We start from the raw sequence: 288,358 nt of genomic DNA, 5'->3' as shown, positions 1-288,358 counted from the left end.
TCCTTTCTCACTTACTTTACAGGTACATTTCCAGACCCTCCATATAGTTAGCCCCTCATAACCGCCCTCATACTTATCTTTTTACATTCATAGAATTCCGATTTATACATACACGTAACAATATATAAAACATCAACATATACTACACACTTAAACACTATATCCTTAGTACCTCGTTCTCTTCTCGTTATTACAAAGCTCGTTCAGCTCTTTCACTCACTCCTTATACGTTTATAGTCTTTAACTTACTCTACTTCTCAGACTATTTGCTCCTTCTATCCTTCCTTCCATCACCAACTCTATACCTTTTCCTGTTTCAACATCCATCCACTTCTCCTTAATATTCCTCCTTCTTCCTACTTACCTAAACCTTACCTTTTACTACCTACTACTAACAATATAGTATACATAGACTTTACACTACACACAGTAACGGTCCATCCTTCATATCTCATTCTCTGTTCACTCTTTATTTTCAAAGTCCTTTCCACACCGTCTCTCTCTCCTTCTTCATACTATTGTCTTTAAATTACTACTTCTTACACACTTCTATCCTTACATTTCACATCGGTTCTATATTTTTTATAATTAAAACATTTATGTCCATGTCTTTCATATTTCATCTCCCCCATCTCCTTATTACTCCTTTTCTCTTCCTATTTACCGCAATCTTCTCTTTTACTACCTAAGCCCCTATCAACCTATATTCCTCTTCCTTCGTTCTCACAATATAACACCCCTCACCTCATACTACCTTTCCTCTCTATTATCTCTTTATTCACTCAATCTCACCCCCTGTGGTTGGGGGCGGTAAAATAACACCCACGTTATCCCCTGCCTGTCGTAAGAGGCGACTAAAAGGGGCTTCTGGGGTTCTGAACTTTGGAGTGTGGGTTGGCGACCACGGTGCCCTTAGCTGAGTTATGGCATTGCTTCCACTTACTTGTGCTAGGCTCCTCACTTTCATCTATCCTATCAGACCTTCCTTGGTCAACTCTTGTTCTTTTCCCATCCCGACGCTATTAGGTTTTCTTTCTTTCATTTTCACACCCTTCGTGGCACTTGTCTTTCTTTGGCTGATACCTTCCTTTTTCGAAGTGTCGGATCCCTTTCATTTTTCTCTCTGATTAGTGTTATATATAGGATGGCTGCCTAGTTGCACTTCCTCTTAAAATAGTAATCACCCCCCAACACCTCACTCAATTTCTTTCTAAATTTTTCTCTCACCACATTTAAAAATGTAGATATATTCGTTCCTCTCTCCCACTCCCTACATAAACATGATGTTATCTTATAATCTTTAGCTAACTTATCCAATTCCGTCGTATTAAGTAATTTTCTTGTCACCTCATACAAAACTTTACACTGGTTGAATATATGTAAATCCGATCACCCCTCCCCACACAATACACACCTATCCTTATTCTCCATCCCTACCCAACCCCTATTTTTTGGTATGCCTAACAGCCACCAATACAACCCTCACTTTGCTCTTCTCCCTTCAAACTCCGTTTTCGGACTAGTTACTTCTATTAATTTGTTTAAAACTGATAGAGATGCCTTTTTCCTACATTCCGTTACTACACTCTGCCTCTCTATATCTAACATTCTTATTTTTATATTTTTCCATATCCATTCTTTCCTCTCCCCCCACGTAACACTCCCATACTCCCCCAAGCCTAGCTTTTGCATCCTCTTCTTACTCTCATTCACCCAATATTCTTCATTCTCCACTCGTTTCTGAAATCTATAAGCCTCCTGCATTAATTTCCCTCCTTTCCCTTCCTGCAATCTTATACAATACTTTATCACCCTCTTTACAATTTCTACCTCCACAGACTCTTTGCAAACTAATCTAGCCCCACATTCGCAGTGCAGTTTGGTCTTGCTGAGTTTCGCCACTACTTGGTTTAATTCCCCATTTCCTCTTCCAATCCCCATACCTCCACCCCAAGTAACATTTTACGCTTGACCGGTGATTGAAACACCATTTTCTGGATTTTGTATTTCATATCTGTGAATTTATTTTCTAATACTCTTACCGCTGCGAGCGCTCCTGTTTCCTTTAATTTGGCCGCTCTACACTGTTCTATCCACGATCCCTTATTACTTATTGTTACTCCCAAATACTCTGTTATTTCTACTGGTGTAATTTCCTCTTGATTTACATTCCAGACTTTCTTTCCCTTCCTATATCTCCGTTTTCCGTGTCTTTTTCACGTTTACTCTAAGCGACTATCTGCTGGTATAACCACTACCTCATTTAACCCTCTTTGCAAACCTCTTACCGTCAGTGCTAGGATCAATAAATCGTCTGTCAATAACAAACTCGGCACTTCTTTCTTTCCTACCCATGGACATTGCCATCTCTCTCCTCCATGGTTCTCTAATATATTATTTATAAATAATATAAATAATTTCGGGGATAATTTACATCTTTGTTTTACACCTACTTAGACTCAATACAATTACTCAACACTCCTCCCTGTAATTTGATCATCACATATACTTTCTCGTAAATTATTTCAATTGCCCCCTCATTTTCTTAGATAACCCTATCTCCCTTAATCTCGTAAATAGCGTCTCCCTGTTCACTGTATCAAAAGCTTTTTCCAGTCCACCGCCGCAACATATAATTTAGCCCCTGCTATCTTCATATCTTTCGTAATCAACGTTCTGAGTTGAGTGTTTTCACACTCAAAACACCCTTGTATTCTCTTCTTAATTTACAATTTACAATATTCCTCTCTCTTACTTCGCTCCCCTACCCCCCTAAACTCCGTTGGAGCTCTCAATACACTCTCACTTTTCCTGATACACTCCTCGTCAAACCACCCTGCCACTCTATTCTGTTTTACACCTTCTCTTCTCTTCTCTTCTCTTCTCTTCTCTTCTCTTCTCTTCTCTTCTCTTCTCTTCTCTTCTCTTCTCTTACATCTCCTCCCCACGCTCCGCACTGGAAGTTCTATTAACTCTAACGCTCCGTCTATGTCCATTTCTTCCAACCCCCCCCCCCTGAATTCTTACTATTTCTCCGCTCTCCATAAGTCCAACCTCAATTTCTCTCTCGTTCTCTCATTCCAATTATATTTACACCCCTCAGCCCTATACCCCACCCCTCCTTTTCTCCCTCCTCCATTCGCTGCATCTACCTCTCTTCTAAATTTAATCTTTATTGGCATAAGTTCTGTCACCCCACACTCTAACACTTCAAAACTTAACTCTTCTTAAGGCTATCTCCGAGCGTATTCCTATATCAACTACATCCCCCATTCGTTGTAATGTATGTCAATTCCCCGTTACAGTCCCCCCTCCATCCATCCATTTAAAATATATAACATTTCTAGTGAACATAACCCCAGCAACTTTCCCCCATAACTATTTGAACATTTATCCTTATTCCTCCTTTGGCATCCCCTAACTTCCGTGTCATCTCTCCCATAGTCCGGCACTCTATTGCTAACTCTTGCATTCCAATCACCTATTAAAATCATTCCATCTTCTTCATAAATCCCTTTAATATTTATATTTTTAATATTTATTTCCTCCGCATTTTTATTCTCAGGCATACCACCCCGTTTATCTCACTCTGGATTCTCTCTGCCCTCTTGGCTATCTCGTTTCTTATTAATACTAGTATTCCCCCTAGATTTCTCCCCATCTTCGCTATTTTTTCTTATCACGTTTACACCCTTCGTGGCATTTCTACCCCTTGCCCTAACCACGACTCCACTGAGGCAATTATCTCGAAATTTTTAACTAATTCCACAATTTCTCTGTTTCACAACTTCCCCACTAATTTCTCAATGTTCAGTACCCCTATCGACAAATATAGTTATTTCTTTTCTACTACCCTCTCTCTATCCTTATTTGTTTCTCCCCTGCCCTTAATTCTCCCTTGTGAACCCTCCTCTACCCTCTCTTCTCCCTTGTCTTTCTTTTCCCCTCCCCATGCCCATTTTCCGAGCCGGACCTTTTTCTACCCCTTCCCCCATAAATCTTTCAGGCTTATCGATCTTCCCTTACACATCCTCTGCCTTCTGTCCTCACTTCTAACTGTATTCCCCTTCATATGGGACACGGGATCACTTCCCTGTCGAATTATGACTCTCACTTTCCCCTCACCTCATATTATCTCCTCTCTCCCTGTTCCGCTTGTGTCTCTTTTCTCGTTTCATTTGCTCCTGTGCTGCTTTGACTCACCATAGTTTTTCCATTCACCAACAGCCTTCTGCTGTTGCTGCTCCCTCCCCTGTCTCCGCTGCTGTCGTCTTGTGCTCGGTGCTCGCTGCTGTTTCCCTCTTCTCCACCCATTTCTAGCTTCTGCAATCTCTCTGGAGGCCAAGTCTACGTCCATTTCCGGTCTCCTGTCACCAGACACTTTCCTACTATCTGCGCTCGTAAGCCCTGTGCTCTAGCCTTCCACATATGCCGCTTTAAAATTTACATCTGCTTCCTCTCTACCTTGTCTATCTCTGCCTTCAAATAAACATTTGAGCCTTTCAAATTCACCGCATCTCTTAGTAATATGTCCGCCATCAAAGTTGGAATAAGTCTCACTTTCACCGGCCTGTTTCCTTTATTCCTCCCTACTCTGTACAAATCATCAATATCAACTTCGGAGAAGTTCACTTTCATTTTATTCGCTGTTATGTCAACCACTTTCAACACTAACTCCACTTTCGATCCTTTCTTATCTTCTCGTACACCATACACAGAAACATTATTCCTAGCTGACTCCTGCACAACCAGCCTTGTTACTCTCTTTATTTCTGCCAATTCCTCTTCCAATCCACCCACCTTTTCTTTCAGAATTCCCACTTCCTCCTTTAAGTCTGCTATCTTATCATTTACACCACCAATTTCTTCTTTTATAAAACTTTTTAGGCCCTTCATCTCTCTCATTTCCGTGGTTCTCTGCTCCTGCAGCATTTTTTTAATCTCTTTATGTCTTTATTTCTTATAACTCCTTCCATCCAAATCGTCCCGAATTCGGACCTGGGTTCTTCTCTATTCCTTCCGCCACCAGCAGCATTGCTATCACCACCGCATACAACATGATTTCTAAAGTCCCATTGCGATACTTTTGTCTCACCTTCCTTCCACTCCACACTTTCTCCAGCACCGCCTTGCTCCTTCCTAACATCCTATTCTCATCCTGTATTGCTGAGCCATTACTCTCATATCTCGTTCCTTTGACACGTCTGCACTCTACACTGCCTCAGTGACTACTATTGGTTATTCCAAACCCTAACTCCCCTTCCTAAAAACGAATATTAGCCCCAATTTATCCTCTTGAATTCCAATTTCACCTTCATATTGTGATCTTTCCTAGTCAGACTTATTCGTCTCCTAATGTCATTCCACACCATTTCCCATTGACATCTCGGAACATACCACTTAGCCGAGCAGCTCGTCTCCTTTCTCCCAAGTCCTCCCAGTCCAAACTTTCCAATATTTTTGTAACGCTGCTCTTTTGTCGGAAATCACCCAGAACAAATAGAGCTGCTTTTCTTTGGATATTTTCCAGTCCTTGAATCAAGTAATCCTGGTGAGGGTCCCATACATTGAAACAATAGTAATACTGAGGTCTTACCAGAGACGTGTATGCCCTCTGCTTTACAACCTTACTACAGCCCCTAAATACTCTCATAACCATGTGCAGAGATCTATACCCTTTATTTACATTCACATTCATATGATTACCCCAATGGAGATTTGTCCTTATATCAACACCTAGGTACGCACAGTGAACCCAGTAAGGATCTTTCATCCCCTCAATTAAAAGTGAGAGGACTTTTCCTATTTGTGAAACTCACAACCTGACTTTTAACCCCGTTTATCATCATACCATTGCCTACTGTCCATCTCACAACATAATCGAGGTCGTTTTGCAGTTGCTCATAATCTTGTAACTTATTTATTATTCTGTACAGAATAACATCATTTGCAAAAATCCTCATTTCTGATTCCACTTCTTTACTCAAATCATTTAAATATATAAGAAAACATTAATGTCCAATAATACTGCCTTAACGAATTACCCTCTTAATTAATACAGGGTCAGATAAAGCTTAGCCTACTCTAATTATCTGAGATTTATTTTCTAGAAATATAGCCACCCATTCAGTCACCCCTTTGTCTAGTCCAATTTCACTCATTTTTGCCAGTAGTCTCCCATGATCTACCCTATCAAATGCCTTAGATAGGTCAATCACGATACAGTCAATTTGACTTCCTGAAGCCAAGATATCTGCTATATCTTCCTGGAATCTTACGACTTGAGATTTAGCTGAATAACTTTTCCCAAACCCGAACTGCTTTCTATCGAACCAGTTATTAAGTTCGCCCAAACACATCTAATATAATCAGAATGAATGCTTTCCCAAAGCTTGCATGCAATGTATGTCAAACTGACTGGCCTTTAATTTTCAGCTTTATGTCTATCACCCTTTCCTTTATACACAGGGGCTAGTAGAACAACTCTCCATTCATTTGGTATAGCTCCTTCATGCAAACAGTAATGAAATAAGTACTACAGATATGGTGTTATAATCCAACCCATTGTCTTTAGTATATCCTCAGAAATCTTATCAATTCCAGCACTTTTCTAGTTTTCAACTTTTTAATCTTATTGTAAATGTCATTGTTATCATAGGTAAATTTTAATACATCTTTAGCATAAGTTACCTCCTCTATCTGGACATAATCCTTGTAACCAACAATCTTTACATACTGCTGACTGAATATTTCTGTCTTTTGAAGATCCTTGCATACACACTCCCCTTGTTCATTAATGATTCCTGGAATGTCCTTCTTGGAACCTGTTTCTGTCTTAAAGTACCTATGCATATTCTTCCATTTTCCACTAAAATTTGTATGACCGCCAATCATACTTGCCATCATATTATCTTTAGCTTACCTTTTTTGCTAGATTCAATTTCTTAGTAAGTTATTTCAATTTCCCCTTACTTCCACAGCCATTTCTAACTGTACAGTATTTCTTTCCATCCTGCACCTCCTTCTTAGTCTCTTTACTTCTCTGTTATAATATAGTGGATCTTTACCATTCGTTACCACATCTAAAGGTACAAAGCTGTTTTCACATTACTCAACAATTGCTTTAAATCCATCCCAGAGTCTATTTACACTTTTTATTTACCGTTTTCCACCGACCATAATTACTTTTTTTAAACTCCATCATGCTTGTTTTATCAGCCATATGGTACTATCTAATAGTCCCGTTTCATTAATTTTGTAGATATCTCGTCCCACCGAGTTGAAGGAGAATTTCCTGGGCTGTCGATGGCTGAGTCCTAATTCTTGGATCATCACAGGGAATAAGTCATCTGATTTACCTAATCTAAGTAGGTTGTTAATCTCATGAAACCAATTTTCGGTATTAGTTCCATTAGTGACATTACCAAAAATTTACTGAAAGTAGTGCACGCTTCCTCTGGGTGGGTAATTGTAGAATCATTAATTTTTAAAGATATATTCTTTTGAATGTGTTGCAAATTCATCCCCCTTTATTATTTCATTTACAATTTTAGATGCAGATTTAGTCACGTTACTGAATTTTGTTACCTTCCCATTTTCACAACAGGCAAATGCTGGGGCTGTACCTTAATTAAGTACACGGCCGCTTCCTTTCCAGTCCTAGCCCTTTCCTGTCCCATCGTCACCATAAGACCTATCTGTGTCGGTATGACGTAAAACAAATAGCCATAACCAAGTGGAAAGATGTGTACCCTTTAGTTACAATCATATTTTTTGTGATTACCCCAATGAAGATCTTTCCTTATATTAAGACCTAGGTATTTATAATGATCCCCAATGGGAACTTTCAACCCATCAACCCAGTAATTAAACTGAGAAGACTTTTCCTATTTGTGAAACTCACAACCTGACTTTTAACCCCGTTTACCATCATACTGTCCATCTCAAAATATTATCGAGGTCATTTTGCAGTTGCTCACAATCTTGTAACTTATTTATTACTCTGTACAGAACAACATCGTCTGCAAAAAGCCTTATCTCTGATTCCACTTGTTTACACATATCATATATATATATATATATATATATATATATATAAAATAACTTGTCCTGACTGACTGACTGACTGACTGACTGACTGACTGACTGACTGACTGACTGACTGACTGACTGACTGACTGACTGACTGACTGACTGATTCATCATCGCCGAGCCAAAACTACTGGACATAAAGAAATGAAATTTTGGGGATATATTCATATTAAGATGTAGGTGCTCGCTAAGAGAGGATTTTTGGATATTCCGTCGCTAAGGGGGTGAAAAGGCGGGGTGGAATTTTAAAATGAGTGTATCTATATCTCAAAACTTTAAAAGTTTACAGATTGAAAAATTTGTATTTAGAATCTTGTTTAAAAATAAGGAAACAGTATTTTTTTTTCAGAAAATATCAACAGGAGGGCTGGAAGAGGGTGAAAATGGGGGGAAATGGGTTGAATGCCTTTAATCAGGATACCGGTACTTATATCTCAGAAACTGAAGATATTACAGACCTGAAAATTGAAACTTTTGATCTGTTTTAAAAATAAAGAAACACGTATTTTTTTGTTTTCGGAAAATCGCAATAGGAGTGAGAAGGGGTGAAAAAGGGGTTAAATGCCTTTAATGAGGCTACTTATGTCTCAGAAACTGAAGATATTACAGACCTGAAAATTGGTGTTTGGGATCTCCTTTAAAAATAAAGAAACACGCATTTTTTTGTTTCTGGAAACCCCAATTAAGGGGGAGGGATGAAAAGGGGGTGATTTTTTAAAATGAGTGTATCTATATCTCAAAACTTTTAAAGTTTATAGATGTAAAAATTGGTATTTAGAATCTCCTTTAAAAATAAACACGTATGTTTTCTTTTCTGAAAATCCTAATAGGAAGGGTGGAAAAGGTTGAAAAAGGGGTCGAATGCATTTCATGAGTCTACTTATATTTCAGAACCTGAAGATATTACAGACCTGAAAATTGGTGTTTGGGATCTCCTTTAAAAATAAAGAAACACGTATTTTTTGTTTGTGGAAAATCCAATTAATGAGGGGTGAAAAGGGGGTGATTTTTTAAAATGAGTGTATCTATATCTCAAAACTTTTAAAGTTTATAGATGTAAAAATTGGTATTTAGAATCTCCTATAAAAATAAAGAAACATGTATTCTTTTGTTTACGGAAAATCCCAATAGGAAGGGTGTAAAAGGGTGAAAAATGGGTTGATTGCCTTTAATGAGGCTACTTATATTTCAGAACCTGAAGATATTACAGACCTGAAAATTGGTATTTTGGATCTACTTTAAAAGTAAAGGAACAGGTACTTTTTCGTTTTTGGAAAATCCTAATATTGGGGGGTGAAAAGGGGGGTGAATTTTTTTAAATGGGTGTGTCTACATCTTAAAACTTTAAAATTTACAGATGTAAAAATTGGTAGTTAGAATCTCCTCTAAAAATAAAAGAACATGTATTTTTTGTTTCCTGTAAATCCTAATAGGAGGGGTGTAAAAGAGTGCAAAATGGGTTGAATGCCTTTGATGAGGATACATACATCTCAGAAACGAAAGATATTACAGAACTGAAAATTTGTACATGGTATCTCCTTTAAAAATAAAGAAACACGTATTTTTTAGTTTTTGGAAAATCCAGTTAATGGCGGTTAAACAGGAGTGACAAATTGAGGTGAATTTTTGAAAGACTATATCTACAGAATATCTTGGAAACGTAAAATGTTACAGACGTAAAAAGTGGGTGTTTGTAATCTCCTGTAAATGTAAAGAAACATAGGTGATTTGTTTTTGGAAACTCCACTTAAGGGGAACTCAAAAGGGGTGAAATTTTAAAATGAGAATTTTACAGTATATCTAAAAAAACTTAACATGTTACAGAAGTGAAAAATGGTATTTTTTTATCTCTATTAAACATAAAGAAACGTGTACTTTTAGCTTTCGCAAATACCACTTGGGTGGTGGTGGGGGGTAAAAGTGATTGAAAATGGTGTTGAATTCTTTTAATTAGGCTACTGATATCTCAAAAATGAAGATGTTACAGACGTGAAATTTGATATTTGAAATCTGCTTTAAAAGTAAAGAAACACGTATTCTCGGAAAATCCAATGAACGGGGGTGGGGGGTGGGGTGGGGGGTGGGGGGAAGAATTGAAAAATTAATTGACTTAATTGTATGAGAATACATACATCTAATAAAAACTAAAGTTGTTACAGACGTGAACATTCGTATTTGGATCTCCTTAAAAAACAAAGAAAAACGCGTTTTGGTGGGGAAATCATCTTGGAGGGGGGGAGTGTAAAGGAGTTGAATTCCTTTCATGAAGACACATAAATCAAAAACTGAAGAAGTTAGAGTCGTGATAATTGGTATTTAGAAGATCCTTTACTATTAAAGAAACACGTATTTTTTGCGGGAAAATTCACTTGGGGGGGGGGGGCGGGGTATTGTGAAATGAAGTGAAAAAAGTAAATTATTTTTATGGGGATACTTATATCTCAAAACTGAAGGTAATAGACGTGAACATTGGTGTTTGGAATCTCCCTTAAACATAAAGAAACAAGCATTCTTTTAATTTGTTTGGGGGGTGGCGGTAAATAAACTTAACGGCGGTGGGGTGTAGAAGGAGGTGAGACCAATTGATTTTACTGTTATTAATGTACTTATAAGGATCCTCCGTTGCTCAGGCGGCAGCGCGCCGGCTTCTCACAGCCGGGTTCCGTGGTTCAAATCCCGGTCACTCCATGTGATATTCTTGCTGGACAAAACGGAGGCGGGACAGGTTTTTCTCCGGATACTCCGGTTTTCCCTGTCATCAGCCATTCCAGCAACACATAATAATAATAATAATAATAATAATATTCCGGACCGTCGTCAAATGTGCGGACCGCGCTGGAAACGGCTCCTGGACGGGTAATGACTAAGAATACAGTCCGGCCGCGGGTTCAGTGCCACCAAGGCACCCAATACGACACCACGCCGGATCTCCTGAAGGATTTTCTCCATGTTAAAAATGATTATAGGAAAAGATGGCAAAGATTTACGGACCCAACTGACCGGGAGGAATACCTGAGCCTAGCCCGGGAAGTACGAAATCGATTGCTGGAAAGGAAGATTGAAAAATGGGAGGAAACGTGCCGTAAAATAATAGAAAACCAGTCAGATCGGGAATTTTGGTGGATTCTCGCAGAAAACGAGTCAGATCGCGAATTTCGGCAGATTATATATCTAAAACAATAAGCATTCAATTATAAATTTCAGTATAATACCGTAGCGAAGCACGGGTATCTTGCTAGTTTATATATATATATGACAACGTAAAGGTCCAATAGTACTGCCTTGAGGAATACTCATCTTAATTACTACAGGGACAGATGAAGCTTTGCCTACTCTAATTCTATAAGTTCTGTTTTCTAGAAACATAGCCACTCATCCAGTCACTCTTTTGTCAAGTCCAATTGCACTCATTTTTGCCAGTAGTCTCCCATGATCTACCCTATCAAATGCCCTACATAGGTCAATCGCGATACAGTCCAACTGGCCTCCTGAATCCAGGATATCTGCTATATCTTGCTGGGGGTAGCGAAGGAATAAGGGCAGGAGGTTACCGGTATAAGGTTGTTGCCGTACCACTGTCACTTCAACCTCAATGAATTGGTAGGGTATGGGGTGAAGTAAAACATTACGTACGCACTAATAACGAGTCCTTCACAATTACTGAAGTGGAAGGACTGTTCCGGGAGAGTATTGCTCGAATGGATGCGGCTTTGTGGATGTAGAAAGTTAGCCATGTCGCAACATTCATTAACTCGACAATGGCAATACATGGCATCATCAGTGACTGTCAGGAGTTGATGATCTGCCTAGACGATGATGACAATGACAACGAAGGCGACGATAGTGATAGCAGTGATCTGGAGGGTATCGAGCCTCTACGTGAATCAGGTATGAAAATAAGGATTCTGAATTTTCGTAAATTTTATAGATTTTACTTGAAATCTTTTGTGTTAGTACCGGTGTATATTATTCTAACATTTATTGGTGTATTTAAAGTGAGATTCGTGTCGGCCGATTTCTTCAGTATTTTCTAACATCGCGATAATAAGAACTTCGTAGTATATTTATCTCGTATCATTTTGTGTGATGAATAATCGGCGAGTTGAAAGTTCGAATTTTGTCGGCGGATTTCATTTGTTTTGTGTATCATCGCGATGATATTTAAAACATTTCTTCCATGTTTTTAAAAACTCACGTGTCTTGCAATCAGCTGTTGTTGGGGCGGCAACATCGCTTTGTGCAGTGTGACCAACATTGTGCGCAGCTGTCATGTGCAACCTTACGCCGGCCCACCTATAGTTTGGGCTGGACCTCGTGGAAATGCTTTATGACTGCACCTCGACAGCGAAACAAAACAAAGCTTCTTCTTCTTCTTCTTATTCTTGCTCCGCACGTGGCGCGCAATCGCTAGGTAGGAGGTACTAAACGCCGAGATTTATCGAGCAGTCCCGAGCATAGCCAATGATGGCTGCACCTCGACATTCCTTAGACTCAAGTGATAATTACAGGCCAGTGTTGTTTGTAGGCTGTGGGGAAGCATTTTTTGTGATTACGTTAGTCACATTTGCGAAATGACTAACTACTAACTGGAGTGATATTCCAGTGAGGTTCAACTTGTAGCATCCTGCAAGATATAGCAGATATTTTAGAATGAGAAGGTCAAACGAACTGTATTGCTATTGACTTATCCAAGGCTTTTGATAGGGTAGATCGTGGGAGATTACTGAAAAAAATCAGGGCTACTGGGCTAGACAAGGGAGGGGTTGAATAGAACTCAGATAATTACAACAGGTGAAGTGTTATGTGATCCTATAATGATTAAGAGGGCGGTTCCCGTAGGCCAGTATTATTGGGCCTCTATATTTCTTATGTAAATTGAAATTTCTGCCGCAATTTTAGGTATAATTATCGCTAACGATATTGCTTTACAATTCAAGTTAATAACACTACAACTTTATCGAAAAAGTAGTTTATCGGGTCAAATTCGCTCTGAAAAAATGAACCAAATATTTGGAAGTATTTATCTACTACTAGTTTTCCTTGTGGATCATTGGCTATTAAAGACGTTTCCTGAGATCAATTGTTCTATCTCTTGTGAAATTAAAAACTGCCGTCATTTAAAGCATAGTTTTCTTGCACGAACAAGTACATATGTCACTCTGCCCGCCTTCGCTTCACAAGGCCCCGCGTTTGCTTCCCAGGCGGGAATGTTAGTGTTCACACCCACTACCAGCTACCATATAAACACGCAATAGACAATGAAACGGCATTCAGCCGTGAAACTGGGACAATATACACATAACGCCGACACCAAGAAATTGAGAAACGAGGAGAAGAATGTGAGCTTACTCTATTTAAATAATGAAAACGTGATGACTTTTCACAGCCAGTAGACCTTAAACAATAATAAGAATTAGAGAATGGAAATGGCCTTGAAGGACCACTAGTCCCCTGTTCTTAATTTTAAGAACTGGACCGAGATTTACAGCGCACCATCGGCATATATCAACTTTATGTTGACCCATTGCATTGTTTGAAAGTTAAGAGTCAGTTAATTGCTCTTTTTTACGCTCTCATTATCTCTAACATCAGGCAACAGTGCTTCTTCCTTTGTATTTTCCTGTTTGTAATTGTCTCTCCCTAATCTATTGTTGTATTGTGATAGACTGGAGATGATTAAATGTATATTAATACATTTAGACGAATAGGGAATGCCAAGTAACTTGAAGATTTTCAGTAATTAAAACATGCATCATGTTAGTGACTTTTTAGTTTTTTCACTCAAAATGTTGTGCTAATTTGTGCTTGAATTTCCAAAGCGTCACTAAGAGCAACTTGTCGCACCGGCACAGATAGATATTATGGCGACGATGGGACGGAAAAGGGCTAGGAGTGAGAAGGAAGCGGCCGTGGCCTTAATTAAGGTACAGCCCCAGCATTTGCCTGGTGTGAAAATGGGAAACTACGGAAAACCATTTTCAGGGCTGCCGACAGTGGGGTTCGAACCTACTATCTCCCGAATACTGGATACTGGCCGCACTTAAGCGACTGCAGCTATCGAGCTCGGTCTGGTGTAAATCCCAAACCTAACTCAATCAAAACATCACTCATCGATGATCTGACGTCCAGGTGGCAGACTCCCTATCAATTGTTTACATAGTCTTTTACGAAATGTTTTCAAAGAACTTGTCGATAAATTATCCCAATCTCTTGTTCCTCGTCGTATAAATGAAGGAAATTAATTAATTAAAATCCACAGCCTGTTTCCAGTCATTCGACCGGGTCAGCCCCATCTAGTAGCGACGATAGGAATTGTGCCGGCTGTCGAAGCACTCTTCTGGCGCAATTATAAATGAATATTTGACCTAATTTGTCCTCTTGAATTCCAACCTTATCTTCATCTTTTAAAAGCTCCATTCAGTCTCATTCGTATACTAATGTCATTCCACTCCATCTCTCCTCTGACAGCTAGAAACATACCACATAGTCGAGCATCTCTTCTCCTTACTCCTGAATCTTCCCAGCCCAAAGTTTGCAGCATTTTTGTAACACTAGTCCGTTGTCTGAAATCACAAAGAACAAATCGTGGTGCTTTCCTTTGGACCTTTCCCAGTTCTCGTATCAAGTAATCCTGGTGAGGGTCCCATACACTGGAACCATACTCTAGTTGGGGTCTTACCAGAGACTTCTAAGCACTCTCACTTACATCCTTACTACAACCCTTAAATACTGTCATAACCATGTGCAGAGATCTGTACCCTTTCTTTACATGAGTTAGTTTCACCCAATCTACACAGTAATTGAAACTGAGAGCACTTTTTCTCTTAGTGAAACTCACAACCTGATATTTGAATCGATTATTTCAGAAAGCAGTCAAGTGCCAAAAAATGAAAAAAAAAATGAGTTATTGGCAGGATACTGTTACTAAGGGGGTATACGCGCATTTGGGTACTGAAACCAGTCAAGAAACGTCCTCCTATAATGGTCAGGTATTACGTTGAATTTCGTATTTAGTTCAGAAACCAGTTAAGTGACACCACTTAGCTGGTTTCTGTAGTAAACTGCTGGTACATTTTGTGATGTGCCGCAGCCTGCCGGTTGGTGCTGCTGCTCTGAATCAAGAATAGCCAGCTGTTCAGCTGTTTATATTGTCATTGTTGTGTTTCTGGAATCGCATGTTCGTAGTTTTGTGAACAAGTGATCGAAAAAGTGTTTCTCTTGTTTAGTGTAGTGTTCTTATAATCGTAGTGATATGTCTGAAAGTTCAGAAGACGAACCTGTATCTAAAAGGAAACGAGGAGTGGTAGGCAAACAAACTCACACGCGTAATATTATTCGGAATGCAAGGGTAAAAGGAGAAGGTTATATTTTTTACTCAAGCAAGGAAGTACCTGGTCTGAGCCCTACATTATTCTTTGTTATTGCCTGTTTTAGGTGCCCATCAATATCAAGAATATACGTGACCTGAACGCCTTAAAACCTTACCTGATGAAATATGAACACTTTTCTGACAGCATTTCACCAAGGCCTACTACAGAGACAGAATGTGCTGTGGAGTTTGTTTATGAGGATTGATACCTCCTGTCATGATGAGCAGGCATTGGTGATTTCATCCGTTTAATAATATATCAGCAATGTAGTCTAAACCCATTAAAATATTACCTATTTCCACAAATATTAGTTTCATGACTAAATCTTTTTAAAATTAAAGAATTATCCCACAAAATGTGTTTGCAACGCTCATTTATTTCATAAACCAGTTAAGTGGAAAATTTTTCGGAGATTTTTACAGCGAAGTTGATAAGCACAAAATATTTTCCTTAAATATAAAGTATTAAAAGATATAACACTTTCAAGCTAAAATATTAAAAACCCTACCATAAGATTTTTTCTAATGCTAGAGAGTTTTTTCATTTTCCCAAAAATAACAGACTTGGTGCTTGACTGGTTTCTGAATTAATCGATTCATATCATTCCGTTTACCGCTGTCCATCTCAGAACATTGTCTAGGTCCCCCTGCAGCCGCTCACATTTCTGTAACTTATTTTCAGAGCATCATCCGCAGATAAGTATTTTTTGCAATTTTCTTTACATCGCATTGACACAGATAGGTGTTATGGTGACGATGGGATAGGAAATGGCTGGAATTGACCGCGGGCTTAATTGAGGTATTGAAATGGGAGACCACAGAAAACCTCCTTCAGGGCTTCCGACAAGCCTCTGTTAGTTAACTAACCATGACCTCAGTTTGTTCCACACCTCTTCCAACTGAGTCTAACGCACGCCAGCGGAGCTATTTATTTTCACGTCAGTAAAATGCAGGAAGAATCACATCTGAGGAAGATCAGTTTAAACTTAACGGAAGTGTCCTGATGTTTCATAAGTAACCACTTACAGTAAACAGCATGGTAATGCGCCTGTTAGTTCCCGTGAAGCCCCTTTCGGTATTTCCTGCAAGGAATGAGTGAGTTAGATCACGTGACTTGTCTCCTTCATTGGGTGTCTGGAAGGCGCATCCCGAATATACTAGAACTTCATCAACAGACTTCCTCGAACAGAAGTTAGTTGGTACCTGAGTTACGAGTTCAGTGTGTGGAGCGCTCACGTGAGTTATCGGTCTTGTCTTGTGTCAAGCCACTTGTATAGCAGTCGAGCTGTCTCCAAGGAACTGCTGTGCGAAGCGAAGCGAAGTGAGGTGAAACGTATCTGTCATGATTATCCAGGTAAATACTGCCATCCGAAGATCCGCTGTGAGGACTTCTGTGGATAGCCAAAATAGCCAGTAATTTGTGAAGGGTTGTAATCCATTGTGTATGTACTGATTCGGTCATTAGTGTTTAGTTCGTAACATTATATATATGAACTATACATTTATAGAAAGAGCAGAGAATTAAGATCTCTACAACACTTTCTTTTCAACATTTTAACGAAATTCGTCACATTTGCCAGTACTTTAAGAAACCTATCGAATCGCCTCCAAGATATTTTTTCTTACCCTTCGTCCATACAAATAACTCATGTAAACACGCACAGCTTTCTTCCGCATTTCCCAGAATTCTCATAAATATTCTTAACCTGTAACCGAGTGGTGGTTGCGTCATTCTACATCTTCGTCTCAAGTAATATTTAAATAGCCTAGTGATTTCTTCCATATCTCCGAATTCATGTTCGTTGAGCTGATAATTCGCGGTACGGTGTTGTGTGACATTCACCGAAGACTTGAAACATCACAAATCTGGAGGAACCCACAGCATAAGACTTTAACCCTGACCTGACCGAACTAAATGACTGACTAAGATGTTTACGTCCATTAATATCACAATTCTACCTTTGACTAGCTCACACTCGTTCCTCAATCACTAGTAATACTAACCGAATCCTAACACACGGTCAGATGCTGACGCCCGATCTGTCCTGACACGTGTGCTTTACGCAGCATATTCCCAAATTCAAGCCGAAATTAATCAAACAGAGGAATTTTAAATGCCGAAATGTTGAAGTCTCTCTTATCACAACAGGGCACAACATTTTTCTGTACATAAACGACATTGACGAAACAGTAAATCATTTTAACGAACTTCTAACTTTGTACAACACACATGCACGGCTACGAACTCCTAGGGTAAAGCGACCTTCAAACCAAGAAATATCTGACAAGATGAAAATTATAGACGCAGTCTATAATAAATATGTGAAATCTCCTCTCCTACATAAGACAATTTCGAAAACTACAAAGAGGTCCGAAACAGAACAAGACAGTTAATTAGAAATTAGAAATACGCTACAAATACGACAATTTAGCTCATGAACCATTCAGGTGGACAAAAGTCCAAGGCAACAGTAATTAACACAATATCCTCAAAAATAAGACATAATGGAGAACTGTCTCGTGTGACCGCAATTGATGTTAGTAGCGTCTTCAGTGAAATAAAATCAGGGTCCACTGGTCATGATGGAATAAACCTATCACTTTTAAAAAGAATCCTGGACGCACACCTATATATATATAAAATAAGAGTTTTGTCTGTACATTGCTCACAATTGAAAAAGAATGGTATTTCTGTATTGGTCGTGTCCACAGTAACAAGGAAATGCACTTTTTAATTTTCCATAATTCCTGTCTGTCTGTCTGTCTGTCTGTCTGTCTGTCTGTCTGTCTGTCTGTCTGTCTGTCTGTCTGTCTGTCTGTCTGTCTGTCTGTCTGTCTGTCTGTCTGTCTGTCTGTCTGTCTGTCTGTCTGTCTGTCTGTCTGTCTGTCTGTCTGTCTGTCTGTCTGTCTGCGCAACACAAGAAAATGGCTGAAGATAATTTAATGAAAATCGGTATGAGCCACTACAATCTAGGCTATAAATCTTCTATTCATGATGAGTGAAATGGTAGTGTAAGGGAAGGACTAAAATTTAATTCTCACATACCGTATTTATGTCATTAGAGGTCCTATCGATAAATAATACATAACTAAAGTGATACAGAATTAAATTTACGACCATCTATGTTTCATGCATATTTACTGTATCGGCTATGATAACAGATATATTCATGAATTTGTATTTTGTTGCCAAGTCCATTTCCACGCCGAGCCACAAGAATTTAATGAAAATCGGTATGTAGAATCGGGGATTAAGAAACTACAGTCTAGGCTAAAAATAATTTTATTCACCCTGGATAAAATGGTAGTTTAGGGGAAGGCGCATAAAGTTTAATTTTGAAGTACCTGTGTTCTTGATCCTATCGAAATTTACTATATAACAAAAGTTATAGAGAATACAATTTCCTATCGTTTATGTTTTGTTCAGTTTTTTGCTAGTTGCTTTACGTCACACCGACACAGATAGGTCTTATGGCGATGATGGGATAGGAAAGGGCTAGGAGTGGGAAGGAAGCGGCCGTGGCCTTAATTAAGGTACAGCCCCAGCATTTGCCTGGTGTGAAAATGGGAAACAATGGAAAACCATCTTCAGGGCTGCCGACAATGGGGTTCAAACCCACTATCTCTCGGATGCAAGCTCACAGCTGCGCGCCTCTAACGCACGGCCATCTTGTCCGGTTTGTTCCGTTTTACCGTACCGACTATGATAAGAGTCGGAAGAAAACTAAATGTGAAGGCCTACAATATCGAATGCTTAATTGATCAACAATAACATTACATTGACCATTGTTTGTTGTGATGTTCTTTGTCTCTTATGGTGCCACTCATCTCCGATAGATGGGATTACTACTGCGTACCGAGTATAACAGCCTGCATAAGTATTGGCGGGAAATAGCTGGGGAATTAGTTAACTTTCTTCTTTAGCATGCCATTCCTCTGGTTCATACATTTTCTGATACTGCTGGTACGTATGGTTCACCGAACTGTAGTATTCCAACTGTTTGATCCCTACTCTGAGGTGCTGATTGGAATAAGCAGTGTGCACACTTAATGAAATAATGGTAGGGAGGAATCAAACATTTAGTAGTAGTAGTAGTAGTAGTAGTAGTAGTGGTAGTAGTAGTAGAGGAGTGTTCACGGCTGTCTGCGGCCTGGTCATTCCAGCTCTGGAACTTTACGCTGTTAGATAGACAGCGTAGTAGTACTATTCGTTAAAAGTGAGAAAAGGCGTAGTTTTTCATTTGGTCGAGTATTTCATCGCGACGTTTCTACTGTCATTTGTAAAGACCTATGTTGATTTCAGTTGGCACTGAGATACTTTCTGAGGATATAAAAAGGCAGGTGGAAAGTGAGTGTCTGCCATTATAATGAAAACTCCCCAACGTGATTATGACCGATGGTAGACAAGAGGGCCTACCATTACAATGAAAATTCCCTAACCCATGAGGAAAGACGTATGGTGACTTCCCCATCGCATTTCTGGGATAACGCAAAGAACTATGCAATTTAATATAGTCTCACTCACAACGTATACACTATCTAGTCTAGAATTTTGTATGCAATGTAGAGTTCCGTAGCCAAGCACGGGTACATCAGGTAGTCATTAATAATTCACTAATGACTGGAGCCTTTCCTTCGAAATAGAAAAATGCTATCATCTGACCCATACCTAAAAATGACGGCGCTAACAGTCACGAAGATTACCGTAAAATTAGTTAAATTAGTACTCATCTTATTGTAGGAAAAATATTTTAGAGAGCAGTACAAATCAAATACGTTAAAAATTACTTAATAAATATCAATCAAGGTTCAGTCTCAACTACCGTACTTTACTGACATTCAACTAGCGATGGAGTCCTGCAGGTGGGGAACGATACAGCTTCGTGGCATGGCACAGGGTGGTGCTTTGTCGCCGCTTCTCCTCTCATTATACCCATAACCGACTTATCTCAGATGTTGACCGATTGTAAATGTAACCTTTATCCAGACGATATTCAGTTTCACATTCACACAAAACTTAGTGTGATCAATCACTAAGTTAAACCAACATCTAGCTAATATTAAAGACTGGACTAGCAGACACTGGCTGAAAATGTAGCCATACAGAGTACAAACTAACGTAATTAGTATCGGTACTTACAAGTCACTTGCTAAACTACAAAACGCATCTATAGCAAGTGTTATGTCCAGTGGAATACCAATAATATTCAGTGATCAAAGAACTTTGGATGCATATTTAAATTGGTCGTAACACGTGACAAAAATATGACAGATTTTTCTTTTCATGATATGATATTATGATGAGGATGTTAGTTCGTAACACGTTTCAAACCTGCAACCAGGATCGTCTTCACTCCACAGTAACCAGTCTCAAGACAGAGAGACCCTGTTAAAAATGTAGCCTCTCACGGCTAAGATTGACTATTTCACTTCTTCTTTTCCTGCTACAAGCAAACCAGACTGTCTCATTTTATTTACATGAACTTCCCTCACTTGAAGCCTGTCGCAATGGACAAAACATAACGAGACAATGAAACACCTCGCGCATTCAAGGTCATCAGCGCGATATTTCTTGTCCGTTTCTTCCTCCCAGCAGCAGATACGTTCCTGGAGACATTGGCAATCCCTGGCAATTTAAAATGAAATATTTAATGAGGTGCTAAAGAAGGTAGTTCTCACAAATTTAGCAAAACGAATATGGAGTTCTAAAATATCAATTAGGATATAAAATTGTAGACGTTAATTAAATTAATGTTAGCGATATTTACAAATATGTTCGAGTAATAATAATATTTATATATTATTCTGAACATTGTATAACGGTGTTCTATAATATGGTTTGTACGCTTTAACATAATAGCAGACTCGGCATATAAGAAAAGCAATAATAATAATAATAATAATAATAATAATAATAATAATAATAATAATAATAATAATAATAATAATAATAAATATTAATAATAATAATAATAATAATAATAATAATAATAATAATAATAATAATAATAATAATAGTTCGTATATGCTGTTAGGGCTTTGAATGTTCGGTCTAGAACTGTCCGCGCCTTAAGAATGGATAGTTGCGACTGGCTGTATAGTCTCGTTCATCTCTTCTCTTTAAGTCATTGAAGACCTTCGAGAACTTGATCTACCTTAAGTCAACAACCGGCACTGCTTGGAGCACAAGTATAAATCACCGGGTGGTGATGTCACAGCCACTCACATGTTAAATAGCTCTTCCAAAGAGTGTTATTTACTGTGGCAATGCGATTAGCTTCGGTCCCTGCAGCCAGTCTCCGCAGGACATTCACCCGGCTCCGTCGTCAATACAACTGTTTGGGTTGGTTCTGACGGGTTGAATATGAGAAATATTTTGGGTGGGGCCTCATTCAGTTACTTGCATGCTAATTTTCGTACACATTCAAAAGCAGTATGACATTATCGCGATATTTAACAGAATCATTCAATTGTTTGCAAACAATGCACTGCCTAATTTCTAGAAAATATAACACTTAATATAATCATGCTGTGCTGTATTATAAACATAAAAATACAGGCAAAACGTTTTAAACGAATGCGGAACTGCGCATAGCATTGTGAAAGACATCAGAGTTGGTGTAATCAAGGAGTCTTCAACCATCATCGCCTGTACTTTTCGATCTTTACTTCATTTCTCAATGTTTTAAGATTTGTTTCCCTATTGAATTATAGTGTATTTGTTCATAATTGTATTTTTCTCGGAATGTTCTATGTGTGTCAGTCTCTCTCAGGTTCCTTCGGTAGCTTTTTATCACCGCTGTATTATAAAATCTTGTATAATATTATTTGGTTTTCACGATCCTCGTGTTCAAACACTGAAGCGAAATCGTCTTTTATCATCTTGAAACACTCTTTCCTTTTGTTGAATTTGAGAATCCTTAACCATAATTTTGGCAAGAGATCACTGACACGTGTTGTGTTATGTCGTGTCGTGTCGTGTCGTGTTGGGTTATGCTATGCTGTGTTGTGTTCTGGTGTTTTGTTTTGCGTTGCGCTGTATTGTGTTGTACTGTGTGGTTGTGCTGCGTTGCGTTGTGTTCTACTGTGTTGTCTTGTGTTGTGCTCTGTTGTGTTGGTTTGTGTTGCATTGTATTGTGTTGAACTGTGTTGTCGAGATGCATTGTGCTGTGTTGTCTTGTGTTTGCTCTGTTATGTTTTGTGTTGTGCTGTGTTGTCTTGTGTTGTTCTGTTGTGTCTTGTGTTGCACTATGTTGTCTTGTGTTTGCTATGTTGTGTTTTGTGTTGTACTGTGTTGTCTTTTGTTTACCATGTTGTGTTTTGCGTTATGCTGTGTTGTCTTGTGTTGCTCTGTTGTGTTTTATGTTGCTCTATGTTGTTTTGTGTTTGCTCTGTTGTGTTTTGTATTGTACTGTGTTGTCTTGTGTTTGCTCTTTTGTGTGTTGTGTTGTGTTATACTGTGTTGTGCTGTGCTGTGCTGTCTTGTGTTGTGCTCTGTTGTATTGTTTTGTGTTTTGCGCTGTGCTGCGTTGTGTTGTGTTGCGTTGTTATGTGCTGTGCTGCGTTGTGTTGTGCTGTGTTGTGGTCTACAGCAGCAGCATGGTAGTAAGTCGAAATAACGTTGTTAATTTTTATGGAGCGTATTGTGACTATTGTACCTGGTTTTCATCGTCCTTATTATTTTCTTTTTAGCTGTTCGTAAATCTCAGATTGCCAGGTGGACAGGGACGCAATCGCTGTCGTTAATGTACTCTGAATATTGTCAATGTGCTGGCCTTCGTTCCAGGCTGACTCGGGAATTGGGTGTTTGTGTACACCCCACTAGAGAACCACACTATACTGAACACATCCCTCCACGTAGCATTGGCGTCAGGAAGGGCACATAGCTGCAAACCTGTGCCGACCCCAATATCTTGCGGTAAAGGTCATGACCATTACGCAGTGATGACAAAATAGCAGTGAGTTGCTAAGGATGGCCGTTCCCTAACAGACTCTGAAGGGGTAACTTCATTTACAGTCTAATTCGTTATGAGATTATTTTATTATTGGAACTAAAACTTACTTATGTGGTCCAACGCCTCGCAGTAGTCTTTGGTGGTTGGAAGAAAATCAGGAAACAATCCGGACTTGTTTCTTCTAATTCTTCTTTCGAATAGACTTTGCCCAGTCGTGTTGCACCTTCCTTCCGAGCAGGGAGTAACAATGGTTTTTCCTGTAAAGCAGGAACTTTCTCCAGGATCTGTCTCACCAGTCTAGAATGTGAACAGGCAGTTGAGCCTCCTTCTCCTGGCCTCTCTATCTGGGGGTACAGCTCTCCCGTATTCCTCATCTTTCAGTACCGGGTTTACGGTCTTTCTAAGAATTCTTCTCTGCATTACTTCTAGTTCTATCTAGTCGTGTTTAATATTCAATCAGGCACATTTTCCTAACATTAACCCGCGAGTGAGATTTTTTTTCACACTATTTTTCTTGTGAGTTTACTTCTCAGCGATGCAAGGGAGGTGACTGTTCCCTCTTCTAGCTAAGTTGTTAACTGTCGTGAGAAAGGCGATTCACATTTGAAGGGTAAGCATCCCTTCCTCTAGTCGGAACAAAGATTCGTACGAGTTCCTGCGCTCTGTGCGCGCGACCAGTGGCGTTGGTGTTATGTTGAAGTCGAGAGCGAAACCTTATCCTGTTGTAGGTGTTAGTATTTGACTTAAAACGTGCGCGTAACGCTCTCCATTTGGAGTTACTGATAAACGATCCCCAAAAATTGAGTCGAAGAAGAATTTTGGGAAATAAACCCTGTTACAAACTCCAGCTCAAATGATAGGGAGAAGACCTATTCTACTTTTTTCTTGCTTTTGTATTGCGACTGTCAGAAAGTTCTGTATTAATAACCATGTTATTGGTTTTACGTCTCAATAACAACTTTTTACGATTTTAGCAGATGCCGAGGTGCTCAAATTTTGTCCCACAAGAGTTCTTTATATACCAGTAAAGCTACGGCTGACCGATCTCAGCACCTTCGAATACCACCGGACTGAGCCAGGATCGAACCTGCCAACTTGGGCTCAGAGAGCCAGCGCCCTTAACCGTCTGAGCCATTCAGCCAGGCACTCTTGTGAATATTACGTACTTACATGTGACTGAACTAATGACTAATCTCCATTAAGGAGTAATTTGTTTCTGTAATATACGGATAATCTTTTTTATCTAAACTGTATAACGCAGTCTTTACGTCTCATTTCCGTAATTCGTTTCATTCTTACGCCCGGCAAAATTACAGAAGATATATGTATTTATTTTAAATGAAGTTTAATGTGAGAGAAAGTCTCGCATGCGACCACTCGCGGGTTAAAAAAAGCTGTTGCAAACTCATAGAAATGCTCCTGTATTAGTAGCGTACAGAACACAGAAGGTTACGGTCAGAGACAACTAACAATGACTTACAACTGTAATACGTGAACGTGGATGATTGGAAACTCGCAGCTTTCGTGTTTGAAGCGTAGAAATTCCGTTTTATCCATCACTGAACAATGCTGCTTTGATAAGATATGTACTATTGCAAGCAAATTGGCTACTGTAGTTTGCATATTCATGTGTGGTGCTTTGTTTTCTCGTCACTGGCAGCCGCATTAAATCAGCTCTCCATTTGTGACTGAGTTTCCATTGGGAATGCTCCTATCACGTGCTAATTTTGCGCAATTGTTATGTCAAACGTTTAAGTTTCATTGATTATGGGCCTTTACTCTTTCTATAATTAATAACTTGTATTTTGATATGGGGATGAGTTTTCGTGCCAAAGAAGACAATGGGGATAGTGAATGGCTTGTAATGGAAGCACCGTCCGACTTGTTGGCTGAATGGTCAGCGTACTGGCCTTCGGTTCAGACGGTGCCGGGTTCGATTCCTGGCCAGGTCGGGGATTTTAACCTTAATTGGTTAATTCCAATGGCTCTGGGGCTGTGTGTGTGTGGGGTATTCAACATTAGAAATCATCCTAGGTAGGGCCCTCATCTTCACAGACATGCAGGTCGCCTAATAGGCCGTCTACTAGAAAAAGACCTGCACCAGGCCTCTCCGGAGGCCATGCGCCATTATTATTATTATTATTATTATTATTATTATTATTATTAATGGAAGCACCGGTGACGAGCAGATGTCTTTGGCAAATATTCAACAATGCTCGAATTAGTCTGCTTACGCAACCGTAGGGCGAGTGTCTGGCGCCTCAAACTGCGATATTCTCAGTCAAGCAATGGCAAACCTAATAGAAAGTTCACTGATCCTTCAGGGCGGAGATTGTGCACAGAGCTCACAACTAACAATTGACGACTCAGAGCGGATAAGGATAAAGAGATGCCACCTTTGCACATTGCAACGTAGTAAGTCGTCACTGGGAGGAAGCGTTCAGGAACTTGAACTGCGAGGTGTCAATTATTGTCCTGTAAGAAAGCTGTCCGAAAAGTGCCGACTCATGAACTCAGGAAAGTACACCGTAGGAAGCAATTGCGAATAGGACTCATGGCGGCCATCAATTTCGAGCAGGTGGTCCTGGGATTCAAACCACTGAACGAGTGTACTGCCAGGCGTTCATTTCCCTGCAGCAGGCCTTCAAATCTTTAAGCAGCCTGCTGACTTACCGCTAAGAATACAAAAGGAGACGGATTGCCACAACTCTTGTGTACTACAGAACTTAATTGTAAAGAAATGGTTTACAAAACGAGGACTGCCTGACCGAGGCAGTAAAGGCGTCTTCGGTTCACCCGGAAGGACGTGGGTTCGATTCCCCGTCAGCAAGTCAGTAGTAGAGCTGTGACAGTTCTGAGCCGCCTCGTCAGCATATTTTCTGCTGAGTCAGCACCCAAGGTCATTACCCCGGCCAAGGTCATTGACCCCATAACGTCATGACCGCGTGACCATGACGTCACATTGTTTGTAAATAAAGCCACGTGCTCTTTGACAGCTGTCATCTTGACGGACCCTAACCTCACATTTTGGACAAGTGAGCATCGCTAACCTCACTGCTCCCATCTTAACAGACCTTAACCTCATTGTTGCCACCTTATGCACGTGGTGGCGGGCAATTTAATATCCACGTGCTTTTGACAGCTGTCATATGGACACGTGGCGCGGATTTTGAACAAGTGAACGGGGCTAACCTCAGTGCTGTCATCTTAACAGGGCCTAACCTCACTCTTGTCATCTTAACCACGTGGAGGGCGCGGAATTTAAAATACACATGCTTTTGGACAGCTGTCAAGATGACAGGTCATAACCACGTGCACTTGTTTTGTATGTGACTAATCTCACTGCTGCTACATCGGAGCACGGAATTTAACTTTATCCTGACGGTACTTAGCCACGCCGCGGAATTTTTTGAACGAGTACATAGCCAGGGGGCCTAACCACAGTGCATTAAGGCAAGCTTCCCTTCTCGACATACCGTACCCGTTCATGTTACCATGTTGGAGGGGGCCTAAGGACTATAGTTTAAGGCAAGCTGCCCTTCTCGACACACTACTTCTTCGTTTCCATCTTGGAGGGGGTCTAACCTCAGAGGTGTAAGGCAAGACGCCATTCTCGACATGACCCTTCGAGACATAGTTTTCATGCAAGCTGCCCTCCTCGACAAGATTCTTCCCGTTATAGTTTTAATGTAAGCTGCCCATCTCGACATGACCCTTCCCCGACACTATTTTGGAAGGAGGATTATAGTTTTAAAGCAAGCTTCCCTTCTCGAAATTGCCCTTCTCGACATGACCCTTGCTAACGGGACATAGCCAGGGGGCTAACCTTAGATTTTTAAGGCAAGTTGCCCTTCTCCACATGGCCCCTTCCCGACACTGTTTTTGAAGAGAGGATTATAGTGTAAAGCAAGCTGCCCTTCTCGACATTAGAAATTATAATTTTGTCAATAATACAATTAAAGAGCTAACTCATGACGATCTCCTAGCCTAGTTTACAAAGAATAACGGATGAGAGGATTAGTCAAATATTTATCGACAATATTACCTTTTACCAGATATACTTACGTTATGATATTAAACTGGAAAGCATTGTGTAGCGTTGTCCTCCTTTTCTTTTCACTTCATATTATGATGTATCGCATAAGATTTTACTTACCCGTTTCATTCTCTTTTGCATTGAGGAGGGAGCGGTAGGAGGACAAGGATGCGGTAAGGAGAAGGTAATACTTTTTTACCCTTTTCAATTTTTCTTTTTTCGATTGCAATCAGCACGCACGCAAAAATATAGAATTGAATGTAGGATAAGCAAATGCTGTATGTTTCCTCCTCCTCCTACCGCTCCCTCCTCAATAGAAAGGAGTAAAAACGGGTACGTTATGAGACACATTATAATAGGACGTAAAAAGAACAAGAGGACAACGTTACACCATGCTTTCCAGTTTAATATCATTACGTAAGTATATCTGTAAAAGGTAATATTATCGACAAATGTTTGACTAATCCTCTTATCCGTTATTCTTTGCGAACTAGACTAGAAGATCGTAATGTATTTCTAACAATTATAAATTATAATTTAGAGAAGGGCAGCTTGCTTTAAAACTATGTCGGAAAGGGCAGCTTGCATTATAACTACAACAACTATAACCCTCTCTCCAAAAATACAGTAGTGTCAGGAAGGGACCATGTCGAGAAGGGCAGATTGCCTTAAAAATCTAAGGTTAACCCCCTGGCTATGTCCCGTTAGGAAGGGTCATGTCGAGAAGGGCAGTTTCGAGAAGGCCAGCTTGCTTTAAAACTATAATCCTCCTTCCAAGATAGTGTTGAGGAAGGGTCATGTGGAGATGGGCAGCTTGCTTTAAAACTAAAACGGGAAGAGTCTTGCCGAAACGTGCAGCATGCATGAAAACTGTGTCGGGAAGGGTCATGTCGAGAAGGGCAGCTTGCATTAAAACTATGTCGGAAAGGGCAGCTTGCATTATAACTACAACGTGAAGGGTCTTGTCGAGAAGTGCAGCTTACATAAAAACTATGTCGGGAAGTGTCATGGCGAGAAGGGCAGCTTGCCTTAAATTTCTGAGTTTATAGCCCCTTCAAGATGCAAACGAGGAAGGACCATGTCGAGAAGGGCAGCTTGCCTTAAACTATAGTCCTTAGGCCCCCTCCAAAACGATAACAGGAAGGGGCATGTCGAGAAGGGCAGCTTACCTTAATGCACTGTGATTAGGTCCCCTGGCTATGTCTTCGTTCAAAAAATTCCGCGGCGTGGCTAAGTCCCGTCAAGATAAATTTAAATTCCGTGGTCCTAGGTTGCAGCAGTGAGGATAGGTCCTACCAAGATGGCAGCAGTGAGATTAACCACGTACAATACATGTGCACGTGGTTATGACCTGTCATCTTGACAGCTGCCAAAAAACACGCGGGTTTTAAATTGCGCGCCACCGCGTGCATAAAGTGGCAACAATGAGGTTTGGCCCTGTTAAGATGGTAGCACTGAGGTTAGCCACATTCACATGTTCAAAATCCGCGCCCACGTGATCTGGACCTGTCATCTTGACAGCTGTCAAAAGCACGTGGATATTAAATTACATACCACCACGTGCATAAGGTGGCTACAATGAGTTTAGGGTCTGTTAAGATGGCAGCAGTGAGGTTAGCGATTCTCACTTGTCCGAAAAAGTGAGGTTAGGGTCCGTCAAGATGACAACTGTCATTTTCACAGCTGTCAAAGAGCACGTGGCTTTGTTTACAAACAATGTGACGTCACAGTAACGTTGTCATGACGTCATGGGGTCAATGACCTTGACCGGGTCAATGTCCTCGGTTGCAGACTCAGCAGAAAAAATGCTGACGCGGTGGCTCTGAACTGTCACAGCTCTACTACTAATTTATGAAGCAAAATTTCCACTTCCGGGTGTGCACATGGCCTTGAGGTTCACTCTGCCCACAATAGCATGTTAATTCCTGGGGGCAAAGGCGGCCGGGTGTTGAGGTAAGCAGTCTGCCTCACTAAGTGCCGAGGTTACGGGTAGTGAAAGCATTTACCTTCCATTCCTCCAAGAGTCCTCATGGACTGTCCGGAGATGATTTTGCTTTAGATTTACTACATTACTAAAACAAACTCCATGGCACTACAGCCCTTGAAGGGCTTTGGCCTACCAAGCGACCGCTGCTCAGCCCGAAGGCCTGCAGATTACGAGGTGTCGTGTGGTCAGCACGACGAATCTTCTCGGCCATTATTCTTGCTTTTCTAGACCGAGGCCGCCATGTCACCGTTAGATAGCTCCTCAATTCTAATCACGTAGGCTGAGTGGACCTCGAACCAGCCCTCAGGTCCAGGTAATAATCCCTGACATGGCCGGGAATCGAACCCGAGGCATCCGGGTAAGAGGCAGGCACGCTACCCCTACACCACGGGGCCGGCTTTACTGAATTACAACGACAATGAAATACAGGTACTTAAATAGCAGCGTTTAAGTCTCCTGTGTCCAAAACTGACTTGAGTCGCAGTTCAGTTAAATATAAGAGATTCCTGTCCAGTGCACTTGACTACACACCACACCCGTCCGCCGGGCCGATTGTGAATACCAATGGCAATTGAAACAAACATAGAACACAGATCATAAAGTTTGTAGAGAGATTCCTAATTTAACCTCATCAATCTTGTTATTGCGTGCCAGCCGCCACTTCTGTCGATCAACGGCTTCACGAGGAGAGATCATGTCTTCTTTGAGCCGATCAAGCCACCCACGGAGCCGATGTCCATCTGGGTTGAGGTGTAGGGCGGGCACCACCGTGGGTTATGGGCGTAACTGCCATCATCGCATGGATATTACTGTTCTTGATACGATCGCATCTGACCGTGCGCCCAGTATCAATATGCATGCTCTTTGGGCTTTTCAATCATGAAATTACCAGTATTTCATGTCCTTGTAACAGCAGGCTCGTGACAGCGCTCCAAACACAGCGATAGTTTATAGCCTTCTGTATATCGGAAATGGTATTTGGGACTTTTCTCTGGTGTTTCTCATCACTGAAGTCTTGGCATTCTTCCGTGAGACTGTTCTTGCAAGTGTGTGGAACTTGTGAGAGCAAGTCAGAACGTTTCCTTCATTTCCAGATGACAAATATGTTCCCTTCCCTTAAGCTTGCATTCGGTGGATGGTGGGTTCCAATCCCACCGCCCGCACTCCTGAAGGTAGTCTTATGTGGTTTCCCATTTTCACACCAGGGAAATGGCATGGGTTGTACGTTCATTCAATCGCATATTACTTAGAGGAGATAACTCCGGAAAAATAAGAAACTGCAGTTTTTGTTTGTTTCATATTCCTTGGAAACAGGCACATCGTAGGCTATAGCAGTTTCTGGCCTATCAGTAGAGTACTGGGAGCAGATTGAGGACGACCTGGAATGGAGTGGAAACTCGAGTTCCTGAATTCGAATAATTTTTGGTCAAAACTGCATCTCAAACACAGTAAACTGCAACAACCCTTAATGGTAGTTATTTAGAGTGAGGATGGTTGTTCAGTTCTATTTAACCACTACCACCATTAGTGTTAACAGAGGATTGGTTCCTCTTAAAACAAACTTGTGATTAGCAGATAACATTATGCCATCTCTCTGTAGCTTGATTTGCATTCTCCACGGCTATAGAGCTGAAGCCTGTCTACTTTACAAACGTTCCGTTACTTTGCTTTTACTTTTGTGTGCCCACTGCATTCTCTTGCTCTTCACTAATATCACCTACTCAAGCTCGAACTGCACAGTCGAAGCTTTCCATAAAAGAAGTAGCAAGATGCTTCTCCGGCCGGGTCGGGCAGTTTAACATTCATCAGTTAATTTCTCTGGCTTGCGGGCCTTCATAATTAGAATTCGTATTAAACAAGGCCCATCCTCACTGACGCTCCGGTCGCCGATAGGGCGTCAACTCGAAAGATTTTCAGCAAGGCCTCTCCAAGGCCACACACCGATATTATTATTACAGTTTAAAATTGAATACGTCCTGAGGTGAGGTTATTCTAATTCCACAAAATTTAGGCTGTCTGCTAGACATGTAGGAATGAGATTTCTTAATTTATGCTAGTAAACACCAACTGTGCCACCAGAGATCTTTTATATGGTGATATCGTACAACATGGACTACCGCTAGTGCGTTTGGAAGATCTGGAGGTCGACACTGCTCCTATGCGATCCTCTCGATCAGTTCTTCTCCTCTTCTTATCCTTTCACCGCTATTCCCTTTCTTCAGTCCTATTTGCACAAATACACCGTTATACTTCTACTCATTGTGATGGTGACAATGATGGTGATAATAATAATACTCATCATCATAAGTACACTTGTGGATTAGTAAGAATTTTGCAACTCTTTCGTAAACATACAAAACTTTAAGGACTTACGTTTCGCACGGAATTGACCACATTTCTTTTTTCGCTTTTCTAACCCCTGCTCCAGTGTTTCTATGATAATTGAATAATATTTTTAACGAAATGATACACCACAGTTTGTACAAAACTGCATGGAATTATTCATGAACAAGTTCGCCATATTGAAGTGCTATAATTGTGCAGGTTCATTTTTTTTCTGTAATTTACCAATCTTGTGTTATATTTTGTTTGGTTCTTTTTCTGAATGGTCCCGATCGAGGTCTTCGTTTCAGAGAGCTCAGGGTTTGACTGGAGGATTTTAGCCGCAACTCTGGCTCGGGGACTCACAACACATCACAGAAAAAGACGATTTGCTATTTGTTAAACGTAACACAAACTCGACGGGATAAAGAAGGAAAACCTATGCTTTAATTGCATTGCTTATTTTCGAATTTTCAGCAGGAGAAAATATTTTTTCAATGATTTGTATTAAATAATTATACTCTTCTAGTGCCATTGCTTCAGTTGTGTTTGGATGACATAACCCCGTTAGAAAATATTAAATGTCTGCTACTGTGTATTTTGACATTTCTTGAAATTACTGTTCGTGAAACTGCTAAAAGCCTGGATTAAATTCCAGTAATAATAATAATAATAATAATAATAATAATAATAATAATAATAATAATAATAATAATAATAATAATAATGTTTTAAATGTAATTGGTTTACGTTCCACTAACTACTTTTACCGCTTTCGGAGACGCCCAGGTGCCGAAATTTAGTCTCGCAGGAGTTCTTTTACGTGCCAGTAAATCTACGGACACAAGGCTGACGTATTTAAGCACCTTTAAATACCACCGGACTGAGCCAGGATCGAACCTGCCAAGTTGGGGTCAGAAGGCCAGCGCCTCAACCGCCTGGGCCACTCAGCCCGGCAAACCCTCGCTGCTATTGACAGGAGAAGGCTAAGTGCCGGCGCGCGGGTTTCACCCCCTCCCTACCTACTATCAGGTATCACGCCATTCATATAATCCCATTAATCCTCTGATGGGGTTTACGTCAGGAAGTGCAACCGGTCCTAAAAACTCGCTGCGAAGACTCATCTCACCTCATATCCGACCTCCTAAATAAACGGGAGAAATCTTGGACATAGAGGCGTGAAAATAAGGAGCTCAAAAATAATAGAAAGCAGTAGTTAAGGAATAACTGTTGCGTGTGCTAGATGCCACTACTGGACATGGATATTGAGCAGCAACCGGTGCAACACTCCATTTGCCTGTGGGTAGGGGTAATGGTATCCCCTGCCTGTCGTAGCATAGTTCCCTTCTTCCACTTGTGTTAGGCTGCTCCTTGTGAACTATTCTTCTCTTCCCGCCATCTTTGATCTTCACGCCATTCCTAGCCCTTGACTTTCTTTTGGTGGTTCTGATTTTCATTGTCCAGCTATATTTCCTCTTCATCACTTCTCTCATTTCTCATCTGACTGAACGAGGTTTGTGACGCTTAGGAAATAATTTTAAAGTACCAGCGTTTTATGGCCCTTCCGTTTGGTCAGCAGATATGTTAATCGTCTGCTCTCATATGACAAGCGTTAAGAAGAGCTGGCAGCCCGATTGTCTATCCATTACCACCGCCATCGCCTTCTTCTGGTTCCTGAAACGAGATGGCGATTCCCCAGACCGATGCTTAACCCTCCTAGTGCCTGCCCCAGGTCCTTGAATTCGATCCTTTTACAGCATTTTGCAGGTTCGCATTTAAAAGGCTTTATAATTATTAATTACCAATATTTTGTCCTGAAATTTTCTCGACATGCTAACTGAACGTATCGGTGTACGTACAGTGAAAATCCTATCTATATATATACTAATGTAAAGGAAATGTGCTAGCAAAAATAGTACAACTTCAGAAGTAGAAAGGAAAATAATATTGAAATTTACCTCATACATGAAATAATCCAAGTTCTCTGTATTGGATATCTCCAACAGAGAAAGTATGAGAAATTAGAGAAGAGCTTAAATGATATTTCAGAAAACCTGTGACCGGCGTATCTGTAATACAAAAATATCTGTGATTCAGTCAAAGGAACCACAAGCATCACGGTCACTGTTTGGTCGCGGGTGGCCAGGCCAGTATGGAAATACTTCTAGTTGATATGATGACAATGTCGGGGAGTATTTTTCGGAAGATTTGGGACATTAGAAGTGGGAAAAATAATATTCATACTTTTAATTTGAAATTTTAATAATGTATAGGGAAACGGTTGTTAACATGATGCCCAATAAATTAACAAACGAAATGTGATTACCTGCGTCGTGTCTCCGCGATGCCAATTATAGTACTTAAGGTAGGTTTAAAAATAAAGAAACTAAAAATAATACATTTGTGAACTTGATAATACAAATATTCCTTCCATTTACAGGGTTATTCAGCAAAGTTGGCCACCTCAAATAATTCGTGGACTCCAAACGAACAGCAATCTTTTCTTTTTTCTTTTTTTTTTTTTTTGCTTTACGTCGCACCGACCCTGATGTCTTATGGCGACGATGGGATAGGAAAGGCCTAGGAAGTGGAAGGAAGCGGCCGTGGCCTTAATTAAGGTACAACCCCGGTATTTGCCCGGTGAGAAAATGGGAAACCACGGAAAACCATCTTCAGGGCTGACGACAGTGGGGCTCGAACCCACTATCTCCCGATTACTGGATACTGGCCGCAATTAAGTGACTGCAGCTATCGAGCTCGGTGAACAGCAAATTATCCGAGACCAAAAGAGTAAATGGAAGCAAAGGCAATCACATCCTGGAAGTTGTGTGTTCGTGTCATGATATGAGTTATTATCGTTGTGCAGACAGATTTATTAACTACCGTGCTTAAAGAAAGCCTTGCCCCGATGTTGCTGTGCTTTATTGGTTGTAAAAGAGCGTTCGATTGTGACCAGTGGAGTAATCTTTATACAGAGCTGATTGAGATGCGAGTCCCTAAGCATCTCGTACACTCGCTGCAAAACTTTATGGTGCACGAACTGGATCTTCCGGATAGAAACTAAATCAAAATCCATCACCATCGAAAAGGGCGTACGAGAAAGTTGCATTCTGTCGCCAAGACAGGAATAGTTTCAGCATTATCCGATGAAATATTAATCTTTCTGAGATGATATTTGAATGTTTCGCGTGAAGTTCTTTCCTTCCAGCAGGTGTCCAACGTAATGCGGTATTCTGGCCAGCGAGGGCGATCTTCATAGTGATAACTAACAGAGTATAGGGTATCTTGAATTTTCCCGAAGGCAATATTATTGAAAATAATTCAGCTGTTTTATGACCTTGATTCTTAATTTCCATGTTTCACTGGCGCTTTAGAAGAATGTGGTTGTGCATGTGGTTATGTGTTCCGCCATCAGTGGTGAACTGTTCAGACTGAAAGCTCAATTATGTCGTCACCAACGCTGTGGAAGTCCGACTCGTTGGCTGAACGGTCAGCGTACTGGCATTCGGTTCAGAGGGTCCCGGGTTCGATTCCCGACCGGGTCGGGGATTTTAACCTTAATTGGATAATTCCTACAGCACTGGGGCTGGGTGTATGTGTTGTCTTCATCTTCATTTCATCCTCATCACGACGCGCAGGTCGCCTAAGGACGCCAAATAGAAAGACCTGCACCTGGCGAGCCGAAATCGCCCTGGGATACCCCGGCACTAAAAGCCATACGACATTTCATTTAATTTCAACGCTGTGGAACGAAACCCAATTAAAAATCATATTCAGGTGGTTCGACACATTTGGACCGTGGCGTCCGAGGGATGAAAGAGGAAACAATTTCACCCTCCAAAGTGGGGAATATTACTTGTACTGCGAACTATTGTGATTGCCTATAACCGGAACACATGTGACAGTGAAAGTCCTCCATGGTGCTGTGATCTTCTGACCAGCCACACCCTCCTGGTACTTTCACTGAGAAACGCGAGCAGCTCGTTTATCATCGCCACACACTTCCGTCTCTAAGAGTCACCGCTATCTTAACTTATAGTTTGTAATTCTCATTTTTGAAATTTGGAATCAAGTTACTTTTCTCCACTGCTTGGGTTCGGCGACATATCATTCAGTGAAACTTTCGTGAATTTTCAATTAAGACTTCCTAAATGTAAAGGTGATAATTATTTTGCAGTAATAGTTGTTTAAAAGTGGCTGAGTGGCTCGGAACAGTAGAATTCTAGGTTGAAGTTACATAAAACACTTTGTATAGAAAAAGAGATTCGGACAACATGAACCTACAAACAGTATGTGAATACATGTTTTAATACTTCTGTGTCGTTTACAAAGGAATCTAATTTATCACGTGGTTTGAACTATTAGACTAAGTACTGTTGACCCTCCTGACCGTCCTTACGAAAGCAGTTTAACCAGGGAGGTGAGAAGTTTAACTCATGGTATACTGTACGTCAGAAACAACACATGGTTATACTTTATAAAGAGTACACTCCAGGTAAGAAGTGATGGCCTGACAAGCAGCGAATGGGGCGAGACAGAAATCCGTACAGGGAACTGCACAGGCCTGCCTGGTAGAAACTACCAGCTGGAACAGAATTAATTAAATATGGCTATTTTTTATTTACGTCCCACCGACACACAGGTCATATGGTGACGATGCAACAGGAAAGGGCTAGGAGTGGGAAGGAATCGACCATGGCATTGATTAAGGTACAGTCACAGCATTTTTCTGGTGTCAAAATGGGGAAACCACGGAAAAACCATCTTCACGGCTCGCGGCGGTGAGGTTCTTACCAAGTGTGTCTATAGGCTCTAAGAGATTTCTTGGGTATCCTTAGGAGCCATCTATATAGTCAATGTGGAATTCATAACCATCACGGTCTATGTATAGAAAAATTCAAAAGACTACATTGCATTTTTAATATTTCAATACAATATATATTAACGCAAATCAATTAGGTTAAGGATTTCATTTTTGTCTGTTTTAAGCAACACATCGTAATATAATTGAATTCTTTTGTAAGCTTTGTCAGTTTAAATAATCTATTATGGGGAAAGCAAAATAAACAATGTATTAAAAACGTGCATGTGAATAATACTGTATAATGTTTCACTCTGCCTACTGCGATGATCTTCTTGTACCTTAATTTCATTTCAATTTGTCTGTTCCAACCAAACAGTTCCTTTGCGAGTTCTTATGATAAAGTCTGCTTTTCATTGGAGTATAAAGATATTCGAGTGACCTTACAAGTGACGGTGTGTTCTAATGTGTCATGGTGCAGCCGCTTCACATCACGGTCTCGACCTCGTGAATCCAACTTGTTCACTGCTTCGTTCCGGTTCCGCAAAGTCCTGCTTCCTCTTCCATTCGAATGTTACTTTTCTGACGTCTATCGTTTTCAGTTTTCTCACAAGACTGCTGTGAAGGAGTTGAGGTTATGATCTTGCTCCTGTTCATAGGTATCAATTAAATAAAACATCTGGGATAGTGCGACATTATCCAGGTAACAGTAAACAAAAATAAATAAGGTCATAATTCACACGTGAACAGGAGTGCAGATAGAAGTTAGTATACCTACGACGCAGTAGGAGATATGGATTGATACGCTACTAGGAAAAGCAAAATATGTTCAGAAAAATAGCTTTATCAGTAGAAGAAGAACGTCAGAAGTAGAGAACTTCGAGCAATTAAAAGATTAAAGCTGGTGTAACTCGCAGAACGAAACGACGTAGTTCAGAGATGAGGAGGTGAATTGATAGATAATAATAATAATAATAATAATAATAATAATAATAATAATAATAATAATTCATGTATTTAGGATGTGTGTTCTTCCAGGATGGTAGTATTGTCAATTAATCAGATTGAATGAAGGTGCAGTAAAGCTAATGCAGTGAGCTCGCAGTTGCGATCAACAGTATTCAGTAAGAAGAATGTCAGGAGAAGTTACAGCATACATGTGACCAGCAAAGCCAGTGGGGTCACGACACTCGGAAATGAGTAAATCGATTTGTGATGATGATGACCATCGTACGATAGTGTGCTGTGCATCTCACAACTTTATCAAGGTCTCGCGTAACTGTTTTATTACCCTATACAGTATGTTATCATCCTGATGAAACTATCCCGGACGAAATTATCTTTACATTGGTCTGTTTTCAGACCAATCTTGCTTTATGGGAGTGAAAGCCGGGTGGACTCAGGGTATCTTACTCATAAGCTAGAAGTAACAGACATGAAAGTAGCGAGAATGATTGCTGGGTTCTCGGAAAGAGGAGATAAAGGCTAGGTTAGGAATGAACTCGATGGATGAAGCTGTACACATAAATAAGCCTCGGTGGTGGGGTCATGTGAGGCGAATGGAGGAGGATAGGTTACCCAGGATAATAATGGACGCTGTTGTGGAGGGTAAGAAGAGTAGGGGGAGACGAAGACGACGATGTGTAGACTCAGTTTCTAACGATTTAAAGACAGAATATACAGAACTAAACGAGACCACAACGTTAGTTACAAATAGAGGACTGTGGCAGCGTTTTGTGAATTCACAGAGGCTTGCAGACTGAACGGTGAAAGGCATAACAGTCTATAATGAAGATGTATGTATGTATGTATTGTACTCGCCTTATGGGTGCAGTGTATTAATATTATAATTAGTTAGGCACTTACCTCCTATGCTCAAGTTTGTGTTGTCAAATCTCAGGAAATCGGTTGCAATCGGGTACTTGTATGTACGAGCTATTAGCAACCCATTGTTTGTTAATTAAACATTCCAGCATATAAGTGGTTTATAGTACTTCAAGTTACAAACAGCGTTAAGTTTATCACATTTTACCTTTCCTCGTTTCGCACTTTACAGGAAATGTATTGGAAACAAAAATAAAAGTGATGATAAAATATGGTGATATAGCATGCTACTTCATAGTTACTCGTACCGGACATTACTAAAAGGAATGGACACTGGCAGCATACGGAGAATTTTAAAAATAAAAAAGGAACGAGAGATAATCTTAACGTGGTACTATTTTTGTTTCAATTGCAGCTTTGAAACTGGTTCATCATCATCATCATCTGTTTACCCTCCAGGTTCGGCTTTTCCCTCGGACTCAGCGAGGGATCCCACCTCTACCGCCTCAGGGGCAGTGTCCTGGAGCTTCAGACTCTTGGTCGGGTGATACAACTGGGGAGTATGACCAGTACCTCGCCCAGGCGGCCTCACCTGCTATGCTGAACAGGGGCCTTGTGGAGGGATGGGAAGATTGGAAGGGTTAGGCAAGGATGAGGGAAGGAAGCGGCCTTGACCTTAAGTTAGGTACCATCCCGGCATTCGCCTGGAGGAGAAGTGGGAAACCACGGAAAATCACTTCGAGGATGGCTGAGGTGGGAATCGAACCCACCTCTACTCAGTTGACCTCCCGAGGCTGAGTGGACCCCGTTCCAGCCCTCGTACCACTTTTCAAATTTCGTGGCAGAGCCGGGAATCGAACTCGGGCCTCCGGGGGTGGCAGCTAATCACGCTGACCACTTCACCACAGAGGCGGACTGAAACTGGTTACGTTCATGGAATAAAGAGCTGCAAGCCGACTCATTTTTCACTTAATTTTGAGCATTGGAAGAGAAAGAAATCTCTTCCAGCTCTATCTTCCACCGTCTACCAACTCCCGGTAACTCACTACTCGATATTGACATATTCACACCTGTCGCATCCTTCAAACAAAAAAAGCAAAAGATTATTTTGAAGTCTTCTCCAGATTGCCGTTTTCTTCCGTTCATCCAATCCACGATCTTTCTTCTTCGTAACTCTGTAACCGACCCTTGTGAGTATATAGTTGCCATTCTTGTTACACTGTTACTGTTGTTGACTTACTCTTGATATGTAATACTTTTGTTTATACCGATTGTTATGTTTTATACTTACTTAAACTTATTATTATTATTGTTAGTAGTGTAAAATGGCCCTCCATAGGTTGTATCTAGGGGCTGCCTGGCCGAGGCGGTAAAGGCGTGCTCGGTTCGCCCGGAAGGACGTGGGTTCGAATCCCCGTCAGGAAGTCGTAAAATTTAAGAAACGAGATTTCCACTTCCGGAGGTGCATATGGCCCTGAGGTTCACTCAGCCTACACCAAAAATGAGTACCAGGTTAATTCCTAGGGGCAAAGGCGGCCGGGCGTAGAGCTAACCACTCTACCCCATCATGTGCCGAGGTTAACAATGGCGGAAGCCTTTACCTTCCACTCCTCCAAGGGCCTTCATAACGTGTACGGTGGGGACTTTGTTTGTCTTATAGGTTGTATCTAATAAATAAATAAATAAAAGAACTGTTAACGTAACAAAAATATGTTTACGGAAAACTAAGAGTCTTTACAATATTGCATTTCTAGTGCCAGCCAGAATACCATATTATCTTAGAGATAATGGATATGTTCGATTAAAAAATAACGCTTTGAGGAAATTCATAACCGCACGAACCTGACAAACAGATCGAAAGTTCAGCAGAGTTTTAGGTAGAAGAGACAAGAGTGAAAGTCCAGCTCTGAGATGAATAACACGTGTAAGAAGGTTAGCGGATTTCGTTCATACGTTTCAGTGAGTTTAATTGTTTCTTTATTGACGCTTTCCACAGTTTCGCCACTTGCTCGAGGACAGCGCGTCTGACGGTGTCTGGCTCCGGATCCCAAGATGACGGGTTCAAACCCCGGGGAGGTATTGTGGTCGGCTGTCGTATGGTGTGAGGTGTTTATTCGACTAAATTAATTGAACCTCAGGTATAGGTGGTTCCCTGCCATCTACTAGAGTGCAAGCAGCCTAAATGGCCAGATGGTAGGTGAGTTGCTACGATCACGCCTCCATTGTGGTGCACTGCTGACACAGGTCGCGGTTACACCTTTCCTCTGCCCTCGCATGCTATCTGGCGTCATTAATTTCGCAAGCCCACTTTTTTCACATGTGGCTTAGAATAAATTGTGATTTAATCATTAAATGAAGTAAATTTAATTTGGCGGCCACTTTAAAGCAGCACGTTAACTGTCTCTCCCAACCTCTAAATGACACTTCCATAAGGTCTATAAACGGCTCTTTGTTTTCTTTCTATATAATCCTTTACGATCTTTGCGTAAATCTGGAAAATATAAAATAAAATGAATTTTTAAATCCGTTTCAGGGTTTGATATTGAATCATCTTCGCACAGCTCCATTAATAAGTTCTTCTGCAATCCCTCTTACATTAACATTCTCTGATTCTCTATGTTGTGGGAAGCCACTCCTCGACCTGGAATTTCGTGCTGGTATTATTCAGCAGAAGCAGAGGTACGCACTCAGTATCTACATATTTGGCACGTACCGAGATGTGCCCGAGCCAGATAGTGTTTGTTTATGTTGTGCCACCCTTTACATACTGTACGAGGAGTGAGCATGTATTAGAGACATGGACTATAAACATACGAGCACTTGAATTATAGATACAAAATAAAGTGCGCATCTTCTTGAGCGGAGTGGGCGCCGCACCACAGTAGCACCTGGGGGAGCTTAATACTCGAGTACTCCATGTCTTGTTCGCATCCTATTCAACACCTCCCCCTCCCCCCGTTAAGGCGTTCAAGTCCAAACGGTCTGACACCGTGGTTGGCCGGTTCGAGTCCTCTTAGAATAAAAAATGCCACCATCAGAACGTTGACCGGCAGGGTAGGAGAGGTGGTGGTATATCACTAGATTGCGTGCCAGAAGCCTGGCCTCTCCGCAGTGAGCTTGTAAAGAAGGAATCCACACTTTCCAGTGTCGACTCACTTAAATGTAACTTAAAAGCTGTTCAGTCTGTCGAACACACAACATACCTGTAAATAAAAAATAAAAATAAAAACCATTATTAAACAAGTGTGCATTTTGGCCAACATATGGCTTCTGACTGAGGTAGCTAAATAATATTCTGGAAACTCAGTCGTCAAAAATTACCAGTGTTTCGCTACAGTGCGGCATGGGCTCGTCAGTTGGATTACCTCACCTTCCCAAGACACTGGACGGCTAGCACGCCGGTAGTGACATCACCATCTTCTTCCTCGCCCTGAGGTGGTGAGGCGGGCCACCTAATGGGTTACACCCTTTCTCCGGTCAGGAGATACCGGCTGGTGGGGGAGGATGCGTGGATAGAGGGAGATGGGTGGGGGAGGTGTGAGTGTTTCTGGATATTGCTTTATTTATTTCTGATTTTTTCGTTCTTTCTTTCTTTTCTTTTTTCTTTCTTTCTTTCTTTCTTTCTTCGTGGAGGCTTTTACATTGATTTTTCATACAGATTTGTTACAATGTATACGTTTTTTGTTTGGTTAAGTTCGACATATGAACCTCACAAACATGGATACATTGCTTTCTTTCCTTTTTTAATATGGAAGGGGCTTGATGTCTGTTTTTACATATTTGTTGATTTTTACATAATTGTTAATTTTACATGTCTGTTGATTTTACATGTTTGTTAACTTTACATGTTTGTTATTATATACATTTATTTACTGTTTTATAGTTACATATGCACAAAATACTTTCTTTACAAAAAGCATGCTGATTCACAGTTTTTTATATTACAACTGTGACACGTAATTAGCGATTGTTAAAAATGGTTGGGGAAGAAGCTGCCTTATACCTGTTCATTTATGCACATACATACATCTCTGTTGTTAAGTAGGTTGTGTTGACTTTATGTATAAGATTCTAATTAGGTAGTGTGGTCCACTGGTGTTCCTGAGGGTTGCTGTAGTGTGGTGTAGTTTTTGGTTTAAGAAGTGGGGTGTGAGTTTGGTTAGTCAGTGGTACAGGGATGAAAGTATGAAGGAGTGATCCTGTTATTGGGAAGGATTCTCCCCGGTATAGCCTTAACTAGGGGGACGGTCGATCTGCGGACTACCAAGCTCGACAGCTGCAGTCGTTTAAGTGAGGCCAGTATCCGGTATTCGGAAGATAGTGGGTTCGAAGCCCACTGTCGGCAACTCTAAATATGGTTTTCTGTGGTTTCCCGTTTTCACACCAGGCAGGCCACGGCCGCTTCCTTCCCTTACCTAGCCTAGCCCTTTCCTCTCCCATCGTCGCCATAAGACCTAACTGTGTCGGTGCGACATAAAGCAACTCGTAAAGAGAAAAGATCTGCGGGCTCGGAGAGGGTGCGGAAATAATGGATTAGGGAGGAGATTCGAAGTGGAGATTTCAGTGGGGTCTGCAGGAGTTCGGTGACGAGAGGGTTGATCCGGTCTAGGAATTGCTGTAAAACGCGGTGGAAGAGGATGGAGATGTATGTCTCGGGTTGGGTGTGAAAGCGGAGTGGTAGACGGAGGTCTAACCGCATAAGACGCCATTCTATGGAGAGGAGAGGGAGAGAGAGTTCTCGGTTATGGGTGAATACGGCTGCCCATGCCAGATGGCCGGATGTTATAGCAGGTCTGATGAAGATTTTATAGGTGAGCAGGGGGAGCTGGAAGTTTAGACCCCAGTTCGTTCCAGCTAGTCTGCGAGAGAGCTCGGCCCTGCGGTTGGACTTGGATTTGAGGATAAGGAAATGGGGCCGAAAGGTAGGAGTTGGTCGATGGTTATGCCTAGATATTTTAGTGTGGGCTGAGTGTGGATAGGTGTTTCTCGGAGGGATAGTCGGAAGCGGTCGGGATCGCGGGAAATGCTGCAGCGCCTCTTACGGGGTCGGAGGAGGATTGATTGGCTTTTGGTTGGGTTGAGTTTTAAGTACCAATGGTCACACCATGACACAAATGATGTGAAAAAGATTGGATAAGTTTATTAATTGATTTGGTGGAGGGAAGCGGGGCTAATATGGAAGTGTCATTGCCGAACTGTAGGAGCTGGTCTGGGATGGGAGGTTGGGGAATATCTGCGAAAAACAGGATGAATATTAGGGGGGATAATGTTGATCATTGGGGGACTTCAATCGTCATGGGAAAAGACTTGGACTGGTGTCGTTGGCTAGAGATGTGAGCTGATCGATATGTTAGGTAAGCCGAGAAAATCTGACATAGGAGTTTGGGAGGGTAAACTGGTGGAGTTTGAATATGAGGGCAGGGTGCCAGACGAAATGGAATGCTTTGTTAAAATCGAAGGTTGTGAGAGGTGTTGGCCGACCCAGGTTGAAATTGTTGGCAGCGACTTGGATGAGACGGAAGAGTTGGTGGTATGTGGAAAAACCAGGACGAAAGCCACACTGGGATTTGGGGAGGAGGTGATTGGAGTGAAGGTATGGATAGAGCCGGCGGACCAGGATCTTATCGAGGATTTTGGCCAATATGGTAACAGGACAGATAGGCCCGTAGGAATCTGGGTTTGGGGAATAGGAGCATGTTGGTTCTTTTACAGGAAGTGGGGTAAAAGCCAGTGGTGAAGAAATTGTAGAGTAGAGGACATGTGATACGCACAATGCAGTGCCGACGTACTGCGGGAAAATTGCATCTCCACTTGCTATATATGCCTTCCCGGGCTAGCATGACCTAAAATATGGTTCCAGATTGAGATAGCTAAGTAAAATTGAGGAAAGGCAATCGTCAAAAATTACCAGTGTTTCGCCCCAGTGCGGCAGTGAGATCCCAAACGCTGGTTTTCGGCCCACAAATGGTGTCTGATGCATTTCTGGCCAGCTTATCGGACTTCTCATTCCCTTAAATTTCTGTATGCTCCGGTACCCATATTAGTTTTACAACATTGTACTCTGAAAGATTCGAACAGCTGCTTGAGTATCTGTGAAGATGAAAATGTTCTTATTTCCATGTTTTCCTCGAGGCACTTCAGCTTGAAAAAATGTAGAGTGTCTGCCCAGGCTCATTTGGATTGACCTCTCAGGTCTGTCCCCGTTGATCCCTCCTCCAGTTCCTTTTTCATCTTTGAGCCAGCTGTCCACCACACATCTTCCTCAGTAGGAGACCATTTGGCGTTATTCGACAGGAATAGGCTACGTGGCGGCACCGGGTTTCGCCATCTCCTTACATCATTAACAGCACTACACATCTAGACGAGCAGGTTGTCTATGGCGCGTCAAATAGAAAGACCAGGTGAGCTGAACATGTCTTCAGACACTCCCGGCGCTAAAAGCCATACGATATATAAATAAATCATATTTAGCAATAACCAAATTCTAGGAGGCATATCAAAACCTCACTCCGAAACCGCTTGTCACCATTCCTCTGGTAAGTTGTGTTCTAATGGCTGGGTTATGGTTTATGTAACGGTTGGTATCATGGTCTGGAATTCAAACCACAGGAACGCCACTTTCTATTTTTAAAATCGGAATGCATTTACCAGGACCCAAACCGCTCCACTGTGCTGATAATCACACCCCTAGTATCAACACCTCTTGTAGTAATCATAGGCAGTGCTGTAGCTGTTGTGGAAGATATTTTTCTCTTGATACCTTTATTATGTGTTTTTAAGTTCAGTTATAACGCTGTTCAGAATCCAAACACAGACATTAACAGTCACACCCTAGAATTTAGTGTCGACACTTCTAGTTGCAAAATATACTAAATAAAATTTACTACATTATTGTAAGATAAATCATTTCCTGGAAATAATTCTTCGAGATAACAATAATCCACAACGCTATTGTGTACAATATGAGAATTATTACTATTATCTGATTGTGAATCAATCTCCAACACCATATAAATTATGATCCCTTAAATAGTGAGGAATATTACTAACAACGAATGCAAACACTCAGTAACTTACTACAATATGGTTTTTGAAAGCAGTAGTATTATCTGTGATATGAGTTCGAAAAATGTTGTTACACTCATGAGGTCCAAGATATGTACAAACTAAACGATTTTACTTTTCAACAACGCTGTCTTCTTTATCCAGAGTATCAAAGTTTATGTCACAAGCAATTATTATATTTTTGTGCATGCAAGCAGCGGTACGTTTTTTAAAAGTCAAAAAGAAAAGAGGGCGTTCCAGCACAAACAATCTACAGCCATATGTGAAGTGATGGCTGCGAAAGAGGAGTGAAACTTGAGAAAGATGGTTTTCACACTTCCGCGATTGCTGAGTTCTTGTAAATATGTTTATCCAACAAAACCATTTACCATAACAGAAAAGGAAAGAATTAAACTCCACACAGGATTAAGATATAAGTAATAAAGGAAACGGCTAGTACAGGCTCCCTAGTGCGCCCAGATGAACACTGGCTGGAACACTGTCTTTCTGAGCGCAAGGAGGCTAGTTCGACCGTGCCTCATTTGATGCTGTTACGTGTCCATACATTTACTGACACTTAAATGAACTACTACGGGGCAAAATTCTGGCACATTGATGTCTCCAAAAGTAGAACATATACCCATCAATATTATTATTATTATTATTATTATTATTATTATTATTATTATTATTTCGCATCGGCCTGCCAAGGACCGCGTTATTTCAGCTGTCTTCTCTTGGATTTGATCTTTGCCCAGTGCTCCTTCATTCGTTGCTGGTTTTGCTCTTTCCTTTCCTCCGTCCCGTCTTTCCCGTCTTCAACTTTGGCCTTTCATGAAACCCCTGGAGTTCTGTTAGTTTCCTCTTGAGTGGGTTGCGTTCTTCTATATCTTTATTAGTGATCCAGATCGCCTGTAGGTCTAGAGATGATCGATAAATCACATTGTGTTACTTTGTCACAGGTATTTTTCTGTCACGGATTTATCAGATACACTGTCACGGAAGTACTGTATATGTGACATAATATCGTTTAAGTCATGTACTTGGATCACGCTCATAAGGCTACGTTATCCGCTATAGCTCAAGGTCTATATCCGTTTTTCATTTATCAATTACCTACGGCGGCATTAAAGGTGTTAAATAATGATTATCTTTACATAACCGAACGCGCAGGCCTTCCCCTAACAGAGCTGTGACATCATAGCGTGGGTGATTTGAAATGCGGACTGCTGGCTAAGGGTGCATGACTTTATCACCTAACGTGTGTGGATTCCTTGTCCCGTGTTATCAACGGTGTTGGGTTTGTGGTAAGTTGAATCTGTTAAGATGCATTTTTATAACCGGATGCCCTTCATGACGTCAACCTCATCAGAGAAGATATTCATAAAACAATTCACATGATCTCCATCTCAAAGATCAATAGAGATAAACAAGTTGTAAGGGAAATCCGGTCAGCACTGAAATATAAAAAGCAATTAGCAAAACAACAATCATCTCAATTCTCTTGTCCTTTCACAAGAGAGGAAACCCTAGAAGGCATCAAGAACATAAAATAAACATAATAAACATAAAATCCGGGAAAGCAGCAGGTATAGACGGCATCTATCCTGAATTCCTGCAACATCTTGGACCTGCAACAATCACTTGGCTCACCAAATTCTTCTCCAATATTTTGGAGACAGGTAACCTTCCTTCACTATTCAAGAAGACCAAAGTAATATCGATCTTGAAACCCAACAAGGGCCCTCTGAGAGTGGAAATCTACAGACCCATTACACTGCTAAGTGTTACTCTAAAGCTCCTGGAAAGACTAATATACAATAGGATCTCAGAAACCATCAACAATCTCCTTCCCACAGAACAAGCTAGCTTCAGACCTGGAAGAAATTGCGCTGACCAAATTTTTGCATTGACCTCTCATATTGAAAATGGATTTGAGAATCGGAAGATTAGTATGGCTGTCTTCTTAGACTTATCAGCAGCCTATGGTACTGTTTGGCGAGAAGGGCTCCTGCTAAAACTTATCTCTGCCATCCCCTGTGTCAAGCTTACAAATCTCATTGGCAATATGATTAGCAACAGAAACTTTCAGATCTTCTCGGATGATGCAGTAAGCAAAACCTACAAACTGAATGATGGACTTCCACAATGATCTGTTCTGGCACCCTTACTTTTCAACCTCTATACTACTGACTTACCAGCAACTAAGTCCAGGAAATTTATTTAAGCAGATGATATACTACTGGTTAGCCAAACACCAAGTTTTCCAGAAGCTGAACAAATTCTTACAGCAGATCTAAAAAAGCTAGATACATACTTCCAAAAGTGGTGTCTCTGTCCAAATATCCAAAAGACTATTGCATCTTGTTTCATCTCAGAAATAAATTTGCCAACTACAAGCCTACAATAACATTCATAAATCAATCCTTACAACACTGTCCCTTCCCAAAATATTTAGGTGTCACATTAGACAGATCCCTAACATATAAACATCATATTAACAACACAGCCGCCAAGATCAAAAGTCGGAATAATATTCTGCAAAAATTAGCCGGCACATCCTGGGGCGCAAACAACCAAGTATTGAGATCTACTGCTCTAGCTCTTTGCTATTCAGTTGCCGAATACTGCGCTTCAACTTGGCTGAACAGTGCTCATACTGCGAAGATTGATGCTCAACTAAATCAAGCAATGCGCATTATAACTGGTTGTATTCGCTCTACAAACGTGGCCTGGCTGCCTACACTCAGTAATATTCCACCGCCTTGCTTAAGAAGGTCTGAAGCTCTTCTAAAACTGTGGAATAAGACCAGCCAGGACTCCAACCTCCCCGTTCACCAGGATATTACTCAACCTGCCCCTCCACGACTTAAGTCTAGATCTCCATCCTGGCGCACTGCACTTACACTGGAAGAATCTGGGTTCTCCATCACGAACGCCTGGTTACACCAATGGCAGCAGTCTTCTGTTCCCAATCAACATCTTGTGACTCTACCTCATGTTCAACCTCCCAGATTCCATCTACCCAGACGTCAATGGAGGACTCTAAACAGGATAAGAGTCAATCAAGGAAGATGCGGCTATACTCTTTATAAATGGGGCTGGCAGAAGTCTTCTGGGTGTGATTGTGGAGCTACCTCACAGACCATCCACCACGTAATTGCCGAGTGTCCACAGAGAGCATTTCAAGGTCCTTTGGAGGACATTCATAACGCAACTGAGGAGGCCTTAAAATGGAACAATGGACTTGATTTGGAACTATAGGCTTCTGCTTGTATATATTGTGTATATATTGTATACTTATTTATATAATCTATCTGTGCACATCATACGATAAATAAATAAATAAATAATCAGAGAAGATAATATGATGAAATGAATGACGTGTATGATAGTAGGAAGGGAGAGGGTAAAACCCAGTAGCGGCACATAGCCTTCTCCTCTCGAATAACATCGAGGGGTCTGCTCAAGGCTTTACGTCACCATCCGACGGACAAATCACCTTTAACAACGTTATACGCCCTCACTCCATATGAGCACTGCGGAGAGAATTGGAATTTAATGAAGGCTTTTTGGGCACACAACCTTGTAATTGAAGGGTTGGGTGGAAGAAGGGCGTAACTCGAATTACGTCCTTTATCCGTAAAATGTCTCTATGTGCTCTCTGGCGGTGTCTGCAGCAGCCAGTGAAAGTGGCTTTATACTAGCTCCCATAGATGGCACTGGAGAGTCATTTCTCGTACATTGCTGAGTTGCGCCTGTCTTCCAGATCACGGCTGTCTTGGACAAGACGGGCGTAGGTAATCACAATGGCTGCTGTGTCACCACACGCAAGTTCCGATGAAAGTGAATACAACTGCTCTGACGAAGGAAATAGCAGTGAAAATTATTTATATGATAAGAAAACGAAGAACAAGGGTAGAAAACGAAAACGTTTAAAAAAATTGTGGACAAAAAGAGATCATTAAGTGCCGACGAAATTCCGGGAAAGCATGTACAAGTACTTCAAGAAAAATGGTGAGTACAATAGCCTACTTGTTAATATTGCACTGGCGAATGAATTGACGGTACTACTAATGCAGGCTTATACTATAATATACTGTATATTATATCTAGGTAAGCACTTAAATACTAGGTCTAACTAATATTTTCCTGCAGGTTAACAAGAAAAAATTTAAACCTGTTGAACAATGCTGCATGAAGAGATGCTATGAGATGTCTGCTGAAGACCAGGAAAATCTTCATGGAGAAGAGGAACATTAAGAAACGCCAGGAATATTTCATGTTATTGTGATATTGTGAATATTTAATCTATTTCTTGCATTGCAGGTTTCTAGTAAACATAATGTACATATGTTTTGTAAAAATGATTGTCATCGTAGTAAATATTATGCAGTATTGTACCTCCACAAGAAATACCGTATATACAGTCAATTTTCAATATTATATTCATATTGGTTTTTTCTCAACGACCTTCTATGGAAGAAGGGCGTAATTCAAAAAATATTAAGGCTCTGGTCTTGCGGGTTATTGAAACATTGTCCATAAAACTCATTGTAATCATATGAGGAAGTGTATATCTAAGACATGCATGAATATTGTTACATTCCACTAACAGATAAAAGGTCTAGGTAGTTTTCGTTGATTATCTCAAAGTTACGCCCTTCTTCCACCCAACCATTCAATTAGAAATTGTATACCACAACCTACCTTACCTTGCCAGGCTGAATGGCTCAGACGGTTGGCACACAATCTAGTAATTATCAAGTATATGCCACCACCTACCTTACTCTGCCAGGCTGAATAGCTCAGACGGTTGAGACACTGGTCTTCCGTCGCAAACTTTGCAGGTTCGATCCTGGCTCAGCTGTGTAAGAGGGGGACATTTCAGCACACTCACTCGGCGTCTTCGTGAGTTACTGTAATTATCCCGCTAGAGACATAACAGTGCGCTCTTACGACGACTTACTGAGGTATTGGAATAACAACAACCGATACTCAGTTAAAAGTAGAACTGAATGGCACATGAGTACGTATGTTAAAGCATTTCCATTAAAATCTATCTTTCTTATGGAAGATGTAGCATGTTATAGGTAACCTTTATACTTAACGCTCTTTATACTATGTACTTCCGTTTACTTCCTTATCTTATCTATCTGAATATCGTCCTTCTAACAGAGAGTTATATCTTCCTTATTGAACCTCCTCCTCCTCCTCCTGAAACGCATCTCTAATTAGTTGTGCACCTGTGCGAGAGCTGACTGCGTTTCAGGCCTTGTACCACTTTTCAAATTCCGTAACAGAGCTGCGAATCAAACGCATTCTGCATACTTTATGTGTAGTTCTATAAAAGCGGGACTGAGCATGTGCCATCCGAAGGTCATGCTGTTTTAACGTGTAGCGATCACGTCGGCATGGTTATGCATGTTTAGACTTGATCGTTATATATATATATGTGTGTGTGTCTTTATATATTCTATAAGTGAAAGTATTTTCTTTAGTCTCTGTGATACTGTGATAGAGAGTGGAGTGCTTTATTCCATCATGACAAGTACATTAATAGTTGATGTACAAGGCTTTAAAGTGAACGGCAAAAATTTTGTGTTCAAAAAGGTGTCTGTGTTGGATTGCACTGTGTTGTGGGCACCAAAACACGTCATTTTAATATTTAGCCCACCTTTCTCTTACTGTTTGTAAACAGATGAAGACAAAAAGCAGACACAATTGATAGAAAAAATGTATGTAACATATGTAAATTACAGTGTCGAAATGACGACAGTGTGAAAGAAATATTTGTAGAATAAAGACATCACGTAATTTATATCTTATACTAAGTGTAACGCAGTTGAAATGGCAATCGTTAAAGTTTTATGCTTGCAAAAAGAAACTAAACACTTTTACTGAAGAAGAGTTGAATGCATTACCAAGGGCATTTTTTGTCAAAGTAGCTGCGAATGCTGTTAAGAAGATCTGGGATAAGGTGCTTCGTGATTGGACTCAAGATCCTGTTTTGTCAGAGCTTAAACGTGTAGTTTACATAATGAACAAGTGAGTTTAGCTAAGAAACCTTCAGTGGGACAGTGTCGTATATGTCAACTTATTAAACTGTATTATGGACCTAAAAGAAACGAGTTGTCTTCGCTCATAAACACTTATCATGGCTGCGAAAAGAGTAAGCAAGCTGTCGCAGAAAAAGGTAAAAAAACGTGCAGGGAGGAAGGTGAGGAAGCATGCTTGGCATGACTCATCAATAAGGTGATTGATCTTCTTCCTTTAGAGATTCATCTTCCTAGTTACCAGTACTGTGGCCCTGGAAATCGACTTGACGTCCGGTTGGCTCGTGGTGATCCTCGTATTAATATGTTAGATGCTGCCAGCAAGAGCATGGCATTGCTTATTGTCAAAACACACCTGAACTAAGACGTGTAGCTGATGAAAATCTGCTTCGTAAAGCTATGCAGCGTGTGACGTCACCAAATGCTACAGTTGCTAAGAAGATAGCAGCCCTTGTCGTTGCTGGTGCAATGAGAGGAAAACTGTTACTGGGGAGTGGCATTAAACGGTGAAGACAGTAGAAAAATTCTATGTAGGGAAGGATAGAACAGATTTCCTTGAAGAAAGAAAAATGTATATATACTAAAATGAATTCGATTTGTGAAAAATAATGCAGGTGTTTTTTGATTTGTTATTGTTAATCCTGCGCTACACCATGTCCTAAATGAACTAGTAGTAATAACGTTGACTTACAAGTTTAAATGTGTCTTGTGACGTAGAGATAGAGGTTCCAGAAAAAATTCAGGTTCTAAAGTACATCCCCTTTATTAATCCTTGAATTGAAGTTGTCATTAAAACCAAACCATTTGGCATACCGTCTATTTCCACAACGTCGAATAAAACGTTCGATTGAATAGTGATCAGCATATTTTGTTTTCTGCATTTCTTCGGTGTAGAATCCTCCTTCAATAACCTGTCCTGGAAGATCGTGAAGTAAATACGTAACTGAAAAAGTGAGCCTAACACTCCTGAATTGAAAAATTTCTGTGCTCCAGTTAGGTGTGTATCCTTTTGCAAAGATAGGCTTGTGATTGCTGATGCTCACCTCTTTTAAAGCGATGGAGACACGGATCAGCCGTTTTGAGTACAGGATGAATAGCATCTAAGCGTAGTGTATTCTTAGTAAGAAGACGTGGCTTCGTGCCGATAGTGAGATGAGGTGAATCGTTGTAGATAGGCACGAGTCTAGGTAGCAGTTCAATTCAACGATCAAAACCTTCTGCTGTTAATTCTCGCCACACCTTTGTTTTGAGGGTACAATTAAAGCGTTCTACAACACTTGCCTTGAGATTGCTGTACGTAGAGTAGTGATGAATGCCGAGCAGTGGCGGCTGGTCGTATCTGAGGCTGGGTGTTGCACCAACATGTTCAATGTTGCAATTTTAAATGAGAATCTAATAGAAATAACAAGAATCCCTAGTATCCGTATGTAATGAACTGCATTCATATTAAAATTGAAATACATATCCAGCAATTAAAACACAGGAAATAAGAATATAACTACAGTTATTCTTATCTCACTTGAATTGAAAATTCGCCCTCCTGTTTTTCATTGATGCAAACTTGTCAGTCACCCGTTGATTGAAGTCCGCGATTTCCATCAGCAGATCTCTTTCTATAGAAAGCATCGCCAAGGCCGACAATCTTTCCTGGGTCATAGAGTTCCTTAAGGAAGTTTTTATTTTATTCAAAGTAGAAAAACATCTTTCTGCTTCGACAGACGTCATAGGGATTGTAAAATTAAACTTCAGCAGTTTCAAGCACTCAGTTCAGTGAAAATCCTCTCCAGGTTGTTGGTTATTATAAACTCTGCTAAACTAACAGGACCCGACAATGATCTGAATTCTTGTGCTAAATAGGGGCTGTCTGGCCGAGGCGGTAAAGGCGTGCTCGGTTCGCCCGGAAGGACGTGGGTTCGAATCCCCGTCAGGAAGTAGTAAACTTTAAGAAACGAGATTTCCACTTCCGGACGTGCATATGGCCCTGAGGTTCACTCAGCCTACACCAAAAATGAGTACCAGGTTAATTTCTAGGGGCAAAGGTGGTCAGGCGTAGAGCTAACCACTCTACCCCATCATGTGCCGAGGTTAACAATGGTGGCAGCCTTTACCTTCCACTCCTACAAGGGCTTTCATGGCCTGTACGTAGGTGACTTTGCTTTGCTTTCTTGTGCTAAATAGATGTACGATAGTTCATGGCGTAGTTTCAGTTTGTGCCAAACCGTATACAGTATTTGTTGAAACTAAACTACACAAACACCGGCAGCTTTGTGACGAACTCTTACTCACAATTTAGAATCCATCAGTTTTAATAATAACGCACAGAAAAATTATCTAGAACCAAAATACTCAATCACCTGAAAACACACCAAGACCTGCACGTGATAAATGTAAACATAACGTCTACATAAACACCAACAACTCCATGTCGCAATAGTCCAGCCGTTTACCAACATGTGACAATGTTGGCACAAAGCTCGTTTTACGGTTGGCAAATGCATAACATGAAGTTATGCTGATGAGAAAACGTTTCCTCCGAAAGTATATCCTCAAAACAAATTTTGGGATTTAATAAAAGGTTATGATTGCCCATGAATTACCAATGTTGGTAACATTGTGAATGGTGCGGTGCAGCTTACCCTTACCCTAGTGGCGTGGAAAAGAAATTACCGTTGCGAGTGGAGAGAAAGCAGGGATGAAGTCATCTCTGCAGAGTGGTGCAATCTAACGGGGACATTTGGAGTTGTTTTTCGATAGGGGACTTGCTGGTCTCATGCAACTCCCTAGGACCGATACTGGCGGGCTTGCTACCTGATGCTATACATCGTATACAGGCTTAGGCTCGACCCTGCTGAAACTAAATAGCGGCGCGCTGTGCGCTAGGGAGTTTGGCGTAGGAAAGTCAACCCCCTGAGTTTGATTTAAAGACGGCGGAGTTTAATGGTTCGTTACGAAGTATTAGTACATCGAACGATAAAAGGTGCTTGGTTTTAACACATTTTAGAGTACATGTTAGGTTTATTAAACTGCAAAATAGGAAGAAAAGACGACAAATCAAGCGTAAAATTATTGGGAGTTGTGCAAACCTGCAACAATACCACGCACCGCCCCTGATGCCGAGTAACTTGAGGTAAGAATAAAAATCCTTCTTGTAAAACTCTTTGCCTTGATCGGTTTGAAGAAGCCTTGGGCTGCGTTTTGATTGTCCAACAATATGTTTAAATGCATCTTTGACTTGAGCTGTTGTCTTAGAACGCACAGGTTGTGAAAAAACAAACTTAAAGTATATATCGATGACAGTAGGTAGATACTTATACCCCTTATTTCTAGAGACATATGGAATCATTTATACTAAGTCTGCTTCCCAGAGATAACCATTTCCACGTGTAAAACGCGTCTGTGACAGCAGGTGCGACGAGTTGGTCTATGTAACGCGTGTGCGATGGTTATCTTTACGGGTGAGGTCTTATCGTGACAAGCCATTACTGAATAATACACCCCCTGACGTAATCCTCTCTCTGTTACTAGAATTTCTGATTCATGACCTATGTGACCAGCATTTTGCGAAGCTCTTAAAAGTTGTAATCGTTCTACGAGTAAGTTATGGTCATTCCAGTATCTTGCGCCTACATACGGCAACAAAGGCTTGTAGATAACATTAAGACCACGTGCAGTCAGTAGATGTGACGGAGACAGCTTAGAAACAAACTCTTGACACTTGCGACACTTATTTGCATTTACAGCTTCTGTCCTCTTGTAATTACGTCGAATTGCGTCAGTACCAAATATTATTTCTTTATATTTGTTAAGATCATCTTGTGAAATTATATCCTTGTCAGGTACTCGTGAGAAAAGAATTTCTAAGAGATATTTTGTAGGTTTATAGGTAACACCTTTTACAATGAGATTGTTCAATTGTTTCAAGATGGCGGAATAAGCTGGAAGTGAGTTGGTGACTGTCGTGCTAAATCATTTAGAAAAGGTGAAACAAGCGCTAAACTCAATGAGCAACATGGACAGAACATTAAAGAAAGAGGTAATAAAATCGGTGAGTGAGATGAACGATCCATCAAATAGCATTAGTGGCATGTTTTCGGGCTTGGAACCCACAATAAAGAAAGTTATAACAACGGAAGGCAGAAGCACTCCATGCTTGTATAGTGAACAACTAGCGCATTCTCTCGGTGGGCAGAGGAGCTATCACGCTCAAGCAAACCCACTACTCAGCCCCTCTGCGACACCTAACGGCCCCATCCAGCAAGCATCTGCTTCCCTCATCATAAAACCGGTCGATCCAGGCATGAATGGAGATGAAATAAAACAGCTGATTAAGGAATCCGTAGACCCCAAGGCACTGAGAGTTAGTATTCACAGGAAAAAAATTAGCGAACAATAAGCTGCTACTCGAGTGCAACAATAATTCGGATTGTGTAGTTTTAGAAATGGAATTTAAAAAATTAAGTACACTCTCTGCAGAACACCCGAAGAAGAAACTTCCAACAGTACTCCTAAAATTCGTCCCCAACAATATATACGACTCCGAAATAAAAGACACCATCATTCAGCAGAACAACTTGACTCACCTTAAAGAACCAACACTGAAAAATAAGATTCACGAAAGCAAAATTTGACGACTCCAGGCATATTGTTGCTGAAGTGAGCGCGGATTTAAGGAGAGAATTGATTGCACTTCAATGAATCAAACTAATCTGGACCATGTGCAGAGTTGAAGACTTCATAATGGTCATTAGATGCTTTAAATGTTTAGGATTTGGACACACTTCTAAATTCTGCTCCAATCAGCAAAAGTGTTCAAAATGTGCCGGTGTCCATAACTGGAAAGATTGTGATAACCCACGAATTTAACGCTGTGCTAACTGCGACAGAGCCAATTCATTCGTACAAAACAACAAGAAGCTCGACATAAACCACAGCGCTTTTAACCAAGAATGCCCCAGAATTCAAAGAATAAAGTCAATAATTAGCAGCAAGACCGATTTCTAACATGGATACTCTTGTATGTGCACAATTAAATACTCATCACTGTAAAGCTGCTATGGTGCATTTATCATTATTTTTAAATCACAACAATGTTGACATATTATTCAACCAAGAACCCTATTGTTATAATGGAACACCCTGCTTTATTCCTTCAAATTACTCATCCTACTACATCACGTCTAATAACGAACCTAGGGCCTGCATTCTAGTCAAAAGCAACATCTCACATAATTTTATTCTACTTCACAGTTTCTCCACTGCAGATAATGTTATCATTGCTTTATCAGGCAATCAAGATATTTACATAGCCAGTTCATATCTGCCTCCGTATGATACACTACAGCAAGATCTCTCATCCATACAAGCCTTCATGAATTCCATGCACCCAGCTAACTTCATCTGCGGTCTAGATTCCAACTGTAAGCATAGTCTCTGGTTCAGCCCAGTCACAGATGCTAGCGGCAGAATACTTGTGGAATTTCTTCCTGCGAACAGTCTGATCACAGTAAATGAAAAGGATGGTTCCACATTCTCTGGTGCTCAGGGGGATAGCTGGATTGATATTACTGTCGCATCTACCAACTTAGCCCACAGAATTCTGAATTGGCACGTCAGTGAAGAAGACACTCCATCGGATCATAACCTTATTTCCCTCGAATTATCTACTCACAGCTCCTCTAGAAACTTAATTCGTCAAGTCAGCAACTCTACTAGACAATTCGCCACGCAAGTAGGAAACTGGAAATTATTCCAACATAAAATCAGTCAAATCGGCTATGTATGAATGACGCAATTAATTAATGTTAACACAAGAACACACTTGGAAGACACTCTAGCGTCCATATGGCAACAACATAATGAAATAAATAAAATCTGCTTCCCACCTTTCTTACCAACAAATAATTTCAAGCCTTGGTGGTCTCCCCAGTTAAATGCCCTCAGGAAACAAGTTAACGCTGCAAAAACAAGATTGTAGAAAAGTAGAAACCCAACACTTAAAATTATCTATGAAAATAAATGTAAAACCCTCAGAAAACATTACAAATTGGAGTTAATTAACGCGAAACGTGAATCCTGGAAACAATTCTGTACAGAGAATATCAAAGAATCTCCTTGGAAAATTTACAAGAGCAGTAAAACAGGTTTTACCAAACGTATGCCTTCAACTACTTTACCCCTATTAGATGGATCCTCAACCGCGTCAGAGATAGACACAGCAAAGGGACTGCTCGAAAAAACTTTTCCGGATGATGTCTCGGATTCTGATAATGATGAACAACAGAACACCAGATTGATAAACTCGAACTTTAGGGTTCCTAACACACAACCGGAACTCGAATTTTCAGACCATGAATTAACGATAAAAAGTGCCCAAGACCCGATGGAATTGATGGAGCAATAGTTAAAAGTATACACAATATACTACCAAAATTTTTGGAAAACTGTTTTCAATAATTGCTTGCATTTCGGATGCTTCCCTAAAATATGAAAAAACGCCTACGTAATAGCAATATTCCTAAAGCATACAGAAGAAAACTACAGTCAATGGCAGGATACCGAGGGATCAGCTTACTATCAATCCCTGGTAAATGTCTGGAAAAACTATCCATGGAGAGGTTAAACTACTTTCTTCAAGCCAACGGGCAAGTACCATCACAAGAATACGGATTCACAGCAGAAAGATCCACTACAGATGCAATAAAAGCAGTGTCGGATTCTGTTCATCAGTATAAAAGACTTGGAGTGAAAAGCTGTCTTCTTGCTCTAATTTTGTAGGTGCTTTCGACAATGCATGGCACCCTAGTGAGCCGTATCCTGCCGGCCCATAATAATAATTAGAGTGTTATTTGACCCAATATGTAAAATTTATTTATAAAAGTTACAGTCTAACATGTTAAAGCATCGTATCCCAAGATAGTTGATACCGGATGTTGAGCAAGACAGTGAGTCTCTGGATATTGCTTCATATTTCCGTATGACCGTGAGAAAGGGTGGCGTAACCAAGCGCTGGCAAAGATCGACACGTGTATTAGATGCTGACCAAGCAAGATATTTCAGCCAATGGGAAATTAAGGACTTGGGAAACATGGAGGCCACACCGCGCCAAATCTTAATTCCAGAATGACCAACGTGCTCAGTTGCTAAAGTCAGTTTCTGTCGGTAATCGTTTTTCTACAGTTTCTGAAGTCTGATATATTTGGAAAAGTAATATAAAAATTGGTAGAAGCGATTTGCTAGTGCTTGAGCTGTGTTTTGTAAATATATCACAATAAATATTGTGTCATCATATACGACGAATTTTCTGATTGGTGGTTGGTTCAGACACCCAGGAACCCCAGTATTGGTATGGCGTCACCGAAGCCTCCTCAGTAACCCAAGCTCTGGAGAGCGTCACTCTGTGTTAAATGCTTGGATAGTGCGGAAGCACAAACTCTGAATTGGTGATCGTGATTAACGTGGTGTTATTCCAGTAACAGTAACTGGTTTTAAATGATATTTTAAATTGTGCAGTTGGAAGATTTCACTGTTCTTGAGTAAATGGAATAGTATATTTTGGCAGAGTTTACTTTCAATATATAAAGACGGTGCTTAGTGACCGATGTGTAGCAAGTGTAGTGGAGACGTGCTATTGTATCACTACTTCGCAACGGGCGCGTTTCGCGAGGAACTTCCGTAGCGAACCGTGTGCTGCTTTTTTAAACTGTATTCTCACCCTTTAAGTGAAGTGTGTATTATATATCAGTGTGTTTAGCTCATTTTGTAAAGAGAAAGTGTATTTCGGCTCGTAGCATTAAGCAGCGAAGATATTGTCAACCATAGTCTTCTGTGTTCCAGTGGATTATTTCCAGCAAGATGATGGCCATGCATGCAGAAGAAGGAAGTGCATTCCCATATGTAAATGTTGTCATTAACATGGAGTAAATCCCTCAATCAGCGGGGATGTAAGCTGCTATCCTGGTATCTCGAGAGTCGTCGGATGGAATTCAGTTAAGATGCACGTGTTATTTATGGCAAGATATGTAAATTATGTTAAGGTACTAGGGCAGTGTAGATAGAATCTTTAACTTCATGTAAAGTAAGCCTGACGGCATGTGTTTGTTTAATTTTGTTACTATGATAGATTCGGATACGAGAATAATACATGTTTATTTTATTTTCATTTTGCTTTATGATTAGACGATTGGGAAATGAGGGATTGATAGGATTAGTTGTTGTTTATTTACGCATGTTACTTAGTATAGGGTATTCCGAGTTTTCCTTATTTATATGCTAGAAGGGCTAGATTGACAGGTTCATCTTTATACAACGTTCAATACGTATTAGTTCATTTTATTTCGGTTATTCAGAGAGACAGGTGTAGATATTCTGCACGACGCATGATTTCACGGAAGCTGACTGAAGGAGCTGCAGAACGTCGTTGTTAAAATGAGATCTTTGAGTTAAGTTGGATTCTGTTTGCCTGATGGTCTGTAAAGGACACGAACTGAGTCTCATAATGTGGAAGGCCAATGGGATTTCTGAGAAATAATGAGATAGAGATTGCATGCTGAATTATAATGTATTGATGCAGGCTGATTGTATGCCTGACGAGAGAAAGAATATTGTGCAGATGTGTGTGCCTGCTAAGTGTCTTCTGAGTGTATATTGTGATCAGAATGGACAGTATTAATTCCAGACTATTGAGTCTGATGATATTCAATGGTAAAAGCATGCTAAGAAGGAATGAATATACGTGAGTTTCCGTGTAGCCGGCGAAAGGCGTTATCTCATGGCAAGGTGATCTCTGGCCTGTGTTTATCTAGGCGTGAATGAGACGAGACTTCCTTGTGACAGCCTCGGGAGACAGAATCCAAACTTTAGCATAGTGTTGAGTTCAACATTTCTTTTCAGCTTGTAATCTACCCGGAAGTACATGACGGATGACCGCGCTGTTGAGCGCTCAAATGCAGCAGAAGGAGGCAATGTTGCCCATTGCTTTCTTCGTGATGTCAAGGGTTATTTATATGTTTTTCCCTTACAGGATGATGTTTACATTGTTATTTGTGGTTGTATACCTTGTCTCGTTGTTTTAAAAGGGAATAGCCCGAGTGCTGAAGCATTGGTGGTTTATCTAGTTCTGTCTAGATCTTTTGCAGTGAACCGGGTTTCACATTGATTATTTAAATTGTTGTAAATATAGTATAGGATATGCCCCTAGTATTTTGCATAACTTACATAGCATCCATTGCGTCTTAATTATTTTCCTTTTCGTCGTAACTTTTCTTTATAATGTAACTTTTATTTAACGGTCGTATTTCGGCGACTCTCGTTTTAACTTAAATTTGGAAACCGTATCGTTGTGATGCGATAGTGTGTAACTCCATACGGAAATACCACATGTCGGTGTTTGCGTACACTTATAGACATACAATATAAACATTGGACTATAAGTAGAAGCTCAGTCTTGATGTATATAAATGTTCTTTGTTGAACTTGATTTTGATTTCAAATTTTGTATTATCATTCAAGTAACGTTTTGATTTCCATTTATTTTATACATTTTTGAGTTCATTTTGACATTTTATTCTTTCTTGATTTAACTGTTTTCTCGTAACATGATCGGGGATGTTTATCAATAAATCCATCTTACCCCCGATGATTGTTTCTCATTCGTGTTATACCTCCATTTCCTGTCATTGATTGATATTTTAGAGTAGAACTTCGACTTTTTATCCTGACCCAACCGACAACTAACCCACACTCTGCCCAACCCTGAGTTAGTCGGATGTTCATACAGGAATGGAGGCATCGTCCTAGAGGGTATTTACCCTTGGGTACGGTACACTAGTATTCCAGCACGCTTACAGGAACAAAACTGCCCTTCAAACATTTATAACATAATTAAGGACTTCTTACAAGTTCGCACAGCCCACTTCACCCTAGGAAAGTCTTCAACCTCAAAAGCCATCACCAAAGTATGCCCCCAAGGTACGGTCGCTGGTCCCACTCTACGGAACGTAATCATTAGCGGCTTAATCGTACAGCTATCAAATGAGCCCGATCTGGATATAGTTGTTTATGCTGATGATGTTATGCTCATGTTCAGATGCCCTTCTCATTCTCATATCCTTTCCTCGCTTCAGACAGCCCTCGAAATCGTGCGGGATTGGTGCGAAAAACACAAACTTGAAATATCTGAGGAAACGTCAGCACTAATGGCAATGCATATCAGGAAGAAGTAAGAATATACCAGTCATCCTTCAGTTACAGCTTTGGATCTCAACGTTGTGTCCAAAATGAAGTATTTGGGAGTAATGCTGGACAACAAAATGGACTGGTAGCCGGACGTGCAATACCTGGACATTAAAATAATGCAAATCCGGAACAACTTAGTCAGATGTTCCAAAGCGACCCTTATCATCATTTGATGACGATATATAATCATGCTATTCTACCCGTCATATTGTATGCCGCAGAAGTACGGAGCATCTCCATATCAAAAAGAGCAAAATTGAAATTGCAACAAATACAAATATATTTTCTGATATTTGCAACAAAGGCATACAGAACAGTCTCCAACAATGCTTTGCAAGCTATAGCCTGCACAATACTCATAGATGCAGCCATTATTTTACATAAAGACACCAAAGAAACTGAAATCCAAAGAAGACCAAGAAGAAACCATCCTAGAGAGAATCGTATAAACATAAATACTTCAAGAGCTGTAGATAAAGCAGACGTCCTTATCTTCACAGACGGATCGAAAACGCAAAACCATGTCGGAGCAGGAATGGTAGTCGAGAAAAACTCGAAGGAAATCTTCATTGAAATAAAAAGGTTAGATATTAACTGCTCAGTATTCCAAGCCGAACTATTGGGCATCATCATGGCTCTGTACTTTAACTTATGCTATTCATGTTGACTCAAAATCTGCAATTTTTGCCGTAGCTATTAAGAAAACTACCCATCCTCTCGCCACTCAGATCAGAGACAAACTGATTACCCTCAACAAAATGAACAAGATTAATCGTCACTGGATTGAAGGACATACAGGACTTCGCGGGAACGAGAGCTGACTATCTTGCCAGGATTGCTGCCAGCTATAAATCTACAATAGACTACAAATCACCACCTCTAAATTATGCCAAACAAGTGTCTGTCTGTTAGGTCATCAGCCCAGAGGCTGGTTGGATCCTCAAATAGCACCACCAAAGGTTATGCGGTTATAAGGAAACCCCAAAAACCAATGGCAGCACCAAAATGAGGCGTACAAGGCAAGATGAGGTGTGAGGTAGTTTGCCATTGCTTTCCTCACTGAGTCAGAAAGTACTATTGCAGAACGACTGACCCTATGAGCAGCACCTTTCATAACACTCAGATGCACTAGTCATGCTCTAAATGTCATTACTCAGCACTACCCATACCGCAGCAACTTCCATATTGTCACAGCCATGGATGTTGACTGGGACTTCGGTGGAAGCTACACTTTACTCTGGCCTGTGCCAAGAGATGGATGCAAAAGTACTGTATCCATCACGAAATGAAACAAATATTAACTGAATATCATACAACAATTTGGAACTCTATATATACCAGCTCCGAAGATTCCTTCCATACAAAATTATTCATTCCTAATATATCACAAAGACTGTCCTCATCTATCTGGCCCAACTTCATAACCACCCAGTTTATTAAAAATCATGGTCGCTTTAAATCCTATCTCCATAAAATGAACATAATGGATTCACCACTCCGTAGCTACCCGGAAAATCTCCACAGACTGCTCGACACCTGTTGACTGAATGCACCACGTACTCAAGAGAACGACCAGCTGTGCTACGATCAACTCCCCTGCCAACGATTGTCAAATACCGCTGGAACACTGTCGAAGTAACAGAAGAAGTATATGTGCCGCTACCGGGTTTTATCCTCTCCTTTCCTACTATCATACATCATGTCATTCATTTCATTTTATTATCTTCTCTGATGAGGTTGACGTCATGAAGGGCCTCCGGTTATAAGAACGCATCTTAACAGATCCATCTCACCACAAACCCAACACCGTTGATAACACGGGACAAGAAATGGACACACGTTAGGTTATACAGTCATGCGCCCTTAGCCAGCAGTCCGCATTTCAAATCACCCACGCTGTAACGCCACAGCTCTGTCAGGAGAAGGCCTGTGCGTTCTATTATGTAAAGATAAGCATGTTTAAATCACCCGCGCGCTTATTACGTCACAGCTCCGTCACTATTCCAAAGGGGAGACGACAAATTGCCTGTGTCTGGTTAGGTTAACGTTCGTGGCCAAGGTTAGTTTAACACACGTGTTAACCACACCTACAAATCACCTCACTAGTTCGGCCCCTCCAAGGGGAACCCGTCTGAGGTTAGGTTAGCGTTCCTCCTAGCGAGGTTAGGTTAACACGTCATAACCTGTACCACCAGTCACCTAATCAATTGGACTCCTCCATAGGGAGCCTGTGTGTGTATGAGGTTAGGTTACCGTGTGTGCGCAAGGTTAGGTTAACCTATCATAATGACGTCTTAAACCTCATCTGCAGATCACCTAACCGATTTATGGCTCCTCCATGGGCGCCCGATCGATTAGGCTCCTCCAAAGGGGTGCGTGACCTTTCTAACTCGGCTCCTCCAAAGGGGCCCGTAACCTTTCCGATTCAGCTCCTCCAAAGTGCCCCGTGAGGTTGGCATTGCCCTCGTACGTAAGGGTATGACATCATAACCTAACCTAGCGGTCCAAAACACTCCAGGTTGGCCAGTGAGGTTAGCATTGCCCTCGTACGTATCCGTATGACGTCATAACCCCACCTAGGGATCAAGATCACCCCAAATCATTCCCTGACCAATTAAGTCCTACAATGGAGTCTGTGAGTTTAGGCTTGCTCTCGTACGCAAGGTTATGACGTTATGACGCGTCTTAACCTCAATGGCCTGCAACCTACCTAGCCTTACTATTCAACTAGGGTTGAATGACCTCGCTCTAGACTCTACATAGCCTTACTACTCAACTAGGGGTCATTGACCTCGTGAGAAAATGCTGACTCAGCGTCCATTGTTTTAGAACATACTTTGACCTTCTACTGCTATGTGTACTACAATTTTAAAAAAGCGAAGGTAGTACCATAATCTCAGAAAATACTAACGTCATGACATAGTACTTAAAGTCCGATAATTAGCCTTTTGGTACCATTACTGAAAATGGGCACAAAATGTCAAATATTTAACCGTCGACGACTTTGCTGAATAGCCCTCTATGTGGGAAGAATCTTTGTATTAAGTTCATAATTTTATTACTTTTATGTCTTTATTTTTAAACCTACGATAAGTATAGTAAATAATTGATATCCCGGAGACACGACACGGGTAATCACATTCCGCTTGTTAATTTATTGCGCATCATGTTACCAACCTTTTCCCTATGCAGTATTAAAACTTCAGTTCATAAATGTGAATATCATTTCTCCACTTCCAATGTCCCGAATCTTCCGAAAAATACTACCCGACTTCATCATTATATCAACTATTTCCACACTGGCCGCCCGCGACGATAATCACATGTTCGGCTTCCTGTGACTGAATCACAGATACAATTCAGATATGTTTGTGTCACAGATACGCCGGTCACAGATATACTAAAATATCATTTCCGCTCATCTCTAACGTGACCCGTGACGATAATCATGTGCTCGTGCTTCCTGTGACTGAGTCACAGAGAAAAATCACAGATATTTTTGTGTCAGAGATAGGCCTACCGCCGATATTCTGAAATATCGGTTAAGCTCATCTCTATGTAGGTCCCTTTTCACTTCCTTGAACTAAGTTTGTTGGGTCTTCTTATCTTTAAAATGGTGAAGATCTGGTTCTATGATCGTGTGGTTTAATTTTAGCAAGTGGCCATAAAATGCAATTATCTTTCTCCGCTTGACATCAGAGGTCTTCTGGACATGAGTATACAGTTCGTGGTTATGTCGTCTATATTCATCTTTGCCTTAACTTATTTTCCTTAAGTTATTATTATTATTATTATTATTATTATTATTATTATTATTATTATTATTATTATTATTATTATTATTATTATTATTATTATTATTATTATTATTATTATTATTAAGAGCTGGAGTTCTCTTTACCGATTTTACCATCATAGCTTCTTCATAAAGTAAAATTGTCCGAATTTTGTACTCTTGAATGCCTGAAGGATGAAGCTACATGAGGTGCAGTTTAATTCCACATCGTTTGGGAATCCATATCTTATGAGTGTGATACAGAGCACGGCCGTGACTTTGTTAAGAAGTGTAATTGCGAGCTGTTACACTATGTTCTAGTTTTTGTTGAGCTCGTGAACGCCGTGAGCCGCGACAGGTGTCATCATCTCGTAACTGTTGCACGCTGTGCTTTCTTGTGAGCAAGGAAACGCAGCGTGACGAAGTGTTCGACACATAACGGATCACGACCAGGACTGGGCCATCGCACTAGGGGTGAAAACGTATTTACAATGGATTTTTGTATCAATGAAGATATGTGAAAATATGACGACCCACGCGTGACACCTGAATCTCCTCCATCGTGAGTAATAGTTACGGTGGTGACTTTCCGCAATACCGATATTACGCCAACTGCACTTTGATAATTTCATATTGAACGAGCTGTAAACCACTTCTTAGAGTTGTAGAAGTCCTAATAAATATTGAGAGGTCAGGGTCACTTATTACTGCAGTGATACAACTTTTGCCTGAAGTTGTGCGGAACTCTGAAGAAGGAAGAGGCGATACAACTTCTGTACAGTAGTTCAGCTACAATCCCAAAAACAAAATGGCACCTATGGTAACTTGTATTCACACTATTCACGTCTCTAGAATGTAGGATTACTGTGGTTCGTATACCACGTCAAGTAAAAACAAAATCCTTATTGCTTTTATTCCCTGGTGTTGATTATTACTTCAAGAGAAAATATTACAAGAAAACTGTCCCCTCTCAAATGAAATCTTGGGACAGAAAGGAACAGTTCAAACAATGAAGATATGGGAAAAATAAACCCTCCTCTCGTAACACAAAGAAGAGAAGAAGACGGAAGAGGTCCAATCCTTAAAACAGTGACGAGACGGTGAGCTCGAACCCCATGTTTTCACGACCACTTCTATCTCTTTCCTAGATAATCGCTGCCGAAAAACTCTCGGAGTTAGTCAAACCACTAGAAAGGAAATGAAAGGGCGTCAAAATGAAAGATTCGCAATCCGGTGTCGGAAGAGAACAAGAATCGAGCTCAGGAGGTCGGATTGAACAGAGGAGTCCGGTAGAACTAAAGTGGCAGTAATGCCAGGACTGAGGTAGAAGCCTCGTGTCCTCTAAAATAAAAGAAAGACCATAGAAGAGAACAGGAAGGTGCCTGGCACATGTAATGTAAGACTCGTTACATACGAAAAGATTGTCTGTCTTCTTCACATCCACACTTCCACTATGGTAGCACAAACATCAACTTGTATTTTATTATGTCCACGTAATTCGAGGTGCATGAGTCCAGAGGTCGAATATATTAGGTCTTATAAATTGCAGCGAAAGACGGGACGAGCAATTGAAGTAGAGATATCTGGCTAGCAACGCGCAGGACTACATTTCGCCCTGATGATGCTGCCGATGCAGGGTGGCATGGACTCGAACTGTTGAATAGCCATCGACATCCCTCTCGACAGCATTCCATGGGATTGCGGGCTAGGCAAGCATCATCATCATCATCATCATCAGGTGTTCTGCCAATTGACAAGTTCCTGACACCATCTGTTCCTGCCCCAATTCAATTGTTTGGTAGTCTAGTATCTTCTCCTTTTCATTTCGTTCAGTATTCTTTGTTACTCTGCTTCCTAGTTTCTTTTCCCCTTTCACTGTACCTTCAAGAACTGTTGTTTCCTCTCAATATTATGTCTCATCTTGTTCCCGTTCCTCTTTTTAATTGGGTTTACGGGAGTTCTTTGTTGCTTGATTTTTTCCAGTACTGTGCTGTTCTTCAATTTATTCACCAATTTTATTTCTTCTATTAGCCCGCTCTGTGGATCGGTGGTAGAATGTCGGTTTCCAGATCCCAAGGTAGCGGGTTCAAACCCAGCAGAGGTAGTCGGATTTTTGAACTGCGGACCAAAGTCCATTGGACACTCCATGTCGTACGATGTTGGCATGTAAAAGTTCTCTGGTGACACATTTAGTATTCAAATGACAAAATTATTTAAAACTCAGCCAGAGACGCCCAAGAGAGTTTCGGTTTTACTCTGCCATCTAGTGGGAGTAGAGTAAAACGGAACGTTGGAATTGACGAGGAGACAGCCAGGTGACGTCAAATTAAAATGCTTGCACACGGAAGCTGAGGCCATACGATTATTATTATTATTATTATTATTATTATTATTATTATTATTATTATTATTATTATTATTATTATTATTATTATTATTATTATTATTATTATTATTACGGAGATATATTGTAGTGGACAATGAGCGGGCAAATGGGTCGATACAAGGTAATCAGAAGATTAATTTAAAACTTTAAAATGAAGGTTATATTTCCTTCTCCTTTTTTTTTTTTTTTTTTTTAAGGTTATACTTTACAATTCCAAGTGCCAAAATTTCCTTACAAGTTAGGTATGTAATTTCGTGTGGCTATTTCTAGCCGAGTGCAGCCCTTGTAATGCAGACCCTCCGATGAGGGTGGGCGGCATCTGCCATGTGTAGGAAACTGCGTGTTATTGTGGTGGAGGATAGTGTTATGTGTGGTGTGTGAGTTGCAGGGATGTTGAGGACATCACAAACACCCAGCCCCCGGGCCACTGGAATTAACCAATCAAGGTCAAAATCCCCAACCCGGCCGGGAATCGAACCCGGGACCCTCTGAACCGAAGGCCAGTACGCTGACCATTCAGCCAACGAGTCGGACACAAGTTAGGTGACAACGTTTAGAAAATCAGAACAATCAACTAATGACAAGTTAACAAACTTGAGCTTGCAGCTCCCTAATTACTCATGTTACATGAGCACCACTGCTCCCATTAACAAACAGTAAAGGAGACGGGTCTCCCAAGTTCGTTTACATCAAAAACAGAGCATCTTTGTTCTACAAGTTAATCTAGGAGATTACTCCTCGAACCTTATGACATTACAGCCTTCCAAAGGCACCATTCAACAGTTACATTACTATAAAGAGCGTCTTTGCTCTACGAAACTTAGGAATCTATTTCCAGAAATTTCCAGACCTATCAAGGGCACAACCTGCATTTTATAATTCAAGCAGTATGCACTGTCTTCTGTGCTTACAGTCTACATCTTTATATAAAAGAAGTGACACAGGGTATCGAGTACCCATTCAACCAGGCCTTTCTGAGAAACAACATGTTAAGTTACTGGCCCAAAAATCAAAACGGAGAAGAAGCTGACATTTGCGCTCCTTGAAAATCGAAATGAAAGTTTAAAACTCTATTTAAGCTTATAGCCCGAAGTTACAGAGGCTAATCCTATACTACTGAGGTGACTAGATGGAGAAAATATTTGTTACAGAGATTACAAACGGTTACAAAATCATAGTCACATCGAAATTAAGTTGATAGGGAACACGAGAGGGTATCTCACTCTCTATTCCCTGATTATGTTTAAGTTCCTTTGGTTTGTTTGATTAGAAGATTGAAATGTAGAAGTTTTGAAATTTACATTTTAGAAAATTGAAGTTACATTATTAAAGATTGGAAACCTTCCCCTCGAGATAGCTTTCAAAGACTATCACTTAGTTAAACCAGGACTGCCATTGCCTTGAGCTGATGGACGTCTCGACGATGGGCGAGGCACCCCCGCCTCCCTTTACAATCACACACTCTCTATTCCCTGATTATGTTTAAGTTCCTTTGGTTTGTTTGATTAGAAGATTGAAATGTAGAAGTTTTGAAATTTACATTTTAGAAAATTGAAGTTACATTATTAAAGATTGGAAACCTTCCCCTCGAGATAGCTTTCAAAGACTATCACTTAGTTAAACCAGGACTGCCATTGCCTTGAGCTGATGGACGTCTCGACGATGGGCGAGGCACCCCCGCCTCCCTTTACAATCACACACACTACACTGGAGCGATGAATAAGACCACCTGGTCGAAAATATGCCAGCTTTTATACCCGGGTGGAAGGTTCTAGAGAGCTCTGGGCTAAGGCCCGACACACCCCCAATTCTTATTGGAATTACATCGGAATTTTGCTTGGCGTATCTTCAGGGCTGCCAATGGTGGCGTCTCCCGATTACACAACTATCCCGCTCGGCCGCCGAAACTAGTGTTCTGAAATGTTCCTCTTCCTCCCTGCGCTATGCTGTTTCTTCTGTTCATCCGTCCAGGCTCTTCCCGTCTTTGCAGTTCTTTCGACTTGAAACCCCTCGAAATTTTGAATCATGGTCCGATATCTAACATCTAACATGTGAACTTCCTGAATGTTCAGCTTTTCCTGATCTTTATAAACTGCCTTAATCCATTCCGTTGTTGTCTTCTGGTTCCACGGGTAATCGAATATATTTTTGGTCAGTCCGGTTTTTTCCATTCTGTACAAATGCCGAGAAAAGATAACCTCCTCTTTTTCATGGTCTCTGAAATTGTCTCCCGTAGACGTCATTGATATTCGGAAGTCTCAAGCCGGTTTCAGTCGGGTTTGGGCCCAAGATTTTCTGAAGTACTCTTCTTTCTAGGATGTCCAGCTTCTCCAACTTGTAATTCATCGAGAGGCGTTCGCTGACATACAGACATTCAATTTTTACTAGTGTTGTAATACCTTATTTAGGCATTCCATGAGATGCATTTCTTGTAGCCGTTGTCGGCTGATACTCGTATCTGAGTATTCATGTCTCTCCTACGATTCTTCCAGTGTTTGAATTCAGGGATGCAGATGCGTTTGGTGGTCAAAGGGACCAATCCAGCCATGAAACGTACAACTTATACTGTAGAGGGTGGAGGTCGTGGTATTTACTTAGTGTGATCCACGGTGTTCACAAATATAATAATAGGCCTAATATTAATAATAATAATAATAATAATAATAATAATAATAATAATAATAATAATAATAATAAAAATATGGATGTAATGTTTTGCGTCCCGCTAATCACATTTACGGTTTTGCGAAGAAAGTACGCGAATAATAGTTATTTTGTACTTATGTCGAGTGTTCAGCCCGAAGGCAGGTACATGACTTAGGTGTATAATGGAAAGTTGCTTTCCTCACTAAGCCAGACATACCTCAGTCACTTTCATGCTGTCAAAGCCTCTGGAACATGGATCTGGGCTGCGAGTCGGGGTTGGCATATTTCGAGTGGATTACGCTCTTCCATTTCATCCACATTATTTATGGCTAGCACGTGTACCCGGTGGTCTACTGACTTCTTTCCCGCTCACATTGGCCGTTACGTAATAACGCCAGGTGACTGCATTCATCACATTGTCAAGATCGGCTTGTATTATTATAATGAGTTCATTGTCTCGTGGTCCGCTTCCTAGGACTTCTCATCAAGAAGTGAAATGACGAGTCAGCTTCCGCGCTCTGCAGGATGAGAACATTTAACATCAAGCTAAAATTATATGGAATGAGAATTAACAAGAAAAATACCAAAAGTATATCAGAGAAAGTGGTGTTAAAGTTAGGATCAAGATAGAAGGAGAGGATACAGAACCAGTAGAGAACTTGATATTTGCAAATTAAGAAAAAGATTGCAATGGTGAAAGAAGGTTTCAGCAGAAAGAGAAAATTACTATGCGGGCCGTTGAATGAAGATTTGAGAAAGAGGCTTGCAAAGTGGCACAGTTTATCTACAGCGTTACAGAGAACTGGCGTTAGAAGAGGCCGGAAGCGCTAGAGATGTGGATGTGGAAGAGAACGGAAGGCAGGGTAAGGAATGAAGAGGTTATGCTAAAGAGTTGTAGAAAAAAGGTCCATGATAGAAATTATTAGAAAAATATATTTGATTAGGCACTCTTTGCTGAAGTATGGAACAGAATGAATGATAAAAGAGAAAGAGAAATACATAAAATGCTGAACAACGTCAAGGGGAAAATCTACAGTGAAGAAAAGCTCTACATTGGAAAAGAAGGTTTACCATATGACAAGACCTGCCTTGGGACAGAAGAACCTGGATGACGTGGTTTAACGTCGCCCAGGTTAGGGATTTCTACGGCGAAATAAAAAAATATGTGCTAGATCTGCCACGGAAGTGAATATAACCCCGCAATATTACTGAAAAAGAGGAGATAAAAGTTCATATTTTTCTTCAATTAAGCGAGATTTATGGAATTACATCGGAATTTTGCTTGGCGTATCTTCAGGGCTGCACATGGTGGCGTCTCCTGATTACACAACTATCCCGCTCGGCCGCCGAAACTAGTGCTCTGAAATTTTTAATTTGATCCTCAGTAAAATCAATTCTGCAACTGCTATATTCAGATGCTGTGCTTGCAATGGACTGTGTGTATTTACTTCTCCTCAATCTTTGGTCCTTAACAGGGAATGTCGGGAGAGATGCTGTAGTTGGTCCACGTAGTATTTGTTTGTTAATCTGGAGACTGGTTACGTGATGTAAAGGCAGCACCGAAGGGGTTGGGTGCGCTATTCTGGAGGTAGTGCGTTCGAGGCCGACTGTCGGCAGTCCCGTAGATGGCTTTCCGCGGTTTCCCATTTTCACGCCAGGTAAATGCTAGGGCTGTACCTTATTTAAGGTCACGGTCACTTCGCCAAAACCAACTTGTCTAAGTTGGTGCGACAAAGTTAAAAATAAATTAATAAACCGTGGAGAAAGGTGATGGAGAACACTCTAAGGACCAAAACAACAGGTTCTCGGCGACGAAGACAGTGAGTAACTCAGACTGAAGCCGTAGTGAGTGAAACGCAGTCACTACTCACAAATACCTGTTTAGTATTAGACCTATATTCGTTTCATCTCATTCAGGTATTTTATCTATTTTAATCATTGCCACACTGCAACTTGCATCTTACCTCAGCAGACTTTCAAAATGAGAAGTTACCTGTTAAGTATCCAGTGCTATTGTGTGTCTCCTTCGTGGTCTTAGGGCGTTCATTTTGGAAAGAAGTTCTGCTCACAAATGGAGGTAAACCCTAACTCTGGCAGAAAAGTGGATGCTTACAGAGGTCAATATCACTGTATCACAGTAAATATCGTTATTTGTACTACCCATTCCGCCCTAAATAATGTCTTTACCAGCAGATTTTGGAAATAATCAAGATGACGAAATCGCGGATCTTCCTTACCCAATTTACAGATCGCTCTGCTAAGGACCCATAAAATATATACAATACTCAATTCAAGTACCTGGCTCCTGTCAACAAATACTAAGTTTAGATATTTTCTAAATTTTATAACAATCTTTTTATTAAAATCAGAATGATATTTCTTAAGAAGACCATTCTTTCAACGTTACCTACAATCAATCAATCAATCAATCAATCAATCAATCAATCAATCAATCAATCAATCAATCAATCAATCAATCAATCAATCAATCAATCAATCAATCAATCAATCAATCGTCCGTCTCCGTAGCGTAACGGTTAGTGTTATTAGCGGCCGTCCTCAGGGGCCCGGGTTTGATTCCCAGTACTGCCAGAAATTTAAGAATGGCAGGAGGACTGGTATGTGGTTGAAATGGTACATGCAGCTCACCTCCATTGGGGGTGTGCCTGAAAAGAGCTGCACCACCTCGGGATGAGGACACGAGTTTAGTCCGACTCGTTGGCTGAATGGTCAGCGCACCGGCCTTCGGTTCAGAGGATCCCGGGTTCGATTCCCGGACTGGTCGGGGATTTTAACCTTCATTGGTTAATTCCAATGGCCCGAGGGCTGGGTGTTTGTGATGTCCCTCACATCCCTGCAACTCACACACTAGTTACCAGTCACCAGTTTCCTACACATGGCAGATGCCGCCCACCCTAATCGGAGAGTCTGCCTTACAAGGGCTACACTCGGCTAGAACTATCCACACGAAATTATTTATCAATCAATCAAACAATCCCCAGTAGGTCAGAATGATTTTCCCTCACCTGTTCTTGTTATCGGGAGTTTTTTCCTGATTCGTCGGGTAACCACGGAAACAGACGAGAAAAAGGGCAGACTATCTTCGCCCTGGGACTCTTATCTACTGGACCCCTTGCATGAATGGTCAACGGTTCAGAAGGTCCTGAGTTCGCCTACCGGCCGGGGCGATAAATTACTCTGACTCCTCAACTGCGTGTTAGTGTTCCTCTTCATTTACAACAAAACATGCTGTTGTTAGGAAGGGCATCCGACCGTAAAACTGACACCAGTTGCTGAGGTAAGGTAAAGGGCCAGAATTGACAGCTCGGTCAGTGCAGGAGGGAGGTGGGCGCGGATGCGAATCTCGGCGTGGAGAAAGGAGGTTGCGGCACATGCGCAGTGAGCGAGCCGGCATGGCCAGTGGCTGTGTGGAGGATCCTCCTCAGTACACCGCACGCGGTCATGGACAGGAGCATGTTCCGGCAGCGCAGGATCCACATGCCTAAGAGGTAGGTTCAGTGTTCGTGAATTAAATACCAGAGTCCCGGAATTTTGCTCGAAAAAGTGTCTTCTTAACATGTCACCAAAATGACTGCCCTGCTATCATATTCGAGCATTCTTAAATATCAGGATTCAGTGTCGTAACGTTGAACATGTGGTGCGAGCTTCTAGGATTGTTTAACGTAGGGTTTATGACAGCCAAGTGTGTTTTCATAGACATGAAGTAGGAAATAAAATAATGTTATCTTCAATTGCCACCTATTTTGAGGAGACTGCGAGACACTGTAACGTAAAGCTGCTTTTCAAAATTAATTTCTCTGATTAAAAACGTCCTTACCCGAGTTAACCAAAGTTGGGCGTGCACACAATTTGGATGTGTCAAAGTTTTTTTCTTTAACGATAGATCAAAAATTCTCAATCAAGAGTAGGAATATCGTAGTAATTCATATAAAATTTACAAAATTAAGTTATTTTCAAAATGTGCTCTATCCTTTAAATTCTCGTCTTTCTTCACTTTAATTGGTACTCATCACCGTGTGCTACGAGAGACGCGTTGTCAAACCTAACCACAAAACACCCTCTTCTTATCACTTATTATTACTACCACTCAATATAATGTTGCTAACAGTATCAATTATTATTCATAAACATATTTAACTTTAACGTGTCCGAGGAAGGAGCACGTAAGGATACAGGTGCCGGAAGTTGTAAAAGTCGTTCCCCACTCCTGGGTGGTGGTCGAAACTATTACATGGGGCCGGAATGTCGGAATTTTGAGCGGTAAGAGTTAGACGGGCGAAGTATTGTGGTTTGAACCGAGCATAAAAATACTGTAAGCCTGAGGCTCCCGTTCTCCCACTTCCCTTAATTTATTGAAATCGGCATTTATGTGGTTGTGGCCTGATGCCAATGTAGGCTGTGTTTCTGCGGCGGTTCGTGAAGAGAAGTGTAGTGAGTAAATAACGGCACTCAGTTAAAATACCCGTCCCCTCAGTGAAGGGGCTGGACTCTGTTCTCCCACAACATTCAACATGCACCAGTCACCAACCCAAATGATGCATGCATGTTCCTGAAGATTGAAATTTCAGATGAAAAATATTTCTTATAATGTATTTTGATTTCTAGAACGTAGCAGATAGAGACTTCTTAAGATGAATGTATTTCATTTTAAATAGTAGGTAAGAGATTTTAATAGTCTACTTCAGATATCATTTATGGTAAATTTCAGAGGGACACAGGTTCAATTCCCAACTGAGCTGTAGCTTGAGGGCTGACAACACAAAAGTAAAACACATCCCCGACACAGGAAGGACATCCGATGTAAAACTGGGCTTAATGCCAACCGCAATTGTCAGGATGGAACAATATCAGTTTTGTAATAATTGTGTAGCATTTTAAATATTTCGTCACACCTAATTTTAGTTATCGAAACGCAGTTTTATGGATACTAGTTCGGAGAAAAGTGCACCTAGCATCATATTACATTTTGAAATATTTTCACTTAAAAATGTAAAATAACATTTGTCAGAAAAAACGATTTTTGGGTTTTGTTTTAAGAAGATACACTATTCGATATACCGAAAATTGTGAGACCAAAGGAGCCTTGTGCTATCACCTATATTTTGCGCTCGTTTCAAATCACAATTATTCTGTGAGTTCACATGTAGACACTTCCCGGTGAACTGGGATCGAACCCACCATATTCAGTGCAGATAAGTACACAATGTCGGTAGTGATGGAGCACGTTCTCAGTTATTCGGTAAGCCCCGACTATGCAAATTTATTCAGTGTCAGTCATCGGAATCATGCTCTTAATCTGTTACCACCTTTTAGTTGTCACGTCGTTGTTCAAATAAATAACACCTTGAGAGAACGTACACGTGTGACTACCTATTTGGATATAAGTTTCCCTGTTCTTAAAACAGCGTTATTAAGTAATTTTCTGTGGCAGACCGCGTGTCCTTGTCAGTGAACCATGATCAAGGTATTCCGGTCTTGCGGGACTGCACAAGCAGGAAGAGGCAGGCGTACTGCTAGACTATAATCTATTAGTTTCATGGTCCGTATTGATAGTTCAAGTACAAGTATGAAGGATGACTTCTCCACCTAACCAATACTTTATTTTACGTAGTGTCAATAATTTACATAAAAACAGTACCGGTTTCGACCCGTAAATAGGTCATCTTCAGCTGTTAAAGAACTTACTTAATAGCGACTGTACAGAATAAACAGTACTAAAATTAAAACTAAACAAGAATGCCATTAAATAAACATGATACCACTATTCTAAAATTACTTAATATTAGCATATATACATATGTTACACTTTTGGGGTTAAGGGTGTTATTTTCAAATATCACATATATTGAGGCTGGAATCGGATACAGTTCTTGGAGTTGATCAAGACTGGTGTGTATTTTCTGTTTCTTCAAGTAAAAATCGTCTGTGCTTGAGTTATGAAAACACTAGCAAGATACCCGTGCTTCGCTACGGTATTATACTGACATTTATAATTGAATGCTTAACATTTTATACATATTCCGCCAAAATTCGCGATCTGACGGCAAAGTTCCTCCCAATTTACAATCTTTCTTTCCAACAATCGATTTCGTACTTCCCAGGCTAGCTCCAGGTATTCCGCCCAGTCAGTTGGGTCCCTAAATCTTTGCCATCGTTTCCTATAAGCATTTTTAATATGGATCAAATCCTTGAGGAGATCCGGCGTAGTGTCGTCTTGCATGCCTTGGCGGTATTGAACCCACGGCCGGACTGCATTCGTAGCCATTACCCGGCCAGGACCCGTTTCCAGCGCGGTCCGCACATTTTGACGACGGTCCAGAACATTATTATTATTATTATTATTATTATTATTATTATTATTATTATTATTATTATTATTATTATTATTATTATTATTATTATTCAGGACCCCGCAGCAAGATGCAAGACCGCTACTTGGCGGTAAATTACATCTGCTGCCACTGTCATTGTTGACAATGTGACCAGCACCTTTGTCGTGCATAGGCAAGTGCGCGGGATTTCTGGCGATACGAATGGTATACTTCCGTGCATTATTGACTTTATTATAGAGGTGAACAATTGCACGGTCAATAACATTCCTATCGTTTATTTCAAATGTGTTCAAATTTTTATTTGGGCATATGCCAGGAGAATATACTGTAATCTAACTTTAAGTTCTCCAAAGGAAAAGATGGCTCTTGAAAACGAACCCAGGAAAGATTAGAAATATCGGTTTATGATCATAATCAAGTACATTATGAACAATAAAATCAATTGGTCTCAACTCCTTTTTCACCCCACCGCCGTTAAGTTGATTTCCACCCCCCCCCCCAAAAGGCGTGTTTCTTTATGTTTAAACGAGATTCCAAATACCAATGTACACGTCTGTTACCTTCAGTTTTGAGATATAAGTATCCCCATAAAAAGAATTCCCTTTTTTTTTACTTCCTTTCACCCCCCCCCCCTCCCTTAAGTGAATTTTCTGGGGGAAGAATACTAGTTTCTTTATTAGTAAAGGATCTTCTAAATACCAATTATCACGACTGTAACATCTTCAGTTTTTGAGATATGTGTCCTCAAAAAAGGAATTCAACTCCTTTTCACCCTAGCCCCTCCCCCAAGATGATTTCCTCCCAAAAGGCGTTTTTCTTTGTTTTTAAAGGAGATCCAAATGCCAATTTTCACGTCTGTAAAAACTTTAGTTTTTATTAGATGTAAGTATCCTCATACAATTAATTCAATTAATGTTTCAATTATTTCACCCTCACCCCCTTCATTGGATTTTCCGAAATCAAAGGAATACGTGTTTCCTTACTTTTAAAGCACATTCCAAATACCAATTTTTACGTCTGCAACATCTTTCGTTTTTGAGATAATAGTATCTTCATACAAATAATTCAACTAATTTTTTAATTCTCCCCCTCCCCTTAAGCGGATTTCCGAAAACAAAAAATACGTATTTCTTTATTTTTAAAGATTTTAATAGAGATAAAAATACCATTTTTCACTTCTGTAACATGTTTTTGAGGTATACTGTAGATATGCTAATTTTAAACATTCACCCTCCTTTTCAGTTCCCCTTAAGCAGATTTTCTGAAAAAAATATTTTGTGTTTCTTTACTTTTACAGGAAATTTGAAATACCAGTTTTCAAATCTGTAATATGTTACGTGTCTGAGATAATTTGCAGATATAGTCTTTTTTAAATTCACCCTTTTGTCACTCCTGTTCACCCCCTATTCATCGGATTCTCCAAAAACACAAAAATACGTGTTTCTTTATTTTCAAAGGAGATTCCAAATACCAATTTTCATGTCTGTAACATCTTCAGTTTTTGAGATATAAGTCTCCTCATAAAAAGTGTTCAAACCCTTTTCCCACTTTTTCAACCCCCTTAATGGGATTTTGTGAAAATAAAAATTACTTGTTTCTTTTTTAAAGGAGATTCCAAATACCAATTTTCACGTCTGTAAACTTTTAAGTTTTTGAGATATAGATATCCCCATTTTTAAAATTCACTTCCCTCTTCACACCCTTAGCGACGGAATATCCAAAAATCCTCCCTTAGTGAGCACGTACATCCTAATATAAATGTATCCCCAAAATTTCATTTCTGTATGTCCAGTAGTTTGGGTTCGGCGATGATGAATCAGTCAGTCAATCAGTCAGTCAGGACATGTTATTTTATATATAGAGATGACTTTTTTAAATGTCGAAATAATGTCTAAACAATAGACATTGTTCAGTTCCTCATTGTAAAGCGAGAGGCTCACGTCGATTTGACGTAATCGGATACTGCAGTAAGCGCTGCCATCTTGAGGTGCTAAAATCGCCGTGCCGCGCGAGAACTCTGTACTCCCGCGTAGGTGCACGTCGTGTAAGGTGTTTTGAGTCATCTCAGTGGGTTACACAAGTTTACCGCGAAGACAATCAAATACTGAACATTTTAAAATATAGTGCGGAAAACATCATTCTTTCGCGGAATGACGTGACAGGTGGATTAAAAATGACTTCAAAATGATGGAAAATACTTTCGAGAGGTTAGAGTGGCTTCTAGACATTCCAGAAGGCTCAAACCCCCCTGTGCCGAGTGGCAAAAGCTGTTCTCGAGAGTCTCTCAGAGCTAAGGCTGCTGAGCGTCACTGCCCAGTGAAAGATCACCCTGACACAGAGCTGCACACCGACTCAGACAGGACTGTGACCGTCGCCTCAGTTAAGATACCATCTTCAGGCCTCCCCTCTTGAAGCCGTAGCCACATTTCTAGATCCATAAACCAAACACAACTCCCTTTACTTCACTTGAAAATATAAACGTACTTTCATGAAGGGTAAGAATGTAAATACACTGATTTCTCAGTGTAAATTTTACTGTGAGTTCACTTTATCAAGGACATCAACATTATCGAAAGAAAATCCATTAAAAACGAATTCGGGAATAGGTATTCTAATTTTAGTTTCTTGTACATCGTAATCGAAATCTCTTTCTGAAGAATGTTAAGACCTGGTTGATATTGGCTCATGTTATTGTGTATTTATTTATTTATTTATTTATTTATTTATTTATTTATTTATTTATTTATTTATTTATTTATTTATTTATTTATTTATTTATAATTTTTATAATCATGGATTCAATATTATGACAAAGTATATAAATAAAGCTGTGCAATTAAATTACAAGTGAAAATTAATTGAAAATGCTATTCAAAATGTGGTGTACATCTAAGGCGGAACATCTAATATCTATTGTACATATGGTTCGTAAGTATTTGAACTGATTTCTTAATATCCAAAAGACCTTATGTAAACAAACAGATTTTGGTACTCCTTCTGAGTTTAAAAAGTTATCGACGTATCTTGGGATTGTTCTCTGAGCGCCTATTGCAGTAACGTTCTTTGAAATATTGAACTGCTACTCTGGTTTTTCTTATGACGGCCAATGGCTATGACATCAACGCGCCAGTTACTCCCAACTTCAGCAGGGCATACGACTTTCTCATGAACTTCAAAGTCCGCTTGAGAAAAAGCGGCTACGATTTTTATGTAATTCTGTGATGTTTGGAGTTCCTCAGCACATGGGCTCGCTGTAGGAAGGACTCGAACACTAGAATTAACTAATGCCGAAGTTGTCGTAGTTACAGAAGGCGGATCTATTGATATTGAAAACAGAAGTGTTAGTCAGATATTATCTTTGATTATCCTAATTGACTTTGAACATATTATACCGTATTTTAGGTCAACCGGTGAACTTGGAAGTGACGTTTAGGTGCGAGAATTTTCAGGATTTATTTATCTCATATATTTTTTCTAGTGTTTGATTGTTTTAGCAAATGTATTAAAACACGTGAGAAATATATTGTTTTTCATACTATATGGAATTTCATATGTCTACGTTCTTCAAAATAACATAAACGTGGCATGCGTCATGCCAGCGATCAGTTACCTAATTGCTTCAGCTCATGGAACAGCGACTGTTTGAATGACTGGCCTTCAACTGATCATACACAGGGGAAATAGTTTCTCTAACTTTAGGTCCTTGTAACAAATATCCGCCACCTCCTCTGACCACAGTGTTATAACGTGTCGCTGTCGTTAGAGACCATCCGTCATGCCGTTCCTACTCTCAGATAATATCCAACACCTGCTTATTAAGCCTCCTTTGCTGGTCACGAAATATTCGACATGGTATGGTGCTGTATTCTCCCGGCTGTTTTCTCACCTACGTGAGAACTCGCAGTAATTCTGTGGAACCAATGACCTTCAGAACTGACGTACTGGGATTTGAACGAAATCCACTCGGCACTCAGGAGTTTACCTGACAAAATTAATTAACCCAACACAGTATGCTTCTCCCCGTGATTTCATCACTACAAACACAGTTGAAGAGGATGCATCCTAACAACTCTTTATCTGCAAGACTTACTTTATTACCGAGCGAGTTGGCCGTGCGGTTAGGGACGTGCAGCTGTGAGCTTGCATCCGGGAGATAGCGGGTTCGAACCCGACTGTCGGCAGCCCTGGTTTTCCGTAGTTTGCCATTTTCACACCACGCAAATGCTGCGGCTGTACCTTAATTACAGCCACGGCCTTTTCCTTCCCACTCCTAGGCCTTTCTTATAGCATCGTCGCCATAAGACCTATCTGTGTCGGTGCGACGTAAAACAAATTGTAAAAAAAGTTTCTAGTGTATAGCCATACAGCGCAGGGGTCCGCTGCTTTCCACACTTTGATGTAATGTGGAGATATTCTCTTCCTGGTTGCTGGACATCTTCTTATCCCCGTCGTATCAGTGCTTACCTTCCTGTACTCCCGAAGTTGGTGTCGCAGGCTTCAAGACTTAATGTTACTTTGGACACGGCGTGGATCGAATAACACTCATCGAGTCGTTCACTTCATCCACATTCAGCTGTTGCCATCTTGTACCGCACATCTTATGGAAAATATTGTTTCTCGTTTACCAGCAGCAGGACAGAGTTCTATCTAGGGCTATATGCAGATACTGCTGTTGTGGCAAAGTAGAGCTCCACTGAAGAATATATTGAGGCATGATACATGGGCTTCACAGCACGCGATCTCCAGCCTCTTGTATAAAATATTCGCACGAAATAACCACACTCAAGCATATCGCTGTGTTTCAACACGAAGGCTTCCTTGTTGGTCGTGATCGCACGTGCAGACCATGTGTTAAGGCGGGTGTGCAGTCCATTGTAGGCTAGTTGGAGTGGGCTGTAGAACCTAAAATTCACTCTCCAGTTCATCATCAAATTTCTAACGGACTTCTTAGAATGTTTTAAATGTAATTAGTACTGTAGCTACTGTTTGGGAAGTTTCATTCTAATTAGTTTCCCGATCTCCCCTTTGTGGTGAGCCACAAACTTCCCATGAACTAATTCGCAAGCACCAGATGCCACTCTCAGTCGGATGCTCGCAATTACTGGTGAAAAGTTCCCATACTCTAAACTCGACAATCAAAGTAAACACACCGGCCGTCTGTACATCATTTTCTTGAAACATCGACTGCTTATATACGCGCATCTGTTCGCGCATCACGAGAAAATGGCTGAAGAGAATTTAATGAAAATCAGTGTGTAAAGCCGGAGAGTGAGGCACTATAATCTAGGCTATAAATAATTTGTATTCACGCCGGATTAAATGGTAGGTTAGGGGAAGGTGCCTAAAATGTATTTTGTTAAATACCTATGTTCTTGCTCCTACTGAAAAAGATTAAAAAGTTATAGAGAATACAAGTTCCAATCATTTATGTCTTATACAGTTTTTCCCGTACCGAACAGTGTGCCTGATGGCCATGATCGTTAAAGCCTTGAAGTCTAGATGGTCTGACACTGTAATTATTCGGTTCGAGTCTCGTTGGTCGAAAAAGTGTTCACCATCAGGATGTTGGCCGGCAGGGTAGGGGAGGGGGTGGTATACAATCCCTAATCACTAGATTGCTTGCCAAAAGCATGTACTAAATTCCAAACCTGTTCGCAGTGCTCTATGGAGTGAGGACATATGACGCTGTTGATGGTGATTCGTCCGTTGGATGGGGACGTTAAGCCTTGTCCAGACCCCATGGTTCTATTCGACAGGAGTATGTGCCGGCACCAGGTTTCAACCTCTCCCTTTCAATCATATCACGTTATTCATTTCATCTCATTAACTCTTCTGAGGAGGTTGACGTCATGGAGGGCATCCGGCCATAAAAACCCGCCAAGACAGATTCATCCTACTTCATACCCGACCCTGTAGAGAAACGAGACAAGAGTTGGACATACACACTGTTTTACCGTACCGACTGCGATAATATAATTCATGAATTTAGTTGCTCAGTCGAGCTTTGCTAACATGGAAATATTGTTCAATCGTGTTAACTGGCGTTGTCATGATTGTGTTAAGGTATAAAACCGCGTGGTGATCGGTCCGTAACGACAAGGAAAACTCTGAATATGATTATAAAACTGAGAAACAACCGTAAAGAAACGATCGCTTGAAGCATAAGGCAAAAGGGAGTCATGAAAGAAGGAAGGATTGCCTTTACATTAGAAGCTCTAATATCACAGAGTCGGAAGGAAACTAAATGTGAAGGCCAACAATATAGAAAGTTCATAAAACTGATGAACAATAATATTACATTGACCATTGTTGTGACGTGAGCTGCTTGAAGTGGCTGAGGAGTGTTCCGTCAACACCTAGTTCCCTGGGATAATGGCCTTTGGCTCAGAGGGCTACATGTTCGATTCTCGGCCGGATCGGGGACCACATGGTTGTGTTCGTTCTAATACTCTTCATCTGTAACACCACCACAGAAACACATCCCTAAACAGGAAGGGTATCCGGCGGTAAAAGTGGACCAAATGTACATCCCCTGCCGATCCCAATAAATTAAGGAAAGGTCAAGAAAATATGCAATGATGTAATCAAATATATTCTAACAGTAATTGCATGGCATAAAATTAAAATAACTCCTAATAACATGTACGTATGTTCAGTCCGTCAGCGATGCCGCTGGTGGGATCCTCAACAGCTCTTCCATCAGCTGTCATAGATGGCCTAGGCATCACTGAAGAGGCGTACTAGGGAAATGAGGAATGGGGTAGTTTCCCGTTGCTTTCCTGACTGAGCCAGAAGTTGCTATAACATATCAGTCTGCCAAGCCCACTGAAATGCATGTACCAACCGACCCTATGGGCAATAGTTTCACACCATTCATAGCAGGGACTGGCTGCATAAGGAATGGCATTACTAGCAACGCTCATACCTCAGTCACTTTCATATTGTCAAAGCCAAGGATAAGACAGAGACAGATCTATGAAAGTAACAAAATAGCTCTAGCCTATACCAGAGGACATGGTGCACTGTAAACACTAGGTCCTGACAGCAAAGACATCCTAATAACATAGTGCGGAAAAATAGAAAAACTGGACAGTTTCAGATATCTTGGTGAAACAGTGCAGATGAAAACTAGTGAAACAGAAACTAACAACAGCAGACGAGAGTAGGTGACCGCAGCTTTTCATAGGACGCATGTCCTATAGAAGAAAAAGGCAAACTCAAGCAGTAAAACACAATGAACAAACCCGGGTGTCTGTACGCAAGTCATTGCCTCAGAGTGAGAGGAAAGGCTTGACTGAGATAAGCAGAGAAGTACGAGAGAGCAAGATCCTTCCCAAAATGATGGGTCCTAAGATAACAGATGGACAGTATAGACTCCGAAGAAGAGATAGGGATAATGAACGACTCATGGAGTCAATAAGGAAACGACAACTGAAGTTCTACGGACATCTGTTCAAGGTGGATGCTACCCGACTAACGAAGCAGATTTTTAATATGTTGGACAACGGACCTAATGTTTCGGGTAAATCGTTCAAAGAGCTAAGGAAGGTTATTGAATCAGGAGAACAAAATACAGATCAGGGCTTCCACGATGAGCAAAGCAGAACAGCGACTGGTCAGAGAATACTGGCGGCCAGAGAAAGAGCGCAACATTTTTGGGCTGCAAAAAAGGCTTTAATAATGTCTTATAGTTACTTGACGTGGTCTCTAATGGCCCTAAACGCAAAGAAAAGAAAACACGATTATGTAAACTGTTTTCTGTTATGTGTATTTGAGGGCGTAGTAAAATAATTTATTCTGGACAATACTTAAAGAAACTGATTAAATATGGCCAAATAATAAGAACAGATGAACGTTCGGAGTAATTTCGCCATTTGCTTTTGTTTCGGAGCTGCGTTATATAGTTAGGAAAATCAGATGAATGTAATGAGTCGAATTCACGATTCGTTAGTGCTGCAGGTGTTATCTACAAAAGTACTGCAAGGTTGACTGCATAACACAAGTTAAATTCCACATTCATAACTCTCCTCATAACTTCTCCAGTGAGGATTGCAATAGGCAGATTAATATCATCGACTTACTCGTCTCAAGGATGTAACCTAGACCTACCGTCAGATCTGCCACTCATCAAGAAATAGATTTTAAAAGAGACATAAATATAAGCTAACAATAGAATATTATAAAGAGAAATACCATCCGGAAAAGTACTGAAATATTCGGTTTGATGACTGATGCATCACGACCATTCCACATTTCTTTGAGCACTTCGTCAAACACCTTGGATCGTCGAGGGCCTTCAGGATCGCCATTGCAACAGCCATACTGAGGAACTCATGTTTTCAGATTACAAACTTCATTGTAATCCTGTGACCTCGTGTTTAGTTATATCACTTTTACGGCACTCCTCGTCTCCATGATAGCCTCGATTTGATGTAAAAATTTAAAAAATTCCGGGAACTCCGTGGTCTCGAGAACTTCGCAAATACAATGGCCAAGAGAATTGATTAGCAAATATATCAAATGACGTTGAGTGCTCAGCCCGGAGGCTGGTTTCGGCCTCAACAGCTACGCCATCAGCTGTCATAGGTGATCCAGAAAGTATTCGAATACATTTGTTTCAGGGTTCGGAATGTGCGAGCTCTTTAAGCGATTGACTTGTTTGACATTTTAACGTCGAACACTCCCATCACTCCTGACGTATTGATTGTTTCCGCTGGTTACAACATTGCTTGTGATGCACTGTTTTCCTCATGGGATTAACACTTTGTATAAATTATCCCAGTTCTAAGGACATTTCTGTGCTGGTATGTAGTATTAAGATCCAGGCTGAGTGGCTCAGACGGTTAGGACGCTGGCCTTCTAACCCCAACTTGGCAGGTTCGATCCTGGCTCAGTCCGGTGGTATTTGAAGGTTCTCAAATACGACAGCCTCGTGTCGGTAGATTTACTGGCACGTAAAAGAACTCCTGCTGGACTAAATTCCGGCACCTCGGCGTCTCTGAAGACCGTAAAAGTAGTTAGCGGGACGTAAAGCAAATAACATTATTATTATTATTATTATTATTATTATTATTATTATTATTATTATTATTATTATTATTATTATTATTATTATTATTATTATTATTATTATTATGTAGTATTAAGACGAAAGTGTGGCCAGTCAGCCAAGTTCTACAGCCTCCAAGTCGACTAGGAACTGAGTGCTTGCCAGATGCGATGTTGCTCTGCACATTGGGCTTCAAAGACGTCTTCGGTGTTGCGGCCGGATCTCACGAAAGTTAGTAGGGATGGAGCAAGGGGTAACAGAAAGAACGCTGATAAGATTCCATAAACATAGACCTGAAGAAGATCGACTTATGTCTAATGAAAGTTTGCCAGGTGGAACTTTCGAATGTTCTGGATATCAGAAGTATGAGATAAAAGAAACCGCATAAGTTCAGCTAGAGTATCGAAAGTGCAGCAGAAATTGTGCCTCACTATTGCAGATCTATCTCAGGTCACGTAATCGCATGCAGGAGTGTGACGGGCGGGCGGAAGTAGAAGACAGCGGAACAAGACAAGTCACGCTGAATGCGCCCTAATCACCGATGAAAGTGGAGCAAAGGATGTTGGTCTTCATGCGTTAGTATAGGCGTATGGGCCATCTGCACTTGTACATCTGAAGCGTGCTCACTGAGCACTAACCTACTACTTCAGCGGACCATGGCCTTTCGTCGTCAAGGACCGCAAGTTCACGTGTCACATCACAAAGATATGCCATACAGTAACTAAAACTTCACACAACTGTATGGATAAGTTCAGGAATTAATTCCATAAACGTCCACTAGCCATCATTATTATTATTATTATTAGTAGTAGTAGTATTCATTTTAAGGGCCACTAAGGTCAGCGAGATCTCAACTGTTTGTCTTCGTGCGGACAAAACAGGTTTTCATCCTTTCGGAATGTGTTTTCTTCCATGCATTAGAATTGGCATGCTTCAGTCAATTTGGGACTTCTTCTTGGTGAAGCTGCTTAAGTTTGTGTTGGTGAGTGGTGCTCCAAGTTGAATGTCTGTTTCTGTGATTCCATATTTTAAAAGATCCTTATCGATCTCCACCAACCAAGGAGAATCGTTTTGAGACTTCTGAAGTAGGATAACAGATTGTTTCAGCTGGCAGTCTGAAAAGGTTAGCATAAAAAGTTATCCTTCTTTTGCGGTTTACGCTTGATATATTTTCGGTGTGGGTGAATGTTTCTAAGTTGCTGACTGTAAACAACATCTTTGAGGTTCGGACCAAGAACTTCTCGAATAATCCTTTTCCTTAATTGCCAGTTTTTCAAGTAGGCTGTGTGTTCGGACTGTTAAACATTCTGCTTCATATAATGTTTCAGGTCTAATTCTTCTTCTTCTTCTTCTTAATCGTTTTACTCTCCAGGGTTGGCTTTTCCCTCGAACTCAGCGAGGGATCCTACCTCTACCGCCTCAAGGGCAGTGTCCTGGAGCTACAGACTCTGGGTCGGGATACAACAGGGGAGGATGACCAGTGCCTCACCCAAGCGGCCTCACCTGCTCTGTTGAACAGGGGCCGGGGTGAGGGATGGGAAGGTTGGAAGGGATAGACAAGGAAGAGGGAAGGAAGCGGCCGTGGCCTTAAGTTACGTACCATCCCGGCATTTGCCTGGAGGAGAAGTGGGAAACCACGGAAAACCACTTACAGGATGGCTGAGGTAGGAATCGAACCCAACTCTACTCAGTTGACATCCCGAGGCTGAGTGGACCCCATTCCAGCACTCGTACCTCTATTCAAATTTCGTGGCAGAGCCGGGAATCGAAACCGGACCTTCGGCGGTTGCAGCTAATCACACTAACCACTACACCACAGAGGCGGATTTCAGGTCTAATCACAGTTTTATAATGTCTAATTTTATCGAATAACGATCATGTCCGGTCCGATATTAAAGGAACGGAGTGGATTTGAAGCGAGATTGAAATGGAATTCAGCAAGGTTCTGACTGACTACTGTAGAAAAGAAAGAGTCAATTTACTAAACATAACATCTTCACGCAATATTAATTATCACGCAATCAAGGACAGAGTGGTACAGGAAAATCTATGAAGGACGAAGATATTCATCAATATCATAACAGCAAGTGACCAAAACTCTTAGTTTAGTCTTCTCCTTACAACAACCCTGCAGTAAATTGAAAATTGCGTTACAATAGGCGTATTTGATGTAATATGAAGAATGAAATGAAATGGCGTATGGCTTTTAGTACCGGGAGTGTCCGAGGACGTGTTCGGCTCGCCAGGTGCAGATCTTTTTTATTTGACTCCCGTAGGCGACCTGCGTGTCGTGATGAGGATGAAATGATGATGAAGACGACACATACACCCAGCCCCCGTGCCAGCGAAATTAACCGATGATGGTTAAAATTCCCGACCCGGCCGGGAATCGAACCCGGGACCCTCTGAACCGAAGGCCAGTACGCTAACCGTTCAGCCAACGAGTCGGACGCAGACCTGATACCAAGGTGGGAAGAGAACAAGACTTGGCCAAGGGAGGTCGTAGCGAGGAGCCTGGCAGAAGTAAGTGAACTGTGAACGCTCTCTAGTTGAGGCAGGGGATGTGACTACTTCTTACTCGTATTCAGCGTAAACTGATATTGAATCGTTGAGTCTTGGAACAGCTGTTTGTCGCGGTATCAGTCAACTGTGGCGTTAAAGTGACACTCTGCTTCATCATCATCATCATCTGTTTACCCTCCAGGTTCGGTTTTTCCCTCGGACTTAGCGAGGGATCCCACCTCTACCGCCTCAAAGGCAGTGTCCTGGAGCTTCAGACTCTTGGTCGGGGGATACAACTGGGGAGTATGACCAGTACCTCGCCCAGGCGGCCTCACCTGCTATGCTGAACAGGGGCCTTGTGGAGGGATGGGAAGATTGGAAGGGATAGGCAAGGAAGAGGGAAGGAAGCGGCCGTGGCCTTAAGTTAGGTACCATCCCGGCATTCGCCTGGAGGAGAAGTGGGAAACCACGGAAAACCACTTCCAGGATGGCTGAGGTGGGAATCGAACCCACCTCTACTCAGTTGACCTCCCGAGGCTGAGTGGACCCCGTTCCAGCCCTCGTACCACTTTTCAAATTTCGTGGCAGAGCCGGGAATCGAACCCGGACCTCCGGGGGTGGCAGCTAATCACGCTAACCACTACACCACAGAGGCGGACGACACTCTGCTTACTGATGAAATAAGGCTGGGGTAACGGAGGGTTAACACATCTTCTATCCAACAGACTTAACTTATTTTTAAATTGTCCTGTGGAGTTCTGTTTATGGTGGCAGAGTGTAACTGGAATATCGATCTTGCTACGTACGTCATCTAATTGGTACCAGATATGAAAATTTGCAACCTGTTAGTTGAAGCCATGAAGGTTTTAGTATTTGAACACAAACTTACAAGCACTACATGACCCCGTGAGATCGTGGTTCTTTCAAATATAGCCTAAGTGAATCGCTTCTCAACTCGTTTGTTTAGGAGGCATGTAATCGTTTTCTGTACTATACTACTTTCTCTCACACATAGATTCACGGTGTTTTCGGTATGGTCTACCGGGAGATGAGTGCTAGAGAAAGTAACAGGCGACAGAAACAGAGTTCTCATTCATTACAACCCCTTAAGGTGTGGCCACTCACGGAACAACGGTCTGGGTTTCTTGTATTTCGGACGTTTATCCCACAAGCATTAGACGTATTATTATTATTATTATTATTATTATTATTATTATTATTATTATTATTATTATTATTAAAGGTTTACTGTTATGGGACACATCGGACTGAGCCGTGATGACCTCTACCGTCTGAGTCTCTCACGCCGGCAACGTTTTAAATCATTCTGTCTGATTGAGTGGCCCAAGTTGCGGGTTTCATCCCCGACTGATTTGCCCTTGGGTGGAATACTTGAAGTGCTTCTGCAATGGGAGTTGTTACTGATGAAGAGTAAATGAAACTGGGTTGACAGTTTTTTATTTTTGAGCAGAAACACGGATAATGAAGAGTCTTACTTTGTTACGAGCACGCGTGTGCAAGGTCAAGAGCAAGCTAGCCACTGACCTCTCAACTTCGATCATAACGGTACCGCACTCTACATCCGCACATGCTCTCATTCGCAGCACACAGCTCATCTCTTCTCGCTGTCTCTGCTTATACCAAACATGTACCTCTTCTTCTTCTACTACTACTGGTTTAGCGTCGCACCAACACATCAAAGGTTTTCGCCATTTGCCTGGTGTGAAAATGGGAAACCACACAACCCATCTTCACGGCTGCCGACACTGGGGTTCTCCCGAAGCTCACAGCTGCGTGTCCCTAACCTCACGGCCAACTGGCTCCATTTCCTTCTTCTTCTCGCGGTCAGCAGCTGGTTCGAATTTAGCCTAGTTTTACGACCTGTGGTCCGCCTCTGTGGTGTAGTGGTTAGCGTGATTAGCTGCCACCCCCGGAGGTCCGGGTTCGATTCCCGGCTCTGCCACGAAAATTTGAAAAGTGGTACGAGGGCTGGAACGGGGTCCACTCAGCCTCGGGAGGTCAACTGAGTAGAGGTGGGTTCGATTCCCACCTCAGCCATCCTCGAAGTGGTTTTCCGTGGTTTCCCACTTCTCCTCCAGGCGAATGCCGGGATGGTACCTAACTTAAGGCCACGGCCGCTTCCTTCCCTCTTCCTTGTCTATCCCTTCCAATCTTCCCATCCCTCCACAAGGCCCCTGTTCAGCATAGCAGGTGAGGCCGCCTGGGCGAAGTACTGGTCATTCTCCCCAGTTGTATCCCCCGACCAAGAGTCTGAAGCTCCAGGACACTGCCCTTGCGGCGGTAGAGGTGGGATCCCTCGCTGAGTCCGAGGGAAAAACCGAACCTGGAGGGTAAACAGATGATGATGATGATGATTTACGACCTGTTGTCCTTCCTGTGTTCACTCTTACGTGTTCGTAAATGAAGATGTGTATTAAGACAAACACCCGATCCCCGAGCCAGAGGAGTTAAAATTCTCCACCCGAACGAGAATCGAGGCCGGGGCCCTCTGAGTCGCAGACCACTACTACAGCCAAGGAGCCGGTCTATAGGAGTATGGTATATATCGGCAATAATAATAATAATAATAATAATAATAATAATAATAATAATAATAATAATAATTTCATCGTCAGGCTAGATTTGATAAAGAATATCCAGTACTAATGATACGCGGTCTAACCTAGAATTACTATGCCCTAATCATCCTTAGGTGTTCACGTGGGTAGAGCTAACCCCGAAAGCAGGAGAAATAAAATATCCATGCAATGTGCCATCAACAACGCAGCCCCTTGTAATTCTAATTCCATAATCCAAACCGTTGAGAATAGAAACGATGACGCACGTGTAGAACCAATACAGAGTAATCCAGCAGTCGAAGATGTCCCAAACGAAAATGTTATTGTGGGAAAACGAAATCTCTAGTATTATGCAGACTGGGAATGTTGAACAGTTAGAAGCGCTGGTTTCTAACATCTTACAGTTTTTCGCCGACCAAGTAACTGAGTTGCCTTGTCCTCTACACCCTGCTGTCAAAAAGTTTAAAATTAGACAGCTGCAAAGTAATCATAAATACGATGATAAAACATCTAATAATCCAAAACGAAGGTCTAAGAGACAACGAGAAGAATTCGAAAACCTTATGATTACGATGTAGCTCAATATCAATTTTATAAGCAAAGACGAAAAGTTGCCCGTAAAGTAATGGAAAAGCGTCAACCTTGCAAAATTCCAATGCCAAGAATAACATAACATTTTGAAAATACATTGGGTGTCGAAAACAACAACACTCCACTCCCAGTGAAAATGACGTACATAAGGTGCTTCACGGCGCAAAAGTTGACACGTCACCTGGCCACGATCGTATAACAGTTCGTGTTTTAAGACATCTTAAAGCCACTAGACTTCTCATGTTGCTCATTAACGCAATGCTGCAATTCTCTTATGCACCTTCACAGCTTAAAAGGGGACGAACGATATTGATACTTAAAGGGAGAGAAATAAACGACATCAAGAAATGGACACATATTCCCATATATTCTGTGCTCAGGAGAATCACAGAACGTGTGTTAGACACTCAGCTACGTGCACACATCACTTTAAATCCATCTCAACGCGGTTTTATGTCACTATATGGAACCCATATTAACACCTCTCTTGTCAATGGTTGCCTCCAAAATGCAAAGCCCTACCGGAAAGATTGTTGCGTCATTTTTCTCGACATATCGAAAGTGTTTGATTCTATTGGACATCAGCACATCAGAAGGGCTCTTCAGCTGTCTGTCATTCCAGAGAATTTACGTAAACTTACTATACCTTTACTTTTGCAGAACAGTATTCAAGTAGAAGCAGATTTTAAGACATCCGAACCTATAGAAATTAAATATGGAGTAGCACAGGGTTCCCCTACCTCACCAGTCCTTTTCAGTTTGGCAAATAATAAAATATTACATGATCTTACCGACCATGACGTCAGCGGTAAGTACGGATACATTTTATCCGAAGAAATCCCACCATTGTCTGCTTTCGCATTCGCTGATGATATAGCAATAATCAGCAGAATCGAAGAAGATGCTTACTTAATTTAGCCATGAGTAGCTTCATAGAAATAGGTCTAAATATCCACCCATATAAAAGTAAATATATTATCCTAAAGATTATCCTAAAGAAAGGAAAACTGGTCCTGGGAAAAATCACCACTATTCAAGGATCGGTAATACCATCAGCAACATCAAATAATGAACGAACCACATATCTAGGAACTGAGTTCAATAATGAAATATCTCTTGATAGATCTAAAGTAATTAATATACTAAATTCTGCTGCAAACAATTTAGTTAGAACTATACTTTCAAAACCGGAACAGAAAGTTAAAATTATTAATGAATTTATTTGGCCAGGATTGATATACCCCCTACAGTGCGCACCTCTAACTCAATTATCCAGCACTTTTCTTAAAGGTCTGGACAAAATTATAAGAAGTTCGGTTAAAGAAATAATGATGCTACGCGGTGATACACCAAACTCCATTCAGAGGTATGGGAGTACTCTGCTAATATTCAGCACTATAATATCTGCAGTCGCTAATTAAGGACGTACAACTGCATCATGGACAAACATTTTGCAATGAGCAGAACATGGCGCTCCATAAACTGAACATCGATAAAGAAATTCTTCTCTCTAAAACCAATGGAAGAAAGCTGCGAGGGATAATGAGAGATCGATCTTTTCAGTTATGGTGTCAATTACCTCATAAAGGGAGAGGAGTGGCTTTGTACGGCGATCACCCGAAAGAAAATTCCTGGATGTCACGCAAGTCACCTATATATTCATCCGAATACATAAATGCTATAAAAATGTCGTGCAACCTGACCGCAGTAAGATCGGTTCCCGGCAGAACTTTCAGCTCAACCCGTTGCCGTCAAAACGGTTGCAACGATACCGAAACATTTGGACATATGCTGGGGTTGCGCAGGAACACCGAATTACTGCATAACAATCGTCACCATTCAGTAAGGACATCAATTGCTCAATGCATGGATGGGAGGTGCATGAAGAAGTTCACTGCGTCTCTACCGACGACTCAACGAAAAGAGTGGACGTCATAGCCATCAATAAGAAAGAGAATAAAGCGATGGTGTTAGATCCTATCATTCGCTTCGAGAGGGACCTGCAAAAGGCTAGGGTATTAATCTAGAAAAACAAGCAATTTATACACCATGTCTGCCGTATCGACCAGCTAAATATAATATTCCTCTTGGTCAATGGGTTGTCAGAGGCCTCCTGTTTGGATCCAGAGGTACTCTACCGAAGAACACAGAAACTATCAAAATTTAAAAATTCCTTTTTTTTTTACGACATAGAGAAAATCTTATTGGAGATCATAAGAGATTCTCGATACAGTTGCATTTATTCTTTAAATCGTAATCTCCTTGCGGGGAATTTTCCACAAAAGATATGATTTCATTATTATTATTACATAGGCTACTGTAAGTTATGTATTCCGAGCCTTTGTGGTCACCCACACTGGAGGACGGATGATTTATTTTTAATAAATCTGACTAATAATAATAATAATAATAATAATAATAACATAATTATATTTATAATCATATGGCTTCGGCTACCAAGTGCAGGCCTGTCAGATGGCAGAGTAAACCTGATTTATGATGAGTGATCTATGGTTGAATTCTTACAGTCAAACGTGTCACCAGAGACGTACGACATGAAGTGAAGAGTGGACGCTTTTATCCCCCCTTCAAAAACCACTACGTCTGTCAGCTCCAGCACTCATCCATGTAACACAATCTTTCACGTGTTCCCACTCTGAAGTACAAAAGAGATTGTTGACGATTTTGTAGCGTAGACAAGCGCTCAAAGAATGACTTAAAATTATATGGAATAATTTCTGGTTTAACAACCGCTGTTGATCTAGTAAACTCTGTCATGCTCGGCAGCACATGAAGTAGGAAGTAATAAATAAATAAATAAATAAATAAATAAATAAATAAATAAATAAATAAATAAATAAATAAATAAATATGAGAACCATTTTCTGCTTATTCTCGGGCCACAGGAGCAACTCAGCCTGATTTTTTGTTTTGACCGAGAATTTAAGCCCGATACCCTTTCTGACGCAATGTAATTTTAAAATGATAACCTTAACCTGGATTCGATCCGAAGTCGAACGTCAGCCTTCCCAATGGGCATCCAGCAGCTAGGCCACTGAACTAATCATTCTTCAAATAAATAAAAAATTAAAGAAAATAAAGTCTCCGAGTTTAAAAAAAGCCACGACCGGGCGAGTTGGCCGTGCGCGTAGAGGCGCGTGGCTGTGAGCTTGCATCCGGGAGATCGTGGGTTCGAGCCCCACTGCCGGCAGCCCTGAAGATGGTTTTCCGTGGTTTCCCGTTTTCACACCAGGCAAATGCTGCGGCTGTACCTTAATTAAGGCCACGGCCGCTTCCTTCCAACTCCTAGGCCTTTCCTATCTCATCGTCGCCATAAGACCTATCTGTGTCGGTGCGACGTAAAGCAACCAGAAAAAAAAAGCCACGAATCTCCGTATGAGAGAACAATTTTACAAGTTGCTTTACGTCGCACCGACACAGATAGGTATTATGGCGACGATGGGGTAGGAAAAGCTTAGGAGTGCGAGGAAGCGGTCGTGGCCTTAATTAAGGTGTGGTGTGAAAATAGGAAACCACGGGAAACCATTTTCAGGGCTGCCGACAGTGGGGTTCGAACCCTCTATCTCCCGGATGCAAACTCACTGCTGCGCGGCCCTAACCGCACGGCCAACTCACCCGCTGTATGAGAGACCATAATGGCAGTAATTGTGATGGAAAATTTTGCCCACTCCTTGGAATGAATCAATTTCAGTTGTAGAAAGTCTTCATTGTTTAAGCTCCACTTTACGGATGTGACCCGTTACAGTATGAAAGCCCGTCTTGTGTTTAGGCAGAACAGAGGCACATCTAGCCTCTGTGTCCCCGATCAGTTCCACACCTCAATGATCGCCACCAGCAGTTCAGCGTCATTCATCGAGTCCACTCCTGTCATTGTTCACAGAAACATGTCGGTTACTTCGTTCACCCACATTTCTATTTTTTTTTTTTTTTTTGCTTTACGTCGCACCGACACAGATAGGTCTTATGGCGACGATGGGACAGGGAAGGGCTAGGAGTGGGAAGGAAGCGGCCGTGGCCTTAATTAAGGTACAGCCCCAGCATTTGCCTGGTGTGAAAATGGGAAACCACGGAAAACCATCTTCAGGGCTGCCGACAGTGGGGTTCGAACCTACTATCTCCCGAATACTGGATACTGGCCGCACTTCAGCGACTGCAGCTATCGAGCTCGGTAACCCACATTTCACTCCCGCAGAGTAAAGATAGTTCAGTCCGGGAGTTCACTGCATTAACTTTGCACCACATTGGCTCAATTTCACTTGGCACTCTAAATATTTGAAATGGTCGACCTGTTCCAGTTTCTATTCATTTTTCTTAGCTGGATATCTTAAACACATTGAACGAGAAAGTAATATTTGACATTCATGTCAAGACTCTCCTGTCCATGAAATCTGTTGAAATTCGCAAAGAGTCGATAATGTGTTACGACGAACATTTCGCAACGTTGTTGATGTAATTCTTCTTTCTCACTTCCTGTATCGTCGGTGTCGACCTACAGTCGGAGGTTCCTCGTCCACCTTGAAGTAGGATGTCTTTGGCATAAAAATAGGTACAGATATCCTCCTTCGTAACGAGGTCCACCCATTCTGTGATACGCCCACATTTCAATGGCGTAGAGCAGCATCACAGTTGGACACAAGATGTTTTAGTTTCTGCTTTTGATTCCTACTACATACTTGAATTCTGACAGCTATCCAGTGGGTTTTCCGTCAGCTCGCTGATTATCATGAATTTGGTTTTCTGACTGATATCGTTGGAAGTTGCCTTTGCTGGCGAGATGTAGTGTTTACAGTGCACTATGGACTGTCTCAGTCTCATCCTTGGTTTTAACAATATGAAAGTGACTGAGGTATGAATGATGCTGGTAATACCATTCCTCATGCAGCCAGTCCCTGTTATGAATGGTATGAAAATGTCGCTCATAACGTTAGTTGGTGCATGCATTCATTTTAGTGGGTTTGGCAGACTGATATGTAATAGCAACTTCTGGTTCCGTGAGGAAAGTAACGGGGAACTACCTCATTCCTCATTTCCCCAGTATGCCCCTTCAGTAACGCCTAATCTACTTTTGACAGATTTTGGCGCAGCTGTGGAGGATCAAACCAGCCTTCGGGCTGAATACCCTACACACACATACATCGTTGGAAGGACCATTCCCCCCAATTCCCTTCTGGCGGAAGTTACCTTCTCCTCTTCCATGCATTTTCATGGCCTGTTTTGTTTTTCTCAGTAATCTTCGTATTAAGAGAAAAGTCCGTCCAGCTTTAAGAGCATGTGCAGAAGCGAGACCAGTGTTTGTATGCTTGTATAACTGGTTCATGTCGGTTAACACACTTGATGGCTCATCTTTTTATGAATAGAATACTTGTAAACTGAGGTCACCACCAAACACATTGCACATCCTACTAACTGGAGAGAGCGAAGCCTCCTTGGCAGAATACGAGTTGTTTAGCTCAGAGATCTGCATTATTAGCTGCGGTCCTCGGGGGCAGAATGGCAGGAGGACTGGTATGGTGCATACACCTCACCTCCCCTGGGGGTTACTTTACTAGTGCACACTACCAACCTGCATAGAAATATGCAGTAGTGAATACACAGGGAAGGGCATTCGGTCGTAAAAATTGGCCTCACAAGTCGTATCAGGGTATGATAAGAGTGCCAGAAGATGCGCAGTACAAGGGAATGTCGCATGAAGGTCACATGGAGGTCCTCTTTATAACACTAATCAGAGATTTAAAAAAATTGAAGGGATCCGACACTTCGAAAAGTGAAGGAATCGATTAAAAAAAGACAAAGGTCACGAAGGGCGTGAAAGACTCCCTAGGCCTCGAGTGCTCTAATACCGTCGGGGTCGAAAAAGAACAAGAGTCGACCAAGGGAGGTCGGATAGGATGGATGAAAATGAGGAGCCTGGCACAAGTAAGTGGAAGCAATGTCAGGACTCAGCTAAGGGTCCCGTGGTCGTCAACCCACGCTGCAAAGTTGAGAGCCACTGGCGCTTTTATCACCGCGTCCACTTCCCTCCCAACCCCTTCCTTACACGTCAAAACTACGTGACTTAAAAAGTCACGACCGAACAGAAACTCACATCATAAAATGCTCTCAAAAATGGGTGTTATTAAGACTGTTTATAACAGAGAGTCTGTCAAGTAACACCGTCAGATTTTATGCGATTATAACAAAATCGATGGCAACTATATGATGAGTGAGGACGGTCATGCAGCATGGCAATATTCACCAGCTTCCATATATCACAGACTGAGACGGTAATGGAAGCTACATTTTTCTCTGGTGCGCGGCAACAGACAAATGAATAACAGAGAGGAAGGTTATAAAATGTAATTTTATTGCTATCATAAATTTCACTTGGTTTTGGTCGCATGGCTGTCAGCTTGTATCTGTTCAATCCTACCATCGGCAGCCCTCAAAATGGTTTTCCGTGATTTACCATTTGCACACAGGGCTGCTCCTTAATTAGGCCCACGGCTGCTTCCTTGCCAGTCCTAGTCCTTTCCTATCTTTGCATTCGGTGTCTTAGTGCGACGTTAAACCACAAGGGAAAAGTTTAGAAAAGAAAACCATAGGTGGAATTTAATTACGAATTTAATAATATACAAACGCTCGAACGATATCAGTCGACAAACTGAACGACAACCTCAGCAGAATTGTCGTCATTGGCTAGCATGTGAACGAGTGTTTCTCTTCACAAGTCAGGAAAAATTCAAACACTGAGTTCTCTGTATGGATACGTTTACTAAGAAATAATGAATATTCAATTAAGGTATTTCTCCAAGAACTTAATTCCATTTTGTGTAAAATATTAAATATGCGATCTAGAATGTGTTCATTTCATATGAAAAATTTTCCGGCACGTCTCAGCCATATATCACTTCTTTCTAAAGAACCCGTAATTTTTCGTTGTATTTCACAAAAATGCTTTACGTTCACTACCAATTTACGGAAGGGTGTTTTAGGGTAGAGTTTCGGTCATGATTCACGGCTACTGTTTATTCGTTTCCAGGACAAGCGTGGCTGCTCCTTCATTACTAGAATATGAATTAAGAAAGTTCTACTGCACCGCAGTCTTTAAACCAGATTATTGTTATTAAGAGAATGGCGTGGGATGACACATTAGCATGTACACTGCAAAGTACACTATTTGTATATTAATATCCAAGTTCTTCACTGAACACTCATCCTGTGTCTGAGCAGACTCGGGAGATGGCAACTTGTTCCACTTGAGGGGCGTATAGCCACTCCTAGGTAGATCTAATCCAGGATCCTTCACTGTGATACGATCATCAATCAAGATCTAGTGGAGTAGTGTTAGCCTCTAATCTGTGTGTAGTGGTGGGCTAATGTACATTTTCTTCTATCTTTAGAGATTCTCTGACGAGACCATGAAGTTCAAGGAGCAATGTGGCACAGAACAGAAAATCAGTGAGTTGCCGTGGACTTTATAGTGGCTGAAATAATCCTTGTTGAGTTGAACATCAATGTTATTGGTATTTAACCAAACATTTCTCAGAATGGGAGGGTAGCGGCACATAACTTCCCGAGAATGTTGTTCACTTTTGCGGCCTCTACTCGTCGAGTGTTGCTTGATGGACGGTGTTTTATATCAGGAAACCTGTTGCGCTTTGAGGCATTTATTGCCCAGGTGGTTGTTGAGATGAAAGGTGTAAACTTCTGTTTTAGTCATGTTTGGCTAGTGTCTGCATTTACGAAACTGATTTCCAAGAACAGCGAAATCCACGGAGCATATATCATTGGTAGACAGTTATAGAACAATGGTTACATCCTCAAAGATATTTCCTTATCTGATTTCACTCTTGAATTAACCTTCAACCGTCGTCTCCAATCGTGTGCCTCAAGGTTCCCTTTTCGAAATGCCATTATCTCCTGTATATAAGACGCCATCGCCAAATGTTAATTTCGCGGTTACTTTTCCTTCAGATTACAACTCTGTTGTTAAAGATTTGTTATTCCATTATGGTAGGTCTACGTTTATTTGGATATTTTATTTTTACTGATAATATATCAGGTAATATGCTGAATAGGTGGAACAAAATTTGGGTGAGGTAAAGGACGATTTTCTACTGTGGAATTGGTATTTCTAAAGTAGAAATGTGTTATTCTTCATACTGATTATCCTACCTGATAATCGTGCCTTTTACAGGTATCTAAGGCACCGGCAGAGATGTAATGAGACGTATGCGGAAACAATTGTATTGGTATATGAAATGTAGTTGCGTTTGTCGATAATGACGACTTCCTCTGATCTTACATTTCATTTCACGATTCGAGGAAATAGCTTCAGTACAGATAGGCCTATCGCCTTAATATTCGATACTAAACAAAATTGAGATACGTTAATTCAAGGACACGACTCATATGTGGAAAGGACAGTTTACTTTCTTACTGTGTATTCTCTTCACGCACTGCCGCCTTTTAACCGTGAAAATTCGAGACTTAGGATCCCAGATCATTAGGTCAGTGTAAATAGTGACTTTCAATTAACAAGATGTGAAACAATACGTCTATTGCGTGCGTTACAGTGAGCTAACAGCGAGGGAGAATAGCACGACCCTCCACGTCGTCATATTCTGAAGGTCTGGCGTACTGCTCCTCGGTGTTAATGTCGAGCAGGGTCTCTGCGAGGTCAGTGGGTTCGCACCAACAGCTTCTCCATGTGGGTCTGCGAGCGATAAGCCCAAAACATGTAAGGATTCTCTTTGTTGGAGTCGGATTTCCTAAAAAACGAACGCGTTACTTCTGTGTGCTGGGTTCACCAGCACCACATCTCAAATGCCCCGGATAGGACGGAAAATGTAATGAAATGAAATTCTCTGTTAGATATTAAAACTTCTGAAGTAGGTATCCATAGTCGCATAACGTTGTTACGCCTGCGAATACAGTAATGTGAAATACTGACCCGCAGAGCATATGACAAAAAGAACGAGATCTCACTCAGTATTGATCCTTAGAAGATTTCGGGCTCTAATACTATGCTGAAGTATTCACAGGCGCATCGACGAAATGAAACATCTTTGCAATGAAACTTAGTTCAATAACAATGCAATACCATATTAATTTACGCTCAGCACTCAACAACGGATTAAAGGCAGCCCTATACTGAAGTATGGCGGTATTGCCTACATAATTATTGTTTCCGTTGACGTAACGCGTTATATCTTCTGACAACCATTATTTGGTATAACATTAAATTTAATTCACGGGCATCTAACCGAATGCGGGACATTTTACGTCACGAGATACGAGAAGTTATCGGCTGGTTGAGGGAAGTCCCAGGAAATTCGGGACGGATGGCAACCCGGATTCTTATAGACAGTTGAATATTGTTATTTCTGCAGAATGTTCAAGTTTGCGGAAGTCTACCTTACAAGAAATGAATTTCATTTTAAGCCCGTATTGTCAATACCATAATCTTTAAGAGATTTAATACAAAATTCCACCTTTACAATGCCAGTAGTCGTTTATTCTTCAAGACAACTTAAATATGTTAATTCAGGACGTGGTTCGTCCACATTAGGGACATTATCAGCTGATAAGCAAAATACACATTTAAAAGAATAACAATATAATTCGGTTGGCGAATACATCAAGTAAAATTCAATATTTTTTAAAGAGACGTCCACAGGGTATGTATCCAGAGGGGTGGGGAAGTGAGTTATAGTTTAATAATAATTAACATTAACTCTGTTGGAATATTAAATGAGAGGTATACGCAGTCATTCTGTTCTTCAGCGACTATACATGTGTCTATCTTTGCGTTGTTTAAACATTCTGCGTTGATATTGCCTAACAATATAGTGAAGGTAAAATAAGCATCGACAGTTCTGCTGGCCTCTAGAGCTAACTGCACAGCTTTCTACTTACATTCAAACTCATCATATTTTGACTATGAATTGACAAATGCAATTTATAAATTTTTATTGATGATAATACATTGATTTTACTATGAAAGACTTAATATTTAAATTGGACGTTAATGGGATTGTATCTCTGCCATTCTTCTTCATACTGTAAACAGAAATGATCCACCATGAGAAATATGTTTAGGGGCGTTCTTCTAATTTCACTGCATAAGGAGAATACGTTTCATAACTATTCTTATTCTTCTCCTCCTTGGCCTTCTCTCAGCACTTGATGTGGATTTGGCCCACTAACACATAGAATTTTTCTGTGTTGTGTATACATGAAAAGTGTATAGAGGCAAACACGTAGTCCCCAAGTTATTATTATTATTATTATTATTATTATTATTATTATTATTATTATTATTATTATTATTATTATTATTATTATTACTATAGCGGTTTAACGTCGCACTAACACATCGAAGGTTTTGGGAAACGCGAATATGGTGAAAGAGCCTTAATTGGGTTGGAACCGACCGCGGCCTTACTTAAGGTACAGCCTAGCGTGTAAGTGGGAAGCCACGGAAAACCATCTTCAGGGCTACCGACAGTGGGGTTCAACGTCATTATCTCCCGAATACAAGCTCAGAGCTCCGCTACCCCGAACTCGTGACCAACTCGCGGGGGATTTTTATTATTAATAATAATAGTAGTCGTATGACTTCACAAAATTCGCGAATTACCGGTCATGAATCGAACCCGGGACCCTCTGTTTTCGACATAACATCTCAGAAGTTTCTCCCAAACAGTTCCATCTCTTGTAAGCCTGCAAATGACATGCCGACATAAACCGTTATTACAAATAATATTCAATTTTTTTCCCGAATGTATGTATGTTCAGTCTTCAGCCCTAAGGCTGGTTGGATCCTCAACAGCTCTGCCATCAGCTGTCATATATGGCCTAGGCATCACTGAAGAGGCGTACTAGGGAAATGAGGAGTGAGGTAGTTTACCGTTGCTTTCCTCACCGAGCCAGAAGTTGCTATTACATATCAGTCTGCCAAGCCCACTGAAATGAATGCATGCACCAACTGACCTTATGAGCGACATTTTCATACCATTCATAACAGGGACTGGCTGCATGAGGAATGGTATTACTAGCATCATTCATACCTCAGTCACTTTCATATTGTCAAAACCAAGGATGAGACTGAGACAGCCCATAGTGCACTGTAAACACTACATCTCGCCAGCAAAGGCAACTTCCAACGATATCAGTCAGAAAACCACATTCATGATAAAGCGAGCTGATGGAAAACCCACTGGATAGCTGTTAAGCAACATTTTCACTCCATTCATAGCAGGGACTGGCTGCATAAGGAATGGCATTACTAGCATCGCTCATACCCCAGTCAGTTTCATATTGTCAAAGCCAAGGATAAGACAGAGACAGATCAATGAAAGTAACAAAATTGCTCTAGCCCATACCAGAAGACATAGTGCACTGTACACACTAGGTCCTGCCAGCAAACGCTGATTTCCGAAACAAACCTTTATAGATTGGAGAGCAACGTATAACAAATTAGAGGATTTAAAATTTCAGTAACTGTACAGCAATTAATTTTAGCAAGAACTGAGATGTATAAAGAATGTACTGCTGGCAACGCAAAGAGAAGTTGATTCTTGTCACTCACATTAGGTTAATTTCCCAAAAAACTTTTAAAAACAATAAATTGGCTTTAAGAATTTAGAAATATACAGTACTTAGGCAGAACTGGAAGAGTATATCCCGGGAAACAAACCTTACGATGGGAAAGATCACTCGCTTTGTTCTTAATCTCGCAAGAACACAGAACATCAATGAGATCGATCACAAGACAGTGTTGATGCCATATGTATGTGTATTAAGTCACACGACCCCGTTATAAACGTCTCTGACCTCCACTCTGCGAGTCACAGTCGAATGGTTATGTGACAAGGCAGGTTGCGGTACTGTTAGAACATCTTTGTTATAATATGAATAACTGACACAGAGTGCTAAGTAGCGGTGAAAGTGAGCTACCGTCCCGCATGCGGGCGCAGCTGGTTCGTCTATCTTACTATAGTCACAAACCTGATTAATATGTATGTGTGTGATTGTTTCATGTAAAACTGACTTCACAGACCAAGCTCAAACTTAACAAGCTGGTATCTGGCGACGCTGTCTCGTACATGGATCATGCAGCTACTCAGCAAAATTTGTGTCTGGGACAGACGGCTTGTTCTATAAAATACTCGAGTCCACCACAAAAAATTGTTTTTCTTCCTCATTATAACAACCTTCCAGTAGGTGGTGGTGGTGGCGATTTTTGTTTTAAGAGGAGGTACAACGAGGTAATCATTCTCTCTGAACAAATTAGTGGAAAAGAAATTTAAAACATAAAACAAAATTATTTATTCAATAAAGGAATTTGGAAACGCAGTACAAAATAAAACAAAAAACTATTATAGAATTAGGACGAAAAGATTACTAACGAATCAAAATGGAACGTACGTTCCCTGAGTAACAATACAATTGTAATTTATATACCCTTGATAAGTCCACTGTCGCACATAAAGCGGATGACGAGATCAGCAGTAGTCGCGTCATCGGCTAGTATGCGTTCGAGTGCTTTCTGCAGGCCGAGGCTCCGTCTTAGGCCAGAGAGATCGGCGCACTCTGTGAGGATGTGGGCCACGGTGAAGTCGGCACCACAAGAACACACTGGGGGGTTTCCCTCTTTAGGAGATCGTAAATGACCTATCCTCAGCCTGCACAATACTATGGCCTCTCTCCGCGAAGGTCGCAAAGAGGACCGCCACACGGTAGTTGTCTTCTTAATTGCTCTCAGCTTGGTGGGAGTTCGGATATCTAGCCACTCCGATTCCCAGGACGCCAAGATGGTTCGACGTAGCTGAGAACAAATATCGTTAGCAGGTACACTGACTGGTCTTGGAGGTAAAAGTACAGCTTCCTTTGCAGCTCCATCCGCAAGTTCGTTTCCCACAATCCCAACGGATGCGGGGCTGCCCCGTAAGTCTCTTATCAAAATGGAGACCCAGGAATCTGCAGGTGTCAACCACTGGTAAGACACTGTTTCGCAAACGGAGCTCTCATTTGGGATGCACTGGCTGACGTCGAAAGAAGTGTACAATTGAGGTTTTCGCTGCTGAAAATCCAAAACCATGTTGCAAGGTCCATCCGTCGACTCGGTTAATAGCTTGCTGTAGCTGTCTCTCAGCAAACGCCACCCTTTCGGAGCTGTAATGTAGAGCTAAGTCATCTACATACAGCGATGGAACGACTGCGGGCCCAGCAGCGGCAACTATGCCGTTTATGGCAATTGCGAACAGCGTAACACTCAGTACAGATCCCTGAGGAAGTCCATTTTCCTGAACGTAATATTGAGAAAATACATTCCCTACTCGGAATCGAAAGAGACGGAGGGACATGAAGTTCTCAATAAACGTTAGCAAATTTCCCCAAAATCCCCACTGGTGTAGAGTGGAGAGAATCCCATATCGCCAGGTAGTGTCGTAAGCTTTCTCCAGGTCAAAAAACATGGCGACTAGGTGTTCCTTCCGGAGAAAGGCCTCCTGAATGGCGCTCTCCAGTCTGACCAGATGATCAGTGGCAGACCGATGAGAGCGGAAACCACGCTGGTAGTTAGACAAGAGACCCCCTTTTCTATGGCCCACACAAGACGCCGGTTAACCATCCTTTCAAATAGCTTACAGAGGCCATTCGTAAGGCATATTGACCTATAACTATCCAGAAATTTTTGACCTTTACCTGGCTTGGGAATTGGTAACACAATTCCCTCGCGCCATTGAGATGGAAACACTCCCTCACTCCATATTCTGCTGAATAGGGTGAGGATATCTTTGAGACATCTGTCACTCAAATGTTTAAATAGCATTTGATTATGGATTTTGTCCGGTCCAGGAGCTGTATCTCTGCATAGAGCGAGTGCACTCCGCAACTCCCACACCGTGAAGGACACGTTGTAGGGATGCGAAGCACTAGAGGCAAAAGAGAGGTGGTGTTCCTCCGCTTCGCGCTTAATTGGAAGAAATGCAGAGTCGTATCTCCTAGAGCTGGACATATCTGCGAAATGATACGCGATGTGGTCGGCATTACTGAAGGAATCGTAACTATATCTCCATTAATGGATATTCCGGGTCCTGAAGGCACATTCTGTACTCCGACAATACGGCGGAGTTTTGTCCACACTTGTGATGGCGGAGTATGTGCCGTAATGGATGACACATACTTTTCCCACGCAGCTTTCTTACTTTCTCGAATAAAAAAACGGGCCTTCGCGCGCAGACGCTTGAATGAGATATGATTGGCCATCGTAGGATTCCGACGATAATTCTTAAAAGCCCGTCGGCGATCACGTATGGCTGCTGCAATTTCATCCGTCCACCATGGGACCTGTTTCCGGCCACGAATACCGGATGAGGAAGGAATTGTTTCCTCCGCAGCAGCCAAAATTCCAGTAGTAATGGAAGAAACGTGGTCGTCAACAGACTCCAGCATATCATCATCCATCACTGCGCGTTTCGAAAATTCGATTTTCACCTCTACCTTTCCGAATAACTTGGCTTTAAGTAGCCGTCTGGACTGTTCAGCCGTAGATGTCTTGATAAGTACGGATCCATCTCTGAGCTTGCGCATCTCGTCGACTTCACCAGCAACAATTTCTTCAATTGAATTGCTTACCATAAAAGGACATTCGTCAAGGAAACTTTACCATAGATCCTGGAAGCAACCAGGAATCGAGGAAGACGTTCGTCACTTATTTAGTCTACAGGAACTGGAGTATACCGCTTACGTTTTTTTAACCATTTTTATGCTGTTTTTTGAAGGGTGCCACCCTTTGATAAAGAAGGAAGGGAAAGAGGTTCCGTCTTTGGTCCCACGATTACTCCGGAAATATGAAGTCGACCTTCGGCAGAGCCAAGAAAATGTACCGAAGGCAAGGCTATATACTCCAGAGGGCGCCCGGTATTTGGAGGGGGTCGCTAGGAACTACTCTCCCAGTAGCCACGACCCGAAACTTGTGATTGGGCGAGGATAAAACCTCCGTCCTAACCTAACCTACCCGAGGCAGAGAGGGTGACCAGACAGGAATAGGAATGAAATTAAGGTGAGAATAGAAGGGTAGAAATAGTGATGAAGAATAAAGAGCACAGACACCTCTCAAGCAACTCGGAGGACACCTTGTTAGTCTGGCCCTACACCGAGGCCAATCCAGCATGGGTAACCCTAAGCTGGCACAGCCCTCGGGATCAACAAGCACACAAGCCCCCTCACCGACGTCAAGGTCATGGTGTCCCTAGAGGGGGCTTCCAGTAGGAAAAATAATTTTCTTCTGTGTTTTACTACACGCATGAAGGTCAGAAAGCGGGTAAACTGTTAGTTCTACAAACAAAAGAAGCATATATTTATTTATTTGAAAACTGTCTCCCATCGAACTCAGTATATTCTCATTCATGTATGTTATGGACTAGAATGTGGCACGATTTCTTCAGCACCATTGCGACAAAAAGCCCAAGCGGAGGGTGACGAGCTTATATCCTTATGTTCAAGTCCTCATTCTTCGTTGAAGTACAAAACATTTTTGAACCCGGGTTGCAAGAACTTATGGTGTGATATCTCAACAGCCAACATTCATCCGTGTGTTCTTGTATTCTAACATGACCACAGCTGGTCAAAGCAACAGTGAAGCTGATTGCATCCAAAGTCGCCGGAAACATTCTCAACACAGACGTAGCATTGTGGGCAAAGAAGCAAGATTTCGAGACATACAAAATCTCCAGTTGGATCTTGAATGATGAGCGGTTCACGACAGTTCAATCAAATGGATTCATACACTGCCTGACTTGCACAGATCGATTTTCAAACTGGACTGAAGCAGTTTCTACAATTTGGTAATTAAAGTGAATTTTCCTTTGCAAATGCTCAAAAATCTTCGTAACTCTAACGATTTACCAGGAAAATGCACTTTTCTACGTGTTGAAGCAGCATTTCAGGAGCTCACATTGTACTGTTCGAATGAAGCGTTGTCTCGTGGGAAGATAAGGAACAAGTTGATGTTCATATCTGACTGGAGAGAAACCCTTGCGTGCGAAGCCAAGGGTAAACGCCGATAGTAGTAAATAATAGTCTAGGGTAAAAATAGTATGAAATTGCAACTTCCGTAAACTCGTAGATCTTCGTGAGGTGATCTTAGCCACAGGCCCTTTCATCTTGCGTAAAATTCTAGCCATAGGGACGAGAGTTTACATTTCATAAATCCCATATGCAGTGGCCGGCATTCGAAGTCAGGCCTGCACGTCCCTTGAATTACAAATTCCATTGAGACTCTAACCCGAATGACAAGAGTCTACAACCAGTTTTGGTAGTCCAGACGTTGGAGTTCAAGATACCTCAGTCCGGTGGTGTTTGAAGGTGCTCTGGTACGTAAACGACCTACGGCATTTCGGCATCTCCGAAAACCACTAAAGTAGTTAGAAGCAATAACGTATCACTGCTTAGTAATACTATTATGTACAAACATAGTGGCCAATTGACGGTCTTGTCCCACAGAAATTCGCCATATCGGTGTGAGCTAGGAGCATTTTGAAATTCGATAGTTTGTTTCACCAGTCCGGTGAACTCGTCTGGTCTGACACCGTGGTTAGGTGGTTCGACCTCCCGCTGGTTGGGGAAAAATTGCTCCATCAGGGGAGCCTTGAGCACAACCCTTGATGTCATTGGACAGGACTAGGCTACATGTCAACACCAGGTTTCAAACTCTTCCTTTCTCATCATCAGCGCATATCCAGACACGCATGGACCAGACGAGCCGAAAATGTACTCGGACACCCCATGCTCTGTTTTACTCTACGCCTACTAGAATGTCTCTTGGGCGTCTATGGTTGAGTTTTAATTAACTCTGACGTGTAAACACCAGATGTCTTTTGCTTGCCGACACCATCGTATGACATGGAGTGTATAATGGACTTTTTCCGTCATTCAAACATCCGACCACCTCTGCCGCTTTTGAACCCGGGATCCGGATCCCGACAGTCTACCACTGATCCACAGAGAAAATGAAAACTTCTTAGATCACGAAGCCACGAAGGAGATCTTGCGGGAGAGGGTTGTGTCTTGCGAATGTTGTGAAATCACGCGACCTTCTTTAAAATACAATATCAAACATTTCGGACATTTGCACAAAATGCTCAATTATTTCACAAGTTTTCACGCACCTAGTAAAGTTTTCTCACAAATATGTCAATAGATCGTGTGGTACACGCTACCACGCGCTGAGCTGTGATGCGCGCATCTCTCACGCCGTTTCGACCATCGTATTTTCCTCTCAGTTAGTATACTTTCCTAGTTCTTGTAGTTTTGAAATGATTGAAGGAAGCCTGGTGCACATTTTCTGCGTCACACGGATTATTACAGAGAAAACCAGTACCGCAACGAAACTATAGACGTAATGTAGGACAACTTCCGAATGATAGTTTACCCTATACCTCCTCGCATGGGCTTCATTCTAAAAAATTAAAAAAGAGGATGAATACAATAACAGGTGAGTATGGGAAGAGGGGACAGCGGACGATCTCCACATTCTCATACGCTAATAACAATGGCGTATGACCTCCATAGATGTCTGGAACAGGTCATTCAAATCACGCGACCTGCATGTTTGTGAAGATGACCTCGTACCTATGAAATATAATGTCATCCTCAAAGAGAGGAATTAACTAACGAAGGTTAACATCCCGACCCGGCTGGGAGTAGACCCTGGAACGCTATGGACAAAAACGCCTACGTGCTAACTAGTTACCCACAATGCACGAAATCTTCAAATATAGTAATTCCAGTTCTTCAACACCGATTTCTTCTTAAACCCCAACAAGCTCGTTTCCACTACTCAGTTTCACTGTTTGATTAAACATTTCTGTATTCACAGACAAAGGTTAGGGAGTGCCTAACCCAGTTGGCAAATGCGTGTTTGATTCACTTATTAGGAAGTACAACAATTTAAAACGAGATTTCCACTAATGGAGAAGCATGGCGTCCTCAGATTCACACCTCCCGGGGGGGGGGGGGGGGCAAAGAATTAACCACTCTATCTCACTTTGTGCCGATTTTACGCATTGCTCCTTCAAGAGCCTACATGGTCTGTGGGGAGATGGCTTAGCCTGTTCAAGTATTAACATACATACATTTTCATTATAGACTGCTATGCCTTTCAGCGTTCAGTCTGCAAGCCTCTGTGAATTTACTAAACGTCGCCACAATCCTCTATTTGCAACTAGTGTTGTGGCCTCATCTAGTTCTATACCTCTTATCTTTAAATCGTTAGAAACTGAGTCTAACCATCGTCGTGTTGGTCTCCCTCTACTTCTCTTACCCTCCATAACAGAGTCCATTATTCTCCTAAGTAACCTATCCTCCTCAATTAGCCTCACATGACCCCACCACCGAAGCCGGTTTATGCGTACAGCTTTATCCATCGAGTTCATTCCTAAATGAGCCTTTATCTCCTCATTCCGAGTACCCTCCTTCCATTGTTCACACCTGTTTGTACCAGCAATCATTCTCGCTACTTTCATGTATGTTACTTCTAACATATGAATAAGATATTCTGAGTCCACTCAGCTTTCGCTCCCGTAAAGCAAAGTTGGTCTGAAAACAGATCGATGTAAAGATAGTTTCGTCTGGAAGCTGACTCCCTTCTTACAGAATACTACTGATCGCAACTGCGAGCTCACTGCATTAGCTTTACGACACCCTGATTCAATCTCACTTACTATATTACCATCCTGGGAGAACACACAACCTAAATAATTGAAATTATCAACCTGTTCTAGCTTTATATCACCAATCTGACATTGAATTCTGTTGAATTTCTTACCTACTGACATCAATTTAGTCTTCGAGAGGCTAATTTTCATACCATACTCATTGCAAGTTACAAGATATTAGATTGCAGGCTTTCGGCACAGTCTGTCATTAAGGCCAAGTCGTCAGCATAGGCCAGACTGCTTACTACATTTCCACCTAATTGAATCCCTCCCTGCAATTTTATACCTTTCAGCAGATGATCCATGTAAACTACGAACAGCAAAGATGAAAGATTACAAACCAAGAACTCATTCTACCATCAATTCTCACTGAAGCCCAATTGTCAATGTAAATGCCTTTAATTGATTTTAATAATCTATCTCTAATTCCGTAGTCCTCCAGTATGGCCAACATCTTTTCCCTCGGTACCCTGTCATATGCTTTCTCCAGATCTAAGAAACATAAACCAACTGTCTATTCCTCTCGTAGCATTTTTCAATTACCTGGCGCATACTGAAAATCTGATCCTGACAGCCCCTCTGCAGTCTGAAACCACACTGGTTTTCATCCAACTTCCTCTCAACGACTGATCGCACCCTCCCTCCCAAGATGCCAGTTATTAACAATAAATACTTAATCTGGGGATATAAAGTCTCATGTCGCAAAACAACACACTTATCAATCTCTCGTGACACTAACTGAACTATCTCTCCAAGTCTGAAGGGCAGTTGTTTAATCTGCTTTACTCGCACCGGCATAGATAAGTCTTATGGCGACCGAGCTCGATAGCTGCAGTCGCTTAAGTGCGGCCACTATCCAGTATTCGGGAGATAGTAGTTCGAACCCCACTGTCGGCAGCCCTGAAGATGGTTTTCCGTGGTTTCCCATTTTCACACCAGGCAAATGCTGGGGCTGTACCTTAATTAAGGCCACGGCCGCTTCCTTCCCACTCCTAGTCCTTCCCTGTCCCATCGTCGCCATAAGACCTATCTGTGTCGGTGCGACGTAAAGCAAATGAAAAAAAAAAGTCTTATGACGACGATGGGATAGGAAACATCTAGAAGTGTGAAGGAAGCTGCCGTTGCCTTAATTAAGGTATAGCCCCAGTCAGGGCTGCCGACAGTGAGGTTCAAACCCACTATCACCCGAATGAAGTTTACAGCTGCGCGCCCCTAACCGCACGGCCAAGTTGCTTGGTACCGAAGGAGTTCAGCCTGACAGCAATATGAGATTCAGCTAAGATCCCATGGTCGTCAAAACAAGAACTTGACAGTTGTGAGAACCTGTAGCGGTATACTTATCCAATACGTTGGTTGAAAAACACTTTTACCTGACCGGGCGAGTTGGCCGTAACTGTGAGCTTGCATCTCGGAGATAGTGGGTTCGAACCGCACTCTCGGCAACCCTGAAGATGGTTTCCCATTTTCACACCAGCCAAATTCTGGGGCTGTACCTTCATTAATACCACGGTAGCTTCCTTCACACTCCTAGTCCTTTCCTATTATATCGCCGCTATTAAGACCTATCTGGAGGGCATATTGATAGAACCCCCCTACACGCTCCATTGCCCTCTTCGTCTGGTTTTCCTGTGCACCTTCTGGAACATGAAATGAAAGTGTTTCCATTCCGGCCGAGCCCTGAAGATTCTAGTTCTCCATCATCAGGATGTTAGAAAGGAGTGAGTCAGCCGGACGGTAGCATTACTGGCTGTCGTCAGTGTTGGTGTGGTGGGTGTTCGACCGGAGTCAGTGTCAGAGTACTGTATGGGTACCGACGTGCAGACAGAGTGTGGAACAGCCGGTGTGAATAGAGTGGTGGTAGTGATTACTGTTTTTAAGAGGAAGTACAACTGGGCAACAATTCTCTATTAACACTAATCAGCTGAATGAAGTGGAAGGGATCCGACACTTCGAAAAATGAAGGCATCGGCCAAAGAAAGACAAGGGCGTGAAAATGAAAAACTCCGTAGGCCTGAATACGTAATACCATCGGGCTCGGAGAAGAACAAGAGTTGACCAAAGGAGGTCGGATAGGGTAGATTAACGTGAGGAGCCTGGCACAAGCAAGTGGATGCAATGCCAGAACTCAGTTGAGGCGTACCGTGGTCGCCAAACCACGCTCCCAAGTGGATGCCCTTTTAGTCGCCTCTTACGATAAGCTGTTATTCTTCCACCCCCACCCACAGGGGTAAGCTGTGAGTAGAGCAGTGTTAATGTTGTTGTTGCTGCTGTTGTTGTTGCTGCTGCTGTTGTTGTTGTTGTTGTTGTTGTTGTTAAGAGTATTGTTCAGCTGTTGCTGTTATGTGACCACTGTATAGTTGCCAGAGTGCCACTGTGTGGACAGCTTACATTGTCTGTGAGTTAATCGAAATAACTAGTTCATTATGTGACTTACCTGACTCATCTGGCGTCGACCTTAGGAACAGCCATAGTCCGCCTTGATTGCTAACACGTTGCGTTCAGACCTGTCTGCGTGCAGCTGCTGACTGAAGTGAAGTGAAAATGAAAGGCGCGCGGTCAATCAGGATTATCGCCGTTTTACGTAATACCAGCGAGCAGGACATAGTCTTTGGAAATAGACGGCAATTAGTGAAGTGAAGTGTGATCATTCATGGTTGTGTATACCTATGTGTGCGTATGCCCGCGTGTATGTGTGCGGATGTGTATGCGTGCGGGTGTATATGCGTGTGTGCTAGTGGGTGTGTGTGTGTGTGTGTGTGTGTGTGTGTGTGAGCGCGCGTTAACTGGGTGATCCTAAATTAAATTAGATCGATAAAATAGACAGTGTTTGGTTCGTAACAACATAGTGGTCAGAGACACGATACCTCCGGTATTTCGTGGAATACGAACGTGATACTTCATTTTAAAAATCCCCAGGGGGTCTCTCTCTTGTGTGTTTAGTGAACGGTCGGTGCCTATTAATTCTTGATAAGTACAGTACCTGCTATCTTTTCTACAGCTTTGAACTATCTTCGCTTGTAAACGAGACGGAGCGTGTTACATCATACTAGGGAATTATTATAATCTCACCAGTTACCTTTCAGCGGCACAGTTTTCTTCTCAAGTTAACAACAAGTGCGACTCCGTATCGTTAGCACCTTAAAATAATTCCGGCTAGACAAAATTCCGATACCGAGCGTCTCTTGAAATGTATAGTATTTGATACATAAACCTTAACTTATTATTATTATTATTATTATTATAGTAATTTAGGGATATCTCGACAGGCTAAGCAAAAACCTGTAATTTTGATCATGCTTTATTTGTAAAATATTTCAATTATTTCCCAGGTGACTTTGTACACAGTTAGTTTATGTTTTCTATTATTTATGGAAAAAAAATAACATTTCATAACATGTTAAATTATAAAATAAGTAAAGGATGCAATAATGTCCACTTCTCCCGCACTTAGGGAGAACCTGACACTAGGTAGGACCTCCGAATAGTTACACAACTATTGTACACAGTGGGTACGTATAACCTGCTCATCGTTTCCATTTTCCACGCACATCTCTTGGAACCATTTCCTGCATTCCCCACTACATTGGACCCATGCCTCATTACGGTTGTCGTCACATACTGCGCAGTAATTCTCAGAGCAAAGAAGACTGCTTGAGAAACTAGCTTCACCACTGCGCACGCCGAGTTCTCGTTGTTGTCCTTCGATTGGAAGGATTCTTTTCATTTTCGCGTTTCCTGTTCTTTAAATCTTCCCGATAATCCTGTGAAGTCACCGTGGCGGATGGGAGGGGAAGCAACACATCCCTATTCATACAGCTTATGCCTTATCAAGCAAATCTGGATCTTTGCGGTGCGTTGAGTGTCCGGCGATTATCAACCGAATCTTGCCCTGAGGTTTGTAACGGTTTAGATGATCAAGGAATAATGATTCGGACATTTTAACAACTCATCCACTGAGCATTCCTTTTGAGTGTATCTTTGTCTTACCCCTTTCACTATAACAAAGGGTGGGATAGCATATTCAATAGCATTACCACACACCATTACTGTTACCGTAGATCCCTTTTCTGCCGTGGTGATGTGAAACACGTTTTTCTTTCCTTTTTCACTGATAAACTTCTCTGCCTTAAATATGAGCTGAACATCAGTTTCATCGACATTCAAAATAATACCAGGCTCTTGAAAAACCCAGTCATATCCAACCATTGCCTTTTGGTTTTTAAATATGCTTCTTAACACCATTCCTCTGAGTGAACCTAAAAGCCAGTTCTCGTAAGTCGGTCACTGTTCGCCCAAACACTTTAGAATCAAGATGAAAAAGATGGTTGACTAACTGGTCCTCCATAGCTTTGTCAATTGTTGCTCCTTTTTAAAGTTTTCTTTTGGTAGATATACCAGGTAGTATTCCGGATCTGATGTATTCGTTGGAATACTGAAATACTTCGCAGCTGTTGCTAAAGTAGTTCCATTTTCTTTCACGTCCTTAATAGCAGCAGCCATATCTTCTGCATTCCATCGTCCAAGCAGACCTTTGTACACATATTTCCGTGCCATCCTCCACCTATAACCATTTGGATGCAAAACTATTAATGCGAAACTTCTACTTTATCATCAGTCTCCATCCTTCGTAATTTGAGTTTAATTTAACACTGTAAACATTATTATAAACATATCGCATTACAAAAATATTATACATATCCTAATACACTACATTGTCATAATTTATTACTCCTACTAAACTGTAGAATTAACGCACCATTAAACCATGTCCCCAAAAATGTATCCCGGTTTAGAGATTCAGGGAGATCTCGACAGTGTCGAGATCTCCCAACTTGTCGTGTCTAGATCTCCCCGAGTTTCATTGGCAGGCAAGAGGTCGCAACACTTACCAAGCTGAAGGTTTGGCGATTTGGAAATGACATCACCGCTTCTCCGAAACTTGCTTAGTGCGCCTAACCTAAAACATTATCTTAAAAGTATCGCATATCTTCCTATTTCGTTACAGAATCTACTCATCATATTATAGCAAGTTACTTTTAAATCATATATCACTTACTTACTCATCTTCAATTGTTCATATGCCTTGTATTTATAGTGATAATCCTCAGCTAACGGGGTGACCATGAGCACAAAACCATACGGCTCCAGTAAATGTAGTTGCAAGTTTGACCTGTGCAGTACTGTGGTTACCAGAGGCACTAATCTTAAAAGTGTCGAATTCTCCCTCATGTCGGGATCTCCCTAAGTTACCTTATTATTATTATTATTATTATTAATTATTATTATTATTATTATTATTATTATTACATTCCTGTCATGGCCTGATAAGGATTACGTGCCAATTTCGTTTTTTCAGCCTTTGATGTTTCTTACTCCCTTCTTTCCAATACTCCTTTGTCCTTTGTTATTTCTCCAGTTTTCCCTTTTTCCCTGCAGTCCTTCCTCTTTCCTTGGTTTCTTCTCCAGATCCTGTATCATTACGTTCCGAATAATTCTTGACTTCTTAAATCCACACTGTGTTGACTTTATCTCTCAAAGGTGTTTGAAATCTTTTTGTTTTCATTTATCCTAAAATGATATCCAAGAAATAACAAGCTCCTTTTTTCTGGTCGTTTCCCTTATGATTTCTACATTCTGACAGATTACCTTATTCTTAATTTCCATAATCCTGAACTTTTCATTGGACTCTGGATTTTTCTAATGATTCTTCTCTCTACTATTTCAAGCTATACTTATCTACAATTCAATATTAGGCATTCGCTGTATCGACTGTTGCCTTCTTTTAAGACTTCTGGCTAAGCACTTCTTATTGTAAAAATACTCAGTAATACCATATGCCCTTTCCATTATGTGTATCCTTTCCTGTACGGCAAAGTTTTCTAACGCGCAAGTGGCTGCGAGGTTTGGGTCGAACCCCACTGTCGGCAGCTCTGAAGATTGTTTTCCGTAGCTTGCTTTTTTCACGCCAGGTAAATCCCGAGGCTGTATCTCAATTAAAGCCACGGTCGCCTCCTTCCGACTCCTATCCCTGTGACCAGCCTGTGTCTGTGCGGCGTAAAGCAAACAGTAAAACAAAATCTTGAATTATCTTCAGTTTCTCGATTTAACCAACATCTGTCGTTACAGTGGGATTAACGAAGTGGCACGGCGGCTGGCTTTTCGTCTGAATAGCCGACGTTCGATTCCCGGTCGATTCCGGATTAGAATTTTCAGCTGAATAATCAGGTGGTGTGAGGTGGCTTCAGTGACCCCAAATAAGCTTGGTGACTTGTTGGACCAGGAAGAGACGACAAGGACACATGACTCAGGATGTTTAGATTAGCTGGCTTACAGATGGCTGTGCATTCTATAGCAGGCCTATGTCAGCGTTATGTGTGAGAATGGGCGATTTGCGCTGTCACCAATGACTTGTTTATGTAGTCCTATCTCAAGTGATTACAAAGAAGTTGGATATTTATCAAACACCTCCCTTGGTAAATTATTCCAATCCTTTAATCCTCTCCCTATAAACGAATATTTGTTGCAATTTATCCTCTTGAATTCCAACTTCGTTTTCGTATCATGATCTTCGCTACTTATAAACGTCCACTCAAGCTTATTCCACGTGATTTCTCTGGTAGCAGCTCGGAACACGCCGCTTAGTCGAGCAGCTCGCCTCATTATTTCCAAGTCTTCGCAGCCCTAAGTTGGCAACATTTCCGGTGATCCAAAAGTCCGTTAACACTTGAAGAGGCAATATTTCACGGATTATTGGAGGTAGAGGGGTAATAATTGACACGCTTGATTGGCATGACACGGGGTTTTGTTGACACCAAAATAAGTACACAAAATGACCAACAGGTGGCGCTTCGTACAATACAAAGCAATAATTAAGGTTTAACAAAGACGATGTTCTTTATAACACATGCTCAACACATCGGCCGTCATTCATCAACAATGCCTGTAGTCGAGGGACAATGTTGTGAACAGCACTGTACAGCATATCCGTAGGTACAGTGAGAAACTGCCGTCGGATGTTGCCTTTTAGCATCCCTAATGAGTTCCGAGTTGCGACTTCTTGTGTTCTTTATCCTGGTGTCAATAAAACCCCATATCATGCCAATCACGTGTGTCAGTTATTAGCTCTCTACCTCCAATATTCTGTGAAGTATGTATTACCTCGTCAAAATGTTAACGGACTTTTTTTGTCGGTAATCCAGAATAAATCGTACTGTTTTCCTCTGATTCTTCTCCAATTCTGGAATCAAGTAAACCTCGCGACGGACCGAACTGGAGTCTTGTTAATGACATATTCATGCTGCTGACTAAATACGCCTGCTTTCTGAAAATCTTCACATATAGACAAAATCTAGAAAAATAGGAGCTTCTGAAAAGTGGTAAAGATGAGATGGGTAGATCGAACCACGTATGAAGAGACACTGAACAGAACCCGGTTTATACAACAGCTCCATACAACGAGTTTATCCTCAACATCCTTTATCTCCTCACTCCCAGTACTTTGTTGACACCTGGCGCCATTCTCTCTACACTCATGTCTGTTACTACCACCTTGTAAATAGGATATAGTGATTCCACCCAGCTTTCTTTGCCGTACAGCAAAGTCAGCCTGAAAACAGATAGTTTCTTGTGGAACACTGTGAACTCAATGCATTAGTTAGCTTTCTGTCATCCTAGGAGAGTACTTGAACTGATCGCACTGCTCCAGTTTCCTACTGACATCACTTCAGTCATCGTACCTACTTCCGAGTTCCAAGATATTTTTCCACTACAACTTTACAAGTCGTCGGCATAGGCCAGACTCAATCCCTCCCTGCCACTTAACGATCCAGTTATCCTTTAGAACGTGGCTAGACATAAGGTAAACTAAGACGTCATATCAGACTGTCTGTCAAGATAGTCATTCATCATTGAGGCATGTATATTTGAAGTAAATATGAGAAATATTCCGTTATCCATTACTTGTTGGGTGAGGCTGTTTGCATGCAGTATCGTGCGATACGCTGTGCAAATACTTGAGTTGCAGCCTGCAGTGAGATGCACTTCAGCATTTTAATACAGTGTAGGCCTAGGCCAAATTCTGGTCATTAGCGTGAAATTCCAGGCCATGATTTCATTTGTCGACATCTACTATGTTTGAATAAATAATAATAACCGTCTTTTTATCCTACTTCAGAAATCTCAAAACAATTCCTCCTTGGTTGGTGGAGATCGATAAGGATCTTTTAAAGTATGGAATCACAGAAACAAACATTCAACTCGGAGCAGCACTCAAACACATAGACAGGTTTATCAAGAAGAAGCCCCAACTCGACCAAAGCATTGTCAATTGTGATGCATACAAAAAAGCACTCTCCGAAATGATGAAAACCTGGTGGGTCCGCAAGAAGACAAACTGTTGAAATCTCACGGTCCTTAATGGCCCTAACAATGAATAATAAGACGAAGAAGAAGAATAGTATATCACTCATAACTTGGGTAGGAAGGATGAGAGAGAGGAATCAGTCTCCAGTAAGCTATCGGAGACTCACCTCTGAATTCTGTGACTTTGCGAGTCCTTGTACTGCCCATCAGAGCGCCAGTTGCCAGAAAATGAAATTTGAACATGTGAGAGTGGTCTTCACGTTACACAACGCAACGAGCAAGCTCGCCTTCGTAGTGCTTACGTGGATTTGTTTTGACGTTCACTAATTGCATTACAAGCACATTGAACACATTATGTACAGGATTTAACAACGTCTGTGTCGGATATTATGTACTGAACATAAGACTACCGTATTGTTAAACGGTCAAAAAATATGGATGCGATGATTACGAGTTTGGTGTCACAAGATGAGTGAGAAACACCATAGAGTTAGTAAATAATACACTAGAAGTAGCACTGGCGCTGCAGTCGCGTGCGAAGTTGAACGAGCGCGCTCTTTGGCAAAAGCTGGATTGTTTGGCACTGTCACTACTGGAGTTTCTCGATAAATTGAAATCTTATACTTCTCTTAATGAAAATGTCAGTCTTCTGGGCAGCTTATGGCTGTACAGGGAGGTTCATAAGGGGCAATGGCGTATAATTTCAGAGATGTATTTATTTGAAATCCATTTACGTGCGAGTAAAATAATAATTTGTGTGACACTTATCGTCATGTGGATAGGCCTACTTACGCTGACTTCGCGGTTTCTTTCCCTGTCGGCGTGAAAGAGATTCTTTGGACTTTACCATGAAGACTGAAATTAACGTTTTAGAAAATATAAGGGAAGACATTTTTCTTTCATTGAATGGTCATGTCTTTGAACGCGAATATCCAGAAAATCCAGTGAAATAGTATGCGAATATAGGCCTATATATACATCGTGTTGACAATGTTAGAAGTAGGTTAACAAAGACAATTTTGTTTCTTAACCAATAGGTTGATACACTGTTACTGTCATTATAATCAGGAAATAATGTTGATTTCTCAACATATTTCTTCCAGCGCTAATTATATTGCTGAGTACAATTCGCTTATTGATTGCTCAGTGTTTACAGGTTAACCTGATATATTTCTTTTCCTTTCTTGAAATGCCACTGATGTTCATGATGCCAAGCGAGTGATTACGGGTTTTGAGTCACATAGTTGTGAACTTGCATTCGGGAGATAGAGGGGCTCGAACTCCACTGTCGGTAGCCTGAGGATTCTTTTTCGTGGTTTCCCTTCTTTACACCAGGCAAATACTTGGTCTATACCTTAATTAAGGCCACGGCCACTTCCTTCCCACTCTTCCCACTCCTATCCCTTTCCTATCACATTGTCTCCATAAGACCTATCTATGTCGGTATGATGTAAAGCAGATTTTAAACAAACAAAATACTATTGTAAATATTTTTTCAGTTCTCTTCAATCATATCATTTACCACTCTCACTTTCCATTAAAGGAAGTCATTTTACAATTTAAAATCTTAAAGTAAATCAAACATTTCATGAAAAACTAAATAAAGAACTCCATAATAGACTGAAACCACAACCGACCGTCATATTTCCTTTTGTAATCACGTGTAGGAAACAGTGATGATAATAATAATAATAATAACAATAATAATAATAATAATAATAATAATAATAATAATAATAATAATAATTGTATTGGCTTTACGTCCCACTAATTACTTTTACGGTTTTCGGAGATGCCGAGGTGCCGAAATTTTGTCCCATGGGAGTTTCCTTATGTACCGGCAAATTTCCGACACGAGTCTGACATTTGAGCACCAAATATCACCGAACTGAGCTAGGATCCAACTTAGGCTCACAAAACTAGCACCTTAACCGGCGATGACAATATTTTGCCTACCTTGCTCCAAAATCTCGCCAAAGCTGTTAGGCCTAAAAACTCGGTTATTCGCTTCGTACGAGAGAGAATGTTTTCGGTCGTTGAGCAGAATTATGCCGTAGTCCTGTCCATTAATTACATTTACACAAAAGGTAGAGCAATATATGTATCTTCATTCTAAAAGTATGTTGTTAGAAGATTTAACATGAACAGTAAATTTATTTTGTTTACTTAACTGCAATTGAGCACCGTCCTCTCTTATCAAGCACTAGCAAGACACCCGTGCTTCGCTACGGTATTATACTGAAATTTATAATTGAATGCTTATTGTTTTAGATATATAATCCGCCGAAATTCGCGATCTGACTCGTTTTCTGCGAGAATCCACCAAAATTCCCGATCTGACTGGTTTTCTATTATTTTACGGCACGTTTCCTCCCATTTCTCAATCTTCCTTTCCAGCAATCGATTCGTACTTCCCGAGCTAGGCTCAGGTATTCCTCCCGGTCAGTTGGGTCCGTAAATCTTTGCCATCTTTTCCTATAATCATTTTTAATATGGAGAAAATCCTTCAGGAGATCCGGCGTGGTGTCGTATTGGGTGCCTTGGTGGCACTGAACCCGCGACTGGACTGCATTCTTAGTCATTACGCGTCCAGGAGCCGTTTCCAGCGCGGTCCGCACATTTGACGACGGTCCGGAATATTATTATTAATATTATTATTATTATTATTATTATTATGTGTTGCTGGAATGGCTGATGACAGGGAAAACCGGAGTATCCGGAGAAAAACCTCCCCGCCTCCGTTTTGTCCAGCACGAATGTCACATGGAGTGACCGGGATTTGAACCACGGAACCCGGCTGTGAGAGGCCGGCGCGCTGCCGCCTGAGCAACGGAGGATCCTTATAAGTACATTAATAACAGTAAAATCAATTGGTCTCACCTCCTTCTACACCCCACCGCCGTTAAGTTTATTTACCGCCACCACCCCTCCCAAAAATTAAAAGAATGCTTTTTTTTTTTTTATAAGGGAGATTCCAAACACCAATGTTCACGTCTGTTACCTTCAGTTTTGAGATATAAGTATCCCCATAAAAATAATTTACTTTTTTCACTTCATTTCACAATGCTCCCCCCCCCCCCCTAAGTGAACTTTCCCGCAAAAAATACGTGTTTCTTTAATAGTAAAGGATCTTCTAAATACCAATTATCACGACTCTAACTTCTTCAGTTTTTGATTTATGTGTCCTCATGAAAGGAATTCAGCTCCTTTATACTCCCCCTCTCCAAGATGATTTCCCCACCAAAACGCGTTTTTCTTTGTTTTTAAAGGAGACCCAAATACGAATGTTCACGTCTGTAACAACGTTAGTTTTTATTAGATGTATGTATTCTCATACAATTAAGTCAATTAATTTTTCAATTGGGTTTTCTAGAAACAAAAAAATAAGTGTTTCTTTATTTTTTAAAGGAGATCCCAAACACCAATTTTCAGGTCTGTAATATCTTCAGTTTCTGAGACATAAGTAACCTCATTAAAGGCATTCAACCCCTTTTTCACCCCTTTTCACTTCTCCTATTGCGATTTTCCAAAAACAAAAAAATACGTGTTTCTTTATTTTTTAAAAGAGATCAAAAGTACCAATTTTCAGGTCTGTAATATCTTCAGTCTCTGAGATATAAGTACCGGTATCCTGATTAAAGGCATTCAATCCATTTCCCCCCATTTTCACCCCTTTTCACTCCTCCTATTGGGGTTTTCTGAAAACAAAAAAATACGTGTTTCCTTATTTTTAAAGAAGATTCTAAATACTAATTTCTACATCTGTAAACTTTTAAAGTTTTGAGATATAGATACACTCATTTTAAAATTCCACCCCCCTTTTCACCCCCTTAGCGACGGAATATCCAAAAATCCTCTCTTAGCGAGCACCTACATCTTAATATGAATATATCCCCAAAATTTCATTTCTTTATGTCCAGTAGTTTTGGCTCGGCGATGATGAATCAGTCAGTCAGTCAGTCAGTCAGTCAGTCAGTCAGTCAGTCAGTCAGGACAAGTTATTTTATATATATAGATTTGTCCTGTATTTCTTCTTTTTGAGCTTTCTTTCTACTGGAGAGAACCGTCGCAAGTATACTGTAGTCTGAGAGTGTTTACATGTAACAATTTTAAAATATATCAATATCCAAAGTCCGCTATTTACATTGATGAGCACAGCGGAGCGAGCTTTTTGCCAAACAGCTGAGATTTCAACATGATCCGCTGGCTACAATGATTCTCTCGCTGACGGTGGCATCGCTTCTACTTCTAGTGTATTATTTTACTAACTCTATGAGAAACACCACGGCTCTGTTAAAAAGCTCCAACAAACAAGTCTACCACATAGGCCAGATTCGATCCGTTGATCACGAGCTTGCTCAAATATGTAGCGTGCAGGTCTTGCGAAGCACTTCCGGAAATATTTAAATTATATTTTTCTCGGAACTGGTTGAACGTTGTCCCTTACAATTTCTCGCCAGGGCCTGCAGGAAAAAGCCATTCTCTTTGAGCCTCGACTTATACATTTTACAGTCTGTCCAAAACATTTTGGAGTGTTACATTTCGTGTTTTCGGCTTACAAGTTTTACTGAAAATACATTAAAACGCTGGAAACATGTTGACAAGGGCTCTCTCAAAGTAATAAAATCCTAAATTGATTAATGCCTACGTTATTGTGCCTCCAGTGAGGTAAACAGGATTTCTTTCCGGGATGGGTAGTGGGGGCCAATTGGGGGGGGGGGGGGTTGCATTCATTGATATTTTTGTGCTTTATCATAACATTGTATATCATTTACTATTCATTAAAAACAATAATGAAATTATCTTTGTATGAAGACTACTTTCTCTATAACTGTCAGCACAATAAACAAAATTGTAAACGATATTGCAAAATATGTGAAATTAAGTAAATGATAGTAAACAGTAGTTGAATATTAACACAGAAATTATACATTGGACTATAAGAGATATGATATACGAGAATAAAGTAAAGTTTGCTGTTCTTACTGTTGACTCTTCACGGCTTTGACAGGACAATCCACATGGTTGAGTGATAAGAAATGTACGTGCAATCCTCGTGAGGAATGCTAAACTCATGGTTTATACAAGTTTAATCACACTACATTAAAAAGAAAATTACAGGGAAACTAGGCTAACTCGGTAGTTTACACTAGCGCCAAACAAACAAAAGGAAGTGTTGGCTGAATTTTCCGTCGGGCTAAACTGAACAATCTCCAAAATTAGGTATTTCCTTTAGAAGCGAGGAAGTAGCTTCTGCAAGGAATGGGATGAAAGAGATCCTTCTAAAACATTATTTCGGACTGCTTGATGAAACATTGTTGCTCATGGTTTGTCGACCAACAGTTCGAGACTCCAAATTCATTGCAGAACTTTAAGACATAGACAAAAAACTCGCGCGTCTGCATCTACCTTCATTACTTCAAAAGACTTCTTAACATTCATGGATGAGCTGATACCCTTGGCTGACACCCAGGCTTTCAATTTGAAGGTATTTACTGAGAGAAAGTGTAATTTGAAACGCTTCACCAATGTCAAATACAAATGTGTTGATGACACACAGAAGAATTAGTGAATCTGAAGCTGCCTTTTTATCAGCCCATGTTGCTATTTTTTAAAGCATTCAATAATTACTCCAGAACGAACAGAATCGTGCCTTTCGATCAATATTGTTGCACGTAGTTTGAATTTACTTACTCGGGCTTTCTCATCCATATTTCCAAGTTCATGTTTGTCAATGCAGTTTGCCTACGCCTTTTCAATTGCACCCTTTCTGAAATGGCGAGGTTTAGACATTGCGCACTGCAGTGCACATACTGGGCTTTGGGAAATGGCCTGAGTACTCTGTAGGTTACAGTCACTCATGGCACTTGTACCATCGTATCATTGGCCTGGGAGATTTTCTGTATTCAGCCCCACATCTTTCAAACCAGACAAAATGCTATTGCAAGACCTGACCTAGAAGCATCAGTGACAAGAATGATTTGCTCATGTTAATGAATTTTCTTGAACAAAACGGACACACAGTGACATTTGCTGTATACTGCTGATGTCTGTGGTCGCATCAGCAAGTACAGAGAAGTATTTAGCATTATTCACTTGATCGACTAACTTTTTCAACATCATTTCCTTCAAAGAAATTTCAATCTGAATACGTTGCATTTAAGGATGCTGTTATTAAATGCTGTGTCAATACCACTTCACCAGCTTCTAGCGGAAACTTGAGAAAATATCTGATATGTTCCTCCCCTTTCTTGTGTGACTCACCTAAATTTATAGAATCCCGAGTTCTTGTGATCACGAGCAAGGCAAATTACAGATTGAATTATAGATTATAGATATGGTTGATTAAACACTCCTGTTTATGCATACATCAGTTTCGGATTTTGTATCTACGTATGTCACGAGACAGTTGTCCGACTCGTTGGCTGAATGGTCAGCGTACTGGCCTTCGGTTGAGAGGGTCCCGGATTCGATTCCCAGCCGGGTCGGAGAATTTAACCTTCATTCCATTGGCCCGGGGGCTGGGTGTTTGTGCTGTCCCCAACATTCCTTCAACTCACACACCACACATAACACTATCCTCCACCACAATAACACGCAGTTACCTACACATGGCAGATGCCGCCCACCCTCATCGGAGGGTCTGCTTTACAAGGGCTGCACTCAGCTATAAATAGCCACATAAAATTATTATTATTATTATTATTATTATTACGAGACAGTTCGCAGCCCTTTCCATGCATGTGATATGATTTTTTTAATGCTATTTGTTCGGGGCGTCGACCTATGAAGATCTTTTGCTCCTACTTGCACCATATATGAGGAACCTGCGTGTATTCTGTAAATGGTGGAAGTGTACAGTGTTGAATGTGAGGAAAGGAACGTTAAGGACGACACAAACACCCAGTCCCCAGGCAAGGTATATTAATCATTTACAATTAAAAACCCCTGTCCCAGCCGGGAATCGAACCCGGGGCCGCTGGGTGACAGGCGGACACGTTGCCCCTTACACCGTGGGGCCGGGCATGTGATATGAGCCTCCTTGTGCTTTGTTTTAATTCCTCCTTCAGATATTTCCAGTTTATGTATGGAGATTTGACAAATTTACCTCGCAATTAACATTGTTTTCCAACAACTAAGGAAAATAGTGAGCAATATTCGCGAAAGCTCAATGAACTAGTAAAACAGCCATGCCCACTCTAATAACCACTTCAATAGAAATTTGAGATTCCTTGTACTCGGTGAAGGGAAATCGAAATTCCGACCAGGTGTCCCAGCATTTTATAACAACTCCCTTTTCAGACAATCATCAATCTAAAGGAGAAAGTGAATTAAGTTACTGAATTAACAAACACGTACCGGTAATTAATAGGTAGAGCAATTACAGAAATATATAATTACTACGAATACTATTTTACCAAACCTCTTCGCCAGCGAGAGCTTCTTGTTCGGTAGGATGGCGTGGCTGTCCCCGATCCCCCTGCTGGAGAATTTTGAACTTTTAATGATGTAGTATTTGCAATGGCATCAATAGGCTTTTTAATAAGAAATCGGTCCATCACACGTTGTAAATAAACTCGGAAAGAAACAGTGTGAGTCACGATGTGGCAGTTGGCAAGCGAAAACACCGAAACAGCGCTAACGCTGGGTGACTTAATAGTTAAGCCACACAGGGCAAGGAATCTCGTTGCGGGTAGAGCGTAGGACATTTATCAAGTGAAGAACGTAATCACATTCGAACAAGGGGTCAAGTAGCCGCACTGTGGATAAAGTGTAAAACATTTGTCAAGCGACAGACGGGATAATTTACGAATTCAGGTAAACATATGTCTTTGGGGGGTTTAACTCGAAACACACGCCACTCCTCCCCCAACGGTACGTCACTGTGTAGCTCGTACGCTAAAAATGTATCTAATATATAACATAAATATTTAGTTTCTGTAATCATGTTGCTTAAACTTTTTAGATACATCTAAGAACCTGCTGGCGAGACATTCTGGTATCACGATATCAAAGTGACTGAGGTATGAGCGATGCTAGTAACGTAGCCACTCCGTGTTATGAATGGTGTGAATGGTCGGCTGGTGCTTGCATTTCAGTAGACTTGGCAGACTGACATGTAATAGCAACTTGTGGCTCGGTTAACCACACACAGCTCGTGTGGTACAAGGAGAGGTATGTACTTTGTCAAGACTGCTAACATTAACGAAGAAATTCGCCCGGTTATTTTCCCGTGATGTAACTGTCCCGACAGAACCCATTTTGAATTTAGTACACCTGAACCGAGATAAAAAGTGTAGAAGTGTTGTTAATAATAATAATAATAATAATAATGTTATTTGCTTTACGTCCCACTAACTACTTTTACGGTTTTTGAAGACGCCGAGGTGCCGGAATTTAGTCCCGCAGGAGTTCTTTTACGAGCACCTTAAAAAGCTACCGGACTGAGCCAGGATCGAACCTGCCAAGTTGGAGTCAGAAGGCCAGCCACTCAGCCCGGCAAAATTGATGTTAATGTCCTCTCTCGGTAACGACAGATCCATTAAACTGTAGAGAGTAGAGGAGAGAAAGACAACTTGTAAATACATTTCCTATGTTCTTTAATAAATTACCCACTTAACAATTTCTCTCTCGCTGAGTACCGCTCCCTTACACTTTCATCCTCACAGTAGCTCACGGACAGCGTGCTCAGAGCCCAACGTCAGTCACCTTCATACACGAGCTTTCCAAAGTCATGGCTGAATTCACCTATTCGAATTTGGTACAGACATGTTTTTAAACATTTCTCATGAAAACATGATGCGTAGAATATTTTTTTTGGTAATAATGAAGCTACACAAATAATATTCAAAGTATGAGCTGCAAAATTCGGACGTTGTTACTTTATTATTATTATTATTATTATTATTATTATTATTATTATTATTATTATTATTATTATTATTATTCGTTCGTAATCTGTTTACCCTCCAGGATTGGTTTTTCCCTCGGACTCAGCGAGGGATCCCACCTCTACTGCCTCAAGGACAGTGTTCTGGAGCTTCAGACTCTGGGTCGGGGATACAACTGGGAAGGATGACCAATACCTCACCCAGGCGGCCTCACCTGCTATGCTGAACAGGGGCCTTGTGGGGGAATGGGAAGTTTGGAAGAGATAGACAAGGAAGAGGGAAAGAAGCGGCCGTGGCCTAAAGTTAGGAACCATCCCGGCATTTGCCTGGAAGAGAAGTAGGAAACCACGGAAAACCACTTCCAGGATGGCTGAGGAGGAAATCGAACCCATCTCTACTCACTTGACCTCCCGAGGCTGAGTGGACCCCGTTCCAGCTCTCGTACCACTACTTTTCAAATTTCGTGGCAGAGCCGGGAATCGAACCCGGGCCTCTGGGGGTGGCAGCTAATCACACTAACCACTACACCACAGAGGCGAACATTATTATTATTACATAACTATTTATTATATGTTTGTAACTATTATTATTTTATTCTAACAAACAACTGCTATTTGCTCTAACAGTATTTAAAATGCACAAACAAAATTGAAACAAATAATGTGTAAATAAACTCCCATCTAAACTATAGGCGGCTGCTGTGGCAGGTCCATCTATTCTATGTTAAGATGTCTTGAAGGAAACGAACTGCTGGCCCACTCAGTTAAGTAAAAGTGCGTTCGAATAGCGGAGAGACTGAACGTATACAGTATGTGTTTCTGGGACAGGCCGTCAGTCTCACAGCAACTCATAGTGTTGATCGTGATGTAATAGCGAGGAAAGCAACAGCCAACTACCTCACTTCGCTGGTGCTATGTGTGGACCCAACCAGCCTCCGGGCTAAAAATTTCACACACAGATCTTAAAAGGTGGGAGTGGGGGTGATTTTTTTAAGGCCCCCTATTAATTGTAATCACAAGAAAAATAGGTCAGGACATCGGTGCAAGAAACCGAAGTGCCGCGAACGGCGTCGAAATGAATACTGACGAACTGATCGTCATTTTAGTCGCCTCTTACAACAGACATTTTAACTTGAGCGTCAAGTTAGAGCTAATAATAATAATAATAATAATGCTATTAGAGGAGCCGTATTGCTCCGCAGCATTCGTTATGAAATGAAATGGCGTATGGCTTTTAGTGCCGGGAGTGTCCGAGGACAAGTTCGGCTCGCCAGGTGCAGGTCTTTTGAGTTGACGCACGTAGGCGATCTGCGCGTCGTGATGAGGATGAAATGATGATGAAGACGTCACATACACCCAGTCCCCGTACCTGCGGAATTAACCAATTATGGTTAAAAATCCCGACCCTGCCGGGAATCGAACCCGGGACCCCTGTGACCAAAGGCCAGCACGCTAATCATTTAGCCACGGAGCCGGACATTCGTTATAAATAGGTCAGATAACTCGTCTTTTTATGCCTGTCGTAGTCATATTGTTTTCCCTGCCCCTTTCAATGACTTTATGAACATTTAATAAGAAGCGCGTTATCGTATGCCGCAGTTCATCCATTTGGACGTCATCATGCCGTCTGTTTGGTAAAACTCTATCCATATATTCGCTTTTTGATCCCTCTGTTCCTGATGTAAAACTAACTTGGTATTGAACGCATGACCTTAAAGGGTTCAGTATTGTGTCATAGAAGGCAATGGTATTTTTAACCATAGTTCTTCTATATAGAATGGTTGTCTTGGGAGCTCATAATTTAGTCTCGAAGGAGCGTTTTTTGCCAGGCAGAGAAATTTTTTAAGATACATGGCTCTCACTCTTAGCTAGGTTATCCTTCTATAGGTGTTCCCAGATAAAGATGGGGTCTGTTTGTACGTAGACATTTTTTCTCTTCTGCCATATGTTGAATCTGTTAGAGAATCAAAGAGTATCTAGCAGGGAATAGCATTCTTCCGTGATCAGAGGAAGTGTGTACTTTCCGGCTTGAAGGTAGTAATCAAACATGGCTGCATGCAGTGATATTATTTAGGATGAAAATCACATTTATCAGAATACTGATGAAATTGTTTGTCGCTTAGGAACCTGCCAAGTACAGAATGTATCACGGGTATCGGAAAGCCTCCGCCTGCAAACATGGAGTTACCACTTAAAGACTTGATTTTATGATTACTCAAATTTGCTTTAACTTGGAGACATATCACTGTCTCGTGATTCACCGGCAGGTAATTCCGGAGAGAATAGATTAAAATGAAGCAAATCAGTCCAGTGGAACAGACGGACGGTTTTGCCAAAGCTGTTCTTAGTAAACTCTGTTGATATATACATAATACGACCTCACCCACCGTGACCAGGCATGTTATTTGAACGCCATGTAGGCTGCCTGCCCGGCAGTTTAACAGATGGCTGAGTAAAATAGGAGAGTGTTTTCCTAAGTAACGTGTCACATGCCAGCAGCCAATGGATTTTCGCTCTTCAAAAAGTCCGACTACTTGTTACTCGCGATCTTCTGACCTGTACGGAGCGACACTCCACAAGGTGAGAGTGGGTGATCAAGTGAGAACAAGGCCATAAAATTCTGTTATAGACTCAGCTGTGATGAACAAAGGGATGTATGGACGACCCAGATGTTGTCCAAGTGAAGGGCGAGCGAGTTAGAAAGGCACACGTACGCCTTTAGAAAGTCGCCTTCTCTCTGAGATCACCCAAATTCTTTATTACTGCTGAATGGCACTTTGCTGCATTCTTCTAAATGTAGCAGCCGAAATCCTATTATTATTATTATTATTATTATTATTATTATTATTATTATTATTATTATTATTATTATTATTATTATTATTATTATTATTATTATTATTATTATTATTATTATTATTATTATTCTCGGTAGCATCCAGTGTTGCCAACAAAAAATATTTTATCCGCTAAATTTTATGATATAGATGTTGATTCCCTTAGGGAATCTGAAATATTTGTCCCGAATAAGTAAATTTATAATGCCAATATACACGGTCCGTTATTGGACATTATAAATTTTCCAGTTAACTCTTTCCTGGTTGCCATCGTTTCGCCCTCGTGTGCTAGGTTGGGCTCATCAGTTGGTACCTAGCACACCTACCAAGACGCATGGCTAGTGCATACCGTAGAGGCCACTGCGTAGGCTATTTCGGGACAAATATTTCAGATTCCCTATGGGAATCAACATCTATATCATCTGATGGCCAAGCAGTCATCAATTTTTGGTAGTGAGACAAGGTCTCTCATTGTGCATTGGCACTGCCGGTGGCTTCAAATAGCCGTCGGCTGGCCTCAGAATGCTTTTCCAGTTTCACTTCTAGACAAATGCGAGGAGAGATCGGCCCCCTCCACCTCCTTATCCCACTTCATCATCTCCTCAACTGAGGTTGCCGACGGGAAGGGAATCCTTCTCCCCTCAACCTCTGTTCTGTATCAGTAAACGGGACTAAGGGAGGTAGTTTTAATTCTAAACTGTCAATGTCACTAAGCTACATACTACAATCAGAGAACCAGAACACGAAACTGTGCTATTCAGAAGACAATCTCCACGTATTGTTTTAAATGTTGAAGTTGTCTTCCATCAGTTGCAGGTAGGACCCAGTCATAACGAGGAGTGGGGAGGAAACTGCATGATCCAGTGTTATGGATTAAGAATAAGAAACGAAATTTTCAAGTTATGTAAGGTTCGATATATCATCAGTATATTAAATTGCCGTCGTCCGTCGGGTTTCCGTCAGGAAAGAGCTTTCGAGCTGGGGTTGGCTTTTGCCAGAGTGTAAAGAACTTGGGAGTAACTCTCGTGGCCAGATCAGAGGAGCTTTTGCCACGCTCCACGGTTTAAACAATTTCAAATTTATGTTACCCAGTCTTACGCTGAGCTCGGATGGCTACGCTGCATACCTTGACTTCACTGCACCGAATCCTTACCTTACAGTCCCCAACCTACCTGTATGAACGATTTCACAGCCTTTCTGCACACCATGAGAAAGACACCAGAGCGCTGAACAACACATTCATCGCCATTCCTAAACATAAATCCTCAGCTTACAATTCCTTCACTGTTGTGGCCAGCCGTGAACGGAACTCCCTTCCGCAGGGATATCAAACCACGGAGTGTGCTCAAAATACCTCTATGGGATTAGCTCGTAGAATCATCATCATCAAGCCATGATCGTTACTGTTAGTAGTACTCAGATGTGGTTCCCATTTTAATCTTTATCTCGATCCCTATTTTCCAAAACATTTTACCCACAGGTCGAACATGGTTACTAAAACTTTTGTCAATGTGAGAGCATTAAATTGCAAATGACAGTACGGTTATATAAATTATTATTATTATTATTATTATTATTATTATTATTATTATTATTATTAGTAGTAGTAGTAGTAGTAGTAGTATTGTAATATTTTAATTTCCTCATAGGTATTATATTATTGTACTTAGGAAGAAAATGTCATTTCATTTTATATTGCGGAGTATATTAGATATGTAATGTACAGTAATATAGCACAGTAGTATAGTGATATGTTTCAGCTTTTCATATTTATGTATTCACTGGTCAAGAACATACACAGACGTCCCTAACTTTGCCACTTAAAACATATCTATAAGTATCATGCAGAAATAAGTTATTATTTTACTTTAGTCACTATTTTTCTTGTCATGGCAAGAAAGCAATTTATTGTATTATTTAGCCTTCGGCTAGACACACTTATACAATATTGGCAGCACTTATAGTGACACGTCAAGATCGTCCAACACGTTTTTGCCAGCGCTGAGACGTTGACAAAGTCACAGGAAGATCCAGCAAACGCCGTCATTGAACGCTCGTGGACAAATATCTCCGCAGTCAATCCTGTCAAAAGGTTTTTCGAGGCAAATCAAAAACAGGCTGAAGATGACTGATCGTTAAGACGGCAAGTCTTTACAGTTTGACATCGTGATGGTTCGAGTCCCGCTTGTAGAAGAAAAATTCACCATTAGGATGTTGGCCGACAGAGTAGGAGAGGTGGTGGTATACAATTTCTAAATACGTGCCAAAAGCTTGGATTCAATCCAAACCTCTCCGTAGTGCTCATATGGAGTGAGGGAATATGACGCTGTTAACGGTGATTCACCCGTCGGATGGAAATGTTAAGCCTTGCTGTTATTCGATAATGGTAGGCTATATGCCCTACCTCATCATCAGGCAGATCACCCACAGGCGGGAAGAAAAGACCTGTGCCAGACGAGCCGAACATGTCATCGGACACCCCCGGCACTAATGCTTGCCATCCCCACACGCCACTGATCTGATGCGCTGTTTAAACTTATAGTGATTTACATTTGACCACAACAGTTCGCTGAACAGGAAGTGCGATAAGTACTCCCTTACTATCTCCACCTACTAACCACATTCTTCGCTAGAGACGTTGCGAGGAGATACCCGGCGGGTACTGTTCAGCGGAGCGCGACCATCCGACAATAAGACAGACCTTCACCGGAAAGGAGGTCCCCATCGGGCCAGTGTTCTCTCTCTTTTCTGCATTTATTTAACTATCACACAGTAATTATTGACCAGCTCATAAATATGTTGTGAAAGCTTGGGCTGCTCCGCCTATAATATATTTCCTGGACGTGAGTCGCGTTTTATGAACGAACTACTTAAGTATAGCGCTAGAAACTTATCAGATCCCTTGAGAGTAAGATGTGTGAAAGCTAGTAGCTATTTGTACGGAACCACATCATACACATAACTAGGATTTATCCACCCTATATTCCTGGGCTGCCTATCAGGCAGTCATTTAAATGTTGAGTTTGTTACAATTTTCGGTGTTTATCACGGTTTTTTGTTGCTCTTCAATAACAGGATTCCTGAAGATGAAGATCGATCCTTTTCAAGGCCAACACTGTGATCCTGTTTAAGACGTCAGTCTGCATAAAAGAAATTTGCCGGAAGTCCACGACGAGGTTCCACACGTTGCCACCTTTAGGCCGAATGTCCTTTCCCTGGAGACATTTTAAACCTTGTTAAGGGCAGATCTAATGTGCATAAAGTATAGATAAAAAATTGTGTACGGAAATTTGCCTAGAAACCTTCACTTAGCGGATCAAATTAGAGTGGAGCAGTGGGATATCGCGGGTTCAAACCCGGCTGAGGTAGTCGGGCATGTCGTACTATGTTAACAAAGAGATCCATCTATCGTTTAAATAACATTTTCCAATATTTATGGCACTGACGATAGCTGTGGTCACAAACCAGAAAGTAACATTTCATGACGACCTCTTGTACGGGAAAAAGGCCGCATAGTTGCCAAGTTAGACGACACACAGATTTAGCTGCAGTGGCATTGAAAAGACGCATTTTTGTGGAAAATTATATGAATGATACGACAAGACAAAAATTCATTATTTTATTACATGTTATAAAAAATCAAACCAAATTTCAAGTTTCTCTTTCGAACACCATAAAACTTGAGGTAATAGTGATGTTTAGAATTATTTATTTAAGTAAGAAATGCACAGACAGTCACTGGCACTGATATCCTGTATTTTACACAGTTCGATTCTTTTTTTGTTTTGTGAAGTTCATAGACAACATCAATTGAAAATCTTTACAGAAAATAATTAGTCTCAACGGCATAAACTGATTCTCCATAATAGTGAGGTCTAGACTGCTTGGTATAAAGATTTTTCAACTCTTGGCTTAGCTAATACTCTGTGCCAAGTTAATCTCATTACATCAATCATCAGTGATCTGCATTTAGGGCTATCACCCAGGTGCAGATTCCCTAACAATTGTTTACCTACCTTTCTTAACACGTTTTCTAAGAACTTGGAAATGTTTCGATAATTTACTCCAATCCCTAACTCCTCATCCTATAAACGAACATTTCCCCTAATTTGTCCCCTCGAATTCGAACTTTATCTTCATATGATCTTTCCTACTTTTAAAAGCTCCGCTCAATTTTATTCGTCTACTAATGTTCTTCCATGCCATCTGTCCACTGACAGGTCGTAACATACCGCTAAGTCGGGCAGCTCGTCTCCTATCTCCCAAGCCCAAAGTTTGCAACAGTTTCGTAACACAACCCTTTTGTCGGAAATCACACAGAACAAACTGTGCTGCTTTCCTTTGCGTATTGTCCAGTTCTCGTATGAAGTAGTCCTGGTGTGGGGTCTTATCAGAGACTTATACGTCCTCTCTTTTACATCCTTATTACAACCCCTAAATGTTCTCATGACCATAAGAAGAGATCCGTAACCTTCATATACAACCCCGTTTACGTCATCACCCCAATGAAGATAATTCCTTACATTAAACCCTAGCTACTTAAGAGCGTTCCCCATGAGTTACTATCACCCCATCAACAGAGTAATTAAAACTTAGAGGACTCTTCCTCTTAGTGGATCAAAGTGTCTGTCATGATTCAAATATTTCACAATATGTGCTGTAACAATATTTCGAACAATTAAAGATGAAGGCACATTATGAGGACATACGTCTCATGTGCCGGCCAAGACAAGACTGCAGAAATCAAGTTCACAAGAGGTGTGTTTCTGAAAATATGTATGCAACCGTGACCTCGTGGGCTGTGCTGAAGGATGGGCACTGAAGACTTCGTCAATGAACTGAAATGTTGAAGATGACACGTCACCAGCGAGGAGGTGGAACTGGCAAAACACAGAAGAGCGGTCTATTTCAGTCACGTCTTAAATATAGCCTGGTACAAAATTCTATGAGAATAGAAGGGAGAAACAGGATATGAACCTTGAACAGCACCGACCTTCTGTGTGGAGAACAGGACACGTGGAGGAGCTGTGAGAGGGCTAAAGCAAAATGTGTTTTACTGTATTTGTGATCACATGTCGCGATCGGAGTTTAACAATTACTAGCACTCGAGTTGGGTGAACTGAACATTGCTAAAAGTCACGTATTGATGAGTAAACATTCAGTCAGCGTAATTACATCCCACAGATGCCATGGCTTCTTCCTCACAACACAAGAACAGTTGAAACATTTCCCAAATATCATGAGCGTGAGTCCGGTCAGTTCAACTGAGTTAGTAACATCTGTCTTGAAGGAGCCTTTGACTAGCCGAAAGTGTTCGGTTCTCTTTCCCAAATATAGAAATGAAAAGTGTCACTTGGTACCCATACGTTACTAATTGCTTGCTGGACAGGCCCGTGACAGTAAACACGGTGACGTGGCCTGTGGACAGAGCTGCTCAACAGCAGTAGGGAAAGGAATATTGAGGATGTCACTAAGATTTATGATCTACTTAAAATGTTAGAAGTGCTTCCTTTGACTTCTCAAATATCAAACTGTTGTAGTAAGCGTCTTCATGTTTGTAACAACGTGTGATAAAACCATCAGGACCGAGCTCGATAGCTGCAGTCGCTTAAGTGCGGCCGGTATCAAGTATTCGGGAGATAGTAGGTTCGAACCCCACTGTAGGCAGCCCTGAAAATGGTTTTCCGTGGTTTCCCATTTTCACACCAGGCAAATGCTGGGGCTGTACCTTAATTAAGGCCACACGGCCGCTTCCCTCCCACTCCTAGCCCTTCCCTTTCCCATCGTCGCCATAAGACCTATCTATGTCGGTGCGACGTAAAGCAACTAGCAAAGAAAAAGCCATCGGTGTTCACAGGAAGCAGTGAAGGGGTGGGAGGGGTGACTATTGTTTTAAGAGGAAGCATAACTAAGCTTTCTAGTAAATTACCATATTTATTGCCATATTCCGTCACTTGTGTAAAATAAAGAGCTGTGAAAGAAATTCATTTAGTTAGTCCGTTAATTAATTAGTTAGTTAGTTAGTTAGCTACTCTCCTCATACAATTGCTCTGTTTGCCGCAGGACGAGCGAGTTGGTGGCGCTCATGGCGCTATCCACCACACTGTTCCTCTTCATCCACACCAGGGACCTCAACAGTAAACTGCGACAGATGGAGGTCAAACTGCAGCCAGAGGACAATGAGCTATCTGGTGAGTACCACATCACTCGTCCCGTATGTGTATTCCTTCTCGCTCGAGGACTGGGTGTATGTTTTCGTCTTCTCTTCATCTGCACACAACACAACACAACACAACACAACACAACACAACACAACACAACACAACACAGAAACACTCAATCCCTCCACATAGGAAAGGGCATCCGGCCGAAAAACTGGACCAAACCATTCAAATTGCCAACGACAATAAAAAGGCAAGGAATAAGAAGAATTATGTTATCACAAAAATTTTGCAATTTATTCCAGGTAACTCTGACCCTTCGCCCACGGTCGGCAAAAGCGTCTTTGCTATATGGAAATAAAGAAGGCCCAAAATCCGTACCGTGTCTACGTAACGCTTTAAATCCTGCAGATAACCTACTTGTTTAGAATTATTATTTACCAAAATGATCCAAGTTTAATATAATAATGCTCGAATTTCAAATTGCTGTTGTGTGGATAAACTAAAAGTATAACGGAAGTATTCAATTTCCCACTTTTCAAAATAGTTTTAAAGCTTTTAGGGTTTTGACGTTACCCTTTTATAATAATAAGAAGAAGAAGAATAAGAAGAAGAAGAATGTTATTGTTTTACATCCCACTAACTACTTCTGAAGGTTTTCGGAGACGCCGAGCTGCCGGAATTTTGTCCCGCAGGAGTTCCTTTACGTGCAAGTAAATCTACCGACAAGAGGTTGACGTATTTGAGCACCTTTAAATACCAACGGACTGAGCCAGGATCGAATCTGCCAAGTTGGGGTCAGAAAGGCAGTGCCTCAACCGTCTGAGCCACTCAGCCTAGCACCCTTTTAGAAATCTGAGGTAAATTTGCTAAGGAATCCTACTTTAGGTGTAGGAAACTTCGACACAAAGCGACGTGCTTTAATCGCGCTCGGCAAACCGCATGTTATCAATATGTCGACAACTACGGTATCTGGCCACAATTTACCACTTCCCTTGCATTTTTAATTTATCATTTTAAAATGCAATAGGAATTCGAAATTCGAACAGAATTACATTAAACTTATTTCTATAACAATAGTACCAACCACATATTTTTTACATTTAAAATAACTTCGATTTAAAGCGGTACAAAAAGCGTTACAGATGTTTTATATACGGTACATTTACAATAAGAAAATGCACCAAATTTCGATCTGCGATGTCCCGTGATGATATAAAGGCATACAATAGTTTTATGAAATACTACTTTGAGGAATAAACTTTTATTGTTCGAGGTACAACGTTAAGTAAAAGGAATGTCTACTGACATCTACAGTAAAGCCATCTTTGCTGCCCATAGTGTGGAAAGTCTTGTAAGACTGATGTGTTTTTCTGACTTCTAGTGCGCATTCACACCGACTTAACAAGTACCCAGGATGTCAGCAACGTTCTGAGACCAGTCGAGCTTCTATTCCTGCCAGGGTCAGTTCCCAAGCCATATAATATCACCAAGACAAGACCCGTTGTGTCGTGCGTATGTTTATAATCACTATAAAATATCAAAGCCATCTTAGCAAACAGTGCTGATGATAGTATTATTATTAACAATCACAAACAGTCGTATCAGCACACTATTTTAAATCCAAAACCGGTTTCCACCATCACTGTAAAAATTATTTACAACATTTAAGTCCACATGAGTGTGTCGTCAAAATGAGTTCAAATAAGTTTAAAAGATTAAAATAGAGCCCTGTTGAGATCAACTGTAAGATAAGGAAAAGAAATAGTATGCAAACAATCCGTATAACTTTACAATGTTGCTGTAAAAAGTGCGACATACCTCGTGTAAAGGCTCTTGATCGAGTTCAGTTTTAAGTACGGAGCGCGTGGAATCATATGGCATTACGTCACCTAAAGGTTGTGAATAAAATGTTGCTTGCAACCGTTTCATTTAAAATTTTATCCGGTTCCATTATCTGTGCCAAGGTATCTCGATGTCCGCAAAAGCGGAACACATTTGTACTTTACTGCCTTAAAATGTTTCTGGTATTTCTGACTAAGGTTCGCCCAGTCCTTCCTGTATAAAACATTTTGTAGTCGTCACAAGTGAATATATATACTCCCGAAATGATGTGAAGATATTTTTTGTTGATACTATGTGTATTATATATACGTGTTCAGATATTTTGTTTCTGGTTCTGAAGGCTGTTTTGAGTTACTCATGGGAATTTTTAATAACCTGTTAATATAGCTGTTGTAAGCTGCTTGCTTGTGAGTTCCTGGGCGGGGGGGGGGGAGTTTTTGTTGATGGTGGTGACGGAATGTGCGTATGTTTCTTATATTCCACTTATACTGTATCGTGCAAGATCACCATATTTTTGGAATGAATTATTATTTTTATTTAGTTAAGAAGGAATCCATAATTCAACAAAGTTTTCCGTAGTTTCCCATTTTCACACCAGGCAAGTGCTGGGGCTGTACCTTAATTAAACCCACGGTAGCTTTCCTTCCCCAATCCGAGCTCTTTCCTGCCCCACCGTCTCCAGAAGACCTGTCTGTTTCGGTGCGAAATAAAGTAACTTGTAAAAAAAGGAAAATTCGACTTAGTTAATATCACTTGTAAGCTTTTCAATCTGTCGAAACACAAAATTTCCTTAGTACACTATAATATACTTGTAAAGAAATTGTCATTATAACTAGAATGACATGTTTCGTTCTACAAGAACATTGTCACATTCTATCAAATTATTTTTAAGCCATGCGTATATTATGAACAAATTTGTTTACCTTGACCAGCTTCTGCCACGCCCGCCGTGCCCTGCACCGCGTAACACCAGAGCGCAGTCTATTCAGTGCTCTCCAATTCACCCAATCTGTGACATGGCCAGGAGGGAGTTCCTCTTTTGGGGTCATCCATTGACTGATCCTCGTATGTTGACTCCTGACGCGCCATTCTTGAATTCTTGAGAACAACAGTGCCTTCTATGATTGCACTTTTAGTAACCTACATAAAGGTCTCGTTTGCCGTGCCACTGCCTAAATTCGTATAATTTCCTAGAGATATGAATCACCTGACCCATATTCCAACCGAACTTTTCGTCGGAGTAGCCTCCTGTGAGATTTATTAAGGGCTAATGAAAATAGTGTGAAATGTTGTTTTACTATTTTAACTAATTTAGTAGTGTGAAGAGGGGAGAATGTATCAGATATGTGTGGTCGTCATATTTTACAGGTATGCTATGCGTTTCATTTCGTGTTTCGACATCGACACACATAAAAACTTACAAATTATATAGATTGAAAACGACTGGGGCATGATCAAACGAGGGTAGAGCGTTTGAATGTTTTGCGTGAGAATGTTGATGGTCTGTGGCAACGGCTGAATAAATGTGGATGACTTTTTCTCAGGATGTGATTAAAGCGCTATTTGATTCTATGGCCAAACGACTAGAGCAGACCATGATTTATTCTCTACATCCTGTCCGTACGACAGTGAAATATGAACTATCTTCAGTGCTGCGTAACATCCTTTGAAAATACTTCTGCACGGTATTTGGATACAGCAGTGAACGTTCCCTGAAAAATCAAAATATGGCATATCTGAGTAAGACAGCTGCTGGTGGTGGTGATTATTGTTTAACGGCAGAATCCAGAGATTTTAATCTTTAAGCGTGGACCGGGTGTTTGCACTACCCCGTACATTGCTGCAACACACAACACTATCCCCCACCACACTACGGGCACTGAGTTGGGCTTGCGTAGCTGTGAGCTTGCTTTCGGGGGATGGGGAGTAGTGTTGGCTACTGAATGCATGATTCGAAGCAGTGTATCGATTCATTCAAGTGTCCGAGTGAATCGATTCACAGGAACGGCGAGCTTACGGCACACGATTCAGCTTACTCCCAGCGGACAGTGCTGAGTGGCGCACTGACTGGACGTTGACGGGGAGCCGAGCTTCCACTGCAGCGAGACAGTGAATCATGGCACATCGAAAGAATCGTGAACGAGCGCGGCTCAGTGAGACACATGACACACACGGCTCCTTATCGGCTCACTGGACACGCGGAGAGCCGAGCTTCCGCTGCAGCGAGACATACAGTGAGCCATGGCACACCGAAAGAATCGTGAACGAGCCGGCTCAGTGAGACACAAGATACGCACGGCTCCGTATCGGCTCACTGCAGTGAGACATACAGTGAGCCATGCTACACTGAAAGAATAATATGCTATAATGGACTCTCGAGCTCAGCTCATTTGAAAAAAATACCCATTTACATTCACTGTCCTCTTCTTACAGGGAGGTTTAAATAATAGATGGATTTATTTGCAGTGTTAAAAAGGTAGTTACAACATAATTCTGAAGTAGCACGTAAGTAGGTAGGCTATTAGGTTATACTATTTATTAGTTTAATGAAACTTAGTTTTATAACTTAGTTGACTTTTGACAATTAAACTCGACTTTAGCCTGCCCTATGACTATGAGTCATGCTCATGACCACTCAAAAGTACCTGTTTTATATTGGGAAGAACGGCTCAGTATTCTCTCAGTTCATATGTCACATCGTTGCACAAGACTTCAATCATATGTGGACAGACGCAATAACAGTATGTTGAATCAGAAAACCAGCGGGCTACTGTACATCTCGGGTAGCCTATACAAAATATGACGATTTAAAAAATCCTCAGCTGATAGAAAAATACATATTTTCAAAAATGACTGAGCGAGTTGTCGTGCGGTTAGTATCGCGTAGCTATGCGCTTGCATTCAGGGGATGGTGGGTTCGAATCCCACCGTCGGCAGCCGTTAAGATGGTTTTCCGTAGTTTCCGCATTTTCACACCAGGAAATGCTGGGACTGTACCTTAATTCAGGCCATGGCTGCTACCTTCCTAATCCTAACCTTTCCCATCCTGCGTCGCCGGAAACCTTCGATGTATTAGAGTAACTAGCATTTTTTCTAAGAAAGGAGTTCATAGTATGAAGACCAGATGGCAGCTGCGAGCACTGAATGCTGTTGCTGCTGCCTTACCAGCACATACTACACAGATGCAGTAGGAGCGGTGACCAATGAGCCGTGAATCGGATCGCTGTATCGATTCAGTAACGTGAACGGAATCAAATGAATCGATTCAGTAATATGAATCGAATGTCCCATCACTAATGGGGAGGGGGTGTCGAATGCTACTGTCGGCAGCCCTGAAGATGGTTTTCCGTGGTTTGCCATTTTTCGCACCAGACAAATGCTAGGGCCTGTATATTAATTAAGGTCACGGCGCTTCCTTTCCAATCTTAGCCCTTCCTCCTCTATCCGTCACCCAAACCCTTACATGTGTTAGTGTGACGTTTAAAAGCTAAAACTCAGTTTCCTATATACGGCAGATGCCACCCACCCTCGTCGGAGGGCCTTCCTTAGAAGGGCCACATCCAAGCTAGCAATAACCATACGAAATTATTATTATTATTATTAGTAGTAGTAGTAGTAGTAGTAGTAGTAGTAGTAGTAGTAATAGTAGTTGTACGTGGGGACATCCTCAGCCCGTTGCTTTGCTTTCTTGACCGCGTTCGCTATCTCTCACATCAGACCGCTCATTAGTTGAACCCCATGCCAGCCATCAGTTCACAATTAAAATCCTTGGACAAGCCTTCAGGTAAGAGGCAGGCTAGCCACACCTACACCACAACAAATAAACCATATGTCGATTAATGAATACATCAACGAGCGCAACTTGTTTAATTTGCGCGACCGCACTGTTCTCGAAATAAACTTCAAACGTCTTACATATCGAACGGAGTTTGATTGACTATTCTGGCTAAAAATGTGAAATAAACCAGTCTACGAAAGACAGTCGAACCTCCATATAACAAAAATAACTGCAAAGGTTGGCTACTTTGAAAGGTTCGATTCATAGAAAGTTCAATTTTCGTTCAATAGCAATAATTACCGTTATTCAGATGAGAAGTCTGCCGCTAGTGTATAAATGTGGATTTATCCTTACATCGATCTTCTCTATCAGAGGTTCGACTGTTGGTCGCGATCTTTGTGACCTCTGTGATACTGGATTACACTCCACGCCCTCGCTAAGTAGAAAGCCTGCCAAGTAGCCTCTTGTATAATGAAGGTAATTGTCCAGCGGCCCCTTTCTCCTCTTGTCAAACTGAGTGTGTGAAAGTGAGCAGGTGCCTTAGTAACTTCTTACGTTACTTCGGCCATGCGAATAGTTCCAATTAATATTGGAATAAAAGTTTACTCCCGTAGATATTCCTGTACAGACTGTGATGGCAGAGTTTCATTATTTTGGGCAACTGGACGTGAAACGTGCGTGTTTTAAGGCCCGTTATCTAAGAAACTCTTCCTTCAATTTTTAACACCAATTACGTCTCTTAATTCATCAAGACGGAAGCAAAACGCACTTTAAAACAATTTCCACGGAAGAGGTTACTTTTTTTTTCGATATTGGCTTTACGTCGCACCAACACAGATATGTCTTATGGCGACGATGGGAAGGAAGCGTCCGTGGCCTTAATTAAGGTACAGCCCTAGCATTTGTCTGGTGTGAAAATGGGAAACCACGGAAAACCATCTTCAAGGCTGCCGACAGTGGGGTTCGAACCTACTATCTCCTGAATACCGGATACTGGCCGCACTTAAGCGACTGCAGCTATCGAGCTCGGTAGAGGTTACTTTATGAGTCACAATGTTAATACAACGAGTACCTACAAGCGTATCCGATACTTATGTTATCCTCTTTAAAAGAAGGAAAATCACCTCTGTGGTGTAGTGGTTAGTGTGATTAGGTGCCACCCCGGAGGTCAGGGTTCGATTCCCGGCTCTGCTAGGAAATTTGAAAAGTGGTACGTGGACTGGAACGGGGTCCACTCAGCCTCGGGAGGTCAACTGAGTAGAGGGGGTTCGATTCCCACTTCACCCATTCTCGAAGTGGTTTTCCTAGGTTTCCCACTTCTGCAGGCATATGCCGGAATGGTACCTACAGTAACTTAAGGCCACGGCCGCTTCTTTACCTCTACCTTTCCTATCCCTCCCACTCTTTCCATCCACCACATGACCCCTGTTCAGCATAGCAGGTGAGGCCATATGCCTCCTCCCCAGTTTTATCTCCGACCATACGTCTCTCGCTCCAAACACTGGCGTTGGAAGGTAGAGGTGGGATCCGTCGCTGAGTCCGGGAAAAAAAACCCTGGGAGGTGCATGAACCAAATAATAATAATAATAAGAAGAAGGAGAAGGAAAATCTGTGAAAAATTCTGACGTGGTTTGTGGCATACTGCTTGGAAGAATATACTTTTCGCAAGTCTTCCTCGTAGCTTTTAGGTAATTAAAAAGTACACTATGTTTGATTGCTCTAACTGTTATGAGAAATATGTACCTCACCTAAAAATAAAATGTTAGAAATAACCAGTATCCGAATTTGATGTCTCCTCACTAACACGGATACAGTATATGCTGAGGCATCAATTATAAACGTAAGGTTGTGGCAGAAATGTATAAAACATGCACAGCTGTACTTAAATTATTATTATTATTATTATTATTATTATTATTATTATTATTATTATTATTATTATTATTATTATTATTATTATTCCAGCGTAAAGGATACATGCTAATGAAAGTGGGCTAACCTGTTTTTTCTTATTTTTTTTTACAAGATTGTTTTTTCGTACAATAAGCCAACCTTTAAGTGCTCTCAAACAACTTTCACTCCACTAGCTGACGAATTATCCGTATCCTTTCTTCAACACACGTCACATACTGCGACTGGGCCCTTCGAATCCCTATGACTGCTAAATTACCGGTTTCGTGTACTCTACAATGAGTTTCCAGTCCAGTCAGTAACTCGCGTTCTAAAAACAAGATTTGTTATACGCCTCTTTATGTAAGTAGTTGACTGAATTCATGTGTCAGAGACTAGAACTTCTTCTTCCTGGCTGTTATCTCAATTTATTGGGTTCGCACGAGATGGTGATTCGGACCAGTTTTACAGTCTCCGAGCCTGAGAATGAACCAAATCGAACCCATGGGCCTCTCAACCCAAGGAAGCGGACGAACATATTAACTCTGTTCCCTCCTACCTGAATGGAGTGGAAACTAGGTTCAAGTTAGTTTTAATTTTCATTTTGTCGGCTTAACGAGAAAACAACGAACTGGGTGTTTAAGTTCAGGGATATTTCCTCGTTAATACCAGTTGGATCAAGGAACTGCACATAATGAACATTGTGCAAGATCCTTTATGTTTCATGCACTGTTACATCAGATATAGTTGTGACTTGTTCAGTAACTTGTAGTCGAGTAATTGGCCGCGTGGTTCGGGAGATAGTGGGTTCGAACCCCACTGTCGGTGGGCCTAGAAATGGTTTTCCGTGCTTTCTCATTTTCACACCAGGCAAATTAACGCCACAGCCACTTCCTTCCCACTCCCAGCCCTTTACTGTCCTATCGTCGCCGTCAGACCTATCTCTGTCAGTGCGACGAAAGTCAGTTTTAAAATAATAATAATAATAATAATAATAATAATAATAATAATAATAATAATAATAACTTGTGGTATAGCAAGTTTTCCACATAAACTTAAAAGTTGCTGCAAAGGAAAACGTTTCTTACCTCACTTATGTCTGCTTACGGAGCTGTTTCTGATGTCATGACGTGTTGAAATATCCCTGTATATTTTTAATTGCATTTACTGATAGAATACACGTTCACAACCCTAGCCGCACGGCCAACTCGCTCATTTTCTTCATATCGCAGAGATTCCAGATTAAGCCAAGCTCCGTAATTCACAAATATTACATTTTTCATGATATACAGTATGTGTATCAGTTTTCCAAGAATACAATCGTAGTATATAATGCGGATTATTCCGATAAATCTCAGTCACTGACACCATTACTCTTGTGTTGCAATTCCTCAGCCCACAATTAGGAATAAAACTCTACATGTTTCGTGTAATATATTAAAACAGCTCAGTGCACACATAAACACTGATAGGTGACCAGACTCGATGGATAAGGAAATACGTTTTACATGACTTCTTTGCCCCCCTATCTTCACGTCAGCCGAACGTTCGGAGACGAGTCCTGCCAACTCTGGCTCATAATTTGGTGGAGGAAGGAATGGCATAACTTACGATGTGGAACACAAGCGCGGATGTAGAAGTGGGCAAGTCTCCGGAAACTGTATTGTGAAGGGAGGATTATTGGAACGCCCCTTGATGAAAACGTGTGTGTGGATGGTATTCTACGTGCAGGGAGTGAACAATAGCGGTGGTGGTGTTCAGCACTGATCATGCGCTTGAGACGGGGAAGCCTCAAAAACTGTGTGGTCATAGGCCTGGAACTGTTTAAGGTCAGTAGTTCACTGACTAGGTTCATGTCATAATGGTGTCATTTAAACATTTCTTGACGCATAAATAGAAGGCAACGAAATTATTTGAAGTATTCTCCTTTGTCTATGCACTAAACTATTCCCATCTTTTGAGCAAAATTATTGCCCTGCTACAAGTTTCTCCACGAGCACAGCTCTGTTTAGTCCTGATGTAACACAAGAGGAGGCGCTAGAAAACTATCGTCTAATGCAGGGTTTTCCAAACTTGTTATCTCTGAGACCCCTGAACACATCACAAGCATGTCCAAGGACCCCTTAGCCACTGCATTCAGTAAACAAAAAAAGGGTTTTTAATGATACAATGTTTATTTTATTCGTATAATTTAGGACTAATATTACTTTCTTTTAAATTTTAATTTAACTTCGTTTGCGTAAAGATAATTCATAAACGAACAGAAATTATAAAACAATGTAACACTTGGTTAATAATTACAACACTTTAGATCTGGAAACATACTTGAAAATATTAACTTGTTGCCTTTGTTGGATCAATATTTTCCAAGCATAGTCACCCGAACCGAAGATCAGCCTCTACCTTAGCTCTGTTTCTGTGCTTCGTTTTCACTTCTGGTATGTTGTCATGGAAGGCATTAAGCCGAGTGTGTCCTTTCTACAAATTGTAGGGTATAGGGGATGTCATGGGCCCGAAGGCCGATCGGAGACGTGCAGTTTATGGTACTTCCTGGAGCTAAACATGTCACTCCATCTGATTCTTAACCCATATCATACTTCAATATATTTTTCACTTTCTTTCTGTCAAGATACTTCAGCTAGTTGATCTTCCTCAAAGGAGGGCAGTTCGTGTTCAATTTCAAAGAAAATATTTTTGATCCACGAGATTTTTTCAACCAGACGCGGGAAATATGGTCTGAGTGTGGATACTAGCAATTTTAAGTGTCTCACAATTACATCACTTACACTGCTTTGTAGCATTTCTTCCTTCTTTTCCCGCTACTAACTTGTACCATCTATTGGCCAAGCTAAGAGTTACATATACTGTAAGTTAGTTATACAACAATGAAGACATAGTTACTAAATTCACTATAATGGTTTATGAACTGTGTGTGTACAGTAAAATTTCACTCTTCAAATACTTAAAACTTCCATTATTATTGCGGACCCCTTGGGGTCTGCGGACCACAGTTTGGGAATGACTGGTCTAAAGTTGCACATTAAATTCAAGAGAATGGCGAATGGCCAGTGAGCATGTCCGCTACAGATGTAGAGCGCTTGACTTTGTCGTGAAGTGTGAGTGGTATCGGGAATTTACTAATACCCTCATCACACAGTTCAGATACTTGTTGAATGTAGCAACGTGTCACGTGCAGACATTTCTGTGCGTCTACTTTCTTCCTAGTTATTATTATTATTATTATTATTATTATTATTATTATTATTATTATTATTATTATTATTATTATTATTATTATTGCTGGTCTTGTCCACATATTTCAGGTGTTTTGGCCCTGTTTCACGCCCGGATTACGCTTGCAGACTGAAAGTTGAAAGGCATATCGGTCTCTACATTGAAAGGCGCCGCAATACTAGACATTCGCAACCTACTACACTAATGTTTATGATTCAACTTGTACTCCATTTCCAGTACACAACAGCCACTTCTCTGCGTTCTCATCCTTCGAAAAGTGGGAGTGAGAAAGGCAGAACAGTGCACCTGTGCTGTTAGACATTACAAATGAAAGGCAAGCTAAAGAACTGTGTCAAGAGAATCTCAACTTTGAAGTGCTCCGTGAGATGAAAGTGGCTCTCAACTTAATCTAATTTAATCTGCTCGGACCAGTCTCTAATGGGGAAAGTTATCGATAAGTTGTCCATTCACCTGGAATGAATGATGTGTGGTCCAGCTTTGGACAGCGTTGTGCAGCTCCGTCACGCTCTGAGTGTGACACGTGAGAATCCACGACGAGGAACACAATTAACAACTGTACCAAAGCTAAGGTGATCCTTACTGGGAAGTTCTTGACAATGAACCTGGCGGGTGGCATCTCCTTATTTAGTTATACCTGTACCGTAATGTCCTTGACATTAGCATAAACGAGGAAACTGTTGAGAATCACTTACTCTGTCGTGCTGCGATGTTCTCATCCTACCAGGTGGTATTGTAATCACTGCTTCCGTATCCTAAAAAGCGCACACAAGTAGTCAGATTTTGCAAGGGCAGACAAAGTGTTCAATTCTTCAGTATTGTTGAAATTAGGTCCCGGATTGAAGAGGCAAGGACTGAGAATGAGAATGAGCAAACTCCTCTGTAACAGGGACCTTAAGATCAATCTCCGTCTTCGTTTACTTCGGTGTTATGTATTACGTTTTGGTACCGAAACTTGGGCCCTAACAGAAAGCACCACCAAGACTTTGATCCTTTGAGATGTGGTGCTACCGACACCTGCTCAGAATATCATGAGTTGACAGAATATGTAACACTGAAGTACTCCAACGCCTAAACAAAGAGCTGGAGGTCATGCACAACATTAATAAAGAAGAAACGTGAGTACTTTAGCCATATCATTCAAAATTATAAATATAGATTTCATCAGCTTATCTTTCTTTCTTTCTTTCTTTCTTTCTTTCTTTCTTTCTTTCTTTCTTAATCTGGTTACACTCCAGGGTTGGCTTTTCCCTCGGACTCAGCGAGGGATCCCACCTCTACCTCCTCAAGGACAGTGTCCTGGAGCTTCAGACTCTGGGTCGGGGGATTCAACTGGGGACGATGACCAGTACCTCGCCCAGGTGCCCTCACCTGCTATGCTGAACAGGGGCCGGGGTGGTGGATGATAAGATTGGAAGGGATACACAAGGAAGAGGGAAGGAAGCGGCCGTGGCCTTAATATGGTACCATCCAGGCATTTGCCTGGAGGAGAAGTGGGAAACCACGGAAAACCACTTCCAGGATGGCTGAGGTTGGAATCGAACCCACCTCTACTCAGCTGACCTCCCGAGGCTGAGTGGACCCCGTTCCAACCCTCGTACCACTCTTTAATTTTCGTGGCAGAGCTGGGAATCGAACCCGGGCCTCCGGGGGTGGCAGCTAATCACACTGGCCACTACACCACAGAGGCGGACATCAGCTTATCTTACAAGGTAAAATTGAAGGAAGGGGAAGTAGGGTAAGAAAGCTATGGAATCTACCATAATGGTAAGGGCTCAGTACTCCCACTCTGAGAACAAGAACCAGATCGCCCTGGTGACAGCCGGCATCCAATGTGGATATGGTACACGAAGAAGAAGAAGAAGAAGAAGAAGAAGAGGAAGAAGAAGAAGAAGAAGAAGAAAAAGAAGAAGTCGATTCCACACTCAGTATCGTACGATGTCGGTATGTAAAAGATCGCTGGCGACACATTGGTATTCAGTCCACAAAATTAATCAAAACTTAGCCATAGATCCGTGTCACTGCGCAAGCCGGTAGGACAAAACGGGGCGTTGAAACTGATACGCAGGGAGCCTGTCACATTACAATTCCTGCACACGGTAGCTGAGGTCATATGATGACAATTATTACAATCTATGCAACACGTTCTGTTGAAAAATATCTATTTTTAACGTAAATATCATTTTGTGAGAAAATAACGGTTACAGTTCAGTTTATGATGTGTTGTGTTGCTTTACGTCGCACCGGCACAGGCGACGATGTGATAGGAAAAGGCTAGGAGTGGAAAGGAAGCGACCGTGGCCTTAATGAAGGTACATTTGCCTGGTGAGAAAATGGGAAACCACTGAATACTATCTTCAGGACTGCCTATAATGGGATTCGAGCCCTCTATCTCCCGAATGCCAGTTCACAGTTGCGCGACCCTAACCACACGGCTAACTCGGAGGCTACCTTGCGCAGTGTCATCTGTCCTGCTCAACTCAGAAAAGTCTATAAAACGTGAAAACTGAAGCCTGCAGCAGCAGAACAAACCGGAGGGGCATTTGTCAGCATGAAGACCCTCTTTGTTTCTTGATACGGAGTCGGGAATGAGGTGAGAAGGATAGCATGTTTTACGGCTGGATGCCCTTCCTGACGACAACGTCATTTGAGGAACTAATGAACATGAAATGAATAATCGTGAGTAAAATTGGGTAACGAGGTGGAACGAATTGGCTGTGGAGCTGTCCCGGCATTTGCCTCGAACTGAAAATGGAAAACCACGGAAACCCATTCTCAGGACAGCTGACGACAACCGTCTTTACCAGTCAGAATATCAACTCCACGTTCGCAAGCTACGCTGTTACTATTTCTCTGTCCTGTTTTGTGCTTTCGAAAGCTGGATGCTCAATTTTTCGTTCGAACGCCGAATCGAAGTTTTCGATATGTACTTGTACAGAAGAAGGAAGTCCTTAGACGAACTTCTGAAGACCATAAGACTTGAAGCTCCACTGCATTGGACACATAAAGACTTGTCATCTTTGAGAGCGAAAAGATCAGTGCCGGTGTACAACCGGAGGGCGAGAGGACAAGTAGGTGGGATGTTCTATCTTACTGAGTCTAAAATGCTTATTCGATCATAACCTCTCAGACCAGACGACATGATGTTACTGGAGTTTATGACATGCATGGCTTTGCGAAGTTGAACGTCCACCAGCTGAGTCAACCTGAGCACTCAACTAAATCCATCAGCTCCAGACAACTGACCTCTCCGCTTTAATGCGAAGCTACGATTACGTCATATATAATGCAGTACTATAATTGTCTTTATGCTGGACGAGGCCGAAATATAAATATTATAGCCCAGAAAACTGAATCTTAACGAGGCTCATTATAGTTCTAGTTTCATTATGATACAACTATTTGACCAATTGGGTAAGGATATCATCGCACCTACGCTCAACGTACAAGCTTCGCACTTGTTTCCGAAATCAAACATGTCAGACACACGTATTAACATCAATGCACCTTCTACCTCCAATATTCCACAACCACACGGCATATTCCCGCAAATTCACTTCACCAACTGTACAATAAACAATTTATATTTGAAATAAAGCGAGGTTATGATAACATTCTATCAAAGTTTTGAAAACTTATGACATTGTCAAGGTCTCTGATCCACTCATGGAAAACCAATAACCCAGCGCATGCGCTCTGTTCAGTAAACTCAACTGTTAAGCGACATCTCGACAGAAATTTATGGATATTAAAAAAAGAGAGTTATATTTATCGTCGAGCATAAACAGTCGTATGGTCCGACTCGTTGGCTGAATGGTCAGCGTACTGGCCTTCGGTTCAGAGGGTCCCGGGTTCGATTCCCGGCCGGGTCGGGGAATTTAACCTTCATTGGTTAATTCCAATGGCCCGGGGACTGGGTGTTTGTGCTGTCCCCAACATCCCTGCAACTCACACACCACACAAAACACTATCCTCCACCACAATAACACGCAGTTACCTACAAATGGCAGATGCCGCCCACCCTCACCGGAGGGTCTGCCTTACAAGAGCTGCACTCGGCTAGAAATAGCCACGGGAAATTATAATATGATGGTATTTAAGCCACTCGTATGGAAATTGTAAAACTCGCTTCGCTCGTTTCATAAACATACTCTTGTATTAATTATTGCCATTATAGGCTTGTTGCATAATGTACTATTATTTCCAAACTATGCAATGTTTTAAAAATGTTCAATTTTCCTTCATCGAACCATTACAGTTCGTTCATGTCGACGACGAGAATATGAAAGCAGTGAGTGCCTTTCTCCTCAAGTTCATTTACCGTTGGGCAGGACAAGTGCATGGTCACGGACAAAATGTAATTGAATACACGAGAAAGCGGCTACCCTCTTGCGGTTATGGATCTGCTTATCATCCTTTCTCCACATTTAACATCGCCATGACCGACCCACATACTACAATCGTGAGGGGGGATCATATCAAAACGAAGTGCAAAGTAATAGTTCTACTACTGTACTCTATACGTCTATATCCTATCCGTTCAGAAATTCTGGTCTGTCACTTCCTAGCACAGCAGGGAAAACATACAGTCATATTTAAAACACCTGATATCACTGTGCGATTTTCTTCTGTTCGCGCGGTTATTATTCTTGTTGCTTGCCGCTTCTGGTATCTTGATGGCGGGTTTCGTTGTGGCTTTCTTCTTGATACCTTGAGCTTTTCTGTTGGCCCAGTAATCCTTCATTTTCTTGCTGAATTCTATCTTACGCTCCTCGGACCATTTTCTGGTCTAACTGTGGTTACCTGCTGTAGGGGATGTTAGGAAGGGTCTGGGTTTAATAGTTGAACGATAGTTATTTTGTTCGTTACTGTGGTATGATTAATATTAACTTCTACGAGGTCGTTCCTACCTGCTGGATCCACAGCATCCCAGTGGCTTTACCCTTGCTGGCTACTTTGAAGGTATTATAGGACAGCCTGTGGGAGTACATTCTCTACAGGTGTCAGTAGAAAGCCAGCCGCCTTGTTCTAACGTCATCTGTGGTGTTGGTAGAGTTCACAGTTTGGTTTGAACCATCCTCTTCCATCTGATAGGATCCTTAGACCTCCTATGTTTCTCAAAAACTTTCTTTCTTGTACTTCGAGGGGTCTTAATGGGGTCCTCTTAGAGATAGGCACTCTGCTGCGTAGAGGACTGACGGTATGACGGTCTCTTAGTTTGACATTCAATTTTCTGCAGGCATGGTATCTCTTGTCTAGTTCGATTCTCCTCTGTTCGAGAGCAACAGTTTCACTAATGTCCTCTGAAATCCACTCTCCAAAGTACTTCACAGGCCTATGCTTGGTATCACTGACTCTCAAGATTCTACGGGCGTCTTTGATATTGATAATGAACTCGATCTTTCCGATGTTGATCAGGAGACCTGTTTTAGCTGCTATTAAGTGTAGCGCAGTAGCCTATGATTATTGAAAAAATGAAAATCCACAGCCTGTTTCCAGTCATTCGACCGGGTCAGGAATGGAATGAATGAAGGCCCCATCTAGCGGCGAGAATAGGAATTGTGCCGACTGCCGAAGCCTGTCGCACTCCTCTGGGGCAAAGTTCGATGAATGACAGATGAAATGATATTGGAGAGTGTTGCTGGAATGAAATATGTCAGGGAAAACCGGAGTATCCGGAGAAAAACCTGCCCCGCCTCCGCTTTGTCCAGCACAATTCTCACATGGAATGACCAGGATTTGAACCACGGAACTTAGTGGTGAGAGGCCGGCGCGCTGCCGCCTGAGCCACGGAGGCCCTATGATTATTACTATTATTTTATTTTTTATTATTTTTATTTTTAGCGTCTACATGAAGCTGGCGTTATTTTGGAAACAATGAACGATCCTTAGAAAAAGAATAATTCTTATTTCTGTAGTGAACTCTTCCCAGATTCTCTGGACTCAGAGTTTGCCTGTGCAAAAGTACTTTATGTGATTATATAGACAAGAAATATGTGATGGAAGTCATTTCAAATGTTCCCAGAAAAGTGGTGGCACAATTCAGTCCTTTTGAAAAGCACTTGACATGATTTTCTTGTCAATGAAAAAGGGTTCAGGTAGTTAAATCGGAGATAAGATTTCAGTAGACCTTTGCTTCAGAAGCAATCAAATCACAGTTTATTCGATCGTTTTCCGATTGCTTCTGTGCCAAAAATAATTAACCCAGGCGATGGCAGGATCGTCCAGAAAATTCAAAATCAATTGAAAAATTTACGGCAGTTTTTCTAAAACATATGATAATGTTAGTTAAAAGGGATTCACAGTATTTTGACGATATTTTTGACCTATTAGAACTACGTTCGCCACTTCGCACGCGTGGAATTCTTTCCAGTTTGCTGTGTGTTTCAACAAACAACAGCTCGCACGTGGCTTTTCGACAGACAAAGGCAGCGTTAGCGCCTCACCTCGCGCTCGAAACCAGGTTGGTTAGATTTGTGAAGAAAAGGCATTTGTAGAGTACATTGAATTATAAACCCTGTATGTATGCTCCTTTGGTTTATAAGACTAACAATTAACCAATTATTTCGATTTTCATCCGATAAAACATGCGCCTGGAAAATTCTTCCAGTTAGGAAGAAAATACATATAAACTAGAAATCGAAGTCTAAGTACAAGTCGGGATCTTTGCGCACCCGAACGATTCTGCCCCTGATGGAAGTCGCACTGGATGTCCGCAATGGTGTGAAAATGGCGACTTTTAGCTGCGTGTTCATGTTCATCTACTGGGGAAAGGAAGAAGTGACAGACGACTGCCGCTTTGTCTTAGCAACTAATAACTCAACGTTTGTCGATAGGAGGTTTCTGAAATAAATGACTCAATATGTTGCAGACCACTGACGGAAGAAGTGAAGCTACAGGACATGGTGATTATTGTACGTTATGCCAATTTACAATGTACAAAGCAGTAATATTTGAGCAATTACGATTCGGTAACTACAGACCTCTCCTTGATCTTTGGGATTATTAAATGAGACATAAAACACTAATAGCTCCTTTTTTACACGCCTGAGCTCTACAACTGTCGGAATATTAAGCATTTTAATCTATAGAAAAAATATTCGAAAGTTTATGAATTGTAAAGTCACACAGCAGCATTCTAAATTAGCATTGTGCTTAAAGCACCTCTGATAGTTCATCTCCGTGCTTACCCAGATGAAGAAAAAAACAACGTCCAGTTTATAGGATTCACGTGAGGCAAGATCAGATTTTCTTCCGTTCATGCCAGTAATTTGTGAGTTGACCCTTCTCGATGCTGCTTGATTTTTCAGGTCAAAATTTCAACCCCACTGCTGTTCGGATGGAAAGCAATCAGCCTCAGAAGTATCGCACCTTAATTCGGATGTTTCCTAAGCCTCGGAGCTTGCCCGTTCACTGTCCATCCCTTAGCAGATGTTAACGCGCATCGCGTAGGGCCATGTGTGCCTAAAATGTTCACCAGAAAGAAAAGGAGTATTTCCCGTCCGGACCTTTGTGGATTGAATTTAACGTTAGGATCGAGGATGAAATGTGCTTACCGAAAGGTCAGGGGGTAAAGAACGGAATCAGCTGTAGAAGGACCAAAAACCTTTTTCAGACTGACACCGGAGAATTTGGAAAAATTTCTGCAGCTGGTGTCTTCTGCCACATAGAGACCAGATGAAAAAATAGAGATGCATGACGAGCCTTATCAAGCTTTAAGTAATTCAGTTTTCTTGCAACTGTACAGGAATTTCAATCACGTTTTCGGAGAGTCTAAACCAACCAGCTGCAAGCTTGGTGAAATTTTTGGAAGTATTCTAGAGAACATTCAGGTATTAAAATTAATTATAATTAAGGCTAATGGTAGCTATGTTCCATTAGCAATGGAAATGAATTAGGCTGTTAATAAAGAAGTCACTGAGTTCGATAGCTGCAGTCGCTTAATTGCGACCAGTATCCAGTCTTCGGAAGATAGTGGGTTCGAATCACACTGTCGGCAGCCTTGAAGGTGGTTTTCCGTGGTTTCCCATTTTCACACCAGGAAAATGCTGGGGCTGTGCCTTAATTAAGGCCACGGCCGCTTCCTTTCCACTCCTAGCCCTTTCCTGCCCATCGTCGCCGTAAGATCTATCTGTGTCGGTGCGACGTAAAGCAACTTGGAAACAACAAAAAATAAAAAAAACTCACCAAATCAAACAGTTCAGGTCGATGGGCATTTGGAGACTGCAAAATCAATAGCATAGGGAATGTCTTGATTTGGTGAATAGCGGACGCGACACACGGATAAGAGGCGCGAAACAGCGGACGACATAGAGATGCTCGTATGGCAGGACTAAGGATCGTCTACACGGCTGTTCTGTGGCCGTGGTTACCGGCAACGCGACGGTACGTTCCTTCAAATGTCGATATAAAGGACATGACGTTTTCCGGTCTGCAAATCTCAGTCGATGTAATGTCAGGACAGGATGGGCTCATTACGGCGCCACTGTCGGTTCTTTTGGTTTCCTTCAGGCTGAAGAATGAACAAAGATATGAACATTTCTATTAGGTATTTTAAAACTTGGCGGCTTAGGAATGGAAGGAGACGGGGTTGTTTAGAGGGACAGTAGTGGTGGTGGTGATTATTGTTTTAAGAGGAAGTACAACTAGGCAACCATCCTCTATATAACACTAATCAGAGGGCAAAATGGAAGGGATCCGACATTTCGAAAAATGAAGATATCCGTCAAAGGAAGACAAGGGCCACAAAGGGCGTGGAAATGAAATACTCCCTAGCCCTCGCAAACCTAATAGCGTCGGGGTCGGAAAAGAACAAGAGTTGACCAAGAGAGGTCGGACAGGATAGATGAAAGTGAGGAGTCTGGCGCAAGTAAGTGGAAGCAATGCCAGGTCTCAGCTAAGGGCCCCGTGGTCGCCAACCCACGCTCCAAAGTTCAGAGCCCCTGGGGCCCCTTTTAGTAGCATCTTATGACAGGCAGAGGATACCGCGGGTGTTATTCTACCACCCCCACCCACAGGGGGATTTAGAGGGACATCAACCGGTAACATGCACTGGTGCTCTTATCATCGGGCCGTGACGGTCAGGGACAAGGGTGTTGAGGACGTGATTGAGAACAAAACTTCTTGTTCGCATAACGGACTTCATGGATCATGGGAAAACAGTCTTAAGGAGACCAGTTTACATGCACTTTTGACACAGAATACGAGTTCTCTGTAGACCTACACGGTCAGCCGTCTACTGTGCAGTGGTCATAGTTACCATTAATATATATATATACATATATATATTATAAACACAGTCCAAAGGCTGTTATGCAATTACAGGGACATACTGAGGAGTGAGGTAGTTTGTCACTGAGGCAGCACGAAGAAACAACATTGATAGTGATACCGCAGCACAGTGTTAATAAAACAACAACGTCCTAGCTCTTTCCAAATTTTGCTCCGGTCGGCAGTTGGCCCAGTTTTACGGCTAGATGGATGGCAGTATTTACTATTGCGTATTTCGCAGTCTGAGTGCCGGGTGCACGTAAAGACAAACACCTATTCCCCGAGTCAGAGGAATTAACCATAAAAGAACCCGAAGGGCCATGGCCTACCAAGCGACCGCTGCTCAGCCCGAAGTGCCTGCAGTTTACGAAGTGTCGTGTGGTCGGCACGGAGGACCGGAGCAATTAACCATAGGCTACGCAATGTTAAAATCTCCGTGCCGGTCGGGAATAGAACCCAGTACACAAGGAACCGGACTGCACCAGCAGCTACTAGAAGAAGATAAACACTCCTGCCTAATACCGCTGAGTTCAGGGCACTGTGATCACCACCCCCTGTGGTGTTTGTTTTAAGAGAAAGTACAACGGGGCAACCATACTCTATTAACACTAATCAGAGGGAAAAATGGAAGACGTTCACTTTGAAAAATGGAAATATCGACCAAAGAAAGACAAGGACCACGAAGGACTCCAATAATAATAATAATAATAATAATAATAATAATAATAATAATAATAATAATAATAATAATAATAATAATAATGTTATTTTCTTTACGTCCCACTAAGTACTTTTACGGTTTTCCGAGACGCCGAGGTGCCAGAATGTTGTCCCGCAGGAGTTCTTTTACGTGCCCGTAAAAATACCAACACGAAGTTGTCGTATTTGAGCACCTTTAAATACCACCGGAGTGAGCCAGGATCGAACCTGCCAAGTTGGGGTCAGAAGGCCAGCGCCTCAACCGAGTGAGCCACTGAGGCCGGCTACGAAGGGTTCCCTAGGCCTGGGAACTCTAATACCGTCGGGGCGGAAAAGAACAAGAGTTGACCAAGGGAGCTTGCACATCTAAGAAGAATCAATGCCACAACTTATGTTCGCAAACCGGCGCTCCCAAGTTAAGAGCCCCTCGGCCCCTTCTGGTGGCCTCTTACGACAGGCAGGGGATACCGTGGATGTTATTTTACCGTCTTCACCCACAGTGGAATACCAAATTGAGAGGCGGAGGAGTTGGGGCACCCTACATTAGTCGTAAGTACTGCATCCCTACCGATACTCTATAGAACAGTTTATCGGCAGCGGTGGTTCTCAAGTGCACAAGGACGTCAATGATTTGAAACGCGGGTCACAATCAGTACCATCCACGAAAACTTAGGTTTGGAAGAAAATTCTCACCAGTAATGGGAAGCTGTGAGAGTACGGGTATGGATGATGCCACTCGTGGCGCCGTTTCTCTATAACTAATATCTGAGTATCCAGTCAGCCACAGTTAACATGCGTTTGAGCTATGAAATGAATAAGCTTCTCGAGCTGATTAATTCCGCATTCCTGGACTGAACTAGCTGCACTTTAGACAACAAAACGAGACTTCGTTCCAGTTCACACAATGTGACTCCCCTTCACTAGCCGAGTCCTTCTCTCCACATCTAAATTAAGACCACTGGCAAACATTGGATAGAAACAACATCACATTTCAAGTACCGGTACACAGTAATCCTAACCAGAATTACCATTGTCAAGCAGTGTGTTTCTGAAATTAAAACGTCTTGTGTACATCCGTTGGCGTATTCTCAAGTTACTGGTAAGATGCCTTTGAAATGAGAATAGTTCAAGATCCCACACAGTAAAGCAGCCTATTTCAGTGACATCTTCAGAAACAGAAGGGAATCATGAGATACGGCAACTCTGACGCGGGAAACACAAAGCCAACTATGTGTATTAGGAGACGGCTCCCAATCCATCTGTCTAGCGATACCTATGGTAGTCCGCCCTGAGGACCCGACCAACAGACGGCGGTGCTATAGCAGTTTTGCGTCGCATCATCTACTTTTAGGAACTGTGATTTCGTGACGCGTGGACTACGGACAGGATTCCAGGATTCCACTGTAATTAAGACACTCGCGTAATATTACGTCACAGTATTTCTCATCTTCTTGACCCTTTTCCAATTTATTGGTGTTACTTTAATGCGGACTATTTTACGACCGCATGCCCGTCCCTGTGCGGAGGGATGCATTGGCTAGTACGTGTTTGTATCGTAAGTACAATAGCTGTCAGGTTCAAGGAATCTGAAAAGGGTGACCCTTTGCGTGCATTATGTAATTACTTCTCAGCAAACCACATATCTGACGTTAAAACAAGATAAATCGCATGCAAATAAACTTTGAATTTTATATCTAACTTCAAATGTTGTTCTTATTTCGGATTAGCTACACAAAGGTCGAAGATAGCTTCACTTCAATATTAGTTAGTTAGTTAGTTAGTTAGTTAGTTAGTTAGTGTGTTTGTTTGTTTGTTTGTTTGTTTGTTTGTTTGTTTGTTTGTTTGTTTGTTTGTTTGTTTGTTTGTTTGTTTGTTTGTTTGTTTGTTTGTTTGTTTGTTTGTTTGTTTGTTTGTGTTTGTCCAGAAGAATTTCTCTCGAAGCTCGGTATTTAAGTTCCGGTACTGTGTACCGTGGCATGGCTAAACACGAAATATGGCATTTATCTGTTGATATTAGTCGTATCGAAAACCTGTACAGAACGAAATTCGGCCGAAACAAAAAAATATCCTATCTTTTGCGTTTGATATTCGCGATTATGACATCAACGGAACATTTAACAATAATTACAGAAAATCCTATTTCCATTATCAGATACCGAGTAACAACAATGACTGTAGATTTTTATTACTGAGCGAACATCAGTGACGTGGAAATACTGTTCAGTATTTACTTTTGCTTTAGGTCGCAGCGACACAGAGAGGTCTTATGGGACGGTGGGATAGGAAAGGGCTAGGAGTGGGAACAAAGCAGCCGCGGTCTTAACTAAAGTGAAAATGGGAAACCACGAAAACCATCTTTCGGGCTGCCGACAGTGTCGAATAGCACATAGGGATCTGCTCATAGGTTAATGTCCCCATGCGACGGATGAATTACGATCCACGCTTTTGACACGCAGTCTAGTGATTGTAAATTGTATACCACCACTCTCCTACCCCGCGAGCCAACATTTTGATGGTGACATGTTTTTCCACCAATGGGAGTCGAACCGGCTAACCTCGATGTCAGACCAGCTGGCCACTTGGCTACCAGGCGGGCTAATGCTGCAGCTATTTACAATCTTTTGCTCGATGTCAACGGTTACTTTCTATCTAGAGTTAGACAAGTACAGGAAATACCAGTCTGAGAAGAGTGAAGCGGCTCGTCCACGGAAGTGGAACACGGGAGTAGGTTACGTGATTAATTCCAGGCGCACACGGAGGGTAATGGCATTTCCAGCCTGTCTGTGTGTTCTCCTTACGTGACGTCATATTAACTCTTTAAAGAGCCGTTTGCTCAACTTCACAGTTTCTTTCCCTGACAGCCTACACCAGCTCCATTCCTATCCACGTCTGCGTAAAAAGTGCAGAATTAAATAGACCTGACCTTTCCTCCAATGGACGCTAGGTCCATATATTTAACAAAAGTGTCGGACGTTTCTCCCTACACCAAACACTTCACACATTGAACACGGTGCCCGAAAGTAGCTCGGACTGGGTTTTCTTAACCAATAAGTCATCTCTCTTAGCCTTAGAGTTCCTTATACTGATTGATTGATTGATTGATTGATTGATTGATTGATTGATTGATTGATTGATTGATTGATTGATTGATTGATTGATTGATTGATTGATTGATTGATTGATTGATTGATTGATTGATTGATTGATTGATTGATTGATTGATTGATTGATTGATTGATTGATTGATTGATTGATTGAGAAGGAAGATTCCGACTCTTGGAAGAATTTACAGGGCCATGGAAAGCTATAAAATCCTAGATGCAATGGAGTTGGTAAAGGATAACGAAGGGTGCATGGACGTGCTGCCAGATTCAGCTGGGCTTACACGAACGTGGGGTGGGTGACTACAATAATAACTGTTTTAATATTCAATGCACGGATACCTGATTTTAGGAAAAGAACTGACTTTAGATCCTCTAAATATACCAAGGGATGGTCAAATTACATTTCCTTATTAAAAATAAAAAGAAGAGAGCGAAACCGCACGCTTATGAGGACTACAAAATACGCAAAAACGTAGAGCGCCTTAATAGGCCTATACATCGAAACGTTAATAAACAGCCTAAGTAGAAAACCGTCCTTTTACAAAGCTGCCAAACCCCCAGATTATTAGTGTGTTGTTGTCGTTGTTGTTGTTGTTGTTGTTGTTGTTGATAACAAATACAAATATCTCGCTGGCAACACTACCTACAGTAATATAGCCCCGAAATGAGATTAAAACATTTCTTCTTTACCCCATCTTTGGGGTAGGTCAAATCAATCCCTTCTTAGATGCTTGTGCTCTTTTCTTCTCCCAATAGTTCTTCATTCTAACCGATCTCCTTCTCCTTTCCTCCTCTGATATCTGAATCGGTTTTCTGGTGTTGTTCTAAACTTGGAACCTCTTAATTTGTCTTTGGCTGTACCATTCTTTAACATGAGTTCGGCCATCTTAAGATCTCTCAGATCCTTTTCAACTTCCTTAAACCAATTGGGTTTAGCTTTTTTTTTTTTTTTTTGGTAAAATAAGTCGATCTGTTTAGTTAATCTGTCAGTATTCATTCGGAATATGTGACTGTAGAAATCAATCCTCCTTTTCCTCACGGCATCAGAGGAGTGAAATTTGGGACCCATGATCTTCCTCAATATTTTCCTCTCCTTGATTTCCATTTTCTCCATTTGCCCTTTCCTCCCCATGACTAGTGTCTCTGCTGCATAGAGTGCTTCCGGCTTAATTACTGCGTTATAATGCCTTATTTTGGTGTTCCAAGAGAGGGCTTTCTTATTGTATGTGTTTTTGGTTTTCTGGAAAGCTAGTTCCATTTTGTTCCTTCTCGCTTCCACTGCTTTCCCTTCAAGGTTGTTCCATTCAGTCCATTCACCTAGGTACTTGAAACTCTTCATCACCTATATTTTTTTAGCTCCTACTTTAATTCTCTTAGGAGTGTCAAGTACATTCGTCATGATCTTCGTCTTTTCGAAAGAAATCTTAAGTCCTATCTTCCCCGCCTGCTCTTGTAATTCGGCGATTTGTTCTTTTGCTTCCTCCCACGTTTCTGCGAGCAGCGCCAAGTCGTCAGCAAATGCCAAACACTTAATCGTGATTCCTTTGTTTTTGTTCCAAGTCTTATTCCCCCTCTCGTTCTTGCATTCCATTCCCTCACAACTTTTTTCAAGTGCACTGTTGAACAACAGAGGGGAGAGACCATCCCCTTGCCGGACCCCTGTTCTGACCTCAAAAGGTTCTGATAGTTCTCCCATGAATCTGACTTTAGAGGACGTATTCGTGAGCGTTTCTTTGATGATGTTTAAATTTTTCCCGTCCAAGCCGGACTCCTCCAAAATATTGAACAACGACTCTCTGTCTGTGGAATCGTAAGCTTTTTGAAAGTCTACAAAAGTCACTATATACGGTTTCGCCCTCTACTTCTGGTATGCTAAAAATATTTCTGAAGTTTAAGATCTGTTCAGGGCAAGATCTTCATTTCCTAAACCCTGCTTGATACTCCCGAAGTTGGCGATCCAACTGAGGTTCAGTTCCTTGCAGTAATGCTCTGGACAATATCGTGTATGTCACACCCACCAGTGAAATCCCTCTGTAGTTGTTGGGAACCGATTCCAAACCTTTTTTGTGAAGAGGCTGTATCAGGGCCATTTTCCATTCTTCTGGAATAACCTCAATCTTCCATATCTCTTCAAAAAGCTTTTGGAGTGAGACAATTGCATTTTTGCTTGCATACTTCCATAATTCAGCTGTTATCTGATTTTCCCCCGATGCCTTGTTATTTTCCATATGAGTTAGTATTGTCTGGATCTCGCTTATAGATGGGGGTTTAGAGTCAGAGTTGTGGGATGACTTCGGTCCACCATCGAACACCATCTTTTGGCGTGATAATTCGCAATTCAGAAGTTCCTTGAAATATTCTGCTAGCATCTTACAGTTGTCCCTATTACTGTACGCCATGTTCCCTTTTTTGTCCTGAAATTGGAGAGTTGGGGGGGTCATATCTGTTTACCTTCTCCCCGAAGATCCGATAATAGTTTCTCATGTTGTTCTTAGCAAAGTCATCATTTACCTTCCTCAGTAGTTGATCTCCTTGTTCCTTCTTAACTTTCTAGTTTCGACAAAGTGTTGCCAGGCACTCTCGTCCTTTCTTGGTTTGCCAGTTGTGCCACGCCTTCTTCCTCAGATCAAGTAGTCTATCACACTCTTCGTTCCATCATTTGTGCTCCTTCGTCCTGGTAACAGGCGCAAGCTGCTCTGCCTTTGTTATAAGACTCTTCTCCATCTGCTTCCCCTCCTGACCTCCTAGGTCGCTGGTTAACTTGCCCCAGTCTTCCTTGTTCTCCTTTATTTTTTCTGGATCATATCTCCTTCCTCTAAGGTTTTTCCTTTGAAAGTTACTCTTGGGGATGATCTTCAGTTTCATTTTAGATAAGGAGTGGTCCGAGTCGAGGTTGGCCCCTCTGAGAACCCAACATTTTGGATTTCCTTATGAAATTTTCGCTTTATCACAACATGATCTAACTGGAATTCTCCCAGGAGAGGGTTAGGTGATATCCACGTCTTCTGCTTTCTTGGCAGTTTCTTAAAGCTAGTTGACTTCAGGACCAAATTGTGCGCCTGGCATAATTCGATGAGCCTGACACCATTTTGGTTGGTCCTGTTATGTGCCTGAACCTTTTCTCTCTCCCCACTTGGGCATTAAAATCTCCTAGAAGGATGACGTAATGCTTATCGGGTATCTTCTGGATCGTGTCATCTAGTTTATCCCAGAATAGTTCCATCTTCTCCTTATTCTTTTTGTTGTCAATGTTTATAGGGGCGTGAACATTCACAATTGTATATACTTTGTTGGTGACCTTAAACGTGAGTGTAGATAGCCTTTCAAATGTAGACTCAAAGCTTGTAATGGAGTCTAATACTTTCTTGTCGATTCCGAAACCTGTCCCAAGATGGGGAACACTTTTCATAACTCATGTTCCCGTCTTCCCCTTAAGTATCCTGAATCCTCCCGATTTAAAGCTGTCCTCAACCAAGAATCTGGTCTCTTGCACAGCCGTTATGATGATTCTATGTTCATTTAATGTGTCTATTAGAGTCTTAATTTTCACCACTTTCAAAGGCGAATTTGCATTAAAAGTGGCTAAGTAGTTTGCTTTCCTATATTTTATTTTGTTTGAGCTTCCAAGACGCTCCGATTCGTCTTTGCGTGACGTTGTGGACTCCCCAGAATCCGAATGTCTGCTTGCGCACTTATGAGCACCTGGGGTAATTAGTTTCACATCACACTTTTCCATGATTGATAACTCTTTGAATTCTGGGAGTGACTTCTAGAGTCACCTTTTCTCACAACCGAGGTTGTTAACCCCGGAGGATTATTCACAGCAGCCCCTTACATGGAGACAGACGCTGACCAAAGGCCGTCCAATTTGGGAACAATCGCTTTTGAATTTTGATTTGATTTTTAATTCATGGTGAACTCCACTAGGCTCTTCCACTCTCTCCGCCGTTGGGAATCAGATTCCTCTTCCGCCTTTGATACCGTTGACCAGGTTTCACCTAGTAACCCTAGGCAGGGGCCCTTACAGGGTGCTACCATCCGGAGGCAGATGGACCCTCGTCTTTCCTCATTGCTGGAAAGCACTTACTTATATAATAATTTAAGTTATCTCTGTGGCCTACTAGCGTCCATAATGCAGGCCGTAAAGTAATATTGTAATGTTGAAAGGTGGAACTAGTGAAGCGAAGATAACTAGTAGCCATGTTGTTGGCCGTAAAGTCTTAACTGACAAATACATTTTTGATATAGAAATATAACTATGAGCATACAGCATTTTTCCATAAGATGTAACATTTCTACTGATAAATTTTGTTTGATTAAAAATGTGACCAAAGAGTTGAAAGGTTAGTAACCAGAAAAGAATAAACACGAACTATGTGATCTTTTAGGCGCTATCTTCTAACTTCCACGGTGACTCCATTTTTCTCGATGAGGGAACGGAATACTAAATAACGGAACAAGCGACAACCACATAAAAAGACATATAAAAAGTTAACCTGACTAACCGCTTCGACGAACAGGAATCCACATCACAACAAAAGAAATAGAAAACGTACACACACTTCCAGTCCTCCCTGGCAAAAGCTGCACTCCACAACCAGAAATGTGTAAATACATGTAAAAACAACGTGTTATTTATTTATTTATTTATTTATTTATTTATTTATTTATTTATTTATTTATTTATTTATTTATTTATTTATTTATTTATTTATTTATTTATTTATTTATTTATTTATTTATTTATTTATTTATTTATTTATTTATTTATTTACATGAGCTTTCTCTTCCACCAGTTGGTCAAATCCAAAGCACAACGACTACAAAAAACAGTTAGGGGCCTACTTGAAAATCAAATATTACAAGAAATTCCAGGATAACAAAAGTTGAATTAAAAAATGAACACATTGAAACAAGAAACAAGAAAATGAATTACAAATGATGCGCGAGTGGCGTAACTTACAGCGGGAAGTCTTACATGTAGCGTAACACAGTTACTTAGAAATCAAATATTCCATTACAAGTAGTGTAACACCACTTCCAGCTTGCTTCGGTCACACGTTACTCGCTGATAATGAGATCCCGTCTGATGTCTGCGTTCCACCCGCTCTTCCAAATAGTCGCACACATTTTCCACAGAATGAGCATGGCAAGTCGTGTTGGTGTGGTGCAGCCTTATGAACAAGGCTGTTATCATCCGCAGCATACTCATCATCGAGATATTCAATGAAGGGCAAGACTTGGTCACCGGTCTCAACTACATCCTGCACACTCTGTGTGTTAAACACGTCATCGGGTTGTCGATGCACTCGACGTCTTGTGCTATTTGAGAACAGGCAGACAGCAACTCGTCCGACTGTACTGCACTGCCCAAGTTCGGTGTTGTTTGGCCCATCGAAGTCGTGCTGCTCTTAAGAGGGATTCTACTTCAAATGTTCGTTGCATGTAGCTCCCTTCGCAATGTTTGTTCGGAGGGTGGTTGAGATAGACAATTCCCATTTTCACTGACAAAGTGTGACACTCGTATCCGTTAAGTTATTTTACGCCAAGTTTCATGGCCGCGAGTGATACGCCATTCTCCGCAACCACGTTGGCAACTAAGGCAACTTCACTCACTGTGTGATCATGGGCACGTCCAAACGCGAAGGCCCTCTTTTGTCAATCTGTCACGTCTTTACTGTGCTGTTTCCATACAACCAACTGGCATACACACACAACTTTACTGTCATGGTCGGGCCAGGGTACCAGTGCAACACCAACCTCATCGCTCCAAAGTGACTAGTGTGCTCTTTCAAGAGGGTGACTAATTTTCTGTCCAGTGTACTAAGTCGCAAGGTAATCACATACAAATTCACCGATAACTTCAACGTTTCCAGTGCCTTAACTCTATTCCAAAAACCTGAAAAGCGGAGCCAGGCTTGTGGGAATTAACAGTTTCTGCACACACTATTTCGATAAAGAACAAAATTAGATTCTGATGTTCATTAGGAGTATGCGTTGCAACAGATCCAGTACAAGTGTTTTAAGCTTTCGAAAGATTCAATGAAAACAAATATTTATTATTTGCGTTGTATTGTTGATGCATCAGAAATTTCTTTTCAATTCATTTAATTGACCTTTGTTGGAACAACATTTGATCATCCTCCATGTACAAGGAACACCTACAGCACACATACAAAAATATAAATAGTCGGTGCAAAGTACATATAAGAATGACAACCAAATAGTCCACAGTCTTCAAGTGGAGAACACTACACTGAATCTCTCTTCCTGGAGAAGAGGGAGAGAACAAACAAAACACAATACAAAACACAACAAAACACAAAACACTGGCAACAATGCGAAGAGCACAAAGTCAAATTCTTATTTCCGCAGTTCTCAAAAAGTCCATCACAGCATTGAGAACTGAACTGTTTTCACCGTGCAGCACCAATGCAGCGCTGGTCAGGAACGGCACTTGTAGATCAGATAGTTCAGATTTTAAAAAATGTGGCTTCGAGAAGCTTCATAAAGGCCACACTTAAACGAAATGTGGTTGAGATCTCCATCCTCCGCATACTGACATCGACAGCGGGGTGAAGCCAAAACTCCTATGCGATGGAGATGTGAAGAGAATGATACATGATTAGGCAACATTCGGATTACTGAAACCGTTTTACCTCGTGACCGATGAAACTTATAATACCATGGCTTAGGAGGGATGTTGGATTGTACCTTTATGCAGTTAAGATGTTTCCCATTCCGTAGAACATTTGTGACGAATTTGTTGTCGAATAGTGGGAACAAAATCCATCCATGGGATTTGCAGGGCTATAAGTAGCCCTTCCGATGTACCACGTTTGGCTAGTACGTCATCTTTTTCATTGCCAAAAATTCCACTATGTCCTTTGACCCAAAGAAATGCTATGGAGCAACCTGAAGAGTAAATATTAAAAACTCGCTCCGCGATATCATACAAGTAACCATGCGTTTGGAGATTACACTGGAGATTTTGTAATTTCTTCATATCACTGTGATACTGGTTAGTTTTGTTATAATCATATGCACTGAGCCGAGACGGTGCTCCGCTATTTTGAGGAGGAAGCACAGCTGGTACCTCACTCAAGTCAGAAACACTATCACCTTGACTAGAAACTGAGCTAGACCCTGATTCACTGGGAGAATATATCTGTTGTGAAACATTACCTGTAGCATTTTCTGGTGTAACTGCTTGTTTCTTATCGATGTTACCTGAAGGTCCTTCTAATGCTTCCTTGTTTGCCACCGCAACAGATGGAAAACTCGCCTCCATATTACAACCGTAGGTAGGTGGTTTTTTTGAACCGCCAGAGCACTCCCGAAGCTCTAAGACACCTGCTGCATACTGTTCGGTATGAGCACATTAGACGGTTATACCCCGTATGTGGGGAGGACCGCGCTCCCCATATAGGCCCCTTCCACAGCACTAACTGCTAATTAAATGCAATTTATGTCATTAGTCTACACCTTAGTAGACGTAGTCATTGAAAGACACGAATAAATGTCCACGCAACTACCAAGTCCGTACTGCCGTACTCTAAGTGAGCGTGCGTCACACGGAGCGAACACACAAGCAACTGCACGCCACGAAGTTTACTAACACACTGCACATTGTTTTTTCATTTATGAACAAAGTCCTCTTTAACACTCGCAGCTGTGCAGTATATAGTTGTAGTCCAAATGTGAGCATCGTATCCATGTGTTGTTAGTTTCTGTAATTGTAGAGATGTACAGTAGATACAGTGCTGACTTCACGTTTTGTTTTTATCCATCTCGACGATATTGGAGGTTCCTATAAGATCACCACCATCACCAGTTAGGTACTATGGCAAGTGAACAATATTTTCATGTCATCGTATTTAGCAATAAGAATTTTAAGAATTTTAATTCGTCAATATTTCCATTGTTATAGCTCCTCCAGCAAAATATTTTCTAGCATCGGAAATTCGATTTCTATAATAGTTATGCGCACATTTTAGACAGAAGAAACATTTAAGAAAAACTATTTTCTCCGTTAACACGATCTCTGGAAAGCGTAAAAGGTGTAATTTACTGGTGAACCATTACAGTTACAAGGAAAATGCACAACACCTTTTATTTGTAGAAAACTCAATGTTAACTACACTTTCTGGGATTTATCTTGCAATAGGTCTGATTTATGTCCATTATTGGTTTTTAGTGAACTAAAAATTTGAACCGGGCTGTGTTACGATCACCACTGACGCTGCAGTAGCGCGGACGTTCAGCACTGGCGACTTTTTCGAGTCCTCTCTGATCATTGTCGACATGTCACGATATATTTTGCATTCACAGATATGAACAAACGACGATCTACAACGCCCGAATCCAGAGCTAGCCGCGTGGCATGGCGATTTTACTACCTATTGCATCGCCCGATGACGTCATACGTAATGGTTAGTTACTGAAATTCACAACGGAATATCCGACATATCCAGCTCGATGATCCTGTAGTTTTATCGCGATATAAAGCTATTACGGGAATTTTTACAAATACGTTTGAATTGATTTGCACTATTATCAGCTAATATTTTGAAATACAGTAAAACAGTTAACCATGTCACAGTTTTCTCTGTTAATGTTCGTGCAAAATATCGTGAAATTCCACCCAGTGGTTTAGACATGATGTTTCGCAAGGCAGACATTAATTTGCTCATCTTCCTTCCTAGTCACAAATATGATCGGGAGTTTCTACGGTGATCTCCACTTTCTTCCTACTGCGAGAAGACGACTGGATAACAGGATTGCAGACACGGCACGTCCATTAGAACAACATTTCCTTCCTGAACCACTGCTCCACTTCCAGAGATATCAAGGAAACATATCCTGTTTACTTCCAGGCCGAGCAAATTTCTAAAGCACTAACAGTATGCACCAAAGAAAGTACTCGAGCAGTTTCTATTCTATTACCTATCCCCAATATCAAATCTAAACCTCGTTGGTAGCGTTTACTTCATGTCTTACACCCACGGCGTACTGAGTACTGAAGTATATTTTATAGCATAAACTTGGCACATCTAGAAGAATTTAACGTTAAAAGCGTGTGTATGTTTTAAGGGGGGTTTCTCCGTATGGAAATCACAGTGTTGATAAAACAACACATTCCTAGCACTTACCGATTGTTTGATACTGATACAGATTTGTACGTTATCGTTTCCAAGATCAATTAACAAATTAACTGAATGATATTAACGTTTTCCTTTTATCTATAGAAAATTCTGCAGTTAATATGTTGTTTGAAACCCTTACACACTTTCTAGAACATGTTTTACACCAACACTTTGAGTTTTTTCCTAATAATCTGAGTTATTTAAGTGAAGAATAGTGTGAAAGATTTAAACGAGGACGATGGAACATCAGAATGTTTGCCTATGGAAGCTCAAAGGAGAAAGCCCAGGAGTCATACATAGAAGGAATGGGAGTAGAAGAACCTTCATTAAAACAAAGTGACGATGGCAATAACTTCTACAAGTCCACATATTCTGCAGTTACACTGACAGTAAAAATACAGAGTGGCAATATGATAATATTATGACCAGGTTTTATACAGAAAATAGTGACAATATTTACCCATGTTTAAGATTGTACAATATGAGAAATGAGACTGATGTCATTTATTAGTATTTGGACATAGCACACAGTTCAAAGGATTGGTTTTGTTTGATTTAGTATGTTTTATAATTTAAAGGCCTGGATTTAAAAATGGATGTGCAAAACATTTATGTTCAATAAAACCTTATACATTTACAAAATATATCCACTACATATCATCCAACATTAATAGTATTTTGGTTGGTTTAGGCAATATTCTAAAGTGGAAATGAAACGTCCAATCACTTTTAAAATTTGCATTGGATTTCCCGATAGCGAAAAGGCAGAACTTTCCGTGTGTCTCAAATTTAATCAACATCATTTTAAAATGCAGAACATACGGTGCAGCCCGACACAGATTATATGCACAATTCATTCGATTAGGAACACCAACACCAATCTACCTCAAGGATTTACGAGTTCCCATTGATCATATCTAACACAATACAAAGTGATATAGACCTACTGCAGTGTGTGACAGTGCTTGCTTGTTCATTTCGACTACTGGTGTCTTCAGAGCGTGAAACCAGTTACAGTTCCATGTCCTACTTATCAGTGGCTGTATGGTCGAATGGCCAAAAGCCGAACTTGAACATTTTTAAAGACTGAAGTTTTGAAATAATAATATTAATAATAATAATATTAATAATAATAATAATAATAATAATGCTATCAGCTTTATGTCCCACCAACTACTTCGACAGTTTGCGGAGACATCGAGGTTTAGGGATTTTGTCCCGCAGAAGTTGTTTAACGTGCCTGTAAATCTACCGACACGAGGCTGACGTATTTGAGTACCTTCAAATACTAACGGACTGATCGGGGATTGAACCCACCAACATGAGCCCGGCAGAAGTTTTGAAAAACGTAATCGTGGAAACTCTAAGGTCTTCCTGATGGAGTCCAGATTGCAGTGAGTTCGTGATCGTGTGACAGCTGACTCACATGCAAGTCGCTGAATACTCACGAGTGCAGCCACAGCACTTCCCGACAGCACAGAGACTTTAATGCACAGATGAACGGCAAACCGAGGGCTGGAAAATGTGTAAGTTGTAGGCATGTCTGTTGACATATTTGGTATTCACCTAACAAAATTAATTAAAAGCAATAGAGCCCGTATCTCTGCCGTATGGCAAAAGTAGAACTGCGAAATCGACACCTAGATGGAGTCAAATCAACATGCCCCTGTTTCGTATGTCAGTAATAAAATTATTAAAACATTGTATGTTGTATGTTCAAGTCTTCAGCCCTAAGGCTGGTTGAATCCTCAAAAGCTCTGCCATCAGCAGTCATAGATGGCCTAGGCATCACTGAAGAGGCGTACTAGGAAAATGAGGAGTGAGGTAGTGTCCCGTTGCTTTACTCACTGAGCCAGATGTTGCTTAGTATTATTTATTTATTTACTTACACGATTGTTCCCCTTAAGGAGAGCGATTGAACTTGAATACGTAATATCATCTTCGGGCATTTTTCCTCTTTTCTTCCCCAAATCCTCTCTGAATGCTTCCTCTTTCACTCCTCTGTCCACTTTTCCCAGGTTTTCGTGATATTCTTGACCCAAATTTGTGATTTTATGCCGGCACTCGGTGCGGTCCTCGAGATTTGCTATGTTGATCTGTTGTAGGTCCCTCTAAATCTCTTTTAGCCGTTCCGTACCGCATTTACTCTTTATTACTCTTTATTAAGATGTTGACTACTTTCTTTGCCGTTCTGGAGTTTCCATTATGTAAATGTGTGTGTAAAACTTTGCTCGGCGTTTTCTGATTTCATCCGTAATGGTGTTTATCTTTTCATATAGATCGTTTTGCGGTCTCTTCATCCAGATGCCATTTGTCTTGACTGACCCATAAATCTTCCGAAGAATTTTTCGTTCCTGGTTTTCTATGTCCTTAGTTTTAGAATGTCCGCCGATCACCATTGTTTCGGCTTCATAGATTGCTTTTGGAAGAATTACTGTTTCATAGTGCCGTAATTTTTCACCTATCGAAATGCTTTTCTTGTGATAGTCAGGTCTCGTTAGCTTGTAGGCCTTCTGTAGCTTGCTGATTCTTTATTCATTGGCGATCCGGTTTAGTCCCGAGGACTGTATAGTTTCACCAAGGCATTTAAAATGAAGTACTTGTGCGATTTTACCGTATTGTGTGATTAAAGGGGATTTATTTTCTAACCGTCTTTCCATACACTGGGTTTTCTCATAAGAGATGTATAGTCCGGTTTTATGTGCAATTTCATGTAGTTTCTCCACTACCTGTATCGCTTCAGTTCTGTTGTCTGTAATAATGGCAATGTCGTCCACTTGACAATAATTCGGTTCTCTTTTTTGATGCCTCGTTGGATGGCCTTTACATGAGGTTCCCATTCTCTAATGATCTTTTCTAGGACAATATGGAAAATGATAGGGGATAGTCCGTCCCCCTGTAAGCAACCAGGAGCAAGGAGATTCTTCTGTAATGGTTAATGTCCGTCTTATCACCCTTTCTGTGTAAGGGTTGAATTAGTGCACATTTCCAGTTTTCTGGTATATGCTCTGTCGTCCATATGTCCGAAATTATGTTGTTGTTGTTGTTATTATTATTATTATTATTATTATTATTATTATTATTATTATTATTATTATTAGAGGTCACTGGTACCCAACCCCTGTGTAAGGCTAGTAGATCCCTCCATAATTGGGCATTCACAGACATGCTACCGATCCTACAAGTAGACAAACACCACGTGATTGCGAGGCGGTACTTTTGTAGTCATATAAGTCCGGCTCCTTGACTAAATGGTCGGTTAGGAGAGCCCTGGGTTCGACTGCCGGCACGGTCAGGGGTTCTAATCTTAAATGATGAATTCCCTTGGCTCGGTCACAAGGTGTTTGTGATGTCCGCAACATTGCTGCAACTCACACACCACACACCACTCTATCCTCTACGATAAAACACGGCACATGCCGTCCACCTTACTCGGAGGGTATGCCTTCCAACGGCTTCACCAGGCTAGAAATAGCCACACAAAATTAATTAAAACTCTTTTATGAACATATCACTTGCTCTAATCGTGGTATTTAATTATTTTTTTACAAGTTGCTTTACGTCGCACCAACACAGATATGTCTTATGGCGATGATGGGACAGGAAAGAGCTAGGAATGGGAAGGAAGCAGCTGTGGCATTAATTAAGGTACAGCCCCAGTATTTGCCCGGTGTGAAAATGGGAAACCACGGAAAAATGTATTCAGGGCTGCCGACAGTGGGGTTCGAACCCACTATCTCCCAAATACCGGATACTGGCCGCACTTAAGCGACTGCAGCTATCGATCTCGGTATTTAATTTACAGATTTATTGATATTTATATTTGATATTTATAGGTAACTGATATTAATGTATAGATCTATTGAAAATGTTATTTATGAAGGCCCAGATCCATTACTGGCGAGGTATATGCTATGGGCCGATTGCAGAAACGGTATTTAACGATGTTTACGGTTAAACAACGCCTAAGTATGGCTGCAGCATTGCAAAGACGTTATTTATCACTTAGACACTGTCTAAAACCGATGTTCCATCAACCCTGTTTAAATACTGCCGAGAACACTGTTTAACCTCAAATTTGAGGAATGAATCACAATCAGAGGTTATGTACCACGAAACATGTGACACAAGGGACAGTCCGATAACTGTCAACTTGACTACAATTCTTGACAGCCGATATATTATATTAGGAATAATTTCCCCGAAATTATAGGTCACTTCGACTACATCCATACCAGAATAACTTGTCTCGATCGTCAGAAGGCTGCCATATAGGCCTACATACATCAACCGGGTGGTATTCAGTTATTGCATTTACTGCCAAGTAAGCTCACATAATAGTAAGACTAAAATAGGTTGTGTGTGCATGATTATTTTTCTTTGCGGATAATCGTCGCTCTAATTCAGATACGTTTTCGGAAACTATGAGATAGGAAAAGGCAAGGACTGGGAAGGAAGAGCTGTGGCCATAATAACAGCCCTAGTATTTGCCTGATTTAAAATTGCGAAACTACGGAAAACAATCGTCAGGGCTGCCAGTGGTACGTTTCGAACGTATGATCTCTACCTAGTAAAATCCAAGGTACATCTATATGGTGGCGTGTCGCTGAAGTGTCGATAATATTATGATATTTTATTTCCATCAAAAGCGATATTCTTATCTGTCATGCTCATGCTTAGCCATGTTTGGGTAATGTGTAGGAAGACGACAGCTGACTAATTCTTGGCGCACACACCGACGAATTTCAGTGGTTGCGACAAGCAAAGAGTTGCATTTTCGAAGCAATGTTAAAACTTTAAACGACGTCTAGCTAAACACCGGCTGAACATTGTTTATGCAATGGAAGATCGTGTTCGACTTAGGCGTTATCTAAGGCTTAAAACTAGTCATCGTTTCTGCAGTCGGCCCTATGTCTTCTGCTATGACTTACACCAAATTTGTTACTTTCATTGACCTGTCTCATCCTTGGCTTTGATTACATCAAAGTCGCTAAGATATGAACAACACCATTCCTTAATCAGCCAGTCCTTGTGGTGAATGGTGTGAAAAGTGTCGTTCGTACAGTCAGTGGGCTAGCATTTTCCAGATAAGCGAAGAAAGCAACGGAAAACTTCCTCACTCCTCATTTTCACTGTACGCCTGTTCGGTAGAGGTACCTGCAACAGCTGTTGAGGCTCCAACCAGCCTTCGGGCTGAAAACTCATTACAAGTCCATTAACTTTCTTATTAATCCTAATCAATGAAGAAATAATGGCTGTAACATTTTAAAATTTAAAATTGTTGCTTCATAGGAATGTTTGCAAGGCAAATCTGAGATATGCAACATCATCTTTTTGTAATATAGAAGAACTAAGCGTGTTACTGAAGCATACAAACGCGTGAAGTAGACTAATACTATCAGCACAACCTCAAGATTCCAAATTCATATCGCATCCTGAAAACAAAAGTTTCGTAAAAAAATCTGTGTTAATTTAGAAATCAGTCTTCTATGTTCACAAGGCTGTGGTATACTGTAATGCATGCGTGCGATTCGGGAATTATTTCACAAATGACACTTTACACCTAACAAATGCTGGTGTAATTACAGATATGGAGAGAATGGAATGAAATGATGAACTGTTGTTTACGTTATAATTAAATTAGAGTTACAACAGTTGCAATAGACCTATCAAAGTAGCATATCAAGATATAGGTGACACAAAATCTTTTTTTCTTTCTTTTCTTGAGTTACGACATTTTTGGATTCATATCTTCGCGAGTTAGAGAATAAATTATTGTAAAAGTGATCCGCAAGATGTCTTAATTACGTCCCAAATCTCAATGCAGTTCCTGTAGCTTTACAACACGCGAGGAATGGTCCAATGTTCGATGACGAGATGTTTCTCTTAGGAGACAAGAGAAACTTAAGCAGTCTTGAATAATTCTACACACATCGCAGTAGATAGTGAACATGCCATTACAGAACTGTCGACAGTGTCTCAGTGATTCACGGCAAGACAAGGGTTCGTTACTCTCCTTGGTTCAGTTATAAATACTTCCACACGTTCTGTTATACCAAAGAAACTTAACAAAGAAGAAATATGTGTTAGAACACTTCTTACAACTCTATAAATAAAATTTATGATTTGACTGAACGTTATAAAAAAGATCACTTTGTTTGACCACCTTAGAGTAGAGACCAGCGATTTTATTTCTGTATGTATGTATGTATGTATGTATGTATGTATGTATGTATGTATGTATGATTGGTGACGTGGAAACTTTTATGGAAATCGGCACATTTTTCACAATTATATCACCTTGAATGTTGGGCTATTCAAAGCATGCGGTGGAGCTAAGAGGAGGTTTTCAAATGCTAGTCGTCTTTATTTAGAAATGCTTCAAGCATAACTTACTTTAAATTTAAATTTGAACATTACATGTGACGACAACCTAACGAAGATATTTACTAATTTGCCAAGTCCGTCGACGGCGAGAAGGGTCCAAAAGTATTCCTTCCTCCTTGTCTTATTCGTTAACCTATTATTATTATTATTATTATTATTATTATTATTATTATTATATTATTATCTCCTCCTCCTTCTTCTTCTTCTACTTGAGGAAGGTTGGAGAACAAGAAGAGAAAAATATACAGGAGGGTCTTACAATTCTGCTTCCTCCTAGTTTTCTCTGCTGCTCGTAATCACGAAAATGACAACTAACACTGGAACAATGAGGGTAGTGACTCCCGGGGCCTAGGAAGAGTGACTGCTCAGGCGAGATCTATCTTTTCCCTTACTACTACTATTATTATTAAAAAGTCTAACCCATCAAAATCAGGTTAGTTCGTTATCTTATCGATCGAAACATTTGATCTTCCTCCGCAGCAAGCAACAAGTTTGATTTCAATCCCCGTAGGGACAGTATCTATCTGTTCTAAACAGCAAGATCTTGAATCTCCTTTTATTGGTTTTACGACCCACGGACTCTTATAGAGCCCCCTCGTGTGAAAATGGGAAAGCCCAGTAAACCGTCTTCAGAGCTCGCGATAATGTGATTGGAATGCAGCATTTTCAAAATGCAAGCTAATAGCTAACCGCGCAGCTAACAGAGAAAACAGAGGGACTTCCTAGGCCAAAACCGGCCGGAAGAGAACAAGATATGGCCAAGGTTCGTCGGGTTATAAAGGTGAAAGTGGGGATCCTGACTCAAATAGTTGCCAAACTGAGCTAGGGGCTGCCACTCAGAAGGGTACTGCTTGGGTTGCACTTGACCGATCAATGAAGACATCTCCAGCTTGTGAATGCATAGCATGATATTTAGCCACGATACAGCGTCCGATCCCTTGTCTAAATGGTCAGCTGTTAGGCCATCGATTCGGACGGTCCCGCGATTGATGCCCGCCCGGGTCGGGGATTTTAATCCCATCCGATTAATTCTTCAAGCTCGGAGACTGGATGTTCGTATTTGTCTCAACACTTTCCTGTCAATATTCAGAGAACACACCACAGTACCAACGAGCACAGAAACACGCAACAGTGATTACATCCCTCCATATAGGGTTGGCGTCAGAAAGGGCATGCGTCCGTACAACATGTGCGACACGGCTCGGACCGCGACCGCACAGACGTGGGAAAAGCGGTAGAAGAATATTAAAGGCATATGTTGTACGTGTTGGTACATGGCAGGCAGATGGGGGATCCATGATCTCAAGTAGAGTTGGCTATGGGACGTGGGAACATAGCTGACGTCACACTCATCACTACACTGCTGACTACCAGCCCATTGTTCTTGACCATTGACTCTGTCAGAGGGACAATACCTTCCCAGTTACCATATTGACAACAATATGATTTGTCATCATCACCTACGTTAACCACACGTTCGTATTGACAAAGACTGCACTGGTCGTCCTATTTTCTCCAACTTCGTGAAAGCATTTACGAAATATACATAAACACTTTAGCCGTCAAATTACGTATTGCACTTACCATTGTTGTCCTCTGCCACAAATACGCCGCTTAAAATGTTTTGTAATGTGTTTGTGAATACAGTACATTTGCAAGTTTCCCAACTGGCGAGAGTTAGCCGAGCCTCCAGAACAGTACCACAGTGTGATAAACCAAGTTCACCGCATTTCATCCCCACCCCCCCAATTCCGGTACATCGACCATGATCAAAAGTGAAGGATGTAGATGCTCGTGTGGATTGGGTTCTGTCTTTTTTTTTTTTTTTTTTTTTTCGAGACTAAACGGGTCGTATTAAGATAGCGGCCCGCTTGGACATCTTGTATCTAAACCATTCAATCGTGACCGAAATCGATGTATTGCAGTGGATTTTTTTAATAGTGGTTTACGTCACATTAACACATTGAAGGCAAGGTTCGGCAAGGGCTAGGATTGGATACGAGGCTGCCGTGACCTTAATTAAGGTACCGCCCATTTGCCTTTAGGGCTGCCGACGGTGGGACTCGAACCCACCATCTCCCGCTGCGCGGTCCTGACAATTCCGCCAGCTCGCTCGGTTTCAAGTGGAAAGAAGAAATCCTTTTGATGATTATGATGGCAGAAAACAGTGCGACGGTTATTAGATTTACCGGTAATTAGCAATAAACTTGCTCTAAGGGAATATGCAAGCGGAGCTCTGGTCGTTAGTGTCGTAACTTCATTGTCTCCCCGCTACATAAAGTTCCCTTCACGCGCGGAACTACAGTACGCTCCACGGATTCAGTCTATTAAATAAACAAGTCCTGAAGCAAATACAAGATAAATATTGCCGACGAAGGTGCAGTCTAGTAGGACATTTACTGAGGCATTGAGGGATCTTACTGACCATACTAGAAGGAAAAAATAGTAGATCTTATATCGAACAAATTCAATACGACAATATCAAGACATGAATCGACTTGCTCAACACAGGAGGATGGCCACCTTTGCTTCTGCTTCTGCTGCTGCAAACCGACCCATGCGTTAATAACTGGATGATTATTTATTTATTTATTTATTTATTTATTTATTTATTTATTTATTTATTTATTTATTTATTTATTTATTTATTTATTTATTTATTTATTTATTGCACACTACAGGACTTAGTGTCCCAATTACAGTGGCAACTACGACAGATAAGCTACAATTAACATGGTGAAACTTATATCTAAACTATATTCCACAATTTCATCTAATCTCCTATACTGAAAAATGAAAACCTACAACCTGTTTTCCAGTCATTGACCGGGTCAGGAATGGAATGAATGAAACGGATATAGGCTATTAGTACGATGGGGTCGCCACTCCCAAAGTGATTTAGTAATGACTGATAGATGCTATGAAATGAGAATGGAGAGTGTTGCTGGAATGAAAGATGACAGGGAAAACCGGAGTACCCGGAGAAAAACCTTTCCCGCCTCCGCTTTGTCCAGCACAAATCTCACATGGAGTGACCGAGATTTGAACCACGGTATCCAGCAGTGAGAGGCCGACGCGCTGCCGTCTGAGCCACGGAGGCTCCAATCTCCTATACTATTGATATAAAATATGAAAGTATTTTTCTAAAGACTAAAGAGGCTTATGTTAATGCGGTGGAACAACACACGACAAAGTAAAATGATAGAATAAATAAAGCAGTACGTTATATTGCACAATATTGATATAAAATATGAAAGTATTTTTTAAAGACTAAAGAAGCCTTATATTAATGCGGTAGAACAACACACGACAAAGTAAAATGATAAAATAAAGGAAGCAATGCATTATATTGCATAATATTAATATAAAATATGAAAGTATTTTTCTAAAGACTAAAGAAACCTTATATTAATGCGGTGGAACAACACACGACAAAGTAAAATGATAGAATAAATAAAGCAATACATTATATTGCATAATATTATAGAACATCTTACAATTTCCCCTATTTTTAGGACTTCATATAATTGCGCGATGTTCAGTTACAAACTCACTCAATGGCAGACTGAAGTCAAGGCCATTATTTTTCTGAATGGCACTGTTGAAGATACTGCAGAGTCTGTTTACCGGCGAGTTATCATGGGCACACGTCCTGGATTTTACATTTAAAAATGTTATGTTATTTCTGGAATTGAAGCGAGGTACATGGAAATTTAGGAGAGAAAGTAATTCAGGATTATCAACAGCATAGTTTACAACTTTAAAAAGAAATTTTACTGCATCCTTCCGTCTGCGAATTTCTAAACTCTCCACTCCAAAATTTAAAAGGATATCACTATAGGGTACCATACGGGGATAGCAGCCAGTTTTTTTATATTGTAAGTATTTTAAAATCTTTTTTGTAATTTTTCAATCTGATAAACATATGTTTGACACCTAGGGCTCTTATGATCGCTGCCTTACGCTGCACTCATGTAAGGGTTCAGTATCATACCGGTTATCATGCAGAAGTTTTCCATCGTATGCGATCGTAGTTTTTTCTTTTAACTGCTAAACTATCAGTGACCAAAATTTATTAATAAGGGGCGTGCACGACAGCACTTATCAGTGCTCTCAGAGCCCATTTTGAGATAGCACAAGGTCACTTGGTCACCGTTCCTACTGATATAGCTTTTAAATTCATAAAGTCAAGCGGAATAACGCTACAGCAGGTCAACTGTCATGTTAGACTTTTACTGATACTTTCCTTTGTAATAATTATATTATCGTTGAGTTCGCCTTAGTCAGATGTACGTTGAGGTACACCGCAAACATATTTTGAACGTGGTAATATTTTCGCCATTTTTTTCTGGATCCTTGGCCTTCACGTTTTGTCATCGAGGTTGGTGCACTCGGTCATGAACCAATTTTTTCCTCCGACATCAATTACCCTTTCCCACCAGAAATCGTTTTTGTTGTCTTTCTAAAGAGCATTCTTATTTTGTATTTAATCAACATTTACGAACACATTCTGTCAGTTCAAAGAAATAATCCTAGCAGTAATATAAATGAAACTTCTGAACTCACCAATATCCTTCTTGAAGAACTATGTAACATATTTAAAACACAGAAAATAATTGCTATTAATTGCTAATTAATAGAACATGATCACACAACACACTTTCTTAGCAGTTCTGAAGCTTCTATTAGCCTAAAAAAAGACAACATGAAAAGCATGTCTCATGTGTAAAATGTGTCAGATCAACATAGGCCTATCTCTGGAATCATCCATTTTATTAGACATTTCTTTTCTCTATGCGAAGGATATGCTAATTTCGTTAATGAGAAAAAGTCAGTTTACTTAGAATCGTTGTATATATTTCCATAAGAACACAACAACTTATTAAATAAACATACAGCATTCTAAACAATAGCTGTAGAAGATCAAATCAACCGAAACATGTTCTAGTAATAAGTATGTATATCTTTTTAAGAATGCTGGAAAATATATATAATTTCATTGAAAAAATGGTTATTTTATTTATCAGTCAGTGTAATATGACAGCTGACAAGGAAGTTCAGCCAGCGCTCGGTTCTTAACTTGCAGCATAGATTGCAAGCTCTGTGAGTCGGAATGGGGAGAAGTGGGTAAAAGTGTGGACTGTTCTAATTAGATCATCTTTCCGCACACATTCTTCTATGAGTGGTGCAAGAGGGAAGCGCATGCAGCCGAAGTAGCACAACATCGCTAATTTCTCTCGTCTGACTCTCGTGGTGGTCTATTAACACTAATAGTGGTGGTCTTGTAGTGCCGGGAGTGTACAAGGAAGGGCAAGATTTTTATTTGACGCCCATAGACGACCTGTGCGTCCGTATGCGGGATGATGATGATGTAGGAAGAGGGTGAAACCCGGTGTCAGCACATAGGCTACTCCTGTCGAATTACACCAAGGGGTCTGCTCAAAGCTTTACGTCCACATCTGACGGACGAATGACCATCAACAACGTCATATGAGCAGCTTTTTGGGACACAATCAAGTGGTTAAAAAATTGCATACCACCACCTCCCGTACCCTGCCAGCCAACATTCTGATGGTGAATTTTTTCGACCTACGGGACTCGAACCGGCTAACCACGGTGTCAGACCTCATGCAATTCAACGCCTTAACGATCGTGGCCACCGGGCGGGCTATAGTTGTGGTGATTATTTTTTAAGAGGAAGTACAACCGAACAACGATCCTGTATTAATACTAATGGTGTAGTGATTATTGTTATAACAGAAATTAATCACAAATGAAAATAAAGACGTCCGACCCTTCGAAAATGATGGTGTCAGCAAAGAAAGGAGAGGACCACGGAAGATTCCCCAGGCCTCACAAACCTGTGCAGCTGTAAAAATTATGAATTTCAGTAAATGTAAGCTTAAGGAGTGAACTATGCGTGTCAACAGAATTCACAATTGGAAAGTAATCGAAGTACTGGTAACTAGTACCTTTTACTTGTAATCGTAACTTTTCCTCTAGTTTACTTCTTGAAATAAAATCGTAATCATTTACATTCTAGCAGTCATTTCATTGAAGTAAGCGATATACATGGCACAGAAGCAGAAAGAGGAAGAAAAATAAGTGATGAATGAAGATAACTGTATCACTTTCACTTCAGCAAAACCAGTAGCTTCTCGAATGGCGGGCATGTTGCTCCTTCAAGTGCTCCTGTGGATCCTCTCTTCAGCAAATATCAAGAACCAGTTATTCTGTAAAGTAAAGGGACAATTACTTGAAATAAATAAAATAAAAATTATAGGAAAAATACAATTTCGAAAATCTCAAGGTTTCATGTTTAGTTCCACTTGGACACAAAATGAAGGAATATCATTTTCCTTGCCGAACTTCGGTATCATTCCAGCCCCGTGCGAAAAAATTGATTTCCATAAGACTGGCGTCCTGTGACGTAATTATAATTCTAATTATACTGATCATTTGTTGAAAAAGTAATTTGTATCTGTAATTGAGTAAAATATACCTCAGATAACGAATTCATCCCAATTGCTTTTTTTCTTCTACATTTCCCACCACTGCGTGTATTAAGTACTAATTTTTCCATGACTTATTTAGTCATTCTGACATTGTCTAGCCTTTAATGGCCACTAAACTGGGTACAAGTTTTCCATTTCAATATTTTCCTGAAAAGAAAATGCTTCTTGCGATACATTCGTGAAAAAAAAAAGTTATTCTTCGCTGTGGTAAACCATTCGGGACGATTACATTCGTATGGCATGCTGATTAAATATGTCATTCTTACGAGAGAGCCTCCGTGACTCAGACGGCAGCGCGTCGGCCTCTCACCGCTGGATACCGTGGCTCAAATCCCGGTCACGCCATGTGAGATTTGTGTTGGAAAAAGCGGAGGCGGGACAGGTTTTTCTCCGGGTACTCCGGTTTTCCCTATCATCTTTCATTCCAGGAACACTCTCCATTCTCATTTCATAGCATCTATCAGTCATTAATATGTCACTTTGGGAGTGGCGACCCCATCGTACTAACAGGCTATATATGCTTCATTCATTACATCCCTGACCCGGTCAAAGACTGGAAAACAGGTTGTAGGTTTTCATTTTTCATTTTTCTTACGAGTATTAACAAAGACGTTAGTTAGATAGCTTTATTTGCTCGTGGCGAAATGAGGGCTCCTTAAACTTAACTACCTAAGGTAAGACAATGCGTGGATAATTTTGCAGCAGCTAGAACAGTTAGTTAAGTATTTAAACTGAGATTAGTACAGATAATACGATCGAGAGTTAGAATTGTAGGCAATAAGTAATACATAAAATAAAAGACCTATATCAAAATTAAAATCTCAGAGCTGAATAAGTAAAATATACTAAAAAATATAAATGTAAAAAAATATTTAAACTAGCATAAGAACGTGCTATAACATATTGTGACAATAAACAACTGTTTATGGCAGGAGGCTTTAGACTTGGCTTTAGATGTAGCGTCCCTAACTTAAATAATTTGCGCTTTTGAGTTAGATGCAGCGAACGTTTTGATCTGTTTGATCCATTTGAATTTCCTGCTCATGGTGGAATTTAAATATTTCTATGGTCATGGTCATTTTGAGAACTCTCGCGATGGATATTTCGTGAAATGTAACTCTTGTCTCCCATAAGAGGGAGATTTAATCTTGAATACTATTGACAAGGTTTACCATTAGTGTGCATGCGAATTGGAACTTCCAGAGATGTCGTTGTTCGGCCGTCATATTTATATACTTAGAGGTGCCGCTACACACACCACAGCCTCCTGTTTATAAGCTCCATGAGCTATTACAGTTCCTTGTAATAACTTTCCCACAACGCCTCACCACTCCCTGCCGTTTCACCCACGGTTACGATCATGATGATGTTGTACTTACAAACACATTTGCATGTTGATCACGCGGGTTGCAAACTTGCCATTCCTCGCCTCTAGCGCGCTTAAAGGATTGAAATGTTACCCTTCGATATTTTTCCCATTCTCCGAACAAATAAACCCTTGAGTCTCACTTCTAGACGATTCGAAACTGACATTTCAGCACTATGAAGCAGCTAGCTCTCACCAGGTGGCTGGCTAATGCGGGAGAGATTATACAAATTAAAAGTTCGGTCTCCACGTACATTGGACGTCCTGGGACTATGATCAGCATTACAACTGGGCGACCATCCAGGGGCAAAAGAGAGCGAAGGACCACGAAGGGCGAGAAAATGAAAGACACCCGAGGCCTTGTAATCCTAATACCGATGTGCACAGCAGAGAACAACAGCTAGGCAAGCGAGCCTGGACAGCTAGGGGAATCCTGGTCCCCTAGATCATAGGCTTCAGTCGCCTCTAACAACAGGTAGGATGTATTCCACCTGACAGAGTGGTATACCACCACCATGGTGGTGATGATGGTGATTGTTGTTTTAAGAGGAAGTACAACTAGGCAACCATTCTCTATTAACACTAATCAGAGAGAAAATGGAAGGGATCCAACACTTCGAAAAATGAAGTATCGGCTAAAGAAAGACAAGGGCCACGAAGGACGTGAATATGAGAGACTCCCTAGGCTTCGAGTGCTCTAATATCGTCGGGCCAGGAAAAGAACAAGAGTTGACCAAGGGAGGTCGGGTAGGATAGATGAAAGTGAGGAGCATAAAGCAAGTCACGACTCAGCCCAGGGCCCCGTGGTCGCTAACCCACGCTTCAAAATTCAGAGCCTCTGGAGCCCCTTCTAGTCGCCTTTTACGACAAGCAGGATATACCGTGGATGTTATTCTACCGCCCCCACCCACAGGGAGGTCAAACAGGAGGAGTCTGGCACAAACAAGTGGAATCAATGCCAAACTCAACTCGGGTCCCCGTCATCACCTCACTGATCTATGTCTCAAAAACTGTAAGCTGTGACAAATATGACTGTAGAAGGCTGACGCAAATATATTACGTGTTCATCAAATATGTTTTACCGAAATGAGAGTTCAAGGAAAGAAATGGCGAAACGTATGGTGAGGTATGAAACATTATCAGCTTCTAGTGGAAGAAAGAACAGGAAATGTTCGAGAATAGAACAGGTGATACACCACACAAAATGCATGGGCAAGCCGCGATAAACAAACACCCTGTAATTCGGCTGATTACAGTTTACTACAGTAAACAAATTACACGAGTTTACTTTTAATTACATTTTTTACATATGAAATAATTTCAAGGAAATCTGGATCTAATTCAGTTAAAGGAATATTCAACTCCGTCAGTCAAGGAGGATCTGTATTTTGACTTGGAATAGTTCATTTTTGAGAAACGTTGTTCACAAAAATAAGTTGAAGGAAATATAGCGGAAATTTTAGCTTTAATAAATTGAGTCTTAATTTCATGAACTTAGCAACTGAAAAATGTTTGAATACATGTGCACTAATTTTACCGTCATATATTGATGATTAAAAGACGTATCATTTTGGACTGCAAGTCCAGTCATACCTTTTCAGGTTGGACGTGCATAGGATTTACAAAAACATCAAAATAATTTTCCAAGGTTCACAAATCGGCGAATCAATTTTCGAAGAAAGTACTGAGTTTTTTTTAACAGGAATGCCTTTCTTAAATGTATGTGATCTGAGTTTCCACGCTGATTTCTGTGGCTTTGACGCGTCGCAACAACTGGGTCATTGCCCGCCACTGAGTTTTACACCTCCTGCAGTAGTTTTGTAGTCTGACCGAAGGTCAAGAACCACTTGTGTATGCCATAAAATTATCTAGCTGAGTACCAATTACCCTGCAATAATACAAAAATAAATGAGTTACATGATCGGAATAGAAATCACGGAGAGAAAATTAATGCGGGGCAAATACTTACAAAATTAAATACAGTAATAATATCAGGAAGGTCTTGTGCCACTGTCAGCAAACACTGAGCTTGTAGTAGTGGTTGTAACTCTAAACTTGGAGAGTCGAGAATCTGCTGAGAGAAGTGATGATGATTGTCAACAATCACATAGCGATATGCAGAGTAAGTTAGCCTCCAGGTGAACCCCGAACGACAACGAACACAAGATGCTGTTACATGAAACACACAAGATGTACGTGGATCATATGTTCTTGAGTAACAAAAGCGGAAATTTACCTTGAAAATGTCCTTTTTAAGGATCCAGTAAATCTACTAACGCCAGACACTCATTTAAATGTTAGGAATCCATCCAGCAACTTTGAGCGCAGGGAATGATATTATTATTATTATTATTATTATTATTATTATTATTATTATTATTATTATTATTATTATTATTATTATTATTATGCAGTAGAAATTATTCTGCAATTCTCTCTCACAATTGGAAAAATATCCCAGTTATGGACACAAATGACTGAATCAATTATTTCTTCCTATATTTTTCGAATTTATTTGGGCCAGTGTTTGAGGTGCATTTGGTCCAGTTTTACGGCCGGATACCCTACGCGGAGGGAAGTATTCACTTTTTACTACGGCTTTATGTCGCACAGACACAGACAGGCTTTATGACGACGATGGGATAGGAAAGGGCTAGGAATGGGAAGGAAGTGGCCGTGGCCTTAATTTGCCTGCTGTTAAAACTGGGAACAACGGAAAGTCACCCTCAGGGCTACCGACAGTGGGGTTCGAACCCACTATATCCCGGATGCAAGGTCGCACTGTGCACCGCTAACCGTACGCCCAAGTCGCTCAGTGGAATGTATTCACTATTATGAATTTTGACATGGCTGGTAGTGTGAAGATGAAGAGAACACAAATACCCAGACCCCGAGCCAAAAAATATACCACACGCAGTTAAAAATTATCTGCCCGGCCGGGAATCGAACCCGGGACCCTCTGAGCCGAAGGGCAGCATACTGATCACTCAGCCAAGGAACCGGGCAAATAAATAATTATTTTTTTATGTTATGAATAATAGGAGAAGAATGTACTCAGTTAGCAAATAAAACTCTATATGACAAGGCGTTAAAGTAACGCACAGTTCGAAAGTGAAGTCGCAATATGATTGTTATTGGAACTAATACTTCATCGTTGAAGAGCAGTGAAGTGTGGGGAGCGGCTTGTAACAGGACTGAATGTCGGTCAAGCAAGGAAGACGGTCAACACAACAGCTGATGGAAGGTCCAGCCTCTTGCTCCGCAGTTGCCACGCTTGTGGCAGCTACCGGTCTCGCCTTTCTCTCGTCTCGTCTCGACCTAACCCACACCACGTCCCTCCTACTATGGTAGCAAGAAGATCCTACTAACCACAAACATGCTTCTGCTTCTTTGAAATTGTGAAGAATTTACAAATATTAGCGCGGCAAGCTGAAATCATCAGTTGAGGGTTGAAGGTCGAGTGGCATTTTGACAAGGGAATTAATTGATAAAATTTAGAAAATGAAGACCTCGGGGGAAAATAGTGATAAGCCTCATTTTGTAATGAAATATAATGAAATATAATGAAATTAATTTTCAAAAAATATTTACTGCCAATATTTTTGATCTTTGAAACAAATCATTCATGACAATGGTATATGTAGTACTTCTTAGTAACATCCTGGAGAAAAAATGCATAAATAACCAGTATTATAGGGAATTAAAGTATATTAACCACTGAATATATCTATCAATTTGAGGGTTATAATTATTTACATGCAATGTGAATAAAATAGTGAATAACTGACAATACAAGAAAACATCTCTATAAAATATATTTATGAAAAGTGTAACTTTTTACTCACTGATTTAAAATGAAACAATATTAAAATATTCATGAAATGAAATATTCAATCATCGGACTATGTACTCACACTTAGTGCTTACCTGATTACTTACCCATACAACTGTTGATGGGCGCCAGCTAGAAATAAATGTAACTATAATAGAATGAGAATCTTGAAAATCTCGAGGGTGTGAGGTAATAAGCTTACTTTGACAGCATAACGTATAGGTTCTGGGAAAAGGAAATTGTCGTTTGGTTTCTCCATTAAAATTTGAGGTTATCTGATCTACTAATAAAACAATTAATTGTATTTGATACCAAACAAAATATATTCTTTAAATTTATAATTGAAATGGCAAGACTTGCTGCGATAATATAGGTGATATTATAAAATTCTGAAATTACAACTGAAAGAAACTCTAAGCATTAAATTTGAAATCCTCTTGACCGGATATTTAAAAGTTGTACAAGAAATTTATCCCTTACTGGTTCACATAATTGTACCTTCAACACTTTGAGTGTTATTACGACGTATTCCTTTGAATTGGCATCAGTTGTAGGTATCTCAAACCTAATTTCGTGATGTATCCTTTTAGTTTCACAAACGAGATACAGCATGGCTTTAAATTATATTCACACTTCACAATCAACTTTACAAGTAATTCACTGATAACTGTTAGGCGACTCAATATTCGGCTGTCACCGAACTGACACAAGAACTCAAACGAACAGATACACGAAACATACTCCGAACATGTAATCCATTTGGTCACTGACGACGATGTATCCATGTTACTGTTCTATCTTCAACTGACGGACTGACCAACTGTGGCCTCACTCCCCAAATGACTATCCATCGACCAAGGCTCCATCCATCTGACTACAACACTTCATGGCAAACCTCTCCTTCCAACTGAACTGCCGCTATAGGATACACCTCTATATATAGACACTAGTTGTCACACCCACGTCATCTCTAAAAGAGTACATGATGTCACTCGCATCCAGCTCTCAAGTGTTACAGACTGTGATGAAATAGCCTCAGGCAAAGTAGGAATTCCATAAATTATATCATGCTACTAAACGCATACAATAACAGAGCGATGACTCGACAGATACTGTAACAGTATGCCCCATATGTTGTAATGTTTTAAAAGTAGTATCACAAATAATACATCCATATGTGATATTAGGCAGTAAGTCTCGCTCTACATTATTTTGATGCTAACATACATAATAAATTAAATACAATAAAGGAGGGGATAATTAATTCATACATAGCGAAATCAGATTATAGAATTGAATCAAACAACAATAATAATAATAATTACAATAATAGTAATAATACAGATATAATAATAATAATAATAATAATAATAATAATAATAATAATAATAATAATAATAATAATAATAATACAGAGAAATCTTTGTAACGGGATTTGAAGGGTTAACATTAATTTATAAGAGGGACTCAGGAACTTATTTTGAACTTTGATCTGGACATTACGGGTGAACGTCGAGTGGCTTTTTGACAAGGAAATTAATTGATAAAGTTAAATAAATAATCAAGTTCAACCGAAGCATATAAACCCCGAAAGATAAGCTAAGACTGAAGCGTTTTAACATATTGAGCTAAATGTCAGACTGGCTGTTCAACATTTAAACATACTTTTTAATATTCCCCCTCCACTCAATTCTGTTAATGATTTTTAGTTAGAAATACAGACTCATTGAAAGTATATCTATCACTTACAATAAACCATTAATTAAATAAACCAATCCATTTTGAAAACTGTGCAAAAAGGCCGGTAAAGAAACTTAGAAACTGCATTAGTGATTTTACATAATTACCACCTTTTATGTATAATGGCAGATTAGTTATAGACGATGGTTCAATTGTTATTACGTAGTGCGCTACAACAAGCGACCGATGTCTGTGCGACGTCTGAGTTTGAAAATGCTTCGGATATGGGGACGGGCGTCTACCAACGCAACAAGAGCATCACAACATGATCAAAGACATTGGCTCACATGTCCAAAGACATACGGTTTGTGCTCAGTACATCCTGCTCTGGTGACACAACATACCCTTCAAACAAAAATGTCGAGAGGAGTAAGTTCTGGTGACTGTGGTGGTACCCATTTTCGGGCATGGGTTCCTCTCTTGAAAAATGATCAGTTTGTTGACCCGCACAACATATTCATGGGGTTTCATATTGTATGGGAACGTAGATTCGTCATAAATTTCAGTTCATCAGTCTGGTTAACGTCTATCGTCACTGGTTGTCGCCAAGTTAGTAGCTATCCGAATTCCAGTCAATAAATAAGACACTTTTAAAATGAAAAGTCAAGTCAATCCGAGTTGTTCTGATTCTACGTAAAACTGGAGGTATCAAAGCAAAAATCGTATTCATAAATTAGAAGTAACAGACATGAAAAGAGCGAGAATGATCACTGGTATTATATGAACAGGCGAAAACAACGGCAGGGTAATTTTAATGAGAAGCGAAGGCTAAATTAGTAACGAACTCGATTGAGGAAGCTGTACGGATAAACTGGGTTTCGGTGCTGGGGTCATGGATAAGTTACGTAGGAGAATAATGGACTCAGTGATGGAGGGCAAGAGAAGTAGCAGGAGACTGAATGGACAATGATTAGACTCGGTTTCTTATGATGTGAAGATAAGCGGAATGGAAGTAAACGGAGCCACGGAACTAGTGACACGTGACTTTACTCTTCTATCTACGTCAGCTGCGGCCACGAGATGAGTTCAATACGTTTCAGACCTCTGAATCATTTGGAAATGCCATGGCAGAGAGCGAAATCAAATGGGTGACGTCATGGACAGCTGCTTGGGATAGACAAGAACAACAAGCGAGTACGAGCTTGCATTCGAGAGATGGAGACTGCATGGTTCTACGTGGTTTGTCGCTTTCATACCAGAGAAATGTTGGGCCTGTACCTTACTTTAGAACACGGCTGCTCCCTTTCCTGTCCCAACCCTTTGCTCGCCCACCTATCTGAAATAGTGTGACGGTATATACTTAGCAATAAGAAGAATAAGAAGAATACGTCTGGTTCCTCGGTTCTGGCCTTCGGTTCAGAGGGTTCCGTGTTCTATTCCCGGGAGGGGTATTTATTCGTCTTAACACACGCCTCCATCTAGGTACAACACCACACAAACACTCATGCCTCGACATAGGGTGTACACGAGGAAGGGCATCCGGTTGTAAAAGTGCGACTACATCCACATAAACGGACCCAAAAAATGGGAGAGGGAAGGTCAGGAATAATAATAATAATAATAATAATAATAATAATAATAATAATAATAATAATAATAATAATAATAATAATAATAATAATAATAATTGAATTCGTTCATTGAGGTGGATAGAGACCTTGAAAAAGTGGAAATCACACATAATGACATCCAGGAGCGTGTCCCACTTAAGACGAAACTTCTAGCGTTCCAGGGTTTCCGAGAAAAGACAATATTAAAAACTGGAAAGGCATGGACGCAGGAGTGAAAGAACGGCACCGAGAACGCATAAGAAAGTACTGGGTAGACATCAAAGCCAGAAGTAGCCAGTTTAAATCACTTGGTAAAAAGTTGGCCTATACAACACGAATGAATGAATGAATAATATTTTAGGGTGGATAGTATAATAGACTCACAAGAAGATTATTCATTATAATAAATTCCCAAAACAGGGGAATAAATTGGCTGGAGGAAACGAGAAGGGACCTGAATGAATTGAACATCGTAGAAGACATCATATGAAATCGCGGTCTTCAGGACCTCAGTAAGGGAACACACATTTGTGGTGAAAACTAGCAACAGGAGTGGTACAGAAGAACGAAAGAGGCAACAACACAGTGAGTTCATGAAGAGATTTTGGAAGAATAGGAAAGCGAAAATCATCAAGCCAATGAACAAGTTCCAACGCGCACTATGAATGGCCATAACGAAATAATAATAATAATAATAATAATAATAATAATAATAATAATAATAATAATAATAATAATAATAATAATAATAGTTATCGAATTCGTGTGGATCACGGAGGTGAAAGAAGGTGCGGGCATGAATGGGTCAATATAAGACAATCAGAAGATTACTTTAAAACTTTAATAATTAGAGCTATATTTCTTTCTTTGCAATCTTTTTTTTCTTTCAGATTTTAAATTTTACACTTTACTAAGAAAGCAACAATTCAGGTACAGAACTAGCTCGATAGCTTAGGTACAATGTTGGAAAAATCAGAATAATCAACAAATTGCCAATTAAAAATCTGAGCTTAAAGCTCCCAATTTACAAATGTTACTTAATCACTACTCAGTCAAAAATCAAAGAGAGGGAACTCCCTATTTCTTTTACATCGTTAGTAAGAGCATCTTTGCTCTATAAAATTTACACTTAGGAACCTGTTTCCAGAAGTATCCAGGCCTATCAAAGGCACAACCTCATTTTACCAGTCAAGCAGTATTCACAGTCTTACATGCTCAACAGTCGAACAACTTGACGTAAAAGGAATGAAATAGAGTTTAACAGGGGTGTCGAGTATCCATTCCACAAGGCCTTTGTGAAAAACAACAGGTTAAGGTACTGGCCCAAAAATCTAAATGGTGAGGAGGCGAACACTTGCACTCCTTGAAAATGGAAATGAAAAGCTTAAAACCCTATTTGGGCTTATGGCCCGACGTTACAGAGGCTAAGCCTATACTACTGAGATGACTAGATGGAGAGAATGTGTAGTTACAAAGATTACAAACTGAAAAAGTTACAAAATCATAGTCACCCAAAAGTTAAGTTGATAGAGAACACGAGAGGGTAGCTCTCTATTTCCTGATTTCGGTTAAGTTCCTTAGGCTTGTTTGAAATTTACCTTTGAATTAAAGTTATATTGTTAAAGATTGGAAACCTTCCCCTCGAGCTAGCTTTCAAAAACTATCACTTAGTTAAAACAGGACTGCCACTACCTTGAGCTGGTGGACTTCTCGAAGATGGACGAGGTGCCCGCGCCTCCTTTATAAACACATGCTCTGTAGAATGGAACGATCAATAAGACAACCAGGCCCGAAAATAAGCCAGCTTTTATACCCGAGGAGAAAGGTCCAGAAAACTCTGGGGCTAAGGCCCGACACACCCCCAATTCTTATTGGGTACCTAATTTAATAAATACCAGAAACCTGTGATTGGATGAAAAATAAAAAATACAGAATTTTCTATTGGCCCACATCTTAAGTTGGCGGGAAGAGATAGATGTGTTGTAAACTTCAACCCACCAAAAACAAAGAATAATCAATTCGGTTTAGGAAACCTTAGAATACAAAATTACTTTACAATTTTAATAGTCAATCTTCACACCAGAGGGCATAACATAAGTTTATGGTAGAGACATCTGTAGAGAAATGTCTAAACTTCTTGTATTAGTTGTTGTGAGTTTTAGATTTTAGATGGCATTCTCCAAGGCGCTTCATTTAAATGAACGAGGCGGGTGTACCTTCTGGTACAATAATAATAATAATAATAATAATAATAATAATAATAATAATAATAATAATAATAATAATATGACTAAAGCAATCAACACCTATGCGATACCAGTTCTTAGCTACTCCTTCGGAGTTACCAAGCGGAGCAAGACTGACATCGAAAATCTTGTAAAGAAACTGGGCTGCCAGATGATGACCAAGGAACGAAAACACCAAAGTCACCAGTTGAGCAACTGGCTCTGCCACGTCGTCTGGGTGGTCGTGGTATTGTGGACATTGGAGTTCAGCTATCACGGCATGTAGTATCACTGAGGGAGTATTAACATACATCAGCTGAAAACTCAGACCTGCATCGAATAATATGTGAAGTGGATAATATAACTCCGTTACTTCTTAACCACCAAGACCTAGAATGAGAAATAAGAAGTGATTGCAAACGTTGGACGCATGGTTAGCGAAGCCACTACATGGGAAGCAACCCTACTTAGAAACCGTCGATATAGAAGCATCGAACTTTTGGCTGACTGTAGGCCAAATATTCCCCGAAGCAGAAAGTTTAATGTTGGCTATACAAGACTAAGTCATTCCACCCAGAAACTACCTAAAAAAAACGTGGTGTTAGAGAATGTAATAAAACGTGCTGTTCTGATCGACATAGCTGTCCCGAACACCGGGAACCTCCATTAAATGTATACCGAGAAAATCAAGAAGTATACACCACTGGCAGAACATGGTCAAAGACTATGGCACTATGAAAAGGTGATAACTGTACCAATCATCCTTTCGAGTACAGCTGCTATACGGTACCTAAAACTCTGGTGGAAGGACTGAAGAAGTTGGATCTCAACACGAACATCTACAAGACCATGCAGAAGATGGTGGTCATTGCCACAACTGGAATTGTTCGGAAATTTATGGGTTCAAGTTCTTCTTGAAAGGTAATGTAAATTAAGGTTTATTGTGCTTTGATTTCCTAAAATCTGTTGAATTGCTTGAATATCATTGCCACGAAAGTGTGCAAAATAAATACTACTACTATTACCACTAATAATAATAATAATAATAATAATAATAATAATAATAATAATAAGTACTTGGTTGTCTAGAGAAGGAGGTCAGTACCACTGAAAACTCTTCTTGTCAGGGACATCTGACCTGGCAGGAGAATAACATAATGTGTCACGGATTTAATTTTTCTTCGGTCGGAAAACATGACTTCACCCATCGTTATTGAACTGGTGGTGAGACTCGCTTTCTATTCCTAAATCGAAATTGGATTTAGCGAAGGCGACTAATACGGTAATTCTAGCAGCGTAGAACAGAGAGAAAGGCGGCCAGCCATCGATGGGCACAGTTCCCCTTGTGCTGTGAAAATGTACCGACTCTCGGTAAGAAACATAGAGAGTTAATTACGCTGTGGTGCAGTGTTGTGTTACTGTCAATGACGATGTCCAGCTGTATCAGGCCGAGTGGGTTAAGACTTGATATGACGGGATCTTGAACATGTCCATTTCCAAGGCCTACAGTCCGTTCACTTACTCACTGACAGTCTGTGCGATAAATGAAATGGCAGTAAGTATCGATGATGACGATGGGGTGGGTCACCTGGCAGGTTTCACCGACTCTCTAGCCAGGAGCAGGGTATTAATAACTGTTTTATAAATAATTCAATCTGTTACCAATCAGAGTTTTTATTCAGTGTTGTGCCTCACAACGCGACTGGCCACAGATTTAATTATTTACTAGCTGATGTACCCGTGCTTCGCTTGGGACTTCACACAAAGATTGTCTTTGTGATTTTCCGAACTGAAGTCAAGATAGGCCATTACAATGACGTCAGTAGGAATATAGCGATTAAAAGCAATGTTGTATGTATGTTCAATCTTCAGCCCTAAGGCTGGTTGGATCCTCAACAGTTCCGCCGTCAGCTGTCATAGATGGCCTAGGTATCACTGAAGAGGCGTACTAGGGAAATGAGGAGTGAGGTAGTTTCCCGCTGCTTTCCTCACCGAGCCAGAAGTTGCTATTACATATCAGTCTGCCAAGCCCACTGAAATGCATGCACCAACCGACCCTATGAGCAACATTTTCACACCATTCATAGCAGGGACTGGCTGCAGAAAGAATGGCATTACTAATCATATAAAATACTCCTTCAAATGAAATCCACACATTGTCTCAATTTTAACGAACAGTACTACGGTGCCGATCTAACAGTCGAAAGTTCCAGAGCTGGAATGACCAGGCCGCAGACAACCGCGAACACTCCTCTGCCATTATTCCGTTAAATGTGCACACTGCCCATTCTTTTTTTTTTTGCTAGGGGCTTTACGTCGCACCGACACAGATAGGTCTTATGGCGACGATGGGATAGGAAAGGCCTAGGAGTTGGAAGGAAGCGGCCGTAGCCTTAATTAAGGTACAGCCCCAGCATTTGCCTGGTGTGAAAATAAGAAACCACGGAAAACCATCTTCAGGGCTGTCGATAGTGGGATTCGAACCTACTATCTCCCGGATGCAAGCTCACAGCCGCGCGCCTCTACGCGCACAGCCAACTCGCCCGGTACTGCTCATTCTAATCAGTGCCTCAGAGTAGGAATTAATAGCTGTAATACTATGATGAACCAGTGTGTTACGTAGGCCCTACTAGTAGTATCAGAAAATGTATGAACCAGTAGGATGGCATGCTACGCAGCAGTAATCCCATCTATCGGAGATGAGTGGCAGCAAAAGACACAAAGCACATCACAACAAACAGGTAATGTTATTGTTGATCAATTGTATATAGTGTCTATATTGTAGGCCTTCATACTAGTTTTCTTCAGACTCTGTGATATTAGGACATCTTATAAAATTATTTATAGCATAGACTTAAGGTCCTTATTCCCCACCTTTACAGACCGATTTTCATTAAATTCTGCGCATCCGTTTTCTCGGCACTCGGCGTTGATATGGACTTAGCAACAAAAATACAAATTCATGAATGTCTCTGTTATCATAGCCGGTACGGTAAGAATGCATGAATCGTCGCCATAAGACCTATCTGTGTCGGTGCGACGTAAAGCCAATTGTAAAAAAATGCATGACATAAATTATCGTAAATTTAATAATACTATATACCGGTAACTTTAGTTATGTAGTATTTATCTTTTTTGCTATTTTGCTATTTTTTTTCTTTACGTCGCACCGACACAGATAGGTCTTATGGCGACGATGGGAGAGGAAAGGCCTAGGAATGGGTAGGAAGCGGCTGTGGCCTTCACTAATGTACGGCCGCAGCATTTGGCTGGTGTGAAAATGGGAAACCACGGAAAACCATCTTCAGGGCTGCCGACAGTGGGGTTCAAACCTACTATCTCCCGGATGCAAGCTCACAGCTGCGCGCCCCTAACCGCACGGCCAACTCGCCCGGTGTAGTATTTCTCGACAGGACCACTAATAACATAAATATTTGAGAATTAAATTTTAGGCCTTCCCTTGATCTACCATTTCACTCAGTGTGAACAAAATTATTTATGGCCTCGATTGTAGCGACTTATTCCCCGACTTTACATCCCGGTTTTCATTAAATTCTCTTCAGCCATTTTCTCATGATGCGCGTACATACATACATACATACATACATACATACATACATACATACATACATACATACATACATACAGATAAATAGACAGAAATTACGGAAAATTAAAAAGTGCATGTCCTTGTTACTGTGGACAAGACCGATACAGAAATATGCTTTCTAAATTCTGAGCTATGTACAGACAAAACTCTTATTTCATATATGCAGTGTGATTCAGCAGCCCCTTCCAATATCGTTTGCTGTAGCCCAACTAACGTTCACATGGTTATAGGGGTGCTATTCCCCTGCAGGCGTACTGTATGGTACTACAGTGAGCACATTTTGCACACGATTATGAACCCTAGCGAAATGTTATATCATCCGTTCCCAAAACATGACGCACCGGGCGAGTTGACCGTGCGGTTAGGAGCGCGCAGTTGTGAGCTTGCATCTGGGAGATAGTGGGTTCGAACCCCACTGTCGGTAGCCCTGAGTATGGTTTTCCGTGGTTTCCCATGTTCACACCTTAATCAAGGCCACGGCCACTTCCATCCCATTCCTAAGCCTTTCCTCTCCCATCGTCGCCATAAGAACTATCTGTGTCGGTGCGACGTAAACCAAATAGCAAAAACAAAACAAAAAACATGATGCCTTGAAATCATGTAGCAATGTCCTTTTACCATGTTAACGTGTGGTGCCTCGTGACCGGGTGTAACGTCCGACTCCTTGCCTGAACGGTCAGCGTACTGGCCTTCGGTTCAGAGGGTCCCGGGTTCGATTCCAGGCCGGGTCGGGGTTTTTAACCTTAATTGGTTAATTCCTACGGCACGGGGGTTGGGTATATGTGTTGTATTCATCATCATTTCATCCTCATCACGACGCGCAGGTCGCCTACGGTAGTCAAATAGAAAGACCTGCACCTGGGGAGCCGAACCCGTCCTGGGATATCCCGGCACTAAAAGCAATACGACATTTCATTTTACCGGCTGTAACGAAGAGAGGAATCAATGCATAAAACTAGGTAACAGTGCAATAATTAATGTCTTAAAACACCGAACCGGATGGCGTATGTACTCTGCTCTCGTCGTACTACCAGCAGTGTAGCGTAGCGGATGTGGTTAGGCGTTCGCCAAGTAATCGACGGATTGTGCCACCGGCGGTTCGAATCCTACATTGTTCAAATACTTTTTGCGTCGGTATGATGTTTGAACACGTAAACACAGGCCCACGTTTGTCACATTCAAACAGTAGAATGACGCCGTTATTCATCTTGTGTGCCCTGCACAAACTCCGCTGGTTAGGGCTTAAATGTATACTGTAATATCTGCTGTCATTCGGTATGTTTCCACATAGGAATACATTGACATGCGCCTCATGTATAGGAAAGCAAGACAAAACGCGTGCGAGGCACTACGTCTGCACCAGGAGCGGTATACCGACAGGCGTCACCCGACTGCTACGACATTCCGCCGTGTTGAAAGACGCCAAAGGACAACAGGCGAGATTTCCAACCAGCCACCAGACCTCGATCGGGTGAAACAGAAGAGGCCATTCTGGAGGCAGCTCGTAATAATCCACACATCAGTATAAGGACGATTGCACAACAGGTGAACACCAGTCAGCCGTCCGTCTGGCGAATACTGCATGAACATACAGTAAATTTCACCCATACCATCTTGAGCTACACCAAGAGCTCCATGGGAGGGATTTCGAAGCTCGAATGGAGTTGTGTCGGTGGTTATTAGGCAGGTTGGACATTCGTATCGCATATCTTGTTCTCGGACGAATCGCTCTTCCACAATAATGGCTACGTCAATCGTCACAACATGCACTATTGGAGTCCGGACAATCCTCACTGGGTGCGACAGGCGACCCATCAAGTACGATGGGGAGTGAATGTTTGGTGTGGAATCTTGGGGGATTGCCGGATTGGACCTTATTTCTTTGAGGGCATTTGGACGGACCCATGCTACCGGCACTTTCTGCGCCAGGAACTCTCACTGCTGCTGGAGGATGTGTCCTTGCACGATCGTTTGACGAAGATGGAGCTCCACCACATTCGACTTTGCCCGTTCATAACCATCTGAACGAGGAACTGCCAGGGAAATTGATAGAACGAGCAGGCCCTGTTTCTTGGCCCGGCAGATCACCGGTTTTAACACCGTTAGACTTCTTCCTGTGGAGAAATTTGAAGAACGTCGTTTACACTCAAGCTCCGGAAAACCCCGACCAGGTCCGGCAACTCATCACGGAGGCCTGCTGAGCAATTACACCTGGAATACTTCAGCGCGCAAGCCGATCTATTGGACAACGGGCCCGAATGTGCATAAACCTAAACGTCATCACATCGAGCATTTGCTGCGATAAAACATTGTCAGGGAAGTTGTGTTCCTATTATTTCTGATCTGTATGTGCCCGGCCTGCTAACTAATTGGCCCTTCTTAGGGCCACAAATACATTCATTCACACACAATTTGCATGAAAGCGGGTATGAACTTACATTGCGTGTGGTACTGCTCTTTCTCTCGCTGTCGTTTCTTCCTCCGGAGCACCCTCTTTGCTTCTACTCTCTTCTTCTGTTGACCTTGTCGGTCTTTGTTGTCCCTTGTTTTGGTCCTCCTTTGGATGACCTCTTCGCATTCCGCATCGAACCACTCGGGTCTTACGCTTGGTTCTGGGAACCCTACAGATTTTGTCACTGCGTACGTTATGGCGTCCAGTATTGTTCCCCACAGATTTTTTACAGTGGTGCTTTCTTGTTTCTCCCTCTGGTCTGCAAGTTTGGCTCGGACCATCTCATTGTACTTTTCCTTGATGGCAGCGTTTTTCTTCAAGGCTCCGACATCAAACCTCCTCGTCTTCTGGACCTGAACTTTCCTTACGTTGGCTATGCGTTGTCTGTATTTCATGACAACCAGATAAGTGATCCGAGTCGATGTCCACACCTCTCCTTGTCCTCACATCCATACCATCAGATCCATGCCTCCGGTCGATAAGGACGTGGTCGATTTGGTTCTGTGTCTTGCCGTCAGGGGACTTCCATGTTACCAATGCTCATCTGATGGTCGATGGCAAAGTCCACTAGTCTGAGGCCGTTGTCATTGCTCTATGGGTTTGTGTGTTCTCTTGTGCAATCGCTGGTCTGAACACCTCCTCCCTCCCCACCTTAGCAGTCATGTCAACAAGGATGATCTTGTCGTCATGACGCGGAGCAGCAGAATACTCTCGGTCAAGGAGAGCATAGAAGGCGTCCTTTTCTTCCTCAGAGGCATCTTCGGTCGGTGCATGTGCGCTGAACACTGTCAGATTGAACAGGGAGAACTTCAGTCTCAATGAGCACAATCCCTCATTCGCGGACTTGAACTCCAGCACTGCCGGCTTGAGTCTCCTGGTAACCACGAATCTCGTACCAAGCTGGCTCCTAACTCCTCCACTGTAGAAGATGTTATAATCTCGAGCGTCCATGATGTCAGCGCCCTTCCATCTGACTTCCTGCAAGGCGACCACAGAGATATTGTAACTTTTGAGGACTTCCTTCAGATTGGTGAGAGCTCCTGCTCTGAGGAGACTCCGGACATTCCATGTGCCAAACACAACATCTCGTTTTCCTTTTCTATGCTTGGTCGGCATCATTAAAACCATCCGGCTTTTTCTATTATTATATCTCGTAACAATAGACTTTTACTTGACTAGGTCGTTGGCCCGGCGCGTAAACTTCTGGGAGGGGCCTTCCCCCTTTCAGCCCTCAGGATGGCTCTCCTTTCTGTCTGGGTGAAACACAATCATCCATCACGAATTCTATGGATTTACAGCTACCGTGACATTCAAATAAAATAATCGCAAAACTTTGTACAACCCTCAACACCAAACAACATCACTACCGATTCTAAAATTTTGACGTCCCTGAAAATGGTTATTTACAACATAACGTACCATCGTGTCATTTCCGTCGCTTCGATAATGAATTCAAGTCTCTACTAAAACGACTCTCTTCTAAAATAACAAAATCTAATTCCAAACATTTACTACAAAGGACAAATCTCAGTTACAGTTTATTTCTAACAATAAAATGGCTCGACCACCTAACAGCTGGCTTGAATAACAGGTACACGACCCATCCTCGATATATCTTAAGAAAAACACACGTTATCTTGACCTGCATCAAATGAAAACCTCACCTCGCTGGTAATTCGCATGAAATATAATTCTTCACCCACATAGATTATGCGAAGGGATAATTTAAAACCTCACTTGAAATATCCATCACGGTCCTACGGTTTCGCGTGGAATCCTAACCATGGACTGACCCTATTCCCATATCATTACATGACACAAAATACATCCTCGGGTTCCCGACAATGAAATTCCCGGCAAAAAGTCTCTTCGACAATACAGGAGTTCAACAACCTGATCCACATTCCTTCCCATCTTCGCAAAACTTATGCCACTTGCTATCACAAATTCTCTACACGACAATAATATGGAATATCTCTCTTGGAAAACCCACTATGTTATTATATGAACTCTCTGTGACAAACTAACCATCTCTGCTCACATATCTGAGATTGACAACACAATATTTTCAAACCGAAACTCACAACTTGACTTACAAAAAAGGTTACCGTTATTTTTCTCTCATCAATTCTACATAATTTTATCAGACTTCTGGAATAGCATTCCCCTTTAACAAATTACACCGATCTCGCCTCGTAACTTCCCTCGACAAATTTTACAGCACCGAACACACGACGGTGTGCCATCCGCTCCAGCTGACATTCCATCATTACCGCGCACTCGCTCTAAATGGTAAACCACGGATTACACTTACAGGAATTGCATCTTTACACTGAACAGAATTTTATGAAAAATCAAAGTCTTAACTTTAGCAAACAACAAATATAGAAAATAAACTCACGGAAATGATACTTTTGCTCTGGACATTATATTCGATTTACAACCATCAAATTTCACACGCTAGTTTCGCGACTTTCCGATTATCCAAGAAACATAAAAAATGACATTTTGTGGTATTCCTCTGACATTTTATGAAATAAAAGGGTGGCCAAAATGCGTCACAGATACACAAATAAAATGGTGACATCATGAAATAAATAAATAAATAAATAAATAAATAAATAAATAAATAAATAAATAAATGCAGTTTATATGGAAGGTAATTCACATACCTGTAGTCGTATGTCGTCTCCCGTCTTAACAGGCCCACCAGCCTCTCTCATTCTTTATCTAGCCATCTCGACAGATAGTGGCTTTACAAACATGTTCTTCATTTCGATTATTTTTTTAATATTATTCACCTGAAAATAATGACATAACAAAAAATGCCCTTCACAGGTTCTCTTCCTCGCGAACCGAACACGTTCGTCAAATCACCGATCTGCACACGCAATAAAGTTAAATAAATGATACTGACTCATTTAACTGCAGGACTTCGGCATTATAATGACCGTCTGTTGCCTGGACGTGAATTTACATGACGTTTCCACATGGGAATACCGTTAATTTGGCTGACAATCTCTCTCCACTTGGAGATGCCGTTAAATAGCCACCATTGGACAAACTGCTCTCCCTTCTTTGAAAGACTTAGTCTGCACAACCGATTTTCAATGTTATTCTGAGCAGCGTGCGGTCGCTTCAAATTCACTGAACACAATGCGGGATTGCAAAATGGCGCATCGTTATTTTATAGCATTTACTCCCACTCCCATGCCATCTACATTTACCGCCAAAAGTTTACCGACACCTTTTTCACCCCACAGAATCGTAATTATGGCTGCTCACCACATAACACATAGTTACTTAGTTTAGTAGCGGTGTTGATCATAAGCATTTAAGGGGTTCTCTTAACCAACTGAGTTGTTGAATTACCTCATAAGCTAGGCACTATATTTTTTATCGATGTAACAGAATTCAAACGAGCAGGCGCGGCTTTCGACAATTTTCCTTCTGGAGCTATTTAGTGTTCTAAAGTCTTTACCGTTAATAACCAAATTGTTTCCCTTACGATTTCCTGGCGTTTACTACGGCAGTTTCGTCGCCAATTCTTCAATGTACTTTTATTAGAAAAATAGTTCCTCCATATTTCTGCATATTCTACACGTGCGGGTGACGTAATTTCTCCAGCGTGCGAATGAGAATCACCATATGTTCTCCGCGTGCCGTCTCTGATCAGGGACTAAAATGCAGCTAGAACTCATGACTTGTAATTTATATGGGACCTCATGTAATGAATTTAGGACTCTGTCTCCTTATGACTTAAAGGTTATGGGTTCAATAGCAAGGTGGAGCCAGCCAAAATTCGATTACTTTACGACTCTGCTAATTTGAGCATGCGTACTAGTGAAACCATGTCATAAAATTTCACCCTCGAGATTGCGAAACCAGAGCTTAGAAGTGTTATTTACACAGTCATATTTTGTCTTTGTTCCCTTAATGTGGAGATTTTTGCACAATAAATGTTACCGGACTGAGCTGTTAAGAAAGAGGCGAGCACATCATAATACTGTAGTTGAGAGGAAAGCAGGTCATACGGCCAGTACAGTATTGCATTCCGTGAAACAGTTTCAAGAGACTAGTCTACCTAGATTATAGACCATGTTTGGTACGTTTATTGCCTCTGTAAAGCATATGGATATTTAATTTCATGTCATGGAAACAAAACTAAACAATGTCGATTGAGAGAGTTACGAGGGTATAAGGGCACATCGACGACTTTAGATTTCTTTCTACCAATTTTACTCATACTCTTAGCAGAGGTACAGTCACAGCACATCCTGATGTAGAAATGGGAAAGGACAATTATTATTATTATTACACAGAATAGCAGCCGTTCACGATATCTACACACGAAAGTCTAGAATTGTATCAGGCAGTCAGTAGTGATAGTTGTTGAACTGTAATTATTTATGTAAACTTGAAATAAGTTGTTACTTCAGCACTTACCCAATGTGTGGAAAGAGAAAGACGCTCATAACAGCTATTTAAATCTTCCGCAGTTGAGCACTGACCTAGTCAACTCTAGTTCTACTACAGAGCCGGCGCAAATATGCACGAATACAAGATGTAATCTCAGTCATGTTTCAGAAGTTCATACAGGTGGAAGTATACATGCCATTCAGCGATATTTGGCTTCCGAATATCCCGAGTACCTTCCACTCCATTCTCGGACAATCATCATATTATCTACTAAAGGCAATGCCTTGTCGCTGTAGCCACATCTGACGAACTTCTACTAGCCTCTTCATGTTGCTATATGAACCACATGCCAGTTTACCAACGGAGTTCCTGATGTATGGCATCCTTGGTCGTCCCCTGGGTATCTTTCCCAGTACTTTTTTTACCTTCGGTGATTATTTAAAGAAGAGAGTCATGTCTCAGTAGGTGTCCAAGAAACTTCATTTTCCTCCTCTTTATCGTATCTAATAAACATCGACCCTGTTCTACATTCTTTAAAACAACGTCATTAGTTTTTATACATCCAACTTGCTTTTGTAATTCTTCTCGAAAACCACATTTCTGCAGCCTCATGTTTTGTTTCTTCCTGTTTCCCTAAAGTGCATGTTTCTCATCCACGCAGTAGCACACTCCAAACAAAAGTCTTGAGAAATGATTTTCTGGTCTCCAAACTGAGATGGTTGTTTAGCAAGTTTTCCTAATTTTTGGAAGGCTTGTTTTGCTACCACTATTCTTTTCTTGATTTCTGAAAAGGAACTGTTATCAGAGGTAATTACACTACCCAAGCAGGAGAATTATTTGACTTGTTCTATCGGTGTGTTATTTAATTTTAAGTGTTTCCTACCTGTAGGCCTCTTTTTGTCTAGTATCGCGAATTTTGTTTCCTTTATATTTATTTTTAGTTACCTAATTCCCTGCTCGTGGTTCCCACTGATGAGAACCAAATCTTGTGACGTAATGGCTGCACAACGCGGCTATAAAGCTGTAACACGCCTTTCGTAATGTACTGACTTTGCGAGGGAGTGTTACATATCCATATTACCTTCTGGGTAAGCTATTCGGCTGAAAACGTCAATTGTACCTTAGAAATCCGCACTAGTTTCAATAACACTTACATTAACCCTTCGGGACCGTTTAATCATCTGGTTTAGAAAGACGACTTCAAATCAAAATAACTGACATATTATTATTATTATTATTATTATTATTATTATTATTATTATTATTATTATTATTATTATTATTATTATTATTATTATTATTATTATTGACGAATGCCCTCTGCGTGCTTATGGTGGAGACCGGAAAGACTTTGGTGATGTCTCAGAATCCCTAGTGTAGTGAATAAACAATTTAGATATCCATGTGTAATTGTCCCCTACTTACCATGTATTCTTTGCAGGTTTTTCTTTTGTATAATATTGTATATACTTGTCCATTCTGTAAATTCCATACGATTATTATTATTATTATTATTATTATTATTATTATTATTATTATTATTATTATTATTATTCCCAAGTCCAGAATATCCGAGAAGGAAGCTAATCACTACACTAGTTTGCGGCTGAATACATTGATAGAGACTAAAGTTCACGGTCTTCGTGATGTAATGCTGAACATCTTCCTCGACCTAGCACTTGACCCCACAACAACGTATCGAGGACAACGAACGGGGTACACCTGGTGGCCTTTCACCACAGTGGATGCAGTTCGAGTACCGGCCAGTATAACGAGATCCTCTCGCTACGGGCGGCGCAAGTACATAACTGTAATGAATATTTTTGCGCTAAAAGCGTTTTATTGACATCATGACCTAGATAGTGCCTCTTGACTCTTCAAAAGTGGATTTCAGTGAGGAAAAACAAATTCCAAACTTCTACTCAGTGCAGTATGACGTAACGCCTTCTCACACACTATCAGAACAGGGCAGCCAACAACAGAAAAACCAAGACTATAATATGAAGTTATCGCTTGATATAATGCATTCCTTTCACATAGAATATTTATCTGAAGAAACGTATTTACGACGAGTTCCTTGCTCCCATGTAGTCGGTGCCCATGTCGAAATGACAATTCCATCAGTAAATGCTAGCGTTTGAACTACACATTTTTCTTTTTGGGTCTAACACCTAACATGTCTATTGTTGCAGGTAACAGTGGTGGAGGGTCGGCTGTCAACGCCATGGTGCGGATGTTGACGGAGAGTGGAGAGGTGAGTCCATTGTTAGCAAGTGCTCCACTACTAACACTGTAACACAACTGTGCGCCTGTACTGTACTTCAGTGAACAACACTTTTGACAATCTTTTGTTGACAAAGAGCCACCACCAGTCTCGGGTCATGTAATATAATTTAATCACTATTTAATTTATGTCAAAAAATGAATAATATACTGGCAGTGTTCAGTGGGTTAATATGAAACATTAGCTTAATAATAATAATAATAATAATAATAATAATAATAATAATAACAATAATAATACCGAGGATGTGGCTGCAGGGTTTGGGTCACGTAGCTATCAGCTTGCATTCTGGAGATAGTGGGTTCTAACTCTACTGTCGGCAGCCCTGAAGATGTTTTCCGTGGTTTACCATTTTCACACCAGGCGAATGCTGGGGCTATACCACAATTAAGGCCACGGCCAGTTCCTTCCCACTCCGAGTCTTTTCCTATCCCATCGTCACCATAAGACCTGTCAGTGTCGGTGCGACGTGAAGCAAATTGTAAAAGAAGAAGAAGAAGAAGAATAGTGTAATCGTATAGCCTGAGCTAGCCAATGCTAACTAATGTTCCGCCTTACTCTTCTCGGGATCTTGTGATCCACAGATGGATCTTCAGTAAGTGAAACTTCGCACTGCTTCTGAGTTGACTGATACCGCCTTCTCATTGCGCACTTGACATATTTCTTCCTGGAGAATACTTACTCGCAAGTTATCGAAAATAATAGTGGGTCTGTTAATACTCGGATATTTTTCTCTAGGTTGTGATAGGATTGTATTAATTTGTTTTCCTACGCACATTGAAAATGAGCGCATTCCGTCAGCAGATCCTCGGGACTTCGGCGACATTACTGTAGTGGAGAAATGAGAATAAAAGAGATAGGAACAGAAGACCAGCGCCTTAACCGCCTGAGCCACTCAGCCCAAGTACACGCGAAAGGATTATGTTAACCCAATGAACAGCCCTAGTAATGCTAACATAATGTTGGCATATGGCATAGCACCACTTCACACAATGATGGTAACCTTAGCAATGAAACGTTCAGACACTAATTATATAATAGGATTTTACCCAGTAAAGAACATGTGTGCAAAAAGTCTATTGACTCTAAACCTTGATATTTAACTACACGGACGAGCTTCAGTTCGGTGTAGACAGCTTGATAACAGATAACCACAGCATGAATCGGAAGGTGTTGGTAGTGTAAAACCCTGCGTCACAAACCGAGCTTATCCCTCCAAGTCACTATTTCGTCTCTGTAACAGTATGCAGATTGCTCCATCTGTCACACTTATAAGTTTTGTTATACTCCAAGATCCAGCCAAACATTTCCGCAGGAAAAGCATAGATTATTGTAAAATACACTTTCATCTAAATCACTTGACATATTGAAGCACATAGACACTGACGAAATATCACAATATCAATTATATCCTATCTACATTAATATTTTTCGAGGAACACGAATAGGTTCACTGTTTGCAATTAGAGGAAAGTATTTCCTAACCTCAGGTTTATTCTCAAAATGATGTACGCACACTACAGTTTTGTCATTGACTTCAAAATAATAACGATGTATATTCCTAATTCAATTCTCTCTTAATGTTTTATTCCGTAGGAAACTTAAGTATAGTTGTGTGGGAGGCATTGCCACAGTTAGACTAAAACCTGGTTCACAATACGATCAAAATAAGCAAATTCTCACATTACTTTGTATAATTACAGATCCTAAGTGTCCACTGACTTATATAAATACACTCGCACACTTATATTCCACAAAGAAACTAACATTTATAGTCAACTTTCATAAAATTACACCGACTACATACGATAACAACAACCAAAACAAACCCACATTTCCAACATTTCCGACTACTCGATTCGCCATCTTTGAACGATCGAGAGTAGCATTAAGGTCTGAGGATTGGAGTCGGTCTTGTATGTATGGTTCTACACAATCGATAGTCGCATTTCTTTTCGATTATTCTTCATATCATAGATTTTCTTTGCATTTTCTGACAACATGTTTACAAAGTTCGAAGAGCCATGCAAGATGGCAGCGCCCAGGGATTGCACGTGTTTAGTTAAGGATGACATTATTCGCGAATTATGTGCTGATACAGGCTCCGAATATCCAAGTGATGCTGAATATTTAGAGTTCGATGATGAAATATCTTCTAACGGAAATGTTTCAAGTTATGACGAGGATATAGCCCTATCTTCAAGGTGTGGAACTCACATGGCGCAGAACGAGTCTGATAACTGTGTTACGGGTGTAAATATTCTACATATTGTAAATAATGTAGTGTTTTCTGACAACTAGGTTATGGATAACAGTAAACCTATGCTAGAGGATTTTGAAGGTGCTCATGGTATAAAAGGTATGGCCTAATGAATCTGGAAACATACGACAAGTAGCAGGACTTATGTTTGGTGAGGAATTTTCTCAGCATGTAGCTGAGCAGACAAACTTATACTATGAGCAGAATTCACATTCTAATAACGTATTCCCTGAAACACTAAAGTGGACTAAAGTCACTAGCAGGGAAATTAAAAAATATTGCTCTGTGTATATTGACAGGGCAGGTGAAGAAATCATGTCTGAAAGATTACTGGTCAACCGATCCCCTAATAGAAAACCCAATATTTTCGAAAGCTATGAGCCGAAATAGATTTCAACAAATACTTACCTACCTACATTTCAACAACTATTCAGGAAGGCCACCAGGAAAAAAAACGCAGTAGTCCTTCAAAAGCTACTGAAGTTCTAACAGTTTATTTGAATTCATGCACTCCAGGTTGGAGGTAGTTAGAAAGGGCTGTGCATGGGGTGAAAGGCACCCGGTCTGCAATGTGTTAATTAATTAATTAATTTCACTCAACAGAATGTTAATAAAAACCGACCCGTGTTCGGAGATTAATCACTTGAAAGAAATTGAATGCGGTAGAATGTCACTAAAATTGAACACGTAGCTCGACATTGCTTCTGGAAATGTTAATAGACTGAGTCGAATGTCAAATAGAATAGAATTCGTACCACAGAATAGCCACTCAGAAAATCGTATAATTGTATAGCTTTGCACTTTCGAATGTCATTGGAGTCGACTTAGGAAGTAATACAAATAACACTTGTCAAAATAAAGTTTTATGACTCGATGATTGTTCATAAGTTTACACGATATCTTATAAATTTGAAGATTCAATTAATTAGCAACGAAAATATTCATGCTGTGAAATTAGTCTCATTCACTTTAGTTAATCACAAATAATATTGTAACACAAATGGAGTTGAGTCTGTCTACAGGCTGTCCTTGGTTCGACTGCATGAAAACTGAATACTATTTAGATGCACAAGTTCCAAGATACTGTTCGTACTCAAGAACCTACGGAATGTTTAGGAAGTATGTGAGAAATAATCTCCACTTAGTGAAAATACAAGTTCAGTGAAGCATTCAAAGTACTATCTCAATCGTCTTATCACTCAAGAAATCCTAAGCTCAACTATAATGCTATACTTTGTCAAAATATTTCAATCACTCGATGAAAACTTAGGTTTTAATGCACTGTTCGAAGTCTATCATTCGAAGAAATATTATGATCAATTTGAAATGTAAGCATTGGGTAGAAAATAATACAAGTCCCAGAAACACATAACTTGAATTAAAGAAATGATTAGTCGCTTGGAAATGAACCCAAGTTAAATTACACTGTTCAAGTTCACGTTGAATGCTGTGGAGTATAATTTCCTAAGTACGAAGAACTTCATCAAACACTTGACATTCGGCGAAACCGTAGTTTTGCGACAAATAATGCCACCAGCCGACTGTCCGGTCTCGACTGTTGTACTACTGGCTTTGGCCTGCTTACTGGCCCTCCTTTTATACAAGAATCATGGGAATTTAAGTTACTGTATTCTGTTGAATATCTCCCTCGATTCTGGTCGGATTCACTTCAAACTTGGTGAAAATGGGGACATGATGTTGTGCTCTTAGTTTTATCTTAAACCAAAAAGTTATTAGCAATAGAACGTTTCGAATGTTCTACCGGCTGACGTAATCCAGCTGTGACAAGATAAGGTGGGATGTGACGTCACATGTTCCACGTCACACACTGCCTGCTGGTGCAGCCAGCTGAGAGCTAGCGCACGGCGCGGCGCGTAGTTCGAGTTCAGTTGGTGGGGACTCTGGACCAGCGTTCCTGGTACAATATGTATGAATCATAATTCTTTTCTTACAAGTTAGTAACACTAGTACGTACAATAGACTTACGAGTGCACTCTATAAAACGGGCTCTCAAAAAATTATCCCTCAAAAATTTGGAAGTGGTTAGGCGATGATACCTTTTTTTTCCAAGTCTTCCTTGTATCGTTTCGGCAATTACAGAAGTGTACTGAGTTAGGTAGTTGGAGATGTGATATTTTCCCAATATCTGAGTGGTGCTGCCATATTCAAACAGCCATTTAAAATACAGGACATACACTGCCGAGAAAAGAGAAACACGCAACATCCTCAATGACTGTATTCAGTGGCATCAGGGGTGCATACTAAGGGGTTGTTGTCTTAGTGACGCTCAGGAGGCCTGTCCTTGCGCAGTAACTGTGCTGAGGTTAGAGGTGAACAGTCTTTGCTGATGATGATGATGATGCTTGTTGTTTTAAGGGCCCTAACATCGAAGGTCATCGGCCCGAAACAGTCTTTGCAACATTAATTCTAGGGTACAAACATGTACGAGTACGTGCTCCTGTTGAACTACTGCATTGTGGGCCTGCGAGAAGCTGGATGGACGTATCGACGGATTACTTCGCATGCTGGGCACCATGTATCACTGCTATCAGCAGTGGTGTGTGAAACATTCCAACGCCCGTAGACCAGGCTCCGGACGTCCACATAGTACAGACGCGCATCAAGATCGACGCATTATGTGAGCAACGGTGGCCGACCGAACATCATCCAGGATCAGAATCCGGTCACATTTTGCATCTGCTGTGTCACCAAGGACCATTGGGAACCGTCTGCTTACAGCAGGATTAGGATCACGTATGTCTTTGGCCAAGCTACCGCTGACACCACGACACCGCTAAGCACGGCTACTCTGGTGTCGTGAAGGAGTCGACTGGAGAGGGGCATGGTGCTGTGCTGTCTTCGGTGACGAGAGTAGGTTCTGTCTGTATCCAAGTGATGGACGTACACGTGTACGGCGTAGACCTGGTGAGCGACCTATTCCAGAGTGCATTCGCCCACGATACTCAGGTCCAATCCCAGGCTTCCTGGTGTGGGAGAGCCATCAGTTAAAACTCGTGGTCACAGTTGGTGTTTATGTAGGGTAACATTGCACAGGTTGTTGTCCCCATGCTACTGGCATTTCTTCGACAGAAAGGTAATGTGCTTTTTCAGCAGGACAATGCACGTACACATATAGCTGCTGCGACGCGACGTGCTCCACGTGGTGTACAACAACTGCCCTGGTCAGCAAGATCACCGGATCTCTCGCCAATAGGGAACATGCATGATCCGGGGTTTTAATTTAAAATATGCTAATCTGATTCAAAATTGCATGCAGAATTCAAAAATGTGATCAGAATGTACAAATAATAACTCCAAACATGATAAAAATCTACGAAAATGTTACGTCACGCAAGTACGCGATCTCATTGGCCTGACGTCATCGTACAGGTTGACTGAATTAGCAGACGAAATAACACATAGTGTGCTGTGAGAAGCAGGATACACTTCGCGTATTTCTACTTTACGTTAGTGTCTAGTATGGTTAAATTCGAGGTCTATACATTGGATAATAATCTGAGTGGTATATTTTAGACTTAAAATGAATCCTGCGCAGACAGTAAGGCAGAAAACTTATAAATGGTGCAGAGTTCCGATGTGCGATAGCACATCGCATACCATACCAAACAAATTGTTTATAAACGTTCCAAAGACGCTCAAACTAGGGAGAAATGGATTTTGGCGAGCTGGAGAAATGCTGGTGATATATCGGAAAAGTCTACAGTTTATTTTTTTGAAGATTTTAACGTAAGATGAATTTGTTTGAATTTTCAAATCACTTTTCGATGTCAGCTGTTCTAGTGGTAAAACTTTAAATTTTAATGTATGAAGCTTTATTTAAATGCTTCAATTACATCTTGGAATATGAAAGTAATAAACAGTGCAGTAAATAATGCTGATTATTAAAGTATTCTCCAAACCTAACCTATGTTTTGGGTGATCCATGCCAAGATAATAAATCAAAGGGGTTATGAACCATTTTGACAGCTCTAATTCTACCAATATATCTTGGCATGGGACAGTTATGTATGTCTTTATTGAAGAGCTTAATTGGTAAAGAAATTTAGGCTATATCTAAATACTCTATAATGTAACAAAGAATAGGCGTGTACATCATGCAAGGAAACAACGTGAATTGAACAAATGTATAACTCTACACAAAACCAATGCTTGTCTGTTGGGGTCTTATAAGTTAACAATGCTCAATTGTAATAATTATCATAATATTAACGAAATAAATAACATAATTGCACACAGGTGAAAATAGTGATGTAGGTGTTTAAAATATTATCCAACTTAGCCTAAGTTTTAGGTTATACAAGCCAAGTCAATAAACCGAAGGGTAAAAATACCGCGCGAGTTGGCCGTGCGGTTAGGAGCGCGCAGCTGTGAGCTCGCATCCGGGAGATAGTGGGTTTTGAACCCCACTGCCGGCAGCCCTGAAGATGGTTTTCCGTGGTTTCCCATTTTCACACCAGGCAAATGCTGAGGCTGTACCTAAGGCCACGGCCACTTTGTTCCCATTCCTAGGCCTTTCCTGTCCCATCGTCGCCATAAGACCTATATGTGACGGTGTGACGTAAAGCAAACAGAAAAAAAAATGTAAAAGTCACAGCACCCAAAGACATTCCTGTATTGAGCGATTAAAATGTCACCAGGACACTTTTATTTCCTGATACGCTCAGCTTGTTAAAAGCCAAATGTAATTAATGTTATTGGCTTCACGCCCCGCTAACTACTTCTACGATTTTCGGAGACGCCGATGTGCAGGAATTTAGTCCTGCAGGAGTTATTTTACGTGCCAGTAAATCTACCGACACGAGGCTGACGTATTTGAGCACCTTCAACTACCACCGGACTGAACCAGGATCGAACCTGCCAAGTTGGGGTAAGAAGGCCAGCACCTCAACAGTCTGAACCACTCAGCCCGACTTGTGAAAACTAGATGAAGTCATATTTATCTTTATATTTATCTTTATATTTATATTTATCTTTTTTCCCTCCACAAAGATATTTAATTCTCTTTCATGTGCCCCGGAAGTGGGTAGGCCAGTTGTCCCAACCATAAATATATATTTTTTGGGGAATGATAGATTATAGCCCTATAGTACTATGATCTTTCTTTCTTTCCTTCTTTCTTTCTTTCTTTCTTTCTTTCTTAATCAGTTTATCCTTCAGGGTTGCTTTTCTCTCGGACTCAGCGAGGGATTTCACCTCCACCACTTCAAGGGGAGTGTCCTGGAACGTGAGACTTTGAGTATGGTGATGCACCTGGTGAGGATGGCCATTACCTCGCCCAGGCGGCCTCACCTGTTATGCTCAACAGGGGCCTTGTTGGAGGATGGGAGGATCGGAAGGGATAGACAAGGAAGAGGGAAGGAAACGGCCGTGGCCTTAGGTGCCTGGAGGAGAAGTAGGAAAATACGAGAAACCACTTCGAGGATGGCTGAGGTGGGATTCGAAACTCTTCTACTCAGTTGACCTCCCGAGGCTGAGTAGACCCCGTTCCAGCCCTCGTACTATTTGTTTTCAACTTTCATGGCAGAGCCGGGAATCGAAACAGGGCCTCCGGGAGTCACACACATTAACCACTACACCACAGAAGCGGACTAGTACTATAATGCTACCTACAGTATATGTTTATGTTAGTGCTGAAATCCGATTTCTTACTTTACTAATGCTGAAAGCCCGAAAATGTAATGTTATTCTTTAATATGGGAATCAGTCTAGAAGGAAATGTTGAAAGTGATGTGATATCTATCCAGGTTCGTTGTTATCCTAATACTATGGGTTACAGTACATTGCACGTATATAAAAGACGCCACTTACAAACTTGCTTGTTATCCGCGAATTTCTGCGGCCACAAAAGTCACTATTTTTCAAGAATGATGACATTTACACATGATAGATTGTCTGATTGTGCTGTTTTGAACCTTTCTTCTGTCATTTTGAAGTTATTCGCGATCATGAATAATAAACAATCGGCTTTTAGCAACGGCTGATGCACAACGGCTGGTAGAGCTCCATGCGGTACTGGATCGTGACGTCACAGCGCGCCGCTTACGTCAGAGGCCGTTTCACTCGCCTTGCGGAAAGGCACTATTAAATATTTTTTTAATGGTAGAAAACAAGGCAACATACCACAATGTAATACGTTTACGTACTATTTCATTGGTGTACTTTTCAAAAAAAATATTTTTGAAAATGATGCATGTTCCCAATTGAACCCGTATTGTACGTGATGAAGCGGGAACTTACGCAATCTCCACAGCTTGAAAGAACCATGGCCAAATTCCATCAAAATATGCAAGATGCATGGGATAATCTATCGCAGGATGCCATTTTGCACCTTTATGATCGTTTTCATGGGCGAATACACGCCTGCGTTGTCGCAAGAAGGAGAGGAGGGGGGTGACTGTCTGGGCTCTCTTTACTGTGACACGTGTGTTTCATTTGGTCTGAATTTGTAATCATATACTCCTGTAATCATGAACTACCTATCACATCGTTTGTGAATAAACTGACCTTGTTCTTGAGGATGTTACATGTTTTCTTCCTTTTCGGCAGTATATCATATATTTTGGAATCTAGGAAAGGTTGCTCTGCTCAAAGAAGTGGAACTCCAAGATGACTGTTCACGTTCAGGAGCTCTTAAGTAGGACAAGATCAGCTGTTTCTTCTGTAGTCCTGACATCCTCATCCACCCTTCTTAAGACCAAACTCCCATCGAGCGCCATAAAATAGATCATACAACATCAGAATTCCTACCTTCAGTGCGAAAGTATCTGATGAATTAAATCGATATATGGTTATGACGTAATCAAACAGTCCGATAGATTATCTTTTTTCATTTAATTAGCGAACAATTAGATTGTTTTCAGGCTTATTTGCTTGTACTCATAAGCATATTATTATTAATGCAAACTACCTATATGGGTAGATAAAACAGGTGAATATAACCTTGAAACAATAGTTATACTGAAATGATTGACAGCAGTTCTTCTTGTTCTTAAAGTGAAAATATATTTCACTTTAACCTAACCTCAAATAATTTCAACTTTTAATCCGAAACATTGGCTTCGTAACTTTATGGATCTGATACCGAACGACTGATTACATCTACGATCTATTACGAATTAAAAGATGGCTAGATGAATTTAGACTGGTTGAATGGGTGGCTACATTTCTAGAAAATAGAACTCAGAGAATTACGTAAAGTAGGTGAAATGTTTTCTGATCCTGCAATGATTAAGAGGTGGGGGGGGGGGGGAGTCACACAGGACAGTATTATTGGACCTTTATATTTCCTTATATATAAAAATAAATGATAGGTAGGAGTAAAGCCTTTGAATCACATATAAGATTATTTGCGTAGAATAACACATGAGTTGCAGGAGTGTGAGCGACTGCAGGGGGACCTAGACGATCTTGTGAGATGGACAGCGGATAATGATATGATGGTAAATGGGATGAAAAGTCGAGTTATAAAAGAAAAATTCCTCTCAGTTTTAATTAATGTATTAATGGGGTGATAGTACCTCATGGGGAGCACTGCAAGTACCTAGGTGTTAATATAAAAGTGCTCATCATTGAGGTAATCATATTAACGTAGCTCTTAAGAAAGGTTGCAGATCTCTTCACATGGTTACGAGGGTATTTAGGGGTTGTAGTAAGGATGTAAGGGAGAGGACGTAAGACCCCAACCAGTCAGGGTATGGGGCCCACACCAGATCTACTTGATATGGGAACTGGAAAAAAAATTCAAAGGAAAGGAAAGGAGTAGTTTTACGCAGGAGTTGCAGATTTTGGGCTGGGAAGACTTGGTAGTAAGGCGACCAGATTCTCGACTATGTGATATGTGTCTAGCTGTCAGTAGAGTAGGCGTGGAAGGACATTATGGGAGCTTTCAAAAGTAGGAAGGGTGTTAAGTTGGAATTCAAGAGGACAAATTGGTGCAAATATTCATTTATAGGACGAGGAGTAAGGGACTGGTATAAATTATCAAGGGAAATATTCGGTAAATTTCCAAGTTCTTTGAAAACGTTTAAGAAAAGCTAGGTAAGCTGCCTGGGCGATAGCACTAAATGTAGATCATGGATGATTCATGATTGATCGATTATGTGTCCCATCTTGCCTTTTAAGAACGCTATGAATAATAATAATGTTATTTGCTTTACGTCCCACTAACTACTTTTACGGTTTCCGGAGACGCCGAGGTGCCGGAATTTAGTCCCGCACGAGTTCTTTTACGTGCCAGTAAATCTAGCGACACGAGGCTGACGTATTTGAGCACCTTCAAATACCACCGGACTGAGGCAGGATCGAACCTGCCAAGTTGGGGTCAGAAGGCCAGCGCCTCCACCGTCTGAGCCAATCAGCTCGGCGCTATGATGAATAGAGCTATACGATGCAGTCGATTAAAGCATAGATACATATATATACACGAACTCGACCATTCTTTGCCATATTTACTGTCTGAAAAGGGTCTGGTTATCCTTGCAATAATTTTCGCTTCTGCGTAATATGCAGAAATTCGGCCTGAGCAGATACTTCATATACTTTGTCTTTACGAAACTGGTCCTCCAATTTACCGCAAGGAGACTCATAATATCGCTTTATGTCGCGTTCTTTGAACATATAGACTAAATACATCATCCGATGAGATGGCCTTCTTTCTGTTCTTGAAACGCGGCTCATTATCATTCGGAGAACCGGAAGTCTGGATGCCTTGGGGAGCGAAAGCTCTCTACACTGAAAATGCGTGTGTGTATCATGTTCCATGTGTACGGACATCAAGAATTAATTCCAAACAGATACTGAGTTTAGTTTCAGTTAGATTGGTATAATGTAGCGAAGAGCAACGGGGAATTATTAACAAATATCACACGCAATAGACGAGGAAGTTCGCAAGGAAGTGGTCGCTTTCGTTCTTTTTCGTCACAAATGAGAATAGGTCTGAGGAAATAGAACTATCCGAAATTGTCTGGTTTTCCTTTTCAATTTCTTGTTCCTCAATGAGATAAGTTGGGTTAAAGATTTGGTTTCTCGTTACACGATCCTCAGAAAGTTTAATTGTACAATGTAGCGGGGGGGGGGGGGGGGGAGAAGAGTGACATGACGTCTAAACCGCAGGTCGGAATTTCATGAAATTCGGACAGATATACTCAAGAGGGAATTGTCACATTTGTTTCAAAATATTGACCCTAAAAAATTAATGTAATAACAACGGTGTATGTTTCATTCTCCCTCAGTCTACAGGACCTCCTATTGAGCTGGAATTTGACACGGCCTATTCTGATTTTTCAATAATTGATCATTTTTAAATGACGGCCATTAACTGAATTTGCACTTATCCGATCGCTTAAAAACAAAATAACGGAGAAGTGAGACCTATCTTAAAATAATTGCAACTGAAATTCAATTTTCTACAAAGGATTTCAGCGACGGGTACCTTGTTCCGACACATGTGTTATGTCGCTAGTGTGCTGTGTCGTGTGTGTTTGAAGAGGGCTGTGTTGGGGCAAGCACAAACGCCTAGCCCCTAAGTCAGAGAAATATTAACCAGATGCGGATAAAATCTCCGACTTGCTCGGAATAGAACCCACGACTCAGAACCGAAGGTGATGGTGGTGGTGGTCATTGTTTTAAGAGGAAGTACAACTAGGCAACCACCTTCTATTAACATTAATCAGAGAGAAAAATGGAAGTGGCCCGACACTTCGAAAAGTGAAGGTATCGGCCAAAAAAGACAAGGGCCACTAAGGACGCGAAAATGAAAGACTAATAGCGTCGCAGTCTGAAAAAAACAAGAGTTGACCAAGAGAAGCCGCATAGGAAAGGCTTAAGTGAGAAGCCTGGAACAAGCAATTCTAGGAATCAGCTAAGGGTCCTGTGGTCACCAACAGGGCTCCCAAGTTAAGAGCGGTGACCATTCACCCAAGGGGCCGGGTTTTAAGATTCTCTATTACAGTCCAGAAAGATTTCCGTGGTGAATGACCAAGCCTTCCCATGATTTCTTCTTGGACTCTACAGCGGTTCGTTTCGATTTGTTTCTTTCATTTACGTACAATTCCATGTCTACATCAGATTTTGTTTGGAGTCATTTTATAAACTTTCTACGTTTACAATCTACCCTGACCACATCCAAAAGCACTTCTGTCTAATTAGCTCGTCCTGGAGACTTCACTTTCCCCATCCTAGTCCTAAATAGTACATTTCTAATGCCCCCCAAGTCTTCAGCGCGGTGGCTGGTCACTACGATGGCGGCACCATGCTGAGGCATACAAGACACGACGAGGAGCGAAATAGTTTGCCATTGCTTTCCTCACTGGGCCAGAACTGACCTTATGATAGCACCACTCTTACCTCATCAGCACGGTCACCACAGCCATAAATGACACTAAGACTTCTGTGGAAGCTATATTTTGTTCTGGTATCCATCGAGAAACAGCGACAGACGTAACTTTACTAATAGATTTTCTGAATTCAAATTCTGATAGTGTTATTACCCGATAACAAAGAACTGATGGAAAAATATAAGATACATCTAGGTAATGCACTGTTCTTTTCTTGCCCTCCTGGCGCACAGGCCTCTTTTAGCTACCTCCACATTCCTCTGTCAGTGCAGTCCTCATCTAGATTGGCCCGGCAATCTGTTTCCTGACCTCAGACTGTCTGGTTGAAGGACATCCTCTGCCTCACTTTTGTCCACGTTACCTGCCCAGCTCCTCTTTTCACCTCAGATTTCCCTTCGATCGCTTTTTACGCCGGTCTTGCGCCTGGTTTCAGTGTTTCGCAGATGGCCCTTCAGCGAAATTCTTAGCGATGTTCTTTCCATTCTTTCCTGGTAGACACTCAGTTTGTCCGACACCATGTCTAAGCACCAAATGCTAGAACAGGTAGTACATGCGTGTTAAATTATATCCCTTTTGATGTTCAAAGGAAAATACCATATGATCTCTTTGTCTTGCCTGTCCTACATAAACATCTTCTGTGAAGTTACCGCTGATCTTAATTTCTTGCTCACGGCTGTTAGTCATGAGCCTTTTTTTATTTTTCAATAATCACGAGTCCAACTTGCTTCCTGTACTCACTTAGATCTTAGAACTTTTGGGGCACTCACCGAGAAAACGATGTCATCTGCGAATCTCATATTTGAGAACTTCGTACCATTCCATTCCCTGAAAAACATCGTCTAGTGACCTCAGGGGACGAGCTCCCCGCTCAGTCGTGAAAGATGTATTCAAGCTTTACTTTGGCAGTGCCGGACTGAGTGGCTCAGACGGCTGAGGCACTGGCCTTCTGACCCCGACTTGGCAGCTTCGATCCTGGCTCAGTCATCTGGTATTTAAAGGTGCCGAAATACGTCAGCCTCGTGTCGGTAGATTTACTGGCACGTAAAAGAACTCATGTGGGACAAATTCCGGCACCTCGGCGTGGGACGTAAAGCCAATAACATTATTATTACTTTGGCAGTAGATTTGTTCTGTACTGTACATCAACCCAGAATGGTGACGGTCGTTTGTACTCAAAGAGATAAGGATGAAATCCTCTTTCGTTGCGCTATCTTACGTAAGATGAGGTACAATTAATAGAATGAGCATGGCTTATGCCTCGATGAGTTCGTGACCTTGACGTGTAATTTCACACAAATCTGATAGTAATTATAATTGCTAGCAAAATCAACCGTAAAGATCATAATCGAGGTTGCAAAGAAAGCCTCATGAAGACGCATACACCAGCTCCTAATAGTAAACATTTCGTATTAGTATCATTTGTTAAAATTAAAACGTTTCGTTATATTTCTTTCAACACATCATTTACGTAACAACATAATGAAATGTGTTGTCGAACTACCGTCAAATTATAATTCTGGTTCCGCTTTCTGCTAAAGTATCCCTGTTTTTGGTAGTTTTCAGGACACCAGATGACTTGCACAACAATGGTTGGATTCGAAAGGGTTACGCAGACACAGGCCGTCATTATGGCATAAGCCTTTCGATCTTGTGTCAGATGTAAAAGCTGGTGGGTGCTGTGAGTGCTTATCAGTTCCCCGATATCGTTCTCTGCCCAACTCCACGACAACTCTCGATTTTTCCTTCTAATATAAGTTGTAAAAGATTCTACTTGTTAACTCGCACGTGACCGAAATATTACAATTTGTGATATTTTAAAAAATAATTCTCGCCTATTTCTTTCTCTTGGTAATACTTCAGTATTTGAATGTTATTTTGGGTCTTGATATACGGACTCACATTTTCGAAAGCTATTTTCTGGAGGAAGCCCTTAGAGTCCATGCAATATTACTGGCCAGCAATAACTCCTAGGCATTCCTAGGCGTATCTTGAGTCTGAGCTCATCACTGCAAAACACTGATCCCTTCTTGTTTAACGTTGCCTTGGCTATTTCGATGTGGCCGCGAATTTCGCGTTCACGATCCAACTTTTCTGAAACGATGCAGACACTTTAGGGTTCTTTCTTTCTTTCAGTAGGTTGATGATTGAAGACAACGAAATTTGTTTTTTGTTGTTTTGATAAGTCCCCAGTCATTCTTATTTAGCACACTTTTGAAGATCATCGACACTGTCGGTTGCAGTACCGTGTTATCTGCATATCTGAACTCGTTAGAGAACTTAATTGATTTGTATATCCAGTTCTGAATCTTCCAGAACTTCATTTAACATTCTATCTGAATACAGCAAAGCAAAGTAAAGTCATCTCCGTACAGGCCATGAAGACTTCCATTATCCGTAACCTCGGCACTTGGTGGGGTACGCCCTCTATCTGAATATAAGTTGAACAAAAGAGAACACGTCTCTCTGATACTGAATTATGTCATTTCGAATGTCTACTGTGCGGTGCCAAAGAGTAAAAAGGATATATTTGCATTCAAAGCTTATTTTGAAGACTAGGTAACTTTTTAAAATTCTGCATTATTTTAAGATAACTGCTTTAAACTGACATCATGTAACTATAGGAGTTGATATTCTCTTTTCCAAGATGGCGAAACATATCAATAAATAATTTTGGAAAGAAAGAGGAGAGATAGCAATAGCAACGCTCACATCCAGTGAATTTGCAGATAAACGAAACTGACCGCTATGACATGGTATGGCTTGTTCTGACGTCGGTAAAACCCTACGTCACGTAACATTATTAGATCATATATACTCGTATTTCAAAAGGCAAGTGGTGAGTTCAGGCTGTTTAAGGCCAGTGGTTGGGTAACTATCCCATGAATAAGTCCCGATTCCTCCAGGCTCGAAGATTCGTCGTCAAAAGGAGGGATTTGAAAAACTATATCGTTAAATATCTGTCATGTCAATATCTATCTTGCTGATGTGAAGATCTTCTCTTCGTTTTACTTTCAATTTCCTCATTCTTCTCAGTTGCCATTACTGTTATTGTTAATTGGTGTTGCCCTGTATTTATCATATTAGTTTTTCATTTTCTTCGGTTAGTCGGTTTTTGTTTCTTCGTTGCTCTTTCATGCATATATTTAAAGTTTGCATTCTACTAATCAACTGTAAATATGTACTTCATTGCGGCACTGCGTAATTCGGCATCTCGCTGTTTTGATTTCTCAAATAAATAAATAAATAAATAAATAAATAAATAAATAAATAAATAAATAAATAAATAAATAAATAAATAAATAAATAAATAAATAAATAAATAAATAATAAATATCAGGTGTGGAAAGTCGTTTGCTAACATCACAAGATTAGCGACTACACGTATAGGGGAGGTGGACTGACAGTGTTCATGACTGAAACTTGTCCAGCACAGTTTTGGAAATACCGCCTTTCCAAAGGCTAGGTACTGTTATACAAGCTGTTGATTTTATAAAAAGCTAGTCACGTAACAACAACGCTGTTGTGCGACTTGTATCCAATTGAACTTGCTTGGCAGGTTGCACAACATGCCCCTAAGAGGTCTGCAAAAGGTTTTTTCTTCTTTTTAGTCGCACCGACAGAGATGGGGACAGGAAAGGCCTAGGAAAGGGAAGGAAGCGGTCGTGGCCTTAATAAAGGTACAGCCCCAGCATTTGCCTGGTGTGAAAATGGGAAACCACGGAAAACCATCTTCAGGGTTGCCGACAGTGGGAATGACAGCTCACAGCTGCACGCTCCTAGCCGCACGGCCAACTCGCCCGGTTCACTGCAAAAGTTAGTGCATAAAAGAATAACGACTGCCCTACCGGCTGTCGTGAAGTGCAAGAAATATTATTGGAAAAAGGACGACATCATGTAATGTTAGCGACAAGTGATGACAGTGGGATGGTGATAGTGTTGGTGATCATTCTGCTCAGCATTTGCCCCTTTGCACTGAAGTTAAGCGGATCAATGTTTTAGTACTGATTAGCAGTAAGGACTAGCCCGCCCATGACGCGGCGCGCCTATAGCGGGTGTTTTAAACCTCTCAAAACTAGGGATAAGGCGAAACTGGATGGACTGGATGAGCGGCTATTCCCACTTTGTTTGTGATACTGTTTGGAGATTTAAGTTTGTTTTGCAAAATTGAATGGGAAACAAAGAATATTTTGTTGTGTACTTAACCTTAAAGAATGCACAGCTATATCTTGAAGCAGCGCTGGTTTTCAATTATTGTGCTTTGCGGTGAGGCATACGTTCAAAAATGTGTTCCACTAATTCTTTCTTCTTCTTTGCTATTGGCTTTACGTCGCACCGACGCAGATAGGTCTTATGGCGATGATGGGATAGGAAAGGCCTAGGAGTTGGAAGGAAGCGGCCGTGGCCTTAATTAAGGTAAGGCCTGGTGTGAAAATGGGAAAGCACGGAAAACTATCCTCAGGGCTGCCGATAGTGGGATTCGAACTCACTATCTTCCGGATGCAAGCTCACAGCCGCGCGCTTCTAACCGCACGGCCAACTCGCCCGGTCACTAATTTTTTGGATAGCAGTGAAAGGTTAAAGAGTCGTCCGTGTTCGAGCTACAGTGCTACATTTGTTAATGCTGGAAATACGCAAGAAATACACTTCGTAGAAAATGTTGTACCTAATAAATGGTTGATGTTGTAACCTCTCTAACCAGGTCGAGAACAGTAATGCTGATCTTCCTTGAGAAACCAACACGACAAAGTAATTAAACGCCATCATGAAAACAATAATAGATAAAAACTAATTCGTATTGGTTCATTTGACCTCTGTGTCACGAGCGTTCACCACAGTTTCTTCATGTGGCAGCGAGAGATGCACTAACAACCACCGAATAGAAGTTGAAATCTTGTGTTTTCGTCCGCCTCTGTGGTGTAGTGGTTAGCGTGATTAGCTGCCACCCCCGGAGGCCCGGGTTCGATTCCCGGCTCTGCCACGAAATTTGAAAAGTGGTACGAGGGCTGGAACGGGGTCCACTCAGCCTCGGGAGGTCAACTGAGTAGAGGTGGGTTCGATTCCCACCTCAGCCATCCTCGAAGTGGTTTTCCGTGGTTTCCCACTTCTCCTCCAGGCGAATGCCGGGATGGTACCTAACTTAAGGCCACGGCCGCTTCCTTCCCTCTTCCTTGTCTATCCCTTCCAGTCTTCCCATCCCTCCACAAGGCCCCTGTTCAGCATAGCAGGTGAGGCCGCCTGGGCGAGGTACTGGTCATACTCCCCAGTTGTATCCCCCGACCAAGAGTCTGAAGCTCCAGGACACTGCCCTTGAGGCGGTAGAGGTGGGATCCCTCGCTCAGTCCGAGGGAAAAACCGAACCTGGAGGGTAAACAGATGATGATAATGATGATGATCTTGTGTTTTCATGAGTTGGAAATTGTAATTTATTTTACAACAAACTTCACTCTATTACTCTTTGAGTTAGAATGACAGTTTCGAATTAGTTGCCACAAGCACGCAAGATTCTCTAGCTGGATATCACTAGTCCGAACATCAACTAGAGATGTGTAGCTAAGACCCGCTGAATCAGCCCGGCTGAGCGGCTCAGACAGTCGAGGCGCTGGCTTTTTGACCTCAACTTGGCAGCTTAGATCCTGGCTCAAATACGTCAGCCTCGTGTCGGTAGATTTAGTGGCACGTAAAAGAACTCATGCTGGATATTTTCGGCACTTCCGCATCTCCTAAAACCGAAGAAGTAGTTAGTGGGGTGTAAAAAAACACTGAATTCATTCCTACTGAATCCAGGTTCGCTCCCGGCTCGGTCTGGTGGTATCAGCCTCGTGTCGGTGGATATACCGCGAAGTGAAAGAACTCCTGCGGGACAAAATTCCGGCACCTTGTCGCTTTCGAAAACCATACAAGGTAGTTAGTGGGACATAATACGAATAACATTAAAATGTCTCGGGGAGACGATATTGTTGCTTTGATAAACGTAGTTCTCCACTGGCCCTTCAAGAAGACAAGTAGTGATTTACAGTACCTGCCACTATCCTCGAAAGTACAGATATCACAATTGTTAAAGTGCAGTTAGTTACTGCGTTAGGGGTCATCTCAAGAAGGGCTGATCGAGCGAGGAGCTATCTCCGAACAACTTAATTACGTCGTCAACATTCTTGTGCGAGTCTGATCTTGACACTAAAATCTAGCACGTGAAAACTGTTCACTGTTCAAGGTGGAGCTGTAGTCTAGCGCTCACTAGGAGGCCGGCCTCCCCCTGTTTCAAACGGGTTTCTGACGGTCACGAAATCCATAAACCAGTGACTCACATTGCTTGTGGCTTTGGCCTCTTCTAAAGTAATCATGTGAAAAGAAAAGAATAAACCCGTCACAAGTGAACAGTGAATCAATATTCAGATGTGTGTGTTTTGAGCATGTTCGACCAGCAATCAGGAATACAACCTTCGGATCACCATGTTTGATTTCTTATTAGCAAATACATTGCAACTGGGAGATGTCTCAGGGCACTTAGATTAAAACTTGCATTACCGTATATATCCTATATAATAACAACAAAAGAACTACATGAAAACTAAATGTTATCGTAAATTGTATCAAAACAAGAAGTTACACGATAACAAAACATGAGTACTTCACATAATGCCATAAGCACGCGGTTACACAGTAACTTTCACACCTTTACAATGCACTTGTATAGAAATTGCCATATACACGAAATCTTCTTCTTCTTCTTCTTCTTCTTCTTCTTCTTCTTCTTCTTCTTCGTGAAATTTTTCCCATTTTCTCGACGTCGGCACTGTGTGTGTGTATTTGGGCCACTTTAACGGCCGGATGCTATATGTGAAGGGATGCAATCACTAATCTGTGTTAAAAATTAAGTTCCCAGAAGGAAACCGTAATTTAATTTCATCGATTGCAAATGTTGAAAACATTTAAGCTCTTTAAGCTTTTTAAATCGTGAAATCACCAGCGTTTCGCCCCAGTGTAGCAGTGGGCTCATCAGTTGGATTGCTGTACCTCTCTAAGAACTGGCGGCTAGTGCGCCGTTGAGACACCACTGCAAGCCTCTTATGTAGGACAACGCAGTGACGGTGCACATGTGCCTCCAGTTGTACACCATTGTGTGTTTCTTTGTTGGTTGGTTCTGTTGTGTTGTGTGCAATAAAAATGTGTATTTACACACAGTTTAAATAGCCGACCCGGCCCACGAATTGAGCGGAAGGCCACTACGCCGCCTATTCAGGACGCACACAAAAGTTAATTAATTACAACATTTGCTATGCACTTGCTAGGTTAACACCATCACGCAGAAATGTATTCAACATTTACAGGATATTGAAGTTTCTCCTTAAAGAATGGAAATTCCAATGTCCAAGACATTCCAATTATCAACTCCCCGATTTAAAAACGAATATTTATCATAGTTTGTCTTTCTGTGGTCCTCCTTTTACTGGTAATACAAGTCAGACTTCATCTGGCAAGGTCTGTACCAACGAGCACACTCACATGTAGTATCGTGTAGGCACTCAAGTGCAGTAACTCGTCCTGGCATCTTTCCCACAAGTGGAGGAAACACCTCTGGAGATATTCTGACCCATGCTATTTGGATATCTACACGCGCCTTTCTGCTATTTAAAGGTGCAGGATCTTGCGTGTGAATGCACCTCACTGCCATGTCGGACAGGGTATATATCAGCCGAAGGAGGTGGCGACATTAGTCGTTGACACTCTTCATAACACTCCTCGAGTCAATTGTAGACAAATTCGGCCCGATGGCACGGTGCTGGATTCTCTCTTCGTTTTAGGGATACGTGAAGTCCGTGAAGGCCTGCAATCTGTCATCGTAGCAGTGATGATCAACGACCCGTTCAGGCGGATCAGCATGCCACGTTGAGCTACCACCAGCCTGTATTGTTTACAACCGGGGTCCATGGGGCCATACCGTCAGCTCGGAACAACTGGAACAGTGACACATCACCAGTCCTTCAGGTGGATCAGCAGATCCAGCCCATGCCACGTTGAGCTACCACCAGAATGTATTATTTACAACTGGGGACCATGGGGCCATACGCTCAGCTCGGAACTACTGGAACAGTGACTCATCACCAGTACTTCAGGCGGATCAGCAGAATCAGCCCATGCCACGTTGAGCTACCACCAGCCTGTATTGTTTAACACCTGCGTCCATGGTTTCATGGGACCATACCATCACCTCGGAACAACTGGTACAGTGACTCATCACCAGTCCTTCAGGTGGATCAGCAGACCCAGACCATGCCACGTTGACCAGCCTGTATTGTTTACAACCGGGGTCCAAGGGGCCATACCGTCAGCTCGGAACAACTGGAACAGTAATAATAACAATAATTTCGTGTGGCTATTTCTAGCCGAGTGCAGCCCTTGTAAGGCAGACCCTCCGCTGAGGGTGGGCGGCATCTGCCATTTGTAGGTAACTGCGTGTTATTGTGGTGGAGGATAGTGTTAGGTGTGGTGTATGAGTTGCAGGGATGTTGGGGACAGCACAAACACCCAGCCCCCGGGCCACTGGAATTAACCAATTAAGGTTAAAATCCCCGACCCGGCCAGGAATCGAACCCGGGACCCTCTGAACCGAAGTCCAGTACGCTGACCATTCAGCCAACGAGTCGGACAACTGGAACAGTGACTCATAACCAATACTTCAGGCGGATCAGCACACTCAGCCCATGCCACGTTGACCTACCACCAACCTGTATTGTTAATAACGTGGGTCCATGGCTTCATGGGGCCATACCGTCAGCTCGGAACAACTGGAATAGTGACTCTTCACCAGTCCTTCAGACGGATCAGCAGACTCAGCCCATGCCACTTTGAGCTACCACCAGCCTGTATTTTTTACAACCGGGGTCCATGTGGCCATACCTTCAGCTCGGAACAACTGGAACAGTGACTCATCACCAGTCCTTCAGACGGATCAGCAGACTCAGCCCACGCCACGTTGAGCTACCATCAGCCTGTATTGTTTATAAACTGGGTCCATGGCTTCATGGGGCCATACCGTCAGCTCGGAACAACTGGAACAGTGACTCATCACCAGTCCTTCAGACGGATCAGCAGACTCAGCCCACGCCACGTTGAGCTACCATCAGCCTGTATTGTTTATAAACTGGGTCCATGGCTTCATGGGGCCATACCGTCAGCTCGGAACAACTGGAACAGTGACTCATCACCAGTCCTTCAGGCGGATCAGCAGAGTCAGTCCATTCCACTTTGAGCTACCACCAGAATGTATTGTTTACAACCGGGGTCCATGGGGCCATACCGTCAGCTCGGAACAACTGGAACAGTGTTACATCACCAGTCCTTCAGGCGGATCAGCAGACTCAGTCCATTCCACTTTGAGCTACCACCAGCCTGTATTGTTTACAACCGGGGTCCATGGAGCCATACCGTCAGCTCGGAACAACTGGAACAGTGACACATCACCAGTCCTTCAGGCGGATCAGCAGACTCAGTCCATTCCACTTTGACCTACCACCAGCCTGTATTGTTTACAACCGGGGTCCATGGGGCCATACCGTCAGCTCGGAACAACTGGAACAGTGACACATCACCAGTCCTTCAGGCGGATCAGCAGACTCAGTCCATTCCACTTTGAGCTACCACCAGCCTGTATTGTTTACAACCGGGGTCCATGGGGCCATACAGTCAGCTCGGAACAACTGGAAGAGTGACACATCACCAGTCCTTCAGGTGGATCAGCAGACTCAGTCCATTCCACTTTGAGCTACCACCAGAATGTATTGTTTACAACCGGGGTCCATGGCTTCATGAGGCCATACAGTCAGCTCGGAACAACTGGAACAGTGACACATCACCAGTCCTTCAGGCGGATCAGCAGACTCAGTCCATTCCACTTTGAGCTACCACCAGCCTGTATTGTTTATAACCTGGGTCCATGGCTTCATGAGGCCATACAGTCAGCTCGGAACAACTGGAACAGTGACACATCACCATTCCTTCAGGGTCCAATTAGCAACGTGAGACGCTGGCCCCGTGTCGTGAACTCTAATACGTCTTCTGTTCCCATATGCCACCACTGCACTGGCCTGTATTCCTGAAACACACGTGACATAGTTGATCGAGGAATGTTAAAAGTCCGCACGACTTCGACAGTGGAGTGTTTCATTCGTCTAACCCCCCCCCCCCCCGCGCACAAATTCACGTTGCCTTGCCAGCACAGACTGTATTTACACTCGCTCTCGAGATGTCATATCACACCTGATACAGGTCTGGACATTTCCAAGACGTCAAGATTACGTGGCGCCATCAACTATTACCGTTAAATACTGATATCCCATGACTTCTGACATGTCAGTGATGAGCCGCCAATGGGATGTCTAATTTGAACCCGCACACACGCAAGGCCGTCGTATTAGTTGCACCAAAACATTGGGACTAGTTACTTAAACAAATAAAATATATATATATTATATTTATTGTAAATGTGGTATGCGTCGTACAACTGACATCTATCCTTACTGTTTTCTCCAAGTACCTAAAAGATTATCAAACGTTAGCTTAACTGCTTTTAACCATTTGATGTGCGAAATACGTCGAAGTACATATTCTTCTTAAACGTCTTTTTCAGCAGAGGAGGGTCGTTAAAACTACGCGAAAAAATGTGGAATGTGCTCCTTTAGACTCCTTCGTGCCATTCTAGGAAATAACTGGCGTGGAACGTTCTATCTTTAAAAAGAGTGGAGAAACTGGTATCCAAATATACCAATTGAAGACTAAGAGAATAGCTAACAGAAAGATAGCACCAAACACTAGCATATTGTAGGTAGATAGTCTTAAGGCTCTGGTATTTATTGAATACTGTGCTTTGTTAGATAGGTCAATATAAACGACAGCAAGACAAGGCTTCGGGTAACAAACTGCAGAAGCTATATGATAACAAGTGAGAAACGTTTAAAACATTTTAATTTCATTCTATTACAAATTTACCCGTAGGATTGATTAATTAAAAATAATTTAATACGGCTAGCCTCGTGCAGCCCTTAGAAGACAGACCTTTCTGTGAGGCGAAGCTGCGTCTTCATATGGTGAAGGAATGTTGAGTACAGCACAAACACACAGTCCCCGAACCAAGAAAATAAGTCGTTTGCGATTACAGTTCCTCGACCCGAAATGGAACCCGCGGCTCCGAGGACCGAAAGCCTAGACAATGACTATTCAGCCATGGAGCTGAAAAATGTTATGATGTCTAAATATCTCTCTGTTTTATATGATTTGCTTCAATATACATTTTGGACTTAGCAATTTTGTAATAATTATGTAGCACCTAGACCATATTTACTGTTCTTTTAGGAAATTTCCGTTATTGGCCTTGTAATTGTCTTATTTATGCGTAGTGTCTACATACATTTTTGTTGTGTATAGCATTATTTGTTCAGCGCATGGCGATACGTTACACATATATCTACAAATACACTGGCGGAAAATGAAATCCCAACACTAAAAAGACATTCGTTTAGAGGAATACAATTCACGATAAGCAATTGACCATGTAACATATTTATTTGATTAAAGTTTCCACGTCACAAGTTCAAGTATGAGCGAGAAGACATGTGTCATGTTGGTATGTTAACAACCTCTGTAATCGCTACGGTTTTGAATGCAAACGTACATCCATTGTGTCATACAGGTGCTGTATGGCATTTTGTGTTGCACTTGGCCAGTCAAATTAGGAACGGTTAATGCCGGTATTGGATGGCGTTGGATTTGTGGTGCCATAATGTCCCATCAACGGGCGAAAGGTCTGATGATCTCGCAGGCGATGGAGGACAGGACGAGCGATCTCCTGTTGGAAAACACCCCCTTGAATAGTGCCAATGAATGGCAGCACAGCCGGTTCAGTCAGCAATGTCAAGGTTCTTGGGATAACAACGAGAGTGATCCTGCTGTCAAAGGAAATCGCTCCCCAAAACATAACTCCTGCTGTAGCGCCACAGACAGCTTGCTTCCAGGCGCTCACCTGGCCTCCTTCTTACCAACCGACGCCCATCACTGGCACCAAGAAAGAAATGGTTCTCTCTGAGAATACAACAGATCTCCTCTCCGTCCTCCAATGAGCTCTAGCTTGACACCGCTGAGGTTGCAGATTGCATTGATTGATAGGTAGTGGCATGAACGATACATGACGTCTGGCTCGGTACTCGGAACTCTCCCTCAGTTCGCTGCGTCACTCTCTTGCCAACTGAAGCTCTATATCGCTGCTGGAGATTGAGTGTGATCCACCACAGCCATGCGGCGAATACAGCGGTCTTCCCTCTCCATAGTGGCCCGTGTGCGGCCGGACCCTGGTCTCCATGAAACAGTGCTTTCCCGTGACCAATGTTGCCAGCACCAATGCACTGTAGATACAACCCTGCCATGTCTTTCTGCAATATCGCGAAAAGAATATCCACCTTCTCGTAGCCCTATTACACGGTCTCGTTCAAACACTTCGTCGACTAGAGCGCAAATTTGAATGGGTATCATATCTCAGGTGTAAAAACACGCCTCCCAAATTTCGTTTATCAATTGAAAGTCCTTCTTGGTGTTGGGATTTAATTTTCCAGTTTATACATGAAACTTATGGCATCATATCAAATTCTGAATGTCCAGTTCATTGATCCACTGTTGAGCTTCAGATGTCACTCCAACTACATGAATAGCACCGTAACTTGCTGTCACATTCCGACGTTGAAGAGTATTCCACCTGTATAGGGAGTGCTTGCATCTTCCATGTTTTGTTCTCATTCGATTCAGTGTCGTCCACATCTTACGCGTATCCTATTCCTTTCAGATTGGTAAAAAATTATGAAATACGACACTAAAATGCTTTCGAAATCACTGATTGACATAGACATTAACTGGCACTGGTGATATTGCTACCGAGTGAGTTAGTCGAGCGGTTAGGGGCGCGCAGCTCAGAGGTTGCATTCAGGAGACAGTGGGTTCGATCCCACTGTCGGCAGTCCTGAAGATGGTTTTCCATGGTTTCCCATTTTCACACCAAACGCTGGGGCTGTACCTTAATTAAGGCCACGGATGCTTCATTCCTACTCCTAGCCATTTCCTATCCCATCGTCGGCGTAAGACCTACCTGTGTCGGTGCGACGCAAAGCCAATTGTAAAAATTAAAAGACAGTGATCTTCCCAAAATGGCGACGCGCGCAAAATTCGGCTTCAGCGAGAAATCAACTACTATTTGTAGCGAGACCTCCTACAAATACATATGTACACTTTTTTTGTGTATAAACGAAAGTTTCAGAATTTCATCATCGACACATGGTATCCAGAATTGGATTCATTCACTGATTTTATCACCTGTTTTAATTATACTTTCACCTGAGCAAGCATGCGCTGCTTATTGATGCGGCGGGAACCGTGCCACAGATTAGCAAGCACGTTTACCTTGGACCGTGTAGTTATTGCTATCCACAGGTAATATGTCTACTTATGTGAGCCTGCTGCAGAAAGTTCTGAAGTAAAGCACATAATCTCCTACAACAAGATATCCACATAGCACCAGACTGTCAACGATAAAACAATGACGACATTCAATGACTAGTGAGTCTAGAACACTGGCCCGGGTCCAACCACTTCCCCCTTCAACTCGTCATGGCGCACCCAGCTCGGGCTCTGGCTGTCCAATCAGGAGAGAGAAATAATCTCGCTTAATCACCAACTTAGTCGTAGCACGAAGGCGAACCTTAAAACAGAACTTCTAGGCACGTAGATAGCATACTGACGTCATCCTTCTGACTGAGTTGCTGACACCGCGCAAGTGGGTCGTGTGGTTAGGCGCACGCATCCGGGAGATAGTGGGCTCACACCCCACCGTCAGCAAACCCTTTCCCATTTTCACACCCTACTTAAGGTCACGGGCGCTTTCTTTCCACTCCTAGGCCTTTCCTATCCAATCGTCGGTGCGTAAACCAATTTGGAAAAAATGGGTTGTTGACGCAGACGCAGGCGTGATTCACAAATTTCCAGTGATATAAACAGCTCTGTAAATAACTCCGTATTTCCCAACTACTGTTGATAAACTTAACCATAACAGGTATTTGATTTGATCCAGTATTGACTTGTCTAAAGCTATTAAAAACTATTTAACCTTGTCAATACACTTTTTATAATTGAAAAACTTCACTGATGAAGGGAGTGTACAATGTTCCTGAAACATGTATGAATACATAATTTTCAATTATAAAAAATATACTGATAAGGTGGACCCAACACAAACTTTATTTTAAATAGTTTTTAATAGCTTTCCCAACAACTGCACAAAGTAAATAACTTACAGAACGCAATATGGAGACCTTCCAGCTAAATCAATGTTCAGATAAACATAATGAATTCTAATGAATACAGCGCGGGGGTGGGATATATCGCACAGTGTGCGTAGAAGGATGTCAGTAACTATTTTACAACCATAAAACCATCTTTCACCAGATTTTATTGTTCATTCCAGCAGAATGATGATTTGTTTTATTTCTATTCTGTAGCGCGTAACAACGAATTTCAGCCCTCTGACCTTTGTTTGCCCAATTATATCTACCTATAGAACTTCTATTTTTGTTTTCGCATGGGTAAAACAAAACTGGATTTAGCTGTCGAAGTGTAACGCTGGTAGTGTCGTAGAAGATGGATAGGGTATATGAAAGTGAAAAGATGACGTATAAGTTGATAAACTTCCTTTTAAAATTAATCAGAAGAGGGAAAGGAAGAGGTCCGACACCTGTAAGAAAGGCCTCTCCACACCAATCTTTCCCATCCTTGCATCACCGAAGTCGTGAGACGTTAAACATCCCGCCATACGGCCCTGTGAACACTTTATTGATGATGATGATGCTTGTTGTTTTAAGGGGCCTAACATCGAAGGTCATCGGTCCCTAGAACACTTTATTAAAGTCACAATTGCTAATGGAGCAGTGGTCGTACAATGTGTGTATACATATCACTGAACCGCCCTTCTTGCTCACTTCGAGCTCTTCTCCCGAATATTGCGAACTGAGTTTCATTTTCTCCTTCAAACGATGTGCTGTAACAATGAACGTTTCACATTTTATGTTTATAAATGTATTAATTTTGTGTAAACGATTATTTCTGAGAGAATTGTTTTCAAACTATACTAAAACTTTCTGTCCTTGTTTAATACTTTTTTAAATTTGCAATAAGTTTAAGTATTTGTTAAAAATCAGTTCAAGAGTAAGCCAGGAGTATTTTACTTCGGAAGTGGAGTTGTTCAGTGATACTGTTTACACTTGTTTTAACAGATGGAGACTTTGGACGCTCGGGAGTTGAACAACACTCGGCACGCCGGCATTGATATCGTCTTCTTCAACCGGGTGCCCAAAGTGGGCAGTCAGACCTTCATGGAGCTACTGCGAAGATTGGCGGTGAGGAACCAGTTCGGCTTCCACCGCGACCACATCCAGCGCGTAGAGACCATCAGACTAGCACCGCCTGACCAGCTCAACCTGGCGGCACACGTGAACAGCTTCGTGCCGCCCGCCGTCTACGTCAAACACGTCTGCTTCACCAACTTCTCTGCGTAAGTTCCTCAGCTTTTACAGAAATCATGAATTTGCAACTCACAGGGAGATTCCGCCCTCATTAGGTCGTGAACGAGACGTGCAAGGACGTTGTCATGCGAATTGGTGCTGGAGGAAAACACACGGTAGGAACAAAGGATACGAAATTAAATTCTTGACGGTAAATACGGATTTATTCAAGAGAAAAACAAAATACTAATTTAGAAGGACACAATCAGAGACCTTGGCCAGTTTTTGCAAGCTCAAATCCCATCAAAAAGCATATAGAGCAAACAAAGTCTAGTTTCATTTGGGCAAACTTTTAGTAGTCACTTGATCTGTTTTATGTGAACTAAGCGGTAAATAAGTGTTCCCCTCTCATTGTTACTACTTTAGGACTACCTGCATGTATTACTGGTAAAAATATCGCATGTTGTACTGTATATTGCAGGTATGATTAAAAATGCATTCACTGAGTGAAATACCTTCAAAAACCCGATTTAATATACAGTAGTGTTGTCAAAGCTTGCATAACACCTGATATTTGATATACTGTATTGCGTACGGGGCAATTCGCCGACTTCATATTTATTCCGCAATTTCAGTGATTCATCTGTTCATTTGCTTGTTTGTTTGTTTGTTTGTTTGTTTGTTTGTTTGTTTGTTTGTTTGTTTGTTTGTTTGTTTGTTTGTTTGTTTGTTTGTTTGTTTGTTTGTTTGTTTGTTTGTTTGTTTGTTTGTAGTGCCATTTTGTTAGCTGTTTCTTTACGCAGTAGATTTTTACAAATGCTTTTATCTGAACTTTAATAACCTGTAGGGCACAGTGTATGCTGTTGTTGGGGGTCGTGCGAGGCATCTCTTCAGCTCAAACAGTCTTGAAAATGAAATAAAAATCCACAGCCTGTTTCCAGTCATTCGACCGGGTCAGGAATGGAATGAATGAAGCCCACATCTAGCGGCGAGGATGGGAATTGTGCCGGCTGCCGAAGCCTGTCGCACTCCTCATGGGCAATGATTAATGAATGATAGATGAAATGAAATGATATTGGAAAGTGTTGCTGGAATGAAAGATGACAGGGAAAACCGGAGTACCCGGAGAAAAACATGTCCCGCCTCCGCTTTGTCCAGCACAAATCTCACATGAAGTGACCGGGATTTGAACCACGGAACCCAGCGGTGAGAGGCCAGCGTGCTTCCGCCTGAGCCACGGAGGCTTCCCAAACAGTCTTGAACTTTACTTAAATATAATCTGAAAATCCATGCAACTCTTCCGGTAGATCACATCCCCAACAAATGACATAAGCCGAACACATATTTCAACCACTTGCATCTTTCGGACATGAAAACTTGTTTCCTTTGTTTCTTGTTACTCGCGGTGTGTCGAAGACTCGTTCAGAAGATGTATTTTGTTTTTACCGGAAGTAATAGGATTCGCCCAAATACGGCGGATGACGTCAAGTGCAGCGCTCACATTGCGGTGTCCTCACCCTCTTATAAGAAAACCAGATAAAGAATAAAAGGTAGTGTTTGATGTATATATATATATATTAATATTTGCTTTACGTCGCAACCTCCGTGGCTCAGGCGGCAGCGCGCCGGCCTCTCACCGCTGGATACCATGGTTCAAATCCCGGTCTCTCCATGTGAGGTTTGTGCTGGACAAAGCGGAGGCGGGACAGGTTTTTCTCCGGGCACTCCGGTTTTCCCTGTCATCTTTCATTCCAGAAACACTCTCCACTATCATTTCTTTTCATCTGTCAGTCATTAATCATTGCCCCAGAGGAGTGTGACAGGCCTTGACAAAATTCCTATCCTCGCCGCAAGTTGGGGCTTCATTCATCCCATCCCTGACCCGGTCACTGACTGGAAAACAGGTTGCAGATATATTTTTGTTTTTTTTACGTCGCACCGACACAGATAGGTCTTATGGCGACAATGAGATAGAGAATGGCAAGGAGTGGAAAGGAAGCCCTTCATTAAAGTTATTAAGTCAGTTAACCGGGGTGAAAATGGGAAACCACGGAAAAACTTCTTCAGGGCTGCTACCGGTGGGATTTGAGCCCAGCATCTCCCGAATGCAAGCTCATAGCTGTGCGACTCCAACCGCACGATCAGAAAAATCTTTCCTCAGCTGCAAAGGCTACATTCCTGCAAGTGCCCTGGTTTTTGTAAATCAGAATACGGCAATTCTAACTTCACAGGACATTGTAGGAGTCAAGGGCCAGTCATAACAATGTTGAAATATCCGAAAATGGCGAAATGATCTCTGAACTCTCAACGTCACCTTTGTCGTGCTAAGGAGTAATGATGGTTCTGTTGCCAATTCCTGCCTCCAATTTATTTGACCAAGTCTCAAGCACTTTCTCGCCGTGGGCCTCCGTTACCGCATTCTTACTTGGAATGTTAGAAAGGCAGAACTTTCGCAACACATCAGTGCTATCAGGTGTTGCATTCGCTAAAGCGATGTGATAGTTTAAATTTATAATTTTGCTAGTTGTTTTACGTCGCACCGACACAGATAGGTCTTACGGCAACGATGGGAGAGGAAAGGGCTAGGAGTGGGAAAGATTCGACCGTGGCCTTAATTAAGGCACAGTCCCAGCATTTGCCTGGTGTGAAAATGGGAAACCACGGAAAACCATTTTCAGGGCTGCCGACAGTGGGGTTCGAACCTACTATCTCCCGAATACTGGATACTGGCCGCACTTAAGAGACTGCAGCTATCGAGCTCGGTTTTAAATTTATAAAGATATAATTCAGTCAAATTTAACATTCAGCCGGGATACAACACAGAGAGCATTTTGAAAGAGTTGGATGGAATTTGCTTGAAGAGAGCCGACATTGTGATAGAAGGGATGACAACAGAGCCAGAAAAAAAGAAGGGGAACTTAATATTAACCAAGGAGTACAAAAACAATCCAGATTATAGATAGGGCAGGAATGTTCTAAGAACTATGTGAAGTGAAAAATTTGTGTTATTACATTTTAGGATCGTTTCTCTAAGTTATGTATGTTCTTGTATTTTAGTACTATTTAAAACTAATTTGAGTAATGAGAAGGGATTTTTTGTAAAATAAATTAGAAATAGATTGCACATTTTTAGACAAAAATGCACCTCCTAAAACAGGCATTTGATTTTGGAAAATAATCCTAATAATAGCTAAAGGTGCAAACAATAAGCCTTAAATATTTCACGTGGCTAAAGTAGATTCTGAAATAAGCGTACAAGAATTTTGATCATTTCGAATGGTAGGTTTTTCTCAGCTTAACTTGTAGAGTACCTGAAGGAATATACGTTCGCATATCGTCAAGAAAAGCAGAGCCATTTCCGTACGAAGGCCCATGCCGTCACCTCGTCAGTTAGTGGTTACCTGCGTATGCTGAGTGAACCTTAGGGCCTGACTGGGAGAGGTCTTTTCCACATTGATCGTGTTTCTGGCGGCTGATCGGGTGAAGGAAGTATACTTGTATCGCTCCGATACATCACGTAAGTCAGTCCTGCCCACCAGACAGCAAAACTGTAGATCAAAGGAAGTCTCATATCATTTGATATCCCATGAACTTACAACGATTTCTCTATTCTTGCTTGCGAGTGAAAGAAAAGCGATCGCTCGAGGGTGCTCCAAATGGTGTTGGACACTCTCCTTTCACTATGGCTGGCTGATGGCCGCGTTATTTACTCTCATTACTACTGCAAGGACAAAAACACGCACGTCAGGCTTACTCCACTTCTACCGCTCGTCTACGTGAAGCAGCTCAACTCAAACGTCAGTGGAAAACAATTATAATTATTAATTAACTTCCTTAGCTGAATGATCAGTGTAGCGGTCTTCGGTTTAGAGGGTCGATCCCCGGTCTTATAGCTCGGGGACTGCGTTTTTGTATTCCTCTGAATACGCACTACCAACCATCATAGAGTCACATCCCTGTCACAAAGGGCATCCGACCGTAAAGCTAGGCCAATCCCCAAGAAGTGCCTACTCCAAATAATGGAGAAGAGTCTGGAAGGAAAAGAAAGGTCAGACAGGAAACTGAAAGATAGGAACATGGCATAAGTCAGGTTGTGGCAATGGTGACGACGAGTATATCAGCCTGATTAATAACAAACAGATTGTGAGGTATAAAAAGAAGAATGAGTAGAATGTCTGTCTAGTGTCCTGGCGGCATTCATGCTTGTACTGTCCTGATTAGCCTGCCGTTATGAGGGTTGCCTCGTGGAAAGAAGCTTCAGCTGGATGTTTTCCTCGCTAAGCTTCTCTAAGCTGCATGATCTTCTGGCGATGTGCCCGAAGTACCGGGGTAAGCCTACGTGATCCACTCGAAAAGCCTAGTTCTTCCAGCACGGACGTATTAGTTCGGTGCTTAGTCCAAGCATCGGTCAACCGACATCTCAAAGCTTCCTCCTGTCTGCCTGTTTGACTGGTCAGGTCTCAGCTGCGTGAGGGAATGAGCTAGTTGCAGTGTTGTGTGCTTCCATATCCTACTCAGCTGCCTGGCCATGGCCACACTTATCTTGATTTTATGGGAACACCCTCCTGTAATAGAAATCATGGGGCCTAAGTAAACAAATTTGTGGACGACCTCCTGGAAACCTAGCTATCTACCTCATACTGTCATCTATCTACTGCACTTCCACTTAAAACAATAACAACCACCACCATCAACAAAATATTCTCTGAATAAGAGTCACTAGACTCAAAAGGAAGTGTACGGGTTGGACTGCACGCATTGCAACGACACTTGACAGAGTGATTAAGACGTCAGAGATAAAATGAACAGTTTTCTCGTGTTTGCATATAGATGACAAAGATAATATATTCACATAGTGTACTTGCAGGTGTTGTCAAAAGCTATTTTTTGTATACATTGTTTTATGTCCCAGCCACACAGCACTGTTGCTGAAAAATGATTTCAATCATTCAATGGCCTGGTGGCCATGATCGTTAAGGTGTGAAGTCTATACGCTCTGACATCGTGGTTAGATGGTTCGAATCCAGTTGGTCGAAAACATTTTCCCTATCAGATTGTTGGCTGTGAGGGTAACGGATGTGCCAGTATACAATTTCTAATCGCTAGATTGCGTGTGAAAAACCTGGATTATATTCCAAACTTCTCCGCAGTCCTCATATGGAGTGAAGGCATATGACGCTGTTGATGCTGATTTGTCCGTCCGATGGAGACGTAAGGCTTTGAGCAGAATCTTTGGTGTTATTCGACAGGATTAGGTTACGTGCCGGCACCAGTTCCGCCCTCTCCCTACCTCATTATCATCATCCCACATCCAGCGGCGCAGGTCGCTCATCAACGTCGAACAGAAAGGCGAGCCGGCGGAAACCCCTGGCACTGAAAGCCATACGATAAATAAGACATTTGGGTTGTGTTCATTAATCCTGTCCAAATAGTCCTCTTGCAAGTAGGAAACCCCATAAGCTGTGAGTCGCCGGAACATGGTGCGTACGACAGAATATCAAAGAATTGGAGAAGAATCTCCTTACTTACGTGACATCCATATTGGTTTGCTGACCCGAGTGAAGACAGTGACTCTCCCGCTAATATTCAGCAAACAGTTGTGTATTCCGCTAGGGAAACCGCTACACCGGTACAACACGCCTTGTTGTCCAGTGGTATTACAATGTTCACAGATTAAACTTGAACGATTCGGACACAGTAAATTACACAGAAAATATTTTTGATGTAGAAAACGTTTTTTTGGGGGGGGGAGTGACCACCTCGGACAGGAGCGGAGAGCGCATGCGTGTAGTCATGGTTACCATAAACCACTGTTAAGGGTGACTTCAGAGTGCGATAAATAAGCCTACATTACGTGTTTCCGTTATACTATATTTGTTTACTTAACCGTAGTTAGCCGGTTCCAAACAATGTTCACCATCAGAATGTTGGCCGGAGGTGGTGGCAAAAGCCTACATTCACTTCCAAACCTCTCCGCAGTGTTCTTATAGAGTGAGGGCATATGGCACTGTTAAGCCTTGAGCGGACCACTTCGTGCTATTCGACACGAGTAAGCTGTGTGCCGGCACCGGGTTTCACCATCTCCCTTCCTACGATGATATTCATTTCATGTCATATCCTGGCCTTTGGTCATAGGGGTCCCGGGCTCGATTCCCGGCAGGGTCGGGAATTGTAACCATCATTGGTTAATTTCGCTGGCACGGGTGCTGGGTGTATGTGTCGTCTTCATCATCATTCCATCCGCGCAGGTCGCCTATAGGTGTCAAATCAAAAGACCTGCACCTGTCCGCCGAACATGTCCTCGGACACTCCCGGCACTAAAAGCCATACGCCACTTCATTCATTTCATGTCATTAACTCCTCTGATGGGGTTGACGTCAGGAAGGGCATCCGGTCATAGGAAACCCGCGAAGACAGATTCATCTCACCTCATAATAATAATAATAATAATAATAATAATAATAATAATAATAATAATAATAATAATAATAATAATAATCGTATGGCCTCAACTACCGTGTGCAGACATTTCAATTTGACGCCATCTGGCTGTCTGCTCGTCAATTTCGACGTTCCGTTTTACTCTAGGCCCACTAGATGGCAGACCGAGTACACCGGAACTCTCTTGGGCGTCTATGGCTGAGATTTAATTAATTTTGTCGGGTAAACACCAAATGTATCACCAGAGATCGTACGACAAGGAGTGTCGAATGGACCTTTTTCCGCCCTTCAAAATTCCGACTACCTCTGCCGGGTTTGAACCCGCTATCTTGGGATCCGGAGGCCGACACACTACCACTGATCCACAGTGGCAGCTAACTCACCTCATACCCGACCCTGGAGAGAAAAGGGAGAAGAGTTGGAGAAACAAACAAACATTGTTATTATTATTACTTCTTTTCTTACAAGTTGTCTTACGTCAACCGATGGCGAAGATTGGACAGGAAGGAGCTAGGAGTGGTCCGTAATTAAGGTACAGCCCCAGAATTTACTTGGTGTGAAAATGGGAAACAACGGAAAACCATCTTCAGGGCTGCCGACAGTGGGGTTCGAACCCACTATCTCCCGAATACTGGATACTGGCACTTAAGCGACTGCAACTATCTACCTCGGTGTTATTATTATTATTATTATTATTATTATTATTATTATTATTATTATTATTATTATTATTATTATATATTCCTTTAGCCCCTTAAGGAGCACGTGGAACCATTAAATAGCACTGGTATTCTTCATCTTCTTGTCCTTCTTATCTTCCGAAAACTTCCTCATCCTTTCACTATGGGCCTGCCGTCTTTCTTGTGTCCATGAGTTTTTGAGTTTCAAGCTTTAATACCGGGAGCTACACCTCAACGCCGCGCATTAAAAACTAGCGCCTAACTGAACTCCTCTATTGGTAAAACAGTGAATCTGAAACTACACCAACTTGGAACTTTAATCGAAGATGTCACCATAGAAATATGGTGTAATTTTGTTATTGCGCAGTTTCCTAACCTGAGTGAATTTCTACTTGTTTTGTTTGACATTCATCAAGAAGTTTGGGCATTTTTTCACAGAGGAAACCACTAAAAACTATGATCATGCACCCTGGTGCGAGTTGTAAGAAGTTATATTTTAAAGAAGTTTTGTATTTCTAGATTTTTGTAACTGATTGATGTTCATTTATTTTTGGGTTGGCAATATTTCCTTTTTTCTTCCGCCAGTTTTGAATCTAGCCAATCCCTTATTTCTGTATTTAATTTTCAACCTATCACAGGCTTCTTGTTCGATTCTAAGTGTAACTTTGAAATTCATCCAATAAAAATTGAGAGGTTGTGGCTAGTTTAGTCTTGAATGATCTCGAACCTTCCCTGAGGGTTTATAAACTGCGGATTTTCTCGTTTATTGGCCAATTGCTCGACGCCTGAGTGTGTGTGTGTTAAGCGGGAGGCGGGCGGCCTCCTTCGTCAGCAGCTAGAACATCTACAAGGTAATGGCCACATAACTGTATTCTTTCTTGCTACCTCCACAGTTTAATCCGAGGGAAAGGTCCGAATCATTTACTATGTAACCTACTTTTCTTAAATGTAACTTATCTTTTAACTTCATTAGATCTTTAACTGTAGACCAGGGATAGAGAGTGATGTACCCTCTCGAGTTCCCTTTCATCTTGATTTGAGGTGGCTACGTTTTCTGTAATGTATTAAAGTTATTTCCATCCGTGCCACCTCAAGTAGTTTGGGAATAGCCCCTGCGTCATCGGCCGAGAGCCCTATAGGTTTGAATGTTTCATTATCTGAGGAGTGCAGTGTACGCATCCACTCAGTTTGTGTTCGGGCCGTTTATATAACCTGTTCATTTTCGTCAAGGCCCTGTAGGTTGGGTACTAGATACCCCTGTACAACATTATCTTTCAATTTGTAAGTCGTGCCTTGATGGGCAAGTGATTGTAACTTTCTGATATTGCCTTGAATAGGCTAGAAGATACTGAGAGCCTGTTTGCTCTTTTTCAAAGTTTTGGTAAGATTAAAGAGTGCCTTTGGAAGGCTAGATATTGTAATTTTGGGAGAAAGTGCTCTTGAATTAGGGGATTTCTGCCCCTCAGTAAATAATTCCTCTTCCTTTGTAAAATTGTAAAACTGGTGGCTTAAGGCCCGAAGTATTAAGGTTCTGAATCTTGGATTTTCCCAGTCTTGCTAATGATTGCTACTTGTACGTGTAATAATGTCATGAAAAAATTGTTAAGTTTGAAGTTCTGAAAATATAACCTTCAGTTTAAGTTTTAAATTAATTTTGATATTGTAGTTAGATCCATTCACCCCGCACCTTCTTTAACCTCTTTCTGCTCCACGGGTATCCCCGGAACAATTATTATTATTATTATTATTATTATTATTATTATTATTATTATTATTATTATTATTATTATTATTATTTGTTCGTATCGGCCTAGTACGGACCACATTATTTCAGCTGTCCTTCTTTGGGCTTTGATCTTTGCCCAGTGCTCCCTCATTCATTGCCGGTGCTGCTCTTTTTTCTTTCCTCCGTCCACGTCTTTCCCGTCTTCAACTTTGGCCTTTCTTGACAAACCTGGTGGTCTTTTAGTTTCCTCCTGAGTGGGTTGCGATCTTTTATATCTTCATAAGATCCCCCTCTCCTGTAGGTCCCTTTCCGCCTCCTCAAACCAAGTTGGCTGGGTCTTTAAAACAGGTGAAGATCTGGTTCGATAATCGTATTGGTTTTATTAGCTTTTTTCTTCTTTATTAATCTGCTTACCCTCCAGGGTTAGCTTTTCCCTCGGACTTAGCGAGGGATCCCATCTCTACCGCCTCAGGGGTAGTGTCCTAGAGCGTGAGACTTTGGGCCAGTGATACAACTGCGTAGAATGACCAGTACCTCGCCCAGGCGGCCTCACCTGCTATGCTGAACAGGTACCTTATGGGGGTATGGGAAGATTGGAAGGGATAGAGAAAAGTGGGAAGGAAATGGCTGTGGCCTTAAGTTAGGTACCAAACCAAACCCCATGGCACTACAGTCCTTGAAGGGCCTTGGCCTACCAAGCGACCGCTGCTCAGCCCGAAGGCCTGCAGATTATGAGGTGTCGTGTGGTCGGCACGACGAATCCCGTCGGCCGTAATCCTTGGCTTTCTAGACCGGGGCCGCTATCTCACCGTCAGATAGCTCCTCAATTCTATCACGTAGGCTGAGTGGACCTCGAACCAGCCCTCAGGTCCAGGTAAAAATCCCTGATCTGGCCGGGAATCGGAACCGGGGCCTCCGGGTATGAGGCCGGCAAGCTACCCCTACACCACGGGGCCGGCAAGTTCGGTACCACTCCGGCATTTGCCTGGAGGAGAAGTGGGAAACCACAGAAAACCACTTCCAGGATGGCTGAGGTGAGAATCGAAACCTCCTCTACTCAGTTGACCTCACGAGGCCGAGTGGACCCCATTCCAGCCCTCGTACCACTTTTCAAATTTCTTGGCAGAGCCGGGAATCGAACTCGGGCCTCCGGGGGTGGCAGCTAATCACACTAAGCACTACACCACAGAGGCGGGTTTTATTCTTAGCAAGTGGCCATAATATGCAATTCCCCTTCTCCGCATGACATAAAAGATCAACTGGATATGGGTATATAGCTCCTGGTAAAAAATGAAATGGCGTATGGCTTTTAGTGCCGGGAGTGTCCGAGGACAAGTTCGGCTCGCCAGATGCAGGTCTTTTGATTTGACTCCCATAGGCGACCTATGCGTCATGATGGCGATGAAATGATGAAGAGGACGACACATACAACCAGCCCCCGGGCCAGCAAAATTAACCAATTATGGTTAAAGTTCCCGAACCTGCCGGGAATCGAACCCCGCACCCCTGTGACCAAAGGCCAGCATGCTAACCATTTAGCCATGGAACCGGACAGCTCATGGTTATGCAGAAGTCTATATTCATCTTTGTCTTTAATTGGGCCAAATATTTTCTTTATGATCTTTCTTTCTTTAATTTCCAATTTTAATATCAGGCCGTTCTTTTTCATAGCAAGGCATTCCGCTGCATACAAAGCATCTGGTCTTATGACAGTGCAATAATGTCTGAGTTTGGCGTTCAAGGAAATGGACTTGTTGCTGTAAACGTTTCTTGTCAGTTATTATTATCATTATTATTATTATAATTATTATTATTAGCATTAGCATTAGCATTATTAAGCGCATGGCATTATGGCCTACATATTTCATAAAAAATGACTGAGAAAGCAGCAATATTCATTCCTAGACAATTGTAACCGTCCAGGCTTCTCCAGCCCTGCTAATTTAATATAATATCATTTTACGCGATATCATTTGATATCAAGTTTATCCGCCATCGGCAATTATTTGTAATAACATATTTATTCAACGTCAATCATTTGTAATCAAGGCGTTTTGGAATCATATTGTATATATGATAACATCGTTTTATTATTTAAATTATTATATTATGTAGGATAAGAATTCATTATGTTGTAAATACGGTCAATATGTTGAGACATAGTTGTTTTAATTTCATCTCATGTTTGTGTATACGGAGGGTTATTCTTGAAGCTTGGGATTTTGCGTTAGTCATGGGTTTATTTTATGACCAAGGCTAGTAAACAGCGACCCGTGCGCGAGGCCTGCAAAGCTGGTCAGCTATATCATCGCCACGCCTTCTGGACTTGTCAAGGAAGAGAAGGGGAGTTGATGCTTCGATCTATCGAATCAGATACTTCGTTGTATATGAGTTTTGAGATTGAACTGTTACCAAGAGTGGGGGTGAGCCCGGATATATACTGTTTCTCTACACGAGAACGGGACCTTACCTTAGGACCTTACGACTTTACAACCTTACAACCTAACTACGGATACTCCATCACTAGTACTTCTACTGTGAACATCTACTTTGAACGACGTGATTTGATTTTGAAACGGTATGTGGTCGCTCCGCAACAGAGTTATTTTTGTACAATGTGTTGACGCTTCGGTTATGTTATCGGATCTACGAGAAACGAAACAAGCTTATGGCTTGTGTGACATTCAGTAAATATTATGGACGAAGAACTATGTTTAGTTCAAGTCTACCGGGCGAGTTGGCCGTGCGTGTAGAGGCGCGCGGCTGTGAGCTTGCATCCGGGAGATAGTAGGTTCGAATCCCACTATCGGCAGCCCTGAAAATGGTTTTCCGTGGTTTCCCATTTTCACGCCAGGCAAATGCTGGGGCTGTACCTTAATTAAGGCCACGGCCGCTTCCTTCCAACTCCTAGGCCTTTCCTATCCCATCGTCGCCATAAGACCTATCTGTGTCGGTGCGACGTAAAGCCCCTAGCAAAAAAAAAAAAAAAAAAAAAAAAAGTTCAAGTCTACGGAATTTTGGTACAAGTCTGTACCGTATAAATAGTATAGCTCAGTTGGATTGAGATTTCTACTAATATGGAAAAATTCATATCTCTGAATTTTCTCCTCTTACGATCAACGCTGATCAGTTATTACAAGTATAGGGCCAATGTCTAACTTAAAGACTAGGCATGTAGGGAGTGTTAGTCCAGATAGCCCGTACCATATCAGAGAAGGAAGGAAGGATGTCCATGGAGCAAAGTCTACATCGAGAAGAAGAGAACGAGTAACCACGGAAACCAGATGACGTCAACGAAAGCTGTATTTGGTGAGCTTCAATTAGATAAAGCAAGCAATAAGTAAATTCAGTAAATTAAATTCTAAATTCCTCCACGCTTTAAGGAAACTTTTCCGATTCATCTCATTTTTTGTATAATAAATTCATTTGTATTTTATATTGCGTTAATTTTCTTTCTTAAGCGATACTTAATGGTTAATTATTTAAAAATCTACCCCTGCGATTTCAGTATAAGTCTCTATGCTAGTAAATATAAATTTTGGTTTACAGTTTTGTTTAAAACTGTAACCATGGCGCTCAAACATTACATAGAGAAATGGGGAACCATGGAATGTTTATTGTTTCTATTTGCGTGGCAATTTGCGGGCAAGCCACAAATAGTTTATTTAATATTCATGTGTCCCAAGATAATAACTTTCATCTCCCCAAGTGTTATGACGAGGTGGAACAGTTACACAATCCTTGTGAAGTAGCGCATTACCTCTTACAACCCTTATTGTAAGAACCAAAGATCTAATTATCTTCGATCCAATACTCGAATTTTGGGTTATCCCTTCTTCACTCTGCCTTAGTACTATGTCTCTCACACGCTGTGGCGTGCTTGCGATCAGTACATTGACGTCATCTTGAGGAAGAAGGTCCCTGTTCTATCCGAGCAACTCTACTGAGGCCTGGGAGTGGCTGTGGAGGTCGTGGACGATCCATTTTCAACCTCCTCCATGCTTGCTCAGTGCAGTTCATGTCCGGTTAATTAGCTGGCAAATCCATGTGGTTGATACCCGCTTCTCTCGTAAAGTCCCTCGCTGATGAAGGTGAATTTTGTCGTCGACGAAAATTAGTTCAGCATCATATCTGTCCCTAAAAGGTTGTACAAATGGTCGAAATATTTCATCCGTATACCGCTGAGCAGTTGACGTCCCTCGAATTGGTATCAAAAGTGTATGACAGACACGCATTATCCCAGACCACCTCCAAATGTCTGCACCTCTTGAATTGCCACCGCGTCCTTCACCCTTTGTCGTCGTGTATCTGGCGTAAGTGATACTCATGTTTCATCTGCATTCATCATCATTCATCCGAAGCACAATTAAGATGTTGTCATCTCAACACGAAGACGATTCTCTAATAATAATGATTTTGGCTTTATGCCCCACTAAGTACTTTTGACGGTTTTTGGAGACGCCGAAGTGCCAGAATTTTGTTCCGCAGGAGTTCTTTTACGCCCCAGTTAATCTACCAACACGAGGCTGACAAATTTGATCACCTTCAAATACCACCGAACTGAGCCAGGATGGGACCTGCCAAGCTGGAATCAGAAGGCCATCGCCACTCAGCCCGGCGGGCGATTGTCCAGTGAAACACGTCGAATTGGTCTAAGTGAACTTAATTAGGCACTATGCAGCCGATTGCGTACAGTTTGTGTAGTCATCTCGTAATATTGTTGAGCAGTGTCCTGAGCGCTGTTACGAGGATATACCGATCTTGTCGTGGCGTTGCCATCCTCGATCTGTCAGTCACATCATTGGTCTCACCGGGACCATGTTTTTGACACTGCAGTTTGGGTAACCACTACAATGCGTGATACTGTTGCTTGTATATGTCCACTTTGAATCTCGCTTGGTCAAAATAAAAATAGGCATTGCAATTGCACATGAAACGTAAAACTCGTACAGCATACTACCAGTCTTCACCTGCTGTGACAGGCTCAACAAAGACCGTAGTCAGCGACATCTCTTGTATTGTAAATAGGCAGCTGAATTACTTGTGTATATACCACATAACGTGCCTAATCCCACAATATTCCAATATTATTTGAGGTGTGTAACTATGTAAGGCCCTATCAGCGACAAGTTGGAGCGGCCATGTCAGAAGACGTGATGAACACCATCTAGCTCTTGCCATCGAAGAGCCAAAGAGAGGAAGAGGGCGTCCTAAGGCAACGTGGAAACAAACTACTGAGGCTGCTTTAAGTGCCAATAGATCTGGTGCAAGAACTCGCTCCGAGTCACCTGAGTGGGCTCGGGAGTGCCCGTTTTACGGGTACATATACAGCTACCAAAAAAGAAGAAAGAGAATAAGAATAAAGCAATGACGCCGGGTAGGGACGTAAGCTCGCCCCACTTGCACTTGTAGATACTTTCCCTTTTTTCGGTTAGTTTCCGCAGACGATAAATGCAAGAAAGGTGGGTTTCTTTCACTTCTAAACAAACACCTCATAGCTATATATCTACCCGTTTAGAAAATATTTTCATATCTTTCGCAAAAATATCACATTTGGGAATCGCAAACTGTACAACACATCTTTAGTGTTATGTTATTTATCTGTTGAAAACGTGAAGAGATCCTAACTACAGAACTCTTTAAAATTACTTCCACAGGGAAACAAAAGTAACTGTTCGGAAAGTGGCAGCTCAGAGGTAGGTCTTCGTCAATTGTGATTACGTTGATTGGATCTGATATTAGCTCGTACAACATTGGCTTTAGAACATCACCTTCTAGTGGCCAGCATATGCCCTCCCAACATCCGAGTTAGTAGATGATACCTGGGAAAGAAGTGAAAATAAAATAGTATTTTTCTTTGATTCCCTATTTCATTCATTCTACGCATGGTGTTTTCATGAAAACTGTTTAAATTTTTGTTCATATATATTCGGCGACGCTGAAATGAAGAAGAGCGTAAGACTGGGTCATGGTCTTGCACAGCCTGTTGTGAAAAGCGGAAACCTGCGGAAAGTGTTCAAGGGCTCGAATCCACTTCTCCCGAATGTACACGCACAACTTCAGGACTGGCTCGTTACTAACTTGCTCGGTAATAATAATAAAACAGAACGTCGTTACCTGGAAACATGTGTGTTCCAGTTCACTGTCCGGCTGCAGATCAAGGTTAGCTTTCTCCTCCAGCAGCTCGAGCGGGTTTTCTACTCTGGAGGTAACGAGGTAGTCCTCCCTCATCTGTGTAGAAAAAACGTCTCACAGTGGAGGATTTCCGTCAAACTCGTTGAACTCTTAAACCAGGCATGTCAAAGGGAGGGTCACAGACGTCTCTTCCAAGTTCTTACATTTAAAATTAAAAACAACACAGTTGCTCACATGTAAAAACACTTCATGTGTTCGGAGAACTAATTTTCCTATTCTTGAGAAAAGAGAGATACACGCATCAATAATTATTTTGAGGGTAAAATGACTTATACAATAAGGATGTTTATTATCACGGTTTCTCCGCAGGTGGTGCTATACAATTTATAATCATTAGATTGTGTGCCTACATTCACTTCCCAACCTCTCCGGAGTGCTCATATGGAGTGAGGGCATGTGACGCTGTTGACGGTGATTCGTCCGTCCGATGGAGGCGTTAAAACTTCAGCAGACCTCTCGATGCTATTCGATACAAGAATACTATGTGCCGGTACTGGGTTTCACTCTCTCCCTTCCTATGATGGTATATCACGTTATACATTTCACGTCCCTAACTCCTCTGATGAAGTTGACGTCAGGAAGAGCATCCCATCGTAAAAGCTGGCTGCCAAGATTCATCTCACTTCTTACCAGATCCTGCAGAGAAACAGGATAAGGGTTGGACGTACACATCTGTTCATTTAAAAAAATTATTATTCGCAATAAATGAAAGTAAGTGCTTAGTTTTAATGAGACCTAGGCCATCTGAAGAACATGACCAATTCATCGCCATGCTTTATTTTACTGCCCTTCCCGGTTTTACAAAACTGTACTGCAGACCACTAGGAAATGATGTACTATTCTCAACTCAGAATGTAAGGAAGCGCTGAGAGGCGAAGATCTAGGAGACAAACAATGTTGACTGGCCCATGAAGTACCGATATGTGGTCCTCGGGACAAGGGCGAACACAGTTCCACAAATGTAAAATTCATCTTCTCTGTTTCTTGGCTAGTGCCTACGAATGATGAGAACACATCTTCTAACCTCTGAGTATATACCATTGACGGCTCTCATCTGAGGGAAGTACGTATAATCTGGCTTTTGTTTTTGTTAACATGCTGACTTTCACTCTGTTGAATATAAGATACAAATTTAGTATAGACTATGCCTGAAAAACGAAACAGATAACAAGTAAATTCACTCAATGAAAGCACAGTAATGATCAAACATCTGGAATATACCGATATAGATGTGATGAAGATAGAATGGAGGAAGGAAAGGACCCATGTAACAACATTGGCGCGGAGCGGACACCTCCACTTTCTTACAGCAAACTTCCCAGACCTGATACATTTAGATGGAAGATATTCAGACACTTAGCAAATTCAGCACAAGTTTCAACTTTTCAACAGACCTGGCCACAATGTTATAAAATGTGACGGCAGACAATCTCGGTTTCGAACATAAAATGATGGACACTCGCCATGACGTCACCGATTATTGAAACTATTTCAAAAATTATTTTCGTCCTTGGCGTTTTTAGCGTGCAGCTATTAAAGCATATCGATATACGCTTCAATTTTATTCCATTTAGTTATGGATAACACTGTGGGCTTATTTATTTATGCATCATTGCTTGGGAGTCAAACAAAGGCCGGCTGTGTGCTACACCACGCCTGTGTTAAAGACAAGTCGATACAGAGCCAGTACCTACGCGTATTTTCAAGTTTGAAAGAAGTCGTTGAGAGAGTGTCACCGCGTCGCTCTTTGTGCCCCGAGTTCGAATTCAACCAACCAGAAGCTGGTAGGAGAGATATTTGAAGACTGGGAGTCACCGGTCAACGCAACCAGTTTAACCAACCTCGTTACCGCTGGAATTATTTATTTATTTAGCTTATGGCTAGTACATAACTCTACATACAAATATTCAAAAAATAACAAACAATGTAACACCTTAAACAATCAACCAATCTCTAAAACAGTTCATAAACTTAAATCCAAGCTGTCCAACCATTGTACAACCCCGTCAGAAGCACACACAAACTCCTTCAGCTGACCGGAGTATGACCTCCTAGGACATTCGGTGACAATATGACGGATGGTCTGATTCTTCTCACCACAGTCGCACTCAGGGGAGGAGCGCATACCCCACATATGTAACAATGACCCACATCGTCCATGATTGGTACGGACTCTGTTGAGAAGAACCCAAGTTCTTCTGGGGAGATTAAAACCAGGTGGTGGGTGTTGGCGACTGAAGAGGGTCTGCCATTCATCTGGAGCTGAGTTGGTCCACTCCAACTGCCATTCATCAGAACCGTTAAATTCCTATTGATGAGTTCCCTTGCAGTCTGAATGGGCGGAGATCTTGACTTCAGACGTCCATACCTAACAACCATGTCTTCATGAATGGGAAGACTTGGGTTCATTGTTATCTTCCTGAACTCGCGAATTAGGTTATTTTGTCTACGAATCCTTGGAGGTGTTATGTGACTCAAGACTGGCAACCAGAAAAGAGGAGTAGATCTGACTGCGCCGCTGACAATGCGCATCGTCTGATTCAGAACAACATCAATATTCTTAACATAAGGGCTATTCAGCCAAACAGAAGAACAATACTCGGCTGTAGCGTATACCATTCCCAGTGCTGACGACCTAAGAGTGGATGCTGATGCTCCCCATGTAGAACCTGCAAGTTTCTGAATGATATTGTTCCTGGTCTTCATTTTAGCAGCGGTATTCACTAAATGTTTCCTGAAGGATAGTGTCCGATCAAGAGTTACTCCAAGGTACTTGGGGTTAGAATTGTGTGGTAGGGGAGAGTTGTCGAGGGAAACGTTCAAAGTAATGTTTGCCTGCCTGTTATTAAGGTGAAAGAGACAGGTTTCCGTTTTGCTGGTGCTAGGTATCAAACACCACTTATCAAAGTACTCGCTCAAAATGACACGGTCTCTGTGCAGAATTGCTTCTATTTCATTCACATTGGATTGCTGAGTAACTATTGCTAGGTCATCCGCGTAAGCGAATTGGCGTATGTAGTACGGGGTATATCGGCAATGTACATATTAAACAGCAATGGAGAGAGCACAGATCCTTGAGGGAGACCATTGTTGAGCTTTTTAACTTTACTATGTTTGTTATCCATAACTACCTGGATCAATCTATCTGATAGCATGTTGTTTATGAGTTGTGACAATACTCTGCATCCAACAAGTTTAAAAAACGTATACACAACTCCCTCTCTCCAAACCGTATCATAAGCGGCTGTAAGGTCTATAAACACTGCACCACTCTTCAGTCGTTTTTCAAAACCTGCTTCAATGTGGGTTGTTAACGCAAGAACTTGGTCTTCACAACTACGGTAAGGTCTAAAACCGGCTTTTTCTGCTGGGAGCGATCGTAAAATTAGAGAGCTTATTCTATTGCAGATGAGCCGTTCCAGAAGTTTGTAACACACACTCATTAGAGCAATTGGACGATAACTTTCAGGACAATCGGAAGGTTTACCTGGTTTCAGAATAGCCAGAATCTTGGTTCGTTTGAACTCTGGAGGAATTTTGCCTGTAATCAGAATATTTGAGAAAAACCGTAACAACCATTTCCTTGTGTTCTTCCCACAATGCTTGAGGAATTCAGGGTGAATGTCATCAAAACCAGGTGCTTTGCGGTTTTTTGTTGTCTTCAGAGCAGACAGGAGCTCTTCTTCGGTGAAAGGGGCAGAAATATTTGATGAACCAATATTATGTCTTTTCATGAAGGTAGTTCTTTTCTTATTAACCGATTGAGTTCTTTCTTGGGTTTCACTTTAGACAATCCAGCAATCCGTTTGACTACTTGATCAGGTGATACAGCAGATTTGGGCTGTGGAATGTGAGGTGATCTCCCCAACTTCTTCAAGAGGCTCCAAGCCTTTCTGCTAGAATGTTTGAAATCCATAGTCTCCACAGTTTCTGTCCACTTGTTCCGTCTGGCTTCATCTAAGTTGTTCATGAGTTCATCAGCAACATGTGTTTCTCCATTCTCTTGAAAATCACTGTAGAGTTTTTCACATGTTTCATTCCATCCAGGTATATACTCCTTTCTGACCCCTCTAGGAATGTGTCTTTTTGCAGCGGCTGGAATGGAATCATCAAACATTACATGAGAAATCCGTCCCTGCGCCGAAATTCCACAGTTTGATTTACGCGAAGAGACAGAAGAGAATTTAGAACTACCTGTGTGCAAAAACATTGACTACTTGTATTTGCTGAGAGCCTTTTGCATTTTTAACGCAAAGCTATTTGAACCGTTGAAAAGACGCGTTATTGTGTCTCAGGGACTCCTCTATCCTGACCGAAATCCGCAAGACTATAAAAGAACGCAGAGAGGGAAGCTTTCTCATTCCTTTTCTGATCGTCAGACGTATTTGACCGCCTACTGTCGCAGTGTGTTTTTATGGAGGGCGCTTTATTTCAGTTGGATGTTTTGAACTCCACTGGACGCTAGGTGCGCACTTGCTTTTTTTGGACAGTGAAAATTTAATTGAGCAATGCTTGTGCGCTGTAAACTAAAAAATCGTTGTTGAATAACAGTAGGTACCCGTAAGGAAAGATAGTTGCTTCTGTCTAGTCGGTAAATACTAAAGTGACACCAAGGTGCGGGCTGGCGTGTAAATTTAGCATTGCTTCTCAAAGACGGTAATGAACAGTAATCTTTATCGACGGGTGTAAGCCGCAGAATTATTTAGATCTGTGAATAGCAATAAACGATACGGATCAAGCTCGCGGAACGGGAAATATACGTGTGGTTATCGTTAATTGCCACCCAGAAGGACTGTTCTTTGTCTGGGAAAAACTCCCATAAATTATTGATGTTCGGATCGGACTAAAATCCGTACAGGCTGTAGTCAATTATCAGCCAATCATTAAGGGCAAGATCTAGTACACGTGAACTAGAAGAGCGGTGAAGCAGACGCCTGATAAATCATCTATATTGCAGAAGTTTTCAGCATTCCAAGGACTATGACGGCAGCAACCAGAGTCGACAAAGTGACCGCTACAACCCTGGTTTCCGTCGTCATGATGGCCTAAGCTACGTGACACAAGCGGCCATGTGAACGGCACTAATGCCAGAGATTCGACCAAGCTAAGTTTCTATGTCCAATTTTCAGCATGCTAGCGGTAAGAATAACACTAGACATGATCATTTTATTAGAGTAGGTTTAATATTAAATGTCAGCCAGAGAGGCATATCGCTTGTTTTTTGTGATTAACGTAAATGTCGTTCAGGGCTAATTGCATGCTCGCGCCCATTTTGTGACCTATTTATAACTGTAGCCTATATATTTTAGTTAGATGGGAGAGAGGGAGAAAGTAGGATATGTATAAGTGGGTTGGTTTATTCCCTGTGATTTTAGTGTTTCCACTTTTTCTTGTTCAATGTCTTCTTAGAGAGATTCGAGATAGCGTCATTATTATTCAAATAGGTTGTACGCCATTTAACATCGACGGGGATATATCACTTTATAGCAGTAGCACATGTTATCTATGCACGCAGCATGTCTTTCAGGTAATGATTTACGTCGTGTTCAACGAAGCTGTTTACGCCGTTGATTGAGTTGGGGTCGTATATAATGCAAGGAAGGCAATTTCTTTACGGGAAGAGTCGAAGTACGTATTTCTTGGGAAGAGGCTAGAGAGGCCCTTGAATTAATAATAGGAGATAATTTGTTTGTGGAGCTGTCTATGGAAAGTGAGTTGCCTATATGTGTGAACAAGGGGAGAATCGAACCCTGGAGGTGTCAGTAGAACGGGCTGAGGTGCATATATGTGCGAATAAGGGGAGAATCGAACCCTGGAACTGTCAGTGGTCAGGTCTGAGTTGCCTAGGATTAATTTGCGATATCCACGTTTATGTGAAATAGAAACGAGTCCATTTGTATCCGCTTGAAGCAGAGTTGTGTGAGATTATGAGGCAGCTATTGAATTTGCGTTATAGCAGAAATGGAGCTGCTAGCGGGAAGACAGTGATTTGTGTAGAAGAAAGACGAGGTCTTAGAAACGACAGCATTATTCCCGAGAACAGGTATATCAGATGTCTGGTCATCCCCGCTCCTTCTAGTGAGAGTCCCAACGTTAGACCTATGTTCCCGTAAGCCAGTGTTTTCTTTGCTAACTAGCATGACGTTTCCCAGCTCACAGCTATTTCCTCGACCACGTGGATAGTGAGAAAGAACGACTTGTTGTGTCTCTGAGGTAGACACGAGCCAGCGCCCACGTTATTTGGATGTTCATTTCCAATGAGCTCTCTCAGGAAATGTTTAAATTCATGTTTTTATTACAGATTTCTTCATGTTTGGTTTGTTCTTTTTCTCAGTGTGTTATTTTATTCCTATCGTGTATATGTGTGTCATTTTTTATCTGCGTTGCTTAGGTGTTTGGTATATAGCTCGAAAGCTATTTCATGGGATGACGGTTTCTGTGCCATCCAGTGTGCATTTGGGACGTGCCATCCAGTATGCATTTGGGATGGTCTCATAGTAAATTCAGTGGTATTTTGGAGGAAGATAGAGATAGAGATGGTCCTGAACGAGTTTGTGAATTATTTTTGTATCTTACCGTGGCAGCTTAAGAACGATTTAATTATCGCAACCCTTCGAGGCTCGGACGTAGAAGTGAAGGCTTGAGTCGATTCACCATACGAATGTACCGTTTCCCCAAGTTTGAAATGTATTATGTTTGTATTTTATTTCCGGGTCGTTACGTTTAACTTTGTTGTCTTTCGATCGTTTAATTTGACTTTACTCATGTGCGCGGCACATTCTATCGACTTTCATGACCTTTTTGGGTCGAAGTTTACGATTTTATTTTCTATTTGTGATTTTTGTAGTGTGAATTAAATCTATTTCTTAGTTAATAAACCTATTTTAGCCCTATATCCGCTTCTTATTCACGTATAATGTAGTCGTTATCCTGTCCATATCATTGTTAGGATTCTAGCTATTTTAGACATTTTTCACGTCGCCTGTGTTTTCCTTTCGGAACGTACTACGCGCTCTACCACCCCCCTGAGTCTAGTCGGATTTTGAGGGCAGGAACGGTGCACTATCATTTATGGGTACAAAGTTACTTGTTAAAATCGTACACTTCCGAACCGCTTGTGATTATTTCTTGATCGATGTAATCCGTTTCTTGACACAGGCCAGAGTAAAATGTGGCTTCCACCGAAGTGTCAGTATCACGAGAGTACACAATGACAAGACCTCATCGTCATCTTACCTAGTACGCCTCATTATGGCTACTCGCTGCTTCCTTTGGTGGTCCTATTGAGGATCCAACTCGCCTCTGGACTGATGCCTTGACACTGGACATTTTACGTGGGTCACACATTACACGTCGAAATGGGGAAGTGGGGAGAGTCCCAGGAGAGTCCTTGCTAATGTAGCAAAGACTTCACTTTGCTCTCAGGAGGTTACGTTGCTTTGGTTTTCTTGGAAAACGGGATGTTTTTCATGCTCCGTCACAGATGGGCGCGTGTCAAGGATTTGCGTGTCATTCCTTACTCCACAGATCGTAAATCTGTTTTCGGCATGTAACAGCACTGCACTCACAATTCCCCGGTGCACATCTGGAGAGGATAGGAACCACAACAGTTGCACAAGCGCATTGAAAACGCACAGTTTTCACGACATGAGGGAGAGGAACATCTCTTCGCCAGTGAGAACAAGATTCTTTCAACTGTCCAGTTCTTTTCAATTATTTAGTTCCCTCTCTTGATCAGCAAGTGTGACAACTTCGTTTGAATGCACTGCTGATCAAAGTAAGTTCTTTGAAAGCACTGTGGTGGTTGGAAGTTACTATCTTACGTTAATTTGTTTAATAATATTAATAAACTGTAAATGCCTGTTTTTGTAATAAAATATATTTTATGCTCGACGATGTCGAAATATAAATATTATATGCCAGAAAATTGAATCTTAATGAGGCTTATTACAGTTCATATTTCATTATTATAACACAGGTTCTCCACCAATCAGAGTTCAGATTTTCATTATGATACAGGTTCTCCACCAATCAGAGTTCAGATTTTCATTACGATATAACTGTTTGACCTGCGCTCAATGCACTAGCTTCGCACTTGTTTCAAAAATAAAACATATCGGACACACATATTAACATCAACGCACCTTCTACTTCCAATATTCCACAACCACACGGCACATTCCCGCAAATTCACTTCACCAACTGTACAATAAACAATTCGTATTTGTAAAGCTATGTTATGATAACCTTCTATCAAAGCTTTGAAAACATATGGCATTGTCAAAGTCTCTGATCCACTCGCGGAAAATCAATAACCAAGCGCTCTGTTCAGTAAACTCAACTGTTAAGCGACATCTTGACAGAAATTTATGAATATTTAAAAAATAGAGTTATAATTATCGTCGAGCATAAACAGTCGTATGAAACTCGCCTATAATGGCAATTAAGACACTCGTATGGAAATTGCAAAACTCGCTTCGCTCGTTTTATGAACATACTCGTGTCTTAATTATTGCCATTATAGGCTTGTTACATAATGTATCATTCTTCCTTGACGTTTTTAGTGTATAGGTATCATTTATGGGTACAAAGTTACTTGTTATAATCGTACAATCCCGAACCGCCTGTAGTCATTTCTTGATGGATGTGATCCGTCTCTTGACACAGGCCAGAGTAAAATGTGGCTTCCCCGAAGTGTCAGTCTCACGACAGTACGCAGTGACACCTCATTATGGGTATTCGCTGCTTCCTTTCGTGGTCCTGTTGAGGATCTAACTCACCTCTGGACTGATGACTTGACGCTCCATACTTCACGCGGGTCACGCATTCCATGTCAAAAGGGGGAAGGGAGGAGAGTCCTTGCTAATGTAACAAAGACGTAACTTCGCTCTCAGGAGGTTGCGTTCCTTTGGTTTTCTTGGAGAACGGGACACCGTTTTCCATGCTTCGTCATAGATGGGCGAGTGTCAAGGATTTGCGTGTCGTGCCTTACTCCACAGATCGTAAAACTGTTTCCGGCATGTAACAGCATTGCACTCGCAACTAGCCAGTGCACATCTGGAGAGGATAGGAACCACAACAGTTGCACAAGTGCATGGAAAACGCACAGTTCTCACGACATGAAGGAGAGGAACATCTCTTCACCAGTGGGAACAAGATTCTTTCAACTAATTTAGCTGTCCTGATCTGTTGAACTATTTAGGTCTCTCTCTCTCTCTTGATCAACAAGTTAGTTGATTTCATTTGAATGCATTACTGATCAAAAGTAAGTTCTTTGAAAGCACTGTAGTGGTTGGGCGTTAAAATATTTCGTTAATATGTTTAATACCATAAACGAACTGTAAATGTTTGTTTTTGTAAAAACATTTACTTATTAATTGTTAGTTGGTAAAATTAAAAACATAGAGTAAGGGTTCCTAAAAACGGGACAACTAAAGATTTCCAAAAAGTGATAGGCCTATGGCTTTTTCCAAGAAAATGAGTTTTATCGAAATTACTCCTTGCTTTATATGCTTAGGATCATATAACCTTAATTTGACTTTTAAGATAGACTTCTAGCAGTGCCATTTGGGCACGTAGCTATCAGAATAGTGGCTTCGAACCCCACTATCAGCAGCCCTGAAGATGGTTTGCCGTGGTTAAACATTTTCACACCGGCAAATACAGACAGACCACACTTCTCCCTATTGAGGGAGTTTAGCCCTCCGACCCATTGGGCTTTGAGTGCAGTTCTGAACATGGTAAATTGCGACAATATAGATGGCAAACGGTGTGACGGTTAGTTAGATCGGATTCTAGCTGAGCAGAATGTGGTCTACACCCGGTGGGTGGTTTATTCTAAGATGACTTTGGACCTTTTATAGCGTAGACCCTCAGTTTCATAGTTGCCCAGAAATGAGATTAAGGAATTAGGATTGTCTGGCAAGCTGGCGTAGAATGTACGCACATTCTTTCTGGTTCTGCTGTAGACGTCTTTTACTCGGAGATCATTTTGGATGTCTCGATTCAGTTCGAAGCATTCTGCTCCTGAGATAAGGTGCAGCGCGCGGTTCTGTACGCGCTGAACCCTATCCAGGTGTGTCTTAGCTACAATTCCTCAGACGGGACTGCCATATTCGAGGATTGGTCTTATTGACGTCCTGCATAGGATGAGCCTGTTTTCTGTATTGCTTGTATTTTAAGGGGCCTAACATCGAAGGTCATCGGCCCGTTTTCTGTATTAGCCCATTATCGGCTTTCATAAGTGAGATCATTTCGGACAGACGACGAATCGCCTGGGTTGACGTGATCTTTAAACGTCGCCGGAACTGTACTGTAATTAAGGTCACGGCCACTTCCTTCCCATTCCCAAGCCTTTCCTATCCCATCGTCGCCATAAGACCTATCTGTGCCGCTGCGACATAAAGCAAATAGCAAAAAAAAAAAAAATCCTCCGTACAAACTTCATTAATCAATAACTTAGAGTATGATCCGTGAACCCTACCTCACAAGTACAAAATGTGATAATAAGTTATAAGACTTAAATTCCGGGGGTGAAGGAAAGGGAGGAGGATGAAAACGCCATGGCCAATAATTGTAATATTGCTGGTAATAAAGCAATAGTACTATTTGTAAATTTCCCCTTACTATCGATACATACCAAATCAGAGTTTTCACACTGGTTATTTTCCAATTAAATCATGTCGAAAATTTTAAAGTCGAATTAGATTAAAGAAATTAGTGGATTTTGACAGAAATACAATAGTATGAGGCGGGAGGAAGCCGGTACCTTCGATTCAATGCTGTTTTCAGATAGTCTATTGTACTGTATTCACGTATTGTGGAGCATAATACGAGTATCTCGAAATGTACGCTACTACTAGGAATACTTGGTTCTGTAGTTTAACGAAATCACGTAACCTGCTGCATTGTACAATTTGAAATATCTCGAAATGTTGATTTAGCCCCTTTGGAATTTCAAGTTTTCAATTATTAATTTGTTTCACTTAGAATCTTGAAGAGTTTCCGTTAACATTAAAATTGAAGAAAAATATGAGATTGTCACGATACGGTGGCTGATTCGATTTCTTTGGTCATTCTCTCTGAATTTGGCATCTTTTCAACCAGGCCTGTGTTTTCTGTGTAGGAGCTGAACTAATGAAATGTATCCTATGTTGCAGGTTCGGTCTCCCGGAGCCCATCTACGTGAACATAGTCCGCGACCCAGTGGAGCGAGTCATCAGCTGGTATTACTACGTGCGAGCCCCCTGGTACTATGTGGAGCGCAAACAAGCCTTCCCAGACATTCCACTACCAGATCCACACTGGCTCAAGAAGGTTAGACCATGACATTACTCAAACAGTTCCCCAATAGAAGTTCTATACCTGCTGCCATCTACCGGCAATAATAATGAGAGAACCTGGAGCGCGTATTTAGTGGAGAACCATTAGAATTACAAAGAAAATGCATTATGACCTATATTTGTAGCGAACTGAGTGTTAAGTACACACGAGGCTTCATATTGTGATAGGACTAACCACTTCCCATTTTGGAAAGGTTAAGGTCGGCGGCTGCAGAGTAGACTTCATCCTAAAAAAGTATGGCCGACAGCTCTGCTTTCGCACCGACTAAACGAGCAGAGAGAGGGGGGGAGGGTAGCCACGTCTCTACGAGGCTCTACGCCTCTCTCTTCGGGAGATGGGGAAGGGATGGTCCGTGGTCCGACAGCTCTGCACTCGCACCGACTAACCGAGCAGAGGAGGGGTAGCCACAGCTCTACCGTGGCTATACGCTTCTCTATTCAGGAGACGGAGAAAGGCCAGTCCGTGGTCCGACAGCTCTGCACTCGCACCGACTACCCGCGCAGAGGAGGGGTAGCCACGCCTCTACGAGGCTCTACGCCTCTCTCTTCGGGAGATGGGGAAGGGATGGTCCGTGGCCCGACAGCTCTGCACTCGCACCGACTAACCGAGCAGAGGAGGGGTAGCCACGTCTCTACGAGGCTCTACGCCTCTCTCTTCGGGAGATGGGGAAGGGATGGTCCGTGGTCCGACAGCTCTGCACTCGCACCGACTAACCGAGCAGAGGAGGGGTGGCCGCGACTCTACGTGGCTCTACGCCCTTCTATTCGGGAGACGGAGAATGGCTGATCCGTGGTCCAACAGCTCTGCACTCACACCGACTAACCGCGCAGAGGAGGGGTGGCCACGCATCTACGTGGCTCTACGCCCCTCTATTCGGGAGACGGAAGAAGGGCTGGTCCGCGGTCCAACAGCTCTGTACTCCCACCGTTCTAACCGAGCAGAGGAGGGGTGGCCACGCATCTACCGTGGCTCTACGCCTCTCTCTTCGGGAGATGGAGAAGGGCTGGTCCGTAGTCCGACAGCTATTCACTCGCACCGACTAACCGAGCAGAGGAGGGGTGGCCACGCCTCTACCATGGCTTTACGCCTCTCTCTTCGGGAGACGGAGAAGGGCTAGTCCGTGGTCCGACAGCTCTGCACTCCCACCGACTAACCGAGCACAGGAAGGGTGGCCACGCCTCTACCTTGGATCTACGCCTCTACCCGGGAGACGGAGAAAGGCTGGTCCCCGCCGTCGACTGTCCTGAGAATGGTTTTCCGTGGTTTTCTAATCTCCTGCTTTAAGGCGAATGTCGGGGCAGTGCCTAGAGTAGGCCGCGGCCGCCAACCCTCTCACCTTCTCCGAGCATCTCCTTCACCGTGATAAATCTCCTAGCCTGAGAAACGGCGTCGTCGTCTAGGAGGCCCGCCGCCAACTTCAGGGATAGAATGAAAACTTGTGTAGAGAGAAAGGTTAATTATTGAAAAATTAGTGTAACAATGCGTCCGAACTGATTACCCGAGGTATATCCATACCGGACATTCCACGCCAAGTCGGTCAAAGAAAGCAACAAAAAAGAACGTATTTTTTTAATTACCAAAGTTTAAAACAGATGTAGAAAAGCTCAAAATCAATATCAACTTATTTAAAATATATTTTCCTAACTGTAACAGCGCTCGAAGAAGCTGTCCTGCAGGAGTTCTTTTACGTGCCGGTAAATCTATCGACACGAGACTGAAGTATTTGAGCACGTTCAAATACCATCCGACCGAGTCGGGATCGAGCCCGCCTGAGGCTGCCACAAAAAGTCGTTAAGTGTAGGTATCACATATTATATTTCCTCACTTCCGACGCCCAAGGAGAACTGAATGAGGTTTTATTTTCACACATATAGGATAGGCCTTTCAGAACCTCTAAACTGAGGAAGTGTTGTTATGTACCTAACCATTTATATTGTTCGCGACTTTTTGAGACAGTAGCGATGCAGCACGTGTGCAACTGAACTGCAGGGTGCTGGGTTGCATAACGTTCAGGTGCGACTTTCCAACATTGAATATTTCCATACAATAGCAGAAAGACCCCCGAAATTTTGTGGACGTAGTCTGTCACCTGCTTCCGAGAATAAACCGCGTAGTGACTTTCAACTATTATTTTTTTAAATATAGAGAAGTCGGTTAAATGTAATCAATACCGTAAGCGCATTGGAGAAAATATTAAGTCACCCTTGGAGAACTCACTACAAGCATTATTTAATACGCCTAACTCCGCTTCTCGACTTGATAACCGCCCAGTTTCGATTAGGAAGTGAGTCCACAAGGTTGTGCAGGAATGTCGCACCCACGTTAAACTACTCGCTGAAGATTTGATTGCGCAATTCCACCAAACTGCGGGGATGCTGATGTCGGCGTTTTACCCGCTGTTCCAACAGGTCCCACAGATTTTCAATGGGGTTCAAGGCAGGTGATTTGGAGGCCAATCGAAATGTAGTAGGGTGGGGGATTGTTAAAAAAAAATCAGTCTCATATGCGTCCAGCCCGATGAATTTTGTTATTGTCATTTGAAAAATCGGGGTATCAATAGCATACTCATTATACAGATGTTGAGTGAATGGCAACACCTCATCATCCAGAATGTTTAAATAAACATGCTGGTTCAATTTAGTGGTCACCTCAGTGAGTGGGCCCAATCCGTTATACGAAGAACACCCCAAAACATCACAGACCCAATTCCGGCTTGAACCAGACCTTGCACACATCCAGGATGAAATGCTTCATTTGGCCTTCGGTGCACTCGACGACGTACGTCATTGGAATACGGGCAAAAACATGATTCGTCAGACCACATTACGTTCTGTCAGTCAGCTACTGCCCACGTTTGATGATTTCTAGCCCACTGAAGACGCGCATCTTTATGTGCATGGCCTCTTGCGAGGTGATCGACTCCAAATGTTCACTGCATGCAGTTCCTGTCACAATGTTCTCTCGCTGTCAGGTTGGAATGGACCTTCACTCACTGACCGCAGCAATCTCCGTCGGGTTTGGAAGCGATTTTGATTCATAAGCGGTGAAACGCGTCTCCGGTCCCTCTCAGTCAGGATCTTTTCCCGATCACAATTCTGACGCCGTGTTTCGTGGCCACGTGTAGTACACCACTGCTCGTAGACACGTTGAACAGTCCGCTGCTAAACGCCAACAAATCTAGCAACTTCACGCACCGTATGGCTATGCGCACGGCCAAACGCGATTGCCCCCCTTTTTGTCACTCTGTCACGTCCTTACATCTACCCATGTTGTACACTGTCCGCTTGAAACTCAATGTGCTAGTACCTTATGCTCACGTAGAGGCAGTGCGCGTGCCGTTAAACACGGGACTCATTCGCTGCACCATCTGTACAGGCTTAACGATCCATCTGTGCGTGCGCACTAGGGTGACTAATTATTTGTCTGGTGAGCTTATGTTTGCAGAACTTTTTAATAAATAAATTCCTAAGACAGCTATTACTTTCATTCGCAACTGAGAAGTGTCTGTTCAAAAGGTAGCCTACTATTCCCACTTCAATTTTTTATTTTATTTTAGTATTTCGTCCACATGCATTGCAGTGGTTGAATCTATCAAATGCCATGAGAAATCCAGACCAGGAAGACGTAATTCATTAAAATTAGTACCATACACGATCATAGGTACGTTCCATGTGCCTTTTATTACTTTTTCTTGCGTTTTTTTTTAGAACTTTCTTAGTGTGGGAACAGCGCCTTTTGAAAAGATATTGCTCAACTGTAAATAAATGAAGGTCCTATCTGCAATAGCTTGTCGATAAAATTTCTGTTAAAAGTCGGCTGTCGGAAAAATATTCAGTATTCAAAATACAATGAAGACTGTTGATATTGTACGACCACTATAATTTTCTAAGGTACTCGGTATTACTTAAGAAAGTAAAAAAAGGAAACTCATTTATTTTTGCTGGCCGATTTCACATGCCACATCAGCTGAATTGGTCGTGCAGTTTAGACGTGATTGTATTACGCGATAGTTTGTAATATCCAGTCCTTCGCAAAATAAATTGAGCACCATGAAGAAGTTGTCATTTTCGTGCAAAACTCGGCATGCTGTTACATTTCAAGCAGATGAGCCTAGTGCCGGTCTTGCCACCAGTGGCCATGATGGTAGTGGTACAACTAATTAACACTAATTGTAGAATGAAGGTACTGACAAAGAAACAACTAATTAACACTAATTGTAGAATGAAGGTACTGACAAAGAAACAAAGAGGAAGGGTCACGAATGGTGTTATAATGAAAGACTCCCTAGGCCTCGCATACCTAATACTGTCGGGGTCGAGAAAGAACAAGGGTTGACCAAGAGAGATTCACATATGAGCACCATCCAATCCCTGTGGTGAATGGTGTCAAAGTGGGCTTGGCAGACTCGGTGACGAAACTGTTTCAGTGACACCTAGGCTACTGTGACTGCTGGAGACTGTCACCCGCTCGTGGCTAAACGAGGCTTCTTGTTCCAGGATTTTGAGACGTGCGTGCTACGAGGAGACCGGGAGTGTCGCTACTTGGAGGGAGAAACTCGAGAGGGGATTGGTGACCACAGGCGGCAGTCGCTCTTCTTCTGCGGCCACAGCGACGCCTGCACGTAAGTTATTATCTCGATATTCGAACTTTAATTTTAGGTTGTCTGGAATTAATTAATGTTTAATACGTTTAGGGCCCTTCACTTCAAGCAAAGCATTAATTTTTGCAGTCCAGAATGGCTGCCTGTCTTCATTTCTCCCTCCTTCTACTGTTCTTTAAGACAGCCCTTGAAGTTAATTTGCACTCTGTCTTCCCGCTTTAGAAGAACCCTATATGACCTCCTGAAACCACTTATCGGAAATATTGCGTCTATTGTCCCAGTCAATCGCTTTCCATTCACTCTGATCGTCCATTTTCTTATCGAAGGATGGCTAGATTAGTTCATATGTTTATTTATTTATTTATTTATTTATTTATTTACACTGACTGACAGAGCAAATGCAACACCAAGAAGGAGTGGTTCGAAAGGGATGAAAGTTGGGGAAAAAACAGAGACGGCACGGACGAATAATTGATGTTTATTTCAAAACGATATGCAGGTTACACAATGCGCACGGCATCGACTCAGTAGGATGTAGGACCACCGCGAGCGGCGATGCACGCAGAAACACGTCGAGGTACAGAGTCAATAAGAGTGCGGATGGTGTCCTGAGGGATGGTTCTACATTCTCTGTCAACCATTTGCCACAGTTGGTCGTCCGTACGAGGCTGGGGCAGAGTTTGCAAACGGCGTCCAATGAGATCCCACACGTGTTCGATTGGTGAGAGATCCGGAGAGTACGCTGGCCACGGAAGCATCTGTACACCTCGTAGAGCCTGTTGGGAGATGCGAGCAGTGTGTGGGCGGGCATTATCCTGCTGAAACAGAGCATTGGGCAGCCCCTGAAAGTACGGGAGTGCCACCGGCCGCAGCACATGCTGCACGTAGCGGTGGGCATTTAACGTGCCTTGAATACGCACTAGAGGTGACGTGGAATCATACGCAATAGCGCCCCAAACCATGATGCCGCGTTGTCTAGCGGTAGGGCGCTCCACAGTTACTGCCGGATTTGACCTTTCTCCACGCCGACGCCACACTCGTCTGCGGTGACTATCACTGACAGAACAGAAGCGTGACTCATCGGAGAACACGACGTTCCGCCATTCCCTCATCCAAGTCGCTCTAGCCCGGCACTATGCCAGGCGTGCACGTCTATGCTGTGGAGTCAATGGTAGTCTTCTGAGCGGACGCCGGGAGTGCAGGCCTCCTTCAACCAATCGACGGGAAATTGTTCTGGTCGATATTGGAACAGCCAGGGTGTCTTGCACATGCTGAAGAATGGCGGTTGACGTGGCGTGCGGGGCTGCCACCGCTTGGCGGCGGATGCGCCGATCCTCGCGTGCTGACGTCACTCGGGCTGCGCCTGGACCCCTCGCACGTGCCACATGTCCCTGCGCCAACCATCTTCGCCACAGGCGCTGCACCGTGGACACATCCCTATGGGTATCGGCTGCGATTTGACGAAGCGACCAACCTGCCCTTCTCAGCCCGATCACCATACCCCTCGTAAAGTCGTCTGTCTGCTGGAAATGCCTCCGATGACGGCGGCCTGGCATTCTTAGCTATACACGTGTCCTGTGGCACACGACAACACGTTCTACAATGACTGTCGGCTGAGAAATCACGGTACGAAGTGGGCCATTCGCCAACGCCGTGTCCCATTTATCGTTCGCTACGTGCGCAGCACAGCGGCGCATTTCACATCATGAGCATACCTCAGTGACGTCAGTCTACCCTGCAATTGGCATAAAGTTCTGACCACTCCTTCTTGGTGTTGCATTTGCTCTGTCAGTCAGTGTATTTACTCGTGATTTAACGTCGCACTACTTCAGATAGATGGAATAGGAAAGGGAGTGTCCGTGCTCTTAATTAAGGTGTATCACCGTCATTTGGCTCGTGTTTTCTCGAACTCAGATAAACCATATTCAGGGCTGTCAAATACAAGCGTACACATACACAGTCCGAACCACGTATCCAACTCGTAACTTACTACTTTTTATAATCCATGCTGCAGAAATGCTTCACCTTGTATCTGTGTGTTGAAATGTCCCTCCATATATTCTTCTTCCAGGACATCAGTGACCGTCATGGAATTCCTTTTTCCCTTATCGTGGATGTCAGAAGTCTTCGCCCAAGTCCACGTTGTATCAGACTGTTTCGTGGCCGAAATAGGCTGCGTTTTCTGAGGTTTAAGGTATCACATGATTTCGCGGCACCACGGAACGTTCTGCAGAATGTGTGACCTGATGTTTATCTCCATTTTGCAGGCCTTTCAACACAGAGGGCGCCCTCCAGAGAGCCAAGACCGCCGTGGAGCGCCATTACGCTGTAGTCGGCGTCTTGGAGGACCTCAACACCACACTCACAGTGTTCGAGCACTACGTACCAAGGTTCTTTGCCGGAGCCAAGGAGGTTTACTGGGGTGAGTAACTCCTGAAGATGCCGGGTTCAGACCCGACGATTCACATCGTATGAGATCTCTGTTATCTGGTGCAGATAGCCTAGACTCAGCCCTTCCTATACCTCCAATGTTCAATGTAAGGAACATTTTCTTTTAAACTATTAACACTAGAATAATGGAACTTTTACAATAATATATTATACTTATTTTCCCGCCCTGCGGTGTAGGAGTAGCGTGCCTACCTCTTACCCGGAGGCCCCGGGTTCGATTCCCGGCCAGGTCAGGGATTTTTACCTGCATCTTTGGGCTGGTTCGAGGTCCACTCAGCCTACGCGATTACGATTGAGAAGCCATCTGACGGTGATATGGCGGCCCCGGTCTAGAGAGCCAAGAGGATCCGGCGTGCTGACCACACGATACCTCGTAATCTGCAGGCCTTCGGGCTGAGCAGCGGTCGCTTGGTAGGCCATGGCCCTTCGGGACTGTTGCGCCATGGGGTTTGGTTTTTTATTACATTTATTTACCATCATGTACCACAGGGATTTTAATGTACTGGTAATTTCTGGGAACATATTAATTATTTTGTTACTGAAGATAATTGACTCATTTTTGACATAGTATCTTTGACATAAAATCTGTAATCAATTAATTTAGACAGAAGGGCAATGATAGAAGGTGTGTATTGGTATTGTTTACAATCCCTGAAAGTTTGAGGTCTGTATCTCTAATAGTTTAGGAGAAAATATTCCTTACATTGCAAAAAAGTGAACTTGTGGAAAACAAGGTTGAAAGTATAACTAAGTTCCTACTGGAGTCCAACATCATAAGATTTTTGTTGTTTCTTAATTGTTAATATACATCTCCTCATCTAGTCTTCTTTTTACACCTTTCATTCTTTGTCTGGCTTGCCTCTCTCACTCATTTTCTTTCTTTTCAGCAGTCCGTTTCCTCTCTTCGTCTATTGACATCGTAACAGTGACCATGTATTTTCCGTGCATCGTTCCCATCTTCTGCAGCACATTTTACCTTTGTTGTGTGTATAAATAGCTTCATACATTCGAACACATTCTTCGGTATTCTGGCCCAAATATTACATTTTTCACACTCGCATTTTAATTTTGAAGTCCTTTGTGTCGCTTGACGCAACTTTAATTTCACAATACTGAATTATCTATTACCTTTCAAAGCAATGAAATGTTAATTATTTCCTTCATTGTTCCAATAAATTATATTATTCTTCAGTTGATCCATGCAACTTCTTGCTTGTGCTAGAGACAGGAATAGATATCACTTCATTTATACAAGCTCACTATTTTCAGGATCATTTCCTACGGTACGAGAAATTGTCTCAGTTCCACTAATGTCCCCAAGGAGGCTTTTCCGTTTTATAAACTCTATTACTAAATTGAGGAATGTTCGATAAGTGCCAGTTACACAATAGAAATAATATAGTACCAATCTTGAACTAACCACCAAATGACTCAATGTAAACAACGATATCCTAGGAATACTGTACAGCAATGAAGACAAAACAATATCCTGTCAAATCAAGAAACCAACACAATAAATACAATGTCTTCGGAAAGACCGAGGAATTGGAAGAAGGATGTTTTCACTCAACACGTATCCATGGAAATTGTATATGGTAACACACCCAGTACACCACTTGGAGTTGAGCTACCGGAAAGATTTGATGCGTCGTTTAAAAGAGGAAAAGATATGGTATTTTATTTCATAAAACTGAAAATCCAAAATTTTTTTAATTTTCAGGATCCGGGTTCCGTTTAAGATATCGACATTAAATTTTCATATTCTCACATGGTATTAAGCAGTTCTGAATAACGGAGAGGGTGATACCAGCTTTGTGTCTTTAAAAAGGAGCATTGCACCTCACCGAACAGAGCTGCACCATTTCGAGGAATACGAGGACGCGAGTTTGTCCAGACCCATTCCAGATGGTCAGCGTCTTGATCTTCAGTCGTCGGGACTCCGTGTTCGATTAGCGGTCGAGTCAAGGGATTTTAAACTTGAACGGTTAATTCTCTTGTTAGGGGACTGTTGGTTGCACTGTCGCCAACATTCCTAAACCTCAATCTATCATCCACCACAACACCCACCTAGTCGGAGGGTCTGGCTTGCAAAGATTTCGCTAGGCTAGCAATGGCTGTAGCTACCCGATAACACAAGGGATAATCACACACTAAATGCGACGAACAGAAGTAAAAAACCAAAAACATCAAACAAGAGGCATTGCAAGAAAATGCCAACAAGCATACGTCACACGAAATACATCCTACTGAGGCATGCGGAATGACATAGGGCTAAGCCCATACTACTTTACGATAGGAAAACCAGTTGGAAAGCAGGAATTAAGGAGAAAATAATTTAGGGAAACAAGTTTCAGTCAAACAAGAACAAGAGAATTTTGAGATGAACTTACCGCACAACAGAATATTGCAAGGAGGAGAACATCTTACCAAAATACGTCATGAAATATCGTGCGTCTTCCCTAACTCATTGGCTCCGTTCGAAACCTAATCGCCTACTTCAAAAGGAATACAGCAATTCGAAATCACATCTTTAAAACACATTACATCAGAAAAATCTGCACATAATGAGCTTAAAATACCAACTCCATCCGCCCACCAAGCATGATCGTCCAGGTCCACCTGGCACATAGCTGCGGGCAAGCAGGTTTGGGAAGCAACTGGTTACAAGTAATCAAGTTAGTTGTAAAGATTACATTCTTAGTTTTCACTTGTAATCGTTACCACTTACAAAAAGTAATTTTTACTGCTAATTTATTTCTTAAAATACAATTGTAATCGTTACGTTCTACCAGACTAATTGATATACAATGAGTGGCCAAAAGTCATGGGAAGACACTGCATGCGATGTTAATAACGAGCCCTCTAAACGGCAGCAATACGGCGAGGCATCGACTCTACAAGGTGTTGGAATCGTTCTGGAGGGATCTGGACCAACGCATCTTGCACTGCTACCACAATTGGTCTTGTGTAGTTAGTGCGGTGTTCATGGAGCGTACACCAGCATCGATAGCATCCCATAAATGCTCTATTGGATTAAGATCGGGGGATCTGGAGGGCCAATCCATAGTCGTAACTTCGCTGGAGTGCTCCTCCAACCGCCTGCGTGCTGCCACCACAGAGCGGTGACATGGCGCGCTGTCCTGTTTAAACCTGGCATCTCAATCAGGGTGCTCTAGGGTCAGAAAGGGATGCAGATGGTCTGAAAGAATGTCCACATAACGTGCACCTGTTATCGCTCGCTGCAGACGGACAATAGAGCCTAATTGCGACTATGAGAACGCCGTCAGTAGTTATTTTTTCACGGGTTCTGCAATCACCACCACCACCCACCCCATGGAAGAGGCCTCCGCCACCCGAAATGTGCTGACAAAGAGTGCGTGCTTAACCTCACATGACCTCACTAGGGCGGTTGGCTAAGAGTGCGCTCTAAACGTGTCTAGACTTAACCTCACAAATCCCAGGTTCGATCCCAGACCTAAGGGCGTTAACCGTACAGACCCTAGTTCGAAGCCTAACAGTACTAGCTCTAACCTAAGAGACTCAAAGTTCAACACACGGGCTAACCGCATAAGAGTAGAAGCTTAACCTAACAGACTTCAAGTTCGATACCCAAGCTAACTGCAGGTCAAACGTTACGCTGACCACGCGTTAACCTAAACTAAACCTAACCTCCCAGGCTAACCGCATAAGAGTGTAAGACTTCAAGTTCGATACCTGAGCTAACGGCATAAAACTGCAGGCCTAACGTTACGCTAACCACGCGTTAACTTAACCTCCCGGACTTGGAGCTGAACTTCGAATAAGATGGCGGCTATAAGGCTTAATGCGTATGCTTCATAGGGGCGTAACATTGGAAAGCGACGTAAGGGAGCTTGGGGCTGAACTTTTTTTTGCTAGGGGCTTTACGTCGCACCGACACAGATAGGTCTTATGGCGACGATGGGATAGGAAAGGCCTAGGAGTTGGAAGGAAGCGGCCGTGGCCTTAATTAAGGTACAGCCCCAGCATTTGCCTGGTGTGAAAATGGGGAAACCACGGAAAACCATCTTCAGGGCTGCCGATAGTGGGATTCGAACCTACTATCTCCCGGATGCAAGCTCACAGCCGCACGCCTCTACGCGCACGGCCAACTCGCCCGGTGGGGCTGAACTTGGAACCAGATGGTGGCTATAAGACTTAATACGTATGCTTTATTCATAAAGGTCTAATGTCGGAAGGTGACTTCGGGGGCTTAGAGCTGAACTAGAAACAAGCTGGTCTGCCGTGTGAAAAAATATGCATACGTTTGAACTTTGGCTGATTGTCCTTCGCTACGCTAGCTCGGATATAACTGTACATCCTAGCTAATTTTGCAGGTTTAGTCTCCTGAAAGGTGTAAAAAGAAGGCTAGATGAGGAGATGTCCACTAACAATAAAAAACAAAAAACTCTTATGGTGTTGGCAACCTAACTGGTTGCCCTTCCGTACACGAGTTAGCGGCTACACGTTGTATTAATAGGACTGGGGAGATGGTGTAAGACTTAATACATGTGCTTTGTTCATAGGGACATAACGTTGGAATGCAACCTCAGGGACTTGGAGCTGAACTTGGAACAAGATGGCGGCACGGTTCTAGAGAGATGGCATAAGGCTTAAAAATGGGCTTTATCATACGTGCGTAACGTCGGACTGCAACCTCAGAAGCTTGGAACTGAACTTGGAATTCCGAAAAGGATGGCGACAATACATTGTATGGGACTAGGGAGGTGGTGTAAGGCCTAACAGGATTGTATTGCTTATACGGATATAAGGTTGGAGGGCGATCTCAGGGTCCCGAAACTGAGCGACTGCAGAGTCAACTGCGCTAGCGTTTGTGCTGATGCGGAACGCTCTGTTGTTTTATTTTCTGGAGCACTGAATTTTTATTTTAAATATTCGAGCTGATAGATTTGAAATTTAGAGACTTCTTAATGTCTGCCGTAATATTTACATCACTTAGAGATTAAAACAATGTTCAGAACCGAACAAAACAGTTCGCGCTACAACTGTAGTGGGAGGTTGCGGGTTATAGACTTGATGCTATATAGACGACCTGCACATTTAGAGATGAAACCTAATTCTAACACCATACCCTCTTCTGAGTTCGAAAGCAACTTAGGCTAAGTAGCTCAGGCGGCAAAGCGTTAGCCTTTTTAGTCTTTAAAACTGCATGGCCATCAACCCAAAGACCTGATCTAAGAATGACAGACAAAGGTGATGTTGAAACATCGCAGACTAACTTAGGCTGAGTAGCTCAGGCAGCGAAGTGCTAGGCTTTTGAGTCTTGAAAACTGCATGGCCATCATCCCAACAAAAATAATCATAAATTTAGACTTTAGCTAAGTTGTGAGAATTTTTTTCAACAAATATAATAAAACTCGGAATGTAAAAGTTAGGAATAAGCCGCCATTGGGTAGACTATAAATGACTTTTATTCATGCTAGCTGAAAAGATAGTTTAGGAGGTGAAGTCTACGTTCTCGTATATTCGCGCTAGTAGCAGTTCTATCGAAAAATACTACATAACGAAAGTTGTAGAAAATAACATTTCTAATCATTTTTTAACATGTTTTTCTGTATAGGTTATAATAACAGATAGTCCTGAATTTATAATGTCGAGCTGCTAGAAAATGGTTGAACAGAATGCAAAGGTCAGGAAATAAAGTGTGATCGTGTAGGCTATAAATAATTATATCCATGCTAAAAAAACAAATTTAGAGTGCACATCAGTGACAGTGAATAGATGCTTGTAGGCATACCCCTTATTTCTAGAGGCTTAAGGAATTATTTTTAATAAGTTAGCTTGCGATAGTTCATCCTTTCTACATGTGATGACACGTCTGCAACGGTAGGTGCCATGAGTTCGTTGATGGAACTTATGTGCAATGTTTATCTTTACAGGCGGGGTTTTCACTTTGAAGAACTATTACTCAGTAATACCCGTAAGACGTAATTCTTGCCCTATTTCTAGAATCTCTGGTTCCTACTCTGTGTAACCAGTATCTTGATAAGCTCGTAAAAGTTGCAATAGTTCTACGAGTAAGTTGTGGTCTTTATAGTATCCTAAATCTACATAGGGTAACAGAGTCTTGTTGTCAACATTGAGACTACCTGCAGACAGTTGATGTATATGAAGTGGTAGAACTTGTTTTGATGTAGTACGTGCTTCTGCAATGCTATCTGTACTAAAAACTTAACTCGCTTTGACAGCGAAGGAGCGCTGAAATATTATTCTTCTTCTATTACCTCATCCTGCTTTTCTTCTTCTTCTTCTGCTTGATATGTTTGCACAGCAACAGAACGTGTAGTAGGCTCAGGAAATAAAATATAATGAAAAAGCTCTGATGGTAAAGAAACGTTGAGTTCTTCCTCTTCCTCCTCTTGCTTCTCTTTATCTGAAGGTGTGTACTTAGTAACAGAACTTGTAGTAGGCTGAGACGACATCGCGCTTCTTAATATTACGCTGCCGACAGACAGAGTTTCTAAGCATTCTACTGGTAGATTACTTGAGCAAATGTGTTTACAATTCACATGACGTGCGAGATCTTTACGCCTTTTACATGTAGCAGTACACTAATTGCATGCGAATATTCTGAAGTTATACTTACCAGCTTTATGTCGCTGAAAAATGTCTTGCCTTGAAAAATCTCAGCACACACTTAAACACAATAGATGCTTTAATATTAATGCGCTCACTTAGGTAGTTATGATGAGTAGTTGTCAGACTGCAACCGGTATTATAAGTAGAACTGATTATCATGTGAATACGAGTGTTAACGCATTTCCTTTGAAATCTGTCTTTCTATTGCAAGATATAGCATGTTACAAGTAACTTTTGGACTGAGCGCCCTTTATGCTATTTTCTTCTACTCCCTTATCTCATCTATCGAAATATTCTCCTCATAACAGAGACTTCGATCCCCCTTATAAAAACTAGTAGCTTATAACTACCTCCTCCTCTTCCTCCTCCTCCTCTTAAGTCTAGTAGCATATGACAACCTATTCCTCCTCCTCCTCCTCATAGACCTAGAAGCGTACGACTACCTCTTTCTCCTCTTCCTCAAACATAAAAATAGTCATACGCCATTCTTATTCTTCCTCCTCATACACTTAGACTTCTTCCTCCTCCTCATAGACCTAGAAGCGTACGACTACCTCTTTCTCCTCTTCCTCAAAAAAATAGTCATACACTATTCCTCCTCATAGACTTAGACGTCTTCCTCCTCCTCCTAAGATAGAGCTCGATCCTCCTTGTAGAACTAGTAGCTTATAAGTACCTTCTCCCCCTCCTCCTCCTCCTCCTCCTCCTCCTCCTCCACATAAACCTAATAGCGTATGAAAACCTATTCCTCCTCCTCGTGGATTTAGAGTTCCTCCTGCTTATCCTCCTCCTCCTCATAGACCTAGAAGAAAGAGGTAGTTATACGCTACTAACTGAGGTATGTAAGGTTAAGCCTGGACAAAGGGCCAGCGGAAGGTCATGTGAGGTTAAGAGCTCCGTATTAACCTCATATAACATTACGCTGGCTACGTGATAATAGACACTGAACGTCTCTACGCTGAAAAAACACAAAATGAAGTCATATAATTTCCCTGCAAGCTTTGTATTATGTGAAACGTCCGTGATTTCCTAAAGATTAGCGTTATTTAAATTAATTGTAATTGTAATTTTAGTGATTACTTGTTCAAAAAGTAATTCGTAATCGAGTAAAATATTTCCCAAGTAACTGTAATTTGTTCTAGGCCAGGTGGTGAGGACGTCACCTTCCTATAGAAATCATTTCTTTATTTTCTAACTACGCTCTAACTAAAGTGTGTCTTTCTTTCTTGCAGATGAAGTAGATCGCTTCACACGAATTAACCGCAACCTGTTCAAACCCCCGGTCAGCGAGGAGGTGAAGGACATTGTTCGCCGTAACTTCACCCGGGAGGTGGAGTTCTACCAGTTCTGTCGTCAGCGTCTCCACCGTCAGCTGCTGGCACTACGCCTGCCATCGGCCCAGGGCGCTGCGTGAAAGCGTTTTCATCCTCTCATTCTTTTAGCAACAAAATGCTGAAGAGCTCTGGACGGCCCTTCTCTGTCTGTGATACCAGCTCGGGAATTTTCTTTCAACGCATGAAACCAGGACACTGATTTTTATAACCATGTTAACTTAGGAAAGGCTAGGGGGCGATAAACCGGTATATATACTTTCACGGAGTTTTGACAATATTCGAGGGGTCATTTTAAAATATGTATAATGCAGCTGCGGACTCTTCTTTTCACATTTGTCCTTCGGGCTGAATACCCAACAACAACAACTTTCAAGTTCAAAACACGTTAGAAATCAGTGACATCTGAAAATCAAGTTATTACAAGACTCTAAATGTGTGCATTCCTCACAGCTTCAGAGAACTGTAGCTGAAGAACTATGGCTGTGAGGGAGATCCAGACAATAGGACAGATTTCTGGAATACCAGAGACAGTGCAATGTTTTATTTCTAAGAAATGTACCTTTATTTAAGGTTTATTTATTCTTTATCTTGATCACCTTAAATCAAGCTTATATTTCAACCATCAGTGCGTGTGTGGGACCAAACAACGAACTGAAACAACATAGGAATATGGGCTCTCAAGGCGTTGTCAAATTGTCCTGCTCACAACGAGTGAGTTAAAAGAAGTGTCTCTTAAACCACATTTTCTCTATGCAATCGAAGCAATAATTTCATGAATTTCGTACAAGGAAGTCTATTCGAACGTCAATGCTTATACAGACATGGGCGTGAATATTCGTACAGCCACTAAGAAACAACCAAAGTAGTTATTTGTGGAACTCTCGGTATAAACAAACGTAAATACGTCTGATAGATACACACAAATATAACTAAGCACTTGAACGCATGGAGACAGTAGTGAAACAATATTAACGTAGTTCTTCTAAAAAAAAAGAAATCTCAATACTTATTTTAATTCAAACACAGGCGTTATCTTCTCGAACTAAAAACAATAGTGAATTCTATCCATCAGAACTTGCTGTGCCTACTTCTGAGTCTCTTGCTTATACTGTGCATCAGACTTGAAGTTCTCTCTGCTCCAATATTATTCCATTTCTTCAGAAGCAATTTATATAGAGGTGTGATGTTTTCGTACTCTTCTTTCCAGTTCATTCTAGAGGTGTTCAATAGGGTTGAGATCGGGGGACTACACTACGGTTTTTAGGGTGTGAGGAGTATTATAAAGTACCTATAGTCGGACATTCTCGACTGTATGCCTGGGATAGTTGTTTTGCTGGGAGTAGTAAACGTTTCCAACATCCAGTTTCTGGACTCCGTCCTGCAAATTTTCTTTCAGAATACGTAAATAAGCAAAATGAAAACAAGCTCCACGACACCTTGAAGACTCTAGGTGTCAAAAGCGGTATTAGGCCTCCTCTAAACCAAAACGACCATCGTTATGAAACAGGTTGAATTTACTTTCGTCCGAGAAAAAAAGTGCTGTTCCAGAAATCGAGGTCCTTTCCTACATAAACTTCTGCGGACTCGAATCTGATCTTCCGATTCGTCTTGGTTATGTAGGGATTCCTTCTGGGTACGCTAGCTCTGTATCCTGTATAAATGATGAGACGCCTTCTTCCGACCTGTTCCCCAACACAAGCAGATATCGCACTAGATTTTGAGTCCTTCTTGACCATATGCAACACGTGTCTTGTTTTCCTCGTGGTGACCAATTCTATGTTTATTAACAAGTTCATTTTTGAATCACTTAAATATGCTCTGCACAGTAGAACGACTTCTTCCAACGAAGTTTGCAATTTCGGAATAGGATTTCCCTTCGCAAGTTAATGAGACAATCGGCCGCCTCATTTCCACTGTAGTTCCCTTTCAGCTGCGACCCATTTCAACAACAGTCACTCAGTACAGCTCAGTCAACACCTGAGAGAGACTGAAATACAATCTTGCACGTGCGACTGCTCTGCGGTAACTCTCATACATATTACTCAACGGGAATAGAGTGTGCACACGAAACAGTAATCGCTTACTATAACATGTCTTGCCCTGCGAATACCTACGTCCATGTTTGTATTTAAAACAAGAACTTGTAAAATGATTTGGATGAAATTGTGTCGAGTTCACATTACAGACGAGAAACAACGAATTGGGATATTTAAAAATATCCCTTTCCTATCGTTAATGACTTACTTTAAGTTTCGTGCAAAGTGCTTATAAAATTCGTAAAATCACAGCATTTTATGATAGTTAGCAACTTACTTAGAAAGGAAATACCAATGAATATACAGGAGATTTCTCTGTACAAACGTCGACTAGTGTAAATGTGTTGTTAGGTGTCAAGAGTAATGGTCTGAATCCTTGTACACTGAATTTCAATAATACCGCCCCGTTCTTAATTCATACTGAATTTACAAACCTGCCTTCTTCTTCTTCTACTATCTCTAAAGGCGGCAACAGACGGCGCATGGTACGCCACGACTGACATCGTGTTAAAACACGCCGTGTAGTTACGTATCGTGCTTCAGCGAACCAGGCACGCTGGAGGTAGTTTTTACATGAACATCAACGGCTGATCTGCAGCATTCGAGCGCTGACCCATGCCATATCCAAGCATTTGTCGTCTATTGTGGATGCAAGGGAGTAGTCGTAAGTGGACAATGCACTCGCTGGTTTACAAAGGAGGGCATTTTAAAATTAATTGGATTTTCTCAACGAGGAGCAGTAATTTGAGACCCAAAACTCCCGTCCCACCATGATTGTAATGAAATGCACGATACGTGAGATAAGATAATTCGCGATTGTAAGAAACGGTACCAATTGTTTCTGTTAAGGCTTATCGGGAAGAGAGATGCTTCTGGGAAAGTGTGACAGCAGTGGGAAGAGCAGATTACTACGCCTTATTTTTAAAAACACTGTCGTTTCTTTTCCTTTAAGAACAAATGAGCAGCAGTAGCTTGTTCTCGACCGGCGAGCACTGCACCGAGCCGCGCCGTGTGGTCACTGAGGCGCAAGTAAGTGGAAGCAATGCCGGGACTCAGGTAAGGGGCCCCAGTTCGACAACCCATGCCCCTTTTAGTCGCCTCTTATGACAGGCAGGGAATACCGCGGGTGTTTTTCTACCACCCCCATCCTCAGGGGTAAGTTCATTGTAGCTCATTTTTGTTGTTAAAAAGACGACTTTCTGCACAAGTGAGCAGTCAACAAGCTGCTGCTAGAAGCCCTGGCACGCGCCACTACATATTAAAGGCCGCGGTGACTGCTGTAGGAAAGACTGGAGAAGCCGCTAGCGTGAAGAACTGACTGTAAACATAACGGTATTAATGGTAACCAGTGTACAAAAAACTTCACAGACATTGTATCTGAATGTTTACTATTTGTTCTAAGTTGTTAAATATTGGTTTGTATGTGACATTCTATTTGTAATAAAATTATTGAAACATTCCATATTTTTCTAGATCTTCCTATGATTACTTCTCCTCGGCTGCACTAATACAGCATATTATTTATTCGGCGTATGATATCCAAAAAATATGTACAAGTACTGAACATCAAGTCCGCCAGTACACTGCACTGCCTCGTGCGTCACATCGAGTAGCCGTGGAAAGCTCACTCAGGACATTCAGTGACCAGAAGCGCAGCCCCACAGTCTCAGCCATCCCCATCTTCCTTGATCAGTTTTTGTACGGTTCAAGATGCTCTGAGGTTCTGAAGTTACCAAGCTTTTTCTTCTAAGGTTGCTTGGCAGTAGTTCTCCAAGAGTCGCGAACTTTTGTCAGTCTCTTTAGCTCCACGTAGGATTAGCAACCTAGGTCCTCTTTAGCTCAGTGTAGGCCTGCGTCTATAATTTCTCCCGTCCACAGAACCCTCCAAGACCGTGGCCAGTAGACTGCCTTGCCTGATGTTCCTTCTCTTCCTCATGTACTGACTCAAGCATGGCGCCTCTCCTATTCCTCTGAGTACTTCTTGGTTGCTAACTCTCTTTCCAGGATATCTTGAGCATTCTTCTGTAACACCATTGATTCTTCTTGTATCAGTTACTCCAAGCGTCAGATAGAAAACGGGCGTCTGTAGTGCAGGTCCAACAATGTCTGAATGAACTGGCAAACCGGAGTTCTGGCCAAGTTCCTTCCCCAACTTCAGCAGTGCGTGAAGGAAGCACAGGCAGCCAAGACGTGTTAGTGAGAAACAGAGAAGGGATCTTGGCCAAATATAGAATATAAACTACAGGAAAATTCACCTGTAAAAGACAAAGCATTGTACGGAGCAGAAGTATGGGGCATTGAAGAAGGTAGTAAGAAACTAGACGTAATGGACAGTAAGTTCTGCAAAATAATCATGGGGCTAGCACAACGTACAGCTGACAGTGGAGTTTGTATGTGGAGATATAATAAGTATACAGCAGATATAGCTAAAAATTAACAAAACATTGGTTAAAGGGGGAAACGGGAGGGAAATACTAAATTTAGCATACCATCATTAGATGAGACATCTACACGATGAGTATTGGTTATCCAAGGTGAAAAGGATGCTGGTTGGGAGACGCTTGGAATAGTGACATCCAGAACGAAGAAAAGAAATTGAGTAAGAAAGCAACTATTCGAGTGAAAGACATTGAGAAACAGAAGATTATGCCAGAATGCGGAACCAAGAACATTACGGAAATTCTGTGAAATTAGCAAAAAATCCATCCATAAAGAAAGAAAGACTTACGAATAGAGAAATAAGAGGTATATTGTAGTGGCTAATGGGCATATATAAGAATAAGGGTGTAAGAGAGAAAAATGAAGAAAATATGTGTTTGTTATGTGGAGAATTAAAGAAGGGGATACACTTGAGAGTTTTTAATGCGCCCATCCTGCGTCCAGATACGACACAAATAAAAATACTCCGACAGCTCAATAATATCTCAGTGTAAATCTTCATGAAAATAATTCGGCTTAACGTGAATTCAGATGAGAAATTTGACCTCATGCGAAATAATTCAATTCCGGATGAACGTCTCCATCCTACCGCACATTTTTCCAACGCATGTACCATCAGAAATCGCAAAAATCCACTTAAGACTAAGTTATCCTATGTCAATTACCTACAAATCAATTACTCACACATGTAAAAATCTATAATAAGAAATTTATTCATATAATTCAGAAGAAAAGTGAAAGCAACTTGTTAAAATATTCGTCCAATAAATCATAAACTTTATCCATGGATTTCAATTTTAATCCTGACATGAGCTAACATCTTGTTTTCACATTTTCATTTCATATGTAAATATTAAGTTAATCAATCATATTATTTAAATAATAATCAAATATTTTAAAAATAAAATCAATCATATCATTGATTCATATAACACATGGTTCATATGTTGATGTTCTTTCAAGTTACTCAATCTAAATTGTTTTATGAATATCGCTTCATCTCCGTTATCTCCGTTGAAAGACATGCTAAAGTTACTAACCCCTACTGCCACTTATAATCTTGACACCTACCATCCTAGTCTTACTATGTTTACGTATTCGTAAAATCATCACATATCTTTCACAAATAAATTAATCTAATACTCATTACTAACTCTACTAGTTCTTAATTAGCCGTAATTGTATCCTCTTATTCCATGTTTGACTTTACATGAAGCCTTGTTTGCGTTGAAAAGTTAAGTGACTCCTTTCTATTTTAATATGATAGCTCAATATTATCTCTGATGTCTATGTTATTCAGCACAGCTACACACACATATCTCATCTTTCAATTCATGTATTATCTCTATATGATACTTGCTATGGATATTTCCTCACAACACAGCCTTATTTTAATTTAGCAGAAACCATCTACTCTGATACACGCGTCTGAGTTAGCCATGCCTACCTTGTCTTACGATATTCCCTCGAAGTATTATCATTCTATGTACTTGCTTCTTATAATTGATCCATAATATGAATATTTATATATAGCATCCATCATTACGTCTTTGCTCCAACTATCTTCCTAACACTTCATTTCAGTTCCTTCATATTACTCCATTCACTTATATATATCGCTCAATTCAATCAATTATAAACATCAACATAACCATTTTTATTCATGTATAACACAGTTCCTACGACGTATTAAGCTTCATTGCCTCTATATTCACTTCACTGCATCATAATTCATCTCACAGAATAATATTTTACCTCTAGTACTCCATAATACCATTTCATGACGTACGTCGACAAGGTATAACTCATATAATCTACAATACACTCCCTTTTCATATCTTTTCATTATGATGCTTAATAAGCATGTTCGGCTTCCAAACCCATTTAAGAAATCTAATACGTGCATATACTCTCATTCTGCTGTGTGAAATCTACACTCATTCTCGCAAATAATCATAAATTCATCAGCTATCATAATACACTCAATACATGTATAATCACTTCTTCGAGATATATCGATTTTATCACAGCTTAACCACGTAATATATAATTCAATCATTGCACTTCACTGAGTCACTTGCTATCTTAAATACTGCACGATTACTATAAATTTCATGAGGTTACTACATTCTAACTTAATTAAGAACTATCACTTAATAAACTTAGCTTGTCATTCACTGGCTATGGCGACTTTGTAGCTCTCGGCCCTACATCTGTAGTCCTTGGCCGGCTGGATACTATGGGTCAGCTGGAGTCCTCTCCTTCATCAGGTTTGGTTGGCTGGCTGGTTACATATTCACCTCCAGGTCGGTCCAGCTCGAATTTAGCGAGTCATAATAATCTTCTCTCTTGTGCTAGTGTTAACATAATCCCAACAAGTAAGAGTTCATTTTAATTCTCCTTGAAAATCAAATATCTCGTCAATACTCTTGTGTTTTCTTATTGAGCTGACGTTTCCCCAAATATTTAACACTGGGTTCAGTGTATCTTCGAACTTTTTTTGCCTTAATTTTTATATATATAATTTTATATAATAATTCTGTTCTACAAGGCTTAAGAATCTCTTAATTTGCTTCTTGGTAATGATTCTTGGTTATTTTTATGTTCTCCAATCTCTATTCTTCATAAGCTTCGACGTGTCTGCCGTTTCGCTCCTTGTCTGACGATGTGAGCGTATTTAATTCAAATCTCTCTATTTCACTTCGCGATTTCTTTCTTTCTTCTGCACTGAATACTGTGTATTACGCCGTATCTTCTTTAGGACGAGTAATATTTGAGTATATCGTTTAACTTGGCTAATATCTTTCTTACCGGGCGAGGTGGCCGTGCGTGTAGAGGCGCGCGGCTGTGAGCTTGCATCCGGGAGATAGTAGGTTCGAATCCCACTATCGGCAGCCCTGAAAATGGTTTTCCGTGGTTTCCCATTTTCACACCAGGCAAATGCTGGGGCTGTACCTTAATTAAGGCCACGGCCGCTTCCTTCCAACTCCTAGGCCTTTCCTATCCCATCGTCGCCATAAGACCTATCTGTGTCGGTGCGACGTAAAGCCCCTAGCAAAAAAAAAAAAAACTTTCTTTTCTGACGCAGCCGAAATGTTTCGTGTCCGTCCAGTATCTCGGCAGATTAGTTAGTGTAATAATCATATATTAATATTTACTTGTTTCTTTTCAAACAATCCACTTGATATTTTTATGTTCTCTACTCACAGCCTTTGAAATTGTGCGCTCTTTACTCGGTCTTGGCCACCTGTGAACTTTTAAATTATCGTTCACTTCATATAACTTTGGCCTGTATCAAGACCGTCTCCAATTCTCAGACCGTAATATAAAAAGAACATGGCGGCCAAAGTAGCCAGATTGCTGGTATTGGCTAACACGAAAATATCACGTACATATTATATAAACGGCGGTAATTTAATATGATAAATGTAACATCATAGGCAAAATCACTTTTACACGTATAAAAACGCTTCGCCAACAAGTACGCACCACATATAATCAACAAGAATCACATATATTCTACTAGAAAAGAGACCAACAAGCTGATTATTTAGAAATTTCAATTCGTCAAATAACGTTTTCTCTTAGAGTTCACTTCGCTGGATAGATGAAAGTACATGATAAAACTGTTAAAGTGATATTTCTTACATCATTTTGAATGTTTCAAAATAAATTAAGGTGCGAACTTCCTCGATTTATTCGCTCTCATGAGAACTATGAAACATAATTTATTGCCTTAGTTTTGAAGTGGTGGGCGATTTCTTAAATTCAGTACCCAATGAACGGGAAGTACACCCGAAACAACAACAACAACAATAATAATAATAATAATAATAATAATAATAATGGCTTTACGTCCCACTAATTAGCTACATTTCTACGGTTTTCGGAGACATCGAAGTGCCGGAATTTAGTCCTGCAGTAGTTCCTTTACGTGCCAGTAAGTCTACCGACACAAGGCTGACGTATTTGTGCACCTTCAAATACCACCGGACTGAGCCAGGATCGAATCTGCCAACTTGGGGTCAGAAGGCCAGCGCCTTAACCGTCTGAGTCACTCAGCCCAAGTACGTCCGAAATGATTATGTTAACCCAGTAAACGGCCCTGGTAATGTTACCATAATGTTGACATATGGCATAACAGCACTTCACACAATGATAGTAACCTTAGTAATGAATCGTTCACACACTAAGTATATAATAGGTTTTTATCCATAAAGAACATGAGTGCAAAAGCTATATTGACTAAACATTGATATTTAACCGCATGGACGAGCTTCCGTTCGGCTCAGTCTGCTTGATAACAGATAACCACAGTATGAATCCAAAGGTGTTGGTAGTGTAAAACCATACGTTACTAACCCAGCTTATCCCTCAAAGTCACTATTTCTGTGTAATAGTATGCAGATTGCTCCATCTGTCACACTTATAAGTTTTGTTATACTCTAAGATCCAGTCAAACATTTCCGCAGGCAAAGCACAGATTATTGTAAAATACACTTGCATCTAAATCACTCGACACTTTGAAGCACATAGACACTGACGGAATATCACAATATCAATTATACTCTATCTAAATTAATATTTTTCGAGGAACACGAATAGTTTGGAAGTAGAGAAACGGCTTACCTAACCTCAGACTTATTCTGAAAATGATGTATGCACGCTACAGTTTTGTCATGGACTTCAAAATAATCACAATGTTTATTCCTAATCCATTTCTCTCTTAATGTTCTATTCCGCAGGAAACTTAATAACAGTTGTATGAGAGGCATTGCCATAGTTAGACTAAAACCTGGTCCACCTAGTGCAATCATGTTCTTTAATGGGTAAAAACACGATCAAAACAAGCACATTCTCACATTACTGCGTATAATTACAGATCCTATGCGTCCAATGACTCATATAAATACACTCGCACACTTATATTCTACAAAGAAACTAACATTTATCGTCAACTTTCATAAAATTACACCAACTACATACGATAACAACAACCAAAACAAACCCACATTTCCAACAATTCCGGCTACTCGATTCGCTATCTTTGAACGATCTAGAATAGCATTAAGGTCTGAGGATTGGAGTCGGTCTTGCCTGTGTGGTCCATACCTCCACTCTGACGCCATTTTGGAACACGTCAGAAAATGCAATGCGCACAGTAGGGAAACCGAATCAGTTAGGAACAAGTAAGTTACCTGGGTAGTAACTGTAAAGTAAAAATAGAAAGAATGAATTTTGTACAATTATACAATTGTTAAACAAAGAACGGATCGCACCGGATAGGACAGACAAATTTTTTGAGATACTAAAATGTATGTGGCAAAAGAGAATGAAAGAAACCAAGCGCAAAGTTAACTTTTAGTGTTGCGGTTGTGTTGTTAATATCATTTCATCAAGGTAACCATGTGTTAATTGCATGTGAAATTGCTTGGGTTACAATGTATTAAATGTTCCTTCCTCAGCTGTTGGAGTTCCGTAGCTGTAAGTTGAGACCATTCATTCCATTTACTCATCCATTAACAAAGGCTCTCTCCACAGCTGATGGTTATCCGTGACAGAGAGAGAGACCTCTTTTCATGCATGTATGAACCCAGTCATTCATTCATTAATGATTCATTCATTGAGTCATGTGTTCATCTATTCAATCACTTATTCATTCATTCATTACTCATTCAGGTTACCAATATAATACAATGAGGCAATTCATCCATTTATTAGTACAGTCATTCAGTTAATTCATAATCTGTATTGTAAGCTAAGAATAACATTCTTCAGACTCGTAACATAAACAAATACTTGCACTAACACGAACTAATAGGGGTAATATACATGTTGTCCAAAACCATGCATAAATCAAATAATTTGGAGTTCGTGACTATACGGAGCGAGTTGACCGTGCGGTTAGGGGCGCGCATCCGGGAGATAGTGAGTTCGGCAGCCCTGAAGATGGTTTTCCGTGGTTTCCCATTTTCACACTACGCAAATGTTGGGGCTGTACCCTAATTAAGGCCACGGCCGTTTCCTTCCAACTTCTAGCCCTTTCATATCCCATCGTCGCCATAAGACCTATCTGTATCGGTGCGACATAAAGCCACTAGCAAAAATATATATGTCCGGAACTATGGAATGGGAGTATTTCTGTTCTATTCTAAAAAACACAGAAGCTTAAGCAGATAAACAGTGAGTAAGATTGTAAACAGGTGACCAAAAACATAAACTGTATGTATATTGGAGAGAATACATCCTTGGTTACACAGAATGGGAGTGTCCCAGCACATGTTAGGTTCGTCTGGATGTGAGATGATGGTGTGTGGCCTCCCGAGAGCCCTGGTGCAGGGCGTTCAAACTGACGCCTCATATGTGACCTGCGCGTCTGTGAGAATGATGAATTCTAATCATGAAGACGACACACACATCCATCGGAATAAACCAATGAAGGTTAAAATCCCCGACCCGGCCAGGAATAGAATCCTGGGCCTCTTCGACCAACCATTTAGCTAACCTTTCAGCCATAGATCCAGACATGATAATAATAATAATGAGATAGGGTGTCGGCACATATCCTAATCGGGTGAATAACACCAAGAGGTCTCGTTAAGACTTAACATCTCCACCTGACGTACGAATCACCATCACTGCGGAGAGGTTTTCAATTCAATCTAGGCTTTTCTCACGCACTCTAGTGATGAGAAAGTGTATACCATCTCTCACCTACCCTGCAGGCCAACGTTCTGATGCTGAAATGTTTTTTCTACCAAGGAGACACGAACCACCTAACCACGAGTCAGACCATATCATGGCCACCAGGCTTGCTGAATATTGAAATGCTGTTGATGATGATGATGATGATGATGATGATGATATGTGTTATGAAGCTCCATAACTGATAAAACTATAAAAGGAGTTCAAAACGGGATAAGAAATAAATAAAAAGCATACGGAAGATGGGAATCTCAAATACTTAGTCAAAGAAGAACGATTAACATGGAGTCTTCCACCTCGCGAGGTTTCTGGACTGTTGTGGAACGACTGGCCTAGTGACTTGAATCGAGCTCAGTGTCAGCTCAGTCAGTGTGAGTTGAGTGAGGCAGCCTCTATTTGTCTGTCGCGGTCTGTTGTAGCGTGGGAGAGAACACGGGCTGTGAACGGAGTTCTACCGGAGTGAGTGGACCTGCCAGACTGTTGTGCGCGTGCTATGAACTGAAGACTATGATAGCGCCAACGAAAAACTGTATGCCTGAGTAAACGAAGATTGGGTGAATTAGTGAGACAACAGTGATAATAATAGAGATAGCGCGAACTGTAAAATTATGTGCCCTGTAAGTTACTATGAGTGTAAGCTGTGGGCTTGGTATGTCATATGTGTGTTAATGTGTAGAATAAGAACTTAGATAATACAATTTTAGAAGTTTAACGCTACCAGTTTCTGTGTTCATTTATCTACCCCGCCAACGCATCACATTATTATTATTATTATTATTATTATTATTATTATTATTATTATTATTATTATTATTATTATTATTATTATTATTATTATTATTATTATTATTATTTATTACGAATAGGCCTACTTGGCACGACGCTTGCTCAACCATTTGCCTAGTAGTGTAGTCGTAGTTCCTTTCTTTCCTTCGACCATGGGTACAGTGGTTTTTCCCCAAAACCACGGACTTCTTCAGGATGATGACTACTATTAATACAAAAGTAAAGAAAATAATGTAGCTAGTGTTGGTTTCAAAGGGCATCAACTCGCCTTACCCCTAACCATAGGAGGAAGGAAGAGGTCGTATGGGTAAAAGGGTGGTGATTACAAACTACAAGAAAATAATTGTCTCCTATTGTAACTTAATCGAAGCCTCTGCAGTCCTCGCAAATCGAACACCATTGGAGTCGGAAGAGAACAAGACTTGACCAAGGAGGTCACATGAAAGCAAACCCAACTCCTGTTTATGAGCTTGCATTCCAGAGATCCGCAGTGCAGTAGTTCTCCATTTTCACGGAATATGAATGCCCGGGCTGAAATTCAGTAAAGGCCAGAGCCTCCTAGCGAGGCAAGAAATAACTAAACGGAAAAAAAGGATTAAATGATCGATTTTATATGTAAATGTTTTACCTCAAATTACTCCATTTCAGGTACCATACGCGAACCTTTTCTTGAGCCCTGAGCTCCCTAGTGCTGAATCGGTAGACCTCGATTACCTTCGACATCCATATTGGCAACATTTGAAACACAAACTATGCATCGCTGTGAGACATCTGGCGTACACTTTACGAACTAGTACTGGTGTTGTTTACGCGGCAAAGCCAAACTGTATAATTCATGCTAGGAACAAGATTCGCATCGAGAAATGTTATATAAGGTTAAATAATGTATGTGTGACAGAGTTGTTGGCGTAAGATAATA

General features: G+C 41.4%; 1 protein-coding gene across 1 annotated transcript; it reads left to right on the top strand.

Moving 5' to 3' along the window:
- The first annotated feature begins 73,902 nt into the window (after window positions 1-73,902).
- Window positions 73,903-278,963, top strand: pip (heparan sulfate 2-O-sulfotransferase pipe). Its single transcript, XM_067136140.2, has 8 exons — window positions 73,903-74,034; window positions 136,476-136,603; window positions 205,846-205,907; window positions 233,858-234,135; window positions 260,287-260,443; window positions 264,967-265,091; window positions 267,338-267,492; window positions 275,372-278,963. The coding sequence occupies exons 1-8, from the start codon at window positions 73,988-73,990 to the stop codon at window positions 275,551-275,553; spliced, it is 1,134 nt and encodes a 377-aa protein (XP_066992241.1). The 5' UTR covers window positions 73,903-73,987; the 3' UTR covers window positions 275,554-278,963.
- Window positions 278,964-288,358: the final 9,395 nt, after the last annotated feature.

This window comes from Anabrus simplex, chromosome 1 (genome assembly GCF_040414725.1).
Source record: "Anabrus simplex isolate iqAnaSimp1 chromosome 1, ASM4041472v1, whole genome shotgun sequence".
NCBI classification, from domain to species: domain Eukaryota; kingdom Metazoa; phylum Arthropoda; class Insecta; order Orthoptera; family Tettigoniidae; genus Anabrus; species Anabrus simplex.
Note: the sequence above shows the minus strand (reverse complement) of the source record. Positions and strands in the feature narration are given on the sequence as shown.

Coding starts and splice junctions, on each gene's coding strand:
- pip (XM_067136140.2), top strand. CDS start 73,988: ATGGACAGGAGCATGTTCCGGCAGCGCAGGATCCACATGCCTAAGAG. Junction 74,035..136,475: donor AGGATCCACATGCCTAAGAG/GTAGGTTCAGTG, acceptor TGTTTGCCGCAG/GACGAGCGAGTTGGTGGCGC. Junction 260,444..264,966: donor ATCCACACTGGCTCAAGAAG/GTTAGACCATGA, acceptor TTCTTGTTCCAG/GATTTTGAGACGTGCGTGCT.